General features: G+C 42.8%; 6 protein-coding genes and 2 long non-coding RNA genes across 17 annotated transcripts; 3 read left to right on the top strand and 5 right to left on the bottom strand.

Moving 5' to 3' along the window:
• Positions 1-6570: 6570 nt before the first annotated feature.
• il17rel (interleukin 17 receptor E-like) lies at positions 6571-8388 on the bottom strand. The gene is made up of 6 exons (XM_041896882.2): positions 8346-8388; positions 7867-7976; positions 7410-7524; positions 7191-7235; positions 6798-6940; positions 6571-6591 (listed from the first exon to the last, which is right to left on the bottom strand). The coding sequence occupies exons 1-6, from the start codon at positions 8386-8388 to the stop codon at positions 6571-6573; spliced, it is 477 nt and encodes a 158-aa protein (XP_041752816.2).
• Positions 8389-62259: 53871 nt separating this feature from the next.
• Positions 62260-126856, top strand: LOC121581247 (protein phosphatase 1H-like). Its single transcript, XM_045224751.1, has 10 exons — positions 62260-62911; positions 82331-82499; positions 86951-87307; positions 92071-92183; positions 96574-96658; positions 96930-97048; positions 120748-120811; positions 120991-121098; positions 123553-123704; positions 123908-126856. The coding sequence occupies exons 1-10, from the start codon at positions 62682-62684 to the stop codon at positions 124053-124055; spliced, it is 1545 nt and encodes a 514-aa protein (XP_045080686.1). The 5' UTR covers positions 62260-62681; the 3' UTR covers positions 124056-126856.
• Positions 67295-69358, top strand: LOC123492355 (E3 SUMO-protein ligase ZBED1-like). Its single transcript, XM_045224752.1, has 3 exons — positions 67295-67622; positions 68115-68743; positions 68828-69358. The coding sequence occupies exons 1-3, from the start codon at positions 67337-67339 to the stop codon at positions 68957-68959; spliced, it is 1047 nt and encodes a 348-aa protein (XP_045080687.1). The 5' UTR covers positions 67295-67336; the 3' UTR covers positions 68960-69358.
• Positions 97058-111581, top strand: LOC121581249. Its single transcript, XR_006003182.2, has 4 exons — positions 97058-98057; positions 98569-98630; positions 98835-98957; positions 111331-111581. It is a non-coding gene; the product is annotated as an uncharacterized LOC121581249 (long non-coding RNA).
• Positions 126857-133808: 6952 nt separating the features above from the next.
• LOC121581246 (ubiquitin carboxyl-terminal hydrolase 15) lies at positions 133809-182960 on the bottom strand. 6 transcript variants are annotated; one of them, XM_041896739.2, is made up of 22 exons: positions 182856-182960; positions 181818-181948; positions 181032-181162; positions 178595-178721; positions 176928-177073; positions 171611-171684; positions 170308-170397; positions 161824-161965; positions 161389-161562; positions 160828-160986; positions 146957-147181; positions 146374-146457; positions 144983-145077; positions 142345-142533; positions 140169-140284; positions 139576-139884; positions 139293-139363; positions 138162-138277; positions 137782-137931; positions 137122-137225; positions 136805-136893; positions 133809-136570 (listed from the first exon to the last, which is right to left on the bottom strand). In XM_041896739.2, exons 1-22 carry the CDS (start codon positions 182942-182944, stop codon positions 136316-136318), a joined length of 3066 nt encoding a protein of 1021 aa, XP_041752673.1. In that variant the 5' UTR covers positions 182945-182960; the 3' UTR covers positions 133809-136315. The 6 variants fall into 6 exon arrangements, with proteins under 6 accessions (XP_041752673.1, XP_041752674.1, XP_041752675.1 ...); XM_041896740.2 differs by having other exon boundaries at positions 171611-171672; XM_041896741.2 differs by lacking the exon at positions 170308-170397.
• A 340-nt stretch (positions 182961-183300) lies between these two features.
• LOC121581244 (sodium- and chloride-dependent GABA transporter 2) lies at positions 183301-216470 on the bottom strand. Of its 2 annotated transcripts, XM_041896737.2 has the most exons (15): positions 215112-216470; positions 210076-210276; positions 206531-206665; positions 204533-204673; positions 204252-204339; positions 203798-203930; positions 201895-202029; positions 200413-200516; positions 200156-200280; positions 199904-200016; positions 199561-199698; positions 195072-195174; positions 193232-193332; positions 192861-193031; positions 183301-184385 (listed from the first exon to the last, which is right to left on the bottom strand). In XM_041896737.2, exons 1-15 carry the CDS (start codon positions 215116-215118, stop codon positions 184218-184220), a joined length of 1863 nt encoding a protein of 620 aa, XP_041752671.1. In that variant the 5' UTR covers positions 215119-216470; the 3' UTR covers positions 183301-184217. The 2 variants fall into 2 exon arrangements, with proteins under 2 accessions (XP_041752671.1, XP_041752672.1); XM_041896738.2 differs by lacking the exons at positions 210076-210276; positions 215112-216470 and adding an exon at positions 208973-209117.
• An 8-nt stretch (positions 216471-216478) lies between these two features.
• Positions 216479-247651, bottom strand: LOC121581243 (lysine-specific demethylase 5A). 4 transcript variants are annotated; one of them, XM_041896733.2, is made up of 29 exons: positions 246055-247651; positions 244642-244719; positions 243921-244043; positions 243504-243674; positions 242237-242419; positions 238560-238638; positions 236017-236108; positions 235572-235739; positions 233831-233950; positions 233419-233577; positions 232964-233145; positions 232543-232705; positions 232182-232301; positions 230913-231107; positions 230440-230621; positions 229682-229806; positions 229375-229525; positions 228953-229073; positions 228574-228750; positions 228259-228437; positions 227756-227912; positions 226216-226395; positions 225337-225903; positions 224989-225147; positions 223215-223343; positions 222812-222956; positions 222336-222556; positions 220431-220886; positions 216479-217652 (listed from the first exon to the last, which is right to left on the bottom strand). In XM_041896733.2, the coding sequence occupies exons 1-29, from the start codon at positions 246199-246201 to the stop codon at positions 217305-217307; spliced, it is 5277 nt and encodes a 1758-aa protein (XP_041752667.1). In that variant the 5' UTR covers positions 246202-247651; the 3' UTR covers positions 216479-217304. The 4 variants fall into 4 exon arrangements, with proteins under 4 accessions (XP_041752667.1, XP_041752669.1, XP_041752668.1 ...); XM_041896735.2 differs by having other exon boundaries at positions 227774-227912; XM_041896734.2 differs by having other exon boundaries at positions 242249-242419.
• Positions 247652-286086: 38435 nt separating this feature from the next.
• Positions 286087-286765, bottom strand: LOC121581586. Its single transcript, XR_006003230.1, has 3 exons — positions 286708-286765; positions 286330-286466; positions 286087-286130 (listed from the first exon to the last, which is right to left on the bottom strand). It is a non-coding gene; the product is annotated as an uncharacterized LOC121581586 (long non-coding RNA).
• Positions 286766-288358: the final 1593 nt, after the last annotated feature.

Genomic DNA, 288358 nt, shown 5'->3' with positions numbered 1-288358 from the left:
AAAGCTGCCATCAAGGCAAAGGGTGGCTATTTGAAAAATCTCAAATATAAAATATATTTTGATTTGTTTAACACTTTTTTTGTTTACTACATGATTCCATATGTGTGATTTCATAGTTTTGATGTCTTCACTATTATTCTGCAATGTAAAAATAGTAAAAAATAAATAAAAACCCTTGAATGGGTCATGCGTCAGTGTGTAGCGGTAGGACGGAGTCAGGCGCAGGACACAGAATTTAGTCAACGACGTACCTTACTTGACACAAGTAAATAAACATATCTTCCACGCAGGGAACAAAATACCGACTCACATGTCAATGATCACAAAACAACGAACAATCACGCACAAAACCATGAGGGAACCAGAGGGTAAAATAGGGAAACAAATTATCGTAATTGGAACCAGGTGTGTGCAATATAGAAAAAACAAGTAGAACACAGAAACATAGATCGGTGGCAGCTAGTACTCCGGTGACGACGACCGCCGAAGCCTGCCCGAGCAAGGAGAAGGAGCAGCCTCGGCTGAATTCGTGACAGAATGAGTAGGTGTGTCCAAACTTTTGACTTGTAGTTGTCGCGGTTTCGGCCGAGGCTGCCTCTCTTCCTTGCTCGGGCAGGCTTCGGCGTTCGTCGTCTCCGGAATACTAGCTGCCACCGTTGTATGTTTCTATGTTCGTTTGGTCTTGTCTGGAATTGTACACCTGTTGTCGTTTAGTGTCATTAGTGTCATATAAGTTCTCGTTGTGTTTGTCAGGTGTTGTGTGTGATTGTTTCCTATGTCGTGTTGGTGCGCTACCCTTTCGGTGCGCTATTTGTAGCTTGCCTCCTTTGTATTTGGGAGAGGATTTTCGCACATGTTTAGTGCGCCCTTCTGTTTACGCCTGTGTGCGCATTTTTCTCGCCTCCGGGCTGTTGGATTGTGTTTTTGTGTGTGCTCTACTAAAAGTCTTTGTTGGACTTATCTTCTGCGTCCTGCGCCTGATTCCACACCACACCCACCTACAGCACCTACTGACAGAATCACACACCATCTGAATGGAATCAGCAGGAGCCGCAGCAGCACAGGAGACGTTGGAGGATCGGGTTCGGGAGCAGAATGACCAGATCCTGCGGATCAGGACCGCCCTGCAGGATGTGATCAACACGCTCCAACGCTGGGAGACCCGAGGAACACCCCCAACGCCACCGTCCCTACCATCACCATCAGCAAGTCAGCCCATTCCCGCTCCGGAACCCAGAGGAGTTCGACTCTCGCTCCCGAGGGCCTACGATGGGACCGCTGCCGGGTGTCAGGGCTTCCTTCTCCAGGTGGAGCTTTACCTGGCCACAGTGCACCCGGCGCCCTCGGGACACGAGAGCGTGTCCGCCCTTATCTCCTGCCTTTCCGGCAAGGCGTTAGAATGGGCCAACGCCGAGTGGAGGAGGATAGACGCTACCACCATCACTTACGCTGAGTTCTCCCACCGCTTCAGGGTGGTGTTTGACCATCCACCAGAGGGGAAAGCGGCGGGGGAGCGTCTGTTCTGCCTCCGGCAGGGGAAGAGGAGTGCCCAGGAGTTCGTGTTGGAATTCCGTACTCTAGCGGCGGATGCAGGGTGGAATGAGCGGGCCCTCATCGATCACTACCGCTGTAGTCTACGTGAGGACGTCCGTCGGGAGCTGGCCTGTCGGGACACCAGCCTCTCTTTCGACCAGTTAGTCGACATGTCCATCAGGCTGGACACCCTGCTGGCTACCCGCAAACGTCCCGAGGGAGGTCCGTCCATTTCACCCTCCAGCGTCTCCGAGCCGAGCCCCATGGAGCTCGGGGGCGCTGGCGCTAGAGAGAGGAGGGGTCGGAGTACGAGGGGGTCCATCTCCTGCACCAACTGTGGTCGGGAGGACACACCGCGGCTAGGTGCTGGGGATGGCCTCCTAGGGGAGAAGACGACAGGCCCCGCACTGGGGAGTCCTTCCAGGTGAGTAGGCGCCCCACTCACCCAGAGCTCTCTGTTGCGCACTTCTGTATACCTGTGCGTTTTCCACAGGTAGCACCTCATTCCCAGCATAAGGCGCTGGTAGATTCAGGCGCGGCTGGGAATTTTGTTGATAAGACATTTTGTTTAGCCTTAGGGATTCCCCTTCTCCCTGTTGACGTCCCCTTCCCCGTTCATGCCCTAGATAGCCGTCCGTTGGGATCGGGCTTGATCAGGGAGGTCACGGCGCCACTTAGGATGTGTGCGCAGGGGGGTCATCAGGAGATGATCCAGCTATTTCTGATCGACTCGCCTGCGTATCCGGTGGTGCTGGGCATGCCCTGGTTGAGTACCCATAACCCGTCTATTTCATGGCAGGAGAGGGCTCTGATGGAGTGGTCTGCCCAGTGTGTGGGTCGATGTTTAGGCGTTTCCGTAGGGGCTACCTCGGTGGAGAGTCCAAACCAGGTGCCCGCATTGCACGTTCCCCCTGAGTATGGGGATTTGGCTATTGTGTTCAGTAAGTCGAGGGCGACGCAGTTGCCTCCCCATAGGCAGGGAGATTGTGCGATAGACCTCCAGGCAGGAGCTGCGCTCCCACGGAGCCATGTGTATCCTCTGTCTCAGGAGGAGAAGAGAGCTATGGAGACTTACATAGACGAATCTCTGAGACAAGGATACATACGGCCCTCCACTTCCCCTGTGTCCTCGAGTTTCTTTTTTGTGAAGAAAAAGGATGGTGGGTTACGCCCGTGCATTGATTACCGTGGTCTCAATCAGATCACGGTGAAGTACAGTTATCCACTCCCGCTGATTGCGACCATGACGGAGTCATTGCACGGGGCACCTTCTTCACTAAATTAGATCTCAGGAGCGCGTACAACTTGGTGCGCATTGGGGGGGCGATGAATGGAAGACAGCCTTTAGTACCACCTCGGGCCATTACGAGTATCTTGTCATGCCATACGGGTTGATGAACGCTCCTTCAGTTTTCCAATCATTCGTGGATGAGATCTTCAGGGACATGCAGGGGCAGGGGGTGGTCGTGTACATAGATGACATTCTCGTGTACTCGTCTACCCGAAGTCGAGCATGTGGCACTGGTGCGCCCGAGTGTTGCGGAGGCTGTTGGAGCACGACCTGTATGTCAAGGCAGAGAAGTGTCTGTTTTTCCAGGAGTCGGTCTCCTTTTTGGGTTATCAGTTGTCTGCATCAGGGGTGAAGATGGAGGTAGACCGGGTGTCAGCCGTGCGTAATTGGCAAACGCCAACCACTGTGAAGGAGGTGCAGCAGTTTTTGGGGTTTGCGAATTACTACCGGAGGTTTAGCGGGGTTTTGGACAGGTGGCAGCTCCCATAACGTCTCTTTTGAAGGGGGTCCGGTGCGTCTGCAGTGGTCAGCCGAGGCGGACAGGGCGTTTGGGAGGCTGAAGGACCTGTTTACCTCGGCTCCGGTGCTGGCGCATCCGGATCCCTCTTTACCATTTCAGGTAGAGGTGGATGCGTCAGAGGCCGGTATAGGAGCCATGCTTTCGCAACGGTCCGGCACGCCACTTAAACTCCGCCCCTGTGCTTTTTATTCCAAGAAGCTCAGTCCGGCGGAGCGAAACTATGACATAGGGGACAGGGAGCTGTTAGCCGTGGTACAGGCCCTAAAGGTGTGGAGGCACTGGCTTGAGGGGGCTCAACACCCTTTCCTCATTTTGACGGACCACCGTAACCTGGAGTACATCCGGGCAGCTAGGAGACTGAAACCTCGCCAGGCGCGGTGGAATATGTTTTTGACCCGGTTCATATTTAAGATCACATACATCCCTGGGTCACAGAACGGTAAGGCAGACGCGCTGTCTCGGCGGTATGACACGGAGGAGAGGTCCGTGGAGCCCACTCCCATACTGCCGGAGTCTTGTCTGGTGGCACCGGTAGTGTGGGAGGTCGATGCTGAACTCGAGCGGGCGCTGCGCACCGACCCTAGTCCACCTCAATGCCCGGAGGGTCGGAAGTACGTTCCGCTCGAGGTGCGGGATCGATTGATCTATTGGGCTCACACGTCACCCTCCTCTGGACATCCTGGTATCGGCCGGACAGTGCACTGCCTTAGTGCTAAGTACTGGTGGCCCACGTTGGCGAGGGATGTGAGGGTTTATGTCTCCTCCTGCTCGGTGTGCGCCCAGTGTAAGGCGCCTAGACATCTGCCTAGGGGTAAGTTACTACCCCTGCCCGTTCCACAACGACCATGGTCTCACCTCTCGGTGGATTTCATCACTGACCTTCCTCCCTCACAGGGGAATACTACTATACTGGTCGTTGTGGACCGGTTCTCTAAGGACTGTCGTTTGCTCCCTATGCCGGGCCTTCCTACGGCCCTACATACCGCCGAAGCGCTATTCACCCATGTTTCCCGGCACTACGGGGTACCCGAGGATATTGTGTCTGATCGAGGTCCCCAATTTACCTCCAGAGTCTGGAGAGCCTTTATGGAGCGGTTGGGGGTCTCGGTGAGCCTCACCTCGGGTTACCATCCGGAGAGTAATGGGCAGGTGGAACGTGTGAACCAGGATGTGGGTAGGTTTCTTAGATCATACTGCCAGGACCGGCCGGAGGAGTGGGCACGGTACGTTCCCTGGGCAGAAATGGCCCAGAATTCCCTACGCCATTCCTCCACTAACCTAACCCCTTTCCAATGTGTGTTAGGTTACCAGCCGGTTCTGGCACCTTGGCAGCAGAGCCAGATCGAGGCTCCTGCGGTGGATGAGTGGGTGCCGCGCTCGGAGGAGACGTGGAACGCTGCACACGTCCACCTGCAGCGGGCCCTCCGTCATCAAAAGGCGAGCGCCGATCTCCACCGCAGTGAGGGACCGGTGTACGCACCTGGTGATCGAGTCTGGCTCTCTACCAGAAACCTGCCCCTCCGCCTGCCCTGTCGGAAACTGGGTCAGCGGTTTGTGGGGCCATTTAAAGTCCTGAGAAGATTGAACGAGGTGTGTTACAGATTACAACTACCTGTTGAGTATAAAAGTATTAACCCCTCGTTCCATGTGTCTCTTCTCAGGCCGGTGGTAGCTGGCCCACTCCAAGAAAATGAGATCAGGGAGACTCCTCCGCCCCCATTGGACATCGAGGGGGCACCGGCGTACTCCGTGCGGTCCATCTCGGATTCGAGACGTCGGATGGGGGGTCTCCAATATCTGGTGGAGTGGGAGGGGTACGGCCCGGAGGAACGGTGCTGGGTGCCGAGGGGAGACATTTTGGACCCGTCTCTCCTGACGGAATTCCATCGTAGTCACCCGACGCGCCCTGCTCCGCGTCCTCCTGGTCGTCCCCGAGGCCGGAGTCGGCGCACGTCTGGAGCCGCGCGTCAAGGGGAGGGTACTGTCACGGTTTCGGCCGAGGCTGCCTCTCTTCCTTGCTCGGGCAGGCTTCGGCGTTCGTCGTCTCCGGAATACTAGCTGCCACCGTTGTATGTTTCTATGTTCGTTTGGTCTTGTCTGGAATTGTACACCTGTTGTCGTTTAGTGTCATTAGTGTCCTATAAGTTCTCGTTGTGTTTGTCAGGTGTTGTGTGTGATTGTTTCCTATGTCGTGTTGGTGCGCTACCCTTTCGGTGCGCTATTTGTAGCTTGCCTCCTTTGTATTTGGGAGAGGATTTTCGCACATGTTTAGTGCGCCCTTCTGTTTACGCCTGTGTGCGCATTTTTCTCGCCTCCGGGCTGTTGGATTGTGTTTTTGTGTGTGCTCTACTAAAAGTCTTTGTTGGACTTATCTTCTGCGTCCTGCGCCTGATTCCACACCACACCCACCTACAGCACCTACTGACAGTAGTGTACGAAATGTGATATTTCAGTTGTTGTTGTTTTTTATAAATTTGCAACAATTTCTAAAAACCTTTTTTTGCTTTGTCATTATGGCGTATTGTGTCTAGATTGATGAGGGACAAAATCAATATAATCCATTTTAGAATAAGGCCGTAACGTATCAAAATGTGAAAGAAGTAAAGGGGTCTGAACACTTTCCGAATGCACTGTAACACCACAATGTCCACAAGACAGTCCAGATCGTCATAAAGACATTTGATTGCATAAAGGTCAAACAAAATGATCTAGCAAGCAGATAAAAAAGTAGATACAGATTGATCTAACTAGATAATGATCCGTGAAGAGTCAGTACCTCAATACAGAGACAGGGCAAAGGTGTAGAATACTGCAGAGTAGTATTCTTCAACACATCCTCCTTTCTGATCTGCGGAGAAGGAACAAGGGTCAACAAGGATCAGACCTGGGTTCAAATACTATTTGACATATTTTCAAATACTAGTCTGCCTGGAGTGCCAGATGGGTTTGTAGTTTTGGCACTATTATATTGGTTCCATTGTGCTAGGCAAGCTCAATCAAGCCCAGGTAAAGTACTTGAAATTATTTCAAATGGTATTTAAATCCAGGGTCTGATGAGTATAGCGCAACTGATTTATGATGTCTGTCTTATCATCATACCATCTGGCTGAGGCATTTCTACGACCTTACTCTTCCCTGTGTTACTATCAGAGTATGCACAAAGTATAGTGTTGACTATCACCGTTTTACAACACTTACTGGCAAGCAGTAGTTGTAAACGCACTTGTCACTGGGAGGGGTTATTATGCTAGGAAAGTGAAGGTGGGGAAGTGCATCAACATATTATTAGTGCCTAGCCACACTCCAAACTGAATATCAATCTGTTTCAATATGCTTTCATTTCACTGAGTGAAACAATAGTGAAATATACATTATGGAATCCAGGCTAACCAAGGTCCCACCATTTGAGAAGAAACGTTTACTCTATAAGGTCCCCATCTCCTGTAATCTTACCAGTGTGTTGGCCCCTGTGTCTCTACAGGTGTAGGCTTTTCTGTGACACAGTCTCAGGTGATAGTCTTCATCCTCCAACATGTCTGAGACAGACACAGCCAGCTCCTTTCTGTCTGAGTCCACAGTGTACGCTAGCCTCCCAGCTGTCATAGGACACAGTCAGTCAGTAATCACACAGTCAAGGGAAATGGATGTACTGCCAATATCTTTAGGCTGATTTGTACACAAGGAAATATAGAATGAGTATGATGTTGTCTGGTTTGGCAAGGCAAAAATGAAGCCTTGTTGAACGCAGAAATAGTCTGTCATTGTAAACCATGCTAAGGGATATCTAGTGTGATTCAATGGTTGTGAACTATAGAACAATAGAGAAATAACATCTATCAAACTTACTGATACATTCTGGAATGTTACTCCGAAGATCTCTGCTGCCACATTCTGAAATATAGTTTAAAACCAAGTTGAGTTTTGTTCTCTGTAAAACAAACAGTGCATCGACAAAGTTTCCCCCTTACTATGTTAAGTGCTTTGAGTACCTCAGTTGGTAGAAAGGCTCTATATAAATCCAATCCATTATTATTATTCACCATTGATCACGGTCCTCATCCTCACCTGGGACATGGTAAGTGCTTGTCCAGGTGACTCCACAGTAGCCTGGATTGGTCTTTAGAGTGACGTGAACATCTTGACCTGGCCACACCTCAGAGCAGTCATTATGAACCTCCACCTTGAGAGAGAGAGAGAGAGAGAGAGAGAGAGAGAGAGAGAGAGAGAGAGAGAGAGAGAGAGAGAGAGAGAGAGAGAGAGAGAAAAAGAGAGAGAGAGAGAGAGAGATATAGAGATATAGAGATAGAGAGATAGATTACAAGTGTTCTGAAGCCAGATCCATATTTGTGTTCTTGGGTGTGATGGGAGGTTGTTGCCACAAGCACACATACTGTACAGCAATGTTTTGCTTGACTAAGTGTATTGTTCCTGTTGTCCCTCCAGTCTCTATGTTGTAGGGTAGTGGTATGGGGTGTAGTTTGTAGTATGGTAGGGTGCATGGTGTGGTAGTGTAATACTGTACCTGCTGTCCCTCCAGTCTCTTTCTGGCTACTCTGGGGAAGCTGACGAGCCTACAGCTTGCCAACATCATCCCTGCGGTAACAGTGCATATGGAGACACCATGGATGTGCTCTGAGGAAAAGTAGCATTAAAAATCATGAGAATGCAAGCTATACAGGGTCAGTGCAAGTACCGTAATTACAGTGTGTGTGTGTCAGGGTTGGCCTCAATTCAAATAGAAGGAAGTCAGTTCAGGAAGTAAACAGAAATGACAATTCAATAATCGAAAAAAGGGCTATTTATTTCAAAACTTTTTAAATGTCCGAATTTTTTATTCACATCATTTCTTAAATTGACTGCCTACAATGTATATGTGTGAGCGTACGTGCGTGTCACATGCGTGTCACATGCGCTACAGGAAGCAGTGTGACCCTGAATCAAAGGGCCAGGTAAGATATTATTGCAGGGGTTTCCCCTCTCCGGCCCCCATCCCGCTCTCACCTGTACAGAACTGCTCTGAGGAGAACTGACTAGGGAAGTACATGCTGTGGCTCTGTTCTGTTCATAGTGTGAGAGATTTATTATTTTTATAATTGATGGGATGACTAACTTAGAAAGAATGCATTCTTGACTGGGCTAATGTAGGTTGTGTCACCTGGCAAGCTGTGATTGATGTGAAGAGCTGTTTTAGGGGGTAAAATGAGATAAGGATTTGTGTCTCCAAATACTAGACTACACTGGTTCTTTGTGATCTGTGAACCTTCCTTGGACGTAGGAATGGTGTCTAGGGGAGCTGGCTCTTCTCACTATGACAGGTTGTTATGATAAACGTATGCCTGGAAACAGGGATGCGCTAAGAGGCGGGGGACTAGCCTGTGCGTCAACGGATTGGCTGAGTAAGTCTAAACCACGCTCAAGTCTCTACTCTGATTGGCCAGCAGAGAGGTGGGAAACTCTCTCTGTAAGAGTATTTGAAGAACAATCTGAAACAATGGATTTAGTTCTCTGAAGTGCCCTGTGAGGTATTTCAAAGAGCCCGTATATACGAAACATCATATTTACCATTGAAGGTTTTTGCATTAATTAAAATAACTAGTATATCTTAGAAGTCGTGTTGACCTCTTTTGTTCCTAATGCCAGATTTGAATTGACGCAACTTTGACAATAGTGTTCTATCTGGTTTCAGTGGTATGCTGTTTTAACAACATAGTCTCCCTGTGAGCACCCCAATCTTATAAATCAAAGAATTGCCAGGAAAACACCAAGTTTCCCTGTAAAGGGTAGCTTCAAATGACACCCTATTCCCCATATGGTGCACTGCTTCATGGGAAATAGGGTGTTATTTGAGAAGCAAACAGAGATTAAGGGTTCGAGTAAATCAGATTGACATCCGCATAATGTCATTTTGGCGTGTCGGAGGTGGAACTGCGTTAGAGCAGTCAAATCCACAAGCAAATAATTAAGTTACCTTTTCGTGGACACTGCCATTGGATGCAACAACACAAATCCCATGCCGCCGCGTTAGAAATGAATGCAGCACCGTTACAAGTTAAAACACTCAAATTAGATTGAAAGGCATAAATCCCCACATCCAAATTAAAAGAACGCTCAGATCGACACTACTCCTCGGCCAGAGCGTCCAGTGTGCGCTCTGAACACTCCGAGAGCAAACAACACACCCTATTCAGTGCCTTGCAAAAGTATTCATCCCCCTTGGCGTTTTTCCTATTTTGTTGCATTACAACCTGTAATTTAAATGGATTTTTATTTGGATTTCATGTAATGGACATACACAAAATAGTCCAAATTGGTGAAGTGAAATGAAAAAAGTTACTTGTTGAAAGAAATTCTAAAAAATACATTATGGAAAAGTGGTGCGTGCATATGTATTCACCCCCTTTGCTATGAAGCCACTAAATAAGATCTGGTGCATCCAATTACCTTCAGAAGTCACATAATTAGTTAAATAAAGTCCACCTGTGTGCAATCTAAGTGTCACATGATCAGTCACATCATTTCAGTATATATATACACACCTGTTCTGAAAGGCCCCAGAGTCTGCAACACCACTAAGCAAGGGGCACCACCAAGCAAGCGGCACCAAGAAGACCAAGGAGCTCTCCAAACAGGTCAGGGACAAAGTTGTGGAGAAGTACAGATCAGGGTTGTGTTATAAAAAAAATATCAGAAACTTTGACCATCCCACGAAGCACCATTAAATCCATTATTAAAATTTTTTAAAGAATATGGCACCACAACAAACCTGCGAAGAGAGGGCCACCCACCAAAACTCACGAACCAGGCAAGGAGGGCATTAATCAGAGAGACAATAAAGACACCAAAGATAACCCTGAAGGAGCTGCAAAGCTCCACAGCGGAGAATGGAGTATCTGTCCATAGGACCACTTTAAGCCGTACACTCCACAGAGTTGGGCTTTATGGAAGAGTGGCCAGAAAAAAGCCATTGCTTAAAGAAAACAATAAGCAAACACGTTTGGTGTTCGCCAAAAGGCATGTGGGAGACTCTCCAAACATATGGAAGAAGGTACTCTGGTCAGATGAGACAAATATTGAGCTTTTTGGCCATCAAGGAAAAAGCTATGTCTGGCGCAAACCTAACACCTCTCATCACCCTGAGAACACCATCTCCACAGTGAAGCATGGTGGTGGCAGCATCATGCTGTGGGGATGTTTTTCATCGGCAGGGACTGGGAAACTGGTCAGAATTGAAAGAATGATGGATGGTGCTAAATACAGTGAAATTCTTGAGGGAAACCTGTTTCAGTCTTCCAGAGATTTGAGACTGGACAATGACCTTAAGCATACTGCTAAAGCAACACTCGAGTGGTTTAAGGGGAAACATTTAAATGTCTTGGAATGGCCTATTCAAAGCCCAGACCTCAATCCAATTGAGAATCTCTGGTATGACTTAAAGATAGCTGTACACCAGCAGAACCCATCCAACTTGAAGGAGCTGGAGCAGTTTTGCCTTGAAGAATGGGAAGAAATCCCAGTGACTAGATGTGCCAAGCTTATAGAGACATACGCCAAGAGACTTACAACTGTAATTGCTGCAAAAGCTGGCTCTATAAAGTATTGACTTTGGGGGGGGTGAATAGTTATGCTGTTTTTTTGTATTTTTTCTTGTTTGTTTCACAATAAAAAATATTTTGCATCTTCAAAGTGGTAGGCATGTTGTGTAAATCAAATGATACAACCCCCCAAAAAATCCATTTTAATTCCAGGTTTTAAGGCAACAAAATAGCAAAAATGCCAAGGGGGGTGAATACTTTCACAAGCCACTGTATCTGTGTCATTATCGCAAAATTAGCTTGCTAACAACCTGTTGTCATATTCGCGTGGCTGTCGTCATCAACCAGAAACCGGAAACAGGCTGTTGTCGGGAGACACCGACTCAATGCCGAAAACTTCGGAACTCAAGAACTCGGATACCTGTGTCAACACCTGCTACCAACTAGCCAGCTAGCTAGGTTGCAATGGAGCCCTCTTCGCCTTGAATAGCTAACAAACATTTCCACGCTGTAGAATCTGTGTTTATTACGGTCTTGTCCAGGACAATAATGACAATACGGAGTTCCAATGCGGCAATTGTTTGCTAGCGGAGGATTACAGGAATGAGGTGGCTATGCTTAGCAAACAAATCTCAATTTTGCACAAGGTTATGGGGAAAACACAAATTGGAACTTTCTCGTTCTCAACTCCTATGGCTGTACATCGCTCGGGCCTGATGGAAGTTTCCCCGCCTTGTCATCTGTCCCTATCCGAATGGCCTGTGCTACCTGGAACTTGCCTGCCAAGGAAATCGTCTTCATCTGCTTCTCCTGCTCCATCCTGTAGTGAAGAAGACGGGGAACAGCAAGTAGAAATCAGCGCTGGTCCCATGTCACAAGTCGTGGAAACCGAAGGCAGCGGCATGCTGCTAAGCGGATGGGGGTGACTGCGAGAGGTTCGGAGCACATTGACATAAGGAATAGCTTCACTGTACTGGGGCCTGATCTATCTGTGCCTTCATCGCTGGGATTGCCTGTGTCTGCAACGACGGTGCTGACTCAAATTATGCTGACTCCAGCAGCGGCGTTATCGAGTTTGGGGTACGTTATCCTGCTTCTCGTGGGCCCGTGAAAGACTCAATGAATTGTGTGAGGGGTGGGAATGGGCGGATTTCACCATTCCCTTCTCCGGCCATTGTATTGGGCAGTTCAATGGTGAGAAATGTCTCAATCCCTGGAGCAAAAATGTTGTGCTGTCCAGGAGCACGAGTACAGGCCATCAATAAGCTGCTCCCAAACATTTTAAACCAGCATCAGGACATTGAGTATATCATAGTTCATATGGGATTCAATGATGTTATGAAGGGCAGCTCAGAATAGCTGAAGATGGATTTTAAAGAACTGATTGGCTCACTACTTACACCAATGAACGTGTCACGATCCCCCCTGGTACTGCTGCTCAATCCCGTTCACCAGCTCCGGAGGTCTACCTCACCGGCCTTCTAGGCATCACTGACCTGGTTCATTGCCACCAACCCGGACTGTCTTGTCTCATTACGCACACCTGGTTCCCATTCCCCCTGATTAGTATGTGTATATATGTGCCCTCTGTTCCCCATTGTCCTTGTCGATTATTGTCCCATGTCCGTTGGTCTCGTGAGTACTGTGTATTGTGCTTGTTATTACGGGTCTCGTCCCATGTATTTGTTTGGAGGTTTACGCCTCGCTCTTTTGGGTTACATCCCGGTGTTATATATATACATGTTTGTTTTGGGCTTCGTCCCCGTCGTTTTTTCATGACGTACCTTGTGTTGGGTGGGGTAATAAAAAAAAAGAATACGTATTCCTGCGCCTGTCTTCTAATCATTATACAACATGACAAAACAGCCCATAATTTCTGGCCCTCTGCCCTCCCTAAATCGTGGCATTGAATGGTTCAGCTGACTTTTAGCCCTCAATAACTGGTTATGAGACTATTGCAGCTCTGTAGGTGTAACATTTATTGACAATTTTGATACCTTCTGGAAAAAAATCTTGTGTTATAAGGAGGATGGGATCCACCCAAATCATTTGGGTTCCTGGTTCCTTTCACAGCATTGTAAGAATGTGTTGAGACAGTGACTTATCAATGACCCAAGCCCAGCTCATTTAATCCCTAATATTGTGTCGCTGAGTTGTCATAATGCTTCAGCAAATGCACATTATCCCAGGGCCGTTGAATGACACAATGTAAGTAACCTAATTGATGTCCCTCTTACTGCCCTGAATTCTTCTGCTGATCCCACAGCTATTGTATGCAGTAATCATGTGCCTATGAACCAGAGTGATACTGTTAGCACTGAGGCGGTGTGTTCTAGTAGGAAGTCCACTGTGTGCAGCTCACCCTGCACTAACATAAATAACATGAGCATGTCTACCTCTGCTAAGCTTCCCAGTAAAGCAATAAAAACAATCAAGCATCCCAGAAAAGTGCTAAAAATAGCCCACATTAACATATGTAGCTGAAATCAATAATTTGCTAGTAACAGATGACATTCCTATTCTGACAATCTCTGAAACTCACTTAGATAATACATTTGATGTTACAGTGGTAGCAATACATGGTTATAAGATCTACAGAAAAGACAGAAATGCCAAAGGTGGAGGTGTGGCCGTTTCTATTTGGAACCACATTCCTGTAAAGCTTAGAGAGGATCTCATGTTAAACACTGTTGAAGTAATATGACTACAGGTTAATCTGCCTCACCTAAAGCCTATTCTGGTGGGAAGCTGCTATAGACCACCAAGTGCTAACAGTCCGTATCTGGATATAACGTGTGAAATGTTTGATAATGTATGTGATATTAACAGAGAGGTATATTTTCTGGCCGATTTAAATATTGACTGGCTTTCATCAGGCTGCCCACTCAAGAGAAAGCTTCAAACTGTAAGCTGGTTCAGGTTATCAGTCAACCAGTCAACCTACCAATCAGGATGCTGCCTTGTAGGCTGTTTCATATGTAAGGCTCTTTGCAGACAGCCTTCAAGGCAGCATCCTGACTTATCAGCCTCTGAGGCAGCATCCAGACATCGGCCTCTGAGGCTGTTATTGAATCTGATCAGCCTGCAAGGAATAGAGCTCACCCCCTGGATCAGATAGAGTTGAAGTCGGAAGTTTACATACAACTTAGCCAAATGCATTTAAACTCTGTTTTTCACAATTCTTGACATTTAATCCTAGTAAAAATTCCCTGTTTTAGGTCAGTTAGGATCACCACTTTATTTTAAGAATATGAAATGTCAGAATAATAGTAGAAAGAAGGATTTATTTCAGCTTTTATTTCTTTCATCACATTCCCAGTGGGTTAGAAGTTTACATATACTCAATTAGTATTTGGTAGCATTGCCTTTAAATTGTTTAACTTGGGTCAAACGTTTCGGGTAGCCTTCCACAAGCTTCCCACAATAACTTGGGTGAATTTTGGCCAATTCCTCCTGACAGAGCTGGTGTAACTGAGTCAGGTTTGTAGGCCTCCTTGTTCGACACGCTTTTTCAGTTCTGCCCACAAATGTTCCATAGGATTGAGGTCAGGGCTTTGTGATGGCCACTCCAATACCTTGACTTTGTTGTCCTTAAGCCATTTTGCCACAACTTTGGAAATATGCTTGGGGTCATTGTCCATTTGGAAGACCCTTTTGCGACCAAGCTTTAACTTCCTGACTGATGTCTTGAGATTTTGCTTCAATATATCCACATAATTTTCCTTCCTCATGATGCCATCTATTTTGTGAAGTGCACCAGTCCCTCCTGCAGCAAAGCACCCCCACAGCATGATGCTGCCACCCCCGTGCTTCATGGTTGGGATGGTGTTCTTCAGCTTGCAACATAACGATGATCATTATGGCCTAACAGTTCTTTTTTTGTTTCATCAGACCAGAGGACATTTCTCCAAAAAATACAATCTTTGTCCCATGTGCAGTTGCAAACCGTAGTCTGGCTTTTTTATGGCGGTTTTGGAGCAGTGGCTTTTTCCTTGCTGAGCAGCCTTTCAGGTTATGTCGATATAGGACTTGTTTTACTGTGGATATAGATACTTTTGTACCTGTTTCCTCCAGCATCTTCACAAGGTCCTTTGCTGTTGTTCTGGGATTGATTTGCACTTTTCGCACCAAAGTACGTTCATCTCTAGGAGACAGAATGTGTCTCCTTCCTGAGCGGTATGACGGCTGCGTGGTCCCATGGTGTTTATACATGCGTACTATTGTTTGTACAGATGAACGTGGTACCTTCAGGCGTTTGGAAATTGCTCCCAAGGATGAACAAGACTTGTGGAGGTCTACGATTTTTTTTCTGAGGTCTTGGCTGATTTCTTTTGATTTTCCCATGATATCAAGCAAAGAGGCACTGAGTTTGAAGGCAGGCCTTGAAATACATCCACAAGTACACCTCCAATTGACTAAAATGATGTCAATTAGCCTATCAGAAGCTTCTAAAGCCATGACATCATTTTCTGGAATTTTCCAAGCTGTTTAAAGGCACAGTCAACTTAGTGTATGTAAACTGCTGACCCACTGGAATTGTGATACAGTGAATTAATTATAAGTGAAATAATCTGTCTGTAAACAATTGTTGGAAAATGACTTGTGTTATGCACAAAGTAGATGTCCTAACCGACTTGCCAAAACGATCGTTTGTTAACAAGAAATTTGTGGAAGGTTGAAAAACAAGTTTTAATGACTCCAACCTAAGTGTATGTAAACTTCAGATTTCAACTGTATGTATCTGCCTATATAGCACTTTGACAGCTAATCTGCCTGCAAGGAGCCTTACCTACCAAACAGCCTACAAAGCAGTATCCTGATTTATCAGCCTCTAAGGCCGAAATTGAATCTGATCAGACTGTCAGGAATTAAACTAGCTAGTTCACAAGACTAGCCAAGTTAGCTGTGTGGTTCTTTGCATGCAATGGCTCTGGTCTTTGGGGCAGCACGCAGCCTGGGAGACAGTGCTGGCTCAGGCATTGTTCCGGGCTTAAATGCCCTGCAATGCGATCAATTCAGCCACAGGGCTCCTTGATAAAGTGGTTATCGTGCATCTGAACAAATTAATGGATGATGCGTGGTACTTTTGATTATCTCATGATCTCAACAAAACAACTTTTGTTATGTGGTGAGATAAATAAGTCGTGATCTAGACATAACGAGGGACCAATTTTTTTTATTTGTATGTCCTCTCTGGACTTCCGTAGATCATTGTTGTTCACAAGGCAGAAAATATTTCAACATGAAATCTCAAAGTGGAGAGCCCAACCTACCACTGAGCTGAAGAGCAGTGTGAACTCGAAGGTGAAGAGAGCACTTCTGTTTCCCCTCACACCTCATCACTGTGGACAGACTGACGCTGTGGAAGACAACACTGGTGTTGAGGTCTGCTTGCTGGGTCCTGCACGGGACAAAGGAATCTGTTTGGGTAATAAATACATTGGAAATCTTACTCTCACATTAAAAATAGCAAGACTTTCAGGACAAATGTATACAAATATACAACAACCAGTAATATCAAATAGCCAGCAACTTTACTCATACTTCACTCAGTCATGTCAAGGCCCTGACTACTGCTTTATCAGATGATAATAGATATATTATCCATCCATCTTTCTTTCTCCCTCCCTGCCTGAGCTGTCATGCTCTTTCTTTCACTTGTGGAAGGTACAGTTGTGGTGAGGTGCTGATTAAGTTAGACGCTGATTAACCTGACTTTTGTTATGTATTATTGTGGACACACTCTGTCTCTGTTCACTCCAGCTAGAGGCGTCTACTTGGACTATGACTCTATTGTACTGTATGGGGGGTCCATGCTACAATAAACAAACCTGCAAAAGTTTTATCACTTGGACCACCCATACCACAAACATTGGAACTGGATCCTTTTATTGTAAATGTCAAGTATTTCAGACATCAATTTATATCTGATCAGAGGACCATCAGAGATTTACCATAGTGTCATTGTCAACACACTCAAGCACACACACAGAGAGTATAACAACATTGTTTGTAATGGGTATATTGTAATGCACTCACAGTGGGGTTTACTTTTGCATTGGAGGCCCTGCAGAGAGAAGATGAAAAACAATGTAAGCGGTTTATTTATGCATTTGATATACACTTTATACTACTTATACACATTATACACTTAACAGAGTACTCACAACCCCAGCTGTACAAACAAACAAGCCCAGTTGGCCACTATTCCAGTTAACAATTCTAGGGAGAGAGCACGTTTTTGTAACGTTACCCGTAATGTTCCACTAATGTTTGAGATATTAATGTTCTAGACACGTTTCATGGGAACATTGCAAAAACATTTACAGTGCATTCGGAAAGTATTCAGACCCCTTGACCTTTTCCACATTTTGTTACATTACAGACTTATTCTAAAATGGATTCCCATAATGACAAAGCGAAAACATGTTTTTAGAAAAACACAAATACCTTATTTACATAAGTATTCAGACCCTTTGCTATGAGACTCGAAATTGAGCTCAGGTGCATCCTGTTTCCATTGATCATCCTTGAGATGTTTCTACAACTTGATTGGAGTCCACCTGTGGTAAATTCCATTGATTGGACATGGTTTGGAAAGGCACACACCTGTCTATATAAGGTCCCACAGTTGACAGTGCATGTCAGAGCAAAAACCAAGCCATGAGTTCGAAGGAATTGTCCATAGAGCTCCGAGACAGGATTGTGTCGAAGCACAGATCTGGGGAAGGGTACCAAAACATTTCTGCAACACAGTGGCCTCCATCATTCTTAAATGTAAGAAGTTTGGAACCACCAAGACTCTTTCTAGAGCTGGCCGCCCGGCCAAACTGAGCAATCGGGGGAGAAGGGCCTTGGTCAGGGAGGTGACCAAGAACCCAATTTTTTTTTGCAATGTTCTCATTTAACATGTCTAGAACATTAATATCTTAAGTTCTGAGAACATGGTAATAACGTTCTGGGTAAGTTCTATTTAACATTAAGGGAATGTTCTCTTGGAAACATTCCTTGCACATCACAGGAACATTCCTATGAAAACGGTAGTTAATGACCTAATGAGACTCTTAAGGGAACGTTCTCTAAAGTTGTGGGAATGTTTGTTGTTAGCTGGGATTGTAGTAGTAGAGGTAATGGAGATAGCAAGGGTTGTCCTGTGTTTCTACCATGTGAAGACAACACACACCCCAGTGTTTGTTTTCCTGGCTTATGTACCGTGTGTCTCCTTATTTTCTACGGTGCGGTAAATGCATCCTTGCTTATCTTTCTTTCAGTGAAGGCACGTGCCCTTTTTAAAATTATGTTCGATATGTAAACGATTTATCTTACCAGTGTCCTCGTGTTGGATATCACAGAGAGAGTGACAGCCTCTGTACTGACAGAGGTACTAGGCTTGAGGAAATGCATCCACAGGGATTAACTCCCTAGTGCCGATGTCAGCGCCCCGTGGAAATCTAATTAGCATAATCAAAACATCCCCATCAAAATCGGTCAGTTTAAGCTAGAGATATGTTTTTTTTGCATGGGCTGCGTCTCAATCTTAAGCATCTGCCGATAGCCTGGTGTCATAGACTAGATGTAACATAGTAAATGGAAATCTTGGACACACAAATTAGTATGAAATATTACTTTTGGTATGGTTACATAAGACAGATGGTTACTTAAGGCAAAAACAAAAGCAGGATGGATGGATGGGTTTGCATATAACGTGAACGTCTAGCAACGCAAAGGTTGAGAGTTCAAATCTCATCACAGATACCTTTAGCATTTTAGGTCATTAGCAACTTTGCAACTACTTACTACTTTTTAGCTACATTGCAACTACTTAGCATATTAGCTAACCATTCCCTTAACCCTTTAACCTTACTCCTAAACTTAACCCTATCTCTAACCCCTACCCCTCACCCCTAGCCTAGCTAATGTTAACCAACTAGCTAATTTTAGCCATCTAGCCACCTAGCTACGTTTTGCAAATTAGTAACATATAGGCCTTTTGCAAATTCGTAATGTATTGTATGTTTCGCAAATTCGTAACATATAATGCCAATTGTAATTCGTAACATGTAATACGAAAATGGGTGATGGACACTTGCAAATTAATACATACCATGTGAAATGTAACATATCATACTAAATGAGGTCGCTCAGTTTACGTACATAATAATACGAAATGCTCTGAGACCAGGTTGCCGCCGATGTTGCCCTTCAGCATCTGCGGTGAAAGTTGGCAGAGCTAAAGTGGTGTTTGTCAGACCATGAGACATGCCGAAAATCGGTCTTCTCACGTAAATGTCTGTAGCATCCGAATGGAAAGACCCCTCTATGGAAAGATGAGACTCTCACGAACACGATGGCGTTCTCCGTTTTGGTCTACAACACCCACAAGCATCACAGGACTCGTCTGGAGTCGGTACAGCCGATCTGCATACTTCTGTCTGTAGCGTCCGAACAGTTTGGGCTACACACTAATACGACCCCTCTATGGAAAGGTGAGTCTCTCATGAACACGTACATGTCGGTCGTTTCGCTTACAAGACTAGTCTGAAGGTATCTGGCCAAATTCAATGTTTCATTAAATAATTTTTGTACATCTTTTTTTATATCTTAAGGGGTCCAGAGGAGGCTGGTGGGAGGGGCTATAGGAGGATGGGCTCATTGTAATGGCTGGAATGGAATCAATGGAACGGAGTCAAATGTGGTTTCCATATGTTTGAAGTGTCTGATATTGTTCCATTTATTCCATTCCAGCCATTACAATAAGCCTGTCATCCTATAGCTCCTCCCATCATCCTCCTCTGATGCAAACATAGACAGAAAGTATCAAGGCTAACAGAGGAGTATATTACAAAGCAGGATCAATGAGTTAGCCAGATAACTTTGACAAGCAACCAGAAATAACTATTGATTTTATAGCTCATATTCTTGATGATGAATGTTGGGAAGCTCACTAGTTTGAGGTCACAAAATCAACAAAATCTGCTAGCGGTGCTAATACAGATGTAGGATCTTATTTTGAGCCAGTTTGCTACAGCAGGAAAATAGTCCTGCAGCAACAGGAAATGTAGATTATTGTATGGATTACAATTAATGGACATTTTTCGTAGGGATTGATACATTTTTCGTTTGGGGCAAATCAAGTCTGACATTTTAAAGTGGAAATTACAAACTTTAGAAGCCTTTTTAAATCTTGAATACACTACAAGTTTGCATTTCACGGAAAGTTCTCTGTAGCTCTTTTTTGAAAATATTGCATGTGATTTTTCAAAGTTAAATGATTTTATTATAATTTTACACACTTTATATCAGATTCTGGGATTAGTCATTAAAGTTCAGACTGAAGTATTTATTTCATAAAAATAAATTAGATTATATAAAAATAAAAAAACACCTGCGACCCTTTCAAAGCCTCCAGCGACCCAATTTGGGTCTCCAACCACCAGTTGAGAATCTTTCCATTGGGTGATATAGGGTCGTTCGTAACATTTACACTCCATCACAATATTGGAATTTCAAATGGTCAACACACCTAAGTGATAACTCTTCATGTCCTACACTCAGCCACTGTGTTTCACTGTATTAAAAGTTCAGTCAGAGTATAGTCAGAGCCACTGCCAAATGAAGCTACAAGCACCGTAGCTCAGCTGGTAGAGCACGGTGCTTGTAACGCCAAGGTAGTGGGTTCGATCCCCGGGACCACCCGTACACAAAAAAAAAAATTATGCACGCATGACTGTAAGTCGCTTTGGATAAAAGCGTCTGCTAAATGGCATATATATATATATATATATAAACTCTGATGGTGTAACAACTCTACAGAGTCATTATTATCATTTACTTTGTTTGGTTGCCATGGTTCCTCAGAATATATGGGGAATATGATATCAACATTCTATTATATGCAAGAGAGTAAATATGATAGACCGATACTAAAACATATTGGTCATGATATGACAAACACTACTCTCACTTCTGACTATTGGTATCAGTAGAGTGTGCTCTGTTTGTAGTTCAGCTATAGTCATCACTATAGTCTAGTTTTAGACGTAATAGTAATAATAGTAATAATATTAGCAGTGGTATTCAAAGTGATAGGAGCTATGCTGCTCATAGACACTTGAGAAGTGTTTGAAACGGAAATAGTGTTTCCTCAGAAAGATACAGGAAGAGTGATTTCCTACCTTGGAGCATCTGGTTTTACATTCCTGGATCCTCTCCATTCCTTCCCCTTGGGCCAGAGAGAGCCCATAGAGAGACATCATCAATATAATAGTAGAAATCATCTTCACTCCCAGTCCTGTGACCTCACTATGGTTCTGAAGTCTGTTCAAAGTTTGGTTGGAAGATGTCTTCTTTCAAGTATGCTGGTTTGGTTTTGTACTCTAGCTGTGTGAGGCAGGTGGCTGATCTATAGCTAACCCTGTCTGTCACTGTGGCTGTTCCAGTAAGTGATGGTTGTAGTGTAGTAGATGGTTCACAACCGAGAGAGAGAGAGACAGAAGCCCCACAGACGTTGGGTGATGATTGCAATTTAAATAGAGGGAAACCTAGAGCCTGCCCACAAGGATATCTCTCTCTCTCTCTCTCTCTCTCTCTCTCTCTCTCTCTCTCTCTCTCTCTCTCTCTCTGTCTCTCTCTCTCGCTCGCTCTCAGGTATTCCCCAGTCAAGTATAAACATCAACCACTTCATTGTTTGAAATCTGATTTCATAGAAACATTTCAAGACACTCTGGGCATTGCCCAGGCATATTGCCAAGAGCATAACACAATATCGTGCAATGTATCCTAACAAGGTGGGGCAGCTTTTTTATTTTATTTTTGAATTATTGCCTGGGTCATAGTATTTTTTGAATTATTGCATTATTATGGGTCATAGTATTAGTACTGTTATGTGTACTTAGTCAAAAATATGTTACAGTATTGCCATTGTAAGAAAATATACAGTAACAGTTGTTGTACAGAAACAAACAAAAAATATTGTAATTTGTCCATGAAATGTAATGTTTATGCAGTGTCATTATGAACAGATAGGTGACATAATCTACATGTGAGGAATTTGTCATGTTTGTGAAGGAAGTGATCTGAGTGTGGAAACCCCACACAGTACACATACCTACACTGCACTGTATCAATGTTGCTATGTGTCAGTTAAGCCAGAACTAAAATCTTGCGTCATTTGTACCATTTATATTTACGTATTCTGTCCACAAGAGATTATGTCTGCAGTGACATTTTGCCATTTCACAACAAATGTTTGTATCATAGTGAAAAATGTGTTACATCCTGAGACATCTGTTTTTCCTGTAGGTTTAGTAGAGACCACATGTTATAGAAAAGAGAGCGAAAGGTTGTCACAGACATACAGTAATGGATGGTTGCTTTGTCCATGTACACAGGACTGTATTGGTTGCTGTGTGCAAATTGACAGGGAAGACCACTGAAAAACGGTGAAGTTCGTAAGGAGCAAACCAATTATCTTCCATTATTGAAATGCCACCATCAATCAGAACCTTATATAGAGATATATGGCTCTGGTTACCATGGCATTACACCTGAAGGTTCATCGCCATGGGTTCTCCTTTCAAGGCTTTGATGAGACAAACTGCCAAAGGAAACACAGACATGTTCCCCTATTTGTGTCAGACAGTGATTGCTGTTATACAAATGTTCTCATAACACATTGACAATCAAACCATTTAAAAAGGAACATTTCTCAATAAACAAAATGTTGATGTGTGCCTGTAGCCATGGTGAAAACTATACATGTGCTTTATTCAACCGTAAAGCCCCCATGGCAGCTGCTGACAGAAATGAAAACATCTCAAAGTACCTGCAGAAGACGACCCAGGCTGTACTCAAACATCTGTAGCATAGCTTTAGTGCAGCCATGCAGGAAAGAATGGAAGACACAGAAACAAAAAGAGAAAAAGAAAGAAGGGACCCTCTTTGAACTTCTGAAGGAAATCCCATGTTTCTGATGCTGGGAAAAGAGACAGATAAGATGTTGACATGTCCTCACAGGTATAGTTGTATGGGCTATCCCCATGTACCCAGACAACCTGAAGGCAGCAAAGGATAAGGGGAAATTCTACAGGAGTAATGTATTACAGGAAGTTACTGTTCTTCGCTAGCCTTAATAGCATGTAGTGATGTAATTAATAGCATGTAATGATGTTGGGAAGAGAGACAGATAAGAGGTTGACAGACAGGTCCTAGGTGTATGGTCTCGTATAACTTTGTTTCCGTGACTGTGAATGGGAAAATTGCATGTGTGGGACCATTGAACCCATTATAATCTGAAGGCTGCAAGGGACAAGATGAATTCTTCAGGAGTAATGGATGTCTTACTGGAAGTAGCACATCTTGTCTATAGATTTAAGCATGTTTGGTTAGGGTGCTTTGCGCAATATCATCCCCCAGGGTAAACATAATGATTTGTAGTGATGTAAGTATTTCCTGAAAGCGAATATTTTGTAAACATATTGAAAAGTTAGTGACCCAAAGCACATTTTTCAGTCTAATCGCTCTGTGTAATGGCTCCATCTACTGGATATAACTGTGTATTACATTGTGTTTCTAGAAAGGTACAGTAAGAGGTACTGTATGTTGGTCAGTGTCGACCCTAGCTGTTTAGCAAGAAAGCCCCACCTGTTTTGCATGTTATTTTTGCATTAATAAGTGTCACATATCAGTTTGCAAACAATGTCAAAAAATATATATCATTGAGTTAATAAAGCCGCATACAAACATGGTGTCTTTTTTGCTTTCTTGAGTAAGGCAGCTCCAAAATGCAGGTGTTTCAGCCTAGCTCAGTGCTTTCTGTGGTGATGGGTCAGCCAGCCAGAGTGTAGGGGTTGGTAATGTTCTCTACAGTCGTGGTCAAAGGTATTGAGAATGACACAAGCATTGGTCTTCACAAAGTTCGCTGCTTCAGTGTTATGAGATATTTTTGTCAGATGTTACTATGGTATACTGAAGTATAATTACAAGCATTCCATAAGTGTCAAAGGCTTTTATTGACAATTACATTAAGTTTATGCAAAGAGTCAATATCTGCAGTGTTGACCCTTCTTTTTCAAGACCTCTGCAATCCGCCCTGGCATGCTGTCAATTAACTTCTGGGCCACATCCTGACTGATGGCAGCCCATTCTTGCATAATCAATGCTTGGAGTTTGTCAGAATTTGTGGGTTTTTGTTTGTCCACCCACCTCTTGAGGATCAACCACAAGTTCTCAATGGGATTAAGGTCTGGGGAGTTTCCTGGCCATGGACTCAAAATGTCAATGTTTTGTTCCCTGAGCCACTTAGTTATCACTTTTGCCTTATGGCAAGGTGCTCCATCATGCTGGAAAAGGCATTGATCGTCACCAAACTGTTCTTGGATGGTTGGGAGAAGTTGCTCTCGTAGGGTGTGTAGGTACCATTCTTTATTCATGACTGTCTTCTTAGGCAAAATTGTGAGTGAGCCCACTCCCTTGGCTGAGAAGCAGCCCCACACATGAATGGTCTCAGGATGCTTTACTGTTGGCATGACACAGGACTGATGGTAGCGCTCACCTTGTCTTTCCGGATGCCCCAAACAATCGGAAAGGGGATTCATCAGAGAAAATGACTTTACCCCAGTCCTCAGCAGTCCAATCCCTGTACCTTTTGCAGAATATCAGTCTGTCCCTGATGTTTTTCCTGGAGAGAAGTGGCTTCTTTGCTGCCCTTCTTGACACCAGGCCATCCTCCAAAAGTCTTTGCCTCACTGTGCGTGCAGATGCACTCACACCTGCCTGCTGCCATTCCTGAGCAAGCTCTGCACTGGTGGTGCCCCGATCCCGCAACTGAATCAACTTTAGGAGATGGTCCTGGCGCTTGCTGGACTTTCTTGGGTGCCCTGACGCCTTCTTCACAACAATTTAACCTCTCTCCTTGAAGTTCTTGATGATCCGATAAATGGTTGATTTAGGTGCAATCTTACTAGCAGCAATATCCTTGCCTGTGAAGTTCCTTGCATGTAACCATGGTTAACAGAGGAAGAACAATGATTTCAAGCACCACCCTCCTTTTAAAGCTTCCAGTCTGTTATTCTAACTCAATCAGCATGACAGAGTGATCTCCAGCCTTGTCCTCGTCAACACTCTCACCTGTGTTAACGAGAGAATCACTGACATGATGGCAGCTGGTCCTTTTGTGGCAGGGCTGAAATGCAATGGAAATGTTTTTGGGGGATTAAGTTCATTTTCATGGCAAAGAGGGACTTTGCAATGAATTGCAATTCATCTGATTACTCTACATGACATTCTGGAGTATATGCAGATTGCCATCATCAAAACCGAGGCAGCAGACTTCGTGAAAATTAGTATTTGTGTCATTCTCAAAACTTTTGACCACGACTGTAGTTGCGCCGTGATTGGCTCAGTGTTCTGTCACTCATGGGGACACTATGTCAAAGCAAAATCTCAAGGTCATTGGCTACAGATAAAATTACATCAAATTGCCTCCCGAGTGGCGCAGCGGTCTAAGACACTGCATCGCAGTGTTGCAGCCAGCCGCGACCGGGAGACCCATGAGGCGGCACACAATTGGCCCAGCGTCGTACGGGTTAGGGGAAGGTTTGGCCGGCTGGGATGTCCTTGTCCCATTGCGATCTAGCGACACCTTGTGGCGGCCAGGCGCATGCACGATGACTTCAGTCGCCAGCTGTACAGTGTTTCCTCTGACACATTGGTGCGTCTGGTTTCCAGGTTAAGCGAGCAGTGTGTGAAGAAGTAGTGCGGCTTGGCGGGGTTGTGTTTAGGAGGACGCATGGCTCTCGACCTTCACCTCTCCCGAGTCCATACGGGAGTTGCAGCGATGGGACAAGACTGTAACTACCAATTGGCTATCACGAAATTGGGGAGAAAAAGGGGTAAAAAGTACCTACAATTTTTTATTCAAATAGACAAAAATTAAATGACATCAAATCAAGTTATATCTACCGTAGCTTTGATTGGACTGATCATGTCAACATCACACTTTCAAAATCTTAACTAGCAAGCTTCCAGTCATCATCATGAATCAAGTCGACATTCTACTGGCAAATCCTTTTCAATCCTTGTCATATGAAGAGAAATTATAAAGAGAAATTATAGATAAAACATATCGGTGCTCATTGGCCATTGGACATAAACATTACACAACAAGTTGGACTCCTGAACAGCTAATCATGGCTACCCGGACTATTTGCACTGGATACAGACCAGTATCCCTTCTTTATTTTCTCTCCAAAACTCTTGGGCGTGCCGTCTTTAGCCAACTCTCTTGCTATCTCTCTCAGAATGACCTTCTTGATCCAAACCAGTCAGGTTTCAAGACTGGTCATTCAACTGAGACTGCTCTTCTCTGTGTCACGGAGGCTCTCCGCACTGCTAAAGCTAACTCTCTCTCCTCTGCTCTTGTCCTTCTAGACCTGTCTGCTGCCTTTGATACTGTGAACCATCAGATCCTCCTCTCCACCCTCTCCGAGTTGGGCATCTCCGGCGCGGCTCACTCTTGGATTGCGTCCTACCTGACCGGTCGCTCCTACCAAGTGGCGTGGCGAGAATCTGTCTCCGCATCACGTGCTCTCACCACTAGTGCCCCCCAGGGCTCAGTTCTAAGCCCTCTCCTATTCTCGCTATACACCAAGTCACTTGGCTCTGTCATATCCTCACATGGCCTCTCCTATCATTGCTACGCAGACGACACACAACTAATCTTCTCCTTTCCCCCTTCTGATAACCAGGTGGCGAATCGCATCTCTGCATGTCTGGCAGACATATCAGTGTGGATGACGGATCACCACCTCAAGCTGAACCTCGGCAAGACGGAGCTGCTCTTCCTCCCGGGGAAGGACTGCCCGTTCCATGATCTCGCCATCACGGTTGACAACTCCGTTGTGTCCTCCTCCCAGAGTGCGAAGAGCCTTGGCGTGACCCTGGACAACACCCTGTCGTTCTCCGCTAACATCAAGGCGGTGACCCGATCCTGCAGGTTCATGCTCTACAACATTCGGAGGGTACGACCCTGCCTTACACAGGAAGCAGCACAGGTCCTAATCCAGGCACTTGTCATCTCCCGTCTGGATTACTGCAACTCACTGTTGGCTGGGCTCCCTGCCTGTGCCATTAAACCCCTACAACTCATCCAGAATGCCACAGCCCATCTGGTGTTCAACCTTCCCAAGTTCTCTCACGTCACCCCGCTCCTCCGCACACTCCACTGGCTTCCAGTTGAGGGCATTGCGTTCATCCACCTCTGGCCTGCTGGCCCTCCTACCTCTGCGGAAGCACAGTTCCCACTCAGCCCAGTCAAAACTGTTCGCTGCTCTGGCACCCCAATGGTGGAACAAGCTCCCTCGCGACGCCAGGACAGCGGAGTCACTCACCACCTTCCGGAGACACAGTTGAAACCCCACCTCTTTAAGGAATACCTGGGATAGGATAAAGTAATCCTTCTACCCCCCCTTACCCCACCCCAAAAAAATAAAATAAAAAATAAATAAAAAAACATATTGTAAAGTGGTTATCCCACTGGCTATAAGGTGAATGCACCAATTTGTAAGTCGCTCTGGATAAGAGCGTCTGCTAAATGACGTAAATGTAAATGTAAATTTGATTTGAAATCGTAAATTCAACAATGAGTGGTTTGGAAGGAATCAGTGGCTAATTGCAAGCGTTGCAAAGCAATCACTATCCTGCTTGTCAGTGGAGTGGGTGTGTGGTCCAAGTCTGGGTTTAAGGGTCTCTTTTCTAAGCTTAAAGGGATAAACATTCAACACCATGAGCCATAAAAGGTGGAATACATTGGCCATGCTGTCAATCCAGCATGACTTCTGACTCATCCAAGACAACTGGGAACTCAAAAAAATTAAATAAACTCAGGCTAGGACAATATGTTTTGAACGGTCATCGAACTCGGTATTCCAAGTCGGGAACTTGGGCCTCTTTCTAGAGCTCCGACCTGAATATCACTAACGTCATAATTCAACCTTGTTTTTTTTCAGAGTTCCCAGTTGTCTTAAAAGCTCCATAAATCAAGAGAATGCCAGACTTTGATGACAAAGTTTGATGACAAAATATGCCCACAAAGGACCGTCGCTCCACCTTCCTGTTAGAGTGAGCACAGCACAACAAGGTGAGTCCAAAAATGTCTTGTATGCTGCTACATAAATGATGTAATATGCCAGGGAGATATGTACAGTGCCTTGCAAAAGTATTCATCCCCCTTGGCGTTTTTCCTATTTTGTTGCATTACAACCTGTAATTTAAATAGATTTTTATTTGGATTTCATGTAATGGACATACACAAAAAGTGAAATGAAAAAAATAACTACAAAATAAATAACGGAAAAGTGGTGCGTGCATATGTATTCACCCCCTTTACTATGAAGCACCTAAATAAGATCTGGTGCAACCAACTACCTTCAGAAGTCACATAATTAGTTAAATAAAGTCCACCTGTGTGCAATCTAAGTGTCACGTGATCTCAGTATATATACACCTGTTCTGAAAGGCCCCAGAGTCTGCAACACCACTAAGCAAGCGGCACCACCAAGCAAGCGGCACCATGAAGACCAAGGAGCTCTCCAAACAGGTCAGGGACAAAGTTGTGGAGAAGTACAGATCAGGGTTGGGTTTTAAAAAAATATCAGAAACAGAACATCCCACGGAGCACCATTAAATACATTATTAAAAAATGGAAAGAATATGGCACCACAACAAACCTGCCAAGAGAGGGCCGCCCACCAAAACTCGCAGACCAGGCAAGGACGGCATTAATCAGAGAGGCCACAAAGAGACCAAAGATAACCCTGAAGGAGCTGCAATGTTCCACAGAGGAGATTGGCATATCTGTCCATTGGACCACTTTAAGCTGTAAACTCCACAGAGTTGGGCTTTACGGAAGAGTGGCCAGAAAAAAGCCATTGCTTAAAGAAAAAAATAAGCAAACACGTTTGGTGTTCACCAAAAGCAATGTGGGAGACTCCCCAAAAATATGGAAGAAGGTACTCTGGTCAGATGAGACAAAAATTGAGCTTTTTGGCCATCAAGGAAAATGTCTGGTGCAAACCCATCACCTCTCATTACCCCGAGAACACCATCTGTGGGGATGTTTTTCATCAACAGGGACTGGGAAACTGGTCAGAATTGAAGGAATGATGGATGGCACTAAATACAGGGAAATTCTTGAGGGAAACCTGTTTCAGTATTCCAGAGATTTGAGACTGGGACGGAGATTCACCTTCCAGCAGGACAATGACCCTAAGCATACTGCTAAAGCAACACTCGAGTGGTTTAAGGGGAAACATTTAAATGTATTGGAATGGCCTAGTCAAAGCCCAGACGTCAATCCAATTGAGAATCTGTAGCATGACTTAAAGATTGATGTACACCAGCGGAACCCATCCAACTTGAAGGAGCTGGAGCAGTTTTTCCTTGAAGAATGGGCATAAATCCCAGTGGCTAGATGTGCCAAGCTTATAGATACATACCCCAAGAGACTTGCAGCTGTAATTGCTGCAAAAGGTGGCTCTACAAAGTATTGACTTTGGGGGGGTGAATAGTTATGCACGCTCAAGTTTTCTGTTTTTTTGGTCTTATTTCTTGTTTGTTTCACAATAAAACATATTTTGCATCTTCAAAGTGGTAGACATGTCCTGTAAATCTACAGTAACTTATTGGCTACTCTGCTGCCAGAAATCTACTGTAATTCAGTACCATACTGTAAATTTGGAATCTAAAAGACTTTACCTGTAAATCTACAGTAATTTACTGGCTACTGTGCTTCCAGTAATTTACTATAATTCAATAGCATCCCACATAATACAGTACCATACTGTAATTTTGGAATCTGAAAACCTTTACCTGTAAATCTAGAGTAATTAACTGGAAACTGTGCTGCCAGTAATTTACTGTAATTCAGTACCACCCCCACAGAATACAGTACCATCCTCTCCTTCCCCATACATCAAAGAAAGACCCTTCTTTACACTTCCTGTTAAGCATGATGCTCTCAAAGTGTGTCTCTCCATTTCTCTCATGTCCTGTGGTATTATCTCACTCTCTCTTTCTCTCCAGGATACATTAGGGGAAGTTGTTTTGCTGTTGGCACCAATCCCATGCTGCCAGGCTGCCAAGTCAACTACTTTATCCCCCTCATACTAAACTTTGCTCATTGTTGTTCAACTGCCCTTTGAATAAATCAGTTTATTTCAATGTTTAAATTTGCTTCAAGTGTGATTTTTACTGACCATTGACAGATGGCACTTGTATGGAGGGAAGTGGGTGTGGGGGGAGAGTGGATAGATGGGTGTAGATGGGTTTGGTTGAAGAAACTCCCTTTCCTCCTACCTCCCTTCCTACTCTTGATAAGTAATACAAGTAAATGAAATTGCTGCATTTTACCTGTGATCCAAAATCAAATAAAACTGAATATTTTATAAGTTACAAGCTAAGACAAAATTAGATTTCATGATATTACTTTGTCTTTACACATCTATTTACTACTGGCCAAATGCAGTCACCATCCACTTCAGCTAGCACTTCCTGTTTTCGGCCTGTTTTCACACTTTAATGTAAAGAACTTTGGATGAAGTGTCAAAAATGTGACACAGTTGTATTATTATGCTTATTAGGCCTGAGGCTACAGCCAACTAACAAATGACCAGCCAGGCTACCACACACACCTCCAGTACACTCCTCTGCCCGTCCCCACTTACTTACACACATTCAATTCAATTAAGATCTAAGTCTGTATTCACAAAATGTCTCTTTGAATGGGCTGCTTCTCAATCCACCGCATCCACTGATATCGGCCTTCTGAATCTGCGGTGAAAGGTTGCAGAGCTACCGGTGAATGTCAGACTACAGTGGGGAAAAAAAGTATTTAGTCAGCCACCAATTGTGCAAGTTCTCCCACTTAAAAAGATGAGAGAGGCCTGTAATTTTCAACATAAGTACACGTCAACTATGACAGACAAATTGAGGAAAAAAAATCCAGAAAATCACATTCTAGGATTTTTAATGAATTTATTTGCAAATTATGGTGGAAAATAAGTATTTGGTCACCTGCAAACAAGCAAGATTTCTGGCTCTCACAGACCTGTAACTTCTTATTTAAGAGGCTCCTCTGTCCTTCACTCGTTACCTGTATTAATGGCACCTGTTTGAACTTGTTATCAGTATAAAAGACACCTGTCCACAACCTCAAACAGTCACACACCAAACTCCACTATGGCCAAGACCAAAGAGCTGTCAAAGGACACCAGAAACAAAATTGTAGACCTGCACCAGGCTGGGAAGACTGAATCTGCAATAGGTAAGCAGCTTGGTTTGAAGAAATCAACTGTGGGAGCAATTATTAGGAAATGGAAGACATACAAGACCACTGATAATCTCCCTCGATCTGGGGCTCCACGCAAGATCTCACCCCGTGGGGTCAAAATGATCACAAGAACGGTGAGCAAAAATCCCAGAACCACACGGGGGGACCTAGTGAATGACCTGCAGAGAGCTGGGACCAAAGTAACAAAGCCTACCATCAGTAACACACTACGCCGCCAGGGACTCAAATCCTGCAGTGCCAGACGTGTCCCCCTGCTTAAGCCAGTACATGTCCAGGCCCGTCTGAAGTTTGCTAGAGTGCATTTGGATGATCCAGAAGAGGATTGGGAGAATGTCATATGGTCAGATGAAACCAAAATAGAACTTTTTGGTAAAAACTAAACTCGTCGTGTTTGGAGGACAAAGAATGCTGAGTTGCATCCAAAGAACACCATACCTACTGTGAAGCATGGGGGTGGAAACATCATGCTTTGGGGCTGTTTTTCTGCAAAGGGACCAGGACGACTGATCCGTGTAAAGGAAATAATGAATGGGGCCATGTATCGTGAGATTTTGAGTGAAAACCTCCTTCCATCAGCAAGGGCATTGCAGATTAAACGTGGCTGGGTCTTTCAGCATGACAATGATCCCAAACACACCGCCCGGGCAACGAAGGAGTGGCTTCGTAAGAAGCATTTCAAGGTCCTGGAGTGGCCTAGCCAGTCTCCAGATCTCAACCCCATAGAAAATCTTTGGAGGGAGTTGAAAGTCCGTGTTGCCCAGCGACAGCCCCAAAACATCACTGCTCTAGAGGAGATCTGCATGGAGGAATGGGCCAAAATACCAGCAACAGTGTGTGAAAACCTTGTGAAGACTTACAGAAAACGTTTGACCTGTGTCATTGCCAACAAAGGCTATATAACAAAGTATTGAGAAACTTTTGTTATTGACCAAATACTTATTTTCCACCATAATTTGCAAATAAATTCATTAAAAATCCTACAATGTGATTTTCTGGATTTTTATTTCTCATTTTGTCTGTCATAGTTGACGTGTACCTATGATGAAAATGACAGGCCTCTCTCATCTTTTTAAGTGGGAGAACTTGCACAATTGGTGGCTGACTAAATACTTTTTTTCCCCACTGTATGTGACATCCCGAAAATGTTTCTTCTTACAAAAATGTCTGTAGCATCCCAACAGTTTGGGCTATACACTAATATGACCCCTCAATGGAAAGGTGAGACTCTCACACACATGTACATTGTTGTTTTGCTCTAGGAGTGAGTGAGTGAGTGAGTGAGTGAGTGAGTGAGTGAGTGAGTGAGTGAGTGAGTGAGTGAGTGAGTGAGTGAGTGAGTGAGTGAGTGAGTGAGGAGAGGAAAGGGAGATAGAGAGAGAGAGAGCGTGTGTGTGGGGGGGAATCAGTAATATTAGACTGGTTCCGTATCATTGATCATTAACGCCCCAACAGGGATTATGTGCAGATGTAGGATCTTAATTTGATCCTTTTCTCATAGCAGAAAAATAATCCTGCAGCAAAAGGAAATGTGAATTATTGTGTGGATTATAATTAATTAACATTTTTGTAAGGGTTGATACATTTAGGGCAAATCAAGTCTGACATTTTAAAGTGAAAATTACAAACTTTAGAAGCCTTTTTAAACCTTGAATACACTTCAAGTTTGCATTTCCTGCAGTGCATGACATTTCCTGCAACAACAGGGTGATCAAATTAAGATCCTACACCTGTATACACTGAGTATACAAAACTCTTTCCAGGACATAGACTGACCAGGTGAATCCAGGTGAAAGCTATGATCCCTTATTGATGTCACTTGTTCAATTCACTTCAATCAGTGTAGATGAAGGGGAGGAGAAAGGTTAAAGAAGGGTTTTTAAGCCTTGAGACAATTGAGACATGGATTGTGTATGTGTGCCATTCAGAGGGTGAATGGGCAAGAAAAAATTTTTAAGTGCCTTTGAACGGGGTATGGTAGTAGGTGCAAGGGGCACCGGTTTGTGTCAAGAACAGCAACGCTGCTGGGTTTTTTATGCTTAACAGTTTCCCATGTGTATCAAGAATGGTCCACCACCCAAAGGACATCCAGCCAACTTGACACAACTGTGGGAAGCATTGGAATCAACATGGGCCAGCATCCCTGTGGAACAATTTTGACACTGTAGTGTATTAAGATTATGACTTTCTTAATGGTTTTAAGTGGAACCTTTGAGGATGTTTATTTTAGTATCAAGAGGGAATGTTTTAGTGTAACGCCACATACAACAGACAGGAAGTGTGTGTTGTAGACAGGGGATTGGACAGTAGAGGGAGCCACCCATATCTTGGGAAGATTATATATACTGGGTAAAAGCGAAGAAGAGGTTAGAGCGGCCATTGCAATCTGGGACGCCGTTCTCCGGGTGATCTTGACACCTGTAACCTCATGCTGAAATCTTGTGATATGAATAAAACTTATGATCAAAGGTTCAGTATGAGCGGACTCCTTTGTTTATCAGCAATAATTGCCAGCATTTACTCGATACTACAAATGGCGTCACAAAAAGGGAGGGTCTGCATCTCTTCTTTGTTCCATTCAAGCGCCAAGCTAACTCGTTCTGAAGTCATGGCCAGATAAGGGTGAGTTTTTTCTCACCGCTTTGGGAGTTTGTTAGTTGGGATGCTATTTGGGTGTGCACTGGAGAGATGTACCGTTAGGACCGAAGTGTGCTTTGTGTTGCGTTATTGCTGAGAACTGGGGGTCTGGCTAATCATTAAATTTATTTGCACTGGTAGACAGTGCAAAAGGGGGGAGAGTAGGCTTGGAATTTTAGAGCAATCGATGGTAGTGAATGAGGCAGATATTGAAGACAGATATAAAAAGGCAGATATACAAGGCAGATATTGAAGGCAGATATACGTATACAATTAGGGCATTGTGAATCTGGAAAGACCCCAGGGGGGCGACCTCTCGGGTGGGCCATAAATCCTGGTAACGCGTTAGGTGTTTTTAGGTCAGTCTGGGACTGGGGTTTTTGGAATATATTCTGTTGCATGTTACCGCTCAGCTGGTGGTTGACGAAGCATTTTGTTTGATGTAACCTCTCATAGGATATCCATTGAACTCACGGCAGCATAAAGTTAGTGGTAAAGGAAAAAGAATTTAGGCACAATGCAGGTTACATGTTGCACGCCACATGGTACATATATGCTAAGGCTAAATGCTAATGCTGAATGCTAATTGTGTTACATGCTACATGCTAACATGTGACCTTAGAGGGCCATTGCGATGGAATAAAGCCTCTTAAATTATGTTTGTGTGTGTAGAATTCAGGTTCTATGCGTTGTGAGCTCTGTTAAGTGTTATTGTTTGACTATAAGGGGTAAAAGAGAGGAGCTGTAGCAGAATGCTAACGTTCTGTTGTCTGGAAATCGTATCGTTGAATGTATTGCGCATGCGTTTGATTTTACGGCACTAAAACTACAACACGAGGGATTTTACTAAAACTACAACACGGGGGATTTTGGGTAAATCGGTCATGCTTCTGTTGGACTGTGCTGCAGGGGGAAACAGACACAGACGAGGGAACAAAGAGAAGAGATTTGAACACGAATGGAATCTTCTGGTTGTTACATCGGCTGTTGGTTAAAGATGAAACTGTTTTTGTGACCTATTGAATTGATAAATGAGAGAGATATGTTGACGGATTAAAAATAAAGTAATTAAATAAATAAATGTTAGAGCTATTTATGCGATTCCTGAGTTGATTCTTAGAGCGAATGTGACTGGAGGAATATTGAATGCTGGAAATAACTCAGTGAGTGTATAAACTCTAAATTCTTGTCTGTTTCTATGCTCTTTTGTCATATGAGAGGAAATAGGAACGATGGGACGAGAGAGAGAGAAAGAGAGGTGCTGACGTGTACATCACGTGACAGATTGTGATGCAACAGAGGATCGAGTAGGAAGGTTTTGGTGCTGTTCTGTTTACAAAATCTTCCCCTACAGGATGTTTGATGTTATGACAATTTCACAGAGGCTTGGCAAAATACTGATTCATTAAAAATTGCATTTTGGAGTTTCTGTGCATGAGGGGGTTTGATTACAGTTCTGTTGGAAATCGAGTACTGACATTATTCTGTAAAATTAAGATAATTGGGTGCTTATAAAGCAAGGGGTTTATGGGTATTGGAGTGTTGTAGGATTAGAAGTCTTTGTTTTTTGGGATTGCTCTGAAGTTGACTACTTGCATTTACTTTCCTGATGGGATGTGGTAAGATAGCCACTAATTGATAAATTGGTAAAATAGGATATAGAAATGAAAAATTGTTTTTGATTATTCATAATTTTTTAATTGATTTTTTAAATTGATTTATTTTAATAAAAAATATTTTTTTTGAATACATTTTTTTATATAGAATTTTTTTATATTCATATTTTTGTTGATTGATTTAAAAAAAAAATTGTTGTTTAGTTTATATTAATAATTAAAGGGGGGAAGCCATAGGCTATATAGTCTGAAATAAAATAATTCACAATAAAGGAATATAAAAGAGTTGGTACAATGGGAAAAAGATATCAGGACTATGAAGGTAATTACACCTGTTGGTATAGTACAAAATAGTAATCTTTTAACTAAAGTATTGCTAGGTTATCCGGCAAATGAAACAAAAGTTGGCCTGACATTGAACAAACCATAGCTAGTAGAGGGAATCTTAACCCTGACGTCATCAACATAATGAAAGTGCTTCTGTCAATTCATAAAGCAGATCAAAAGAAGGGAAAAAAAGGGAACTACGTAAAGAAAAGAGACAGAGAGCTGGGTGTTCTTAAGTTGTCCTTCATTCTCAAACAAAAACTGATAAAAGATTCCAGCGATAAGATAAACAAAGGTATAGAGAAAATTGTGAAACAAGGAAAGGCGACAGAAAAACTAATGGCAGAAGTTAGTACACCTTTCTCACATACGGATTCAGCAAAAAGACCCCCACCTTATGAGAAGGAAGTAGAGCTTAGGGATGTTTATCCTCAGCTTCCAGTGATCATCCAGGAGGGTGATTATTGCATCAGAGATGAAGATGACCGAATAATAGATAGAGGACAAGCAGAAACGACCATAAAAATGAATCCAAAACTCCAGAAGTAAGAAAAAACCGAGATGTCTGGAAACTAAGAGAAGAATGAGGTTCGGAAAGATGAAGATAAAGATGAAGATACAGAAGAGAAGAAAAAACTGCTGAGAAAAGGATCCCAAGAATTGGAGGAGAAGAATACATTGAGGCCAAGGAAAAAGGCCAATAGTAAGAAGATGATGGAAGATGATATTTCGAGGACAGAACTTAGAATATAAGCTGTTGAAGAATCCTGATATGTCAACAACAAGAAAGAACAGGACGAAGAAACTCTCAGAAAACTCAATCAAATACAACTGGTGGAGAAGAAGAAGGAGAAGAGAAGCTTTGGTTATGAAGAATCAGAGTGAACCAAATCAACAATCACTGCTATAGCTTCAACTGAACAAGGTCAAATGCAATTGTATCAGCCACCAATGGCGGTACCAGTTATTCCATATCCACAGCCAGTTTCTGGACAGACACAGAATTGGAGAGGAAGAGGACGAGAAGGCTTAGAAGGAGGAGGAAGGTTTCAGCTACACTTCCAGCAACTTTCAGAAGAGTGTTATAATTGTGGACAGGTTGGTCACTTTACCTGTGATTGCAATGCGTCAGGAGGAAACAACAGAGGACATTTCTGAGGAAGATAAAGGAGCAAGTGAAGATCACCTGTTCTCCAGGTGAACCCTTAAAGGAGCAAGGATTCTAGAGTGCCTAGAAGATCCGAAGGGGGGTGTCAGCTGATAGAACCGATTTAGGGAGAGGAAGAAAATATCCAACAATTGAAGTGAAAATAAAAAGGACTATGAGAAGTGATGGTGAATAGAGGAAAAGCTTTTATCTGTGTTGAGCCTAAAGAGGTTAAACATCTCACTATGTAAAATTAACTAATTAGGATAGGATTTGAGGGAGTAAAACAGCTAATTACTCTTAAGGAACCAATTGAGCTCTGCTATAAAAATCAAAGAGAAATTAAAATAGACATACTAGTATTAGAACATATACCTATTGCATTGTTGGGAAGAGATGCATGGTGTAAATTGAACTGTACAATAAGATGTACACTAAACGGCTGTCTGGTAGAAGATTTTAAAAGAGTAGGGTTTTTGGGAATCATATTTGGTTGAAAATAATATCATAGGAAGGATGACAATCTATTAGACTGCCTATTAGACAATCTGTCTGAAAAATAAAGTTAAAAGGGGTGACTGTTATTCTGGGTTACATTCCTACACCAAGGGATTTCAGACTAGGCTAAAAGATGTTTAGTCGTTTGCCAAGTCTGTGTGTAAAGAAGTCAGAAGCAGGTGGGGACTTCCCGATCACATATTCTAAAAATTTGGTGGTAAAGGATTTTGTGAATAAATCAGTGGAAAAAGGTTTTTAAAAGTTAGGAGAAAAGATTAGATTAAAAAGTTAAGAAAACTAAGATTGAAGGAACTCTAGGACAGTAAGCTAAGTTTCAAAGTTAGTAGTAAGAGAGAGAGAACAGTGGTGAAGGAAAATGTAGAGTTTAGTGGGAAGATAGATATGGTAGGAGTTTAGATCTGTTAGGAGCAAATGCATTGAGAAAGTATGCGTTGCTGAATGATAAGAGAAGATTGAGGGTGGTTGAGTATCTATACTTACAGTTCCCAGCAGGAAGATCAAGGTAATTGTAGGTGTATTTTTTATAATCAAAAGTTTGAAAGTGAGGGATTAGAGGTAGGACTGAGAGTAAAAAAAAAGTGACACTAGTGGTGATAGAGGGAAATACAAGTAAGGAGTTAAAAGTCTTAGGGAAAATAGATGAAGTAACAACAATGACATTAACACTTCAGCATATTAAAACAACAGTGAGAAGCAATTCAACTCTTTCAACATTGATAGTTATTGAAGCCATAAATATATCGCATTTGATTACAAGGGAACCAATAGCTCCAGCAGCAATTTTAGAGGAAAAGACTGTTATTAGGGTTAAAATAGGAGAGCAGATGGTGGTAGAGAAGAATATAGATTCATCTGAAATAGTGAAGGATACTATCATGGAGGTACAGGATGAGTTCTTTGATTTTAATGACAGACAAGGAGAGGTATCTGATCAGTACCGCTCGTTAGGGAAGAGAGAAACTAAATGGAAGGTATATGGGTTTGATTCTTCTGTTGTGAAAATTAAAGATGGATGGGCAGGTAGGAATCTTTGGTTCCAGCAGCTAGCTCATTCTGTAAGATCAGTGAGGAATCTTGAGGGTCCATGTCTGTTGAGAATTCCAGCACCAGACACGTGGGGTTACATTTTAGAGACGGTCGCTCAGCCTCTATCGAGTATGTGTCAGTCTTATGCTTTGTCATGGCTGTTGTATCAGCAACAATCATTAACAGATAAAATAATGTCGTTGTCAAAACATTTGTTTAAGCCTAGGTTTAAGTGTTCTTGGTTAAATGAATTACCCTAGGTGAATTTGTTAGATGGGAAGGAAAATCAGGTAACAGCGAACCCTGAAGCATTGGAGGTGAAACCAGTGAGGGCTAAAAGTTGTTTTTGTTCTAATAAAACATATGATGTAAGGGGTATGTTTATGGGAATATCAGATTGTGATGATTATATGATGACTTTGGGTAAGCATGACCTTAAGGGTAGTAATGAGAAATATAATGTTACTTTTTATGTTCCAGTTAGTAAGAAGAGCAGGACTTTGATGGTGAAAGATTAGCTTTTGCCTGGCAATGTGACTATTGGGAATTTTAGTGATAAAGCGTATATATTCTTACCCTGTGGATGGACAGGATGTTGTTACATGTCAACGTTGAAGCTTCCATATGAGGTTTCTACCATTAAAAAAGGGGTAGCACCGAACACAGATAAATCTGAATCTAGGTTTGGAAATAGGGTGAAAAGAGACATGGTGACATTTCATAGTCTGGGAAGCCTATCATTGGAGGATAAGTCTAAGAGAGAAGGGGGGACTTTGATAATATTACCTATACTTTGATTCCAGATAGTTATATATGCATTGAAGAATATAAGGGATGCATTTGGTAGATCTGAAGGAGCTGGATGGTCAGTGAAGTCTTGGTTGCACGATCAGTTAGGCCCAGTGGGAGCAGTGATGGATTAGATTTTAATGGCAGTTTTGATAGCACTGTGTGTGATGTTTTTCTTTTGTAATTTGTTACTGACCTTTGAGAAAGCTATGATATTGAGATAGGTTGGAGTAGTGATGCCTGGAGACAACACTCAGATGCCGTTGTTGACTGTTCCTGATCTGGATGAAGATGGACAAGTGGGACTGGATGGAGTATTGATGGATAAATATCCTTTTTGATTATTTGATCATTTTTCACACAAAAAAATCAATATTAGTGTGATTTTAGTATGATGTTATGAATCAAAGGGGGGAAATAGGATAATGTGATTCATACATCATTTATATATAATTTTTATATTCTTAGTTGATATTGATGTTTAATTTGAAAATGTTGTTTTGCAAAAGATACTGTTTGGTCTTTTCTTTTCTTCCAGAAGCATTTGGGGGAATATGTAGAGATTGAAATACTCAAACAAGGACAATATGAAGGGACAATATGAAAGGAGAATGACTGGAGGAGATGGAACAAGGAAGGTGTGGAAATGTTCCGATTCCATCATCAACGATGCATTGGAAGAGGAGACTACGGGGGAGATGAAGTGTAGTGGACTACATTCCAGTGTCTGCAATGAAATATAGACATATTTGCATGTGTAATACATAATGTGTGTCATATTCTTAGGTATTAATTTTTGTAGAATGATATTTGATGGTTATTGGATACATGTGGGGATCTTAGATGTTTTGTTTATTTCGTGAATGCTTAGGGACAGGGAGTCTAGGCAGGGATAGAGATCCACTGTAGGGTCCGATGGGTTGACCAGCCTGAGAGTGGACATTTTGGATAGTATTTTGTTTGCAGGGGCTTACATGTGTATTTAATTGCATCATAGTTTCAAATGCATTGATAAAGATTTATGAATTCATCGGGAGTACCTAGGTGGTTGCCTGGGGCAGAGGGACCGTGAGAGAATTTTACTGTCTTGATTGATGGATGGATATTTGGAACGAAGGTTGCCAGACAGTTTTTCGCTCTCACACTCCATAAAGATTTGTTCATATTTCATAGTAATGTATTCACACTCCATAAAGATTTGTTCATATTTCATAGTAATGTATTCACACTTCATAAACATTTGTTCATATTTCATAGAAAGGTATTTACACTCCAGAGGGAAATGTTTTTGGTTTATTGTTAAAGATACTCAATAAGATAAATTGTTACTTGTCATAATCCTATTCTGTTTGTTTTCAAGACTTTTAGTTAGTCTCGAAGGGGGGATATGTAGTGTATTAAGATTATGACTTTCTTAATGGTTTTAAGTGGAACCTTTGAGGATGTTTATTTTAGTATCAAGAGGGAATGTTTTAGTGTAACGCCACATACAACAGACAGGAAGTGTGTGTGTAGACGGGGGATTGGACAGTAGAGGGAGCCACCCATATCTTGGGAAGATTATATATACTGGGTAAAAGCGAAGAAGAGGTTAGAGCGGGCATTGCAATCTGGGACGCCGTTCTCCGGGTGATCTTGACACCTGTAACCTCATGCTGAAATCTTGTGATATGAATAAAACTTATGATCAAAGGTTCAGTATGAGCGGACTCCTTTGTTTATCAGCAATAATTGCCAGCATTTACTCGATACTACAACACCTTGTAGAGTCCATGTGCGACGAATCGAGGCTGTTCTGTGGTTTTCCAAATGTCTGGTATACTCAGTGTACATTCAGAGAAGTAGGCCAATTGTTGCAACAAAATTCATTTTGTGCTGAAGAGTATGGCCTATGTCTGCCTTTCAGTGAGCAGGAAAGGATGTTGGTGAAGTATACACATACCAAAAAAGGCTTATTTTAACTTACTGTATTGGCTGATGTAACTACATGAAGTTCATGATGATCACCTGAGATCCCAGAGATGGCGTAGCAGTGCGGTCGTGTATTCTGTAGTGTGCTCATGTAAATAGCCAGTTTTTTAGTTTTTTGTCTTTTTCGTATATATTTCTCAATCTCACTTTTCATCCTTCAACTAAATATACTTTACTGCAACCCGCCTCACCCAATATAGAACGGATTCTGTTATTTCTTATATCTTTTTATCTAGAACCGGCTGAAACTAGCCAGCTAGCCAGCTAACTAGCTACTTCCTAGCTACTTGCTATTAGCCACCGTTAGCGGTTTTCACCATTGTCCATGGCCTGCACTACCTACCAGCCAACTCTAGCCTGGACAATTATCGGCAAGTCTGCACAGCGCCCAGAACATATCGGTTGATGTGCTTTCAACAGGCTTCCCGTTGTGACAACCACGAAGATCCATCTGCTAGCCCCGGCCCGCTAGCACACGCAATCAACAGCCGTGGCTCCTGCTCGCCTGTGCTGTAGCAGCCATCAAACTTGCTCCCGGACTCACCTATTGCTGTTCACTGGACCTTATGATCACTCAGCTACACAGCTGATGCCTGCTGGACTGTTCCTTTACACGGTACCCCATCCTGTTCATCTGTCCTGTTTATCTGTTTAGCCTCAGCCCAAACTTTCGTCACCATTACCAGCTGTTGTCTCAGCTCTCTCGAATAACACCTGTGATTGCTTTATGCCTCTCTCCCATGTCAATATGCCTTGCCTATTGCTGTTTCGGTTAGTTCTTATTATACAATTTCACTGTAGAGCCCCCAGTCCCGCTCAACCTGCCTCCGATAGCTCCTTTGTCCCACCCCCCACACACGCAGAGACCGGCTCAATCGGTGCCTCCAGTGATGCTATCTCTTTCATCGTTACCCAACGCTTAGGTTTACCTCCACTGTACTCATATCCTTTCATATCCTTGTCTGTACATATTGCCCTGAATCTATTCTACAACGCCTGGAAACCGGCCCCTTTTATTCTCTGTACCCAACGCACTAGACGACCAGTTCTTAAAGCCTTTAGCCGTATCCTTATTCTACTCCTCCTCTGTTCCTCTGGTGATGTAGAGGTTAACCCAGGCCCTGTAGCCCCCAGTATCACTCCTACTCCCCAGACGCTATCATTTGTTGACATCTGTAACCGTAAAAGCCTTGGTTTCTTGCATGAAAAAATTAACTGCGTTAGCACACTCCGACAACCCTGATGTTCTAGCAGTGTCTGAATCCTGGCTTAGGAAGGCCACCAAAAACTCTGAAATGTCCATCCCCAACTACAACATTTCTCATCTAGATAGAACTGCCAAAGGGGGCGGAGTTGCAATCTACTGTAGAGATAGCCTGCAGAGCTCTATCATACTATCCAGGTCTGTGCCCAAACAGTTTGAGCTTCTAAAAATCCACCTTTCCAGAAATAAGTCTCTCACTGTTGCCGCTTGCTACAGACCCCCCTCAGCCCCCAGCTGTGCCCTGGACACCATATGTGAATTGATTGTGCCCCCATCTATCCTCAGAGTTCGTACTGCTTGGTGACCTAAACTGGGATATGCTTAACAACGCGGCCATCCTACAATCTAAACTAGATGCCCTCAATCTCACACAAATTATCAAGGAACCTACCAGGTACAACCCTAAATCTGTAAACATGGGCACCCTCATAGATATCATCCTGACTAATTTACCCTCTAAATACACCTCCGCTGTCTTCAACCAGGATCTCAGCGATCACTGCCTCCTTGCCTGCTTCCGTAATGGGTCCGCGGTCAAACGACCACCCCTCATCACTGTCAAACGCTCCCTAAAACACTTCAGCGAGCAGGCCTTTCTAATTGACCTGGCCCGGGTATCCTGGATGGATATTGACCTCATTCCGTCAGTAGAGGATGCCTGGTTGTTCTTTAAAAGTGCTTTACTCCATCTTAAATAAGCATGCCCCAGTCAAAAATTCAGAACTAAGAACAGACATAGCCCCTGGTTCACCCCAGACTTGACTGCCCTTGACCAGCATAAAAACATCCTGTGGCGTCCTGCATTAGAAATCGAACAGCCCCTGCGATATACAACTTTTCTGGGAAGTCAGGAACAAATATACACAATCAGTTAGGAAAGCAAAGGCTAGATTTTTCAAACAGAAATTTGCATCCTGTAGCACTAACTCCAAAAAGTTTTGGGACACTGTAAAGTCCATGGAGAATAAGAGCACCTCCTCCCAGCTGCCCACTGCACTGAGGCTAGGAAACTATCACCACCGATAAATCTACGATAATCGAGAATTTCAATAAGCATTTTGCTACGGCTGGCCATGCTTTCCACCTGGCTACCCTACCCCGGCCACCAGCTCTGCACCCTCCACTGCAACTTGCCCATGCCCCCCCGCTTCTCCTTCACCCAAATTCAGATAGCTGATGTTCTGTAAGAACTGCAAAATCTGGACCCCTACAAATCAGCTGGGCTAGACAATCTGGACCCTTTCTTTCTAAAATTTGCCGCCGAAATTGTAGCAACCCCTGTTACTAGCCTGTTCAACCTCTCTTTCATATCATCTGAGATCCCCAGAGATTAGAAAGCTGCTGCCAATCACCGCATTCTTATTGGCAGACTAAATAGCCTTGGTTTCTCAAATGACTCCCTCGCTTGGTTCACCAAAAACTTCTCAGATAGAGTTCAATGTGTCAAATCGGAGGGCCTGTTGTCTGGACCTCTGGCAGTCTCTATAGGGGTGCCACAGGGTTCAATTCTCGGGCCGACTATTCTCTGTGTATATCAATGATGTCGCTCTTGCTGCTGGTGACTCTCAGATCCACCTCTACGCAGACGACACCATTTTGTATACATCTGGCCCTTCATTGGACACTGTGTTAACAAACCTCCAAACGAGCTTCAACGCCATACAACACTCCTTCCGTAGACTCTTAAACACTAGTAAAACTACATGCATGCTCTTCAATCGAACGCTGCTTGCACCCGCCCGTCCGACTAGAATCACTACTCTCGGCAGGTCTGACTTAGAATATGTGGACAACTACGAATACCTAGGTGTCTGGTTAGACCGTAAACTCTCCTTCCAGACTCACATTAAGCATCTCCAATCCAAAGTTAAATCTAGAATTGGCTTCCTATTTCGCAACAAAGCCTCCTTCACTCATGTTGCCAAACATGCCCTCGTAAAACTGACTATCCTACCGATCCTTGACTTCGGCGATGTCATTTACAAAATAGCCTCCAACACTCTACTCAGCAAATTGGATGTAGTCTATCACAGTGCCATCCGTTTAGTCACCAAATCCCCATATACTACCCACCATTGTGACCTGTACGTTCTCGTTGGCTGGCCCTCACTACATATTCGTCGCCAATCCCACTGGCTACAGGTCATCTATAAATCTCTGCTAGGCAAATCCCTGCCTTATCTTAGCTCATTGGTCACCATAGCAACACCCACCTGTAGTATGCGCTCCAGCAGGTATATCTCACTGGTCATCCCCAAAGCCAACACCTCCTTTGGCCGCCATTCCTTCCAGTTCTCTGCTGCCAATGACTGGAACGAACTGCAAAAATCTCTGAAGCCGGAGACTATTATCTCCCTCATTAAGCATCAGTTGTCAGAGCAGCTTACCCATCACTGCACCTGTACACAGCACATCTGTAATTAGCCCACCCAACTACCTCATCCCCATATTGTTATTTATTTTGTTCATTTGCACCCCAGTATATCTATTTTCACATCATCACTCCAGTGTTAATACTAAATTGTAATACTCCCAAGTGGCGCATTGGTCTAAGGCACTGCATCGCAGTGCTAGCTGTGCCACTAGAGATCCTGGTTCGAGTCCAATCTCTGTCGCAGCCGGCCGCGACTGGGAGACCCATGGGCGGCGCACAATTGGTCCAAGGTAGGGGAGGGTTTGGCCGGCAGGGATGTGGGTTCGTTTCCCACGGGGGGGCCAGTATGAAAAAAAAAAATATATATATATATACAGTGGGGAAAAAAAGTATTTAGTCAGCCACCAATTGTGCAAGTTCTCCCACTTAAAAAGATGAGAGAGGCCTGTAATTTTCATCATAGGTACACGTCAACTATGACAGACAAAATGAGAAAAAAAAATCCAGAAAATCACATTGTAAGATTTTTAATGAATTTATTGGCATATGATGGTGGAAAATAAGTATTTGGTCAATAACAAAAGTTTCTCAATACTTTGTTTTATACCCTTTGTTGGCAATGACACAGGTCAAACATTTTCTGTAAGTCTTCACAAGGTTTTCACACACTGTTGCTGGTATTTTGGCCCATTCCTCCATGCAGATCTCCTCTAGAGCAGTGATGTTTTGGGGCTGTCGCTGGGCAACACAGACTTTCAACTCCCTCCAAAGATTTCTATGGGGTTGAGATCTGGAGACTGGCTAGGCCACTCCAGGACCTTGAAATGCTTCTTACGAAGCCACTCCTTCGTTGCCCGGGCGGTGTGTTTGGGATCATTGTCATGCTGAAAGACCCAGCCACGTTTCATCTTCAATGCCCTTGCTGATGGAAGGAGGGTTTCACTCAAAATCTCACGATACATGGCCCCATTCATTCTTTCCTTTACACGGATCAGTCGTCCTGGTCCCTTTGCAGAAAAACAGCCCCAAAGCATGATGTTTCCAACCCCATGCTTCACAGTAGGTATGGTGTTCTTTGGATGCAACTCAGCATTCTTTGTCCTCCAAACATGACGAGTTGAGTTTTTACCAAAAAGTTATATTTTGGTTTCATCTGACCATATGACATTCTCCCAATCCTCTTCTGGATCATCCAAATGCACTTCAGACGGGCCTGGACATGTACTGGCTTAAGCAGGGGGACACGTCTCGCACTGCAGGATTTGAGTCCCTGGCGGCGTAGTGTGTTACTGATGGTTGGCTTTGTTACTTTGGTCCCAGCTCTCAGCAGGTCATTCACTAGGTCCCCCCGTGTGGTTCTGGGATTTTTGCTCACCGTTCTTGTGATCATTTTGACCCCACGGGGTGAGATCTTGCGTGGAGCCCCAGATCGAGGGAGATTATCAGTGGTCTTGTATGTCTTCCATTTCCTAATAATTGCTCCCACAGTTGATTTCTTCAAACCAAGCTGCTTACCTATTGCAGATTCAGTCTTCCCAGCCTGGTGCAGGTCTACAATTCTGTTTTTGGTGTCCTTTGACAGCTCTTTGGTCTTGGCCATTGTGAAGTTTGGAGTGTGACTGTTTGAGGTTGTGGACAGGTGTCTTTTATACTGATAACAAGTTCAAACAGGTGCCATTAATACAGGTAACGAGTGGAGGACAGAGGAGCCTCTTAAAGAAGTTGTTACAGGTCTGTGAGAGCCAGAAATCTTGCTTGTTTGTAGGTGACCAAATACTTATTTTCCACCATAATTTGCAAATAAATTCATTAAAAATCCTACAATGGGATTTTCTGGAATTTTTTTTCTCAATTTGTCTGTCATAGTTGACGTGTACCTATGATGAAAATTACAGGCCTCTCTCATCTTTTTAAGTGGAAGAACTTGCACAATTGGTGGCTGACTAAATACTTTTTTTCCCCACTGTATATGCATTCACTAACTGTAAGTTGCTCTGGATAAGAGTGTCTGGTAAATGTAATTATTTTGCACTATGGCCTATTTATTGCCTTACCTCCTGTCAGAGTGCTGTGTGTGGATGAGTGTAGGGAATCAAGCGCAGGAACCAGGATGACTTCAACAGACTTTAGTAATTCCAAAAACAGGTAAAGAGTCGCGGGCGGCGCGAACAATTACGCACAAACACAGTGCGGAAAACAAGAAAAAGCGCACGCAGTGCGAACTCTCGAAAATGACAATAAACGAGAGAGAACAAACTCCTCTGTGGCAAGCTGACAAAATACAATCACGCATAACACCTGACCCAAACAAACGAAACTAAATAGGGAACATAATCAAACACAAACAAGGGACAGGTGTTACAAAGAGACAAAACCAAACGAACATGAAACATAGAACGGTGGCAGCTAGTACTCCGGAGACGACGACCGCCGAAGCCTGCCCGAACAAGGAAGAGGAGCAGCCTCGGCCGAAACCGTGACAGTACCCCCCCCTTGACGCGACCCGGACGACGCGGAGCAGGGCGCGCAGGATGACCCCGATGGAACTCGGTCAGCAGGGACTGGTCCAATATGTCCCTCCTTGGCACCCAGCACCGCTCCTCCGGGCCGTACCCCTCCCACTCCACGAGATATTGAAGACCCCCATCCGGCGTCTCGAATCAAGGATGGACCTCACGGTGTGCGCCGGAGCCCCCTCGATGTCCAACGGGGCGGAGGAGTCTCCTCTATCTCATACTCCTGGAGTGGACCAGCTACCACAGGCCTGAGGAGAGACACATGGAACGAGGGGTTAATATTCCTATAGTCAATAGGCAGTTCTAACCTGTAACACACCTCGTTCAACCTCCCTCAGGACTTTGAATGGCCCCACAAACCGCCGACCCAGCTTCCGGCAGGGCAGGCGGAGGGGCAGGTTTCTGGTCGAGAGCCAGACTCGATCTCCAGGTGCGTACACAGGCCCCTCACTGCGGTGGAGATCGGCGCTCGTTTTCTGCCGACGGATGGCCCGCTGCAGATGTACGTGGGCAGCGTTCCATGTTTCCTCCGAGCGCCGTACCCATTCATCCACCGCAGGGGCCTCGATCTGGCTCTCGTGCCAAGGTGCCAGAACCGGCTGGTACCCTAACACACACTGGAAAGGGGTTAGTTGGGTGGAGGAGTGGCGGAGAGAGTTCTGTGCCATTTCGGCCCACGGAACGTATCTCGCCCACTCCTCCGGCCGGCCCTGGCAATAAGACCTCAGAAACCTACCCACCTCCTGGTTAACACGTTCAACCTGCCCATTACTCTCCAGGTGGTAACCCGAGGTAAGGCTTACCGAAACCCCCAACCGTTCCATAAACGCTCTCCACACTCTGGAGGTGAACTGGGGGCCTCGGTCAGACACTATATCCTCGGGTACCCCGTATTGCCGGAAGACATGGGTAAACAGAGCCTCAGCGGTCTGTAGGGCAGTGGGTAGACCCGGCATGGGAAGGAGACGACAGGCCTTCGAGAACCGATCCACAACGACCAGGATGGTAGTATTCCCCTGTGAGGGGGAAGGTCGGTAACAAAATCCACCGAGAGGTGGGACCAGGGTCGTTGTGGAATAGGCAGGGGTTGTAGCTTACCCCTGGGCAAATGTCTGGGCGCCTTACACTGGGCACACACCGAACAGGAGGAGACATGAATCCTCACATCCCTAGCTAACGTTGGCCACCAGTACTTCGTGCTAAGGCAGTGCACTGTCCGGCCGATACCCGGATGGCCAGAGGAGGGGGACGTATGAGCCCAACAAATGAGGCGATCGCGTACCTCGAGCGGAACGTACGTCCGACCCACTGGACACTGTGGAGGACTTAGGTCGGTGCGTAACGCCCGCTCGATCTCGCCATCAACCTCCCACACCACCGGTGCAACCAGACAAGACTCTGGTAGTATGGGCGTGGGCTCAACGGACCTCTCCTCCGCGTCATACCGCCGAGACAGAGCATCTGCCTTCCCGTTCTGGGACCCAGGGATGTATGTGATTTTAAACACAAACCGGGCTAGAAACATAGTCCAGCGGGCCTGGCGAGGATTCAGTCTCCTAGCTGCCCGGATGTACTCCAGGTTACGATGGTCAGTTAGAATGAGGAAAGGGTGTTGAGCCCCTCGAGCCAATGCCGCCACACCTTTAGGGCCTGTACCACGGCTAACAGCTCCCTGTCTCCTACGTCATAATTCCGCTCCGCCGGACTGAGCTTTTAGAATAAAACGCACAGGGACGGAGTTTAGGTGGAGTGCCAGAACGTTGGGAAAGAACGGCCCCTATACCGGCCTCTGACGCGTCCACCTCTACCTGGAACGGTAAAGAGGGATCCGGATGCGCCAACACCGGCGCCGAGGTAAACAGGTCCTTCAGTCTCCCAAAAGCCCTGTCCGCCTCAGCTGACCACCGCAAGCGCACCGGACCCCCCTTTAACAGAGACGTTATGGGAGCTGCCACCTGTCCAAAACCCCCGGATAAACCTCCGGTAATAATTCGCAAAACCCAAGAACTGTTGCACCTCCTTCACAGTGGTTGGGGTCTGCCAATTACGCACAGCTGACACCCGGTCTACCTCCATCTTCACCCCTGACGCAGACAACTGGTAACCCAGAAAGGAGACCGACTTCTGGAAAAACAGACATTTCTCTGCCTTGACATATAGGTCATGCTCCAACAGCCTCCTCAATACTCGGCGCACCAGGGCTACATGCTCTGCTCGGGTAGGACTGTACACCAGAATGTCGTCGATGTACACGACTACTCCCTGTCCCTGCATGTCCCGGAAAATCTCATCGACGAAGGATTGGAAGACTGAGGGAGCATTCATTAACCCATATGGCATGACTAGATACTCGTAGTGTCCGGAAGTCGTGCTAAACGCTGTCTTCCATTCATCGCCCTCTCTAATGCGCACCAAGTTATATGCGCTCCTGAGATCCAATTTTGTAAAGAACTGCGCACCGTGCAGTGACTCCGTCATAGTCGCAATCAGAGGAAGTGGATAGCTGTACTTCACCGTAATCTGATTGAGACAGCGGTAATCAATACACGGGCGCAGACCTCCATCCTTTTTTCTTCACAAAAAAGAAACTCGAGGAAGCGGGTGAAGTGGAGGCCCGTATGTATCCCTGTCTCAGAGACTCAGCGATGTACGTCTCCATTGCCTTCCTCTCCTCTTGAGACAAGGGATACACATGGCTCCGCGGGAGAGCTGCTCCTGACTGGAGATCTATCGCACAATCCCCCCGTCTATGAGGCGGCAGCTGCGCCGCCCTAGTCTTACTAAACACCAGTTTCAAATCCTCATACTCGGGGGAATATGCAGTGCTGTCATTAGATTCGGACTTTCCACCGAGGTCGCCCCTATGGAAACACCCAGACACCGCCCCTCACACTGGGCAGACCACCCTTTAAGAGCTTTCTCTCGCCACATAATAGTAGGGTCATGGGTCATCAACCAGGGAAGGCCCAGCACTACCGGATACGCAGGAGAGTCAATCAGATAGAGCTGAATCGTCTCCTCATGACCCTCCTGGGCCATCATTTGAAGGGGCGCTGTGACCTCCCTAATCAACCCAGACCCTAATGGACGGCTATCTAGGGCATGAACAGGGAAAGGCTTATCAACTGGAAGGAGGGGAATCCCTAACTCTATACAAAACTGGCGATCTACAAAATTCCCAGCTGCGCCTGAATCTACCAGCGCCTTATGCTGGGAACGAGGTGCAACCTGTGGAAAACAAACAGGCAAGGTTAGGTGCACGACAGAAAGCTCTGGGTAAGTAGGGCGCCTACTCACCTGGGGGGACCCCCCAATGCGTGACCTGCCTTCTCCTCCACCGGGGGACCCTCCCCAACACCTAGCCGCGGTGTGCCCTCCACGGCCACAGTTAGTGCAGGGAACGGCCCCCCTCGGGTTCCTACTCCTCCGTTCTCTAGCGCCAGCACCCCCGAGCTCCATAGGGCTCGGCTCGGAGGTGCTGGAGAGTGGAATGGGCGAACCCCACCCGGGACGTCCACGGGTGGCGAGCAGGGTATCCAGCCGAATGGCCATGTCGACAAGTTGGTCAAAGGTCAACGAGGTGTCCCTGCACGCCAACTCTCGCTGGACGTCCTCCCGGAGGCTGCAACGGAAGTGGTCTATATGGGCCCGCTCATTCCACCCTGCATCGGCCGCTAGAGTCCGGAATTCCAAGGCAAAGTCCTGGGCGCTCCTCATCCCCTGTCGGAGGTAGAACAGACGCTCCCCCGCCGCCTTCCCCTCTGGTGGATGGTCAAACACAGCACGGAAGCGGCGGGAGAACTCCGCATAGGTAGTGGTAGCGGCGTCCATTCTCCTCCATTCGGCGTTGGCCCACTCCAACGCCTTGCCGGTGAGACAGGAGATGAGGGCTGAGACGCTCTCGTGTCCCGAGGGCGCCGGGTGTACGGTGGCGAGGTAGAGCTCCACTTGCAGCAGGAACCCTTGACACCCGGCAGTGGAGCCGTCGTACGCCCTCGGGAGCGAGGCCGAATCCCACTGGGTTCCAGAGATGGGACAGGAGGACTGACCGATGGGGATGGTTCGGTAGGTGGGGTCGTGGGTACCCCGCTGGTTTCCCATCGGTGGAGAGTGTTCATCACCCCCTCCAGGGCATGACAGACCTGGTTAATCCGATCCTCCTGCCCACGAAGACGTTCCTCCATACCTGCTGTTGGCGCGGTCGCTCCTGCTGATTCCATGGAATGATGCGTGATTCTGTCAGAGTGCTGTGTGTGGATGAGTGTAGGAATCAAGCGCAGGAACCAGGATGACTTCAACAGACTTTAGTAATTCAAAAAACAGGTAAAGAGTCGCCAACCCAACCGGGCGGCGCGAACAATTACGCACAAACACAGTGCGGAAAACAAGAAAAAGCGCACGCAGTCTGAACTCTCGAAAATGACAATAAACGAGAGAGAACAAACTCCTCTGTGGCAAGCTGACAAAATACAATCACGCATAACACCTGACCCAAACAAACAAAACTAAATAGGGAACATAATCAAACACAAACAAGGGACAGGTGTTACAAAGAGACAAAACCAAACGAACATGAAACATAGAACGGTGGCAGCTAGTACTCCGGAGACGACGACCGCCGAAGCCTGCCCGAACAAGGAAGAGGAGCAGCCTCGGCCGAAACCGTGACACCTCCATAACTTACTATATTTGCAGACACTGTATATAGATTTTCTATTGTGTTATTGACTGTATGTTTTGTTTATCCCATGTGTAACTCTGTGTTGTTGTTGTTTTTATCACACTGCTTTGCTCTATCTTGGCCAGGTCGCAGTTGTAAATGAGAACTTGTTCTCAACTGGCCTACCTGGTTAAATAAATGTGAAATAAATAAATAAAAACCTGAGATGCTATTATTGGGGATTTATTATTCTCCTAAATTGATGGGATGACTAACTTAGAAAGAATGCAGTCTTGACTGGGCTAATGTAGGCTGTGACACCTGGCAAGGCTGTGATTGATGTGAAGAGCTGTTTTAGGGGGTAAAAATAAGATAAGGATTGTGTCTTCAAATGCTAGACTATAATAGTTATTTGTGATCTGTGAGCCTTCCTTTGACGTAGGAATGATGTCTAAGGGAGCTGGCTCTTCTCACTATGATAGGTTGTTATGATAATCTTGTGCCTGGCTGAAGTGTGCAACAAATGGCGCAGAGGAGATGAGACCAACCCCTGAACTAACGGATTGGCTGAGAAAGTTTAAACCACGCTCAAGTCTTTACTCTAATTGGCCAGCAGAGAAGTGGGAAACTTCCTCTGTCAGAGTATTTGGGTATTGTTTCTGAAACAATGTGTCAGTTGTCTGGAGTGTCCTGCGAGACATCTCAGAGAGCCCGTATATACGAAACATCATATTTACCATTGAAGGTTTTTGCATTAATTAAAATAACTAGTATATCTTAGAAGTCGTGTTGACCTCTTTTGTTCCTGATACCAGATTTGGATTGACGCAATTTCTAACAATTGGTGACACCCGTCGTGATCTGGTAGAAGGGACTTTGCTGGGTAATGTCCGGCACATTTGGTAAACTCTTTCATCGAACCGTATGTTTCACAAACTGCCCGGGCTTCTAAAAAGGTAAGCAGATACCTATTGTTAAATAACTGAAGATCTGCACATTGGCTTTATCCAAATTAATTTTGTGAAACAACTGTCTGATGTAAGTGAACTAAATTATGAAACTATTATGAGTAGATAAGCACAATATTGTGACATGCAAACCTGTGATAAATGTGATGTTTAAACCATGGTACCAGAGAGTGTTGATCTACCGGCAAGGTCCGTAACTATGGATACGGCTAGGTTCAGGAGACAATGCTGACATCTACCGGCAAGGTCCGTAACTGCGAGGGTACGGCTAAGGTTCGGAGATACAGGGAATTATTGGCTAAGGGCGTTGGCTACTGACACATATCCTTAAGAGATATGGCTAGGATCAGAGGAGCGCCAAAATTTTAGTTGAGTATTGTTTCTCTGACACATATCCAGAAGAGATATGGCTAGGTTCTGAGAAAATACTGAAGTCTCCAGGCTAGGATCACCAGGGGTGAGAACTGGAGATACAGGGAATTATTGGCTAAGGGCGTTGGCTACTGACACATATCCATGAGATATGGCCAGGATCAGAGGAGCGCCAAAATTTTAGTTGAGTATTGTTTCTGAGACACATATCCAGAAGAGATATGGCTAGGTTCTGAGGAAAATACTGAAGTCTCTGGACCACAAATGGTGGAACCGTGAGATACAGGGATTAATTGATTAAAGTGTAACGTTGTGGCACATATCCACTGAAGATATGGCTAGGATCATAATGGCCACTTAAATTTTAGATAGTGTTATGCTACTGACACGTATCAGAAGGCTAGATACGGATAGAGTCAGGGGGACACTGGGTGTTGTTGTATGCATGAGTGCGCGAATGATCACAGACTAAATAAAATAGTGAATAGGGGTTATTAAAAAATAATAAACCTGTATATTAAGACGTCTGTGGCTGTCCAAACGGTATAATTTGGGAATAACTGTTGGATTTGTGGTTGCTTAGACCATATAACCCGTTAAAAACAATTGGGAACATAAAGCTAAAGTGATGAATTGTGTGACTGAACTAAAACGTTTGAACTGATATATTTGAAATATAACGTTTGGTGTTTGAAATAGCATAATACTGCATTTGAATAGTTGTGTCGAAGCAATTCGGTTTAGTATTTGATTTGACGTTTGATGTTTGACCGTGCAAAATACTGGTTAAACAATTAGACCGAAATAATTCGGTTTATAAACGTGCACCAACTTTAACTAATTAGGTGGGAATTATTTGATTTAAATAAATGGACTGGAGTACTTTGAGTAACGGCGGAATATTGGAGGCGCGCTGGGACGAGAAGCAGCTCCTCACAGCTCCTAAAAAGGTAGAGTTGCGAGGGGAGGGGCTGGAGAGAGCGAAAGTGTGGCTTTTGGAGCCAGAAAAGACTGGCAGTTGGCTGGGAACGCATGTGGGTATCTGACGAGAGAATGTTCTAAACTTGCTCACCGAGCGCAGACGTGCGCCGGGTGAGAAAGTAGAGAATATTTACATTTGCGGTAATTTGGCAGACGCTCTTGTCCAGAGCGATTTATGGGAGCAATTGGGGTTGAGTGCCTTGCTCGAGGGCACATCGGCAGATTTTTCGCCTGGTCGGCTCGGGGATTGGAACCGGCGAACTCTCGGTTGTTGGCGCGGCGCTATTGGTCACTAAACTGCCAGCCGCCCCATATGAGTTTAAGATTGGGGCGTTGTTGGATAATATGATGGCGGAATAAACTGACCATAAGTAAATGTTGTTTTAGACGTAATGTATAATATAGTACAAAACAAATAGAGGGTTAAATTGAACTAATTATCATGGTAGAGCTAACGTAGTACAGTGAGGGAACTTCATTTTGTGTCAGAGGGTAAGATGAGATCATTAATGGTACTATTAGTGGAAATCTATTTATCATTTCAAGGCATGGAGTAACAATCTGCATTAATGAGTGTAAATTCCATGGCTGATGTGTTGATTGAATGGGTACGATGAGTATTTGGTTTGGTAATGTTGAATGGACTATTTGTAGCGTGTTTAGAGGTTAAATAGAAAAACTAACTTATACAATAGGGAATCAAAAGGAGAGAGAGTTTTTGCTGAGGTGAAAGCTACTGCGATTTTCATTTGGTGACGTCACTTACTCTATGAATGAACTGGGAGTAGTTACTTTGAGAGCATCACAGATGGTGTGGAGTGACTGGCGATGTCCCTGGTTCGAACACAGGTAGGGACAGTAGACAAAGCTTTCGCAGTGGGGCTATATACCTAGATTACTATGTGGATTGAGAAATGCGAAAGGTTGAATTAGATAGCTTAAATAGAAGTATTCTAGAAAAGTCTATGAAAATATGTTATAAGGTTACCATGCGCTCTCTCCGAAGGAGCAAGGGGAGGGTGAGAGACAGTATAGTTCAGATGGTAGGAATGTCATTAAGCGTATGCTGACCAACGATAGCAAGTATTTGTTTTATTAATTAGGGCCTAATCAGAGAGAACAGTTAAATAAATTGAATAGCGAACTGAAATGGGTTAGCGGGAAAATACAGAATAATTGGACGATTTTAAAACGATAATTTATTTTGGTTAGGATGAAAGTATGCATTGGCTGTTATGCTGGGGAATAGCGCCAGCCTGTAGTGGGTTATGGATTTGTTACATAAATTTATATTTTAAATTAAAGTGATGGAATAGGCTACAATTATAACATTATCAGAAAAAAGACACAATTTAATGTGAAATAGTTATTACAATTGTTGTTGATAGTTGTTACGGTTATTATCATTGATCCAGTAATGATATAAGGATAGTAGAGGAAGGCAGGGGATTTAATCTCATTTAGGGAAGTTATATTAGAAAGAAAATACTATTAAATGAGGGAACATTTGATGTAACCGTGATTGTATTGGCTAAAAACTCAAATATGACATTTACAGGGAGGACAGGAACAATAGAAGGGAAGACAGGTTTTCCTAGGGGGTTGAATAAATAATTGATAAATGGATCATTTGAGATGAGATCACATGTAGCAGAGTTAGGGTAATCAATTAAATAATCATTGTATACTCGAGGAATTTTGAGTGGTTTAATGGATTAGTTAGGAGGAATTAGAATGATACAAACAATTATTGATGGGTTAAGACTGGGAATATCTATCATGTTTTGTGTGTACTACCATCTTTAGATTATAACTAGGAGAAAGAGATTAGCTCATCTCAGTTAGGCAGTATTTAGGTTATAAAAGTGAGCTATCAAATTGAGTGAGGCCTGGCTATTTGTGATTGTTGTTTTTTCAAATTGGGTTAAAATGGGTTCACAGAGCCAGAGGCTGTACAGAGAAAGGTGGAGCCCACATGTTGCCCTAGTGAAAGAACATTCAGAGGAATGGTTATCACAAGGTAAATGGATAAAACAGGGGAAAAACATTACTGACTGGCAGAATACACCAAATGGGGATCAGTATGGCCACTCCACTGGGAGATATAGAAGAAAGTTAAATTGGAGAGCAAAAAACCCAGCCCAGAGTCCATCTGGAGATAAGTTTTAACGGATGACAGGAATAGATTTTCTTAACTCAGGAACAGGAGGCTGAGTTAGAAGCAATTCCGTTCAAATTATGGTCACAAGGACAGCAGATGTAGGACTAATTAAGGGGGTAGCTCCAGTACAAGTGATTCCTCGATTCGATAATAGACCATACCAAAAGCAATATACTATGAAACCAGAAGCAATAAAAGGGATAACACCTACATTTGAGCATTTACTTAAGGGAGAGGTGATAATTCCTGGAGATGAGGTACAATGAAACTCTCCAATATTTCCTGTTAGAAAGGAGGCACCTAGCGCCGACTGGAGGATGGTCATGGACTTGCAGGGGGTTAATAGAAATATCATTGCTGAAATACATTGCTGAACCAATTGAAACCAGAGAACTCCTATTTTACAGTGATAGATTTAGCTAATGCTTTCTTTAGTATCCAAGTTCATCCGGATAGTTAGGGGTGGTTTGGCTTTACTTTTCAGGGAAGGAAATGGACTTAGGCTAGGATGCCTCAAGGCTACTCGGAAAGTCTTACAATCTTAGCCCAGGCTATAACTAAGAATTTGGGAAAGTTTGAACATAGGGAAGGACGCAAATGTTAGTTTATGTAGATTATATTCTATTGGCTAATCCCACTCAGGAGGGATGTAAGAGAGATACAATCCAATTGTTAACCTTCCTGGCAGAACAGGGACACAAAGTGAGCAAAAAGAAACTTCAACTTTGGTAGAGCGAGGTCATTTACCTAGGACACACTATAACACAGGAGGGGCGAATGTTAAACTCATACAGGAAAACTGCTATATTTGAAGCGCCAAAACCGTTAAAACAAAAAACAAATGATGAGCTTATTGGTAATGATAAAGTGCTGTAAAGTTTGCGTACTCCATTATGTACTGCATACGGGTAAATTAAGTGATCTTATCTATGGGAAGGCAATGGTAGCCCATGGTAAAGTAATTTGGAACTCTAAGGAGGCATACATACATCAGGGATGTTATCCAAATGGTAGAGAGTAACGAGGGATATGACATTGGTAGTGATTTAAAGATGATGAGGTTTTTTGGTGGGCTATTAGATATAACTGGGTTAATCATGAACATAAAGATTTTTATTCTTTGTTGCTAGACAGAAGACTTAGGTGACTTAAAAAATAGACTTGTCATGTCCAACAATTAGTCTTCAGGTCAAGCCCGGGAGAGCCTGGGTAGAACAGAGTTTGAACTAAACATAAGTGTTTTTACAAGATAAGAGATTGATTGATTGGATTACTAATTGATTCTGAACTGGATGAAAGTTGAATTTAGCTGCCATAAAAGACAAAGGAAGTGGGAGGAGCAATAAAGAAGCAAAAGATAATCCCAAAAATGAGAGGCATGGCAATAGGATGATAAATTACATAAGGAATGGTTTAGAAAGGTGGTAATATTGACACATGGGCAAATCATGTGTCAAAAAGGGGGAGTGATAGGATAGGATTAAATAAATAAAAATACTTAAAAAGAAAAAACAACAATAGAAATTGAGAGCTCAACATGTATGTGTGAAGATAGTTTATTAACCACACCCGTATGTCAGAGGTTTTGTGCCCCACAGGTGAACTAAAGGAGAAGGTGACCCACTCTATCACACCAGGAGACTGGGTGTGGATCCAGTCCCTAAAAGAAGAAAAACTGGAAGCAGGCCTGTTGGGAAGGGCCCTATCAAGTCCTATTAGATCCATCTGGGTGCATGTCACACACTGCAAAAAGGTAAACCCAGTTACACCTGATGAACAAACACAGAGTTAGGAGAAAGATCCGATCACCATTAGGGCTCGGGGGTTGGCTCTTACGAAGATTCCCTTACCCTGTCTGATCATCCCTGTGTGAGTTTGGTAGAAGGTGAAGCAATGGGTTGGCATCTGACATGTTCTCAGGGCGAGGGTGGGGATTCACAGGTCTCCTGACGGTAGGTAGCTGTCTGATTGTGGGGGCCATATTCCTAACACACTCAAACCCTTCTGATCAGCCGAAAGTAGTAGTTAACCTAATACAAGTTGATAAAATAATACCTGAGCACAGTCTATGAAGGCATAGGAGACAGCTAGACGTAGGGAAAGGGGAAGATTAGGGACTTTAGGAGAGGACATCACTGTATGTGTGTCGCCGTGTACATCCTGGGACTATGTAGTTGCTTATGTCGAGAGCGTGGGGGATGTGTAGGTCTCCGTGCACAGTTTAGGGACAGGTGAAGTATTGTGAAAATAGGGAATTACCAGAAATGGCAGTGCGACCCATAGAAGGGTAGGTACTGTCTGAAAGTCTGAAGTACGCAAAAACAGGTTTATCCTCCATGCAAGCCACCTGGGAATGTGGTGAAAGAGTCTTGTAGTAACTTGAACTATCAGTATCCCCCGATAACAAAGTCATTCCGACCTAGGTTGCCTACGTTTGAAGTCTCAGGGGATTCTAATTGTTATTCTATGACTAGTAAGATAGGATACAGAGTAGGGCATCTTAGCTCTGCTCCTACACAGAGAATATCACAACTGAAAGAGAACATGACTAATCTCTCCTCTTTGTTGCAGCCAGAGGATTGTAGGAACTAAAACCAGGCCCGTGCTGACATCTGATGGTTGTGTGGTGATAACTGATTGTGAACTCAACTACATATGTAAACAATCAAACGTGTCAGAGACTGGTGAGTTGTCACGTAGAAAGTAGGACCTCCTCCCGGGATCCTTTGATGAAAGGATCCTTTGATGGGATAGGAGTACCTCGAGAGGTTCCAGAACAATTCAAAGCTAGGAATCAGATCGCAGTTGAGTTTGAATCAAGTATTTTTTGGTGGTCAACAATTAATAAAAACGTAGATTGGATAAATTATATTTACTATAACCAGCAAAGATTTATAAACCACACTTGTGATGCAATAAAGGGATTAGATGAGCAGACAGCGGCAACTATCTTAATGACAAGGCAGAATAGAATAGCTTTAGATATGCTTTTGGCTGAGAGGGGCGGAGTTTGTGTTCTGTTTGGATCTATGTGCTGTATTTTCATCCTCAAACAATATAGCACCAGACGGGTCCGTGACAAAAGAGCTTCAGGGGAGTAACTACGCTGGTGAACAAACTGGCTGAGAGATCTGGTATTGATAGCTCCATAAACGGTTGGTTTTATAACATATTTGATAAATGGAAAACTATTGTTGTAACTATTCTGGGTGAAGTTATATGGGTATACTTGTTCTTTGTGGATGTTGTCTTATTTCCTGTGTCTGAGGTTTGGTGAGAAAGGAGATGGGGAAGGTGATTTCCCAACAGATGGTGAGATATGGCCCAATCCTGGACTCCAACCTAGGAATGGAGGATATGACCTACCAGGCTTGGTGGAGTGACACTAGAGGGTGTCTAAAGGGGGCCAAAATATACTTCTCTGTTTGTGTTTTATGTTTTAATAGTCTTATGTTTTGTGTTTTATTAATCCTGTGTTTTATGGTTTGAAGTTCTTTGATGACTGGTAACAATTTGCAAGTGGGGTGTAGATGGACTGAGGGTTTGAATTGTTTAGTATCATTATGGCCTATTAATAAAAGTGTGATTTTTTGTTTGTATTGTATTATAATGAATGACAATCAGTGTTTTCTTATTTTTTGAATCACACCTTATTAGGTGTGAAAAGGGGGACTATTGGGGATTTATTATTCTCCTAAATTGATGGGATGACTAACTTAGAAAGAATGCAGTCTTGACTGGGCTAATGTAGGCTGTGACACCTGGCAAGGCTGTGATTGATGTGAAGAGCTGTTTTAGGGGGTAAAAATAAGATAAGGATTGTGTCTTCAAATGCTAGACTATAATAGTTATTTGTGATCTGTGAGCCTTCCTTTGACGTAGGAATGATGTCTAAGGGAGCTGGCTCTTCTCACTATGATAGGTTGTTATGATAATCTTGTGCCTGGCTGAAGTGTGCAACAAATGGCACCGAGGAGATGAGACCAACCCCTGAACTAACGGATTGGCTGAGAAAGTTTAAACCACGCTTAAGTCTTTACTCTAATTGGCCAGCAGAGAAGTGGGAAACTTCCTCTGTCAGAGTATTTGGGTATTGTTTCTGAAACAATGTGTCAGTTGTCTGGAGTGTCCTGCGAGACATCTCAGAGAGCCCGTATATACGAAACATCATATTTACCATTGAAGGTTTTTGCATTAATTAAAATAACTAGTATATCTTAGAAGTCGTGTTGACCTCTTTTGTTCCTGATACCAGATTTGGATTGACGCAATTTCTAACACTATACTGTGCTTTTCTGCTGCGGGAACATTCAGAACTCTCTCACACATAGACACACAGACACACACGCACTGACTATTGCTTAATTGGATATCGTTGTATGTGTAAGCAATAGCTAAGTTAGCTACTCAGTCAATAAACACCATCAGCTGACAGAAGATCTAGCTAATTTAGCTTCAGAAAGTAATGGAGAGATCTGGCCTTTCTGCAGCAGGTAGCTCTGGCCGGGCAGCTTAATCTTGTAGCAGCTTGAGGGACTAACTTACTTCCACTAGTTACTACTAGCTAGCATGACTATAGCCAGTAACCAGGTAGGACTAGCTAGCAGCCTGCTCGCTAGCGCCAGCTAAGCTAGCTAGCGAGGCAACTAGTGCTAGTTAGCCAGCTAGTGCAAGACAACTTTGTTCAGTTGTTGTTGAGTTTGTGATAAGTTCTGCATCTTAGCTAACATAAGTATTTTTATCTTCCTGTCACACTCACACAGTCTAATCATTTCTTTATGCTGCCAACCCAGGCTGTATTCTGGAGAATTTTGTATTGGAAAAACAGTTTAAATATGGGCCAAGATTCTGTTTGGATGCTACATTTCAAGAGCCCTCCCCCCACATGCCTGTTGGTCCTATGTTCGTCACTGTTTTCAGACCAGGAAGGACACATTTTGCAAAGAGTTGTTCCATATGCTAGTTTGCAACAAAAATAATTGTCATGCACTGTTGCACCTATGACACAAATCTAGTGAGCACTATTGGTGCTTTCGAGACAACTGGGAACTCGGGAAAAAAACTAGGCCAAATCATGACGTCAGTGATCTTCAGGTCAGAAAGCCGGAGCTCTAGAAAGATGCCAGAGTTTCTGAGTTGGATGACCATTCAAAACGATTTTTCCCAGTCCGAGCTTGTTTTCTTTCGAGATCCCAGTTGTCTTGAACGCACTGAAGTCGGAAGTCAGAGATTTCCGAGTTCCGAGTTTTGAACGCAGCATATTACCGGGTTTCCGGCTCTATTTAGAACTTCCCCAGGCTTACCCATAATAGGGAAGCCTGGTTCTCCACGACGCTATCATTAAATACGTATTTTTGATTTCAAATGTAATGTTTGGACATTTCCATCAAACACAGAATAACATTAAATGTTTTTATTTGTAAGTCAAAGGGGATCTGTCAGAATTGGCGCACCAACTGCACATTTTGGCATATTGCGCACCAATATGCTTATAATAACAAACAGGGCCTCAACTTTCACTGGGGATGGCGGAAAGTTAAAATGTATCACATTTGAATGTGAAACAAAACGATGCAAGGGTGTGTTTTAGGACCATGCGGACGCCTCCGAGCGGTCGGGTAGGCTGTTTGGAGTGTTTATCCGACTGGATAAAACATAAATAAATACATTATTTCCACCCACTTCTTAAACCAAAGTTGCGCCCCTGATAACACACACCTCTGGGAAACTCTACGGTGCGTGTAAATCCAGAGGTTGTCCCTCACAGCTGTCCGGTTGTTTACGTTGCCTATAATGCTCAAGGTCACGGGATATGGGTTACCTTTGACCCGCAACTGTTAGTCAACCCTATTACAGCTCAGTGCTCGCGTCGTGGCTTTGGCGACAAATCCAGCAGCTTGATAGGCTGGAGTCACATGACTCTGCTAATCGTGAGTGTATTTCAGCGTCCACGAGAGGACTGTAGCTCTCTCCTCTGAGAGCGGCTTTGAATGAAATCCTGAATCGGAGGAGGAGGTATTTTTTTGCAACCATTGCGCTACCGTTGAAACGTGTTGCCGAGCTGGGGGGAAATTCGGGAAAGGGGAGCCGCGCTGGAGCACCGCACAGCACCGACACACGACGCGGCACGAACATGCTCACTCGGGTTAAATCTGCGGTGGCCAATTTCATGGGAGGCGTTGTGGCTGGTGGCGCTAACGGTGACTGTTCCGGATCAGATCTGCCGCTGAAATTCCCCTACATGAGACCCGAGTTCCTAGGACTGACCCCGGATGAAATCGAGTGCTCCGCAGATCACATAGCGCGGCCGATTCTCATCCTCAAAGAGACGAAGAGATTGCCGTGGGCCACAGGTTACGCAGAGTAAGTACAGTAGCCTAGGCCGATGTAGCCTATAGATGCGTCCATCTTCCAAGTGTCAACCCTTTCTTTAGTTTCATTGCAAGGCTGCACCCAGAGCCCATCTCTCTGCCTCAGCATCCGCTGCCTTTTACAGATAACGGTTTTGGAACTAGATACAAATGCGTGCCACATAATAGAATTAAACATGTAGGCTATTGCCTATCATAGATTTGTGTTGTGTGTCACAGTCCAAGCTGTAATGAGAGAGCGAGAGAGAGAGATTGTATGAGGATGGAGGAGAAGACAGCGTCTGGGAATTATCATGTTATTTATGGCCATGGAGCTTGCGTGCAACTGACAGCTCCTTGCCTGCCTACTCCCACGCACAGCTCAGCTCAGCTCAGTGAAAAAACCTTCCAATGTAGCCTGCTCATCTGTAGATGGATGTAGGCCTAATAGACATTCCTTGTGTAGACCCATGCATTTATTGGAAACGTAAACAATCCTGAAGTCCAAACTTAAATGTGTGATAATAGCAAAATGTTTGCCATAATAGCTCATTGAAATAGGCTAAGGGAATCCTTTGTCTATATGCAGTCATTTTATTCTGCACACTATTATGCTGATTTTAGTGGCCTACATGTTTCATTCTCCCATTTTATTGCCTGTTCACCGCAAGTCAACATCAACATGGGGAAGTACCATCTAAGCGCACTCGGTTACATCATCCAATACGCAGCTGTTTTCCACTTCAGAAAAGGGGGCTAGCTCTCATCAGCCCTAGGAGCTGTGTCCTTACCAGTAGCTGTGCATGAGTAAAATCACTGGGGTAGCCAAGCCATAAAAACAGCCATAATGTGGTTACAACCTATGTGTTGTGACAATTGCATTATTTGCTTTACAACCTGTTGGTTCATATGCCTTGCAACCGTGATATATAGGCCTAAGGCCGAGACAATAAGAAGACACAGTGGCAGAATAAATTCAACCACACCTTTGTTTCATCACAAAACCGGAGAGCAACCTCTGTCTGGTGAAGTCAACAAACGATATTGCATATAACAAACAGTTACATGACCTGCAGCATGGTCAAGCAAGTTCATGTTTCTGACATTTTCAGATTACTAAACAACTATTGATTTAGAACCACGGACAGTTACCGCAAGTTTGAAAGAAAACAGGAGCTGCCTCCACTATTCCAGCACCATTTCAACTTCCAATTCAACATCATCAAATCTCCTATGCTTTGTCGAATACAGTGACAACTAAAAGATACCAAAAACGATTTAGTCCAATCAACGTAAGCTAAATATGATGTGGCTGTCCATGGTTCTGATTTATGTGTGTGTTTGTGCAAGTAGAAAACACTTATAGAGAAATGCCAATGCCATCCTCCTCTCTTTCATGTTGATGAAACGGTCTATGCCTCTGTCATACAGTATACACTTTTATTTTTTGTTGTCCTAGGCTACCTGGCTAAAATGCTTGCTCGCTAGCCTAACTTCCTTTCATGGGCAACGTTAGTTAGTCAACATTAGCGTTCTACATCTAGCTACATATTGAACTGCCATCCTCTCAGTCCAGGGGCACAATGTATGAATTTATGGTTGGATCAGAATCGCCGTTATAATCATTGGCTAGTACGGAGAATTAAGTAAAACCACAAGTCCAAATCCCTATCTCCATCCATGGCTAATTTAGAAAAGGGCCAATTTTAGCTAGCTAGCTAGCCACCGGAGGACAACACCACAACGAGATGCAACAATTCAAGTTGTTTCTGTCAATGACGTATTTCTCTTGATGCTATGTGATAGGAGAAAAGCCAAATCCAAACTGGCTTCCCTTGACATTTTTTTTGTTGGTACACCTGGACCATTCACAGTTGAGCGCTCACTCAGTTTAGCTCAACGCTGATTGGCTATTCTTTTATACTTTTTTTGATCAAGGGAGGCCAAATACTCGCTGGTTTCCAAGGCATTCAAGGCTATGGGTGGCAACTATGTCATACTCTTTATGACCAGACAGCATCAGATAGATGGCCTACACATACAGAGACAGAGGGGCGCTGTTTCGCTCGCTCGGATGCTTTCTCCGGTGAGAAACAATCAGCCTCGAATTGAAGGAAAATTATGAAAACACAGAGAGACGAAAGATAAATAATAATAAATAAATACAATTTAAGGGGTCAATATTTTGGGGAAGCCTGGCTTCCCTTGGTATCCATGAATACACGCCGCTGGTCCTTACATAGACATACAGCTTTCTATTTGAGTTATATGTCCCATTGATAAATCCACAGTGTACATTGAAGAATCCAACCTGTTCAAAGCTAACAGCAAACAATATAAATGAAATTCAGGTGCAAGAGATGTCAGCGTGCATCTAATATGATGTGGTTATAAAAGAGCACATTTTCTAAGCAAATTCTTATTTCAGCAGTCATGGATGAAGTAATCACAGTCTGAATAACAGACAATCAATACCCTGAACAAACCCAAAACCCAGCCATATACCTATTTTATTCCCACAGTAAAACAGATGCATTATCCTGGTTTAGCTTACATGCATCTATACTAATGTATGAAACATGTCTTTCTGTCTCTCACAAGGAAGGACAGTGGGAAATAAGTTTTTCTGCTGGCCCATATTTGTAGGGCAATTGTGTTCTGAGAACTTCACTAGGTCATTATAGCGTGTGTTTGTGTCCCTCTCTCTATCTCTCTCTATCTAATCCATCCATCCATCCGGTCCCATTGCCAATATTGTAGCAAAGTAGTTCACTCAGTCGTTAGATATTAATCTCACTCATAGACGTATAGATCTCATTCCACTCTGTCTGTGGTGCAAATACAACATCCTTTCCAATGGTTTTTGTGTAGTTTGAGATTAAAATTCGTTACTCATTGATCCTTGCTTCACCAATAACCCGTCTACCAGTGTGTCTTTTTCAGAGGAAACACACAGCCATGCCCATTTCTCTCTCTCTCTCTCTCTCGACTTGAAAGATGTCAATGGCCTTGATCAGCACTGTAAAGGGCCAATGGTGGAAAAAGTCAGCCAGATCAGAGGCGGAAGGGATGACCAGGGTTGTTCTCTTGATAAGTGCGTGAATTCGACCATTTTCCTGTCCTGCTAAGCTTTCAAAATGTAATGACTACTTTTGGGTGTCAGAGAAAATGTATGGAGTAAAAACTACATTATTTTCTTTAGGAATGTACAGATACCCCAAAAATCTACTTAAGTAAAAATACTTCTTAAGTACTTTACACCACTGTACAGGGCGAATAAAACCAACACAGATTTCAGACGGATACATAATTGTTCTGTTTGTTGCATTCTCCAGATCTTCAGTGTCTTTGTCCTCTTGCTCTCGCTCTCTCTCTTTCGCTACCACTCACTCTCTCTCCCTCAGAACCAGTTGAGGATTTGTAGGAAAATCTCTCTTTCCATCTATCGTTGTCTTCATCTTTCTTCTGTCTGTCGGTCTGTCTGTCTCTTCCACTCTCTCCCGCTCTCTTTCTCTCCCCTCTTTCTCTTGGGATCATCTTTGAGAAGACCGTTTTGCCTCTGTTAATGAGTCCAGACCTAATTGGCATTTCACTGTAAGAACCATCCTCTATCATTACACACCTCAACTCTGATTATACTATCTCGCATATATTAGGCAGACACCATCTAGCTGTACATTTTGTTAGCAACTGTAATTATATATTACAGTACTGTAAAGAGAAATGCATTATGGGGGCTCAATTAGGGCTGAACGATTAATTGCATTCGCGATAATATCGCGATTTGACTGAACGCGATTTTCTAATCGCAACGTGCGCGATTTGAGGTGGTCACGTGACGCGACTTTTCATGCTGTCCAGCGCAATGGCCTCTTGCTCGACGGAACAGTCAGAAACTGACACAGCTGATACTTTAATATCGAAGAGGAACAGCACGTCGGTGGTGTGGAACTATTTTGGTTTTAAAAAGAAGATGCTGAGCAGCATCAGGTGTTGTGCAGAGCATGCCGTGCTCCGATTGCTACTTCACGGGGTAACACTACAAACCTGTTTCAGCACTTAAAAAAATACCACAAATCAATGCATGACAGTTGTATGACCAAAATGCCGAGCATCAGTGCGCGAGACAAGCCAAATACCTCAAGACAGGGATCACTGACAGAAATGTTCGAAAGTGTCACTCCGTATGAACGTAATTCAAAACGGCACGGAGAAATCACTCGGACAATAACCGAGTTCATAGCCAAAGATATGATGCCTCTCAGCACGGTGACCAAGCCTGGGTTCATGGCATTAATACATACGCTTGATAAAACGTTACAGTATACCCTCCCGCACATACTTCAGTCAGACTGCCATACCGGAGCTGTACAAAAAGTGCAAAGAGAAAGTCGCCGCGGAACTTAAAACGGTGGAGTTTTTTGCTAGCACTACTGATATGTGGTCAAGCCGCACAGCTGAGCCGTACCAGAGTCTTACAGTCCATTTTATTGATGAAGATTTCAACCTCCGAGCTCGCTGCCTACAAACTACCTACTTCCCAGACGATCACACAGGGGAAAATATTGCAGCCGGCCTGAGAGAAGGGCTTGTCAGCTGGGATCTCCACGAGGAGAATCACGTCTGCATCACGACGGACAACGCGTCGAATATGGTGCTTGCTGCGCGGCTTAATGAATGGACGAGGCTCCAATGTTTTGGCCACAGATTACATCTTGCCATTGGTAAGTTATCGTGTGTGTGTGTGTGTGTGTGTGTGTGTGTGTGTTTGTGTGTGTGTGTGTGTGTGTGTGTGCGCGAGTGCGAGAGAGAGAGATGCGTCGATTAGTAAAGCTGAATATACAAATATATATAAATGATATTATATAAATCGGATGGGATTAAATAAATTCATACTTCCACTCCTTTTCTAATATGTAAATTCATTTTACTTGCTTATATCATATGTCTGTCTGTGGTGGAATGCCCACCTGCATTTTTTTTCTTTTCTTGTTTTTGTTTTTTACATGTTTTTTTAGTGTTTATGAGAGAGAGAGAGAGAGAGAAAGAGAGAGAGAATTGACATGCAAATAAAGACCCTTTGAATTGAGAGAGAGAGAGAGGATGTGTTGTGGATGTGTGTATTTCAGAATTACAGCTAATTTGAGTGTGTAATAGTGAGAGCCTTGTATCAAAACTCAAATTGTGTGTAATACACTACTTTTTATTTCTTTTAGAAAATGCACTCAAAGATGACAGAGTGTCAAGGGCAACAGCACTGTGCAGGAAGCTGGTGGGGCACTTTTCCCACAGTTGGAAGAAGAAAGCAGCCCTGACGGAGGCACAGAGAGAGCTCAAACTCCCTGAGCACAACCTCATAACGGAGTGCCCAACAAGATGGGGTTCTAAAGAAATGATGATTGCCAGAGTGCTTGAACAGGCCAAAGCCATTTCTCAGGTATTGTCTGGAGATCGATATGCACGCTCCCTTATCCCAACCTGGCAGGATATTGACGTGTTGGAGTCGATTCACAAGGCACTGCATCCTCTACTGGAGTTTACTGATGCTCTTTCTGGAGAGGAGTATGTAAGCATCTCCTACCTCAAGCCAGTTCTCCACCTTTTTGCCACATCAGTCCTGGCTGAAGATGCTGAGGACACTGACCTGACTAAATCAATAAAAACCAAAGTCCTAGCATACCTCAATAACAAATATGGAGACCCAAACATCCAGGAGCTTTTGGATGTTGCCTGTTTCCTGGACCCTAGGTTCAAAATACAGTACATCAGTACAGACAACATCCCTGCTATCAAGACTCGTCTGAAGACAGAGATAGTAGACTTGGCACAACGTACATATCATTGGGTAAATAATTATGTATTTCACAAAAACAAAAAATTTCTGTAAAATCTAACTGGAAAACTAATGGCTGTTGTTTTCATCTAATAGGAGAAGAGGTCTCGTACTGAAACTGTTCAGATGCCTCAAAGTGCACAGTCCTTGGGGGAAAAGACGAAGAGGTCTCTTGGCAGTTTTTTTCAAGACCAGTTCAGCCTCTCCTTCTTTGCCTGTAAATCTTGAAGATGTCGCAGAGGCAGAGATAAACAATTACCTGATGACTCCTACCATTGATGGAGAAGATGATCCATTGGCTTGGTGGAGGGTGCACAAGATCAGCTACCCACAGTTGTGCACCATGGCACGCAAGTATCTTTGTGTACCTGCTACAAGCGCTCCCTCAGAGCGTCTTTTTAGCACAGGAGGGAATATTGTGACTTGCACTCGCTCATCCTTGAAGCCAGAAAAAGTCAATATTCTGGTTTTCTTAGCAAAAAACCTGTGAGCCACTGAGAACAGAACTGTTGGATAAGTATGGCTGGCAGTGCCATACTCGTAGTGAACTTTAGTCTGTGTGGTGTGTTATTGTTGTGTACTTGAGATAAGTGAGGCTCATCTATTTTATATTATAATATTCAAATCGTTTATAAAAAATAGTTTGTCTAAATTAAAAGTGCATTTCTCATTTTTTATTTATAACTTTATTTACTTTGATTTTACAAAATATTTTCAAAGCAAATTCCTTGTTTCAGTTGTGTGAAATGTTACTGACTTGGGAGCAGTAAGATACATACAATTTAAAATTATTTTTTTCTTAAGACTGTACCTTTTGCACACAGTGTTTACAAAGTTCATGCCTTTGTTTAAATTATTTAAATGCACAGTGGCAAAGCCACAGATGTTTCTGTAATGAGCAGTTCAATAAAAATGTCATTTATTTCAAGTCATACATGTTTGAATTTAATTCTAACAAATAGACCCAGCCTATGGGAAAGAACATTTCACACTAAATGTATATACTATTGTGTTGGTCATATTTAAATCATTCATTATGTTTTGTAGGGGAAAAAGGATAAATAAATTAAATCGCATATTAAATCGCAATCGCAATATTGGGGGCAAAAAATCGCAATTAGATTATTTTCCAAAATCGTTCAGCCTTAGGCTCAATGGCATTCTGCTACACTGCTGTAAATTGCTGAAATCTTACAATACAATTTACATTAACGTACTGTATTACCTGTTTTGCTGTATGTTTACAGCAGCATACTGTGAATTCTGGTGCATTGTGGGAAAATGTTGTGGGCGTGGGAAATAATCTCTGGTTCATTAAACATATTTTGAGGCGTGCCTTGTATGAGGCTGTATTTGTTGCACCAGTTAGTGTGAATGCTGTACCCCACAGAATACAGTGCAATACCATATTTCTAGTCTAAAACCTTGATCTGTAAATCTACAGTAACTTCCTGGCTACAGTGCTGCCAGTAATTTACTGTAATTCAGCACCACCCCACAGAATACAGTACAATACTGTATTTCTGGTATATAAAAACTTTTTCCTGTAAATCTACGGTAATGTACTGGCTACTGTGCTGCCAGTAATTTGTTGTAATTCAATACCACCCCACATAATACAGTACCATACCGTATTTGTTGAGTGCCAAAAACCTTTTGAACACTAGTGGGTGTGTTGTATTGTTGTTTCTGTCTCATTAACATATTTTTAGGCGTGCCTTGTAAGAGGCTGTATTTGTTGCACAGTTAGTGAGAGTGTTGTACCAATTTAGCTGAAATGTGGTAGTAGTTCTCTAACAATGTAATGTGTATAGGGGACAGATCAGAGTGGCAGCAAGACTCAAACCTTTAACGGTTGAGTGTTTAGCCCTGTAGTCACTGCCAGTTTACAAGCCTTTGTTAAGACCTATACAAGTGCAAGTGATATAAAACACCAAATATTCATTGGTATGCTGTAATATATGATTACATATTCACTGTTAGCTATTGCTGTAATTTTATTACATTACAATTTAACAATACAGTACTGTATTGCTGTTTTGGTGTATATTTACTGCAACATTCTGTAAATTATGGTGCACAGTGGACACTTTGTGAGAGGGGAAAGAAATGCTGGCTCATTAACCTATTTCGAGGCGTGCCTTGTAAGTGGGGCTATTTGTTGCAACCGTTAGTAAGAATTCTGTACCAATTTTAATTCTATGTAGTTGTAGTGCCCTAACAATTTAATGGGTATAGGGGACAGATCAGAATGTCAGCAAGTTTTAAACCTTTAGGTTGAGTGGTTTGTCCTGTAATCACAGCCAGTTTGGAAGCCTTTGTTTAGGCCTCTAGAACTGTAAGTGATATAAAACACAAAATATTCTGTAATATACAAATGTCTAATAGCCAACCTGCTTGCACCAATCCCATGTAATTACAGTAAACCATTGTTAAATACCAATATTACGTTTACAGTAGCATTTAATTTCTTACAGTATAGTAGGATAATTTTAAAGTATTGTGATGTTAGTCAACCTTAGTTTAATGCACTGATTGTAAGTTGATCTGGACAAGAGCGTCTGCTAAATGATGTAATGGCTGATAATCGGCAGTAATGAGGTAATCTGCCAATTTGACTGTCTGATCTGGAAGAAACTGTGGGGGTCATCCAGACTACTCCATACCATTGTTTTTCTCCTTGTGGCCTTGTGGCTGTTTTCTCAGTCATAACCTCCCACAAACCTTGGAGAACAGCCACTGGAGTAATCACATTGTGGCCTAGCCTCCCTGAGACTCATTGAGCTATCAGTGAAGTGGAGAGTGCAATACCACATTTTTGGCTGACAGAGGTGACACTATCTCTCTCGCTCTGTTTGACCCTTGGCTGATTGTCACACACACACACACTCGCACACACTCGCACACAGCGAACAAGGTTTCTGCTCTGAGCAGTAGATGAGTATGGGAGATGCTGCTGCAGTTGCAGAGCAGACACCCACAGACTGGTGCTACAGTGCGGTTCAAAAGTATTTGAACAGTGACAGTTTTTGTTGTTGTTTTGGCTCTCTAGCCCAGCACTTTGGATTTGAAATGATACAATGACTATGATGTTAAAGTGCAGACTGTCAGCTTTAATTTGAGGGTATTTTCATCCATATCGGGTGAACCGTAAAAAATGTACAGCACTTTTTGTACATGGTCCCCCCCCATTTTAGGGAACCAAAAGTATTTGGACAAACTCACTTATGTGTATTAAAGTAGTCAAAAGTTTAGTATTTGGTCCCATATTCCTAGCATGCAATGACTACATAAAGCTTGTAACTGTACAAACTTGTTGGATGCATTTGTAGTTTGTTTTGGTTGTGTTTCAGAATATTTTGTGCCCAATAGTAAATAATGTATTGTGTCACTTTTATTGTAAATAACAATAGAATATGTTACTGAACACTTCTACATTCATGTGGATGCTACCATGATTACAGATAATCCTGAATGAATTGTGAATTATGATGAGTGAGAAAGTTAGAGGCACAAAGATCATACCCCCCAAGACATGCTAACCTCTCACCATTACCAATAACATGGGAGGTTAGCATTTTTGGGGGGGTATGATACTGTACTTATGCCTCTGTATCTAGGATTCCATCCAATTGGTGACAGAATATTCATGTGAATATTCTAAAATCAGTGTGTGATGGCGTAGTCCACACAAAATGTACTTTTCGCTTAAGTCTTCATATGCCGAATACAAATCTAAAGTTCAATGTGTTTCCATCACATTTTCAACTACCTATAGTTTTGTCACAAAAACTGTTGCATTAAATAGCAAATGTGCCTACTCTGGTCTTGACACGTGCACTCTAGCCAACAGCTCGTAGATACAGTGTGAGTAGGCTGTGCGGATAGGCTAGCCTACATGATGAGATTTATTATGGAAAGAGCGAAAATATTTGTATTTGTCAAGCATCGATCATCATGTCACCAGAATAAGACCCTCAATATTTATTGGAAAGGAGCATCAAGATCACCACCCTGTGAAGTTCATCATAACTTATTTCATCTGTAGCCTAATAAACTGCATGATTTTCTGAGTTGTAGTGGGAGGACCACACACCATATCACGTGACTCCAAGTGTATTTAAATATGATGGGCTCCCGAGTGGCGCAGCGGTCTAAGGCACTATAGACCCCCTGGTTCGATTCCAGGCTGTATCACAACCGGCCGTGATTGGGAGTCCCATAGGGCGGTGCACAGTTGGCCCAGCGTCGTCTGGGTTTGGCCGGTGTAGGCCACCATTGTAAATAAGAATTTGTTCTTAACTGACTTGCCTAGTTAAATAAAGGTAAAATAAGAAATTAATAAAATGATGGTTATTATATCCATATTTGCGCATAAAGGCGTTTCCATCGCCATTTCTCGCATAATTCATTTTACTGATCCCACCATGTCGAACGATCAAATTAGAGTCTGTTGGCATTTATAAAATTGTACCAAAACGTCCTGTTTCCATCACAGCTGTCATAATATAAAAAAAATTATATACGGTATGACTTTACTCGCATAAAAACTGTGGATGGAAACGTGGTTTAACTTTCTCACTCCTCATTGATCATTGTCTCCGCTAACCTCCCCCTTCTCCAACCTCCCCCTTTTCGGCCTTCTCCCTGTCTGTTTCATCCAACTTCCCCCTTCTCCCTGTCTGGCTCAACTAATCCCCCTCGTTTGATCATACGTACACGCTGACAGAGATGGGCAGTATTTCTGTTACATGTATTTGAAATATGTATTTAAATTACTTCTAAGTATCTTGTAATTTGAATTACATTGAGCTGAACAATACTCCAATGTATTTTATAACAGTATACTTTCGAGAGCTGTATTTGTATTTTCAAAATACAAAATACTTTTCTATACCATTTTCTTTTTGTGTGTATATATAGCAGTTCACATTTGGTGGCTCCCTTTCACCCTGCACTGGTATCAGAAGTCTGATGGCACTATGGTGTGATAAGTGTCTGCTAAATGTACTAAATAATAAAAGTATATGAACAATTGCAAAGCATGCTGAGTATTATTCTAATGCACTCCACCCTCAAACAAGGCCAATAATAATACCCAGTGTGCTTTGCAGTTCATTTAGGTATCTCAATTTTCACTTGGTCATTTAGCAGACACTATTTTCCACAGTGCATTCAACAAAGATAGATAAACAACAACATATCACAGTCATAGCAAGAAAAAAGTTAATGTAAACTGTTACTGAGAATGTTGTTGCTGTTCGGCCGGCTGCTTGCAACTGTATATTTGCATTTGAAAATACAAAAATACATGTGTTTTAAGTAAATACAATTATTTTGTAGTTTATTTTGATACATTGATCTTTATGGTATTTTTTAATTATATTTTGTAATTTTTGCACATCACTGCATGCTTACTACGTCCTGCTGACCTCTTGCCAGGTCCCCCTCGAAAAATAGGTTTCTAACCTCAAGTGTGTTTTCCTTGTTAAATAAAGGCTAAATAAACAAAATAGAAAATCATCAATGGTTGCAATTAAATGTGCTGAGGTAAAGGGATGAATACTCATGAAAAACAGTACCACCCTCTCTTAGATGGCATCTCCATTAGATGGGAAGGATGAGTCAGAGCTGTGCGTGCGCTCATGTTTATCATCTGTTGGCTGTAACTTGAAATCTGGAGGTTTTTACAAGACCAGTTTTCTTTTTCCTGCTACACTCCTTGAAACAAATGTAGATTTGTTCTTAAAGGGGTGCAAACACTAGTCACTGTAGTGGTACCCTGTAAGGTACACCTTTTGTACCTTTTTTAGTTATAGGTACATAATACTTCAGATAGTACAGTGCATTCAGAAAGTATTCAGACCCTTTGCTATGAGACTTGAAATTGAGCTCAGGTGCATCCTGTTTCCATTGATCATCCTTGAGATGTTTCTACAACTTGATTGGAGTCCACCTGTGGTAAATTCAATTGATTGGACATGATTTGGAAAGGCACACACCTGTCTATATAAGGTCCCACAGTTGACAGTGCATGTCAGAGAAAAAACCAAACAACGAGGTCGAAGGAATTGTCCGTAGAGCTCCGAGACAGGATTGTGTCGAGGCACAGATCTAGGGAAGGGTACCAAAAATGTCTGCTGCATTGAAGGTGCCCAAGAAAAAAGTGGCATCCATCATTCTTAAATGGAAGAAGTTTAGAACCACCAAGACTCTTCCTAGAGCTGGGCGCCCGGCCAAACTGAGCAATCGGGGGAGAAGGGCCTTGGTCAGGGAGGTGACCAAGAACCCGATGGTCACTCTGTGGAGATGGGAGAACCTTCCAGAAGGACTACTATTTCTGCAGCACTCCACCAATCAGGCCTTGATGGTAGAGTGGCCAGATGGAAGCCATTCCTCTGTAAAAGGCACATGACAGCCCGCTTGGAGTTTGCCAAAAGGCACCTAAAGGACTCTCAGACCATGAGAAACAAGATTATCTGGTCTGATGTAACCAAGACTGACTCTTTGGCCTGAATGCCAAGCGTCCCTACGGTGAAGCATGGTGGTAGCAGCATCATGCTGTGGGGATGTTTTTCAGCGGCACGGACTGGAAGACTAGTCAGGATCGAGGGAAAGATGAACGGAGCAAAGTAGAGAGATGCTCCAGAGCGCTCAGGACCTCAGACTGGTGCGAAGATTCACCTTCCAACAGGACAACGACCCTAAGCACACAGCCAAGGCAACGCCGGAGTGGCTTCGGGACCAGTCTCTGAATGTCCTTGAGTGGCCCAGCCAGAGTCCGGACTTGAACCCGATCTAATATCTTTGGAGAGACCTGAAAATAGCTGTGCAGCGATGCTCCCCATCCAACCTGACAGAGCTTGAGAGGATCTGCAGAGAAGAATGAGAGAAACTCTCCAAATACAGGTGTTCCAAGCTTGTAGCGTCATACCCAAGAAGACTCGAGGCTGTAATTGCTGACAAAGGTGCTTCAACAAAGTTCTGAGTAAAGGGTCTGAATACTTATGTAAATGTGATACTTCTTTTTATTTGTATTTTTTTTTAGCAAACATTTCTAAAAAAAACTGTTTTTGCTTTATCATTATGGGGTATTGTGTGTAGAATGATGAGGAACAAAAACAATGTAATCAATTTTAGAATAAGGCTGTAACGTAGCAAAATGTGGAAGAAGTCAAGGGGTTTGAATACTTTCCCAATGCACTGTACCTTTCTTACATATAGTCCACAGGTACAAAATAATGCCTTTATACAGTGAGGGAATTAAGTATTTGATCCCCTGCTGATTTTGTATGTTTGCCCACTGACAAAGACATGATCAGTCTATAATTTTAATGGTGGTTTATTTGAACAGTGAGAGACAGAATAACAACAAAAGAATCCAGAAAAACGCATGTCAAAAATGTTATAAATTGATTTGCATTTTAATGAGGGAAATAAGTATTTGACCCCTCTGCAAAACATGACTTAGTACTTGGTGGTAAAACCCTTGTTGGCAATCACAGAGGTCAGACGTTTCTTGTAGTTGGCCACCAGGTTTACACACATCTCAGGAGGGATTTTGTCCCACTCCTCTTTGCAGATCTTCTCCAAGTCATTAAGGTTTCGAGGCTGACATTTGGCAACTTGAACCTTCAGCTCCCTCCACATATTTTCTATGGGATTAAGGTCTGGAGACTGGCTAGGCCACTCCAGGACCTTAATGTGCTTCTTCTTGAGCCACTCCTTTGTTGCCTTGGCCGTGTGTTTTGGGTCATTGTCATGCTGGAATACCCATCCACGACCCATTTTCAATGCCCTGGCTGAGGGAAGGAGGTTCTCACCTAAGATTTGACGGTACATGGCCCTGTCCATCGTCCTTTGATGTGGTGAAGTTGTCCTGTCCCCTTAGCAGAAAAACACCCCCCAAAGCATAATGTTTCCACCTCCATGTTTGACAGTGGGGATGGTGTTCTTTGGGTCATAGGCAGCATTCCTCCTCCTCCAAACACGACGAGTTGAGTTGATGCCAAAGAGCTCCATTTTGGTCTCATCTGACCACAACACTTTCACCCAGTTCTCCTCTGAATCATTCTGATGTTCATTGGCAAACTTCAGACGGGCCTGTATATGTCCTTTCTTGAGCAGGGGGACCTTGCAGGCGCTGCAGGATTTCAGTCCTTCACGGCGTAGTGTGTTACCAATTGTTTTCTTGGTGACTATGGTCCCAGCTGCCTTGAGATCATTGACAAGATCCTCCCGTGTAGTTCTGGGCTGATTCCTCACCATTCTCATGATCATTGCAACTCCACGAGGTGAGAGCTTGCATGGAGCCCCAGGCCGAGGGAGATTGACAGTGCTTTTGTGTTTCTTCCAGTTGCGAATAACCGCACCAACTGTTGTCACCTTCTCACCAAGCTGCTTGGGGATGGTCTTGTAGCCCAGTTCAGCCTTGTGTAGGTCTATAATCTTGTCCCTGACATCCTTAGAGAGCTCTTTGGTCTTGGCCATGGTGGAGAGTTTGGAATCTGATTGATTGCTTCTGTGGACAGGTGTCTTTTATACAGGTAACAAGCTGTGATTAGGAGCACTCCCTTTAAGAGTGTGCTCCTAATCTCAGCTCGTTACCCGTATAAAAGACACATGGGAGCCAGAAATCTTTCTGATTGAGAGGGGGTCAAATACTTATTTCCTTCATTAAAATGCAAATCAATTTATAACATTTTTGACTTGTGTTTTTCTGGATTTTTTTGTTGTTATTCTGTCTCTCACTGTTCAAATAAACCTACCATTAAAATGATAGACTGATCATTTCTTTGTCAGTGGGCAAACGTACAAAATCAGCAGGGCATGTAATACTTTTTCCCCACACTGTAATAGGTACATTTTGCCTGTGTAGTGTACCACCACAGTGAAAGAGCCATTTGTTTCTTGTAAATGGCAAAAATGTACCTCTACCATAGACCACTTAAACTGGTACAACACTTCCATTCACGGGTGGCCAACAATAACTAACTGAAAGCCACACCCCCACTAAGCCACGCCTCCAATATAATTTCCCAGTGTGCCTTGCCTTTTCGAGTCAGTTGTAGTTACCACCCATGACTGTATTTTTTTTTTTGTGACAGACATGGTTCTTGAATGTGTTTATTTTCAGTCCTGTGGCCTTCACCAAGTGAGTTCCTAGGCAAATATCATTCACATTGAACTCTTTATGACAAATTACATGGCTCATAAGGCCTTAATTGGAGACCTAGTTTTACCCTAATTCAGTGGCCTGAAACTCATGGTTTACAGGTCATGTGGTCCTCTGTAGCTCAGCTGGTAGAGCACGGCGCTTGTAACGCCAAGGTAGTGGGTTCGATGTATGCACCTATGACTGTAAGTCGCTTTGGAATTTGTATACACCCACAACCTGCATTCAGCATGACTGCCAGGATTAGGAACATACAGGAGAGTACTTAAGCCCTTTAAACTGGAACAACTATTTCAGTAACAGGTGCAAAAAATCCAACAAATGTATTGGATTAGTTTAGAAAAATTTGTGTAGCATAAGATTAATCAAGCAATCAATGTATATGCAAAAACACAGGTATTCCCCCCCCCCCCAAAAAAAAAAATCAACCTTATATAGAGCATGCTGGGAGATATGATAATGATTTTTTATTTATTTAACCAGGTAAGCCAGTTGAAAACAAGTTCTCATTTACAACTGCGACCTGGCCAAGATGAAGCAAAGCAGTGCGATTAAAAACAACAACACAGAGTTACATATGGGGTAAACAAAACAAAGTCAAAAATACAAAGAGAAAATATATATACAGTGTGTGCGAATGTAGTAAATTATGAAGGTAAGGCAATAAATAGGCTATAGTGCAAAATAGTTACAATTTCGTATTAACACTGGAATGATAGATGTGCAAAAGATGATGTGCAAATAGAGATACTGGGGTGCAAATTAGCAAAATAAATAAACAATATGGGGATGAGGTAGTTGGGTGGGCTAATTTCAGAATGGCTGTGTACAGGTGTAGTGATCGGTAAGCTGCTCTGACAACTGATGCTTAAAGTTAGTGAGGGAGATAATAGTCTCCAGCTTCAGAGAATTTTGCAGTTTGTTCCAGTCATTGGCAGCAGAGAACTGGAAGGAATGGCGGCCAAAGGAGGTGTTGGCTTTGGGGATGACCAGTGAGAAATACCTGCTGGAGCGCATACTACGGGTGGGTGTTGCTATGGTGACCAGTGAGCTAAGGTAAGATGGGGATTTGCCTAGCAGTGATTTATAGATGACCTGGAGCCAGTGGGTCTGGTGACGAATATGTAGTGAGGGCCAGCCAACGAGAACGTACAGGTCACAATGGTGGGTAGTATATGGGGATTTGGTGACAAAACGGATGGCACTGTGATAGACTACATCCAATTTGCTGAGTAGAGTGTTGGAGGCTATTTTGTAAATGACATCGCCGAAGTCAAGGATCGGTAGGATAGTCAGTTTTACGAGGGCATGTTTGGCAGCATGAGTGAAGGAGGCATTGTTGCGAAATAGGAAGCCAATTCTAGATTTAACTTTGGATTGGAGATGCTTAATGTGAGTCTGGAAGGAGAGTTTACAGTCTAACCAGACACCTAAGTATTTGTAGTTGTCCACATACTCTAGGTCAGACCCACCAAGAGTAGTGATTCTAGTTGGGTGGGCGGGTGCAAGCAGCGTTCGGTTGAAGAGCATTCATTTAGTTTTACTAGTGTTTAAGAGCAGTTGGAGGCTACGGAAGGAGTGTTGTATGGCATTGAAGCTCGTTTGGAGGTTTGTTAACAGTGTCCAATGAAGGGCCAGATGTATACAAAATGGTGTCGTCCGCATAGAGGTGGATCTGAGCTTCACCAGCAGCAAGAGCAACATCATTGATATACACAGAGAATAGACTCGGCCCGAGAATTGAACCCTGTGGCACCCCTATAGAGACGGCCAGAGGTCCAGACAACAGGCCCTCCGATTTGACACAACTCTATCTGAGAAGTAGTTGGTGAACCAGGTGAGGCAGTCATTAGATAAACCAAGGCTATTTAGTCTGCCAATAAGAATGCGGTGGTTGACAGAGTCGAAAGCCTTGGCCAGGTTGATGAAGACTGCTGCGCAGTACTGTCTTTTATCGATCGCGGTTATAATATCGTTTAGGACCTTGAGCGTGGCTGAGGTGCACCCATGACCAGCTCGGAAACCGGATTGCATAGCGGAGAAGGTACGGTGTGATTCGAAATGGTCGGTGATCTGTTTTGTTAACTTGGCTTTCAAATAATTTCGAAGGGCAGGATGGATATAGGTCTGTAACAGTTTGGATCTAGAGTGTCACCCCCTTTTGAAGAGGGGGATGACCGCGGCAGCTTTCCAATTTCTGGGGATCTCAGACGTTACGAAAGAGAGGTTGAACAGGCTAGAAATAGGTGTTGCGACAATTTTGGCGGCTAATATTAGAAAGAAAAGGTCCAGATTGTCTAGCCCAGCTGATTTGTAGGGGTCCCGATTTTTCAGCTCTTTCAGTACATCAGCTGTCTGAATTTGTGTGAAGGAGAAGCGGGGGGGGGGGGCATGGGCAAGTTGCAGCGGAGGGTGCAGAGCTGGTGGCCGGGGTAGTGGTAGCCAGGTGGAAAGCATGGCCAGCCGTAGCAAAATGCTTGTTGAAATTCTCGATTATCGTACATTTATCGGTGGTGACAGTGTTTCCTAGCCTCAGTGCAGTGGGCAGTTGGGAGGAGGTGCTCTTATTTTCCATGGACTTTACAGTGTCCCAAAACTTTTTGGAGTTAGTGCTACAGGATGCAAATTTCTGTTTGAAAAAGCTAGCCTTTGCTTTCCTAACTGATTGTGTATATTGGTTCCTGACTTCCCAGAAAAGTTGCATATCGCGGGGGCTGTTCGATGCTAATGCAGTACGCCACAGAATGTTTTTGTGCTGGTCAAGGGCAGTCAAGTCTGAGGAGAATCAGGGGCTATATCTGTTCTTAGTTCTGAATTTATTGAATGGGGCATGCTTATTTAAGATTGAGAGGAAAGCACTTTTTAAGAACAACCAGGCGTCCTCTACTGACAAAATGAGGTCAATATCCATCCAGGATACCCGGGCCAGGTCAATTAGAAAGGCCTGCTCGCTGAAGTGTTTTAGGGAGCGTTTGACAGTGATGAGTGGTGGCCGTTTGACCGCGGACCCATTACGGACGCAGGCAAGGAGGCAGTGATCACTGAGATCCTGGTTGAAGACAGCGGAGGTGTATTTAGACGGTAAATTTGTCAGGATGATATCTATGAGGGTGCCCATGTTTACAGATTTAGGGTTGTACCTGGTAGGTTCGTTTATAATTTGTGTGAGATTGAGGGCATCTAGTTTAGATTGTAGGTTGGCCGGGGTGTTATGCATATCCCAGTTTAGGTCACCAAGCAGTATGAACTCTGAGGATAGATGGGGGGCAATCAGTTCACATATGGTGTCCAGGGCACAGCTCGGGGCTGAGGGTGGTCTGTAGCAAGCGGCAACAGTGAGAGACTTATTTCTGGAAAGGTGGATTTTTTTTAGAAGTAGAAGCTCAAACTGTTTGGGCACAGACTTGGATAGTACGATAGAGCTCTGCAGGCTATCTCTACAGTAGATTGCAACCCCACCCACTTTGTGAGTTCTATCTAGATGGAAAATGTTGTAGTTGGGGATGGAAATTTCAGAATTTTTGATGGCCTTCCTAAGCCAGGATTCAGACACTGCTAGGACATCTGGGTTGGCGGAGTGTGCTAACGCAGTGAATAACTCAATGATTATGGTACAAATGTGCCTTTTAATATACCGCCACAGTGACAAAGCCGTTAGTTCCTTTTAAGTGGCATAAAGTCATCATTGTACTTTATGGTGGGTATTGAGGGTACACATAATATGTTTGTACCCTGGGAAACAAATGTACCTTCACCGTGAGTGTGATGATAGTGCCTTTTTTTATATTCAAAATATTGGGTACGGAAATGTACCATTATACTAGATTATCCATACATGTACCCAAAAAGGTACCAAACAGTACCATGTCAGATCGTTATGTGTACCTCTGAAGGTACATAATGTGTATTTTGATATTTTTGTACACCAGGGCGCAGTTTTTCAAATGTTATCTGATCGGATTTGGCAATCGGATAGGATTAAATGCATAGAAATATAATGAATAGAATGGGCGTATCGTTGACTAGACTTGGGACGCCCATTCTATTAATTATATTTCTATGCAAAACTTTTGAAAAACTGGTCCCAGGGAACAATTTGTACCCTAACCATAGGGTGAAGAAAATTGGAGGTGAAGCGTTTTTGGATAATTGACGGTAAAGGTCATTTTGGGTCAACTTGGGTCAACTTTGAGCACCTCTATATCCTGGGTCAACTTTGAGCACCTCTATATCCTAAATGTTTTGGCATTCAGGTCCAAAATGTAACTTTCTGACCACTTCTACGTATGGCAAGTTTCGTTCAAATCAAATGCGGTGCCATCAAAAAGTGATTAAAATCAAATGGAACAACTCCGTACCCTTATTTCTAAGAGTGTAAGTAGCTAATCCTGTATGTTTGGTATGTGCTCCCCTCTCCTCTCTAGGGTGATCAATGCAGGTAAGAGTGCCCTGAATGAGGACCAGGCGTGTTGTGAGGTGGTGGTGGTGAGAAAGAGACCAGGAGACTCCACCACCCCCAGTAAGACCCCCACTGCCAAGAGAAGATCCTCGCTGCCCAACGAAGAAGGCCTGGGGTTGAAGGAGAACAGTGCGGTGAGAGACCGACGCAAACACACACAGGCGCACACACACACATGGGTGCACATACAGGTACAGTGAGGGAAAAAAGTATTTGATCCCCTGCTGATTTTGTACATTTGCCCACTGACAAAGAAATGATCAGTCTAATTTAAATAGTAGGTTTATTTGAACAGTGAGAGACAGAATAACAACAAAAAAATCCTGAAAAAACGCATGTCAAAAATGTTATAAATTGATTTGCATTTTAATGAGGGAAATAAGTATTTGACCCCTCTGCAAAACATGACTTAGTACTTGGTGGCAAAACCCTTGTTGGCAATCACAGAGGTGAGACTTTTCTTGTAGTTGGCCACCAGGTTTGCACACATCTTAGGAGGGATTTTGTTCCATATCTTAGGAGGGATTTTGTTCCACTCCTCTTTGCAGATCTTCTCCAAGTCATTAAGGTTTCGAGGCTGACATTTGGCAACTCAAACCTTCAGCTCCCTCCACAGATTTTCTATGGGATTAAGGTCTGGAGACTAACTAGGCCACTCCAGGACCTTAATGTGCTTCTTCTTGAGTCACTCCTTTGTTGCCTTGGCCGTGTGTTTTGGGTCATTGTCATGCTGGAATACCCATCCACGACCCATTTTCAATGCCCTGGCTGAGGGAAGGAGGTTCTCACCCAAGATTTGACGGTACATGGCCCCGTCCATCGTCCCTTTGATGCGGTGAAGTTGTCCTGTCCCCTTAGCAGAAAAACACCCCCAAAGCATAATGTTTCCACCTCCATGTTTGACGGTGGGGATGGTGTTCTTTGGGTCATAGGCAGCATTCCTCCTCCTCCAAACACGGCGAGTTGAGTTGATACCAAAAAGCTCGATTTTGGTCTCATCTGACCACAACACTTTCACCCAGTTCTCCTCTGAATCATTCAGATGTTCATTGGCAAACTTCAGACGGCCCTGTATATGTGCTTTCTTGAGCAGGGGGACCTTGCGGGCGCTGCAGGATTTCAGTCCTTCACGGCGTAGTGTGTTACCAATTGTTTTCTTGGTGACTATGGTCCCAGCTGCCTTGAGATCATTGACAAGATCCTCCCGTGTAGTTCTGGGCTGATTCCTCACCGTTCTCATGATCATTGCAACTCCACGAGGTGAGTTCCTACATGGAGCCCCAGGCCGAGGGAGATTGACAGTTCTTTTGTGTTTCTTCCATTTGCGAATAATCGCACCAACTGTTGTCACCTTCTCACCAAGCTGCTTGGCGATGGTCTTGTAGCCCATTCCAGCCTTGTAGGTCTACAATCTTGTCCCTGACATCCTTGGAGAGCTCTTTGGTCTTGGCCATGGTGGAGAGTTTGGAATCTGATTGATTGATTGCTTCTGTGGACAGGTGTCTTTTATACAGATAACACGCTGAGATTAGGAGCACTCCCTTTAAGAGTGTGCTCCTAATCTCAGCTCGTTACCTGTATAAAAGACACCTGGGAGCCAGAAAAACTTCTGATTGAGAGGGGGTCAAATAATTATTTCCCTCATTAAAATGTAAATCAATTTATAACATTTTTGACATGCGTTTTTCTGGATTTTTTTGTTGTTATTCTGTCTCTCACTGTTCAAATCAACCTACCATTAAAATTATAGACTGATCATTTCTTTGTCAGTGGGCAAAGGTACAAAATCAACAGGGGATCAAATACTTTTTTCCCTCACTGTACAGCGCATTCAGAAAGAATTCAGACCCCTTGACTTTTTCCACATTTTGTTACATTACAGCCTTATTCTAAAATTAATTAAAACAAAATACCCCATAATGACAAAGCAAAAACAGGTTTTTATGTATAATGTATAAAACAAATAAAAAACATTATTTGCATGTATTCAGACCCTTTGCTATGAGACTCAAAATTGAGCTCTGGTGCATCCTGTTCCCATTGATCATCCTTGAGATGTTTTTACAACTTGATTGAAGTCCACCTGTGGTAAATTCAATTGATTGGACATGATTTGGAAAGACACACACCTGTCTATATAATGTCTCACAGTTGACAGTGCAGGTCAGAGCAGAAACCAAGACATGAGGTCGAAGGAATTGTCCGTAGAGCGCAGAGACAGGATTGTGTCAAGGCACAGATCTTGGGAAGGGTACCAAAACATTTCTGCAGCATTGAAGGTCCCCAAGAACACAGTGGCCTCCATCATTCTTAAATGGAAGAAGTTTGGAACCACCAAGACTCTTTCTAGAGCTGGCCCCCCAGCCAAACTGAGAAATCTGGGGAGAAGGGCCTTGGTCAGGGAGGTGACCAAGAAAATGATGGTCACTCTGACAGAGCTCCAGAGTTCCTCTGTGGAGATAGTTGTCCTTCTGGAAGGTTCTCCCATCTCTGCAGCACTCCCCCAATCAGGCCTTTATGGTAGAGTGGCCAGACAGAAGCCACTCCTCAGTAAAAGGCACATGACAGCCTGCTTGGAGTTTGCCAAAAGGCACCTAAAGGACTCTCCGACCATGTGAAACAATATTCTCTGGTCTGATGAAAACAAGATTGAACTCTTTGGCCTGAATGCCAAGCGTCACGTCTGGAGGAAAGCTGGCACCATCCCTACGGTGAAGCATAGTGGTGGCAGCACCATGCTGTGGAGATGTTTTTCAGCGGCAGGGACTGGGAGACTAGTCAGGATCGAGGGGAAGATGAACGGAGCGAAGTACAGAGAGATCATTGATGAAAACCTGCTCCAGAGCGATCAGGACCACAGACTGGAGTGAAGGTTCACCTTCCAACAGGACACTGACCAAGAAAACGCAGGAATGGCTTCGGGACAAGTCTCTGAATGTCCTTGGGTGTCCCAGCCAGTGCCCGGACTTGAACCCGATCGAACATCCCTGGAGAGACCTGAAAATAGCTGTGCAGCGACGCTCCCCATCCAACCTGACAGAGCTTGAGAGGATCTGCAGAGGAGAATGAGAGAAACTCCCCAAATACAGGTGTGCCAAGCTTGTAGCGTCATACCCAAGAAGACTCGAGACTGTAATCGCTGCCAAAGGTACTTCAATAAAGTACTGAGTAAAGGGTCTGAATACTTATGTAAATGTGCACACACAGACAGTCTCTTTATCTCCTCTCTCTCTCACACTCTCTCTATGCGTAAGCACACACAGACACACTTGTCTCTTTCTCTTAATCCATGATACTGTTGAGATGTAACCCATAGGCCATGCACATCCACTGGCCTTTCTTTTTCTGAGAATCCTATACCTTCTCTAGAGAGGATGTCGGTGGTCTACTGCTTCCTGTGTTGCCTATTGCCCTGAGCAGGCCAGGGGTGACTGTCACTCAGCCAGTGCCAGCAGGCACAGCACAGCATCCCTCACTGATTGGTTTGACCTATGTAGCGTACACATGTGATTGGTCAGAGTGAGTCATAATGCGTTACTCCAGTATCGCTGTCTTACAGAGCGAGCTCGTTACTTGACACCTACAAAATGACAAAACAAACCGAAATGAAATGTCTTAACACCAACATTTCAGCTTTGTTTTTCATTGCTCTTATCCACTCATGCAATACATTACCTTCATCTCTCCTGCCATAGTTTGAATGCTTTTGTATTTGAAGCAGCAGGGTACACATGTAACCTCCAGTTGTTTGATGACAATTGCCTCTCCTCTCCTCTGACATAATTGACTCGCCTTTTTTCCCGGCTGTTGCAAGCCCACTGTAGAGAGACACACACACACACACACACACAGAGAGAGAGAGAGAGACCGACACAGAGCGTTTGGGCAGAACTCAACAACCCTTATGTACTGTATGTTCAACAGGGGTCATTTGTCATTCAAGCACCTCTTTCTCTCCCATTTGATTACTTAGTGCTCTGAGAAGCTGTACTGATGTATCTAATAATAGCAGGCAATTCTATTGAAACAGTAGTGTGGATGAATTAATGGGGATGGTTTATTATGTAGAGTTTAATGTGTATACACTGATCCTCTTATAGCGCCCTTCAAGGGACAAACAGACGGGTTTCTGGAAAGTTTGTCTCTTGGCCAGAAACACACATATGGGCCTGGTACTACATCGACTGGCACGATATACTTTGTACATACTGTATTATAGCAACAGTTGGCCAGTTATAACTACAGTAGTTTGGTAACTCATTTAGAAATCCTCCCTAATGAAGGATGAACTGTGATTAAACACCATGAAAATAATCAGTGTAAAATAGATTCAGCATATTAATCCGACATGGCCACCTCCAGGAAAATGTTTGATCAAATTGAACACACAATAATAGACACTTCTGTATTGCAATATTTAGCTTTCTAAGTGTGTGTGTGTGTTTGTTTGTGTGTGTGAGGTTATGATAGCATTGATTTGCTATCAATGTAATTGAAAAATAGACTACAAAGTATCCATTCTATTTCTAAGCAAACATATTTATATTGTCCACCCCCACACACACACACACACCCACCCCTACAGGACTCAGAGGGTCTAGTATTCCACTACTGGGCATTGTTTGACGGCCATGCCGGCTCCGGAGCTGCAGTAGTGGCCTCCAAGCTCCTCCAACACCACATCGTCGAGCAGCTCCAGTCTGTCCTCGAGGTCCTAAAGAACCATGCCGTTTTACCGCCCACCATCTTTGGCGAGAAGTCTAATCACCAAATGACCCCCGGGATCCACCGGGCAACCCTGACCCGGGCCGCATCACTCCGTGGAGCCACTGGCGCCCCCAGCTCCCCCTGCACCCCTCCACCACAGAGGTTATTCACAGAGAAGAAGATCCAGCACGATAGCCTGGTGATGGGAGCCATGGAGAATGCCTTCAAGGAGATGGTGAGTGCCTGCCATGGCTGCTGTTGTTGCTTTGTGTGCATCTCAATGAGCCACTATTGTTTGAGGTAGAATATCAGAGTTGTGGAGATGTTGCCTCTGTCCTGGTTAAATGTGCCTTTGTAGGTATTTTTCCTCACAGACCTCTCCCTCCCACCTCAGCCCCGACCCCCTCATCCCACCACCACCTTCATCCAGTTCTAACGTACCTAGTCACTCTCCATATCATCTCTCCACCATGTCTATTCATCTCATCACATCCTCCAGGTCTCAATCCACACAAAGAATAGCCCACCATCTGGTGTGAGGTGTATCAGTATATACAATGCTCAACCTAAAAATAGAACTGAATGTCACTGAGTGTACTAAGACCTAATACAGTGATAGCTTCAATTCCATCTGTATGCTTAACTTAAAGAGTAATTGATTATTGATTCATGTTATCAACCATCTAAATCGCTGTCCTTCGTAAAATGTGATATGTTCTCGGATATTTAGCTTCCTAAATAGTTTCCTCCTGTTGTCTTCCTGAGGATATTGCTTTATCTCTACTTTCGTTATCTCTTCTTTTTCATACTTGTGGCTGACATAGCCTTAAAGGGGCAATCTGCAGTTCAAACAATAACAAAGCGAATACCCCACCACTGATTTGGTAAATAGCTGAGGGATGGGGCTGGAGAAATATAACCACTCTCAAATTCATAGACGGGGCTATGGATGCAAGGACGGACCATTCACAAGATCAAAATGATAGTTTTAACCATGTTTTGAGGCTATACAGTGTTAGTTTACAATTACTTTGTTCACAAACAAAGGAGTAAAACAAGCGTATATTGTGGGTTTTGATGGCCTAGCACAATTTAACTAAGCTCATGAGGCATTTATAAATTATATTCTTAAAAACTCAATGGGCACATACAATCACAGATTGCCCTTTTTAACCTCAATGCACACAACACAAATGATTAAGTGCATTATATGCAACACATTCATATAAAATCCCAAGTGGCAGATAATTACAGTCAGAGATTGGCAGTATTTCTGTTACATGTATTTGAGATACAGTGGGGAAAAAAAGTATTTAGTCAGCCACCAATTGTGCAAGTTCTCCCACTTAAAAAGATGAGAGAGGCCTCTAATTTTCATCATAGGTACACGTCAACTATGACAGACAAATTGAGAGAGAAAAAATCCAGAAAATCACATTGTAGGATTTTTAATGAATTTATTTGCAAATTATGGTGGAAAATAAGTATTTGGTCACCTACAAACAAGCAAGATTTCTGGCTCTCACAGACCTGTAACTTATTCTTTAAGAGGCTCCTCTGTCCTCCACTCGTTACCTTTATTAATGGCACCTGTTTGAACTTGTTATCAGTATAAAAGACACCTGTCCACAACCTCAAACACTCACACTCCAAACTCTACTATGGCCAAGACCAAAGAGCTGTCAAAGGACACCAGAAACAAAATTGTAGACCTGCACCAGGCTGGGAAGACTGAATCTGCAATAGGTAAGCAGCTTGGTTTGAAGAAATCAACTGTGGGAGCAATTATTAGGAAATGGAAGACATACAAGACCACTGATAATCTCCCTCGATCTGGGGCTCGACGCAAGATCTCACCCCGTGGGGTCAAAATGATCACAAGAACGGTGAGCAAAAATCCCAGAACCACACGGGGGGACCTAGTGAATGACCTGCAGAGAGCTGGGACCAAAGTAACAAAGCCTACCATCAGTAACACACTACGCCGCCAGGGACTCAAATCCTGCATTGCCAGACGTGTCCCCCTGCTTAAGCCAGTACATGTCCAGACCAGTCTGAAGTTTGCTAGAGTGCATGTGGATGATCCAGAAGAGGATTGGGAGAATGTCATATGGTCAGATGAAACCAAAATATAACTTTTTGGTAAAAACTCAACTCGTCGTGTTTGGAGGACAAAGAATGCTGAGTTGCATCCAAAGAACGCCATACCTACTGTGAAGCATGGGGGTGGAAACATCATGCTTTGGGGCTGTTTTTCTGCAAAGGGACCAGGACGACTGATCCGTGTAAAGGAAAGAATGAATGGGGCCATGTATCGTGAGATTTTGAGTGAAAACCTCCTTCCATCAGCAAGGGCATTGAAGATGAAACGTGGCTGGGTCTTTCAGCATGACAATGATCCCAAACACATCGCCCGGGCAACGAAGGAGTGGCTTCGTAAGAAGCATTTCAAGGTCCTGGAGTGGCCTAGCCAGTCTCCAGATCTCAACCCCATAGAAAATCTTTGGAGGGAGTTGAAAGTCCGTGTTGCCCAGCGACAGCCCCAAAACATCACTGCTCTAGAGGAGATCTGCATGGAGGAATGGGCCAAAATACCAGCAACAGTGTGTGAAAACCTTGTGAAGACTTACAGAAAACGTTTGACCTGTATCATTGCCAACAAAGGGTATATAACAAAGTATTGAGAAACTTTTGTTATTGACCAAATACTTATTTTCCACCATAATTTGCAAATAAATTAATTAAAATTCCTACAATGTGATTTTCTGGATTTTTTTTCCTCATTTTGTCTGTCATAGTTGACGTATGATGAAAATTACAGGCCTCTCTCATCTTTTTAAGTGGGAGAACTTGCACAATTGGTGGCTGACTAAATACTTGTTTTCCCCACTGTATGTATTTCAATTACTTCCAAGTATTTTGTAATGTGTATTACATTTGGCTGAACTACACCCAAAGGTAATTTGTAGCAAGATTCAAAATACAAAATACTTTTCTATACTGTTTTTTTTTTATAGCGGTTCACAATTTTGTGGCCCCCTTTCAACCTGCATTGGTATCAGAGGTCTGATGCACTATGGTGTGATAAGAGCATCTGCTAAATTAACAAAATATAAATGTATATGTAAAAATGAACAATTTCAAAGCATGCTGAGTATTATTCTAGTGAGCTCCGCCCGAAACGAGGCCAATAGTAATACCCAGTGTGCTTTGCAGTTCATTTTGGCATGTTTATTTTCACATGCACATTTACATTTTGGTCATTTAGCAGACACTCTTATCCAGAGTGACTTACAGTCAGTACATTCAACTAAGGTAGATGAACAACAACATATCACAGTCATAGCAAGTAAAACGTTTCTGTAACCGTTACGGATTAAACAAACAACTAAAGCTGAACTGTTTTCTCTAGTATACATAGTCTTTCCTATACTGATCAGTATAGACTTGTGTAATTCCTTGCTCTGCTGAGTTTCTGATTATCGCCACGGTGTGCTTTCTGTGTGTGTTTTTATACAATGTATTTTACGCACCAGTGCATAATCTGTCATTTACACACGCAACTCTGATAGAGTATCTCTTTACGCATGTCCTTTGTATACATTCCTGTGTGCTATTTTCCATTTTGCCTTTATTTTTAATGTTGTTTTTCATGTTGCCTCTATACACTGATGTGATAATGGTGTATATTTGTTTTCTATATAGTTATTCACCTGTCATGTAACATTTACCTGTCCCCACCTCTATTTCTAGATACACGTCAGCCCTCGTCCACAACGCTGCCTAATTTTTAAATAAATACATTGATCTTTATGGTATTTTGTAATTGTATTTTCTCATTTTTTCCCAGCCCTGATTAGTCAGTTACCAACAGCTGTTTTATAGGCAGCTGTCTATTCCTTGTGGCCTTACTCATAGTATTTTTCATATGCAGACTTGAAGCTTGTCGTCTCTCAGAGATGGTATACTGTATATGGCCTCTAGATGGCAATGTATGTTAATATGGGATGCTCTCAAGTCTCCCACCCTGAGCTCCTTCCCATGTAAATTAAATCTGCCCGACGCAAGCTTATCCTAACTCATGTTCCCCTAAAATGTAGTAAGGCTAAGGCCAGTGAAACTGCCTGCATTTTGAAGAGCCTGCGGCGCAATCAGCCAGGAGCAAGATACTGTAACCTTTAAAGAGCATTACCTGCTGCGGGGCTTAGTCATACTATACATCAGGGCAGAAAGGATGTATAGTACAGTAGTATGGGAGATGAATTTATGAACATATCCTTTCTCTAGACTGAGTACACTTTAGGCTTACTCCGGCTGACCCTACTGTATGTGTTGGCTGTTTTTTTGAACTCATACCGACTTCAGCTGTCTTCCAACCCCCACAGAGTTTGAAAGGATCTATTGTTGCATATCTTTACATTGTCTCAGAATGTCCTGCATTTCCCAGTGTTCCATTGGTTCCATTGCGCCAGGCAAGCTCAAGCAAAAAATTATGTACTCTTTGAACTCGGGTCTGGTGGGAGTAGAAGGGCTTTATCATGGCATAACCCTCAGCTGCCCCCTGTCTGTGTAGTACAGAGTCATCAGATGGCCGATCAGCATCCAGGCAGAATGCGTGGGAGAGAAACCCCACCACAGCTCCTCTCTCCCTCACATACATCTTCTGCACAGACGACACACACACACAGCAAGCACACACACACACCTTTCACGGTGCAGTGCATCTGCTTAGCCCCAGATCACTGTTTCTTGCCTTTTAGCCTATTCGCTTCCTCAGACTTCTGAAGGAAGTCTTCTTGCTTTAACTAGATGTTAATTGCATTTTATATTTATATTCTGTCTCCTATTAGTTTTTAATTGATTTTGGGGTCAAATTCAAAATCAACATGATTCACTCTACTATTTAAATGTTCTTATTCTCATGTTAGATTGTATGCCTTACACCCAATTTTAGGTTGACTAACGTGTGTGTGTGTGTGTGTGTGCGTGTGTGTTCAGGATGCCCAGATAGAGAAGGAGAAGCAGATGTATAACATCACAGGAGGATGCACAGCGCTGTGTGTTGTTTATCTGCTTGGAATGCTATATGTGGGAAACGCAGGAGACAGCAGGTTAGTGTGTGTTTTATCTATCCTGATTTGATCCTGAACTGCCTTGTCCTAAAAATACACAAGTCTACTCTTAACATATTGGCGGTACGCTAGGCTAGTCTGTGTCAGTGTTTCCCCTATATTCATTTTTTTCATTTTTGTAAATATTTCTGCAAAGAGGCACTTTTTACAGAGGGAGTGCTAGATTTAGGCAATTAAGGTCAATGTCCGCGCCCCCGCATAAATCTAATTAGCATAATAATAAAAATCCCCATAAAAATCCCTCAGTTTAAGCTAGAGATATGTTTGTTTGCATTGGATGCGTCTCGATCCACACATCTGTGGTGAAAGGTGGCAGCGCTAGAGAGGTGTTTGTCAGACCATGAGACATCCCGAAAATCGGTCTTCTTACAAAATCATCTGTAGCGTCCGAACGGTTTGGACTACAAACTATGTAGTCCCAATGACCCCTCTATGGAAAGATGAGAATCTCACCCCACAAGTGTCTTGGGACTCATCTGAAGTCGGTACAGCCGATCTGCGCACTTCTATCTGTAGCGTCCCAACAGTTTGGGCTACACACTAATGCCCACAGGCCTCACAAGACTCATCTGAAGGTCCACCAGTACCAGTTGAAAAATGTATGGAAGTATATATGGAGACTGTTTAGTGCCAAAAATAAGGGAATAAATACATGTAAAAATCATCAAATAGCAAAATGATCCTTGGTATGACCTTAAAACAATTATATATAGCTTAGTAGAACCCACCCCGCCCCATCTTAGATAGGGCTTAGACTCTTATTGGTTAATCCCTTTTTCTACTTACCCAGAGTCAGATGAACTCATAGATACCATTTGCATGTCTCTGCATGCAGTTTGAAGGAGGGGGAGTGGGGGGGTCGATGTAAATAGTCCGGGTGGCCATTTGATTAATTGTTCAGCAGTCTTATGGCTTGGGGGTAGAAGCTGTTAAGGAGCCTTTTGGACCTAGATGCTCTCGATGGTGCAGCTTGTAGAACTTTTTGAGGATCTGGGGACCCATGCCAAATCTTTTCAGTCTCCTGAGGGGGAAAAGGCAGACAGTTTATTCGGAAAGTATTCAGACCACTTCCCTTTTTCCACATTTTGTTACGTTACAGCCTTATTCTAAAATTGAAAAAAATATTAGTTTTCTCTCATCAATCTACACAAAATCAGCCAGAATGACAAACCAAAAACAGGTTTTTAGAAATGTTTGCAAACTTATACAAAATAAAAAACAGAAATGCCTCGAAATTGAGCTCAGGTGCATCCTGTTTCCATTGATCATCCTTGAGATGTTTCTACAACTTGATTGGAGTCCACCTGTGGTAAATTCAATTGATTGGACATGATTTGGGAAGGCACACACCTGTCTATATAAGGTCCCACAGTTGACAGTGCATGTCAGAGCAAAAACCAAGCCATGTGGTCGAAGGAATTGTCCGTAGCGCTCCGAGACAGGATTGTGTCGAGGCACAGATCAGGGGAAGGGTACCAAAACATTTCAGCAGCATTGAAGTTCCCCAAGAACACAGTGGCCTCCATCATTTTTAAATGGAAGAAGTTTGGAACCACCAAGACTCTTCCTAGAGCTGGCCGCCCGGCCAAACTGAGCAATCGGGGGAGAAGGGCCTTGGTCAGGGAGGTGACCAAGAACCCGATGGTCACTCTGACAGAGCTCCTCTGTGGAGATGGGAGAACCTTCCAGAAGGACAACCATCTCTGCAGCACTCCACCAATCAGGCATTTATGGTAGAGTGGCCAGACGGAAGTGTCACATCTAGAGGAAACCTGGCACTATCCCTACAGTGAAACATGGTGGCAGGGATTTCTTTCAGTGGCAGGGACTGGGAGACTAGTCAAGATCGAGGGAAAGATGAACAGAGCAAAGTACAGAGATCCTTGATGAAAACTTGCTCCATCTGCTAAACCCGTGTAGGTGACCAATACAATCTGATTTGATTTGATTGGGGCGAAGGTTCACCTTCCAAAAGGACAACGACCCTAAGCACACAGCCAAGACAATGCAGGAGTGGCTTCGGGACAAGTCTCTGAATGTCCTTGAGTGGCCCAGCCAGAGCCCGGACTTGAATCCGATCTAACATCTCTAGAGAGACCTGAAAATAGCTGTGCAGCAACGCTCCCCATCCAACCTGACAGAGCTTGACAGGATCTGCAGAGAAGAATGGGAGAAACTCCACAAATACAGGTGTGCCAAGCTCATACCCAAGAAGACTTGAAGCTGTAATCGCTGCCAAAGGTGCTTCAACAAAGTACTGAGTAAAGGGTCTAAATACTTATGTAAATGTGATATTTCCGTTTATTTATTTTCATAAATTTACAAAAATAAATTTAAAAAAACAGTTTTTGCTTTGTCATTATGGGGTATTGTGTGTAGATTGGGGGTGGGGGAAGGACTATTTAATCAATTTTAGAATAAGGCTGTAACATAACATGTGGAAAAAGCAAAGGGGTCTGAATACTTTCCGAATACACTGTATGCTCAGTTAAACCAGTCAAATCCATATACTGTAACAGCCGACATGCACACTGTAAAGGGGTTACCGTGAATTTTATACTGTAAAAAAGTCAATGCTACCGTAAGAGAAGAGGTGTTTGTATTTCACTGTATTTTACCTGAAGGGATTGGTTCAAGCAGGTTGGCTGCTAGGTAAAGCATATTAATGAATATTTGGTGTTTTATATCACTTGCACTTCTAGAGGCCTTAACAAAGGCTTCCAATCCGGCAGTAACAGGTCAAAGCAGACGGCAAAAATGCTCAATCATTTAAGGTTTAAAACTAGCTGCCACTCCAATTTGTCTCCTATGAATTTTAAAATTATTTTTTCTCCCCAATTTTGTGATCTCCAATTGCGATCTTGTCTCATCGCTACAACTCCCCAACGTGCTCGGGAGAGGCAAAGGTCGAGTCATGCATCCTCAGAAACATGACCCGCCAAATTGCACTTCTTAACACCCGCCCGCTTAACCCAGAAGCCAGCCACAGCAATGTGTCGGAGGATATAACATTCAACTGACGACCAAAGTCGGCCTGTAGGCACCCGGCCCGCCACAAGGAGTCGATAGAGCGCGATGAGTCAAGTAAAGCCCCTAACGACACTGGGCCAATTGTGCGCCGCCATATGGGACTCCCAATCACGACCGGTTGTGACACAGCCTGGGATTGAACCCGGAGCTGTATTGACACCTCAAGCATGCCTTAGACCGCTGCGCCACTTCGGAGACCCCATCTCCTATGCAATTTTAATTGATGGCCACCATAACCACATAGGAGTTAAATTGGTACAGCATTCTCACTCATGGGTGCAACAAATATAGCCTCTTGCATGGCACACCTCAAAATATTTTAATGAGCCAGAAAAAAGCAATACCATGCACACACTAGTGGTCAAAAGGTTTTTGGCGCTCCAAAGATACGGTACAGTACTGTATTCTGTGGGGTAGAATTACAGTACCATTCTAAATACAGCCATTTACAGTATGCTGCAGTAAAAAGTTTTTATTTTTTTTACTGTTGATAATACCTAAAATTACCATATAAATTACAGTTTTCCATTACAGTGCAGTCTTTAATTACATCTACTATTCTAACTGGTTGCTGAAGCAGAGAAAATGGGTCATGTTTTATGTGTGTTTCCACTGAGAACGTGGGTTTTCTTCTAGGCATGTAACGTTAGGGATGTAACATTCACTGGTCCCAGTTCCAATTTTTAAGAGAATGACTGAATCGGTCTGTTAAGCATACATCAGTCAGAAAATGTAAAACCGATTCAAACGTTTTGTTTTTCATATTGTTTTATTCTGAAAATACCTCTTATCTGTTGTGACTGAATTGATACGTCCTATCCTTCAATTCAGTAGCCTATCGAACTTTAATGCATGTAACTGTGTATGACTGTCAGATAACTGTGCGCACAGTGCGAGACAACAAGAGGTAGGCCTATCCCTGTTCTCATAGGATACATCTGCGCGGCACCTTCAGCATTCAGATGCTTGTAAAATGGTTTTCACAATGTAAAATCATAGGTATTCATTGAAAATGAATGTGTTCTTGCAAAAAATGTTAGTGCATCGAATCGAACCGAACCGCATCAATTCGTTCCCCTAATCAAACCGAATCGCACCGAATCAGTTCAAACTAAAACGTATTGTTCTGTATCATATCGGAGCCCATGTATCTAGATGTGTATCGAATCGTTCATGAAAGGAGATATGCACAATCTGTATTTTCTTCTGATGTTTATTTTCTGGCAGAATGTAGCGCAATTGGGGATTTGCACCATTCTGCTAGAAATACGTTTATTGGTTAGACTTGTTGTGTCCTTTTTAATATATTTATCGTGTGTGCTCGTGCGTGCGTCCCCAGGGCGATCATTATAAGGGACGGGAAGGTCATACCCATGTCCACAGAGTTCACTCCAGAGTCAGAGAGACAGCGGCTACAGTTCCTGGTGAGAAGAGAACCTGTGGCTCACTTTTTTCATAGACACCAGTCATATACATTAATAATATATAGCTAACTATGATTGTAGGTCAGGATACCTTGGATCTCCTCTCCTTTCTCTGCACGAAAGGTTACAGTGTGTGATTCTATACAATATCTTTTGGGCTTCAAGGATCTTTTAGAAATGTCTGACAGATTGCCTTGGCTGTCGGGGCATAGATGGCCCTGTCTGAACATAGCCTACCTAATGTAATGTAGCCTTTTCTGTCTGTGTGCAGGGCTTCATGCAGCCTCACCTATTAGGAGGAGAGTTCACCCATCTGGAGTTCCCCAGGAGAGTACAGAGGAAGGAGGTGGGCAAGAGGATGCTCTACAGAGACTTCACAATGAATGGATGGTCAGTACACTTCATCCACCAGATTGAAGGCTCCCCATTTGTTACAAAACACATGTAAACTGAACAATACAGCCTTCTAAAAGCAAGTCCCTGTATGGGTATCTTTCCATCATCATGCAGCTCAGATTGGACCAGGATGGACTGGACAACTCACTGTGGGGAAGCAGGCCATGTCTCATAATATGTTATGTCCAATCCTCTGTGTTTAGACAGCCAGGTCACACCAAATCCACTTCAGTATTCAACGTTTATCAGGGTCCCCGGGACATCAGGAGATGCCTTCAATACCGGCCACTAGGAGCAACGTGAGCGCCTATTACCATAGAGGAATGGCTTAAACCACGCTATGACTCCGAGGATCGCGGGTTCAATCCCAGTGCTTGGCACTCGTTTATATTTTTTCTGTTTTAACCCTATCTCTTACCTTAACCAGTTTCAATTCATGCTTAAACTTAACGGGACATTTCACCCTGGCTCTGCCACTGCATATAGTCATTACTATGTTAACAACATTACGTTTTTGTCATAAACATAAAAGGTTATCCATACCACAAGCATTTCACTGGTAGAATCAGGAAGTTTTGACTTCCTGTGGATTTGTCTGCTCATAGTGAACCACAAAGTCTGACATTCATAGCGAATGCAGATACCGCCCCGCTAGGTAGATGGGGCGTGCCCACAAACTTGATTCATGGCATTGTTTACTTTGAAACGCACAGTAATCTCAGAACTTCTCTAGGTTTGTTTTTCACTAACATTTGTCATCATGCCCGCGTGGTGTTCTGTGCCTGGCTGTGCGAATACCAAACAAGCGCTAAAAATGAGTTATCTTTCACCGTTCTACCTACCAGAGATTTACCCTGATGCTGCCAGTGGCTTGTGGCTATCAAGAATGATGTTTATGGTGACCAAAGATTATCCGAGGGATTTTTTAGGCTGAACTGATGGGAATCCATTTCGACGGCAGCTTTTTCCCCTTCACAACAAAACAGAAGAATCTCAATTAGAGGTAACCTAACATTAGCTAGCTTGCTAGCCTAGCTAGACTAAGTTAGCTAGCTTGCTACAGTGCTGTATTGAACTCTGAAAGGCATCAGCTAAATCACATAGCTATCTTTTGGATACACACTACTGTCAATCAATTTAGCCTAAGCCATGCTAGTCACTGATACACTGGTAGCTACCTTCAGCAGAGTAAACATCTTTGACTAACGTTAGCAAATAAGGGTATATTAATTTGGTAGCCAGAATTTCCACTCTTGTCTGGAAAACTAAAATAGAATTGCCGAAGTAGCTAACTCACTCTGTGTGTTGTTAGCAATGATGAATGTGTCTATGGTTGGTTAGCTTGTTGGTTCTCAGCTGGCTAGACATCTTGCTGCCAATTTAGTGATGCTAGCTAACAACAAGCTGACTATATTGAAATGTCCATGTTAGGTGTGCTAAGCTGGCCAGTCATATAGAGATCAATACAATTAGTGGGTTGGTTAAATTGTGTATTGTTATGTATTTTGCTGTAGGTGGTACAGAATCTGATTCCACCAGCATGTTCTTCCAACCCCTAGCTCTGCACAAGGTGAAGGTAAGTATTTACAAGCTGACGGCTAAGATAGCTGAATTTACAGTAAGAATGGCATAAACATGAATTGAGTAGTGTTTGTATGTGTTTGTGTTATGGGGTTATAGGTGGTTAGAGAGCCTGGGGACCACATAGTACCTTACAGACCATGTAATCAATTTAGTCTACCCCTTTTCTCTGTTTACCTTTTCTTTTTGTAAAACTCAGGTTATCTGGAGTCCTTCCATGGTGCCCTTCTGAAATATACACAAGCATGAGGGCGCGGACACACCTTGCAGTTATGGAGCACAACAAGATTGTGGGACAGAAACCAGCAAGGGATAATGAAAGGTATACAATCAAGACTACAACAGTAATGACACAACCACCTCATTATTCTCTCTGCAGATTTTCAAAACACAATACAAAAACATTACTACAAAAATCCCCCTGCCAAGGGCAACTATTGACAAGAAAGATCTGTCAAAGTCAATGGGCTGGGGGAGGTTTACAGACAGGTCTTTGAGATTAGGAATGTTTTTTTGGTTGTGCAGGTTGTGTTTAGAGACAGCAAATGTATTTTTGTGTATGAGAGCAATCTCCCACGCACAACAATACAGTGGCAAGAAAAAGTATGTGAACCCTTTGGAATTACCTGTATTTCTGAAGACCTAAGATTAAGAATTGTTGACTTGCATAAAGCTGGAAAGGGTTACAAAAGTATCTCTAAAAGCCTTGATTTACATCAGTCCACGGTAAGACAAATTGTCTATAAATGGAGAAAGTTCAGCACTGTTGCTACTCTCCCTAGGAGTGGCCGTCCTGCAAAGATGACTGCAAGAGCACAGTGCAGAATGCTCAATGAGGTTGTCGTAGAAATATTTGATTCAAAAGTAGTCAACTCAAAAATATCTCTCAAGAAACTGGAGCTTGTGAATCCAAAAATTAGACTTTATTATTGCGTAACAAAGCCGAGCTGCTCCATGGAACACCTGGCTTTCCTTAGCTCAAATATCTCCTTTTATACACATACAAATGCATAGTCATGCTTACATAGAATATACAGTTACTCCCCCTAAAATAAATGATTAACATCTTTCACTGCCACGCCACCATTATCTTTCAAAGTCCAATGACACATGTTTACTCTTACAAGAGCTACGTGCGCTTTCCAATTGAGGCCTCTTTCCCTTATGTCTTTATATTGGTGGCGTGACTCAGACACTTAAAACATAATATACATACATTGATTTAAGCATGGTTACACACTGTATTGGCTATATTTCTTATTTAGACATGCATCTGGATTATAAAAATGTCAATCATGTTTACTATATTTTACCTTTGATATTTCCCAACATTCTGCCTTAATGATACATAATTTATATCTATATATTCCCCCCAATAACTCAAAGATTAATTTTAAATGAATGTAAGTCTATGCATTTATTTAAACCAATATATCTTCATTGTTTGACCCATTCTGATGAGGACCCAGAGCCCAGTCAGGTATTGGATAGTCTGAAAGGTTTTCCTCTACATTAACCTCCAAGTTTTCCTGTTGGGCTTTGTAACCATGGCAGGCCCATCCACCCCCTGGAACAACACCATACAGACATTCAGGATTCCCGAATTGACAGTCCATTGGTCCTCCTTTAACATTACAAGGTTTCCCATATTCATTAACATACTGTCCTGGAGCTCCCTGAACTGGATGTATTTCTTTGTAAACATTGCTCCCCACTTTTGTTTAGTTGTAGAATTTCCCATATGTGTTAGTATCCTAACACATCAAAATATGCAACTTTGTCTTAACAATATTATCTAGGACATGTTAAGAATGGTGTCAACATCTTTAGCTTACATAACCTCTTTCACCCATATCACAAGTATTATAACAATCAAAAGAATCAATATCAATATCTAATCCATTAATTGCAATGTCAACATCATTAGGCATTAATAGTAATAACTTATTCAGATCAATCAGTCCACTTATAATGTATAATCATAATCAAATGAATTACCTAAAACAACTTTAGAATGACAATTCTTAGTTAGTCACCTTGGTTCCTTCATTCAAAGTTAAAACTCTCACCGTGGCACATATTGACACTGGCAGAATGTATATTTATATTATCATAATTCTAGCATTAACTTCCTCATAACGAGAATTACAACAGATCAGTATCTTAATGCATTCCTAGTCTAAATTACTATACATTTAGCAGTGTATAATACCTCCTTAATCAACATACTACCTCAAATAACAATCCCTTCCTCCCCCGGCACTCAATCTTCTGGCGTCTTCATTATGTTTTTCAGATAGCTTCATAGTTCATCTTGGATTGCCCATGGCAATGTCCCAATCCCAATGTCACACCTGAACCACCTCACCTCTACCCCCATTCTGTTTTGTCCATTTGCCAACCAGTATACCAGCACCATCAGAGATGTTATATTTGAATACATCTCTATTCATGCCCACTCCAAATAGACTGACACTCTTGAGAGAAAAGGCATAAGAGAAAAGAAAAGGCAGTTGATTGCTTCGATTGGATGCTGGTTCTGATTCAGGTCTCCTGGTAGTGGTGATGCTGGACAGGAACATCTTCAACGCCTTTGTTGCTCCTCTTCAGCCGGGTAGAGTTTTTTTTTGGTTTTTATTGAGGTTCACACCGTTCTGGACCGAATTATCTCTGCTATGCATCAAGACACCATCCGTCGCAACCTCGAGAAAGGACAAATCATAAAAATTTAGTTGAGTTCATTTCGAATCCAAAACATCCCTATAAGCATTGACTATATGACAAGTTATTATGTTTCACCAATCATTCTTAATACCAATTTCTAATACTTGATCCTGCTGCCTGATACATTTTTCCTTGAGGGGTCCCTGTATTCCAAAGGCTATCTGTATAAATGCCACATTTCACATTCTCCCTTGTATTCTTCCAATTGTTTTATTGTACCACTCCAATATATTTGCTCATAGTCTATTTGACATTACTCTGGCGTTTTCCTTTTCCTTGTTCCTATTCTAACCACTAATTACTTACCCTTCTCTCCCCATCCTGATTGACTATAAAAAAATATATATTTAAGATTTCCTAAATATTACAAATATCCTGCTGGCCAATATGGTCTTTCCGAGTTCCTTATATGACAAAAGTTGTGGTTGAATCATAGCACAGTCCTAGTAACTATGGAGATGTTGAACTACTGTTTAATTATTTAAAACGGAAATGTGGTGCATATTAGACTATTTTCTTTATTTAATTTTAATGCAATATATTGTACTCATCTATACCAATCATTGTTTAACGGCTCCTTCCATTCCCTTTCTTCTGTATTTGGTATGGCTCTAACATGTACAGGGTTTAGTGCACTTTCCCAAGGAATAACTACTCCAACAACACTTCCCCCTGGAAATCCAACACTAAATACTACATCAAATTGTTTTTCTAAGTCTTGGACTGTTCTCCTTAAGTCTATGATTCACCTGTCTCTTTCTTTCATTATCTTAAGGTCACACTACCCCATGTGACTTCCCCATACTCTTTGTGCTGGTTCCTCCCACACCAATAATAATTTAACCCTTGTACAGTGGGGAAAAAAAGTATTTAGTCAGCCACCAATTGTGCAAGTTCTCCCACTTAAAAAGATGAGAGAGGCCTGTAATTTTCATCATAGGTACACGTCAACTATGACAGACAAAATGAGATTTTTTTTCTCCAGAAAATCACATTGTAGGATTTTTTATGAATTTATTTGCAAATTATGGTGGAAAATAAGTATTTGGTCAATAACAAAAGTTTCTCAATACTTTGTTATATACCCTTTGTTGGCAATGATACAGGTCAAACGTTTTCTGTAAGTCTTTACAAGGTTTTCACACACTGTTGCTGGTATTTTGGCCCATTCCTCAATGCAGATCTCCTCTAGAGCAGTGATGTTTTGGGGCTGTCGCTGGGCAACACCGACTTTCAACTCCCTCCAAAGATGTTCTATGGGGTTGAGATCTGGAGACTGGCTAGGCCACTCCAGGACCTTGAAATGCTTCTTACGAAGCCACTCCTTCGTTGCCCGGGCGGTGTGTTTGGGATCATTGTCATGCTGAAAGACCCAGCCACATTTCATCTTCAATGCCCTTGCTGATGGAAGGAGGTTTTCACTCAAAATCTCACGATACATGGCCCCATTCATTCTTTCCTTTACACTGATCAGTCGTCCTGGTCCCTTTGCAGAAAAACAGCCCCAAAGCATGGTGTTTCCACCCCCATGCTTCACAGTAGGTATGGTGTTCTTTGGATGCAACTCAGCATTCTTTGTCCTCCAAACACGACGAGTTGAGTTTTTACCAAAAATTTATATTTTGGTTTCATCTGACCATATGACATTCTCCCAATCCTCTTCTGGATCATCCAAATGCACTCTAGCAAACTTCAGACGGGCCTGGACATGTACTGGCTTAAGCAGGGCGACACGTATGGCACTGCAGGATTTGAGTCCCTGGCGGCATAGTGTGTTACTGATGGTAGGCTTTGTTACTTTGGTCCCAGCTCTCTGCAGGTCATTCACTAGGTCCCCCCGTGTGGTTCTGGGATTTTTGCTCACCGTTCTTGTGATCATTTTGACCCCACAGGGTGAGATCTTGCGTGGAGCCCCAGATCGAGGGAGATTATCAGTGTCTTCCATTTCCTAATAATTGCTCCCACAGTTGATTTCTTCAAACCAAGCTGCTTACCTATTGCAGATTCAGTCTTCCCAGCCTGGTGCAGGTCTACAATTTTGTTTTTGGTGTCCTTTGACAGCTCTTTGGTCTTGGCCATAGTGGAGTTTGGAGTGTGACTGTTTGAGGTTGTGGACAGGTGTCTTTTATACTGATAACAAGTTCAAACAGGTGCCATTAATACAGGTAATGAGTGGAAGACAGACACAGGAGGTGAAAGATACCAAGACACCGTCTTGGTTTATCTCAAAGAGACCTCACATTACAGACCCCAAGGAGTACTGTAGTGAGTGTCTCTCATAGCAGGCTGCAGTCTCAGTCAGGAGACATGATGACGCAGCCGCTATTTGGGGATGGCGCACTATCGCAGACTAAGGTCTCGGTTAGTGCGATTCAGACCCTTGCTGCGTTCACGGAGGGCCCGATTACCACGGTCACGAAGGTGCCCAGTGTATCGGCGCCCCCACTTTCCTTTGAACGCGCTAATACTCACCACACTGAGCGACTCAACCCACCAGAGGTGCAGAGTTGAACACACACAGAAGGTGAAGGGTAAGACGGTATCAAGGCGCCGCCTTGTGTTACCTCATAGAGACCTCATATTACAGACTTCGAGGAGTATTGTAGTGTGTGGCTCTAATAGCGGTTTGCAGTCACCTACGATGACGCAATCGCTTGCTGGGGATGGTGCTCTGTCGCAGGCTGTGGCCTCGGTCAGTGCAATTCAGACCCGCGCTGCGTTCACGGAGGGCAGGAATACGACGGTTACGGGTTTAACTGACGTTTCTGCCCCCCCTTTTGGTTCAGAACGCACTAATGTTTCCTCTCCCTTTCTTGGGAGGCCCGCCTTGTGCTGTTCCACCACCTCAGTGTTTGGGAACAGCGGCGGCAAGTGCCATAGAGGAATACAGGTCCTTCCTACTGAATGTACCACAGCTTCGCGCTCGGCCGCTTTCTCTGTATTGCTGGCAGTGGCAGCGAAGCTGCACCCTCTCACGCTGGCTACAACAGACGTTGCAGAAGGGTTATGCTCTCCAATTCCACCGGACCCCACCCCCATTCAGGGGAGTGGTGGAGACAGTGATGAAAACGCCCGAAAAAGTGGCCGCTCTGGTTTCAGAGATTACGGAACTTTTGGCGAAGGAGGCGGTCACAGTGGTTCCCCAGGAGCAAAGGAACAAGGGGCTATATTCGCCCTACTTCCTAGTGCCAAAAAAGACAGGGGGAATGAGGCCAATATTGGATTTACGCATTCTCAACGAGAGCGTAACCAAACGGCCCTTTCGAATGCTAACGACAAAACGTCTGCTGGAATGTGTCCAGAAAGGAGACTTTTGTACGAGCATAGACCTAAAGGACGCGTACTTTCATGTGCCGGTACAGCCGCGTCACAGGAAGTTTCTGCGATTCGCCTTTCAAGGGGTGGCGTACGAATACACGAGGATGCCATTCGGGTACGCCCTGGCACCTTGCACGTTTTCCAAGTGTGTGGAGGTGGCATTGGAACCGTTGCGTCGTCAGGGAATACGGCTACTAGCCTACCTAGACGACCTACTGGTTCTCGCCCCGTCAGCAGAGCTGGCGATCACTCACACAACACAGACAGTGATTCATCTCACACGTCTGGGGTTCGCTGTGAATTGGAAAAAGAGCACGCCCTGGCCCAGTCATCAGATTGTCTACCTGGGGATACAGCTAGACACTGTAATGATGAGGGCTCGAATTTCGGACCCCCGAAGGGTAGCCTTGTTGCTAGCCCTGAGGAAGTGTCGTCCGAATCACACGGTGACGGCGCTGTCGATCATGTCACTCTTGGGTCTCATGTCGTCAGCCCACTCTGGTTCCGCTGGGACTCCTGCACATGCGCAGGATGCAGCGATGGTTCGCCCAACTGAGACTAGACCCGTTGCGTCAACGTCATCGGTTGGTGGTGGTTCCCCTCTCGCTCAGTGCAGATCTGAACTATTGGAGAAACCCGCGCGTTCTCACGCACGGAGTCCCGATAGGCAAAGTGTCCTCTTACATCCCAATGTTCACAGATGCGTCTCTGACGGGATGGGGAGGGACATGTCAGACCCAAGCGATAGGAGGTGTGTGGCCTCCTTCGAGTCGCCACATCAACCTCTTGGAGTTGGAAACGGTTAGACTGGTTTTGACCCACTTCGCGTCTACCCTTCGGGGTCGCGATGTGCTGGTCTGGTCAGACAACTGGACCACAGTAGCCCACATAAATCGCCAGGGAGGAGTCAGGTCTCCTGCTCTCCATCGGGCGGCAGAGGAATTGTGGCTGTGGGCTCACGAGCACCTTCGCTCATTGAGAGCAGCACACATTCCGGGCTACTTGAACGTAGGAGCAGACCTCATGTCAAGAGGGGGTCCTAGAGACGACGAGTTGTGTCTGCATCCGGACATTGTTCTCCAAATTTGGGAACAGTTCGGGAGAGCCGAGGTGGATCTATTCGCGTCACGTGTGAACGCGCAATGTCCCCTATGGTTCTCTCTAAGGGAACAGGAAGAACCGCCACTAGGAAGAGACGCCCTTTGCGCATCACCCGTGGCCGAGAGTTCTTCTGTATGCATTCCCTCCGCTGTCCTGCATTCTCCCACTGTTAGCCAGGGTGAGATCAGGAGGGCTGTCAGTGATACTGGTAGCCCCCGATCGCCCAGGGGCTCCTTGGTTTGCGGAGATGAGTCAGATGTTGATTGCGCCACCTTGGCCAATTCCACATCGACGGGACGCGTTGTCTCAGGCGGGGGGCACGATAGGGCGGTTGCCCATAATCGGCCAACCACTGAAGGCCTGGCTGCTGAGAGGGACAGGCTAGAGCGCCGTGGGTTATCTGATGCGGTGATCAGGACCATAAAGGGTTCCGCCAATTTCCGTTCATCCCTCCTGTATTTCTCCATTGCGTGGATAATGTTTTTTTTTTTCTTGTTCAGAGTTAGCATACTGTTCAAGTTCTTCATCCTCCTCATTACTTGTCTTCTCCACATCCTTTTTCCCATCATACTCTTGTTCATCCATCACAGTCTATATCTAACTGTGATTGTTCTCCTCTTCCTGGTGTGAAAACCTGCTGCTTCCTTTTTTATTTTTCTATCTCTACATTCCCTGTTATTGAGACGACCCGTAACCTGATAATACTGCCCCCCTTCTGTGTATGGTGGTGGTGTAATTAAGCCAGCCGTTTTTGGTTCACTCTCCCTCTATTGTTATCCTTCTAGCTTTGTATCATTACTGGATTAATGACATATGTAATAACGGTTTCGCATTAGATTGTGCCTTTTTCTGATAATGTTGTAATTGTAGCCTATTGCATTAATTTAGTTTAAAATACAAACTTGTTGTTGAACAAATCTAGAACCTACATTAAGTCGGTACTATCCCATCAGCATAATAGTTAAAACTACCTACACTCCACTGGTCCATGTAGCGAAAACAAATTATCATTTTAGAATTCATTTAACTATTTGCATACATCACTGGTGTCACACAAACTATAGAATAAAGTAATAACAATTAGAATTTGTCAAATAAATGTTTTCCATTCAACTATTCAGACTAGCTTCAAATATCGCTTTCAGCTCGATACAGTCAAGCAAGTATGACTCTCTTTTACCCGAGAACTAAAACATAGCATTAGTAAAGTCTATTCACAACCCAACAATAACTAATAGTATATTTGTATTCATATTATTAAAAGACGTTACTTTCATTCCAGTCTACCTAAACAATTCAAATTATGGCCACAACTCTATCGCAATTGCCAGTCCGCTATTCAAATGTATGTAACTGTCCTTTCTGATTGGACTATAGTCACTCCTCCCTCTTTCCCGTTGAATAAGTGAGTCCTTCAGTCTGAAAATACGTAGGCTGCTAAATCGTCCAGTCTTATCCTGACTGTTCCGTCAATCTAAACAACCCACAACCATAGTTGAACTATACTTAGAAAACCTAGACTCTAATCAGCGATGCAGAATCTATGCTTTATTGAAATGACAAGTAAATCCTCCTTTATTCCAATGATAATGGTCAGTAGTTTTAGTATCTGGCACATACCACACTTTATCAGAAAATAGCTTTACAGGACTAAGATTTCACAAGCTGGAAGGTTTAGCAGTCAACGAGTCAAATCTACATTCATTAATTTGGAAACAGATCTAACTTATTCAATCAAATGGATAATGTTCTTTCCCCCTATTATACTAAAATTCATTTACTATCTCACTTCTGCTTCAAAATGATAGATAGTTATCATAATGCCTACTGTTATTTCTATCAATGATCTATGTACTTTCTCCCACCCCTCACATACGTCTACGTTTTTGGGTGTGCAAGTCAGCACCTATTATTTTATCCAATCCCTCGTAATAAATTACACTCACATAAAATTCATTCTATTCTAATATATTCACATCAACCAAACCATTCATGTTTCTAATGATTCTTTATTACCACACATCAGTTAATCATAATCTAGTCTCAGCGGAACAACAACTAATTACCCAAATCCTTCCCCTCAGTCATAGAATCCTCCCAGAATCGTATAGGCTGGTCACTATTCACTGATCTTACAAAATTCTATGACAGGCATTGTTGTACGAAACTCCAAGATATCATTTACATGAAAAGCTTATTATTCAAACTTATATATAATTATCATACACACCTCTATATCTCATCATTCAAAGTTCAGAGTGTGACTCATTTACACCATTATACCACTCTCATTCCACATTCACACAATGTTGTTCTCAAACGCGCTTAATTACTATTTGTATAACCTACAGGAATATTTTATGCTATCAAAGGTCCCAAATTTGGAATTTTAACCCTATTCCATTTATTTTTAACTGTAGTCAATTTATCACAATCCTACATCACCTCTAAAGTTTCCAAATATAATGTCAGAAACACACCCTGAAAGACCAAAATACAATGCATAGACGTCATATGATCACACCGGTACACGTGACCTGTTCCTCCAACAGGATTTCTCATACCCCTCCTAGTAATGTGAATTTTCAACTCAGTTGGTAAATGTATATCCACATAACATTTAATTATTCTCTTTCCTAATGCGAGATTGGGCATGCCCTTTCTCCACCAGGCAGAAGCTTCAAACGACCTCAAATATAGTTCCTTTCCTTACAGAAAAGGCTATTACTTGCAGGATTTCTTATTATTCTCACTCACCCAGATTAGCAGCCACTTGTGCCCAAATGAATCAGACAGTTGAATGACTTATAGTAGCCCAAGCAAACCACTCATCCACATGAGATGATCAGACCTACTCTATCTAACACTTTCTCTATATTTTGAAGCCTTAGTGGCTGTTTAACCCGTTGACCTACTCAGGATGACCGGTGTTAACTCCAATTTATGTCACCTACTCCGGATGACCTATCTTTTTACCTGATCGACCCTTTCTGATTCACTTCCCTGACACAAAGACAATTTTATACAGGATTTCTATCTACCTATATAGCCCTCTAGGTGATTCACTTCCTCGACACACCCTTACTGGACTTCTATCTTACACTTTCCTAAGCGACCTGTAAATTCAGCCCTTTCTTCTGACACAGAAGAAAGTGGTAATACACAGGATTTCTGCCTACCTAAGCAGCCCTCTAAACGATACACTTCCTCGACACGTTTAGAGCGGTATCTTGTAGGACTTTTTACCTATTTATTCTCTGATCGTTCAAATAGATGGACAGCCGCCCGTGCCGAACTGACCCAGACAAAGTGATCAGCAAGATTAATCAAATGAATCGACCGACTCGAACAGACGCATCAGATGAGCAGCCGAGCGACCCCGATGACTGAATGCACGAATTGAGCAATCAAATCAAACAGATCGATCAGACCGTCCAGATGAGCACCATGAATGAGACAGAAGAATCATCCAACCCAACCACAACCAATTTAATCACAATGGCTTAAACAGAGTACAAGACACATCAGACAGAACAGTCAAATTAGTCAAACGGATGCAATCACACTGACCGAATGATCAACCCAAACGAAACAGATAACTCTCCCTACCCAACCACAATGAATGAACCACACCGACCCAAACAGACTGCCCACCCACTCGATCAGATCTACTCTTACTCTTACTGTTTTCTACATATTGCAAACATCAAGGCTTTTTATTTTTATTTTATTTTTTATTTTTATCCCTTAACATGTATTTTTAAATCCAAAAGCTCCCAGTCTCAAATTTTCTGGTTCTTAAATTTGGAGAGACCTACTTGGTATTCTGCAGCTGAGGCCCCGGATCGAACCACACAAACTTTATACTATATAAGTAAGAACTTGGCTTACCTTTTTAAAAGCGGCTGCTTTTGTTTGTATGGTCCGTCCAAGCCATTTCACAACTGCAGATGTCCACCGTCTCTGGTCCCTGTTTTCAACTCCTGGCAACGCTCGTCATTTATGTCGTAGAAATATTTGATTCAAAAGTAGTCAACTCAAAAATATCTCTCAAGAAACTGGAGCTTGTGAATCCAAAAATTAGACTTTATTATTGCGTAACAAAGCTGAGCTGCTCCATGGAACACCTGCCTCTCCTTGGCTCAAAGATCTCCTTTTATACACATACAAATGCATAGTCATGCTTACATAGAATATACAGTTACTCCCCCTAAGATAAATGATTAACATCTCTCACTGCCACGCCACCATTATCTTTCAAAGTCCAATGACACATGTTGTTTACTCTTACAAGAGCTACGTGCGCTTTCCAATTGAGGCCTCTTTCCCTTATCTCTTTATATTGGTGGCGTGACTCAGACACTTTCTTTAAAAATTATATACATACATTAATTAAAGCATGGTTACACACTGTATTGCCTATATTCCTTATTTAGACATGCATCTGGATTTAAAAAATGTCAATCATGTTTACTATATTTTATCTTTGACATTTCCTAACATTTTGCCTTAATGATACATAATTTATTTCCATAAGGTTAAGAAGAATCCAGCTAAAGATTTACAGAAATCTCTGGAACATGCTAACATCTTTGTTGACGAGTCTACGTAAAACACTAAACAAGAATGGTGTTCATGGGAGGACACCACAGAAGAAGCCACTGCTGTCCCAAAAAAACATTGCTGCACGTCTATCATTGACGGAAAAATGAATTCCCAAGTTTATCAAGACATTTTGCAGGAGAATGTAAGGCTATCTGTCCGCCAATTGAAGCTCAACAGAAGTTGGGTGACGCAACAGGACAACGATCCAAAACACAGAAGTAAATCAACAACAGAATGGCTTCAACAGAAAAAAATAACCCTTCTGGAGTGGCCCAGTCAGAGTCCTGACCTCAACCCGATTTGAGATGCTGTGGCATGACCTCGAGAGCGGTTCACACCAAACATCCCAAGAATATTGCTGAACTGAAACAGTTTGGTAAAGGGGAATGGTCCAGAATTCCTCCTGACCGTTGTGCAGGTCTGATCCGCAACTACAGAAAATGTTTGGTTGAGGTTATTGCTGCCAAAAGAGGGTCAACCAGTTATTAAAACCAAGGGTTCACATACTTTTTCCACCCTGCACTATGAACTGTGTGTTCAACAAGGACATGAAAACATATAATTGGATGTGTGTTATTAGTTTAAGCAGACTGTGTTTGTCTATTGTTGTGACTTAGATGAAGATCAGATCAAATTTTATGACCAATTTATGCAGAATTCCAGGTAATTCCAAGGGGTTCACATACTTTTTCTTGCCACTGTATACTGTGTAAGAACTGCCCTCCTAAGAAATGTCACACCTATTGCAGCCCCCCAGGCCATTCACTTTGTTGACTTTCCTCTCAAAAGCATCTCCCAATGTCCCTCATTGTCCCTAAACAATACACTAGACTGTCTCTAAACACTTAGGTCCCATTCAGTTGACACCTTTATCAACAAAGGCGTGTTGCCCTACACCCTTCCCAAACTGAGTGTAAAATGCTAACACCACAACCATGTCTTTCCAGGAGACGTGCAGTGCCAGCAAATCTTCTGCAAGAGGTCCAAACAGTTGGTGGTTAAGAAGGTCTACGAGCCCTGCACTCACTACTTCCGGCAGAGTCTTATCCAGCTGGCCGTACACCACAGACAGGACATGACCATTCACCACAAGCACATGGAGTCTCAGCTTCCCCTCCTGAGATCCCTCCTTAGATGTGTGCAAACCTGGTGGCCAACTACAAGAAACGTCTGACCTCTGTGATTGCCAACAAGGGTTTTGCCACCAAGTACTAAGTTATGTTTTGCAGAGGGGTCAAATACTTATTTCCCTCATTAAAATGCAAATCAATTTATAACATTTTCGACATGCGTTTTTCCTGATTTTTTTGTTGTTATTCTGTCTCTCACTGTTCAAATAAACCTACCATTAAAATTATAGACTGATCATGTCTTTGTCAGTGGGCAAACGTACAAAATCAGCAGGGGATCAAATACTTTTTCCCCTCACTGTATATGTGCTTTCTTGAGCAGGGGGACCTTGCAGACGCTGCAGGATTTCAGTCCTTCACGGCGTAGTGTGTTACCAATTGTTTTCTTGGTGACTATGGTCCCAGCTGCCTTGAGATCATTGACAATATCCTCCCGTGTAGTTATGGGCTGATTCCTCACCATTCTCATGATCATTGCAACTCCACGAGGTGAGATCTTGCATGGCGCCCCAGGCCGAGGGAGATTGACAGTTATTTTGTGTTTCTTCCATTTGTGAATAATCGCACCAACTGTTGTCACCTTCTCACCAAGCTGCTTGGCGATGGTCTTGTAGCCCATTCCAGCCTTGTGTAGGTCTACAATCTTGTCCCTGACATCCTCGGAGAGCTCTTTCGTCTTGGCCATGGTGGAGAGTTTGGAATCTGATTGATTGATTGCTTCTGTGGACAGGTGTCTTTTATACAGGTAACAAACTGAGATTAGGAGCACTCCCTTTAAGAGTGTGCTCCTAATCTCAGCTCGTTACCTGTATAAAAGACACCTGGGAGCCAGAAATCTTTCTGATTGGGAGGGGGTCAAATACTTATTTCCCTCATTTAAAATGAAAATCAATTTATAACATTTTTGACATGCGTTTTTCTGGATTATTTTGTTATTATTCTGTCTCTCACTGTTCAAATAAACCTACCATTAAATTATAGACTGATAATTTCTTTGTCAGTGGGCAAACGTACAAAATCAGCAGGGGATCTAATACTTTTTTCCCACACTGTAAGTTGTACAGGGCTCTATAGCATCAAACAGATCTTAAGGCTGGTTTACAGTCAGTCTATTGACATGCCTGTAGACAATTGTCGTAGCGACATCATTAACATTTTATTGTCGTCCAACATCAAACTTGTCGTCATTATGAAAAAGTATAAACACAGAACAACAGCCTGTAAATGACATCAGCAGCCCGGTGCTCCAAATAAACACATTGGTTTAAAAATAAATGTCAACCTATCAAGCCAGGCAACTAAAAGCAATTTTCTAAACCATATTCTGGTTCGTTGCTAGCTACCGTCTAAACTTTAGCTATGTTTTATTCATTATTACAGGAAAATAAACCCACAACAACATCATTATTTACAAGGTAATGGCGAGCTTACAGAAAATAGGTTACTGCCACAGTGTGATGAAATAAAAGTAGATCATTCTATCTGACAATTTTAGAACTGCATCATCTTGTCTCAGGAGGATTTGGTTGCTGTGGCAGTCCGGTAACCACGTTAATGGACGTTGCGACAGTCGCAGAGACGGTCTACAGACATTCCACCACCGGAGTATAAATTGAATGTTGTTTTGACCAGCGACACTTGTTGCATTCTAATTGTCTACAGACATGTCAATAGACAAAGTATAAACTGGCCTTTATACATTCAGATATATCCCCCAAAAAATATTTGTCAAATTCTAAAATACAGGGGAATGTATACTATTTAATGCTAATTCAAAATGAGAACTGTGTGATCAGCAGATGATTGGAGAGGTGGTCATGATGAAATTGACATTCACAAAGAAACATTCAGGAAGAAAATACAGTATGATCACTGTAGTAAAGTTCAGGGAATATATGTCTGAGGTGTAAAGTGCAGACATCTGTTGATCAGCAAATTATGGGAGGGGTGTTGTCATGATTAAACTGCCATTCAGCTCCTCTTGAGTCATCTATTGCTTGAAATCCAGCATAATGTCCAATCCATCGAGAGGGATACAATTAATGGGATACAGTTCTGCTCCAATGAAACACACAGGCAAAGGAATTCTGTTTCTCTCCCATCTAGAATCCACCCCAGGAAGAAGCCCAGGCACCACATGGTATTGTCTGTAAGACAAAAAATATTTACAACAGTAAATTGTTGCATTATTATTTCTCCTCACTGTTAGTTAACCTAGCTAGCTGGATAGCCAATAATTGTTATTTACATCTGTTTGGAATCCTATCATGTGTCATGCTTATAATTTTGTGAGATTGAAATGCATCCACTGTCATAATCATAACCATTGTCAACCCTTATGTTATTATGTTACATAGCTAGCTAGTAAAATGATTTACAAGTTAGAAGGCACCAGGCAAACTAGCTAGCCAACTCCAGTCATGCTAACGTTTACTGGTAAACCTAGCTTTAGGTAGCTGGTTGTAACGTTGGTTGTTTGCTGTTAAGTAGCCATTTCTATGAATTAAAAAAAAGAATAGGTTTTACAATCGAGATGCAATAGATCTCCAATTTGTAAAACCTCTTCTCATTTCAGTCATAGATATGGCTACTGGTAGATGTTTAGCTAACTTAGCTAGCTAGACTAGCTACATACCTAAGTTAGCAAACAGAAAAATAATTTGAATGTCAATAGAACATCAAAAAATGCTCCATCGTCGAATTTGTGTTGATGAGAGGAATCACTTGACGCCATTGCGTCTGGTCAGTTCTTTGTTTTTCCCAGAGGATTTTGTGTTGTGTCCGCCACCGTTTCAAAAAAGCCTGTATTGGGAGAGGGACGGGTATCCACGAGTTGAAGTCTTTCAGAGACTGGAAAAAATGTGTCACCTTGTATACACTACTGGTCAAAAGTTTTAGAACACCTACTCATTCAATGGTTTTTGTTTATTTTTACTATTTTCTACATTGTAGAATAATAGTGAAGACATCAAAACTATGAAATAACACAAATGTAATCATGTAGTAACCAAAAAAGTGTTAAACAAATCAAAATATATTTTATATTTGAGATTCTTCAAATAGCCACCCTTTGCCTTGATGACCGCTTTGCACACTCTTGGCATTCTCTCAACCAGCTTCACCTGGAATACTTTTCCAACAGTCTTGAAGGAGTTCCCACATATGCTGAGCACTTGTTGGCTGCTTTTCCTTCAGTCTGCGGTCCGATTCATCTCAAACCATCTCAATTTGGTTAAGGTCGGGGGATTGTGGAGGCCAGGTCATCTGATGCAGCACTCCATCACTCTCCTTCTTGGTAAAACAGCCCTTACACAGCCTGGAGGTGTGTTGGGTCATTGCCCTGTTGAAAAACAAATGATAGTCCCACTAAGCCCAAACCAGATGGGATGGCGTATCGCTGCAGAATGCTGTGGTAGCCATGCTGGTTAAGTGTGCCTTGAATTCTAAATAAATCAGCGTCACAAGCAAAACACCCCCACACCATAACACCCCCTTCTCCATGCTTTATGGTGGGAAATACCAAAAATCAAAAATTTGGACTCCAGACCAAAGGACACATTTCCACCGGTCTAATGTCCATTGCTCGTGTTTCTTGGCCAAAGCAAGTCTCTTCTTCTTGTTGGTGTCCTTTAGTAGTGGTTTGTTTGCAGCAATTCGACCATGAAGGCCTGATTCACACAGTCTCCTTTGAACAGTTGATGTTGAGATGTGTCTGTTACCTGAACTCTGTGAAGCATTTATTTGGGCTGCAATTTCTGAGGCTGGTAACTCTAATGAACTTATCCTCTGCAGCAGAGGTAACTCTGGGTCTTCCATTCCTGTGGCGGTCCTCATGAGAGCCAGTTTCATCATATCGCTTGATGGTTTTTGCGACTGCACTTGAAGAAACTTTCAAAATTCTTGAAATGTTCCGTATTGACTGATCTTCATGTCTTAAAGTAATGATGGACTGTCATTTCTCTTTGCTTATTTGAGCTGTTCTTGCCATAATATGGACTTGGTCTTTTATCAAATAGGGCTATCTTCTGTATACCCCCCCCACCTTGTCACAACACAACTGATTGGCTCAAATGCATTAAGAAGGAAATAAATTCCACAAATTAACTTTTAAGAAGCCACCCCTGTTAATTGAAATGCATTCCAGGTGACTACCTCATGAAGCTGGTTGAGAGAATGCCAAGAGTGTGCAAAGCTGTCATCAAGGGGTGGCTATTTAAAGAATCTCAAATATATATATATATATATATATATATATATATATATATATATATATATATACACACACACACACACACACACACAGTGGGGAAAAAAAGTATTTAGTCAGCCACCAATTGTGCAAGTTCTCCCACTTAAAAAGACGAGAGAGGCCTGTAATTTTCATCATAGGTACACGTCAACTATGACAGACAAATTGAGGGAAAAAAATCCAGAAAATCACATTGTAGGATTTATAATGAATTTATTTGCAAATTATGGTGGAAAATAAGTATTTGGGCAATAACAAAAGTTTCTCAATACTTTGTTATATACCCTTTGTTGGCAATGACACAGGTCAAACGTTTTCTGTAAGTCTTCACAAGGTTTTCACACACTGTTGCTGGTATTTTGGCCCATTCCTCCATGCAGATCTCCTCTAGAGCAGTGATGTTTTGGGGCTGTCGCTGGGCAACACGGACTTTCAACTCCCTCCAAAGATTTTCTATGGGGTTGAGATCTGGAGACTGGCTAGGCCACTCCAGGACCTTGAAATGCTTCTTACGAAGCCACTCCTTCGTTGCCCAGGCGGTGTGTTTGGGATCATTGTCATGCTGAAAGACCCAGCCACGTTTAATCTTCAATGCCCTTGCTGATGGAAGGAGGTTTTCACTCAAAATCTCACGATACATGGCCCCATTCATTCTTTCCTTTACATGGATCAGTCGTCCTGGTCCCTTTGCAGAAAAACAGCCCCAAAGCATGATGTTTCCACCCCCATGCTTCACAGTAGGTATGGTGTTGGTGGTATGGTGGTGGTCTAAGGCACTGCGCAACTAGAGATCCTGGTTCGAATCCAGGCTCTGTCGCAGCCGGCCGCGACCGGGAGACTCATGGGCGGCGCACAATTGGCCCAGCTTTGTCCAGGGTAGGGGAGGGAATGGCCGGCAGGGATGTAGCTCAGTTGATAGAGCATGGCGTTTGCAACGCCAGGGTTGTGGGTTCGATTCCCAGGGGGGGCCAGTATAAAAAAATAAAATTAATTGTGCTCTGGATAAATGACTAAAATGTAAATGTAAAAATGTGTTCTTTGGATGCAACTCAGCATTCTTTGTCCTCCAAACACGACGAGTTGAGTTTTTACCAAAAAGTTTCATCTGACCATATGAGATTCTCCCAATCCTCTTCTGGATCATCCAAATGCACTCTAGCAAACTTCAAACGGGCCTGGACATGTACTGGCTTAAGCAGGGGGACAAGTCTGGCACTGCAGGATTTGAGTCCCTGGCGGCGTAGTGTGTTACTGATGGTAGGCTTTGTTACTTTGGTCCCAGCTCTCTGCAGGTCATTCACTAGGTCCCCCCGTGTGGTTCTGGGATTTTTGCTCACCCTTCTTGTGATCATTTTGACCCCACGGGGTGAGATCTTGGGAGATTATCAGTGGTCTTGTATGTCTTCCATTTCCTAATAATTGCTCCCACAGTTGATTTCTTCAAACCAAGCTGCTTACCTATTGCAGATTCAGTCTTCCCAGCCTGGTGCAGGTCTACAATTTTGTTTCTGGTGTCCTTTGACAGCTCTTTGGTCTTGGTCATAGTGGAGTTTGGAGTGTGACTGTTTGAGGTTGTGGACAGGTGTCTTTTATACTGATAACAAGTTAAAACAGGTGCCATTAATACAGGTAACGAGTGGAGGACAGAGGAGCCTCTTAAAGAAGTTGTTACAGGTCTGTGAGAGCCAGAAATTTTGCTTGTTTGTAGGTGACCAAATATTTATTTTCCACCATAATTTGCTAATAAATTCATAAAAAATCCTACAATGTGATTTTCTGGATTTTTTTTCCTCAATTTGTCTGTCATAGTTGACGTGTACCTATGATGAAAATTACAGGCCTCTCATCTTTTTAAGTGGGAGAACTTGCACAATTGGTGGCTGACTAAATACTTTTTTTCCCCACTGTATATATATATACAATATATTTTGATTTGTTTAACACTTTTTTGGTTACTACATGGTTCCATATGTGTTATTTCATAGTTGTGATGTCTTCACTATTATTCTACAATGTAGAAAATAGTAACAATAAAGAAAAACCCTTGAATGAGTAGGTATTCTAAAACTTTTAACCGGTAGTGTACAGTGCCTTCTTATTCCACATTTTGTTGTGTTACAGCCTGAATTCGAAATGGATTTTTTAAAATGGTTCTCTCACTCATCGAAACACAATACCCCATAATGACAAAGTGAAAACATGTTTTTAGAAAATTGTGCACATTTATTGAAAATTAAATATCATTTACATAAGTATTCACACCCCCTGAGTCAATACTTCAGCTTTAATATTGCAGATTGTGGCTTCAGTCAATGTAATTTTCTGCATCATTTCATATATTTTTTGGGTACATATACACTACCGTTCAAAAGTTTGGGGTCACTTCGAAATGTCCTTGTTTTCGAAAGAAAAGCAATTTTCAGAGGCACTGAGTTTGAAGGTAGGCCTTGAAATACATCCACAGGTACACCTCCAATTGACTCAAATGATGTCAATTAGCCTATCAGAAGCTTCTAAAGTAAGTGGAATTTTCTAAGTTGTTTAAAGGCACAGTTAACTTAGTGTATGTAAACTTCTGACCCACTGGAATTGTGATACAGTGAATTAAAAGTGAAATAATCTGTCTGTAAACAATTGTTGGAAAGATTACTTGTGTCTTGCACAAAGTAGATGTCCTAACCGACATACCAAAACTATAGTTTGTTAACAAGAAATTTGTGGAGTGGTTGAACTCCAACCGATGTGTATGTAAACTTCCGACAGCAACTGTATATACATTTTACAGACACAGTATATTTTACAATAGTTATCTTTTGTTTGTTTATAGTCCCTTCAGCTCTACTCAACCCCTCCCATCGATCTCTGTACACCATCCAACGGGCAGCAGGTAGCTTAGTGGTTAAGAGCGTTGTGCCAGTAACCGAAAGGTCGCTGGTTCTAATCCCCGAGCTGACTAGGTGAAAAATCTGTCAATGTGCCCTTGTGCAAGGCACTTAACCCTAATTTATCCTGTAAGTCGCTCTGGATAAGAGCGTCTGCTAAATGACTAATTTATCCAGTTTGGATTTCTATTTGCCTCATGGTGAAATCCTTGACAGTTTCCTTCCTCTCCGGCAACTGAGTTAGGAAGGACGCCTGTATATTTGTAGTGACTGGGTTTATTGATATACCATCCAGTGTAATGAATAACTTCACCACACTCAAAGGGATATTCAGTGCCTCAATTACAGAGATCATACGTTTCCTGTAGGTCTTGACCAGGTTTGCACACACTGCAGCAGGGATTTTGGCCCACTCCTCCATACAGACCTTCTCCAGATCCTTCAGGTTTCGGGGCTGTCGCTGGGCAATACAGACTTTCAGCTCCCTCCAAAGATGTTCTATTGGGTTCAGGTCTGGAGACTGGCTAGGCCACTCCAGGACCTTGAGATGCTTCTTACGGAGCCACTCCTTAGTTGCCCTGGCTGTGTGTTTCGCGTCATTGTCATGCTGGAAGACCCAGCCACGACCCATCTTGAATGCTCTTACTGAGGGAAGGAGGTTGTTGGCCAAGATCTCGCGATACATGGCCCCATCCATCCTCCCCTCAATACGGTGCAGTCGTCCTGTCCCCTTTGCAGAAAAGCATCCCCAAAGAATGATGTTTCCACCTCTATGCTTCACAGTTGGGATGGTGTTCTTGGGGTTGTACTCATCCTTCTTCTTCCTCCAAACACGGCAAGTGGAGTTTAGACCAAAAAAAGCTCTATTTTTGTCTCATCAGACCACATGACCTTCTCCCATGCCTCCTCTGGATCATCCAGATGGTCATTGGCAAACTTCAGACGGGCCTGGATATGCACTGGCTTGAGCAGGGGGACCTTGCGTGCGCTGCAGGATTTTAATCCATGACGGCGTAGTGTGTTACTAATGGTTTTCTTTGACACTGTGGTCCCAGCTCTCTTCAGGTCATTGACCAGGTCCTGCCGTGTAGTTCTGGGCTAATCCCTCACCTTCCTCATGATCATTGATGCCCCACGAGGTGAAATCTTGCATGGAGCCCCAGACCGAGGGTGATTGACCGTCATCTTGAACTTCTTCCATTTTCTAATAATTGCGCCAACAGTTGTTGCCTTCTCACCAAGCTGCTTGCCTATTGTCCTGTAGCCCATCCCAGCCTTGTGCAGGTCTACAATTTTATCCCTGATGTCCTTACACAGCTCTCTGGTCTTGGCCATTGTGGAGAGGTTGGAGTCTGTTTGATTGAGTGTGTGGACAGGTGTCTTTTATACAGGTAACGAGTTCAAACAGTTGCAGTTAATACAGGTAATGAGTGGAGAACAGGAGGGCTTCTTAAAGAAAAACTAACAGGTCTGTGAGAGCCGGAATTCTTACTGGTTGGTAGGTGATCAAATACTTATGTCATGCAATAAAATGCAAATTAATTACTTAAAAATCATACAATGTGATTTTCTGGATTTTTGTTTTAGATTCCGTCTCTCACAGTTGAAGTGTACCTATGATAAAAATTACAGACCTCTACATGCTTTGTAAGTAGGAAAACCTGCAAAATCGGCAGTGTATCATATACTCGTTCTCCCCACTGTATGTGAAACTAGAGGAAGGGTCATGATTAAACGTCCTGACTGTGGCTCTGAAGAACCAGAATGGCTCTCTGGCCTGTTATAAAGCAGAGAAGGAAAAACTACATGAACTGTAGCATAATTGAAAGATCTCTCTGAGGTCTCCATCTGCTTCCCTCGTTCTCAGGTGATTTTTCCTGTGCTTTCTTTCTTTCTCTGTCTCTTTCTCCTCTGTCTCTTTCTCCTCTGTCTCTTTATTCATCTATCTCGCTCCATCTCTTTTGCTTTCTCTCTCCACCTCTCTCCACCTCTCTCCTCCCTTCAGCCACAGGTCTACTGAGAACCATCAAATACAGTGTGTGTAATGTTCAGCGCTATAAACCATGAAATAAAAACCCATTATTGTCTCCTCTTTCCACACAGGGCGTATAAAACCATAGAAGACGAGGACCTGAGGTTCCCCCTGGTCTACGGCGAAGGGAAAAAGGTTGTGTGTGTGTGTGTCTCGTGCTTGCATGTGAGAGAGTGTGTGTGCATGTCTGTGTTTAAATGTGGATGTGAACAGAATTTATAACAGACATATAACAGAGTTTATTACACAGTAAAAACTGGTTTATATCTTAGTGTAATAGTATATTAACTGGTGTCTTTACGACTCTTCCTCAGGCCAGAGTGATGGCCACCATAGGAGTGACCAGAGGCCTTGGTGACCATGATCTTAAAGTCCACGACTCCAACATCTACATCAAGCCTTTCCTGTCCTGCTGTCCAGAGGTAAATCTAATTCTGGCTACGGCATTTACCATCCTGGCACCATTCTACCCACAGATACACACACACACACACAAACCATCGTATATCCAGCTCATGTCTTGTGCACACATTTAGCTCAGTTTATGATCCAGGTAGCTAGCGTACGTTACCCTATACCGAGTGAAAGTGTTGTTTTTTCAGTGGATTGGCTAACTGGGTTTGTAACATTGAGTAAAGACAAAAGTAAATATTTCATGTAAGGAAGAAAGGAAAGAGTAATGCATAATGTACTTTTGCCCACCTGACTCTGGTAGTTTCACAGCTCTTTCATCTCACTCATAGTCCATCCGTCGAGTCTGTCTCGTTCAGTCTTATCATGTGCAGCTCTTTTGATCTTTAATTCATTATACAGGCAGTTCAGCCAGGGTTCATCTGGCTGCCTCAACAAGTTTAACTTCCTGTTCTTTTTCATCGAGGACACTTTCTCTATCTCTCACTCGCTCTCTCACACTCTCTTTCTCTTTCTCGCTCACTCTCTCACCCCCTCTTCCCCACCCCCACGTCTTTCCTACTTTCTCTGCTGTGAATGTATGAACGTATACTGTTAATCTAGTGTACAGTACTGTATGATGGAATATGAATGAGACACTTAGATGTCGTGTTAATGATGGAGACATTATTATACACTGTTATCGTCTTTAGATCAAAGGCAGAGAGAATGGCTTCAGGGTCTACAGTATGCCGATAGAAAAGGTGGCTAAAGCACATACAATATGGGATCAGGCTGGGTGTACAGTACCACAGTTCCTCTGTCATGGTCAAACCAAGGTTGTCTGATAGTGCTATTCAATTATATATGTAATTCTATGAGGCAGACTAGTGTGCGCGCATCCAAAGAAATCACCCAGATGCTGGATTACGATGCATATGGTTTGTAAATCCTAGCTGTATTCTGATCTGATTTTAATTAGCACCAGTACTAAATTGGGACAAATGGAGGAGCTGGGAGGAGGTGTAAGATAAAGGTTACTGGGAGGAGGTGTATGATAAAGGTTACTGGGAGGAGGTGTATGATAAAGATTACTGGGAGGAGGTGTATGATAAAGATTACTGGGAGGAGGTGTATGATAAAGGTTACTGGGAGGAGGTGTATGATAAAGAGTACTAGGAGGTGTATGATAAAGATTACTGGGAGGAGGTGTATGATAAAGGTTACTGGGAGGAGGTGTATGATAAAGGTTACTGGGAGGAGGTGTATGATAAAGAGTACTAGGAGGTGTATGATAAAGATTACTGGGAGGAGGTGTATGATAAAGGTTACTGGGAGGAGGTGTATGATAAAGAGTACTAGGAGGTGTATGATAAAGGTTACTGGGAGGAGGTGTATGATAAAGGTTACTGGGAGGAGGTGTATGATAAAGAGTACTAGGAGGTGTATGATAAAGGTTACTGGGAGGAGGTGTATGATAAAGGTTACTGGGAGGAGGTGTATGATAAAGGTTACTGGGAGGAGGTGTATGATAAAGAGTACTAGGAGGTGTATGATAAAGGTTACTGGGAGGAGGTGTATGATAAAGATTACTGGGAGGAGGTGTATGATAAAGGTTACTGGGAGGAGGTGTATGATAAAGGTTACTGGGAGGAGGTGTATGATAAAGAGTACTAGGAGGTGTATGATAAAGGTTACTGGGAGGAGGTGTATGATAAAGATTACTGGGAGGAGGTGTATGATAAAGGTTACTGGGAGGAGGTGTATGATAAAGGTTACTGGGAGGAGGTGTATGATAAAGGTTACTGGGAGGAGGTGTATGATAAAGGTTACTGGGAGGAGGTGTATGATAAAGGTTACTGGGAGGAGGTGTATGATAAAGGTTACTGGGAGGAGGTGTATGATAAAGGTTACTGGGAGGAGGTGTATGATAAAGAGTACTAGGAGGTGTATGATAAAGATTACTGGTAGTGATTAATGAACCACTGTCGTGACATTTGTCGCTGCAAGAGGTTTTGCTATGGTGTATCCTCCTGAATAAGACCCTGTTGTTTGTTACAGGTGAAGGTGTACAATAGGGTTCCCCAACTGGCGGGCAGCCCATGAGTGGTTTTATTTGGCCCCCAAAGTTTTCTGAGCAAACATTTTTATTCTGTCCAATTCTTATTGTTGGACATAAGACTGTAAAAACACCAGGAAATCAGCTCCAAGTGATTTTCATTTGGGAAATCTGTTCCAATATATTCCCACGCGTAATAGAGATACACGTGATCGTATAGAAATTTAAGCAAGGTTTGAAATTATTATGTTTTTGTCAAATATTATATCTGTTTGGGCTTCTTGCGGTCAATTTGCAGTCGGCCCGCGGCTGAATCTAGTTGATAATCCCTGGTGTACAACCTGACTCAGTACGAGCGTGATGCTAACTCTGCTGTTGCTGTTGTTGTTGTGCACAACCTGACCCATTATGTTGTTATTCTTTCTAGGTGACGGTGTACAACCTAAACCAGTATGAGCACGGTGCTGACGACGTCCTGGTGATGGGAACAGATGGCCTCTGGGACGTCCTGTCCAACAAGGAAGTCAACGAATCAGTCTCCACCTTCTTGGCCAACTGTGACCCTGACGACTTACACAGGTAGGTGTGTGTCTGTGTGCAAGTGGACCTGTGTGCGTGTAAAAGTTAATTTTTCACTAGTTTTCCATGACATCCTTCTGACATTCTATTATGTAATTTTGTAAATTGAGTGAACATCCAACATCTTACAAACAAGGCAAATACAACGATTGACGGTGGACCATTTTTGCCATAACACCCCTCCACTTCATGTCTGTGACCAGATACACGTTGGCTGCTCAGGATCTGGTGATGAGAGCACGGGGAGTACTGAAGGAACGAGGCTGGCGGATCACTAATGAACGGCTGGGATCTGGAGATGACATCTCCTGTTACATCATCCCTCTGATGTACGGAAACCGCCAGCCCTAGAACCACCTACAGGCCTTGAATGGAACAGACTCCCATCTCTATGGCAGGCTCCCTCCTCAACCAGCAGTACTGTACCCCTCTTTTTGAAACTCTCTCTCTCTCTCTCACCCCCCTACTCAGTGCTGTACTGTAAGTGATATTCAAGAAACTAATCCTACAAGATGTTACAATGTTCCCTTCTTCCCTAAACGTGTATGAGCTTAAGATTCTGTGGTATGTGACCTGAGATCCCAGTCATGTGATGCTGGACTGTGCTGACCTGTGAAGCTTTGTTTCCTGCTTTGCCACATTGTGTGGCTTCAGAGGAGTCACTTCCTGAAGAACAGTATTTCTTCAAGACCTACCAAGGTTCAGTACAGACAGGTGTTTGTCTGGCAGAAAATGGTTTCTATTAAAAGTATTATGTATGTCGTTTTCTAAAACATCTCACTCATCTCAACTGGAAAGGGAGGCTGAACTTAGTGAAGATCACATTTTTTGATTTGTTGATGTAGCCTATGTAATGAAGATAGATAATCTGACTGAGCAAGGTGCAGTTGTTTACTATGGTACTGTTTCTGTTTTTGGATGACTTGATCTTGTTGTTTTCCTCATTGGTGTAAAAACGGTCATAGAACTCTTACCTTATTGTTTTTTTGAATGACAGTCGTACAATGTATTCATAGACCAAGACCCAAGTTCTGTTACAAATCTTATGATGTAGCTGTATATTTCTTTCTGTTCATCACCCTGTTAGATCATTACTTTAGGCTGATGATGGTCAAGATGTTTATTTGCATGTAATGCTGCTTGCTTTGGGAAAGAGATGGAGATAGAGATGGGGATAGTAGTTCAGACTGAACCCAAAGAAAAAAGATGAAGGATGTTTTTAGCTTTCATATACTCCATGGATTATTAAGTATGTTGGCCTATACCATTGCCACTTCAGTATGTGCCATTCTATGCGTATTTTACTTTTCAATACTGTAAGAGAGGATTTATTTATAGAGACTGATGTATTGTCACACTTGATCCTTCAATTCAGTGGCAGTAATCCACATATTAGTCATACTGCCACAAACATTTGTATTATTTTCATACATGCCATGATAAAACATATTAATTGATGTAAACATACTATATCATTTCCTACATGTTACATTACATATTTGGTGACATTGTCACCCTTGATATATTGTTGATGGTGGCTCAAGTTCTGGATTAAGTTTTCACAGATGCAGTGCTCTAAAATGGTTTCCTAACATAATATACTAGTTTCTGGCTCTTGACTCTGCTATCTACCGGTCAGTAGACTCATGCGAGTGAGTCCTCAACACTATGTGCTACATTTAGGGCTAGTTCCAATCAGATCTACCTTAACCCACGATAACTGACAACTACATAGCAGTTTCATTGTTTTTATTTAGATTATGTCAGAGGTTTAACTGTGTTGGAGCTGTCAAATCAGCAAGCGACTCCCGGCATTATACCTATCGCGGACATTGCCATTGTCGCATTAGTAAAAATCCCATGCAGCCTTGTTACAAGGTCAAACACTGGAATGTGTGTTGTAATCTACACCTCAATTAGGCTGATATCAATCCTTATTAATTTGTTTAATGCGTTTCAATTTTAGTGTCACTATTTCTATATAGCCTACACTTTCTCATTCTGAACTTCTAACCCGGGTGTGGTTTCGTGACAATGACGACAAGAGCAGCTCCAACGCAGTTACACCTCTGACATCACCTAAACAAAAGCAATGAAACTGCTGTGCAGTTGTCGGTCATGGCAGGTTAACGCTTGCACAGTCAAAATCATGTTTTTCATGAAATGTTATGATAATTGGATGAAACCAGATCAAAGTATGAAAAATGACTGTTGCTTCTACATTAATAAAATTTGATCATAAAGTTACTGGTCCATTCCCCGATGTCAAACATTTGGGTTCAGGGCTTTTTGTGACATCACAAAATCCTCATTTTAGTACACCAATTTAAATAGGTAACGCCTTGTAACCAATATCTCAGAAGGAGCGTTCGCAGAGGGGCGTGGTTTACATAGCTAGGTAGCTAGTCTAGTGGTGCTAAAATTTGACTGCAGCGTGTCAGCAAATATAATTAGAGGTTTCCCCTGCTCATCTAAGACAAATATACTTAGGTTTCTACTTTCATCTGTGTCTGGTGTTAGCTAGAACTGGCTAGCTCGGTCTTCAGTCAGCATGGAAAAAAAGCGGGGGAAGGGTTGTCCAAAACTCAGACACAGTTGTCATGTCATTACACATGCCAAACTGGAGATTCATCCAAACTTCTTGACATCATTAATAGTCATGATATATGGACATTGCCTGACTCACCGGACAGTTTATTATGTACACTAATCTAGTACCGGGTCGGACCCCCCTTTGCCTCCAGAACAGCCTGATTTCTTTGGGGCATGGATTCTACAAGGTGTCGGAAATGTTCCACAGGGATGTTGGTCTATGCTGACACTATAGCATCATGTAGTTGCTGCAGATTGGACGGCGGTACGTTTATGCTGCGAACAGCCTATTTCATCGCATCCCAAAGAGGCTATATTGGGTTTGGTCAGCAACAATGTTCAGATACGCTGTGGCGTTCAATCGTTGCTCAATTGGTATCAAGGGACCTAATGTGTGCCAGGAAAACATTCCCCACACCAGTACACCATAGACTCATGCTGCTTTCGCCAAATCCTGACTCAACAGGAACTTCACAATATCAGCAGTTACAGTTGACCTGGGCAGCTCTAGCAGGGCAGAAATTTGACTTACAGACTTGTTGGAAAGGTGGCATCCTATGACGGTGCCATGGTGAAAGTCACAGAGCTCTTCAGTAAGGCCAGTCTACTGTCAATGTTTGTCTAAGGAGATTACATGGCTGTGTGCTCGATTGTATACACCTGTCAGCAACGGGTGTGGCTGAAATAGCAGAGTCCACTAATTTGAAGGGGGTGTCCACATACTTTTGTATATATAATGTACCTATCTATAGGCTAACACTTCTGTCATGAATATGCCTACAAATTACACACATAAGCCTAATTGACTCAACAGGAACTGGGATTGGTCGGACCAGAGGATGTTTTTTCACTCCTCAATTGTCTAGTGTTGGTGATCACGTGCCCACTGGAGCCGCTTCTTCTTGTTTTTAGCTAATAGGTGTGGAACCTGGTGTGTTCGTCTGCTGTAATAGCCCATCCTTGACGAGGATCGACGAGTTGTGCTTTCCAAGATGCCGTTCTGCACACCGCTGTTGTACTGCACCATTATTTGTCTGTTTGTGGCCTGGATGTTAGTTTGTACGATTCTTGCCATCCTCCTTTGACCTCTCTCATCAACGAGCTGTTTTCGCCCACAGGACTGCCGCTGACTGGATGTTTTTTGTTTGCCGCAACATTCTCGGTAAACCCTAGACGCTGTCGATTGTGAAAATCCCAGGAGGGCGGCCGTTTCTGTGATACTGGATCCGGCGCACCTGACACCGACGATCATACCATGCTCAAAGTTGCTTAGGTCACTCGTTTTGACCATTCTAATGTTCAATTGAACAGTAACTGAATGGCTCGATTCCTGTCTGCCTGCTTTATATAGCAAGCCACGGCCGTGTGACTCACTGTCTGTAGGAGCGATCCATTTTGGTGAACGGGGTGGTGTACCTAATAAACTGGCCGGTGAGTGTATATATTTTATGTACCCAGACCTCACCCTGTAAAGTTAACTAAAATTGTCCAAGATGAACTTGCTAGCTAGCTAACTTATATAGCCAACATTTGTCTATATTGATGCTGTTACAATAACCAAACAGGATAAACAAATAATTTGTGAAACCATGAGTTGCTTTGTGTATCAGCAAATTTGCTTAAGATAATCTCACCGCAACACTGCTTCCACGTTGCTTGACATAGGCGTTTTCCGAGAACTATCTATCAAGGTGAGCTCCCCGCCCACTCAGCCTATTAGCTCCCCACCCACTCAGTGTGTCTTTTCAGACTTCCTGGTTGTTTGACATGAGAGAAAAAGTATTTTAACTCAGATATTGAGCATTGTTATTGGGAAAAAAATATTGTGGATGATGTTTTTGTCACTCAAAAGGCTATTTTACATGGTAATCAAATATATTGTTCAGGACCTTAAATCATGTTTAGTATGTTTTTTTTTGTAGTTTTTTTTTACATCTTTTTCTTTTTGTATGTTTTTTGGGGGGTATTTCTAAGAATGGGGGTTTCAAAGAAAGTAATCGCACTTGTAAAGTGTGGAAATGGGATATGCAGTATTGTATTTATGATCCCAAAGTGTCCAGAAAGACTGACTAACATGTACTGTATAATTATAACTTAAGTTGTAACACATTTATGGATTGTTCATACTTAACTACGTGGTATGAATGCATAGTTAATGTGTTTAGCCTTTCCTACTAGATGAATGTGAAGAAAGAATGAAGATGTATTTATTTATTTATACATGATAACTGTGCCACCCACACCTGCGCATGGAGATCAACTCAAGTGTTTGGTAGTTTGGAAGGAAAAAATTATAGTTGTAGTGGAATTCATACATTGCTGAAGGCAGTGGACCCTTTGATATGAAGCAATTGTTTGTTATAAATGTGTACATTTGCTAGAGTTGAACAAGAGAGTAGAATACAGTGGGTATCAAATGAAAAGTGCATTTGACATTATTACTCTGGATCAGGAGATATATTTAACCTACTAGCCTGGTAGCAGATTCGTATGTTCTTTATCCAACTCCTCTGCCAGTCATTGTATGCCATAAAATGTTGCTTACACGGCAGTGGAGTTGGTTATAAAGCACAAACTGGGCTGGTACCAGGCTATATTTGCCTCTCCTATTGCTGTATATTTTAGTAGCCTACCAATTGCTGTTGTTTTGTTCCAAATCATCTCTCAAACCCACACTCATCCATGTGACTGATACTGAAAGGGATTAGAATTGAGGCCATTCCCTGGTTATGGGAAGATTGAAGAATGTATTTCTGTGTATTTTTATGTACAAGGGACAAATTAAGGAGAGTGGTGAAACTCTAAACACTTAAAGCTATCAATTTTGATGACAATTTTTGATTGATCTCATTTATTCTACCCTGCTTCTACCCCTTTACTTTATTTTGTAAACTAGAGGTAACTTATAAAGTCAAATAATATTTGTAAATATTTATGTGCAATGATGACGACTTTGGGAAAATATTTTACCTTCAGTGTTTTTTTCAGAGAATAAAAACAATTAATTAAATGTATGCGAACACTTGAACCCAAAATGTGAGTCTTCTATTGGGACCTGAGACTGTTAGCAGCCCTGGCCAGAAATCAATAGTTCCAGAAAACAACATTGTTTCAGTCCAAATCACTAGGCCAATCAATCAATCAATCTGAAGTGGCATTAAAATGGCACTGAGGCACAAAAACGAATCGATGCCATTGCTCTTTGCATTCCCACTGCTTCTTGGGGAGAGGAAAATCAATATACTAAGTCAATAGTGCTCCAACAGGTACAGTGAGGGAAAAAGTATTTGATCCCCTGCTGATTTTGTACATTTGCCCACTGACAAAGAAATGATCAGTCTATAATTTTAATGGTAGGTTTATTTGAACAGTGAGAGACAGAATAACAACAAAAAAATCCAGAAAAACGCATGTCAAAAATTTTATAAATTGATTTGCATTTTAATGAGGGAAATAAGTATTTGACCCCCTCTCAATCAGAAAGATTTCTGGCTCCCAGGTGTCTTTTATACAGGTAACGAGCTGAGATTAGGAGCACACTGTTAAAGGGAGTGCTCCTAATCTCAGTTTGTTACCTGTATAAAAGACACCTGTCCACAGAAGCAATCAATCAATCAGATTCCAAACTCTCCACCATGGCCAAGACCAAAGAGCTCTCCAAGGATGTCAGGGACAAGATTGTAGACCTACACAAGGCTGGAATGGGCTACAAGACCATCGCCAAGCAGCTTGGTGAGAAGGTGACAACAGTTGGTGCGATTATTCGCAAATGGAAGAAACACAAAAGAACTGTCAATCTTCCTCGGCCTGGGGCTCCATGCAAGATCTCACCTCGTGGAGTTGCAATGATCATGAGAACGGTGAGGAAACAGCCCAGAACTACACGGGAGGATCTTGTCAATGATCTCAAGGCAGCAGGGACCATAGTCACCAAGAAAACAATTGGTAACACACTACGCCATGAAGGACTGAAATCCTGCAGCGCCCGCAAGGTCCCCCTGCTCAAGAAAGCACATATACATGCCTGTCTGAAGTTTGCCAATTACCATCTGAATGATTCAGAGGAGAACTGGGTGAAAGTGTTGTGGCCAGATGAGACCAAAATGGAGCTCTTTGGCATCAACTCAACTTGCCGTGTTTGGAGGAGGAGGAATGCTGCCTATGACCCCAAGAACACCATCCCCACCGTCAAACATGGAGGTGGAAACATTATGCTTTGGGGGTGTTTTTCTGCTAAGGGAAGAGGACAACTTCACCGCATCAAAGGGACGATGGACGGGGCCATGTACCGTCAAATCTTGGGTGAGAACCTCCTTCCCTCAGCCAAGGCATTGAAAATGGGTCGTAGATGGGTATTCCAGCATGACAATGACCCAAAACACACGGCCAAGGCAACAAAGGAGTGGCTCAAGAAGAAGCACATTAAGGTCCTGGAGTGGCCTAGCCAGTCTCCAGACCTTAATCCCATAGAAAATCTGTGGAGGGAGCTGAAGGTTCGAGTTGCCAAACGTCAGCCTCGAAACCTTAATGATTTGGAGAAGATCTGCAAAGAGGAGTGGAACAAAATCCCTCCTGAGATGTGTGCAAACCTTGTGGCCAACTACAAGAAACGTCTGACCTCTGTGATTGCCAACAAGGGTTTTGCCACCAAGTACTAAGTCATGTTTTGCAGAGGGGTCAAATACTTATTTCCCTCATTAAAATGCAAATCAATTCATAACATTTTTGACATGCGTATTTCTGGATTTTTTTGTTATTCTGTCTCTCACTGTTCAAATAAACCTACCATTAAAATTATAGACTGAACATTTCTTTGTCAGTGGGCAAACGTACAAAATCAGCAGGGGATCAAATACTTTTTTCCCTCACTGTATAACCCAGATTGCCATTGTATTACATTACATTTTTTTTGCAAACAATTATTGTGGTTCATCCTATATTCTCCCTAACATCCTTACCCCCTTGCAACAGATGTGGGATACACACACACACATACTCGAACACACTCAATCCCTTTCCTCCACAATCAACCATAAGCTCAGATGCTGGGAAGACTGAATCTGCAATAGGTAAGCAGCTTGGTTTGAAGAAATCAACTGTGGGAGCAATTATTAGGAAATGGAAGACATACAAGACCACTGATTATCTCCCTCGATCTGGGGATCCACGCAAGATCTCACCCCGTGGGGTCAAAATGATCACAAGAACGGTGAGCAAAAATCCCAGAACCACACGGGGGGACCTAGTGAATGACCTGCAGAGAGCTGGAACCAAAGTAACAAAGCCTACCATCAGTAACACACTACGCCGCCAGGGACTCAAATCCTGCTGTGCCAGACGTGTCCCCCTGCTTAAGCCAGTACATGTCCAGGCCCGTCTGAAGTTTGCTAGAGTGCATTTGGATGATCCAGAAGAGGATTGGGAGAATGTCATATGGTCAGATGAAACCAAAATATAACTTTTTGGTAAAAACTCAACTTGTCGTGTTTGGAGGACAAAGAATGCTGAGTTGCATCCAAAGAACACCATACCTACTGTGAAGCATGGGGGTGGAAACATCATGCTTTGGGGCTGTTTTTCTGCAAAGGTTTTTTACGCGCTTCAGCACTCGGCGGTCCCGTTCTGTGAGCTTGTGTGGCCTACCACTACGCGGCTGTGCCGTTGTTGCTCCTAGACGTTTCCACTTCACAATATCAGCACTTACAGTTGACCCGGGCAACTCTAGCAGGGCAGACATTTTACTTACTGACTTGTTGGAAAGGTGGCATCATATGACAGTGCCACGTTGAAAGTCACAGAGCTCTTCAGTAAGGCCATTCTACTGTCAATGTTTGTCTATAGAGATTGCATGACTGTGTGCTCGATCGTATACACCTGTCAGCAACGGGTGTGGCAGAAATAGCAGAGTCCACTAATTTGAAGGGGGTGTCCACATTTTTTGTATATATAATGTACCTATCTATAGGGTAACACTTCTGTCATGAATATGCCTACAAATTACGCACATAGGCCTAATTGAATGGTAATGAAGTTACAACAGCAGTCCAGTTACTCAGAATTCCAAAAAGTAATTTGGCATCCTAACATGTTTTTGCTTTAGAAAAATAATAATACAGGTTTCTTGATGTGCATATCACCAGCGCCGGCAAGGCAGTAGCTTGCGCAGTTATCTCCACAGCGGGCCATGTCACAACCCGACCAACAGCACAAACTACTACCTCAGCCGGAGCACAGTGGAAAGGAACGAACCAGTGGTGTCATCCGTGTGTCTGCCTCCTGTCCAAACGGTTCAGAATGAGCATATGAATTAACGGTTCCATGATGGCGGGTTCATATACAGTATCTGTGTCGTTAAGCACGTAAAATGCAATTGAAACCCCACCCAAGTCACCGACCGACCCAGTCTCCTGATTTCATTGCCCTTCCCCTAAATTGACCTGGCTGGACATTGCATCATGTTTCGGCTAAGTTCTCGTTTGACCTAGGCTACAGAACGTTTGACTGTGTATTAACGGCAGTGGTTTTCTTTCTTTCTTTTTTTATCCAGAGGTATATTTCATCATCAACGATTGATTTGATAGGCTACTGAACATCCACGTTCCGTTTTCAACCTCATCAACCTACCTGGGGTCCCAATGAAAGATGCGACATATCACAGATCGTAGGAATTAATACAGGGCGAATATTGAATGCCATTATAGCCTAATAGTTTACAACAAAGCTATATCACAATCCAATAATTAAGAACAGTTAAATGGCATGCACACAAAACAACCTTATAATTGTGATTGGTTGATCATCCAGCCCAGCAATGCAATAGTCTTGTGCGCACACCGAATTGTTGGTGCAGGTAGCAGCCAACCATCTCCCCATCTCCTCTTTCAAGAAAAAATAAAGGCAGAACAATGATCTGTGCTGTCGAGCTTTTAAGAAAAATACACGCGCAATTCAGTCTAGCAAAGCCACGCGCACGTTGCCGCATAGTCTACCAGTATCTTCCAGCGATCCGTGTGGAAAATTTAGGATTATGCGATCAACTGTGGATAAAATTGGCGGGAAACGTCAGACTGGGCATAAAGCACCGCGCACCAGCTCCATTCGTATTGGGTTGTGGGAAAGGGAATATTTCAAACGTTGGCCATTGCGATTTTGGGTGAAATTCTAAAACGCACCAGACCAATTCTGAAGAAGTCTGTAATAAATAAGCAAGTCAGACAAATGGTCATTCATGTTTGTGCTTGTTTGTTCTGAGCTTCAACACTTAAGAATCTCAGACAAAATATGTTTTAGTATAGTATTAATAGAACATCATATCCAGTCATGGTCCAGCTTCAACCACAAGAGGGCATCTATTTCCAATTTCTCTGTTGAGCCAGGAATGCTCCTGTGTTATACATTTACCTCCAGAGGGCACGAATACCCAATCAGTCATTATCAATCAAGTTACATCTACAGCCTACACAACCTTATACATTTGGTAAATCTGAATAGTTTACAGAAAAAAAAGAGTACTAGGCTTTACACAACTTTATTGAAGTTGGTGTATAAATACACATGCACATTTCAAATGTAAACCCAAGTGAACTCAAGCACAGCCAAACCTGGAAACCCCCATGTCATGCAAAGGATGCCTGAATGTATTCACCTTTACAAAAGAAAAGTCAGAACAATAGAACATCCTTTAAAAAAGATCCAATCCCCCAGAAGAGAAGAGCACAGGTAAGAATTATGGGTCTGTGTCCAAAATGGCAGCCTATTCCCTATATAGGGCACTACTTTTGAACGGAACTCTATGCAGCATAGGGGGCCATTTTGGATGCAACCCTGAACTAGTGTACTATAAAGCCAAATTCCCATTACATCTTCAGTCTTGCCAAGGTCTTTAAATATATATATATTTTTTGGTATTATTAAACGCTTACATATAAATAAATACATGTTATCAAATGTGCACTCACAGAGTGAACTCTTATGTACAGTATTATATAGCCTATATGTAATCACCACATCTCACCCACTCAGGCTGATCAGTAATCCTACCCTCCACCCATCCCTCCCGCCCTCTCCAGAGAAAGACCCTACTCCATGCTCCAACCACAATGAAGCATTATTTTCCCTTGGAAGAGAGGACACATACAGCAGTACCCAGCTATTCCTATCAAAGACAATGAACCCCCTACTATTTCCCCCCCTCACATTTAATCAAAGCAAGAAAAAAGAGGCAAAAAAAACCAACCTTGCCTTACAAGTGGATCAGTTCAATAGTCAGTCATTCAGTATACATTCCGGCCCAAGTGTTTGACTTTTCTTTTTTATTGGTTGATTTCCGGTAGCAGCGGTTGCTATTCATGGATGTTTCTGATGGGGACAGCAAAGATAGGGTGTGAGGGTGTGTACAAAGTTTTCCTGTGAGTATATGAATGAGTTTCAGCTCGTATCTGTGTCCTGTTCAAGTGTGTGTGTGTGTATTTGTGTTTCGGGGCCATGCACAAACAGCGTGACATAATAATGTGCAAAGAAAAGGCTACAATCTGAGATTAAGAGTTAAGGCTGAGGTGATCCAATCAAGAGACAGAAATCTAATGTATCACCAATATTCATAATCTCAAAAAGCCTCTAGAAGGAGCAGGTAGTGGAGGAGAGCCTAAAAAAAGCCATGTAAAGCTAGTAATGCAACATACAGCCTGAGAGAGGTGGGTCCGTTCCAGAAAAGCCCCTACCTCCTAAACAAACATGTCTCCTAATCACTTATGCAGATCTGAAAGAATTGGGTGTGAGCAATATGCTATTAGCTCCACCTTGTCATGTGAAAGGTAAGGTGAATTCTTCGCCCCCTTTCTCATACCTATCTGATCATTTCAGATCTACAAAAGTGTCTAGGGGTTTAGGGGTTGTTTCTGGACCTTGACCTTGGCTTCATGTGGCTAGGATGATACTTACTGTAGGGACCAGCAGAAGAAAAAAACGACAGAACTTAATCATAAGGCTCATATTGTATACATTAGTTATGTGTCTAAAATGCAAGATCACCACGACTGGTTTGGCTGTTTTACATTATAAAATGTATGTTGCTCTTCCTCCTCACATGCAGAGTAGGAGGGCTGATCTAAGATCAGGTCCCCCCCTGTCCATATAACCTTATTCATTATGCTCCTAAAGGCAAAAATTATCCTAGATCAGCACTCCTACTCTACACAGGGCCACTATGTGTGGATGCGTGTTCTGTTGACCACAGTGTTTAAAGGCAGCGTTCAAAGCGTTTTAACTGAGAAGACCCTGGCTCAGAGTAATTTGTAAAACAATTGCAGTATGTGGCACAAATATACAATTTTTTTTTTTAATGGGGGTGGAGGTGATTGTGTAACAAAATGAAAGTATTAGGACGAATCCCCCAAAAAGCTTCAGAGCATCATGAAAACCTAATAATAATAATTCAGTGTTCATTCAAAAAATATATTTAGCTTAATAATAATGATAAAATGGTATGCCAATGCATTGCTCTCTCAAAAATATTTTTTTAAAACAACATTTAAGCTGGTGGGTGGGAGGGAGGATCGGTTGGAAGCGCCAAAGCAGCGACACCACTGCACTGTGACATTCTGTGTTTGATACTATGATGAACTGAACTCCGTAATGCAGGCCTTCCTAAAGCTTCAAATGGATCTATTTTATTTCAGTATGATGTCATTGTTCAGGATCAGAACAGAGCTTGACTTATTTTCCTCCAGAGTGGATGATTCATGTAGAATGGACATGGTGGAGACTCATTGCAGCCCGGATAAGACCGGTCGGTCAGACCACAGACATCTATAGGCCCTGATTGCTTTAGTAATGTTGCTTGGGTGTTCCAGCACTGACTAGCTTCTCAGTGGTTAGTTTCTCCTGGTAGCCCACTCTTTGTAGGGCTGGATGGGGTCAGAGGTCAGAGCGCAGCCTCAGGGCTGGCCCACTGCTCTGTGTCTGTCGATATGGCTTTGGATGGATATTCCTGTCTCTCGCTCTGTCTCCGTTTCTCCAGCTCAGTTGGTTTTCATGGTGACGTCGCAGCTAGGCTCCTGCTCTTTCTCATTCTTATTGTCGTTGACATCCTCTTTGTCACTCTGGACTGAAGCAGAGGCCCGCGGGGTTGGGGCGATGCTCTTCCTCTCCTCCTTTCCTTCTCTCTCCTCCTCTCTCTCCTCCTCTTCCTCCTCTTCCTCTCGGTCCAGATCGAAGTAGCCTGTTCCCTTCACTGTGTCCTGGCGCTGGTAGAACAGCACGTACGCTGCTTTGGACTGAACACACACACACACAGAGTTACACACAGCAGCACAGTAACTTGATATACAGTGTAGTAATAACAAAATGAAACTTGAGAACTGAAAAGATATATCTAAATTGCTATAACATCATACACATTCAGGATGCAGGTTAATGGCTTACATTATAGTATAATATGAAGTGCACATTCAATTCACACTGGGCAGTGCTGTGTATCTGACAAGATGTTAGAGGACCATGAAACTCACCACTATCTGATCTTCGTTGGCTGGAGAGACACTGCTGTCGTCAAAGTTGTACCACTTGTCATCATCCTTGTTCTTCGCATAAGCAGTATCTAAGTGTCCCAAAGATAAGATGAGAAGATCAGCATTTGTCTGCTACAAGCAAGCATTGAATTAAGACTGTTGGTTCAACTTCCTTGTTTGAATCAACTCGGAAAACAATATGGCTAGCAATGTCAGAATTTACCATTTTGAATACACATTATGTTCAAACGACGTCGTCTGCGCTTCTAGTGTTAATAGCCAAATTGTCATATAAGGAGACTTAAAATCAGACTTACAGTGTCCTCCTCCCATGCCTCCGTAGTGGTTGGAGACCGCAATGAGATCGTAGCGACAGGGACCAGCATTAGGGTCGATCAGGAACTCTGACATTTCCATGTCACTGGAGAGAGAATCACACAAAGAACCATTCATGAGGGGGAGCATTCCTTGTTTTCTCTTCAAGTGATATTCAACATTTGTGTAAGTGATTTACAACTTAAAGGGATACTTCATTTTGGCAATGAGGCCCTTTAACTACTTCCCCAGAGTCAGATGAACTTCTGGATACCATTTCTATGTCTTTGTCCTGTATGAAGGAAGTTAGAGGTAGTTTTGCAAGCAAATGCTAACTAGCGTTAGCACAATGACTGGACTATACATATTTTTTTAACCTTTATTTAACTAGGCAAGTCAGTTAAGAACAAATTCATATTTACAATGACTGCCTACCCCGGCCAAAAAGTGTATGGGCATGCATGTTAGCAACTTCCTTCAAACTGCTCGCAGAGTCATAAAAATGGTATCCTCGAGTTCATCGGACTCTGGGGAAGTAGAACAACATCCTAAAGTATCCCTTTAAGTCATAGGGAAAGAATGTTTTTAATTTACTTGTTAATAAACTTTGACATGATAGCTTATTTTGACAGAAAAGTATGGCCATCTGGTCAAAACCGTACCTGAGTGGGAAATCGACTAGTGAATCCAGCTTGTCCCTCATGTATCTGCTGTAGGAGAAACGTTTCAGATGGACCACTAGGACTGGAGGCAGAGACCACAGGTCCAGCTTCTTAGTGGCCTGCTGGTGCTCCTTGCAGTTCGGACAGTACCTGGGATAGATGGATGAATTATTATATTTTATTTGACAATTTAAAAAAGCATCCACTTTCTTAGTACCTGAGACAGCCAGGATAAATTACGCATGTGACCAAATTACGGAAGATTTTAGTTCTGGGTTAACCGAGACTAATACCATGTTAATTTGTATTTTGAGTGTACTGTTCTTTTAAATGTTCATTATTTTCTTTATTAGCCTTGACAATATGAAGGTAAGTCTCACCATGGGTCCTCAGCTCCGAGCTTCTCTTTCGTGGTGAACAGCTCGATGCAGTCTTTCAGCTTGAAGAAGGCTTTCTTCTGAGGCTTATACTCCATGCTCTCATGCTTCTCAAAGTCCTGTTCACAGGCAGAGCGAGATTTTGGTTATTACTTATTTAGTCCAGCATTATTACCATCCAAGGCTTAAAGAGAGACATTCATTCTCCAACAGTGTTTCCCAAGCCTCTGCTCAAATACCTCCAGCTATTCCAACTATTTCATCTACAAACTAGCACACCAGGTTTGGGAAACACTGTTCTAGTTTGAATGCATAAGGACAAACACATAGACATCCATACAGAGGAGTCTGACATTAATTGATATACACTCCCCTCTGTATTTATTTAGACAGTGACGCAAAAATTCGTATATTTGGCTCTATACTCCAGCATTTTGGATTTGAGATAAAATGTTTTATATGAGGCGACAGTACAGAATGTCACCTGTCATAATGATGAGTGAGAAAGTTACAGAGGAACAAAGCTCATACCCACCCAAAAAATGCTAACCTCTCACCATTACCAATAACAGGGGTGTTTAGCATTTTTTGGGGGGTATGATCTTTGTTCCTCTGTAACTTTCTCACGTATCATTATTCATAATTCATTCATGATTATCCATAATCATGGTACCATTCACATTCATGTAGAAGTTTATTCTTATTTACAATAAACGTGACTCCAAAATGACAATACATTATTCACCATTCAGTTCCTATTGGGCAAAACATTATCCAAAACAAACTGCAAATGCATCCAACAAGTCTGTAGAGTCACAAGCTTGATGTAGTCTAGGAATATGGGACCAAATACTCAAATTTTGACTACTTTAATACACTAAGTTAATTTGTTCAAATACTTATGAAAAAAAAGTATTCCAATTGGGGGACTAGATACATAGTGAATTCATTTCTAAATGGTAAAACATATGTATGAAAATACCCTCAAATAAAAGGTGACCCCTTATATGAAACATTTGATCTCAAATAGAAAATGCTGGAGTATAGGGCAAAATGTATCGTCACTGTCCAAATAAATACGGAGGGTAGTGTAGGTAAAATGGTTTCTAATGTTAGGAGAGTAGAAAGCCTTACCTCTGTGATACCCTCATCAAAGTGTTTCTTCTTGACCTCTGGTTCCCAGTCCAAAGAGAGATAGGACCTGTCTGTTACAGAGACAGAGCAATATACCCTTTAAGACTCATTGTAAAGGTGAGAATGTAACGGAAAGACAAAGGTGGATTGTGCATTAACAACTAGTAGAGGCACTGCTTAGTGCTTACAATAAGTATAATGTTACTAGAACGTTACCATGTTTTTATCTTTATTGGAGGGTTGTGACTTCATCTGCGTACTGAATGTAAAATGCAGATCTTACCACTGAGTCTGAGGTGTCCCTCGTCGAACCGGATCTGCCGCGGTTCCTCCTTGATTAAGCTGAAGTCCGTCTTGCCCATGTTGTTAAACTGGAATGTAAACAATCTCTTCTTCTCCCCCATCGTCGTAGACGTCTGGTTCTGGTGAGCTTTGGTCCCCGAGTTCTCTCCCTCTGGACCAACCCCGTTCTCCAGCTCGTTGTCCCCGCCACCCACAGAGTCTTCTGATTGGCTGTTGTCGTTCTCAGAGGGCAGCTCCTGGTCCTGACTGGATTCGTCGTCTCCATCCTGCTCGTCAGTCTCCATCTCGCCTGGAATGGAGTGGATCAGCTGATCAAATTTCGAAATAGCTTTATCGACAGGGGTTACATTTTTTATTTAACCTTTATTTAATGCTGAGACCACAGTCTCTTTCGCAGATGAGCCCTGCATGAACACATCAATAAAACAATTACACTATACATATCTACTTACACATCAATTACAACATACATCAAAGGGAAACACAATCATATGAAACAAACACATTCTTCAGTAAAAAGGCCCAGGTGAGCGCATGTGTATGTGTCTGTTTGAGCGTGTGTGTGTTACGTACTGGGCGAGCCCTCCTCCAGGACTCCATTGGTAGCGTTGCCATTGACAGTGTGTTGTTTAGAAGAGGGGGTTGTCTCCTCAGTGTCGTCCTCCTCAACGACAGAACGCACAAACCGACTGTCCCATACAACACAAACACACAATATTAATATAATCAGTTACCATTCAATACATACAGACATACTCCAACAACATCTAACCGCTCAACATAATTGATATGCTCCCCCCGAAGAAAGAAACATCCACCCTCAAAATCATTCCACCCTCAATGGTATTATTACTCAGTTCTTCAGTGCTCCCGGAGTATAAAACATTTCATGAGAAAACATATAAAAATCGGGACATTGTGTCAAAGCCTAGTTTACACTAGAAACTAAAAAGATTCCTTAGAAACAATGAAAAGAGCAATCAAAAGTATTTATATAGCCCTTTTTATAGCAACATCGGTCACAATTAGGCTAAGTACTTAACAAGAGCGCAGAGCACAAGGTTAGTTAGTGGCAGTTTCTGAAATGGTTACCTACCCACCAGATGCGTAGCAGCAGCATGTTGTAAAGCACATGTATGTATGTGCAGTGCATTCGGAAAGTATTCAGACCCCTTGATTTTTTCTACATTTTGTTAACTTTAAAGCCTTATTCTAAAATTGAATAAATTGCTTTTTTAACTCAACAATCTACACACAATACCCCATAATGACAAAGCAAAAACGGAAATATCACATTTACATAAGTATTCAGACCCTTTACTCAGTACTTTGTTGAAGCACCTTTGGCAGCGATTACAGCCTCGAGTCTTCTTGGGTATGACGCTACAAGCTTGGAACACCTGTATTCTCTCATTCTTCTCTGCAGATCCTCTCAAGCTCTGTCAGGTTGGATGGGGAGCGTCGCTGCACAGCTATTTTCAGGTCTCTCCAGAGATGTTAGATCGGGTTCAAGTCTGGGCTCTGGCTGGGCGACTCAAGGACATTCAGAGACTTGTCTTGGCTGAAAAATAGACCACTCCTGCGTTGTCTTGGCTGTGTGCTTAGGGTCGTTGTCCTATTAGAAGGAGAGCCTTCGCCCCATTCTGAGGTCCTGAGCGCTCTGGAGCAGGTTTTCATCAAGGATCTCTCTGTACTTTGCTCTGTTCATCTTTCCCTCGATCCTGACTAGTCTCCCAGTCCCTGCCACTGAAAAACATCCCCACAGCATGATGCTGCCACCACCATGCTTCACTGTAAGGATGGTGTCAGGTTTCCTCCAGACATGAAGCTTGGCATTCAAGCCAAAGAGTTCAATCTTGGTTTCATCAGACCAGATAATCTTGTTTCTCATGGTCTGAGAGACCTTTAGGTGCCTTTTGGCAAACTCCAAGCAGGCTGTCATGTGCCTTTTACTGAGGAGTGGCTTCTGTCTGGCCACTCTACCATAAAGGCCTGATTGGTGGAGTGCTGGAGAGATGGTTGTCCTTCTGGAAGGTTCTCCCATCTCCACAGAGGAACTCTGGAGCTCTGTCAGAGTGACCATCAGGTTGTTGGTCACCTCCCTGACCAAGGCCCTTCTCCCCCGATTGCTCAGTTTGGCCGAGTGCCCAGCTCTAGGAAGAGTCTTGATGGTTCCAAACTTCTTCCATTTAAGAATGATGGAAGCCACTATATTCTTGGGGACCTTCAATGCTGCAGAAATGTTTTGGAAGCCTTCCCCAGATCTGTGCCTCGACACAATCCTGTCTCGGGGCTCTACGGACAATTCCTTTGACATGGCTTGGTTTTTGCTCTGACATGCACTGTCAACTGTGGGACCTTATATAGACAGGTGTGTGCCTTCCCAAATCATGTCCAATCAATTGAATTTACCACAGGTGGACTCCAATCAAGTTGTAGAAACATCTCAAGGATGATCAATGGAAATAGGATGCACCTGAGCTCAATTTCAAGTCTCATAGCAAAGGGTCTGAAAACTTATGTAAATAAGGTATTTCTGTTTGTTTTTTAAAATACATTTTCAAACATTTGTAAAAACCAGTTTTGACTGTCATTATGGGGTATTGTGTGTAGATTGATGAGAAAGAAAAAAAATTCACTCAATTTTAGAATAAGGCTGTAACGTAACAAAATGTGGAAAAAGTCAATGGGTTTGAATACTTTCCGAATAGACTGTATGCATGCGCGAGTGTGTGTGTATGTGACCCACCAGAGGTGCAGCAGCAGCATGTTGTAGAGCTTGTCCTCGCTGAGTGTTCTGGGGACAGTGATGAGGAAGGGCTGGCCAAACAGAGGAGTGGAGGTGTGGTTGTACCCTGACTGCTTGTACTTTTCTCTAAGGTGGACTGGGATCACCACATGGTCTGTGTCCTCCAGCCGGTTCACTGCCACCTCAAAGCTGTACAACAAGGAGAGATTTATTTTTCCCCCCATTAATTTAACCTTTATTTACCTTGGCAAGTCAGTTAAGAACCACCCTCTGCAGGCTCGGCAACAACCAGATGTATCCAGTTTTCAGGGGAAATGGAAAGAGCCTGTGGACGTTAACAAGGCGACACTCCATCTTAATTCCTCCTCCACTTTTACTGGATTGGTTCAACAGTGCAGAAGAGAATCTGTGCTGTTTTTTTTCTTTCTCGTCAGGACCAGAAAGAAAGAAACCCCGCTCAGACGCCTGCTACGTTAAGTTAGTTATTAAGAACAAATGCCACCTCAAAGCTACAGAACTACAGTGGCTTGCGAAAGTATTCACCCCCCTTGGCATTTTTCCTATTTTGTTGCCTTACAACCTGGAATTAAAATGGATTTTTTGGGGGTTTGTATCATTTGATTTACACAACATGCCTACCACTTTGAAGATGCAAAAACATTTTTTTGTGAAACAAACAAGAAATAAGACAAAAAAACAGAAACTTGAGCGTGCATAACTATTCACCCCACCAAAGTCAATACTTTGCAGAGCCACCTTTTGCAGTAATTACAGCTGCAAGTATCTTGTTGTATGTCTCTATAAGCTTGGCACATCTAACCACTGGGATTTTTGCCCATTCTTCAAGGCAAAACTGCTCCAGCTCCTTCAAGTTGGATGAGTTCCGCTGGTCTACAGCAATCTAAGTCATACCACAGATTCTCAATTGGTTTGAGGTCTGGGCTTTGACTAGGCCATTCATTCCAAGACATTTACATGTTTCCCCTTAAACCACTCAAGTGTTGCTTTAGCAGTATGCTTAGGGTCATTGTCCTGCTGGAAGGTAAACCTCCGTCCCAGTCTCAGATCTCTGGAAAACTGAAACAGGTTTCCCTCAAGAATTTCCCTGTATTTAGCGCCACCCATCATTCCTTCAATTCTGACCAGTTTCCCAGTCCCTGCTGATGAAAAACATCCCCACAGCATGATGCTGCCACCACCATGCTTCACTGTGGGGATGGTGTTCTCGGGGTGATGAGAGGTGTTGTGTTTGCGGCAGACATAGCGTTTTCCTTGATGGCCAAAAAGCTCAATTTTAGTCTCATCTGACCAGAATACCTTCTTCCATATGTTTGGGGAGTCTCCCACATGCCTTTTGGCGAACACCAAACGTGTTTGCTTATTTTTTTCTTTAAGCAATGGCTTTTTTCTGGCCACTCTTCCATAAAGCCCAGCTCTGTAGAGTGTACAGTTTAAAGTGGTCCTATGGACAGATACTCCAATCTCCGCTGTGGAGCATTGTAGCTCCTTCAGGGTTATCTTTGGTCTCTTTGTTGCCCCTCTAATTAATGCCGTCCTTGCCTGGTCCGTGAGTTTTGATGGGTGGCCCTCTCTTGGCAGGTTTGTTGTGGTGCCATATTCTTTCAATGTTTTAATAATGGATTTAATGGTGCTCCGTGGGATGTTGGTCACCTTAGTCTCCTGAGTGGCGCAGTGGTCTAAGGCACTGCATCGCAGTGCTAACTGTGCCACTAGAGATCCTGGTTCGAATCCAGGCTCTGTCGCAGCCGGCCGCGACCGGGAGACTCATGGGCGGCGCACAATTGGCCCAGCGTTGTCCAGGGTAGGGGAGGGAATGGCCGGCAGGGATGTAGCTCAGTTGATAGAGCAGCATGGTGTTTGCAACGCCAGGGTTGTGGGTTCGAGTCCCACGGGGGGCCAGTATAAAAAAAAAAAAATGTATTCACTAACTGTAAGTCGCTCTGGATAAGAGCGTCTGCTAAATGACTAAAATGTAAATGTAAATGTAAATGTTAAAAGTTTCTGATATTTTTTTATAACACAACCCTGATCTGTACTTCTCCACAACTTTGTCCCTGACCTGTTTGGAGAGCTCCTTGGTCTTCATGGTGACGCTTGCTTGGTGGTGTTGCAGACTCTGGGGCCTTTCAGAACAGGTGTCTATATACTGAGATCATGTGACACTTAGATTGCACACAGGTGGACTTTATTTAACTAATTATGTGACTTCTGAAGGTAATTGGTTGCACCAGATCTTGTTTAGGGGCTTCATAGCAAAGGGGGTGAATAAATATGCACGCACCACTTTTCTGTTATGAATTTTTTTGAATTTTTTGAAACAAGTAATTTTTTTCATTTCACTTCACCAATTTGGACTATTTTGTGTATGTCCATTAAATCCATTTAAATTACAGGTTGTAATGCAACAAAATAGGAAAAACGCCAAGGGGATTAATACTTTTGCAAGGCACTGTATAGGGTAGGGTGAATGTGTTGCAGATTTCTGCATCTTTTGTAAGTTAAAGGTCGTATTCATTCGGGCATACCGTAGCAAAATGTTTTGCAAGGGAAAACTGAGTGTTTCCTATTGGACAGGTTCAGGTAGTCCCTCCCAGAATAGTCTGTATCTGACACTCACACATAGATGTCGTCCCTCTCCATGATGCTGCTGAGGTTCTCATTGGTGGCAAAGATCCGATGGAACCGATGGTTGTAGATATCTGTTACAATCATCTGAATTTGGAAAGAAAATATAAACATCTTAAGTACACATACAGTGCATTCAGAAAGTATTCAGACCCCTTGACTTTTTCCACTTTGTTACGTTATAGCCATATTCTAAAATGGATTCAATTGCTTTTTTTCCCTCATCAATGTACACACAATACCCCATAATGACAAAGCAAAACCAGGTTTATAGAATATTTTGCTAATGTATAAATAAATAAAAATAGAAAAATGACATTTACATAAGTATTCAGACCCTTTACTCAGTACTTTGTTTAAGCACCTTTGGCAGCGATTACAGCCTCGAGTCTTCTTGGGTATGATGCTACTAGCTTGGCAAACCTGTATTTGTGGAGTTTCTCCCATTCTTCTCTGCAGATCCTCTCAAGCTCTGTCAGGTTGGATGGGGAGCGTCGCTGCACAGCTATTTTCAGGTCTCTGCAGAGATGTTCGATTGGGTTCAAGTCCGGGCTCTGGCTGGGCCATTCAAGGACATTCAGAGACTTGTCCCGAAGCCACTCCTGCGTTGTCTTGGCTGTGTGCTTAGGGTCGTTGTCCTGTTGGAAGGTGAACCTTTGCCCCAGTCTGAGGTCCTGAGCGTTCTGGAGCAGGGTTTTATCAAGGATCTCTCTGTACTTTGCTCCGTTCATCTTTCCCTCGATCTTGACTAGTTTCCCAGTCCCTGCCGCTGAAAAACATCCCCACAGCATGATCCCCACACCACCATGCTTCACCGTAGGGATGGTGCCAGGTTTTATCCAGAAGTGATGCTTGGCATTCAGGCCAAAGAGTTCAATCTTGGTTTCATTAGACCAGAGAATCTTGTTTCTCATGGTCTGAGAGACCTTTAGGTGCCCAGCTCTAGGATGAGTCTTAGTGGTTCCAAACTTCTTCCATTTAAGAATGATGGAGGCCACTGTGTTCTTGGGGACCTTCAATGCTGCAGAAATGTTTTGGTACCCTTCTCCAGATCTGTGCCTCGACACAATCGTGTCTCGGAGCTCTACGGACAATTCCTTCGACCTCACGGCTTGGTTTTTGCTCTGACATGATCAATGGAAACAGGATGCACCTGAGCTCAATTTAATTTAATCCATTTTAGAATAAGGCTGTAACGTAACAAAATCTGGAAAAGGGGAAGGGGTCTGAATACTTTCCGAATGCACTGTACGCCATTCCAGAGCGTACATTTTCATTTAGCCTCTATTTAACCAGGTATACAATCCCTTGAGGTTAAAAACCTATTTTTCGAGGGAGAACTGATTTAGTTAAGAGCAGGACAGACGTGTGTGTGTGTCTTACCTTCTCAGCAGGGACATCAGATAGAGTGGAGAGCGAGGTACAGAGGTCTGATATGTAGCCCACCTTGGGCACAGTCAGTTTATACTGAAACACAGAGAAAGACAAACGCCCATTAAGCTGGGGTCCTAAGACTACCTCATAACTTCATCCGCAGGAACAACATTTCCCCAAGCCCCATGAAGAATGAATAGCTGCAGATTCATTAAATATACACCATGCTTTCAGAAGGTATTGATAAAAAGGACCTCCCTGCAGATTCCATCTGGCCCTATTCAGAGCATAAACTGATTACAAAATACTCAAATCCACTTTAGAGGATATCCATTCAAAAGCAGAGAATATTGTGGGTGACCACAATATGTGAAGGATGACTCATTTCTAGGTAAGCGGTAACAGCTCAGTACCTGTGTGGGTTTGGCCAGGGGGTCCAGACTGACCTTGGTCATATACACTAGATACAAAACAGAAGCAAACAAGGCAAAACGGGGAGGTGCTATCCAATAAGAAACACGTTTTTGTTTTCAGTTGCAAAAGCTTTTGCTACGGTGTGCACTAATGAATACAACCCAGATACTGTAGTTACCTGTGTGGGTTTGGCCAGGGGGTCCAACCTGACCAGGTAGACCTCCAGGGTGCGCTCCTTTTTCATGGGCAGCGGCAGGGTCAGGTAGCAGAAGGGGTCAAATGTGACGGAGACCTTGGCACAGACGGGGCACACCAGGGTGGACTTGAAGAGTCCGTGGAAGATGTCCACGACGATGGAGTCATTCCTCTTGATGTGGTTCTCCCATGCCTCCTCGGCCACCACCTACAGACACACAGAGCGGAGGGAAGATAGTGAGGAACCATTTTTGACACAGAGTGAGAGGGCAACAATGGAGTGTCTGGAGGTACATTACTATGACACTGTTTATTCCCACTACTGGTTTTGCTCTTCTCCTCAGCCACTACCTAGTTACACAGAGGGGAAGGGAAAGACTCAAACTATTTAGATACGGGGTGAAGGGACACATGGAGCGTGTGGTGGTACAACTATTCCCACACCTCCTCGGCAAACACCTACAGTAGTCACACAGAGGGGAGGGATATGGCTGAGAAACCATTTTGACATAAACCAAGGGAACACTATGGAGTGGTACACTGTTTATATTCATTGTTTATACTCTAGAAACATGCCTACAGTCATACTGATATGATGTTTTTATGGTATAATGATGTCATGTCATAGTGTTGTGAGGACAGAGGAAGAGTTAAGAGATGAGTGGTTTGGGGCCATGAAGTCTACATTCCATTATGTCAAGGTAGATTAGTGATGTTTAGGATAGCATGAGTGATGTTTAGGATACTGACTTGGGGTAAAAAGTGATGAACATCAAAGACAGGGAGTGCCCATGGAGACTTGCCAGATGTATGTGAAAGGAAGGAGAACCAAAGGCTATATAAGATAGAGAGTCTTCTTTGTCTACTTAGTTCAGCTGACGAAGGGCAAAGCCAAAATGTATGCACGCATGACTGTAAGTCGCTTTGGATAAAAGCGTCTGCTAAATGGCATATTATTATTATGTCAGTTTGTTAGATGAACCCACGAGCTCGTGATTCAATAAATACTTGGTATGAAATCTCCACAGAATGTCTAAGTATATCCTTGCATCCTTGATTCTTTGATACCTGAGAAACTCATCATAACATATTGGCGTCTAAACGAACAGGATGCAGTTCACAGCTCAACTAACAGGTAAGCAGACTTTCATTTTTTGAATTATGTCAAAATCTGCTTATCTGTGGTAAGGCTTAGCTGTAACGGACCTTTAAAATTCAATATTTTTAAAGGGGGACGATGAGTGGTATTGAATTATGTAAAGGGATGTAAGGAGGAATATATCATTTGACTATTAAATGGTGCTATGATTCAAATTAGAGTGTTCGAAGTAAGGAGTAAATGCAACAGAATAGTGAGATAAGGCGCAGAGCACCTTTAATATGATTTAAAACATTATATTATAAAGAGAGTGGATGATTCCATGGATGGGCTCAGGTAAAGACATAAAGAGAATGGGCGGAAGACACCCTTAATGTATGGTACATTATAAAGTAGTGGGTTTTTAGTCCCGTAGTGTGAAAGACATTACAAAAGAGAGAAATAGGTTACGGACCTTTGATGTGGTAAATCGTCTTACACAGAAGTGAGAATAAATCCCTGTGTAATACTCAAAACGACCAGGAGATGGAGCCAATGACATGTAACATATTGAATCATAGCACCAAAATTTGACATTTAAAGGCGAACTACATTTTAAAAACATTATCAGAAGTGGATTTGATGCAAGTATTTAAATTACTAACATTGAATGTTACTAACATTGCATGGGTGATAATGAATATCCTCAGGAGAGTATTTATAAGGGGTAAATAGAGCTTGATGTTATTGTAGAAAGTAGTGGAAGAGTGTGTTTTCTGGGACAGGCATGGCAGTGTCCTTGGAAATTACAGTCTGTTTTTTTGGTTCCGCTGAGAGAATGAAGGAGAGGATGATTTGGGTTGAATGAGGATTGTTAAACTAACTGAAGGATTATTTGATGTGAGTATCTAGACGTTTCTAACGTTCTATAAGGAGTTGTGACGATTTGGAAATGGTAATGACAAAATCATAATTAGAGTGCCATGTCTGTATTATATTTTTTCACCCAAACGTAGACGTACGTCGTGGCTGAAGAAAGTAATTAATATGGGTTTTCTAAGTTTATACTGTTGTTGGATCATGTGATAGTGGAATAACTTGACCATAAGTAATGTTGTTTTAGACAAAGCAAATAGGGGGTTCAATGTAAATAATTATCATGGTAGAGCTAACGTAGTACAGTGAGGGAACTTCATTTTGTATCAGAGGGTAAGATGAGAAATCATTGTAATGGCGCTATTGGTGGAAATCTATTTATCATTTCAAGGCATGGAGTAACAATCTGCATTTATGAGTGTACATTCTACTGCTGATGTGTTGATTGAATGGGTACGACGGAGTATTTGGTTTGGTGATGTTGAATGGATGATTTGAAGCGTGTGTGGTTTAAATAGCAGGACACTTGTAGCTCGTTTGGTGGATAATGGTGCTTGCAACGCCGGGGTTGCGTGTTCGATTCCCAAGGGGGCCTAGTATAAGTATAAAAATGTATGAGCTCACTAATTGTGGGTCGCTCGGAATAGGAGCTTCAGCTAAATGAGTCAAATGTATAAAATGTTAACGAGTATGGAGAGAAGAGTGCGTGGTAGTATTTTTTGTTGGGCATTGATTAAGGTTTTATTAGATTAAACGAGTGAAAATGGTGAAATATGTCTATAAATAAATTGGATAGTGATAAATGGATGATTTCAATATATGATGGTAAACTACAGAAAGTGTTTGGTGTGGAAGAGTGTGTTAGAAAGGATAGTTGAATAGATCTCATTCATTCTGATAATGGCGGAGTGATGGTTTCATTGCGTGGCTATGATTTTAGTTGATTACAAGAGAAATAGGATATAGTTTACGACGCATGGAGAAGTGAATGTCTTATATCGTAATAGATAAACTGAACCAAACATGACATTACTACGGCAATTTAGGATGGTTAATGTTGTTAAGTTAGTTTTTAAACCCTATGATAGAGGTAAATGCAGAACGCTGTTTGAAGAATTTCAATTTTTGTCTGCGGGTGTTAACCATTGGGGCTTGCTGAAACGTGAGAGCGCTGTAAGGGACATTATGGGTTACGTTAGGTGTACAAGGATCGCGTATTTTGTAGGAAGTCGTTGGGGGTTGAATGTTTGGTGAAATGGCTAGCTAGTTAGCGGTGAGAGCTAGGGCAAGGTTTTCATTAAGTGACGTCACTTGCTCTATGAACTGGAAGTAGTTGCTTTGCTAGTATCGCGGATTGGGTAACGGTGCTTTGAGGGTGAATGTTGTTGATGTGTGCAGAGGGTCCCTGGTTCGAACCCAGTAAGAGACAGAAAGCAAATATTTTACATTGATGCTATTGACATGAATTACTGGTTTCATTGATAACATTATAGGAAAGATGTTGTCCTACCAATCCATGTCGGATAGGATAACATAGTAATTAAAATTGCATATCGGTGAATGGATGTTTTATTGGTTTTGACTATAACTTTAAATTAATTTGTCATCTGATGAGGTACCGTTATGAGGAAAATTAGCGGTAGAGTATGATAGATATTGTAGAGGGTTTAAAAAGTAAGTAAGTTAATCGGGTGATGAGACAGGTTGACTTGATGTTGAATGGGATTGTTTAATTTAAGTAATCATTTATATTTAGGAGAATGAGAATATGTTTAGGTAGTATTGCTTTGTGGAGACGATTTACTAATGAAGAACATGTCTAGATAGTTCAATAAGAAACGATATTTGATAATTGATCATTAGTATTATGACATTATATCATTTGTTTAAACAGCGGTGAATTATGACGATGGTTCATTACTTCTGATAACGATAGGTTGTTTATAGTACGTTGAACGATGGGAGATAGTTGTTGCTGTTGGCCTGATGGATTAAGTAGACATCTTTTTGTGGGTTTTGGATTATGAAACAATAGGTTTATATTTTTAAAAACATCAATACAACAGTTTGCGATGATTAAATTACTAAAAAGGGGTTATAGGTTTATAGTGGAAGGTGTAGTTAACTTAATGAAACGTGTTATTATCTAGTGTCTTCTAAGTGAGAGTTTTTATCCAGGATTGATGGAAGTATCCTATAATATTATGTTAGGGGTAAAGTAGGACACAACGTATCAAACAATTTTTAATCGATGCCGGTGATAAGATATCTAGTCTTACTTAAGTGGAGTACGTGATTGTATTGGATAATGTATGGAATTTTACATTTAGAGGGAAGTTAGGAACAATAAAAAGGGGAAACTGATATTTCCTAAGTTGTTGATACAGTAGTAGTATCTGTAGTAAACGATAATGGTTTATTTCATATGGGATCACAAAGAGCAGAGTTAAGGGTTCAGTAATCATGGTGATATTTAAAGAGGATATGATCTGAAGGGTAATCAATTCAACATAATCATTGTAAACTCAGAGGAATTTTGAGTGGTTTAAATTTTTTGAGAGGTTTTATATAATCTTTTTATGGAGTAGTTATGAGGAGTGACATTGATACAAATGATTATTGATGAGATAGGACTGGGGATATATATATAATGTTTTGTGTGTAATTACTATCTTTGGATTGTTGATTATATGTTAACAACATGCAGGGACGGCCTGTTCAATAGGGCGATATGGGCGACGCACTGCCAAACGGGAAAAGGAAGGGATTTTTTTTCTAATCAATTATATCACGGCAACAGTAGTTATCAGTGTTGTAATCTATACGTCTGATCTGCCACAGTGCCACACTGCCACTAAATGTCGAATCAGGCTAAAGTCGTGCTTCAAATGGCTCCACCCCCTTTTGGGGCGATTTCAGTCAGATTGAAAATCGCCCAGAACTTCTGTCATAGACTCCCATGTAAAATCTATTTTTTTCAAATTTCAGAGCCTTCAATACAATCTCAATGGGTGTCTGTGGGCTTGCACTTACGCTTTCGTCATACGTTACGTAACCATGAACGTAACTGAGGAAAGAGTGGATTGTTTGAAAGAAGTTCCTTTTTGTCGGCGAACAAATTAAGATAAATTGGCAACGAAACAATTAGGACCTCCCAGACCAAATTTAATAATTCAACAGGTTTCTACTAAAGGCGGAAAGTCCTACACCCGAGGATTTTCCAAAAATTGGTACGAACGAAAAAGACATTGCCACTCACTCAACTGGATGACGAGGGATACAGGCTAGCTGTCCGCCGCCACAACAATGAGGTTAGTGTTGATAATCACAAGTTTACTGGATGTGGATATGGTGTAATAAAGGCAGTTTATTCAGAGGTAAATATATCTGGAATCGCGTTCACGGACCCGTTCGTCAAACTCTTAGGGAGCTATAAATTAAGCCCCATTACTTACCATATCAGATAAGAGAAATTGCTGCAGCTACATATATTTTACATCCTGGCCCTACATAGTTCACTATTTGCATCACTTACCAAAATATTACATGTGGTCATATATGCTTGGAAAGTGGAGATGCCATAGAACGTCAAAAAAGTAAACATTGCTGGAGACACATTGCCGTTTTGGAGAAGACATCGCGTTTGCTAGCGAAGAGATTTGTTGTGGCAAATGAACTTGGGCTGGGAATTGCCAGGAACCTCACGATAAGATATATGCATCAGCATTGCGAGTCTCATGATTCTATACGTATTGCGATTCGATACTGTGATTTTATTGCGCACCATATGTCTGTTGCAGAGGGATCAGAAAGCCATGAGAACGAGTTTTGATCAGTCATGGAAATAAAAGTGCTGAAAACAAATTGGCTCCCAATGTGAAAAGATTGAGAACAAGCTATGAAGGAACAATAATGGTGTTTTGGTGCAGGTACAGCCAACTAGCGCTAAAATATTGCGATATTGTCAATACAGTATATCGTAAAGTATCACTATGTAACTCGATTTCTTTCACCCCAATCCCTCAAATTAACGGTAAATAACTGAATTGTTTGCCCCACATTTAGCTAAGATGATTAGCTAGCCAGCTAAAATGTTTTAGTTAGTTAGCAGTCGCATCTACAATAGTTTACTGTCAATAACATGTCTCCAAAAATGACGTGGTGTCTCCAATTGTGTTGACATTTTACAATTGCAATGCGCATCCATGAGTATCCACTTTCTGTAGCTCAGCTGGTAGAGCATGGTGCTTGTAACGCCAAGGTAGTGGGTTCGATCCCCGGGACCACCCATACACAAAAATGTATGCACGCATGACTGTAAGTCGCTTTGGATAAAAGCGTCTGCTAAATGGCATATTATTATTATTATTATTATTATTATCTGAAGAGAGCCCCGAAACATTGTGTGCAGACATTTTATGCAATAAATGAAGTAGGTTCAATCTAGTAGTTCTGATCTTCTGATTGGTCCTGATGAGTTGGGCGAGGTCCCCTGCAGGCTACTGTCACTGTTGCATTGGCTCTGAGTCGGGTTCTCTGTCTTCAAATGTTCAGCCTAAGAGAGGGGATTTTTGTGTGTGTGTGTGTGTGTGTGTGTGTTTAACAGTGATGATGTGTGTGTGTGTGTGTGTGTGTGTGTTTAACAGTGATGATGTGTGTGTGTGTGTGTTTGTGTGTGTGTGTGTCCTCAGAGCAAGAACTCGTGAGTTGGAAGAACTGAGAGGCCTATGGCGTGGGTGTTGTCCTTGGCCACCTGCTGACAAGGCTGACAAGATAGGACCCTTTTGTCCATTGTTATTGGATAGGAACAGAACTTATAACCAGCTCCTGACCTAAATAGATCTTAGCACAACATTTTACTCAACATATCATATTCCATATTCACTATAACAAATATATTTACTACGACATTAGCAAGAACCGCCACATCCTCAGCCGGCTAATCCAGTGTGTGAAGTTTTGCGGAGTGTTTGAGTTAGCTTTGCGAGGCAAAGATGAAACTGAGGGCTCCACCAACCCTGGTAAGCCAACACTTTTGAGATCAGTCAATAAATGCTTCTGGTATTGACTTATATGCTGCCCCTGTCTTCATGTTGTTGCTGGACATATCTTTTTTTAAATGTGTGTAGGTCACCTAAATCATCAGAAAAATTGCCCCTCCTGAGAATTTTTTCAGGAGCCGCCACTGACAACATGTATACTTTCTCTTCCAGGAACATGGGGATTTCTTTATATCTCATTGGGATGTTAAAAAAGTATGTAGGCTAGGTGGAGCTAGTTAGTCTAATTAAGTAGTTTTATTTTTAGGTTGTCATAGGGAGCTACCAAATTATATAAGGCCTGGCCATGTTTGTTTTATTTGTTTTACAAATGGGTTTTTCAAATAAACACAACACACCTAGTATGATGTTTATAAATGGTTGTTATTTTGAGTGTTAGGAGTTTCAACAGGTCAAAGGTGATACGTCTTAAAGGAGCACACACAATGACTTTTATGGAGTTTTTATTTTTATTTTTGACTGAGTTTTGGGTATACATGATTTCTTATGAGAGTAAATGTCATTAGGATTTTATGTACACTTGGGGTACATAACATTTATTAGATGTTTTGAATGGTGGTAATGATTAGTATACTATCAATTCGTTGAATGATTTCAATGACCTCTGAACTCTGTTCTGACTTGCTGGTGTGATCTGATCATCCACACTAGTAATCCTAGAAACAAGGGCTGAGGAATTTAAGATAGTTCATTTTATTGAGTTGAGGGTAATTTATTAAAACTGACTATTGTGTAGTGGTTTATAATTTGATTTTGATATATATGATTTGGGCTAGATAATAACAAGGGAGAGAGAGAGCTATCCTGAATGAGGAGTACCTGTTGATAGTTAAATATACTAATCGTGGATTACTTTACGGGATAGAAGTAAATTGAGGTATTATCAAAGGTTGTCTTTTTTATTTCATTTTTTTAGGCTTTAATAAACAATGTTGGTGTTTTGTTTTTGAAAGCATGAATCACGTTGTGACTCATGTGTTCAAAAAAGGGGGTAGTATTGATGGTATGAGGATTTATTGGTATATTTGCATATCATAGTAAGAATTTGAGCTGTAGTAAGTCATGTGTTATGGGTTAGATTAAATGTTTTAGGGGAAAATGTATTTGTGGTATAAGGCAGAATTTAGAGGAAGCCTTTCTATGACATTAGTGACTATAACAAGCTGCAATAATGTGCACTTCCTAATCTAAAAGGATGATCAGGAATGATAAGAAGAAAGGTTGAAGTAGCATGCTGTGTCTCAACTAACAATGTTATGAATACTTTTTTTTCGAAAAGGTGAAGGCTTTTCTGACAGACCTACCAGGAGAATCTGGACATTTTCTGCAATTTGGAGACTATGTGGTGTTAAAGGATTAATGAAGTCATTGATGGACAACACCCAAGTGGGAAGGTTAGTAATAGGTGTTGATGGCTACCTTGATGGAGGGGCAAGTAAGAGAGAGAGATTCCTAGATCTGTATGTACCATTGCAGGACTTTTCTAACACAAAGGAGGAAGATGGCACTGCTTCGGCGGAGCATTGTTTTGTTTTGTTTGTGTGTTTGTGGAAGCAAGGAATATTGGTACGCTGATAGAAGGACACAACAACAGAGAGATGGTGATAAATGGAGAAGGACTCTGCATGATCATAGAACTAGGGAAGGAAGAAGGTTCATGCATCATCACACAGTCTACACAAAGGAGGTATGGATAGAGGGGAGATTGAACAGGTATCATGTCAACCAATGCTACAGAAGGCTAAGATGAAATTGACGATTAGAGATGAGGATACTGTTGATGACAATTATCAGGTGATGGAGGACGATGTCAGATGAAGGATAATGATGAGATGTGGGTTATGGCTGATTACCTCAGTGGAGGAACAGAGCTATTGACCTCCAATAATTTCAAGATTTACAGATTTTCAGGAATCAACTGGTTGTCATTCCATTCGGTTATATGTATTTAAAGGGTTTATATAATAGAAATTGGGAAGTATATTAGGAATTAGTATTAGGAATAATTGTTAAAGCATAATAATTTGTCATATGGTAAATGTTTATAGGGATTTATTGGTTTAGAAATTAAATCAATTAAATTGTTGTGTTTTTTGTCTTCTAGTGAGGTAAATACAGATGGTATCTTAATGCATAATAAGGGATAATTTGGCATAGAATGGTGTGAACCTATAAATAAGTAAAAGTAACAAACTATGAACCGGCTGAAGATGAATATCAGAGGCGTTGAAGACGTTTTTGTAAAATACCACTTTTACATGCAACTGGTCTATAACAACAAATCGAAGATATCAAAGGATTTTCTCATGTTTTTATATCGAAGGAGTGGGAAAGGAGTCCACCATTGAGTGAGAATGGAGAAAGATCTGTTCAAATGCAACATTTCTCATGTTGTTGGTATAATGGTTGACAAATGGACATTGAAGTTGTGGAGTTGGTGGTAAATCGAATTAGACATTGTAATTGTGACATTGTAATGGGCAAGTCATTTTGAAATATGAAGCTGTTTGAAGAACAACATGAAGAGACGCCAGAAGATTTAAGTGCCGGGTGGAATAAAGGGGTTGCTTGTTGATAATAAAATTTGAATTATCTAAACTTGATAATTTGGGTATATACACTGCTAAATTGATAGTATTAGGAATGCATTGAGATAATGATCTGTATTTATTTTCTGGAGGAGGAGAGTCATAATTGAAGTATGAATGTTTATAATGTATGATAATATAAGTATACATTCTGGAAGTTTTAATATGGAAGTTAAGGTGAGGATTGTGAATGAAATCATGAAGATGTTGATTAATTGGGTTAAAGTATTAACATATTAGTAATGATATAGATTTGAAGTATTGGGTGATATTGATATGGATGTTTAGAGTGGTAAATATCTAGGTTGATTAGCAAGTACTTAATTGGGTACCATCATGGGGTTATGATATTTTCATATGATATGAATTTGGTTGAATTATTAAAGCAGGAATAGTTGAGAGATGTAATGATTTAACAGGGAGTGATAATAGAGTGTTATAATGTGTATGTCATATTAGGAGAACAAAGTCGGAGTTGAATATTGTTTATTTTAACAATCATGGGTTTTTAAGAATTGGGTCTGAGATGTTAATTATTAGAATGGGTAATTGATAATCACATGGCATTGGATGATATTATATTAAGATTAGGATGATATGGTAATTTGAATGCTGTTGAAGTTTTTTTCCAAATGTTTTTTAGTGGTAATTCCATAGGAACATGGATGGCAAGCATTCTAGGTCCTCTAGTGGTCATAGTAATTATTGTAGCCATAGTTATGGGATGTTGTTTTAAACTTTTTAGAGGATTGATTTTAAGATATGTACAAATGATCTTTAACATGCCAGTTATTACAGTTAGAGATGTATCAGTTGATGTTAATGCAAGGAGGGAAAGGAATGATTCTTCTTCTATGTAGTTTTATTCCAGTTCAGATTCCATTGATAATGTTGATTGAGGACAAGGAATGTTAAATTGGAATTGTATGACATGAAATTGAGGGTTACAGGAAGAAGACGAATATCAGTGGATCAGATAGCGCCCCAAGTGACCAGGAAAAGCTTGGGGTTCCTCTGACTGCGCGAGGAGGAAGAAGACGGATGTTTTTGTTATTTTTATAGTCATGTGTATAGATTATAATATTCATGTGACTTAGTAATGAGTATGTATAATTGTTGTGTATTGTTTATGTTTATATGGTAACAATTTATTTCTATGTATGTTTTTTTTTGATTGCGTGTATCAGAAAAATAGGTTATTTTAAAAGGGGGGATAATAATCTATGTGGGATTTTTCCTTATATATATAAAAAATAGGGTTTTGACTACATTGATTATTAGCATGAATATATAGTAGGTAATTATGTGTTTATCTTTTACTCAGACTGAGTTTATAGAGGTTTGAGATCGCATAAGATAGATGACTGAGAATTTATACCTTTGTTGATTAAATATATGGAGAATCAAGTTGGATTCAGGTATGAAAGGTGGAAGGAATCAATTCTCAATTAGCATAGTTTAGGATCTAGTCAGAGATGTGTGTACTACTGATGGGAGAATATTGTATTTTATATTAAGTTATATGTGAATTGTTGGGGTTAAGTCATGTCACTTACCACAACAACAACAAAAAAAGAGTGGATTGATATGATGTTTTTATGGTATAATGATGTCATGTCATAGTGTTGTGAGGACAAAGGAAGAGTTAAGAGATGAGTGGTTTGGGGCCATGAAGTCTACATTCCATTATGTCAAGGTAGATTAGTGATGTTTAGGATAGCATGAGTGATGTTTAGGATACTGACTTGGGGTAAAAAGTGATGAACATCAAAGACAGGGAGTGCCCATGGAGACTTGCCAGATGTACAGTGGGGGAAAAAAGTATTTAGTCAGCCACCAATTGTGCAAGTTCTCCCACTTAAAAAGATGAGAGAGGCCTGTAATTTTCATCATAGGTACACGTCAACTATGACAGACAAAATGAGGGAAAAAAATCCAGAAAATCACATTGTAGGATTTTTTAATGAATTTATTTGCAAATTATGGTGGAAAATAAGTATTTGGTCAATAACAAAAGTTTCTCAATACTTTGTTATATACCCTTTGTTGGCAATGACACAGGTCAAACGTTTTCTGTAAGTCTTCACAAGATTTTCACACACTGTTGCTGGTATTTTGGCCCATTCCTCCATGCAGATCTCCTCTAGAGCAGTGATGTTTTGGGGCTGTCGCTGGGCAACACGGACTTTCAACTCCCTCCAAAGATTTTCTATGGGGTTGAGATCTGGAGACTGGCTAGGCCACTCCAGGACCTTGAAATGCTTCTTACAAAGCCACTCCTTCGTTGCCCGGGCGGTGTGTTTGGGATCATTGTCATGCTGAAAGACCCAGCCACGTTTCATCTTCAATGCCCTTGCTGATGGAAGGAGGTTTTCACTCAAAATCTCACGATACATGGCCCCATTCATTTTTTCCTTTACACGGATCAGTCGTCCTGGTCCCTTTGCAGAAAAACAGCCCCAAAGCATGATGTTTCCACCCCCATGCTTCACAGTCGGTATGGTGTTCTTTGGATGCAACTCGGCATTCTTTGTCCTCCAAACACGACGAGTTTAGTTTTTACCAAAAAGTTCTATTTTGGTTTCATCTGACCATAAGACATTCTCCCAATCCTCTTCTGGATCATCCAAATGCACTCTAGCAAACTTCAGACGGGCCTGGACATGTACTGGCTTAAGCAGGGGGACACGTCTGGCACTGCAGGATTTGAGTCCCTGGCGGCGTAGTGTGTTACTGATGGTAGGCTTTGTTACTTTGGTCCCAGCTCTCTGCAGGTCATTCACTAGGTCCCCCCGTGTGGTTCTGGGATTTTTGCTCACCGTTCTTGTGATCATTTTGACCCCACGGGGTGAGATCTTGCGTGGAGCCCCAGATCGAGGGAGATTATCAGTGGTCTTGTATGTCTTCCATTTCCTAATAATTGCTCCCACAGTTGATTTCTTCAAACCAAGCTGCTTACCTATTGCAGATTCAGTCTTCCCAGCCTGGTGCAGGTCTACAATTTTGTTTCTGGTGTCCTTTGACAGCTCTTTGGTCTTGGCCATAGTGGAGTTTGGAGTGTGACTGTTTGAGGTTGTGGACAGGTGTCTTTTATACTGATAACAAGTTCAAACAGGTGCCATTAATACAGGTAACGAGTGGAGGACAGAGGAGCCTCTTAAAGAAGAAGTTATAGGTCTGTGAGAGCCAGAAATCTTGCTTGTTTGTAGGTGACCAAATACTTATTTTCCACCATCATTTGCAAATAAATTCATAAAAAATCCTACAATGTGATTTTCTGGATTTTTTTCCTCATTTTGTCTGTCATAGTTGACGTGTACCTATGATGAAAATTACAGGCCTCTCATCTTTTTAAGTGGGAGAACTTGCACAATTGGTGGCTGACTAAATACTTTTTTCCCCCACTGTATGTGAAAGGAAGGAGAACCAAAGGCTATATAAGATAGAGAGTCTTCTTTGTCTACTTAGTTCAGCTGACGAAGGGCAAAGCCAAAATGTATGCACGCATGACTGTAAGTCGCTTTGGATAAAAGCGTCTGCTAAATGGCATATTATTATTATTATTATTATGTCCGTTTGTTAGATGAACCCACGAGCTCGTGATTCAATAAATACTTGGTATGAAATCTCCACAGAATATCTAAGTATATCCTTGCATCCTTGATTCTTTGATACCTGAGAAACTCATCATAACACATACAGAAGGGAAGCAAAGCAATCAGAAACATAGCTGAGACAGACTTTATAAGCTACAATAATGGAGGTCTCAGGGCTATGAGAAACCATTTCAACACAGACTAAAATGACACAGTGGAGTGACTGGAGGTAGGAACACTGTTTGTTCCCACTGCGACTGGTTCTCCTCCAGAAACACATTAGCTACAGAGTCGATATGATGAGGTTATAGAGTTTGCGCAAGATCTGGCATATTTCCTGCCATTCAATTGGTAATTTCAATTAATGATATACCCATTGATTCTTGAATATAAATGCCTCATTGGGATGAAACACAAAACTCAAGATTGTGGCTTCAAAGATAAAGATTTCCATTTAAACAATCAACAACAACTGAATGAGTGTTGAGTGCCAGAGAGAGCGCAAAGACTACTTGGGAGTACAGAGAACATTTTGCCCAGCTGAGTACTGTAGCTATGGTGCAATGTATTTGTTGTGTATGGTCCCTGACAAATAGTAAAATGAATTAAACTAAACCAATAAAATAGAGAGTGACAGTAAGCTAGCAGTAACAGACCTTGTCAGGCCTGCCCTCGGCGTCTTTGAGCAGGATGTAGGGTTTCTTCCTGATACGGTTCAGGTCCTCGTGTAGACCGTCCAACAGGAAGGCCAGCAGCTCATGAGAGTCCTGCTGCTGGTAGCCTGAGAACTGGGGGGCGAAGCGACCCACCTGGGTCTGGAGGGAGGGGAGAACAGACATACACAAAAAAGGTTCAGCAACAGATATATAGGAAATTCCAAATTGACACCTCACCCCTAGGGAACTTGAATGAGAGGAATCAAAATAGCACTGATTCCACCAACATGTAGCCTGTCAGTTAGCAAAGTAGTACTATTGCCAGACAAGGAATCAAGGCAGAAGTGAGGGAACAACTTTCAGCCCATGTGAATTTCAGCAGGTAGGTATGGGTACAGTACATGGTTGGGGTCAATTCCATTTCAACTCAGAATGTAAACCAAATTCCAATTACACATTTTCCCAATTGGAAAGCATTGAAGATAATTGGAATTTCAGTGTACCTTCTGAATGGCCTGGAATGGAAATGGACTTGACACCAACCCTGGTACCGTAAATTACCTTGAAAGGTCGTGGTGTGACGTAGCTGTACTTCCCAGACCACGACTGCTTGGTGATATCAGCGTAGGCCTTGGCGATCTCCCCTTTCATTCCCAGAGGGTTGTCCTCGTTCAACTCATCGTTGTACTTGTCTTTCAGGAAATACTCAGTGAGAGGAGGTACATTACTTAAACACTGCAGAAAAACAATAAGAAAGAAAAATATAAAATATATAAAAATGATTAAAGTTGGGAAAATAAGTAAAATATGCAAGAGACAGGGAATGAGAAAATCCAAATGAAAAATCCAACAGTCAAAGGAATCACCTAAACCAACAGTATTATTCAATGCCAAAGGTCAATCAATAACCGCAGCTGTTCCTGCCATGATACAATTAAAACGAATGCATACACACAATAGTTCAGAGTTAACAGTTGAGGGGTTAGAGTATGGTACCTGCAGTGCAGAGTTCATGAAGCAGGTGTTTCCCAGGTTGGAGAGACCACATAGGCCAGCCTGCTCACTCTGCCTGCCCTCGGAGCACTCATAGCTGTTATACGGGTGGTAGGACGGAAGGCTGTAGCTAGAGTTTTTCACACTGAAGAGGATACATAACATCAGTCAGGAATAAATAGAGAACATGGACTTAGCATATTGCATATGGCTGGATAAAATTACTGGATAATGTTCCCAAACTAATGCATGCATAAAATACTTAAGAGTAGTGGTGTAATAATGTGCTGTATGCATGACACACTGTTTAATTTATTTTTGTTATGCAATTGCCTTATTCTTGTTTGGATCCCAGGAAGAGTAATGGGGATCCTTAATAAATACAAATACAAAGGCTAGTGCCCACACACAAACATTAAACATTTGGGTGAAATTACGATAGCATTGTCTATTGATGATTATTGACAGCCATCATTGATGGTGACATCGTGATGTGATTGTCGAAAATAAAAACAATAGCAAAAATAAAACGCAACAACTTTAAAGAATTTACTGAGTTACAGTTCATATAAGGACATCAGTCAATTGAAAGAAATGCATTATGCCCTAATCTATGGATTTCACATGACTGGGTAGGGGCACAGCCATGGGAAGGCCTGGGAGGGCATAGGACCACCAACTTGGCAGTCAGGCCCACCCACTGGGGAGCCAGGCCCAGCCAATCAGAATCAGTTTTTCCCCACAAAAAGGTACTTATTACAGACAGAAATACTCATAAGCAACACCCCCACCCCTCAGATGATCCTGTAGGTGAAGAAGCCGGATGTGGAGGTCTGCTGATGTGAGGCCGGTTGGATGAGACGTGGCATTGTGTTGTGTGACAAAACTGCACATTTTAAAGTGGTATTTTATTGTCCCCAGCACAAGGTGCACCTGTGTAATGATCATGCTGTTTAATCAGCTTCTTGATATGCCACACCTGTCAGGTGGATGGATTATCTTGGCAAATGAGAAATGCTCATTAACAGGGATGTAAACAAATTTGTGCACAAAATTAGAGAGAAATAAGATTTTTGTGCATATGGAACATTTCTGGGACTTATTTTTTCAGCTCATGAAACATGGGACAAACACTTTACATGTTATGATACACACACATTACAAGACTAAAAGTATTTGGACACCTGCTCGTCGAACATCTCATTCATGTGTATTAATATGGAGTTGGTCCCCCCTTTGCTGCTATAACAGCCTCCACCCTTCTGGGAAGGCTTTTCACTAGATGTTGGAACATTACCGCAGGGACCAACAGAGCATTAGTGAGGTCGGGCACTGATGTTGGGCGATTAGGCCTGGCTCGAAGTACGCGTTCCGATTCATCCCAAAGGTGATCGGTGGGGTTGAGGTCAGGGCTCTGTGCAGGCCAGTCAAGTTATTCCACCACAATCTCGACAAACCATTTCTGAATGGACCTCGCTTTGGGCACGGAGGCATTGTCATGCTGAAACAGGAAAGGGCCTTCCTTAAACTGTTGCCACAAAGTTGGAAGCACAGAATCGTCTAGAATGTCATAGTATGCTGTAGCATTAAGATTTCCTTTAACTGGAACTAAAGGGCCTAACCCGAACCATGAAAAACAGCCCCAGACAATTATGCCTCCTCTACCAAACTTTACAGTTGGCACTATGCATTGGGGCAGGTATCATTCTCCTGGCATCCGCCAAACCCAGATTCGCCGTCGGACTGCCAGATGGTTTAACATGATTCATCACTCCAGAGAACGTGTTTCCACTGCTCCAGAGACCAATGATGGCGAGCTTTACACCACTCCAGCCGACGCTTGGCATTGTGCATGGTGATCTTGGGCTTGTGTGCGGCTGCTCGGCTATGGAAATCCATTTCATGAAGCTCCCGACGAACATTCTTGTGATGACGTTGCTTCCAGAGACAGTTCGGAACACGGTAGTGAGTGTTGCAACCGAGGACAGACGATATATACGCGCAACAACACTCGGCGGTCCCGTTCTGTGAGCTTGTGTGGTCTCGGACACTGCGGCTGAGCCGTTGTTGCTCCTAGACATTTTCACTTCACAATAACAGCACTTACAGTTGACCGGGGCAGCTCTACCAGGGCAGAGATTTGACGAACTGACTTGTTGGAAAGGTGGCATCCTATGACGGTGCCACGTTGAATGTCACTGAGCTCTTCAGTAAGGCCATTATACTGCCAATGTTTGTCTACGGAGTTTGCATGGCTGTGTGCTCGATTTTATACACCTGTCAGCAACGGGTATGGCTCAAATAGCGGAATCGACTAATTTGAAGGGGTGTCCACATACTTTTGTATATATAGTTTACATACATACATACATACAGTAGCAGTCAAAAGTTTGGACACACCTACTCATTCAAGGGTTTTTCTTTATTTGTACTATTTTCTACATTGTAGAATAATAGTGAAGACGTCAAAACTATGAAATACATATGTAATCATGTAGTAACCAAAAAAGTTTTAAACCAATCAAAATATATTATATATATATATTTGAGATTCTTCAAAGTAGCCACCCTTTGCCTTGATGACAGCTTTGCACACTGTTGGCATTCTCTGAACCAGCTTCAGTTCCCACATATGCTGAGCACTTGTTGGCTGCTTTTCCTTCACTGGTTCAGAGAATGCCAAGTGTGCAAAGCTGTCATCAAGGCAAAGGGTGGCTATTTGAAGAATCTCAAATATAAAATATATTTTGATTGGTTTAACACTTTTGGTTACTACATGATTCCATTTGTATTAATTCATAGTTTTGATGTCTTTTGACCCGGTAATAAGTAAGTAAGTAAGTAAGTGTGTGTGTATATATATATATACAGTGGGGAAAAAAAGCATTTAGTCAGCCACCAATTGTGCAAGTTCTCCCACTTAAAAAGATGAGAGGCGCCTGTAATTTACATCATAGGTACACGTCAACTATGACAGACAAAATGAGAAATAAAAATCCAGAAAATCACATTGTAGGATTTTTAATGAATTTATTTGCAAATTATGGTGGAAAATAAGTATTTGGTCAATAACAACAGTTTCTCAATACTTTGTTATATACCCTTTGTTGGCAATGACACAGGTCAAACGTTTTCTGTAAGTCTTCACAAGGTTTTCACACACTGTTGCTGGTATTTTGGCCCATTCCTCCATGCAGATCTCCTCTAGAGCAGTGATGTTTTGGGGCTGTCGCTGGGAAACACGGACTTTCAACTCCCTCCAAAGATTTTCTATGGGGTTGAGATCTGGAGACTGGCTAGACCACTCCAGGACCTTGAAATGCTTCTTACGAAGCCACTCCTTCGTTGCCCGGGCGGTGTGTTTGGGATCATTGTCATGCTGAAAGACCCAGCCACATTTCATCTTCAATGCCCTTGCTGATGGAAGGAGGTTTTCACTCAAAATCTCACGATACATGGCCCCATTCATTCTTTCCTTTACACGGATCAGTCGTCCTGGTCCCTTTGCAGAAAAACAGCCCCAAAGCATGATGTTTCCACCCCCATGCTTCACAGTAGGTATGGTGTTCTTTGGATGCAACTCAGCATTCTTTGTCCTCCAAACACGACAAGTTGAGTTTTTACCAAAAAGTTCTATTTTGGTTTCATCTGACCATATGACATTCTCCCAATCCTCTTCTGGATCATCCAAATGCACTCTAGCAAACTTCAGACGGGCCTGGACATGTACTGGCTTAAGCAGGGGGACACGTCTGGCACTGCAGGATTTGAGTCCCTGGCGGCGTAGTGTGTTACTGATGGTAGGCTTTGTTACTTTGGTCCCAGCTCTCTGCAGGTCATTCACTAGGTCCCCCCCGTGTGGTTCTGGGATTTTTGCTCACCGTTCTTGTGATCATTTTGACCCCACGGGGTGAGATCTTGCGTGGAGCCCCAGATCGAGGGAGATTATCAGTGGTCTTGTATGTCTTCCATTTCCTAATAATTGCTCCCACAGTTGATTTCTTCAAACCAAGCTGCTTACCTATTGCAGATTCAGTCTTCCCAGCCTGGTGCAGGTCTACAATTTTGTTTCTGGTGTCCTTTGACAGCTCTTTGGTCTTGGCCATAGTGGAGTTTGGAGTGTGACTGTTTGAGGTTGTGGACAGGTGTCTTTTATACTGATAACAAGTTCAAACAGGTGCCATTAATACAGGTAACGAGTGGAGGACAGAGGAGCCTCTGAAAGAAGAAGTTACAGGTCTGTGAGAGCCAGAAATCTTGCTTGTTTGTAGGTGACCAAATACTTATTTTCCACCATAATTTGCAAATAAATTCATTAAAAATCCTACAATGTGATTTTCTGGATTTCTTTCTCAATTTGTCTGTCATAGTTGACCTGTACCTATGATGAAAATTACAGGTCTCTCATCTTTTTAAGTGGGAGAACTTGCACAATTGGTGGCTGACTAAATACTTTTTTTCCCCACTGTATATAAAAATAGAAAAAATTAAGCATTACCAATGTTATTTATATACTGTAGATTGTAAAAAATCCTTCATGTAAGTCAAGGAATTCAGATTTGATCCATCTACCTTGTTGCCGGAGTCCTGTCATTGTGATAATTATGAAACCATCGGCAAGCTTCAGTACCCAACCCTATCGAGGAAAGCTTATTCAACAGAATAAAATGGTCTCCAGTATCAAAAGCTTAAACAAGTTTACAAACATGGCAGCACAATTCTTTCTAAGGCATTTGCAATTTAATTTACAACAAGCATAGTAGCCGTAGTGGTGCGATGTTTAGGTCTGTATCCGGATTGATTAACATTAAGAATACCATTTACAGATAGAAAATAACGTAGCTGTTTATGGACCAATTAATCTAGTATTTTCGCAAGACAGGGGAGCCTGGAAATGGGTTGATAATTATTGAGATCACTACTATCCCCACCCTTGTGGAGTGGTAGCACCAAAGCTGCTTTCCACACTTTTGGAATATTTCCTAATAATAAAGTTAAATAAAAAATGTGTGTTACTGAGCAAGCAATGAGAGGCGCTGCATACTTAAGCAAAGACGGGTCCAAATTGTCAGCCCCTAATGACTTCTTGGTGTCAATAGCTAATAAGGCAGCAAAACTTCTTCTTCTGTGAGTCGCCAAAAAGAAAAACCGAGACTACCATTTCCCAAGTTACGTGAGGTTGACTGATCATCCAGCGAGGCAACTGGAGGCTGTATGTGGGAAGAACAGTCAACTGACTGGCCAAGACCAGTATGACGGCCTTGTCTTTCAAATAGGAAACCAGCGGAGATGAAATGCTGATTAAAAGCATTATAAATCTTAACTTTTTCAATAATGATGCAGGAAACTGCTTAGGCAGGGAAGTACAGGAATTACCCGGCTTCAGTGAATTAACGGTTTTCCAGAATTTAGCGTGATCACTAAGAGTCTGCCATAGCGCTAAGGAAGTAGTTTGATTTGGCCTGTAACCTAGCTCACTACAGTAAGACAGCTCGTTCATCAGACAGTCACTGCTCCACATAGATGACATGTTCTATTCCTCCACCAGAAAGGAATATTAGAAAATATTTTTGCCATTGCCTGAACTTAGCCTCTGCCCAGGCTTTCAACAACATTATCTTTCGTCAAAATCCATACAGTTGCATTCGATTTCGTGCTACAGCCCAACTGTTGTTTTAGCGGATGTTTTAAAATGTATTTTTATTTATTATTTATTTAACTTTTGGGGGGAGTGGCCAATGGGGGCAATAGATTCATATATCACAATGTTTTATGGGTACATAATCACGATAATACAAAGGTTGTCGTCACCCAACCCTAGCGCCCAATAATTACTCTAAACCTGAGGACACAGTCAGCACAACTTAAAAACAACACACTTTGCATATAGCCTCAACCCTAAAGCCTTGAGGTACAGCAAAAGGCTTTGCAACAGCAGTAACAGTCAGACCTCTGGGAGTGGGGCGAAGCTGCGTCCCATTGATCGAGGGGTGGTGTAGCAGCACCACCAGTAATACCGGCACCGGCCCCAGCAGTAGAAGTGTTAGCATTATCAGCCTGCTCACAGCTCAGCGCTTTCTCCACCACCACCCTGCTCCTGTCTAAATCTACTGTCGAGGCGTTCGTCCTCAGCTCTGTCCTCAGGCACCACCAGCAGCACAGGAGCATCTCATCTCAAACGCTTTAACCATTCGACACTGGCCTCACAAAATCCATCTCCATAACTCGGCCCTAGTCCTACTCCCGGGCTTAGTTCGATCCAGCCCTAATCCAGTCCCAAAGCCCAGAACTCAACCTGAGTCCAGTTCTAGCCCAGTTGTAGCTCAGCTCAGTCCACTCCTTGCCCAGGCCTTGGTCCCAGAACTCAGTCCCAGTTCAGTTCAGATACGCAGAAGAAAGGAACAGTAAGCGAGGCCCGTCCCGAGCGCAACACAGTCACACACAGCTAGCGAGAAGCCTCCTTCTCCGTCAGTCAGTCACAGTTGAAGTTTTGCAGTGCCTCTCCTCGCTCTGTCCCCGGGCCCTGCTGTGTGACGGTGTCATCACCTGCCCAGTCCCCTAGCATCCCCCTGCTCCTGCCCTGATGTGTGCTCTGCTCTGCCCTGCTGCTACCACAGGATAGCCTATTTATAGCAGCAGCTAGCCAAGCTACGACGATGCACAAGAATCCGCTTCAAGAAGTAGAGTTACACAGACGGAGAGAGAGAGCGAGAGAGAGAGAGAGGGAGAGGGGGGACAATAGCAAAGGAGAGACAAGAGAGGTGGAGTACAGAGAGTGGTACAGGAGAAAGAGAGAGATGTCGGGTGAGAGAGAGGAAGGGGTACAGGAGAGAGACGGATGGGTAAAGGAAAGAAAGGGGATGTGCAGGCAAGAAAGAAAGCGACAGAGAGCTCAAGAGAAAGGAGGAGCGTAAATGAGGGTGACAGAGGGGGCCTGACAGCAGAGAATTCCTGCTGAGGCTGCAGAATGCATCGTGGCCAAATAGACAGCTACTTTCTCAAGTAGCTAGCTAGCTTCTTTAATATGCAATTAGGTATTCATATAGCTGGGTCTCCTTAAGAATCTACTGTAGCCTGAGTAGAGAGAATAGCTGGAGGAGGATGAGAGGAGAATAATTAAGTAGGCATCTGTGTCGCAGCCAGGAGAGAGAGAGGGGGTGGAGATGGAGAGAGGGAAAGGGGGAATGGGGGAGAGCGCAGATTAAATGCATTCTGAAGGTCACACAGGGACTGCAGAATATAAAGCACAAGGAGCTCAGAGAGAGAGAAAAGTGTGAGAGAGAAAGAAGTGTGTGAGAGAGAGAGAGGGGAGTGAGCGCGGCAAATGCGCGCGAGAGAGGACTGTCACTGTACACAGGGAGTCTAGGGAGAGTAGCTCAGAACAAATGCATCTAGTCCCACCCAGGCTATGATAGCCTCAGCCTGCTTTTTATCCTATCCACAATCAAACAGTCAAAGACAGAGAGCCAGCCTTGCGTACTTAATACTGGTTTGAAACATCCAAGATTAAAATAGCACAATATCCATTATTCAATCACAGAGCGGACCAAGCTGGCGCTGTACAGTGAGGAGTGGGTTGACAGGAAGGGAATCTGCAGGGAGATCCTATTCCCACATCACCACCATGGATTCCACAGATACAAGAAGACAATATGGAAATAAATCTACCATTAGTGTGCAATGGTGAAAACAGTGATGTGCTCGGACCGTAAGTGTGCTACATACATTAATCTCACAGCAGTGTGCCCTTATTTCTCAGATGCTGGGTACAAGAAAATTGCAGGTAGCCTATATCCACACACAAGCCTTCAGTGACAATAACCTACAGAGTGTTGAGTGACACTTATATTACACCCACTCCAGAATGCAATGGTTCACAACTACAGTGGAAAATAAAACATTCCTCTCCTACTAGGCTATTGTTCTACTACTGGACAGTGACAACACAATCCACACCCACAGCAGTGGTGTCCAACCCAGGTCTCAGAGTTTCTGGGTTGCATGAGGTTCACACTAGCTATTGATTCTCACTAGAACCACTCACATAAAATTACTTTCCTTGAATCTTGTTAGTTAAGATTGAAATGTCGATCAATCCATAATTCCGTCAGTAGATTATGATTTAATCTGAGATGACATTCAAATACAGTTTAATACGCAGAAGGTCTTCAGTCCCATGATGGAGAACACTGCTGTGAAAAGTGAAAACGACACAGATGATGCATTACCACCTCAAGCCTAAACCCAGAGCCATAGATGTACAGAGTTCCACAAACTATCCTCCATATTGGCACCAAACATTCCATTATATCAATAACATTCTAGTTTGCACTCTTTGCCTAGATAGAACCTTTGGTACCAAGATGGCTGCCGTTCAAATCTGGACATCTTCATCAGAGTTGAACTCTGTAGTGTATCTCTATGGCTTTATGTGCCCCAACCCAGTCAGTCAATAAGACAACCCTCTCTATGCTCACTAGTCCTTACTTCCTGTTGTTGAAGCTGCTGTTATGATTATTTGTGAGAGATGAAGGGGAGATCTTTGGCAAAGCAGAAAGATTGGAAGCACCAGATGACCTTCAAAAGATAAAGAATATTATGAGTTAGAGAGAAAGAATAAAGGCTCTCAAAGAAGATTTTGACCATTAATTCAAAAAGTATGGAAATGGGTTAAACCAGGGGTTTTCAAACTGGGGTCCAGGTACTGCAGGGGGTCTGCGATTTTTATGAATATCGCAAGCTGCAACAGAATACCATCGTGGATAACATTTTGAGGTCTCTGCGTCCAGTATGAAGTAATTTAAAGGTAGTTTCACCAGCCAATGCTAATTAGTGTTAGTGCAATGACTGGAAGTCTACAGCAACAGTTAGCATGCTCGCTGTTCCTCCGATTCTGGGGAAGTAGATAAAGGGCTTCATTGCCAAAATTTCAAACTATCCCCTTAAAATTGAGGAAATTATAGTAATTGGAGCTAATCACAGGGTTTGTTCTGTATAGAAAATTCTTAAACGGGCCATCTAAATGGTAATTTTAGGGATGGCAAAATGCATAGAATTGCAAGAAATGTGCTGTAAAAAACAGCAAAATTGTCACTCAGCTCCATGGTAGAATTGCTGGAAATTTGATTAAAAACTGCAAAATTCTCTCAGCTCAATGGATTGTTTTTTTTTTTATTGCAGAAAATGTGCTTTGAAACGGCAACATTTTCTCTACGCCGCCAAGATACCTTTCTAGCTAATAGACTATATGTTAGAGTTTACCCTTCCTCTTCCATTGAACTGTGGTGAAGTCCAAATAATGAAACTGTTTACCAAATCTATTCATTTTAAAATGTTGATTACTTCTACCTGCATTATCATTCACCTGATGCGGCAATATATGATTTTTTATTTTGCTAACGTATTATGGAGTTCCCTATGTCGCCGGTTTGCCTAGGCGGGGGTCCCTGAGCAAGAAAAGTTTGAAAACCCCTGGGTTAAACGATAAGAGATATGTCAGCAACTAAAGCCAAGCAAATAGGATAGAGGCAAATATATGATAGGGAGTTGAAATTCAAAGACAGTAGGAAAATTGTCGCTAAAATAATCATAAGGGTCTGCTGGGTTGAACATAAAGGTATACATTGAATGTATAAAACAAACTTAGCAGAATAGACCAGTATAGAGAAAGCTCAGCCTCAGAAGAACCAATGTCTTGCAATCCCCAGGCCAAGTGGGAGTCATTCCTAATTGGAAGTCCAGCTCCTCACTCCCATAACCTAAGGTCATGGACCCAGCCAGACACACTCACTTAGGTGCAGAGGAACCTCTAGGCCACGATCCATCCTCATTCTTCTGCTCTATTACCAGGACCTGCATGGATATCAGAAATAGAAACATAATACACATATAAATATATGGAAACATAACAATACGTCCAACCGGTCTCCCAAACGCAGACCACGTGTATGGCGTCGTGTGGGCAAGCGGTTTGCTGATGTCAACGTTGTGAACAGAGTGCCCCATGGTGGCGGTGGGGTTATGGTATGGGCAGAAATACGTTATGGACAACGAACACAATTAGCATTTTATCGATGGCAATTTGAATGCACAGAAATACCGTGACGAGATCCTGAGGCCCATTGTGAGGTCCATTTCTTTGAAGGTATCTGTGACCAAAATATGCATATCTGTATTCCCAGTCATATGAAATCCATAGATTAGAGCCTAATGAATTTATTTAAATTAACTGATTTCCTCATATGAACTGTAACTCAGTAAAATCTTAGAAGTAGTTGTATATGTACAAAACCATAAAGCTGAAATTTGAGCTGGTTAATGGACAAACCAGAGACAATTAATACTAGGATTTACATCTGACCACTGACGTACAGTATTATTACGGTCCTTGACTTCTCCCCAAGCATGTGACCTCACCTGACCAGGAAAAACTCCAGAACCTACTTACACTATAATCACATTTTTTACAAATTGTCACATGCGCCGAATACAACATGTGTAGACCTTACTGTGAAATGCTTACTTAGAAGCCATTAACCAACAACTCAGTTTTAAGAAAATATTTACTAAATCGAGGTAATTTGTACATGTAGGTAGGGGGAAAGTGACTATGCATAGATAAACAGAGAGTAGCAGCAGTGGGTGGCCATTTGATTATTTGTTCAGCAGTCTTATGGCTTGGGGGTAGAAGCTGTTAAGGAGCCTTTTGAACCTAGACTTGGTGCTCCGGTACCGCTTGCCATGCGGTAGCAGAGAGAACGGTCTATGACTTGGGTGACTGGAGTCTTTGACAATTTTTTGGGCCTTCCTTTTTGGGCCTAGTATATAGGTCCTGGATGGCAGGAAGCTTGGCCCCAATGATGTACTGGGCCGTACGCACTACCCTCTGTAGCGCCTTACGGTCGGATGCCGAGCAGTTGCCATAGCAGGCGGTGATGCAACCAGTCAGGATGCTCTCGAGGGTGCAGCTGTAGAACTTTCTGAGGATCTAGGGACCCATGCAAAATCTTTTCAGTCTCCTGATGGGGAAAATGATTTGTTGTGCCCTCTTCACGACTTTCTTGGTGAGTTTGGACCATGATAGTTTGTTGGTGATGTGGACACCAAGGAACTTGAAACTCTTGACCCGCTCCCTCCTTTTCCTGCAGTCAACGAAAATCTCCTATGTCTTGCTCAGGTTGAGGGAGAGATTGTTGTGCTGGTACCACACAGCCAGGTCTTTGAACCTCCTCCCTATAGGCTGTCTCATCGTTGTCGGTGATCAGGCCTACCACCGTTGTGTCGTCAGCAAACTTAATGATGGTGTTGGAGTCATGCTTGGCCACGCAGTCGTGGGTGAACAGGGAGTACTGGAGGGAACTAAGCACGGACCCCTGAGGGGCCCCCCATGTTGAGGATCAGCGTGGCAGATGTGTTGTTGCCTACCCTTACCACCTGGGTGCGGCCCGTCAGGAAGTCCAGGATCCAGTTGCAGAGGGAGGTGTTTAGTCCCAGGGTCCTTAGCTTAGTGATGAGCTTTGTAGGCACTATGGTGTTGACCGCTGAGCTGTAGTCAATGAACAGCATTCTCACATACAGTGGGGAGAACAAGTATTTGATACACTGACAATTTTGCAGGTTTTCCTACTTACAAAGCATGTAGAGGTCTGTAATAATAAATCCAGAAAATCACATTGTATGATTTTTAAGTAATTAATTTGCATTTTATTGCATGACATAAGTATTTGATACATCAGAAAAGCAGAACTTAATATTTGGTACAGAAACCTTTGTTTGCAATTACAGAGATCATACGTTTCCTGTAGGTCTTGACCAGGTTTGCACACACTGCATCAGAGATTTTGGCCCACTCCTCCATACAGACCTTCTCCAGATCCTTCAGGTTTCGGGGCTGTCGCTGGGCAATACGGACTTTCAGCTCCCTCCAAAGATTTTCTATTGGGTTCAGGTCTGGAGACTGCCTAGGCCACTCCAGGACCTTGAGATGCTTCTTACGGAGCCACTCCTTAGTTGCCCTGGCTGTGTGTTTCGGGTTGTTGTCATGCTGGAAGACCCAGCCACGACCCATCTTCAATGCTCTTACTGAGGGAAGGAGGTTGTTGGCCAAGATCTCGCGATACATGGCCCCATCCATCCTCCCCTCAATACGGTGCAGCCGTCCTGTCCCCTTTGCAGAAAAACATCCCCAAAGAATGATGTTTCCACCTCCATGCTTCACGAATGGGATGGTGTTCATGGGGTTGTACTCATCCTTCTTCTTCCTCCAAACACTGCGAGTGGAGTTTAGACCAAAAAGCTATATTTTTGTCTCATCAGACCACATGACCTTCTCCCATTCCTCCTCTGGATCATCCAGATGGTCATTGGTAAACTTCAGACGGGCCTGGACATGCGCTGGCTTGAGCAGGGAGACCTTGCGTGCGCTGCAGGATTTTAATCCATGCCGGCATAGTGTGTTACTAATGGTTTTCTTTGAGACTGTGGTCCCAGCTCTCTTCAGGTCATTGACCAGGTCCTGCCGTGTAGTTCTGGGCTGATCCCTCACCTTCCTCATGATCATTGATGCCCCACGAGGTGAGAGCTTGCATGGAGCCCCAGACCGAGGGTGATTGACCGTCATCTTGAACTTCTTCCATTTTCTAATAATTGCGCCAACAGTTGTTGCCTTCTCACCAAGCTGCTTGCCTATTGTCCTGTAGCCCATCCCAGCCTTGTGCAGGTCTACAATTGTATCCCTGATGTCCTTACACAGCTCTCTGGTCTTGGCCATTGTGGAGAGGTTGGAGTCTGTTTGATTGAGTGTGTAGACAGGTGTCTTTTATACAGGTAACGAGTTCAAACAGGTGCAGTTAATACAGGTAATGAGTGGAGAACAGGAGGGCTTCTTAAAGAAAACTAACAGGTCTGTGAGAGCCGGAATTCTTACTGGTTGGTAGGTGATCAAATACTTATGTCATGCAATAAAATGCAAATGTATTACTTAAAAATCATACAATGGGATTTTCTGGATTTTTGTTTTAGATTCTGTCTCTCACAGTTGAAGTGTACCTATGATAAAAATTACAGACCTCTACATGCTTTGTAAGTAGGAAAACCTGCAAAATCGGCAGTGTATCAAATACTTGTTCTCCCCACTGTAGGTGTTCCTTTTGTCCAAGTGGGAAAGGGCAGTGTGGAGTGCAATTGAGATTGCATTATCTGTGGATCTGTTGGGGCGGTATGCAAATTGGAGTGGGTCTAGGGTTTCCGGGATGATGGTGTTGATGTGAGTCATGACCAGTCTTTCAAAGCACTTCATGGCTACCAACGTGAGTGCTAAGGGGCGGTAGTCATTTAGGCAGGTTACCTTCCCTTTCTTGGGCACAGGGACTATGGTGGTCTGCTTGAAACATGTAGGTATCACAGACTCGGCCAGGGAGAGCTTGAAAATGTCAGTGAAGACACTTGCCAGTTGGTCCGCGCATGCTCTGAGGACACGTACTGGTACTCCTTCTGAATGTTGACCCGTTTAATGTCTTGCTCACATCGGCCAAGGAGAGTGATCACACAGTTGCCCGCTTCAGTGTTGCTTGCCTCGAAGCCAGCATAAAAAGGCATTTAGCCCATCTGGTAGGCTTGCGTCACTGGGCTGCTCGCGGCTGGGTTTCCTTTTGTAGTCCGTAATAGTTTGCAAGCCATGCCACATCCAACGAGCGTCAGAGCCGCTGTAGTAGGAGTCAATCTTAGTCCTGTATTGACGCTTTGCCTGTTTGATGTTTCGTCTGAGGGATATGTATGTACGGTCACCGCGGGGACGACGTCATCGATGCATTTATTGATGAAGCCAGTGACTGAGGTGGTATACCCCTCAACGCCATTGGATGAATCCTGGAACATATTCCAGTCTGTGCTAGCAAAACAGTCCTGTAGCGTAGCATTCGCGTCATCTGACCACTTCCGTATTGAGCGAGTCACTGGTACTTCCTGCTTTAGTTTTTGCTTGTAAGCAGGAATCAGTAGGATATAATTATGGTCAGATTTGCCAAATGGAGGACGAGGGAGAGCTTTGTACGAGTCTCTGTGTGTGGAGTAAAGGTGGTCTTGAGTTTTTTCCTCTGGTTGCACGTGACATGCTGCTAGAAATTAGGTCAAACGGATTTAAGTTTGCCTGCATTAAAGTCCCCGGCCACTAGGAGCGCCGCTTCTGGATGAGCATTTTCTTGTTTGCTTATGGCCTTATACAGCTTGTTGAGTGCGGTCTTTGTACCAGCGTCGGTTTGTGGTGGTAAATAGACGGCTACGAAAAATATAGATAAACTCTCTTGATAGATAGTGTGGTCTACAGCTTATCATGAGGTACTCTACCTCAGGCGAGCAATACCTCGAGACTACCTTAATATTAGACATCACGCACCAGCTGTTATTGACAAATACACACCCCCCCACCCCTCTCGTCTTACCAGACGTAGCTGTTCTGTCCTGCCGATGCACAGAAAACCCAGCCAACTGTATATTATCTGTGTCGTTGCTCAGCCACGACTCGATGAAACATAAGATATTATAGTTTTTAATGTCCAGTTGGTAGGATAGTCTCGAATGGAGCTCATCCAGTTTATTCTCCAGTGATTGCACGTTGGCTAATAGAACGGATGGTAGAGGCGGGTTACCCACTCGCTAACGGATTCTCACAAGGCACCCTGATCTCCGCCCACTGTATTTCCTTATTTTCTTCATGCGAATGACAGAGATTTGGGCCTTGTCTGGGAGCAACATTATATCCTTCGAGTCCGACTCATTAAAGAAAAAATCTTTGTCCAGTTCGAGGTGAGTAATTGCTGTTCTGATATCCAGAAGCTCTTTTCGGTCATAAGAGACGGTAGCATCAACATTATGTACAAAATAAGTGACAAACAATGCGAAAACACACAAAATAGCACAATTGGTTAGGAGCCCGTAAAAACGGCAGCCATCCCCTCCGGCGCCATTCCTAGTAACAAGAGCATAGAGAGTTTCCTTGTCAGTTTGCATGGTCTGGAATAATCTAGGCCCTATATAACTGGTGCGATGACAGGACAGGAAGTAGAAACATTAATGTATAAATAGCCTGGTATCCGAGGGTTATTTTATACCTGTCCTTGGTAGAGTCCTGCGTCCTGTATAGTGCTATCCGGTTTATTCAGAGGCTCGAACGTGTTGCTCATGTACTTGTTCCACAACCTGGTCTCTTTCTCGTCTGGGATGCTGAACAGTTTCCGCATCTCCTTCTCAATGGTGTCTGCATCACAGGAGGTTATAGGACTAAGATAACAAATACACAACATGCCACATACATTGAGTGTACAAAACATTAGGAACACCTTCATAATATTGAGTTGCACCACCCTTTTTGCCCTCAGAACAGCCTCAATTTGTCAGGGCATGGAATCTGCAAGGTGTCGAAAGTGTTCTACAGGGATGCTGGCCCATGTTGATTCCAATGCTTCCCACAGTTGTGTCATGTTGGGTGGATGTCCTTTGGGTGGTGGACCCTTCTTGATACACATAGGAAACTGTTGAGCATGAAAAACCCAGCAGCACTGCAGTTCCTTACACAAATCGGTGCACCTGGCACCTACTTCCATAACCCGTTCAAAAGGCACTTAAATATTTTGTCTTTCCCATTCACCCTCAATGGTACACATAGACAATCCATGTCTCAATTGTCTCAAGGCTTAAAAATCATTATTTAGCCAGTCTCCTCCCCTTCATCTACACTGATTGAAGTGGATTTAACAGTTGACATCAATAAGGGATCATAGCTTTCATCTGGATTCACCTGGTCAGTCTATCATGGAAAGAGCAGGTGTTCCTAATGTTTTGTACACTCAGTGTAGGTGACAAACTGACAAAACTACACGCATGCACCTGCATACTTAGGGCAGAGAATAATTGAGTGTATAAATCTCTCATGCTCTGATAAATTGGCAGCAGATTAATGAATTACTTTACGGTAACACTCCCTGCCCATGTAATTGTTGATTACTTATGTGTGCTTTAGGGAGCAGAGTTTTGGCAGTTCTTGTGGGAGCGCATCATTTTGCTGTAGCCAAAAGCAAATTCAGTTTACATAAGAGGTTGACAAACACTTTGAGAACAGAGTTATCAGTGACCTTCCCCTGTGATTTCACTGTTTAAATTGACCATTAAAAGGCTCGACAATGCATCCAATCTGCATAAATTGAACAAAATATGTTAGTATTATTAGTGAAATAACTAAGAGCAATGGTGCACTGTGAACCAAAGTATACAATCAACAAGTCAAATTAAGAACTACAGAACATGTCAGGTTATAAACACACAATCCTAATGTCAGGTAGAAAATGAGTGGAATTGATTCTGTGTCAGGTAGAAGAGAAGTTATCCTGTACAATCACTATGACTGGTGGTTAATGGATGGGAATGATCTATTAATTCATTATCTGTCTGGGAGAAGTGGCCAGTTGCTACATTTGTCAGGTTAACTGTACAATGAATATAATGGTTACACCAATATAATGGTACTCTATCGCTCAGTTGGTAGAGCATGGCGCTTGGTAGAGCATGGGTTCGACGCCCAGGACTAGGCCTACCCATACATGCACGCATGACTATAAGTCGCTACAGATAAAAGTGCAGGCTGAAGGGCATTCTATTATATTATAATGGCAGGTAGAAAACGGGTGGAAATTATCCATGAGGAAAAGAGACGAGTTTCTTCAAAATAAAGATATCATCTGCTCCATTCATTCTGTCAGGGAGAAGAAAAGTGTCTGCCTACCTATCGTGTCTGCTTTGCTGAAGCGTCTGGTGACCACGTTGTCCATGTTGCGGTCTTCACACAGCTTCAGCTCTGTGAGGTACACCTCCACCTTGCAGTGCTTCACAAACATACCCTGTTCTACCACCTGTAGAAATATGGCAATAAAGAGTGTCTTACATCATGGCAGATTGTTAATAATTTGGTTGATTTCCTCTTGTGTAAAGGTTTGTTTTGCAAATTAAACACTTGACAATGTTAAAGTTGTCTTACATGACAGATGGCATGAGAAGAAAATAGGCATCACTCGGTTACAATTTTGCCAATTAAACCCATTACATTGTTCATTTTGTTCAAAGCATTTGTCATACATGATGGCATATGAAGGAAACTAAAATATGCTTTGCTAATTAAACTCATCATGACATTGTTCCAATACGGGCAAGATTTGCATGGCTGATTGATCGCAAGTATGAACTTCCTAAAACTCTTCAACAGTGAACAGAGAAGCATTCACGAACTTTACCAAGAAAACAAGAACTAAAGAACACAGCGTATGGCATTAGAATAATCAAGCTCATTATTTGGGACAAAAACAACAACAAAACAGAAACAAACTAAGAATTTGGCTACCCAATTAATAGGCCACTGAAAGCATTGTAAGTGTATAAACTATAGGCTACACTTTCTAACTCCCTTGACAGGAGCGAGTCACGAAGACTCTTAATATAGCCCCAGAGCGTAGAGACAGCTGAAGGGTCCATTCCTATTCATTTCACACAGCCCCTCCGCTGGTGGCTGGCCCCACACCACAGGGTACAGACCTGCCCCAGCCCATGAGATCAGCTGTAGGCATGGGTCAGATTCACCCACCACCAGACACTGCCCTCCTTATACAATGAATGCCCAGCCATGTGTTCCACACAAAGCAGAGACAAAAGGCAAGTTGCAAGTCTCACAGTAACAAACTCTGACAGAACAGAAATGTCACAAAGTTCTTAAACAGCTATGCTAAGAACCAATGAGAACAGATCTACCCCGCCCCCTCACTTTCTGCTTAGGCTAGGCCATCTCTCCCTCGTTCTCTTTCCCCTCTCTCTTAAAAAGCCTCTCGCTCTCTCTCTCTCTCTGTTTGACCTCAGCCAGCATTCCTCCACTTCAAAAAACAAGGACACTATAGAATCACTCCCCGGGTGAGCCTCAACGTAGAGAACCTGAGTGGAACCGCAAGAGGAGAACCCAGAAAATCAATTCCAACACAGTCTGACAAGAACCCCAAAAAGTGAGAAAGAAAGAAAAGAAAACCTCCTGCATGTTGTGTCTCGTAGCTCGCTCCATGTAGCGGTGTTTCAGTCATCCACAGCACTCTCTGAAAATAGAAACGGCCAGGGCCACTCGATACCCCCCACAACATACATGGCAAAAAGGGGAGGATCGATGGGGGGAGAAAGAGAAAGCAGTGCAGCAGCCATGATGCGATGACTGGCTAGATTTGAAAATGCAGAAAGCTATGTCTGGGCTCACGGAAGTACAGTAGGCCTGGCTGGCAGTTAGCTGTTAGAAAATAGCCCTACGTTAGCAGAACCCCTTTGCCGGTGTTTCCGGGAACACAATCCTTATGTGAGTTACTGGCTTATACTGAAGTCAGTTGTCAGAGTTAAACCCAAAGCACACTGAATAAAAAAGCAACTAAATAATATCAATGTAGCCTACTTCCACTTTAGAAAATCTGATCTTCTGAGGACAACATTGCATCAGTAAGCATCTGTGATAGGGTCCACTTTACGTTTTAAAAACCAATGAAGTCCTTATACAGCATGCTACTTTCAGTCCACATATTACAAATGATAGCTTGCATATTTGGAATACCGGTAGCTAAATTGTATCAAATCGCATGACCAGTCCAGCTGTTTCTCTTGAAGAAGACATAGTGAGAAAGACATCACCTAAACATTAAGATAGCTTATGCTTGAGATTCAGTTACTAGCTGGGTAGGCCTTAATATTGATCTAGAAATCAAAGTTATCCTTGTATCCTTTTTCACAATCGTCCCAATCTGACCCGTGTTGAAGTGTATTGATCAATCCAACCCTATAGAACACATCCAAGATTTTGACACAGTGAAACTTCAATTACTCCTCTCACACCACAATAAGCTCTTCAGCTACGAGTAGGCCATCAACAAACAGGCCTGACGGCAACCATTGAAATGTAATTGTGTACTGACCATATTATCTTACCTCATATTATTCACCACTTCACATAAAAGTACCTGAGCTTTGACTGAGCTTCTCTTTCATCTGATGACCTCTGTAGCACTGGCGCTACGTGCACTGTGCCCAACCAGCTCTTATACCCATACAGTAGCTGAACATTATTTTATTTGACCATTTAAAAACAACAAGATATTGGACCACACCAGCCATAATTAGCCACTAATAATGTCACCCATTCTTACCTTGCGTGAAACAGGCTCGTGTCCCTCCATCAGTGCATACCAGCTCACTAGCTTATTCCAGCCTTCTGTTGGGACCAGGATGTAGTCCAGCTCATCAATGAGGTGCTCCTTGATGGCCAGAACATCCCCATCTACTCACAACAGAGAGAGAGACAGACAGACACAGAAAGAGAGAGAGAGAGAGAGAATAGGGTCATGTTCATTAGGCAACAAACAGAAGAAAACGGACTGACACGGAAGGACTACCTGAACCTGGCCAATAACAATCATTCATTTTTGTTTGTTTGCCATAATGAATATGACCCAGGTTTAGTGGTGAAAGAGGGTTTCTTAAAGGGAACCATTATAGGACTATGTATGGGTAGGGTTATAATGGGTCATTCATTAGGGCGAGCTTCACTGGTGGTGGCCTACTCATAATGGCAGTTTCTCACACAATAACACACAAAGCAACAGACAGCTTTCTATAGACCAGAGGTAGGCTACCCTTGACCATTTTCATTTATGTTTACAGAGTCAATTATAGACCTACTTTTTCTGTCATAGTAGTGACATAGTCATAGCCTATAGACATTGAAAGTATAACAGCCTTTAGTTTGATATATTAGGTAAGATACATCATGATGTTCACTCTAAACATCCTGTCCTGCGCAAAACAGTGGTGGGTTCATCCGGACACACTGGGATGAGTAAAATAACACATTATGAAGTCACCATTTCCACTAATCTCTCCAGAGATTGACAATAAATATTGCTTCAAAGAGGTCCGAGTGTGGTGCATCTTACCACTTGTAAGGAGCCCCGAGTTGTCCACTGGTCCAGGGTAGACATTCTGGTCTCCCATCTGATATTTGTCCCAGCTGTCAAAGCCCACATACTTCTTCCACTGTTTGAACCAGTGGCTGTCCACTAGGTACCTATGCAGAAAGAGCGAGCGAGAGCACTGATTATTTAGATCTGAGATCACGCTAGACTATATCTAATGAGTTTGTGGTAACAGACGGTATCTGATAAGTAAAAAAAATAACACACAAAATAACAAAAAGTGTGAAGCACCAAAGTACAGGCAGGGTATCCACTAACCAGCAGGGCTGAGAGAAAGACCTCAGGTTACAAAAGTCTCCTCTGTAATCTTTGTTAATTAGAGGAGAGAAGAACTCGAGACAAAGGGGTTATTTCAGAATGACCAGCAGCTGATCTGTTATGATTAGTAAAAAAATAACATAAATTTGATGGAGTAACGTTAAACAATGTAAGGAATGTTACAATTATCACAAAACAGATGCTTGCTAACATAGTGGGAGCTAGCTAGTTCAGACACTTGATTGTTACTAAACATCAATTGTCAGCAGCTAGCTAGTTTCATACTGGCACATTTGTGAGTGTGTTAGCTAGTTTGCATGCTAAGCAATTTTGACAGGTGCTTTTCACGACCCTGATTTGTCAGATGAGCTCACGTCACGGGCAAACCACTTGAAATCAAGTTAGCCAGCTTGGAATCGGAAGTACATGAAACTGAAATCATTGGGAAAATAAATGTATTTTACTAACTACGTTGGTAACATACCTATGTATCTAGACAATACCATGTTGGCAAATAACTTGGTCACTAAAAACTGTGGAATGTAGCGAACCCGCTGGCTAGCTTTAGCTGGCAGAAGCTGACTGACTTGATAACTGACTGACTTGCTAACGTTAACTGGGTCGGTAACTGTCAACACGGCCTGTCACACTCGCTATCCGCTGGTTTAGCACTTTGACAGCCCCGACAGAGTCAGCAAGCACCCTCCTAAGACCTTTAAAAAGTTATCGGCAAACTCTTACCAAGTATCTCCCTTTCGTAGCTGTGTTTTCAGCAGCGCTGCGACTTCTCCTCTCTGGGTATCCAGATCAGCCGCTCCTCCTTCCGCCATCTTTCCTTGGACATCACCTGCTGCATGTTGGGATAGAGACGCGTCACTCACGCACGCAAGACAGCCCTTTCTAGCCAATCATCAACCCGAACTGGAACTGTGCCTAGTAGCCAGCGGGGAAAGCGCGGCTTCTAGTGGTTCACAGCATGTCCCCTGAATATTGCTAGATCATTCTTGCTCTGATTTATAAAAGATCTGACAATATACATAGAGCAGAACTTGGTCCAAGAAGGACTACACAGGAAAAGACTTGAATAGACTACAACAATACTGTGAAGTGATTGTAAAGCCTTCCCTAGTGAAGAGTGATCTCATAAGGATCACAATAATAGCATACAATACACTGATATATATAATATATTACACATTTTGTTTATTTCAAAACATACAGATTCATATTTCTTTTGTAGTCATGTTACACAGAAAATCTAATCATTAAAATATTGTACATAGTTTTCTATTAGTCCAACGGTTGTTAGCTCTTAGAAAGGAAGCGCTACTAATGTACACAATAGTAAATGTTGGTAGACAGAAGGTGCTCTTTGGTCAAAGGGGTGAATTGTTCATCAAAAAGAAATGAGGACCAAGGCACACTTCATATAATTAATTAAAATGCCTTTATTTGTATGGCATGTTCAATAGAAACAAGATTTTTTTTTTTTTATCTGACGCGTTTCGGCTGCATGGCCTTCGTCAGGGACGGTTGTTAGCTCTTGTTAAATTGACAAAGGTGATACAATACATCCTCGTTTAACAATGATCCACATTATAACAATATCAATGGTTATTGATCTCATTTGTAGTGTACAGCTTATTTTTCTTTACCAGCCCACTGGGCACACACTGGTTGAATCAACATTGTTTCCACGTAATTTCAATGAAATTACGTTGAACTAACGTAACGTGGAAGACGTTGAATTGACATCTGTGCCCAGTAGGATGATTCCTTTAATACAATACAGTAGGCCTAACAACAATCTCCCACTTGGCCATAGACAGACAATATTATACACGTGTAGATCAGTGTCCACTGAACAATGAGAAATAAGCTTTTGTAATTGAACACAGTTGTCATGTTTTCTACCTGAAAGCCCATTGGTTCTGTAAAAGAGAGCTTATGGGATGCAAGAGTGCACACTTGTTCCTCTCTCTCATTGCTTATCTGGCTGCCTGATGCACTTTCTCTTGAATTCTTGAATTGGATTTTCAGTTAATTTCCAAAAATGACTTAATTGACTGAATGAGTCACTCCAACGCTGTCACTGGGGTTTCCTTAGCAGTTTGAGTCCTTCACCCCCACTGGGAGGTAGCCATCTTTGTTTGGTACCCCTACTGGCTCCATGCCTCCCTCGCCCTTGGGGGCGAAGGTGGCCAGCATCCTCTCCTGTTCTCTCTTGGTTTTGGGTAGGTCGTTAGAGGGCTGGAGGAGGATGTGAATGCGCTGCAGAGAAAATGAGAAAAAGGAATAAAGCATAATGGACTGAGTAGTTTGAGATAATGTTAGTAATGTTGTGTATCATAGACAAATGAAACATAATGGTCATAAAAACACTGGACTGAGAAACTTAGGGTTACTTGCTTAACCCCGGTTCTCTGATAATATGGGTGAGACATTTAACTGTGGGGTTCTCCAGAATAAGTAGCTCGAAGGACCAATCATACACAACTGTTGAACACAGACAGGTCGTGTGGCGAATGAGTGAGCCCCTCCCCTCATACTAAAGAGTCACTCGGCTGCCCTCTGATCACTCTCGAACGTGACAAACTTCCTCACAAGCTTGCGAATAGGGGAATGGGGTGAGATGTCACACTCATAATATTAGAGAAGTGAGGTTACACTAGTAACCTTAAGTTCTCTAAATTATTTGATTCGACATCTCACTGTGGGATATGGCCAACTTCTGTATCGCACATGCTCTCTGAAGCCAGGCAGTCTCAATATCAACCCTCAGGGTCCCGAAACTGTGGACAGTATGTGCCAATGAAGGCACAGTGACGTCTAGTCGGTGGAACCACATAAAAGTATGAGGGGATGCCCTACAAGCCGCATCGCAAATCTCCTGCAAGGAGATTCCCTTAAACAGTGCCCAAGAGGTGACCATACCTCTGGTGATGTGAGCCCTTAGGCCCTCCAGAGTCTGTAACCTCTTGCTATTATAGGCCAATATAATAGCATCCACAATCCAATGAGACAACCGCTGATGAGAGGGGCCTCACCTTTCAGGGAGGCGCCCAAGACACGAAGAGTTGGTCGCTCTTGCGCAAAGTTCTCATCCTATCCAAGTATATGTGCAACACGCGTACTGGACAGAAATTGTGTAGCCGCTCCTCTTCCATAAAAAAGGCGGGTGGAAAGGCACAAGCTCCAAGACAAGACAATTGTAATTGTCGCCAACCTTGGGCATAAAAGCGGGTTTGGGCAACAAGGTGACCCTGGAAAATCCCCGGGCAAACTGCAGGCACGAATTGTGAACTGACAGTTCATGTAGCTCACTCACTCGCTTTTGTGGACATAAGGGCGACCAGTAAAGCGGTCTTAAAGGGAAGATATTTCATCTCCACGCTTTCCAGCGGCTGCTGTGAAACAGCCTCAAGCACAATAGACAAATTCCATGATGAGGCTTGGGAACAGGATGTAAGCGACAGGCCCCCTTAATGAAACAACATGACAGGGGATTTTTTCCCACCATGTTTTTGTGGAAGCCTATATGACAGGCCGAGATAGTGTCTAGATAGACCTTAACAGTGGAGAAAGCCTTCCCTCTGTCCAAAAGGTCCTGCAAGAAGCATTAAACCTTGGATACAGAGCATTGGTAAGTTTGTTTTTGGTCAACAGCAATTTTCCTAAATCCCTCTTTGTGGCACCTGACCACACGACTGAACTCTACCCACATGTACATATTACTTCAACTACCTCAACTAGCCGGTGCCCCCACACATTGACTCTGCACCGGTACCCCCCTGTATATATAGCCTCCCTACTGTTATTTTATTTTACTTCTGCTCTTTTTTTCTCAACACTTTTTTGTTGTTTTATTTTACTTTGTTATTAAAAATAAATGCATTGTTGGTTAAGGGCTGTAAGTAAGCATTTTACTGTAATGTCTGCACCTGTTGTATTCGGCGCATGTGGCCAATAAAATTTGATTTGATTTGATTTGATTAGTCCAGGTGTGTCAAAACTAGAGCCTGTAGGACCTGCCTTGTTGATAGTGCTGTTAAGAAGGCAGTGCAGGGCTTTATTATGGACAGACTTCTCGTACCCCTAAGTTGGGCGTCCCTTTTCCACACAGGAAGACCTCGCTGCGTCTGCAACAAAGGACTGTTTTCCCCACTGTTGGCCCGTTAAGGGATTCAAACTGTGGGGTCGATGCCCGCTGCGTTGCTGGGGGCCTCCCGCGGAAAGCCCTAGTGCCAGAGAATTGCCCTTTCCCTGCAACGAAGCCTTGGCTTGTGGAGGACTGGTAGCCACGATTCCCGGGTCTACGGGCAGACAGAAGTTGAAGGCTTTGCCCTCCTTCTTTCGAAGTTCGCACTTCTGCCGCATGGAGGTGACAGCCGACCCAATCAGTTCCTTCGGCTCAACATGAGCGTAAAGGAAATCTGCTTTCTCCCTGTCCAACAGGCTGGACAGGTTGAGCCACAAAGCTCTCTCCCTTACCACTGCAAGGCTTATGGCACGGCTGCAGCCTTGAATGGCACCCCTGAAGGCTCGGAGGTTGAGGTCTGTGACAACACAGATCTCATCCCAAAGGTCTGGGTTAGGCTTGCCAATCGATATGATATTGTGCATCTCCAACATCAAATTGGCCTGGTAAGCCAGTAGTAGGAACGTAACATTCAAAGCCCATACAGAATGTGTGGAAGACACATAGATCTTTTGCTAGATAGATGCGTAGAAGCGGTCCGTCTTACCAGGGAGAGAAGTGCCCGTCATTGACGAGGCACTGGGATGGAGGAGGTTGGCCAGTGACGGCTCGACCACCAGTGGCTTGTCAAGGGCCAGCTCCTCCATGTCCTTGACATTCACGTTGACAAAAAGTCAGATTAGACTTTGCCAGACAAAGGTTTATCCCAATTACATTTGGCTTCCGCCACGCAAACTGAGATAGCTGGGAGAAGTTGTTTGCCTTAGACGGTGCGAGAGGAGAGTTACCCCCACGGGTTCGGGCCACTCAATACGGAGTCTGGTCGCTGCCCATTTGCAGACGTCAATTAATGAATATCATCCGCCATTGATGCCCCGCTAAGGGCGGAAGAGGGCCGAGCGGCTTGCTTCTCCTCATCCTCTTCAGCTGCCTGGAGGAGGTCGGTCATACCCTCGCAATCATCAGGGTAGCCATCAATGACGTCGGCCCATGAGGGCTGGGTCTGCGAGGCAGTCTCCTCGCTTGAGTTAAGAGCGGGAGACGAACCACGTTGGGCTGCTTTGCGCATTCTCCGGCTGAGTGTGTTAACCGCATAACTCCACAATAGATACATGACCGGGGGTTGTCGGACGCAGCTTCCGCGTGTTCGACACCCAGGCAGACGACACACAGGGAGTGTATGTTCTTGCCCAAAATGGTCCCCCTCCATATGCACGGGTGTGCTGGTTCTGGGGCCTTGCTTGGTACCCCCTGGGGAGAACAAAGTGCTAGCCCACTTGGGCTAGTAGCCTAGCTAGTTAGCACAAAGTTAGCCAAAGGAAGCTAGCACTATGTTGGTCTTGCGACAAACAAAAGCATGGTTCTCGACCAATAAGCAATGTCTAATCAATGCCGGTGGTGGGTTGAATTAAATGAGAGAGCGAACTAGTAATTCTACCCTTCGATGTAGAAAAGCTAGTCAGTAGTATAGCTAGCCTTGCGGCGAGCTAGCCAGATTAGCTAGGCCTTGCGGCGAGCTAGCCAGGTTAGCTAAGCCTTGCAACTAAGCTAGCTAAGTCTCCGCAGCTAGCCTTGACGCTAGCTAAAACTGGAGACGAAGGAAGAAAATCAGTGAAGCAAATTCTTACCCGAAATCGGAAAACGTTCCTGTTGGTAGTCACCCAACTCAAAAGACGAGAGCTGTTAACCATGCGCTCTGCGATGTAATCTTAACGGCACACCTGTGATCAGTTAAACAGGAAAACAGATCAAGTCGGGCGAGTGGCTCTTTAGTATGAGTTGAGGGGCTCCCTAATTCGCCACTCGACCTGTTAGTCTTCGAGCTACTTAGGAGATTCTGCTGAATCCTACAGTGAGATGTCGAAACAAATAATTGAAAGAAAACTAATATTAATAATGTGTATTATATTGGTGTCTAATTTAAAAACAGCACAATTTAGGCACATACAGTAACGCATCCAACCAAACATTCATAGAAACCAATGATTTCAGATTCAGTTAACAGAAAAAGAGGGCTTTTGGTCTACAATGCTTCTCTAATGTTACTATATTCTGTCACACATCATTCCCCTCCATTGCTCTAAAAACCTACACTAATTATATACAGTGGGGAAAAAAGTATTTAGTCAGCCACCAATTGTGCAAGTTCTCCCACTTAAAAAGATGAGAGAGGCCTGTAATTTTCATCATAGGTACACGTCAACTATGACAGACAAAATGAGAAGAAAAAAATCCAGAAAATCACATTGTAGGATTTTTAATGAATTTATTTGCAAATTATGGTGGAAAATAACTATTTGGTCAATAACAAAAGTTTCTCAATACTTTGTTATATACCCTTTGTTGGCAATGACACAGGTCAAACGTTTTCTGTAAGTCTTCACAAGGTTTTCACACACTGTTGCTGGTATTTTGGCCCATTTCTCCATGCAGATCTCCTCTAGAGCAGTGATGTTTTGGGGCTGTCGCTGGGCAACACAGACTTTCAACTCCCTCCAAAGATTTTCTATGGGGTTGAGATCTGGAGACTGGCTAGGCCACTCCAGGACCTTGAAATGCTTCTTACGAAGCCACTCCTTCGTTGCCCGGACGGTGTGTTTGGGATCATTGTCATGCTGAAAGACCCAGCCACGTTTCATCTTCAATGCCCTTGCTGATGGAAGGAGGTTTTCACTCAAAATCTCACGATACATGGCCCCATTCATTCTTTCCTTTACACGTATCAGTCGTCCTGGTCCCTTTGCAGAAAAACAGCCCCAAAGCACGATAACCACCCCCATGCTTCACAGTAGGTATGGTGTTCTTTGGATGCAACTCAGCATTCTTTGTCCTCCAAACACGACGAGTTGAGTTTTTACCAAAAAGTTCTATTTTGGTTTCATCTGACCATATGACATTCTCCCAATCCTCTTCTGGATCATCCAAATGCACTCTAGCAAACTTCAGACGGGCCTGGACATGTACTGGCTTAAGCAGGGGGACACGTCTGGCACTGCAGGATTTGAGTCCCTGGCGGCGTAGTGTGTTACTGATGGTAGGCTTTGTTACTTTGGTCCCAGCTCTCTGCAGGTCATTCACTAGGTCCCCCCGTGTGGTTCTGGGATTTTTGCTCACCATTCTTGTGATCATTTTGACCCCACAGGGTGAGATCTTGCGTGGAGCCCCAGATCGAGGGAGATTATCAGTGGTCTTGTATGTCTTCCATTTCCTAATAATTGCTCCCACAGTTAATTTCTTCAAACCAAGCTGCTTACCTATTGCAGATTCAGTCTTCCCAGCCTGGTGCAGGTCTACAATTTTTGTCCTCGGTTGCAACACTCACTACCGAGTTCCAAACTGCCTCTGGAAGCAACGTCAGCACAATAATTGTTCGACGGGAGCTTCATGAAATGGGTTTCTATGGCAGAGCAGCCGCACACAAGCATCGGCTGGAGTGGTGTAAAGCTCACCGCCATTGGACTCTGGAGCAGTGGAAACGCGTTCTCTGGAGTGATGAATCACGTTTCGCCATCTGGCAGTCCGACAGATTAATCTGGGTGTGGCGGATGACAGGAGAACGCTACCTGCCCCAATGCATAGTACCAACTGTAAAGTTTGGTGGAGGAGGAATAATGATCTGGTGCTGTTTTTCATGGTTCGGGCTAGGCCCCTTATTTCCAGTGAAGGGAAATCTTCACACTACAGCATACATTCTAGACGATTCTGTGCTTCCAACTTTGTGGCAACAGTTTGGGGAAGGCCCTTTCCTGTTTCAGCATGACAATCCATCAAATGTATTTATAAAAACCTTTTTACATCAACAGATATACAGAAAGTGCTATACAATGCGAGGTTCATACAGAAATGGTTTGTCGAGATTGGTGAGGAAGAACTTGACTGGCCTGCACTGAGCCCTGACCTCAACCCCATCGAACACCTTTGGGATGAATTGGAAAGCCAACTGCAAGCCAGGCCTAATCGCCCAACATCAGTGCGCGACCTCACTAAATACACCACCGCTGTCTTCAACCAGGAGCTCAGCGATCACTGCCTCATTCCCTGCGTCTGTAATGGGTCCGCGGTCAAACGACCACCCCTCATCACTGTCAAACGCTCCCTAAAACACTTCAGCGAGCAGGCCTTTCTAATTGACCTGGCCCGGGTATCCTGGATGGATATTGACCTCATTCCGTCAGTAGAGGATGCCTGGATGTTCTTCAAAAGTGCTTTCCTCTCCATCTTAAATAAGCATGCCCCATTCAAAAAATTCAGAACTAAGAACAGATATAGCCCCTTGTTCACCCCAGACTTGACTGCCCTTGACCAGGACAAAAACATCCTGTGTCCTACTGCATTAGCATCGAACAGCCCCCACGATATGCAACTTTTCAGGGAAGTAAGGAACCAATATACACAACCAGTTAGACTAGCTTTTTCAAACAGAAATTTGCATCCTGTAGCACTAACTCCAAAAAGTTTTGGGACACTGTAAAGTCCATGGAGAATAAGAGCATCTCCTCCCAGCTACCCACTGCACTGAGGCTAGGAAACACTGTCACCATCGATAAATCTACGATAATTGAGAATTTCAATAAGCATTCTGCAACCGCTGGCCATGCTTTGCACCTGGCTACCCCTACCCTGGCCACCAGCTCTGCACCCTCGGCTGCAACTTGCCCATGCCCCCCCCGCTTCTCCTTCACCCAAATTCAGATAGCTGATTCCTGAAAGAGCTTCAAAATCTGGACCCCTACAAATCAGCTGGGCTAGACAATCTGGACTCTTTCTTTCTAAAATTAGCCGCTGAAATTGTCGCAACCCCTATTACTAGCCTGTTCAACCTCTCTTTCATATCGTCTGAGATCCCCAGAGATTGGAAAGCTGCCGCGGTCATCCCCCTCTTCAAAGGGGGTGACACTCTAGATCCAAACTGTTACAGACCTATATCCATCCTGCCCTGCCTATCGAAAGTATTTGAAAGCCAAATTAACAAACAGATCACCGACCACTTCGAATCCCACCGTACCTTCTCCGCTATGCAATCTGGTTTTCGAGCTGGTCATGGGTGCACCTCAGCCACGCTCAAGGTCCTAAACGATATAATAACCGCGATTGATAAAAGATTCTTATTGGCAGACTAAATAGCCTTGGTTTCTCAACTGACTGCCTCGCCTGGTTCACCAACTACTTTTCAGATAGAGTTCAATGTGTCAAATCGGAAGGCCTGTTGTCTGGACCTCTGGCAGTCTCTATGGGGGTGCCACAGGTTTCAATTCTCGGGCCGACTCTATTCTCTGTGTATATCAATGATGTCGCTCTTGCTGCTGGTGACTCTCAGATCCACCTCTACGCAGACGACACCATTTTGTATACATCTGGCCCTTCATTGGACACTGTGTTAACAAACCTCCAAACAAGCTTCAATGCCATACAACACTCCTTCTGTGGCCTCCAACTGCTGTCATTTACAAAATAGCTTCCAACACTCAACTCAGCAAATTGGATGTAGTCTATCACAGTGCCATCCGTTTTGTCACCAAAGCCCCATTTACTACCCACCATTGTGACCGGTGCGCTCTCGTTGGCTGGCCCTCACTACATATTCGTCGCCAAACCCACTGGCTCCAGGTCATCTATAAATCCCTTCTAGGCAAATTCCCGCCTTATCTTAGCTCATTGGTCACCATAGCAACACCCACCCGTAGTATGCGCTCCAGCAGGTATCTCTCACTGGTCATCCCCAAAGCCAACACCTCCTTTGGCTGCCATTCCTTCCAGTTCTCTGCTGCAAATGACTGGAACGAACTACAAAAATCTCTGAAGCTGGAGACACTTATCTCCCTCATTAACTTTAAAGCATCAGTTGCCAGAGCAGTTTACCGATCACTGTACCTGTACACAGTCCATCTGTATTAGCCCACCCAACTACCTCATCCCCATTTGTTATTTACATTGTTATTTATTTTGCTCATTTGCACCCCAGTATCTCTATTTGCACATCATTTTCTGCACATCTATCACTCCAGTGTTAATACTAAATTGTAATTATTTTGCTCTATGGCCTATTTATTACCTTACCTCCATAACTTACTACATTTGCACACACTGTATATAGATTTTCCATTTTCTATTGTGTTATTGTCTGTACGTTAGTGTTTATTCCATATGTAACTATGTGTTGTTGTTGTTTTTATCGCACTGCTTTATCTTGGCCAGGTCGCAGTTGTAAATGAAAACTTGTTCTCAACTGGCTTACCTGGTTAAATAAAGGTGAAATAAAAAATAAAAATAAAAATAATGCTCGTGGTTGAATGGAAGCAAGTCCCCGCAGCAGTGTTCCAACATCTAGTGGAAAGCCTTCCCAGAAGAGTGGAGGCTGTTATAGCAGCAAAGGGGGGACCAACTCCATATAAATGCCCATGATTCTGGAATGAGATGTTCGACGAGCAGGTGTCCACATACTTTTTTTATTAAAAAAATTTACACACCTTTTCTCCCCAATTTCGTGATATCCAATTGGTAGTTGTGTCAAGAGGAAATGTTCAGTAAGCAAAGGAACCTAAATTCACCTCTCTGAGCGTTCCTTCTGTGGTGGCGAGTTTGTAGATAATCCAGAGAGGGATGCAGACCATGGAGGCAAGAGCCAGGAGCCAGCCTATCACATAGCCCCACCAGGGGTACACATACTCATTGTTGTACTTCAGAGGGGTGTACTTGATGAGGGAGAATGCAAAGGTGGCCTAGAGAAAACAACAAGTATTTGATTTAGCAGTGGGCCTTGACTGGGGCCGTCAATGTTTACAACTCTAACTGGAGTTTTTCCAGATCATGGGATCTGTCTAGGTCCCAGAGTTTTTCCTGGTCAGGAAAAAATTATTTCCCTAACGAATGGCATTTTATACTGTATACGAGAGTTTAAATGGGTTTGTAGGTCACTCACAATGCATGTGGCTGGGGTGACATACAGCCAGCAGTATTTAATGTAAGGTCCTGGACGGTAGCCAATCATGTCTTCGATGTTATCATAGAAGCGGTCGACACCTGGAACAACATACAACAGAGAGACAGGCTAACCATGCTGGGTTTGGTCATAAAACGAGCTGTGGACATAAATGCCAACAATTGGGACTATGAAGCAGTCTCTGAACAGTACTATCAAAAGGTGAGGAATATACAGTGCATTCGGAAAGCATTCAGACCACCACTTGCACATTGTTACGTTACAGCCTTATTATAAAACGGATTTCAGTTTTTTTTCTCTCTCATCAATCTACACACAGTACCATATAATGACACAGTAATTCACATTTTTTCCAAATGTATAAAAAACAAAACATGAATATGACATTTACATAAGTATTCAGACTCTTTACTGAGTACTTTGTTGAAGCACCTTTGCAGCAATTACAGCCTCTGGTCTTCTTGAGTATGATGCTACAAGCTTGGCATACCTGTATTTGTGGAGTTTCTCCCATTCTTCTCTGCAGATCCTCTCAAGCTCTGTCAGGTTGGATGGGGAGCGTCGCTGCACAGCTATTTTCAGGTCATTCCAGTGATGTTAGATTGGATTCATGTCCGGGCTCTAGCTGGGCCACTCAAGGACATTCTGAGACTTGTCCTGAAGCCACTCCTGCGTTGTCTTGGCTGTGTGCTTAGGGTTGTTTTCCTGTTGGAAAGTGAACCTACGCCCCAGTCTGAGGTTGTGAGCAGGTTTTCATCAAGGATCTCTACGTACTTTGCTCCGTTCATCTTTGCTTAGATCCTGACTTGTCTTCCAGTCCCTGCCGCTGAAAAACATCCCCACAGCATGATGCTGCCACCACCATGCATCACCGTAGGGATGGTGCCAGTTTTCCTCCAGACATGACGCTTGGCATTCAGGCCAAAGAGTTCAATCTTGGTTTCATCAGACTGGAGAATCTGAGAGTCCTTTAGGTGCCTTTTGGCAAACTCCAAGCGGGCTGTCATGTGCCTTTTACTGAGGAGTGGCTTCCGTCTGGCCACTCTCCCATTAAGGCCTGATTGGTGGAGTGTTGCAGAGATGGGATAACCTTTCAGAAGGACAACCATCTCCACAGAGGAACCCTGGAGCTCTGTCAGAGTGACCATCGGGTTCTTGGTCACCTCTCTAACCAAGGCCCTTCTCCCCAGATTGCTCAGTTTGGCCGGGCGGCCAGCTCCATTAAGAGTCTTGGTTCCAAACTTCTTCCATTTAAGAATGATGGAGGCCACTGTGTTTTTGGGGACCTTCAATGCTGCAGATATTTTTTGCTACCCTTCCCCAGATCTGTGCCTCGACACAATCCTGTCTCTGAGCTCTACGGACAATTCCTTGACCTCATGGCTTGGTTTTTGCTCTTACATGCACTGTCAACTGTGGGACAGTATATAGACAGGTGTGTGCCTTTCCAAATCATGCCCAATCAATTGAATTTACCACAGGTGGACTCCAATAAAGTTGTAGAAACATGGGATTATCAATGGAAACAGGATGCACCTGAGCTCAATTTCTAGTCTCATAGCAAAGGGTCTGAATACTTATGTAAACAAGGTATTTATTAATTACATTTTTTATAAATTTGCAAACATTTCAAAAAAAACTTTTTGTGGAAAAAGTGAAGTGGTCTGAATACTTTCCGAATACACTGTACTGTACTCTGGCATAAACACCAGATTAAACCAGTGACAGTTCTGTCTTTGGGGGATTGATATAGTGTAAAGATCTTTTGAACGGTTCCATTAGATGTTTTTTGTTTTTTTTAAATTGGATTCTAACTTACCATAGACCCATGCGATGGAGACCGTCTCAAAGATGGCCATGAAGAGAAGACACATGCCACTAGCAGCATAGTAGTCCATCAGCTGGAACACATACACCCCACCCTGAAGAGACATGAAAACAACTCAAAAGCCTGCAATGACAACCCACCGGGCATACATACACTATATATACAAAATTATGTGGACACCCTTTCATTATTGGATTCGGTTATCTCAGCCACACCCATTGCTGATAGGTGTATAAAATCAAACACACAGCCATGCAAACTCCATAGACAAACATTGGCAGTAGAATGGCCTTACTGAAGAGCTCAGTGACTTTCAACATGGCACAACAAGTAAGCATCCCAGAAGAAAAGTGCTCAAAATAGCCCACGTTAACATATTAAGAAACAGGGTTCATGAAATCAATAATTTGCTAGTAACAGATTACATTCATATTCTGACAATCTCTGAAACTCACTTAGATAATACCTTTGATGATACAGTGGTAGCAATACAAGGTTATAACATTTACAGAAAATACAGAAATGCCAATGGTGGAAGTGTTGCTGTTTATATTCAGAACCACATTCCTGTGAATATTAGAGAAGATCTCATGTTAAATATTGTTGAAGTAATATGACTACAGGTTCATCTGCCTCACCTAAAGCCTATTCTGGTGGGAAGCTGCTATAGACCACCAAGTGCTAACAGTCAGTATCTGGATAACGTGTGAAATGCTTGATAATGTATGTGATATCAATAGAGAGGTATACTTTCTGGGTGATTTAAATATTGACTGGCTTTCATCAGGCTACCCACTCAAGAGAAAGCTTCAAACTGTAACCAGTGCCTGCAACCTGGTTCAGGGTAGTTACAAACAGTACAGGATTTAAATCATCAACATGTATTGATCATATCTTTACTAATGCTGTAGAGATTTGTTTGAAAGCAGTCTCCAAATCCATTGGATGTAGTGATCATAATTTAGTAGCTATATCTAGGTAAACCAAAGTTCCAAAGGCTGGGCCTAATATTGTGTATTCCTATGTTGTTGATGTAAATAATATATGTTGGTCCGTGGTGTGTAATGAGGAGCAAACAGACACTGCACTTGACACATTTATGAAATTGCCTATTCCAGTTACTAATAAACTACCCCAGTTACCCATTAAGAAAATGACTAAAAACTGTTAAATCCCTGTGGATTGATGAGGAATTGAAACATCTTATGGTTAAGAGGGAATGGCAAATAAGTCTGGCTGCACAATCGATTGGCAAACGTATTGCAAATTGAGAACTCATGTGACTAAACTGAATAAAAAGAAGAAGAAACAACACTGTGAAACAAGGATAAATGACAAAGAATGATTGTAAAAAGCTTTGGAGCACCTTCAATGACATTGGGAAAAAAGGCAAACTCAGCTCCATTATTCATTAAAACCAACTGATATTACCAACTACTTTAATACTTTTTTGATTGGCAAGATTAGCAAACTTAGGGATGACATGCCAGCAACAATTGCTGACACTACACATCCAAGTCTATCTGACCAAATTATGAAAGACAAGCATTGTAATTTTGAATTCCGTAAAGTGAGTGTGGAAGAGGTGAACAAATTATTGTTGTCTATTAACAATGACAAGCCACCGGGGTCTGACAACTTTGATGGAAAATTGCTGAGGATAATAGCGGACGATATTGCCAATAGTAAAGCCCCCTTTACTGGCTCAAATAGCCGACCAATCAGCCTGTTACCAACCCTTAGTAAACTATTGGAAAAATTGTGTTTGACCAGATACAATGCTATTTTACTGTAAACAAATTGACAACAAACTTTCAGCATGCTTATAGAGAAGGACATTCAACAAGCACAGCACTTATACAAATGACTGATGATTGGCTGAGAGAAATTGATGATAAAAAGATTGTGGGGGCTGTTTTGTTAGACTTCAGTGCGGCTTTTGACATTATCGATCATAGTCTGCTGCTGAAAAAACATGTGTTATGGCGTTACACCCCCTGCTATAATGGGGATAAAGAGTTACTTGTCTAACAGAACACAGAGGGTGTTCTATAATGGAAGCCTCTCAAACATAATCCAAGTAGAATCAGGAATTCCCCAGGGCAGCTGTCTAGGCCCCTTGCTTTTTTCCATCTTTACTAACAACATGCCACTGGCTTTGAGTAAAGCCAGTGTGTCTATGTATGCGGATGACTCAACACTATACACATCAGCTACTACAGCAACTGAAATAACTGCAACACTTAAAGAGTTGCAGTTAGTTTCGGAATGGGTGGAAAGGAATAAGTTAGTCTTGAATATTTCCAAAACTAAAAGCATTGTATTTGGGTCAAATCATTCACTATACCCTAAACCTCAACTACATCTCGTAATGAATAATGTGGAAATTGAGCAAGTTGAGGTGACTAAACTGCTTGGAGTAACCCTGGATTGCAGACTGTCATGGTCAAAGCATATTGATACAACAGTAACTAAGATGGGGAGAAGTATGTCCATAATTAAGCGCTGCTCTGCCTTCTTAACAACACTATCAACAAGGCAGGTCCTACAGGCCCTAGTTTTGTCGCACCTAGACTACAGGTGCCACAAAGAGGGACTTGGGAAAATTGCAGTTGGCTCAAAACAGGGCAGCACGCCTGGCCCTTAAAAAGTACACGGAGAGCTAACATTAATGACATGCATGTCAGTCTCTCCTGGCTCAGAGTGGAAGAGAGATTGACTTCATCACTCCTTGTTTTTGTAAGAGGTGTCGACAAGCTGAATGTACCGAGCTGTCTGTTTGGAATACTGGCACACAGCTCGGACACCAATGCATACCCCACAAGACATGCCATCAGAGGTCTCTTCACAGTCCCCAAGTCCAGAACAGACTATGGGAGGCGCACAGTACTATATAGAGCCATGACTACATGGAATTCTATTCCACATCAGGTAACTGATGCAAGCAGTAGAATCAGATTTTTTTTTAAACAGGTAAAAATTGACCTTATGGAACAGCGGGGACTGTGAAGCAACACAAACATAGACACATGCATACAAACACACGATAACATACGCGCTATACACACACACACGTCCACATGAATTCTGTGTTATAGATATGTGGTAGTAGAGTAGATGCCTGAGGGCATACGCTTAATATGTTGTGAAATCTGTTATGAATGTATTGTGATGTTTTTAAAATGTATAACTGCCTTAAATTTTGCTGCCTTGGCAGAACAGCCGCACACAAGCCTAAGATCACCAAGCGCAATGCCAAGTGTCGGCTGGAGGGGTATAAAGCTCGCCGCCATTGGACTCTGGAGCAGTGGAAACAAGTTATCTGGAGTGGTGAATCACGCTTCACCATCTGGCAGTCCGACAGACGAATCTGGCTTTGGCCGATGCCAGGAGAACGCTACCTGCCCCAATGCATGGTGTCAACTGTCAAGTTTGGTGGAGGAGGTATAAAGGTCTGGGGCTGTTTTTCATGGTTCGGCCCCTTAGTTCAAGTGAAGGGAAATCTTAACGCTATAACATACAATGACATCCTAGACGATTCTGTGCTTCCAACTTTGTGGCAACAGTTTGAGGAAGGCCCTTTCCTGTTTCAGCATGACAATGCCCCCATGCACAAAGCGAGGTCCATACAGAAACGGTTTGTCGAGATCGGTGTGGAAGAACTTGTCTGGCCTGCACAGAGCCCTGACCTCAACCCCATTGAACACATTTGGGATGTTTTCCCCCCAATTTCGTGATATCCAATTGGTAGTTACGATCTTGTCTCATCGCTGCAACTCCCCAACGGGCTCAGGAGAGGCGAAGGTAGAGTCATGCGTCCTCCGAAACATGACCCGCCAAGCTGCGCTGCTTCTTAACACCTGCTCGCTTAACCCGGAAGCCAGCCGCACCATTCTGTCGGAGGAAACACCGCTCAACTGACGATCGAAGTCAGCTTGCAGGCGCCTGGCCTACCACAAGGAGTCGCTAGAGCGCAATTAGCCAAGGAAAGCCCCCCGGGCCAAACCCTCCCCTAACCCGGACGACGCTGGGCCAATTGTGCGCCGCCCTATGGGACTCCCGGTCACGGCCGGCTGTGACACAGCCTGGGATCGAACCCCCAGGCAGTAGTGACGCCGTTGCGCCACTCGGGAGGCCACTGGTGTCCACATACTTCTGGTCATGTAGTGTATAACAATGTGTTATGCTGTCCTGAACCACAGTCACGAGGTTGTTAACCACTCTGAAGTAGTTTCTGTCCACAAAATGAAAATGTCCTAGCTAATAAAACAAATCAAAATATATATATTTTTTTTGTTTACTTCGAATGTGATCTCGACCAGCCACCTGGTAAGTTTGACTTTATGTCTGCCTGCATATTACAACTAAAGAACACAATGAAATAGCCCTTGAGGGTTTATCCCCAACCCAGTCCCCAGGCAGGTGTGTCCCCCTAACTAACCCATGAGGGTTAATTCCAAATTCCAGATGTGATGCCTACCTCCATCAGCATGACCAGGCCCATGAGGAAGGAGATGAAGGCCACTAAAGCCAGAAAGAGCTCCCTGCGGTTCTTACGACGGAACACCTCGGGGTACATGTCCACCATGGCCGTTGTCAAGCTCTCTACACACACAAACTGGAGAGAAAGGGAGACATGTTTGGTAACATAAATAGTGAACATCTCTGATATCATGTTAGGCTAGGTATGTTTGATTACATAGTGATGCTCTCGGATCTCCTCTCAGTTCTCATTGTACAGAAATTGTCCATTATATCCTTATCCGGGTCCATTTGCTTGACAGTATGTTCATAAACATTGTAAATTACTTAAGAGGCCTTACTTGACTGTCCAACCCTAGCAGGATGATCATGATAAAGAAGAAAACGGCCCATAGCGAAGAAAACGGCATCATGGCCACAGCACGAGGGTACGCAATGAAGGCCAGACCAGGACCTAATGAAAAGAGAACAGGCTATCATATATATTAGCGAAATAACATTATACTTGCATTTGAACAAATTATTGAAGTTATCTTAATTAACACACACACACACACACACACACACACACACACACACACACACACACTCACCAGACTCTGCTACTTCTGAGATGGGGACATCCTGTTCATAAGCCATGAAACCAAGGATGGAGAAGATGGCAAAGCCTGCCACAAAGCTTGTCCCACTGTTCAGGAAGCACAGGGCCAGGCAGTCTCTGCAATACAAGACACCAAAACCATGAAGATTTAAGGGGTGTTTGTTTCCCTTTTATAAGGGAATAATAAAAACAGAAGCCCCAATTACCATAGTGTGTTTGATAAGTGTGTTTAATGCATCTTTAGCGTACTTGTAGCAGTTGTTGTTGTACTTGTTGTAACTCCCCAATGCTATGAGGGAGCCTAGACAGATGGCATAGGAGAAGAAGATCTGAGTGCCTGCATCCATCCATACCTGTTATACAGAGAGAGGTGAGGGTACACACAAACAGAGGACAGTCAAGCAACTACTGTAGAAGAAAATGGACTAATAAATGCAAAGGTGTGTCATCTAGGGATGCTATTGGATCATGCCTAAGCTCATGAATAAATACAAACCTCCTTTTATAAAGTAATGGAGAGTGACCTGTTTTTGTTTTGGCAGGTTTCCTGACTGTGGGCCACCATGTATTTATATATTTTTTTACATCTGTCCCAAATGCTTGAAAACGTACAACATGCATGTGGATAAATAAAACACACCTCTAGTCATGTGTGTTTTGAGAATGTGAGAGTTAAAGAGCAGCCTCATGTGGAGTACCACAGCACATGCTTGTTTTACCTTCCTCTCTGTCCCTAATGAGTTCACCTAATCATTAAGGACCAGTGACACTGCAGAGGTGAATTGTCAACCAGTCAGTTAAACGTCTTGTGGTCTAAACATTGATTAACGATCCCCACCTCTCAATCACCTACCAGACACGGAAGATCTGAGGTGAGATTGGGGGCAGCAAAAGGCCCTGGGATGATGATGCATTCAAAATATCTGCCCCGCTAGGGTGTGGATGGGTGGGTTTCGAGAAAGGGCAGGCGAAAGCTGTGGTGTCAATGCCATCAATCCCACTGGCTCAAACCCCCTGCAGACAAACACAATAGGTTTTGGTACTGAGTTTGCCAAACTCTAAATCTATGGCATCAGCCATGCTACGGCCCACCAGTGAGTTCCAATTCCGAATTTCCCAGCCCACCATGTGGAGAATAGCACTTTGATGCTGAACCTGAAAAGACCAGGCTTTGGTCCAGACCAGGCTAAGCCAGTTGAGGGCTGAGCCCTGAGACTGAGGGGGAGTCTAGCAGCCGGAGGGTCCTGGAGGTCAGTGTTTACCTTCACTGCAGTGTCCTGCCCCTCCGTGCAACCCCACCACTCACAGCCTGCTACAGACTCTTTCATGGAACACAGATGGACTGAGCAGAAAATAGCATTCCAGCTAGCAGGAAACCCTGGGATATCTACACCCACACCTGGAGGACCTTCACCCAAGGACCTTCTTCCAAACTTCAAATTCCCCAGTGTGGGAAGACTTTGGGTAATATTGAGATAACTATTACAGACAATTTCTTTGAAATCATGCCAGTCCCGAACATACCTCATTATGTTCTGATAGTCACGTCACCGTAAAATACTGAAAGTAGACTGTTTGTTTGCTATTCTGAGTATAAAATGTAATTTCAGTCAGTCATACCATTGCTTCCACAACAATAAGCTACCTGATGCGAGTGTGTGGTTCAGTCAACAGGGTTTCTATTATGTAACAGCAGGGGCCAGGGGTTATTATTGTTGTTGTGGTACCTACCTGAGGGTCTGCTAGTCTTGACAGGTCAGGGTATAGGTAGAACTTGATCCCTAGGTCCGCTCCAGGTAAAGTGACTCCTCGAATCAGCAGAACTATCAGCATCAGGTAGGGGAAGGTAGCTGTGAAATACACCACCTGTAGATTGGATGGAATCATATTGAAAAGTTCAGTGATCCAACAGATCAGGGTCATGTTCATTAAGGGAAAACACTTTTTTTATTTTATTCATTGGAAGAAAGAAATGAGTGTTTCTCAGTCCAGGTAGTCCCTTCCTGTTTCACTCTGCTTCTTCTGTGTAGCTCTTTACCCTCGTACCCGTATACGGGTTCAAAACAGAAGATTTGGACACTGATAAGCGCCTAAATTGTAACGCAGTGGCTGTACAGTAACATGCTATACATGACATCAGAGCTCAAGGTCTCCGCTTTACAGCCCAGTATTGGTTTTGACTGAAAGTGGTTCTAAACCACGCGGTTCTAAACCATCCCTCCTACTAGTTGGCAACTTTTGCAACTTTTTTGTTGTCTGAGAGAGGGAAACGCTGTAAATTAAGAGGACTCTACATATTTCGAAAGATGAGATGTTAAGGATTACAACAAATACCGCTTTGACGTCATACAAGCAAGCCAATCACTATTAGTCCAAATGTGCACTTCACATTTCCATATCATAAAACACATGTAATATACAGTGTCAACGTTTATGATCACTATGTACAGTTACAAGATGATATGGCGTCATACCCTGGGTTGTTCTGAACAGAATTAGCCTGTTTGTCGTATGGTGAAGAAATGTGAAGGGGAACACCCATTTGAATGCACTCGTCACTCTATGCACACGAAAATTACAATCTGCTTCTTTGAATTGCCTTGTAAGATGAACATGACCCTGATCTGTAACTTAGCTAGCCATGTTGGCAATAGAAAACGCTTTCAAATGATGCCCACCTGACCAGATTGCGATTTATAATGGACCATTTTTGGAATTCGTAAACAACAGTAATTGTGTAAAAGGCGGGGATGCAGGGCTGTGTTCATTTTACATTACATTTTAGTCATTGAGCAGACACTCTTATCCAGAGCGACTTACAGTAAGTAGTGAGTGCAAACATTTTCATATTTGTTCGTACTGGTCCACCGTGGGAATAGAACCCACAACCCTGGTGCCACAGGAGACTGCTGAGGGGAGGACAGCTCATAACGGCCAGAACGGAGCAAATGGAATGGCATTAAACACATGGAAACCATGTGTTTGATATCATTCCACTGATTCCACTCCAGCCATTACCACAAGCCCATCCTCCCCAATGAAGGTGTCGCCAACCTCAAGTGCCATGTTCCAAAGAATCTTCTTGATCTAGTTCCTCAACGGCACAGCAAGGTGAGCTCAAAAAAGCACCTTATAGTGGAAAACTCTTCTTTGAGTGTTAAAAGCGTATTGAAATTACATAGGAACTGTGCACACTTTGGAGAGTTGTGTGGCCACATGGAGACACCAGTTAGACCTATCACTCAAAACCTTGTATTTTTTTTGTTGCATCTACCCCAAATGTTACTGAATGTATCCAGAGTATTTTCATATTTCTTTATCAACATATGTGGCGAAAAGTACAGTAAATGCACATAAAATCAACAGTGTAATGTTTGAATTCAGTCTTGTGTCAGATTAACTGTTTTGTCATCACCTTTAGTCTAATAATTTTCCCATAATCTCCAAACTTTTCCCTTTTGATTGCTACCATGGTTATGCATATACTTTCCATATTTATTCTGTAAGAAACATTTCAATTTAGCCCTATCCATATAGGCCAATTCCCATGAGTATAAGGGGTTAATGCCTAATGAACATGACCCTGGTGAAGTAAATAAATAAAGACAGGAAGAATTGAAAGAAACAAGCCCACCTTCCCAGTGGATTTGACCCCTTTCCAGATGCAGAAGTAACACATGACCCAGGCGATGGCCAGACAGAGGGCCAGGTCCCAGTTCAGAGAGCCCATGTGGTCGATGCCGGACGACAGCCTCAAGGCTCTTCTCCTGAATAAACACATAACACAGGGGGTCAGAACAAAATCACAATGGATGAAGTGCAGTAACAATTTTAGTTTAGATATTCAGATTTTTAGGACCCTCAGCTACTCCAAATAAGGTTAAAATATCATAAATGCTTAAAGCCTTCAGGGTCCGGTTTCCCGGACACAGATTAAGCCAAGTCCTGGACAAAAACCTTATTTCAATGGAGATGTGTTGAATAACAAATAGAGGTGCTTTTAATATTTTATTTTTGGGGGGGTAGATCAGCTTTAATATTGCAGATAGATTGTAACTTCCATCAATGTTATTGCTTTGAATACTTACTCCCAGAATTCAATGACGGGGGAAGTGGAGTTTTCGGGCAAGGTGTAGTTGACAGAATAGTTCCTCCTCTGAAACTCCACGCAATTTTCTTAGGTAAAAAAAAAAAAGTACATTTTGCATCATTACCACCATAATCACTGACAAGTGTTAAAGCAGTAATATGGAGTGCCAACATACATTTTATTGGAATTCAATCATTTTATATTTGTAATATCGCTCCACACAGCAAAGCCACTTGACTTGAAACATAGTTGACCTTTCCATTATTATGGTTGTCTCACCTGTATTCCAGGTGTTGTTGCAGGAGGACCAAGGGAGTTCCCAGGAGAAGGAGAAAGACAGGTAGAAGATTCCCCAAGCCAGGACCACGATGTAGTAGGAGTTCAGCAGAGCCACGATGACCTGGGTACCATAGCCAAGACCTGGAGACAGACAGGATGGGGACAGACAGGATGGGGACAGACAGTAAGGAATGGATCGAAAGTAAATAAAAAGTCCCACTGTAGTAAGTGTCACTAAAACAGGTACAAATATGTTAGTAACTATGTAATTACATTGTAATTACAATATAAGTACATATTGGAAAAAAGTATTTGATGCTGACTTTGTACGTTTGCCCACTGACAAAGACATGATCAGTCTATAATTTTAAATGGTAGGTTTATTTGAACAGTGAGAGACAAAATAACAACAAAAAAATCCAGAAAAACGCATGTCAAAAATGTTATAAATTGATTTGCATTTTAATGAGGGAAATAAGTATTTGACCCCTCTACAAAACATGACTTAGTACTTGGTGGCAAAACCCTTGTTGGCAATCACAGAGGTCAGATGTTTCTTGTAGTTGGCCACCAGGTTTGCACACATCTCAGGAGGGATTTTGTCCCACTCCTCTTTGCAGATCTTTTCCAAGTTAAGGTTTCGAGCCTGACGTTTGGCAACTCGAACCTTCAGCTCCCTCCACAGATTTTCTATGGGATTAAGGTCTGGAGACTGGCTAGGCCACTAAAGGACCTTAATGTGCTTCTTCTTGAGCCACTCCTTTGTTGTCTTGGCCGTGTCTTTTGGTTCATTGTCATGCTGGAATACCCATCCACGACCCATTTTCAATGCCCTGGCTGAGGGAAGGAGGTTCTCACCCAAGATTTGACGGTACATGGCCCCGTCCATCGTCCCTTTGATGCGGTGAAGTTGTCCTGTCCCCTTAGAAGAAAAACACCCCCAAAGCATAATGTTTCCACCTCCATGTCTGACGGTGTGGATGGTGTTCTTGGGGTCATAGGCAGCATTCCTCCTCCTCCAAACACGGCGAGTTGAGTTGATGCCAAAGAGCTCCATTTTGGTCTCATCTGACCACAACACTTTCACCCAGTTCTCCTCTGAATCATTCAGATGTTCATTGGCAAACTTCAGACGGGCATGTATATGTGCTTTCTTGAGCAAGGGGACCTTGCGAGCGCTGCAGGATTTCAGTCCTTCACGGCGTAGTGTGTTACCAATTGTTTTCTTGGTGACTATGGTCCCAGCTGCCTTGAGATCATTGACAATATCATCCCGTGTAGATCTGGGCTGATTCCTCACCGTTCTCATGATCATTGCAACTCCACGAGGTGAGATCTTGCATGGAGCCCCAGGCCGAGGGAGATTGACAGTTATTTTGTGTTTCTTCCATTTGCGAATAATCGCACCAACTGTTGTCACCTTCTCACCAAGCTGGTCTTGTAGCCCATTCCAACCTTGTGTAGGTCTACAATATTGTCCCTGACATCCTTGGAGAGCTCTTTGGTCTTGGCCATGGTGGAGAGTTTGGAATCTGATTGATTGCTTCTGTGGACAGGTGTCTTTTATACAGGTAACAAGCTGAGATTAGGAGCACTCCCTTTAAGAGTGTGCTCCTAATCTCAGCTCGTTACCTGTATAAAAAGACACCTGAGAGCCAGAAATCTTTCTGATTGAGAGGGTGTCAAATACTTATTTCCCTCATTAAAATGCAAATCAAAAACATTTTTGACATGCGTTTTTCTGGATTTTTTTGGTGTTATTCTGTCTCTCACTGATCAAATAAACCTACCATTAAAATTATAGACTGATCATTTCTTTGTCAGTGGGCAAACATACAAAATCAGCAGGGGATCAAATACTTTCTCCCCTCACTGTAGAACAGTGATACATGAAAAAGTGTAAAAAGCTTGGACGCAAACCCTTATTGTATGGCATAACTTTATTTACAGTACAATGCCTAAAAGGAAGATATACCCCCATAAGAAAGAGCAGGTTACCCTCAAACAGTGGACTGATCTTCCTCCAGCAGGTGATGCCTCCCTCGCTGGTGTACTGGCCCAGAGCAGTCTCCAGGAAGAACACAGGTATGCCACAGGTGAACAGGAAGATCAGGTAGGGGATGAGAAATGCACCTGGGGGACAGGAACGGGAGAGAGTCATACAAAGAATATACAATGAGTGTACAAAAAACATAAGGAACACCTGCTCTTTCCATGACAGATTGACCAGGTAGATCCAGGTAAAAGCTAAGATCCCTTATTGATGTCCATTTAAAATCAGTGTAGATGAATGGGAGGAGATTTAAGAAGGATTTTTAATCCTCGAGACAATTGAGACATGGATTGTGTGTGTGTGCGCCATTCAGAGGGTGAATGAGCAAGACAAAAGATTCAAGTGCCTTTGAACTTTATTTTTTATTTATTTTATTTCACCTTTCTTTAACCAGGTAAGCCAGTTGAGAACAAGTTCTCATTTACAATTGCGACCTAGCCAAGATAAAGCAAAGCAGTGCGATAAAAACAACAACACAGAGTTACATTTGGGGTAAACAAAACCTAGTCAAAAATACAAAAGAAAATCTATATACAGTGTGTGCGCAAATGTAGCAAGTTATGGAGGTAAGGCAATAAATAGGCCATAGTGCAAAATAATTACAATTTAGTATTAACACTGGAGTGATAGATGTGCAGAAAATGATGTGCAAATAGAGATACTGGGGTGCAAATTAGCAAAATAAATAACAATGTAATTAACAATATGGGGATGAGGTAGTTGGGTGGGCTAATACAGATGGACTGTGTACAGGTACAGTGATCGGTAAGCTGCTCTGACAACTGATGCTTAAAGTTAGTGAGGGAGATAATAGTCTCCAGCTTCAGAGATTTTTGCAGTTCGTTCCAGTCATTGGCAGCAGAGAACTGGAAGGAATGGCAGCCAAAGGAGGTGTTGGCTTTGGGGATGACCAGTGAAATATACCTGCTGAAGCGCATACTACGGGTGGGTGTTGCTATGGTGACCAATGAGCTAAGATAAGGCGGGGATTTGCCTAGCAGTGAGTTTTACGAGGGCATGTTTGGCAGCATGAGTGAAGGAGGCTTTGTTGCGAAATAGGAAGCCGATTCTAGATTTAACTTTGGATTGGAGATGCTTAATGTGAGTCTGGAAGGAGAGTTTACAGTCTACCTAGGTATTTGTGGTTGTCCACATACTCTAGGTCAGACCCGCCGAGAGTAGTGATTCTAGTCGGGTGGGCGGGTGCCAGCAGCGTTCGATTGAAAAGCATGCATTTAGTTTTACTAGTGTTTAAGAGCAGTTGGAGGCTACGGAAGGAGTGTTGTATGGCATTGAAGCTCGTTTGGAGGTTTGTTAACACAGTGTCCAATGAAGGGCCAGATGTATACAAAATGGTGTCGTCTGCATAGAGGTGGATCTGAGTCACCAGCAGCAAGAGTGACATCATTGATATACACAGAGAATAGAGTCGGCCCGAAAATTGAACCCTGTGGCACCCCCATAGACTGCCAGAGGTCCAGACAACAGGCCCTCCGATTTGACACACTGAACTCTGAGAAGTAGTTGGTGAACCAGGCGAGGCAGTCAGTTGAGAAACCAAGGCTATTTAGTCTGCCAATAAGAATGCGGTGGTTGACAGAGTCGAAAGCCTTGGCTAGGTCGATGAAGACGGCTGCACAGTACTGTCTATTATCGATCGCGGTTATAATATCGTTTAGGACCTTGAGCGTGGCTGAGGTGCACCCATGACCAGCTCGGAAACCGGATTGCATAGCGGAGAAGGTACGGTGGGATTCGAAATGGTCGGTGATCTGTTTGTTAACTTGGCTTTCAAATAATTTCGAAAGGCAGGGCAGGATGGATATAGGTCTGTAACAGTTTGGATCTAGAGTGTCACCCCCTTTGAAGAGGGGGATGACCGCGGCAGCTTTCCAATCTCTGGGGATCTCAGACTTTACGAAAGAGAGGTTGAACAGGCTAGTAATAGGGGTTGCGACAATTTCCGCAGCTAATTTTATAATGGTCCAGATTGTCTAGCCCAGATGATTTGTATGGGTCCAGATCTTGCAGCTCTTTCAGAACATCAGCTGTCTGAATTTGTGTGAAGGAGAAGCGTGGGGGGCATGGGCAAGTTGCAGCGGAGGGTGCAGAGCTGGTGGCCGGAGTAGAACGGGGTATGGTAGTAGGTGCCAGGCGCACCGGTTTGAGTATGTCAAGAACTGCAACGCTGCTGGATTTTTTACGCTCAACAGTTTCCTGTATGTATCAAGAATGGTCCACCACCCAAAGGACATCCAGCCATGAAAGAGGACAAAGGAGGCTGACACGAATTGTGCAGAGTAACAGACAGGCTACAGTTAGTCAACTGACAGTCAAGTACAACATTGGTGCCCAAAGACCATAAAAGAATGCACAACTCGTCGTACCTTGAGAGGAATGGAGTATGGCAGCTGACGACATTACAGAGTTCCACTTCTTTCAGCAAAAAACAAGAACCTGTGGTTCCAGTAGGCAAAAAAACAAAAACACTGGATACTGGAGAATTGTAAAAACATTGCCGGGTCTGATTAATCCCTGTTCCTGCCGTTTCACACTGATGGGAGGACTATATGGAGAAAACCACATGAGTACATGCATCCATCATGCCGCGTGTCAACATTGCAGGCTGGTGGTGATGGTGTTGGGTTCATTTTCACGGCACACATTGGGCCCCTTGATAAAAGTGCTGCAACGTTTAAATGCCACAGGATATATGAACATCATTGCCAATCAGGTGCATCCCTTCATGGCAGCAGTGTATCCATCTGCAAACTGATTTTTTCAGCAAGATAATGCCCCATGCCACAAGGCTAGGATTGCCAAGGAATGAATTACCTCTTGTAGAGACTATAATAAGGTGTTTCATCCATACGGTTTCAACGATTCAAATTTCAGTCTGTGATTAATCTCAATCAATGTCAACATATTGTATTTCCACGCAGTCTGTCGACTTTTGGTGTCAGCCGATCTGAAGATGTTTAGAGTGCTTGGATGGATGGATTTCCGGAGCATGGCAAACGCCGCAGGGGCAACTGCTTGACCACAGGCTATTTAGGACAGAGGGGAAACAACAGCTGTGACATTCTCTGACCCCTAACCTCTGATCCCATACACCCCGCAGAGAAATGTCTGATGTAGCACCTACATAAGCATTTCCCTAAACCCATGGCCTGATCTAAATAGGCCTGAGTCCCAATTAGAACCAACACTGCTTTTATAGCTAGGCCTCAGTGTATTCAAATAAATGTGATTAAACTCAAATTGAAATAGCCATTTGCAATCGGTCAGTGGAGATGCACGGTTGAGGCTCTTTGCTCCACTAGGAGCTAAAATGAATAAGTCAAGAAAATCATTTGCAAACTATTATTTTCAATTAAGAACAAATCCTTATTTAACATGACGACCTATCAAACACATCAATACATGCTTGCCTTTGTGACTCAAAATTAAATGTCTGTGACCTCCTCTGGGCTCATCCTTTAGAACTCACCTCCTCCATTCTTGTAGCAGAGGTAAGGAAAGCGCCACATGTTCCCCAGGCCGATGATGGATCCCATCACAGACAGGATGAACTCCAGTTTGTTGCTCCATTGGCCCCTCTCCTGCATCTTCTCCTCTGACTGGGGCTGAGGGACAGGGACCAGGTCCTTCAGCCTGCTGCTGTTCTTGCCATTTGAGAGGCCTGCTTTAACTATTTCAAGCAATAAAAACACAGAATAAGTTAGGCTGTTTTCAAGACAAGTAGCTACATGTAGTGATGCATATACGTTATGCAAATACACATATTTATTTTTAAATGTAAAGTAACATGTAAGTAGCCTGGGTACCCGTCTGTTCCGAGTTATTAATTTTAATCACTGGACTTTGATCACCGGATATTCGGCCAGTCAGCACTGCGCGTTATCGACCCAGAACATATCAGTTTTTCCGCCGGAATCACTGGACCTTTAACTCCGGATTCTTCGCTACCAGCTGGCTACAACAAAACGGACGTAGCACACGCTAGCCGTGGCCTCTTACTCACTAGCACTTCACCACCGGACCTTATGATAACCCAGCTATACAGCTGATATCTGCTGGACTGTTCCTTTTTACGGTACTACATCCTGTTTATGTTTAGCCTCAGCCCAAACATGGTTAGTTTATTGTTGTTTCGGTTATTTCTAATTGTACTATATCACTGTAGACCCCCAGCCTAGCTAAACCTGCCTTAGTTAGCTCCTTTGTCCCTCCACCCATACACTCAGAGACCGAATCAATTGATGCCTCTAGAGATACTATCTCTTTCAGTGTTACCCAACGCTTAGGTTTACCTCCACTTTACTCATATCCTTCCATATCCTTGTCTGTACATAATGCCCTGAATCTTTTCTATAACACCCGGAAATCTGCCCCCTTTATTCTATGTACCCAACGCACTAGAAGACCAGTTCTTAAAGCCTTTAGCCGTATCCTTATTCTAGTCCTCCTCTGTTCCTCTGGTGATGTAGAGGCTAACCCAGGCCCTGTAGCCCCCAGTATCACTCCTACTCCCCAGGAGCTATCATTTGTTGACTTCTGTAATCGCAAAAGTCTTGGTTTCTTGCACATAAATATCAGAAGTCTACTTCCTAAGTTTGAGTTATTCACTGCGTTAGCACACTCTGCCAACCCTGATGTTCTAGCAGTGTCTGAATCCTGGCTCAGGAAGGCCACCAAAAATTCTGAAATTTCCATCCCCAACTATAACATTTTCCGTCTAGATAGAACTGCCAAAGGGGGTGGAGTTGCAATCTACTGTAGAGATAGCCTGCAGAGCTCTATCATACTATCCAGGTCTGTACCCAAACAGTTTGAGCTTCTACTTCTAAAAATCCACCTTTCCAGAAATAAGTCTCTCACTGTTGCCGCTTGCTACAGACCCCCCTCAGCCCCCAGCTGTGCCCTGGACACCATATGTGAATTGATCGCCCCCATTTATCCTCTGAGTTTGTACTGCTTGGTGACCTAAATTGGGATATGCTTAATACCCCAGCCATCCTACAATCCAAGCTAGATGCCCTCAACCTCACGCAAATTATCAACGAACCTACCAGGTACAACCCTAAATCCTTAAACATGGGTACCCTCATAGATATCATCCTGACTAACATACCCTCTAAATACACCTCAGCTGTCTTCAACCAGGATCTCAGCGATCACTGCCTTATTGCCTGCGTCCGTAACGGGTCCGCGGTCAAACGACCACCCCTCATCACTGTCAAACGCTCCCTAAAACACTTTAGCGAGGAGGCCTTCCTAATTGACCTGGCCCAGGTATCCTGGATGGATATAGATCTCATTCCGTCAGTAGAGGATGCCTGGTTGTTCCTTAAAAGTAATTTCCTCTCAATCTTAAATAAACATGCCCCATTCAAAAAAATACAGAACTAAGAACCGATATAGCCCCTGGTTCTCCTCAGACTTGACTGCCCTTGACCAGCACAAAAACATCCTGTGGCGTACAGCATTAGCATCAAATAGCCCCCGCGATATGCAACTTTTCAGGGAAGTTAGGAACCAATATACACAAGCAGTCAGGAAAGCAAAGGCTAACTTTTTTCAAACAGAAATTTGCATCCTGTAGCACTAACTCCAAAAAGTTTTGGGACACTGTAAAGTCCATGGAGAATAAGAGCACTTCCTCCCAGCTGCCCACTGCACTGAGGCTAGGAAACACTATCACCACCGATAAATCTACAATAATCGAGAATTTCAACAAGCATTTTGCTACAGCTGGCCATGCTTTCCATCTGGCTACCACTAACCCGGCCACCAACTCTGCACCCTCTGCTGCAACTTGCCCATGCCCCCCGCTTCTCCTTCACACAAATTCAGACAGCTGATGTTTTGAAAGCGCTGCAAAATCTGGACCCCTACAAATCAGCTGGGCTAGACAATCTGGACCCTTTCTTCCTAAAACTAGCCGCCGAAATTGTCGCAACCCCTATTACTAGTCTGTTCAACCTCTCTTTCATAACGTCTGAGATCCCCAGAGATTGGAAAGCTGCCGCGGTCATCCCCCTCTTCAAAGGGGGTGACACTCTAGATCCAAACTGTTACAGACCTATATCCATCCTGCCCTGCCTTTCGAAAGTATTCGAAAGCCAAGTTAATAAACAGATCATCGACCATTTCGAATACCACCGTACCTTCTCCGCTATGCAATCCGGTTTCGAGCTGGTCACGGGTGCACTTCAGCCACGCTCAAGGTCCTAAACGATATTATAACCGCGATTGATAATAGACAGTACTGTGCAGCCGTCTTCATCGACCTGGCCAAGGCTTTCGACTCTGTCAACCACCGCATTCTTATTGGCAGACTAAATAGCCTTGGTTTCTCAAATGACTGCCTCGCCTGGTTCACCAACTACTTCTCAGATAGAGTTCAGTGTGTCAAATCGGAGGGCCTGTTGTCTGGACCTATGGCAGTCTCTATGGGGGTGCCACAGGGTTCAATTCTTGGGCCGACACTTTTCTCCGTGTATATCAATGATGTCGCTCTTGCTGCTGGTGACTCTCAGATCCACCTCTACGCAGACGACACCATTTTGTATACATCTGGCCCTTCATTGGACACTGTGTTAACAAACCTCCAAACGAGCTTCAATGCCATACAACAATCCTTCAGTAGCCTTCAACTGCTCTTAAACACTAGTAAAACTAAATGCATGCTTTTCAATCGAACGCTGCTAGCACCCGCCCACCCGACTAGAATCACCACTCTCGACGGGTCTGACCTAGAGTATGTGGACAACTACAAATATCTAGGTGTCTGGTTAGACTGTAAACTCAACTTCCAGACTCACATAAAGAATCTCCAATCCAAAGTTAAATCTAGAATCGGCTTCCTATTTCGCAACAAAGCCTCCTTCACTCATGCTGCCAAACATGCCCTCGTAAAACTGACTATCCTACCGATCCTTGACTTCGGCGATGTCATTTATAAAATAGCCTCCAACACTCTACTCAGCAAATTGGATGTAGTCTATCACAGTGCCATCCGTTTTGTCTCCAAAGCCCCATACACTACCCACCACTGTGACCTGTACGCTCTTGTTGGCTGGTCCTCACTACATGTTCGTCGTCAAACCCACTGGCTCCAGGCCATCTATAAATCACTGCTAGGCAAATCCCCGCCTTATCTTAGCTCATTGGTCACCATAGCAGCACCCACCCGTAGTCTGCGCTCCAGCAGGTATATCTCACTGGTCATTCCCAAAGCCAACACCTCCTTTGGCCGCCATTCCTTCCAGTTCTCTGCTGCCAATGACTGGAACGAATTGCAAAAATCTCTGAAGCTGGAGACTCTTATCTCCCTCAATAACTTTAAGCATCAGTTGTCAGAGCACCTTACCGATCACTGCACCTGTACACAGCCCATCTGAAATTAGCCCACCCAACTACCTCATCCCTATATTGTTATTTAATTTGCTCTTTTGCACCCCAGTATCTCTATTTGCACATAATCTCTTGCACATCTAGCATTCCAGTGTTAATACTATTGTAATTATTCTGCACTATAGCCTATTTATTGCCTTACCTCCATAACTTGCTACATTTGCACACACTGTATATATATTTTCTGTTGTATTTCTGACTTTATGTTTTTTTTTTTTACCCCATATGTAACTCTGTGTTGTTTTTGTTGCACTACTTTGCTTTGTCTTGGCCAGGTCGCAGTTGTAAATGAGAACCTGTTCTCAACTGGCTTACCTGGTTAAATAAAGGTGAAATAAAAAAATTTAAAAAAAATTAAAAATAAAAAAAATATTATTCCACTCCATGTCATGCCATGTTTGCTGAGGAGTGGAAAGTTAGCAAAACGGGTTCTAGATTTCAGGATAACATGTAAGGACATGTCAAGTACATTGATCCCGCGCCATATTATCTTTTGTCTAATGACTCCTCAAAAAAAGGTTGTGGCTCTCTAACTGCCATCTGAAGAACTTCATGTACTCAAAAACAGGCAGAGATTTACACAATCAAGTTCAGGCCTACCTTAAATTGATTAACATGTTGCATTGATCATCATGTCATGTACATACTGTACTGACATTGATCATGAATGGGTGGGAGTGGCAACAGCCCTCAGACAGCAGGTATACAGAATTGATTAGTTATTTACAAATGTAATATAATATTTTAATATAATTTAATATGCCATTTAGCAGATGCTTTTATCCAAAGCAACTTACAGTCATGTGTGCATACATTTTTAAGTATGGGTAGTCCCGGGGATCAAACCCAATACCCTGGCGTTACAAGCGCCATGCTCTACCAATTGAGCTACAGAGGACTACAAATGTTTTACATTGAAAATCTAAATCTGGGGAAACAGCCCAGGATGATTCCACACTAAACCTTAGATCTCACATCATTAAAATATGCCCAGAATTGAAGTCATCTTACAACTTACTTGATACAAAATAAAAAAGCCTTAGAAAGACATGATGTACCATGTTCTACACCAATGTCTTAGAATTCAAATATTAGTCAAGTACGTACCATTCATTGCTTGGGGTGTCTCAAGTCTCAAGGTTGGCGCTCTGTCAGTGAATATTGATCTGTAGATGTTCACATTTCAGTATTTAACATGAGGGGCGAATAGGGGGTGGGAGGTTATAATCCTAAATTCAGGCTCAGCCTCCAATCCACTCTCTGCCCATATGACCACTCCCCTCCCCACTTAGATACTCCCACTTATTGAGTCAGTTGATTCTAATGCTTAAAATAGTCATATACACAAGGCATACGGGACCATGCAGTGAATATTGACATGGCAACAAATTAATCATCAAAGATGAATTATACAATATGTTATAGTTAATGATCCAGTGTCCAACTGCGATCACCCATGTCCTGTCTCGTGCTTGCAGTTTGTCTCTCTGGTTAAATTTTGTCTCTTTAAGAGGTGAGTGGGTCAAATGGGCCTGAGGAAGCAGCAGAGGTCAGGACTGGATTTTACTTGGCTTGCTTCCACTGTTTGGTGGTTTCCCCTACATAAATGAAGCAGAGGTGTTCACAATCACATTACATGCAATTAACGCACCTTTACTGCATTCCCCTTCACAGGTACAAATAGAATACTAATGTGAAGTTCAATCCTGCGATTAGATATTTGCATGATTAGACTTATAACCTAGCCAAAACAATGAAAGAGGGCAGAAACAGAAAATGTAACAAGTTCATAGCATTGTTGCATTGTTTCAAGAAAATGGATTTCATATTGTGTACAACAGTCAACTGACTGCCAATATTAGATTTATTTACTCTTAATGAACCTTTCCTTCTCTTTTGACATCTCCAGGTTAATCTGGGATTGGGCGTGAGACGAAAAAACATGGGAAGCCACGTGCGGCCAGGGAGATGCTGCTCGATACTATGGAGCTCTCGTAATGGGTTTAATGACTACCAGAAGTAGTTGTGACAGACAGGCCTGAATCCATAGATCCCACGGCTCCTAAAACAGTAAGGCCATCTGATGACCCATCCCAAAGTCTAATCTATCTAAAAGGTAGTTAGGAGTTTAGACATCTGACGCAAGACATTGGTATTGACATTGAATGACATATCAAATAATCTCAAACAGGAAATTGTATATAATGGTCTTGAAAATAAAACAAATGCTGCTCCTTACTCATTTGACTAGGAATTGTTTAATAAAGGTGAGAAAACAAAAACAGCCACATCCAATCACTTAAAATCTATTTACACATTATAAATACGTATCACTACATACAACCATTGTTCCTAGTCCTACATGGAGCTGTTATTTATTGTTTGGGGCCAGGCAGAGAGGAGAGGACACTGAATGTGCAACCCAAATTTTTACATTTACATTTGTCGTCATTTAGCAGACGCTCTTATCCAGATCGACTTAATGGAGCAATTAGGGTTAAGTACCTTGCTCAAGGGCATATCGACACATTTTTCACCTAGTCAGCTCGGGGGTTGGAACCAGAGACTATCTGCCACCTCAGCACAGTCATCATGAATCTGTGAAGGTGTAACGCTACATCCCAAATGGCAACCTATTCCCTTTATAGTGCACTCCTTTTTACCAGAGCCCATATAGTGCACTACATAGGGAATAGGGTGCCATTTGGGACACTGTCACACCTCCACAAATTCATGATGACTGTACTGAAGTTTCTGACTGTAGTAGGACTGAGGCAGATTGGCTCCAAATAATTATCGGGGGGTAGAGGACGTTACAGACCCGAAACTGAAACTCAAGAAACACACAACACGGCCCATTGTCATTCCTAGTTGTGCAGTAAAAACCGCTTTGATACTCTGTGCACACAGTGTGCTCTGGATTATAAAGCGTTCTTTAACAGTTCTGAATTAGAGAGAAACAAATCCTCATCAACAATTGGTTCCCATTAGAGAAGAGGAGAGGGAGAGCGGGAAAAAAGGTCATCTGGAGTTTCAGTCTGTGATGCAGAAAATACATCGCTCTCCTCAAACAGGACCACAAGCTTTTAGCTGAAGGTCTAATTTCTTTGTAGCATTATTCTCATGGGAGTATCATCCAGTCTTCAGGACACCCCTTAATTTGAAGCCCCTCTACCCAGTAAGTCAACAGGAGGGAAATATGTCGGTCTGAACAGGTCAAGGTCTTCCAGACTCAAATGGTCTGATGCGAGCTTCCCGGGTGGATGTGTGTGTGCATGTGGTCTCTGTCCTGGGTCTGCGCTAGCTGCTCTCCTGAGAATCCGGCTGCTGCAGCTGGGGGAGGGAGATAGAGGGGGGCATCATTATGGAGGGAGGCATAATGATCTGGCTCAGCCTGCTGCAGACTGGCGCGTCCAGCACCACCGGCTCCTCACAAACACGCTCCACCTTCACCACTGCTGTAACCCCTCCGCCTCCTATGCCCATGCCTCTGCCCACACTTCCAACTACGCCCCCACTCAAGATGGCTGACTTGCGGGTGCAGTCGATGCAGATGTAGTCCTCATTCTCGGCCATCTCGCAGGTCACACCTACACACACTTGGTGGAACCACTCGTCACAGCCGCCGTCGCACTGAACCCAGTCCACCTGACAAAGGGAAGAGAGACATACATACAGGCGATCACACATTCTGCTTCTATCAGGATATATCATCAGCTAGTGCTCAGATTCACAAGCGTTATACTTGTAGATGGTTTATGTTTTTAAAAGGAATATAGGATTATGTACACGAAGTATGTATAATACGCATGATATTTATATTGCATTTTATTATGGTGCATTTAAGCATAATCAAATACAGTCCCCCTTCAAGTTCTGTTAAACTGGAGGATATCACCATGCCTCTGATGTGCTCTGAGAGCACATGGATGGGTAGGACTGGGAGGGTGGTTAGGCTACTCATTGACTTAGTGTCTAATTTACAGTCACTTCCAACAGCACATAGCTTGTCCTGTTAATACGTTATGTGTAACTCTCTTTAAGGTGTTCCAGTGCTGTTGCCAGCTGTTGACATTCAATTGTTCCATGATGCTCACTTCCAAAGAGGTTTGCTTCACAGTGTCCAATATTAACTCAGCATACTTAGCGCTGCATCATAGTCAGCAAACAAAAATACAAAGTGAGACATTCAGTTTTTGCTCTGAATAGAGCTAATATTATTAAACCTCCTAAAAGAAAGTATTCAAACTTTCCGCTACTGTTTGTAAGACAGTTTGTAAACGTGATTGTGATATACTAAGGAGATTGCTGTGGAAGAGTTAAAAATGAAACATATTTTTCGCATAAATGTCCACTGATTTATTTGTTTCCCAAAATTATGGGTGAACTGTGGAATGAAATGTTGATCTTAATGTAATAGATATAATTTCTAAGAAATTATATACAAACTACACTACCGGTCAAAAGTTTTATAACACCTACCCATTCAAGGGTTTCTCTTTATTTTTACTATTTTCTACATTGTAGAATAATAGTGAAGACATCAAAACTATGAAATAACACATATGGAATCATGTAGTAACCAAAAAAAGTGATCAACAAATCAAAATATATTTTAAAGATATTTTGAGATTCTTCAAATAGCCACCCTTTGCCTTGATGACAGCTTTGCACACTGTTGGCATTCGCTCAACCAGATTCACCTGGAATGCTTTTCCAACAGTCTTGAAGGAGTTCCCACATATGCTGAGCACTTGTTGGCTGCTTTTCCTTCACTCTGCTGTCCGACTCATCCCAAACCATCTCAATTTGGTTGAGGTTGGGGGATTGTGGAGGCCAGGTCATCTGATGCAGCACTCCATCACTCTCCTTCTTGGTAAAATAGCCTGGATGTGTATTGGGTCATTGTCCTGTTGAAAAACAAAATGATAGTCCCACTAAGCCCAAACCAGATGGGATGGCGTGTCGCTGTAGAATGCTGTGGTAGCCATGCTGATTAAGTGTGCCTTGACTTCTAAATAAATCACAGAGTGTCACCAGCAAAGCACTCCCACACCATAACACCTCCTCCTCCATGCTTCACGGTGGGAAATACACATGCGGAGATCATCCGTTCACCCACACCGCATCTTACAAAGACACGGCGGTCGGAACCAAAAATCTCCAATTTGTACTCCACATCAAAGGACACATTTCCACCGGTCTAATGTGTTTCTTGGCCCAAGCAAGTCTCTTCTTCATATTGGTGTCCTTTAGTAGTGGTTTCTTTGCAGCAATTCGACCATAAAGGCCTGATTCACACAGTCTCCTCTGAACAGTTGATGTTGAGATGTGTCTGTGACTTGAACGCTGTGAAGCATTTATTAGGGCTGCAATTTCTGAGACTGGTAACTCTAATGAACTTATCCTCTGCAGCAGAGGTAACTCTGGGTCTTCCTTTCCTGTGGCGGTCCTCATTAGAGCCAGTTTCATCATAGCGCTTGATGGTTTTTGCGACTGCACTTGAAGAAACTTTCAAAGTTCTTGAAATGTTCCATATTGACTGACCTTCATGTCTTAAAGTAATGATGGACTGTCGTTTCTCTTTGCTTATTTGAGCTGTTCTTGCCATAATTTGGACTTGGTCTTTTACCAAATAGGGCCATCTTCTGTATATCTCCCCTACCTTGTCACAACACAACCGATTGGCTCAAACGCATTAAGGAGGAAAGAAATTCCACAAATTAACTTTTAAGAAGGCGCACACCTGTTAATTGAAATGGATTCCAGGTGACTACCTCATGAAGCAGGTTGAGAGAATGCCAAGAGTGTGCAAAGCTATCATCAAGGCAAATGGTGGCTACTTGAAGAATCTCAGTTTAACACTTTTTTTGGTTAATACATGATTCCATGTGTTATTTCATAGACTTGATGTCTTCAATATTATATATTATTCAAGTACAAGGACTCGTGTTTTTGATAGGGCACGCCCTCTCAGGCCACACACTGACCTCTGCTGCACCCTGTTAACCAATAAACACTCACACCTATCAATCATCTATCCAAATCATATGTCAGATCGATTCTGAGTCGCTACATCCTCTCTCAAATGAGCCCCTAGTCCAAAAATGCTCCTTAGGCTATATTCAAGGTCTGACGACAACTACAGAAGATGCACTGCCCTCTGCTGGCAAATGAATGGTCTCAGTCAGTCGGTCTGGATGGGACATTTGAATTCCAGGGCAGAAGTCAATCCCTAGGCTGAGGTTGTACCCATAGACACAATAATAGCCCCACCTAGGTGTTCTGACCATAATCCTTACACCCCTCCAGTTATTTTGAAATGTGCATCAAGTAGTGTATACTAGAGATAGGGGTTGATTTGGGACAATACATACACACACACACACACTATAGCTGTGTATATGCTTCTCGTGTCGCTCTCACCTTGTCCTTGCAGGGTCTCATACAGTTCTTGGATGCACAGACTGCGTTTTCATCATTGGAGTCCTCAGCTCCGGACCAGTCGTATTTCGACGGTATATCCAGGATCTTCTTCTCTTTCCTCTTCTCCAGCCCCTCCCTGACAGCCTCAGCCTTGACCACAGCTTTCTCCTTCCTCTTCCTCTCCTTCTCCTCTTTAGCCAGGCGCTTGGCCAGCTGTTTCAGTTCACGGTTCTTATCCGGGTTCAGCTTCAGCTTCTTCTTCTTGGGTTTCCCCAGTGGGTCTAAGAGGCTCCGTTTCTGATCCTTTGAGGACTTGGGGGACCGCATCATGTCTCCGACCCCGGAGACGGCTGCCATGAGAAGCTGGTGCTCCGCCCTCTCCAGCTTCCTCTTCCTCTTCTTCTCAGAGTCCTTCATCTTGATCTTCATCGGCTTCTCAAACTGAGAATCGTCATGCTGGGAAGGGAAGACAGGAAAGAGGGATGGACAAAATTGCTCAATTAATAATTTCTACTGAAAGTGCTTTTAAGTCCATTAAGTTGACTTAAATCAGGTTCCAGGAAACCAGCCTTAGTATCACCCATGTTCAGTTCAGATTCTGACATGTGTTTTCAGCCAGTGACTGTGTTTTCTTTACTGGCGCTGCCCTCTTGGCCAGGTCTACCTTGACCTCAAATGGGTCAACCTGGTTAAATAAAAGAACATACACTGAACAAAAATATTAAACGCTACATGCAACAATTTCGATTTTACTGAGTTACAGTTCATAAGGAAATCAGTCAACTGAAATAAATTCATTAGGCCCTAATCTATGGATTTCACATGACCGGGAATACAGATATGCATCTGTTGGTCACAGATACCTTTAAAAAAAAAAAGTAGGGGGCGTGGATCAGAAAACCAGTCAGTATCTGGTGTGACCACCATTTCACACATCTTCGCATAGTGTTGATCAGGCTGTTGATTGTGGCCTGTGGAATTTTGTCCCACTCCTCTTCAATGGCTGTGCAAAGTTGCTGGATATTAGCGGAAACTGGAACGCGCAGTCGTACACGTCGATCCAGAGCATTCCAAACATGCTCAATGGGTGACATGTCTGATGAGTATGCAGGCCATGGAAGAACTGGGACATTTTCAGCTTCCAGGATTTGTGTGCAGATCCTTTCAACATGGGGCCGTGCATTATCATGCTGAAACATGAGGTGATGGTGGCGGATGAATGGCACGACATTGGGCCTAAGGATCTCGTCACAGTATTTCTGTGCATTCAAATAGCCATCGATAAAATGCAATTGTGTTCATTGTCCGTTGCTTATGCCTGCCCATACCATAACCCCACCGCCACTATGGGGCACTCTGTTCACAATGTTGACATCAGCAAACTGCTCGCCCACACGACACCATCTGCCCGGTACAGTTGAAACAGGGATTCATCCGTGAAGAGCACACTTCTCCAGCAGGCCATGGCAATCGAAGGTGAGCATTTGCCCACTGAAGTCGGTTACGCCGCCGAACTGCAGTCAAGTCAAGACCCTGGTGAGGACGACAAGCCCGCAGATGACCTTCCCTGAGACCGTTTCTGACAGTTTGTGCAGACATTCTTCGGTTGTGTGGTTGTGGTAAAGAAATTAACATTGAATTCTCTGGCAACAGCTCTGGTGGACATTCCTGCAGTCAGCATGCCAATTGCATGCTCCCTCAAAACTTGCGACATCTGTGGCATTGTGTTATGTGACAAAACTGCACATTAGTGGCCTTTTATTGTCCCCAGCACTAGGTGCACCTGTGTAATGATCATGCTTTTTAAAATTAGCTTCTTGATATGCCACACCTGTCACTTTACATGTTGCGTTTATATTTTTGTTCAGTATAGAAAAGAAGTGTATAAACCAGTGCCTCTCCTACCTCCATGACCTGTAGGAACCTCTCCTCAGAGGGAGGGTGTGTGGCCTCCAGAATCCTCCAGATGTGCTGGGTCTCGTCCAGGGACACCTCCAGCAGGTCCCCCACCATCATCAGCTCCTCCAGCTGGGCCTTGGCCGGAGGGGACAGCTCCAGCACAGGGGGCTCCAGGGAGCGGGGCACCAGTGGGGTCTTTCTGGGCTGCTTCCTGGGGGTGCCCTGATCTGGAGGGTAGAGGGGAGAAGGATTCATCAATCAACCAATGAAACACACATTTACCTTATCAATATCTACATGTATAGTTTTATGTACCTTGACATTCTCGTTTCTAAATAAGGTCCCAAAGACAATTCACATAAGGAAAGGAAACAATACTCCAGAACATAAAATTAATGGATGACACATTTATAAGTTCCTATTTTAAGTATAACAGGGAGACAGAGAGTTTGTGTAGCCATAGATTACATGCCATGTCTTACTCTGCGGGCAGGACTTGGAGGCAGAGGAGTAAGCGTGTTCAGCGCAGAAGGAGGGTGTTGTGGGCCACATGTGACTGACTACTTCCTCTGACTTGACAGGGATCTCCTCATCACAAAACAGGTACGGCTTCATCTCACCTGGGTCCTGACACACACACACACACACACAGCGCGAAAAAGTGGGGCAGGTGAGGACACAGTGCTAGAAAAGCAGGATTTGCTAAGTGCTGTGTCTTTGCATGAGATAAATTGAATAGTAATGCTTTACTGGCTTTGTTACCACTCCTGCTAAAACATTGCCTACAGAAAACTAGCAGCTATACAGTAGTATTTGGTTTTATTCAACAGGTATTTTTGATATAAAAATGTTTGAGAAAACTCTCCATAGCCCACACCACAGTACCTTCATGTCGTAGCCATATGTTTCCCGGATGTCCTCGTCTGAGTCCGTCTCCTCGTCATCGTAGTCGACAGACTGACGTGGCGACGCTGCCCTGCTGAACCCTGCCTGCTGGAACGTCTGGATGTGACCCTACGGAGAGAACAGAAGTCACAGTCATTCTGTTCCTTCTCATCAGTAGTAAAATCACTACCGTGGAACCAATCTCTCAGTTTTTCGCTCTCTAATGCACTGAACAAACAAGAAGGAAGAGAAGGAGAGGACATGAAAAAAAACACGTCAGTCTCATGACTTACCTTATCCCTGAGCATCTTGTTTAGAGGAATGACTGATCATGAGAGCCATATAGAGAGATAATGGCCAACTTTTACACTTGACGCCATGTCTCTATGGGGGTGCCACAGGGTTCAATTCTTGGGCCGACTCTTTTCTCTGTGTATATCAATGACGTCGCTCTTGCTGCTGGTGACTCTCAGATCCACCTCTACGCAGACGACACCATTTTGTATACATCTGGCCCTTCATTGGACGCTGTGTTAACAAACCTCCAAACGAGCTTCAATTCCATACAACACTCCTTCAGTAGCCTCCAACTGCTCTTAAACACTAGTAAAACTAAATGCATGCTCTTCAACCGAACGCTGCTTGCACCCGCCCACCCGACTAGAATCACTACTCTCGACGGGTCTGACCTAGAGTATGTGGACAACTACAAATATCTAGGTGTCTGGTTAGACTGTAAACTCTCCTTCCAGACTCACATTAAGAATCTCCAATCCAAAGTTAAATCTAGAATCGGTTTCCTATTTCGCAACAAAGCCGCCTTCACTCATGCTGCCAAACATGCCCTCGTAAAACTGACTATCCTACCGATCCTTGACTTCGGCGATGTCATTTACAAAATAGCCTCCAACACTCTACTCAGCAAATTGGATGTAGTCTATCACAGTGCCATCCGTTTTGTCTCCAAAGCCCCATATAATACCCACCACTGTGACCTGTACGCTCTTGTTGGCTGGTCCTCACTACATATTCGTCGCCAAACCCACTGGCTCCAGGCCATCTATAAATCACTGCTAGGCAAATCCCCGCCTTATCTTAGCTCATTGGTCACCATAGCAACACCCACCCGTAGTCTGCGCTCCAGCGGGTATATCTCACTGGTCATCCCCAAAGCCAACACCTCCTTTGGCCGCAATTCCTTCCAGTTCTCTGCTGCCAATGACTGGAACAAATTGCAAAAATCTCTGAAGCTGGAGACACTTATCTCCCTCACTATCTTTAAGCATCAGTTGTCAGAGCACCTTACCGATCACTGCACCTGTACACAGCCCATCTGAAATTAGCCCGCCCAACTACCTCATCCCTATATTGTTATTTATTTTGCTCATTTGTACCCCAGTATCTCTATTTGCACATCATCTCTTGCACATCTATCATTCCAGTGTTAATACTAATTGTAATTATTTTGCACTATAGCCTATTTTATTGCCTTACCTCCATAACTTGCTAAATTTGCACACACTGTATATATATGTATTTCTGTTGTATTTTTTTGACTTTGTTTTGTTTTACCCCATATGTAACTCTGTGTTGTTGTTTTTATCGCACTGCTTTGCTTTATCTTGGCCAGGTCACAGTTGTAAATGAGAACTTGTTCTCAACTGGTTTACCTGGTTAAATAAAGGTGAAATAAAAAAATAAAATAAAAAATGTTAGCGCCTCCAATCTCTCTATATATGGCTCTGAGTACCATACGGAAAAATTCATCTCTTACCTGCAGGTCTGGGTTTGCGGCAGCCTTCTGCAGCTCAGCATTGATAATCTTCTCTGTCTTCTCCCGGGCAGCCTGTTCTACCATCCTCTGACTGAGCACCGACAGCTTGGCCAGGGCCGAGGACAGCTCGTCTGTAGCCAGGGCCTGCCTGGCGCGGTCCTGCAAGTAGAGATGAGTTAGATTCATCTATTCCATTGATGAACAGCGATAGTTTAAATAAACAAGATTATGTTTTGATTCAGAATATGCATGTTTTGCAGGGAAAACTCAGATTATAAACTAAACTTCGATTAATTAACCCTAGCGACCGTCAAATAATTGATTCTGAAAACTTGAACTCATCCCTACCTGCCAGCCCATGGCCCTCTCCGTCAGGCACTGTAGGGCCTCCCCTTCGGGCAGACGGACCGGCAGCTTCTGGAGGGACACCAGGAGAGACAGGATGGTCTCCAGACGCGGGCGCCGTGACCGCTGGCACAACGGGCACAGGAACTTGACCTCCTTGCTGTTGCTCTGCCAACCGGCCGAGCCCACGAGCTTCTTCTGGGAGCCTGTTTTCGGTAACGGCACGCAGGCTCCGTGGAACCAGTCCTTGCACAGTTCACACTGCAGCATAAACCCACTGGCGGTCTTACGACACAGACAGAACTTGACTTCCTCGATACGGTCAGCCATGGCCATCTTAGCCAGGTTGGCGGCTCGGAGGGAGTGGATGGCCTCAACCTCTTTCTGCTCCTTGGATTTGAATGCCGCTACGACGGTGGCCGGGTCGCAGGCGTCTTCGTAACTCTCGTCCAGGTCGCTGAGAACCTCCAGGTCCAGACCTCCTCTCTCCTTCTCAAGGAGCTCCTTGACTCGTTTGCGTTTGCTCTTGCTGTTGCCATAGATACCAATATCCACACGCGGACTAAGGACCTAAGAGAGACAACACACAGAGAATAGAGATTAGCACAGATGTTATCAAACTACTAGTCCTATGATAATATTGGACCCTATTCCCAACTACCTACAGTATAGACAGATGGAATTCACAACAATTTGCGTATGGTGGTCCACCAACTTCTGCACCATAGCTTACGCAAATATCTCATATTGCACTCTGGGGTTAGCATAGTCTGAAAAGGGCTGCTTGGTTGGAAAAATCTTTCAAACCACTATCTCAGAGACATACTCATTCATTATTTCTCAGTGCCTAGGTACAGCCCAACCCAGGGTATTACGCCTTACCTGAAGCAGGGTGTAGGTGGAGTTCTTCTTGAGGAAGGTACGTGCAGTCCTCTCCCTCCAGGCGCGGGCCGAGGCCACCTGGGATTCGACCTGGGGCAGGGGGTCAAGCCGGACGGGGATGGAGCGACCCCTCGCCAGCAGGCTCTCCAACTGCTCCAGGTATGCATAGTTACTGCCACTCTGGAGGGAGGGAGATACACAGGGGAAACATAAAGGGAAATTAATCATCATTGTCAAAAGAAAGTACGTAATGCATCACACAGTATGAACCTTCCCATTCACATGTATCATTCATGTTCTGACAACAAGATAAATTACAAACTTATCTGGTAACAATAACCATGTTTCCATCCAACTATTTACATGCAAGTAAAGTTCCTGTCGGATATATAAAATACATTTTAAAAATAATAAAAAACTCACGACAGGCCTGATGGAAACAGTATAATTGCCTGTAAACTTTCCAAACGTCGACAGAACAAAATACGCTAGACAGGGGAAAATTGTTTTGTCGGTGAAATAGATCATGTGACAAATGTAGTGGAAACGCTTTGATGCGGATTTGTTGATGGTATAACCATCATGTCGCAGTAAACTTGTAGTCACGAGATGATATGGTTGTGTGGTCCTCCCACTATGACTTGGAAAAACATGCACACTGCACAGTTTATTAGGCTACATTTAAAATAAATTATGATGAACTTCACAGGGTGGGGAAAGTGCACAGTGATGATGAGCGTGATGCTTCTTTCCAATAAATATTGAGGTTCTTAATTTTATGCTGGTGACATAATCGGTGCTTGGCTGTCAATAAATAAAAATGATCTAAAGTCTACCCTCTGCTCTGTATCTTCGAGCTGTTTGCTAGAGCGCACGTGCCAAGACCAGATCGGGCACATTCGCTGTTTATCGCAGACTTTGTGGCAAAACCATCGACAGAGTTAAAAATGGGATGGAAACACATCGTACGTCTGTTTTTTTATTCGGTAAATGAAAAGTTACGTGCTTTTTATTTGCACTACGTCATTAAGCACAGCTTTTAATTCGCAAGAAGCCAGTTTGATGGAAACAGTCATCTGCTGGTAAAATGTGCATATTTTTTGGTGCGAATATTAGAATATTTGCATGAATATTTTTGTTTTGTTTTACACCTTTTTCCTCCCCAATTTCGTGATATCCAATTGGTAGTTACAGTCTTGTCCCAAGCCCTCCCCTAACCCGGACAACGCTGGGCCAATTGTGCGCCGCCTCATGGGTCTCCCGGTCAAGGCCGGCTGTGACAGCCTGGGATCGAACCCGGGGCTGTAGTGACGCGATGCAGTGCCTTAGACCGTTGCGCCACTCGGGAGGCCCCCGCTTGAAAATCTTTCCACAAATTGATGGAAACCTAGCTAATGTAAGCTTCTAACAAATGACCAGGCCATTCTATTGCATATAAACCGAGCAGAGCGCATTACAGACAAATATTGAGAGATGCCTGCCTATACTGTAGCTACATCTATATACATCACAAATTGAATCTATACTTATCAGTAATTACCGTGCGACGCGACACTACCTGAATGGCATCCACCTTGGCGCTCCACTCCTTGGCCTTGTGCAGAGCCTCTCGGAGGGCCAGGACGTTGGGCAGGTAGGCCGGGATGTTCCTGGCCTCTATCACGATGCTCTCCAGGGTTAGCATGCTGTGCCGAGGCCTGGGAGAGGAGAGAGACAAGAAAGAATGGATTAAGAGACATTCATCTCACAGTTACAGGCATCCTTTGATGCAATATGCTAAAACAGGAATTGGGTCACGTTCAGAAGGGATAAAACATTTTGAAATTGAGTGAAACCGGGAGGTACTACCTGAACTTGTCCAGTAAGAAGACAGATTTGCTAAAACAATTTGCGAAGGTGTACCCTATTGAACACGACCCAAGCATGACACCAAAGCTATAGGCAGGTAACTAAAGAACAGCATTATCATATTCTCATTTACCTGGCCTGTAGGCAGATGAGAAAACTGTACTATAGGTGTGTAATGTGTATCAACATCATTACCTGGCCTGTAGGCATGCGCGGGCCTTGTCCTCCCATCTCTCTGACACAGTGAGTATCTCCTGCAACTCAGCCATGGCCTTCTCCACAGCATGGTGTGGTGCCAGCCCCACCCCAGAGTCTATCAGCCGCTTCATCAGCTCCAGGGTCACCCGGTGGGGCTCTGCCAGCGTCACACGCACCTAATCATAACAAAACGTTTCAATTTAATATTTTTTCTCTCGCAGCAAAAATGATTTTAGACTGCTGAAGAAAGCACACAAACAAACTATGAGGTAAAACACTACGCTAATACACAATAATATCAATAGGCATCACCTCATCCAGCCAGCGGGCCTGCTGCAGCTCCTGTTTGAGCCTGGGCAGCTCAGGTAGTTCCACATCCAGACCTCCACCCAGGTCTAGCAGGGCCTGCAGCTTGGAGGAGTCAGGCAGCTCGTCAGCCAGGGCTACCTGGGCTCTCTCATGGAAGTCCTCCACATTCTCTAGTAACTCCTAGGGAGGGAGGGAGAGAGGGATGAAGGGATGAAGGATACGGTGTTATATACTAACAATCAAGGACTACTAATCAACAAATACTGGTTTGGGGACAGGTCAACTTCAGTGATGTAATACACATATAGTAGGATGTCAGAGGAGGATAATTACTGTACATCTGTTAAGAATGGCAAGTGACTGTATTAGGTTTGGGACTTACTTTGACCTGTCGAGCCTGTCCGATGACACAGGGCAGTTTGAACAGCTGCTCTACGAAGACTTTCAGCTCCTCCACTGTCAGCTTGTTACGAGTCCTGCTGCTCTCTGGACGCTGCCTGGTACTGGAATACAGAGAGAAATACTTTGAGTTGATTTATTACTCACAGGTAGGGGGATAAATGTTAAATGGTTATGTCCCGATTTGCTACCCTTCTCCCAAAGTGTGCACTAGCACACTCTCCCTCACAGATGCAACGGTGTAAAAACAATGAAGGAGAATGCTTGCACCAATTCAATGATTTTAATTCCTTGGTGTGGAGTGTGTAAGTGCACAATTCGGGAGAAGGGAAGAGAACAGGGACATCAACTTTAGTGTGACATAACAGCAGTGTGTGTGTGTGTGTGTATCTGTCCTCTACTGACCTGTGCCTCTGCTTGCGGCTGAGCAGTAGCTGGGCCACAGAGGAGCAAGTTTCGGCCTCCTTCACCATCTCTCTGAGCCGACGGAACAGACTGTTCTCTGGGTACTTCCTGTCCTCTGCATCCTCCAGAAGAACCTTCAACTCTATCAGGTCTGACAAAGGGAGAGGGACAGAGACAGACAGGAGAGAAAGGAGAGAGAAAGATGGAAGAATAGAGGAGAGCGATATGAGGCATGGGGAATCGTAGTACAATTGTTCTAATAAAGTGCAGAGTATTTCCACATTTACAGTACAGATAGTCCTCCTACCTTTCTTGTTCTTGTGGTCAGCAGCCAAGGCCTCAGTGACCCGCTTGGCCCAGGTGTCATAGGACTGGGCTCTGGACTTCACCCCATACAGCATGGAGGGAAACTCCTCCAGATCATACCGGTAGCTGGAATACAAAGAGACTGGAGTGTCAGCATCTATTTAATATTGATTGCTATATGGGGTTAAATTGACCCAGATTAAACCTATTCATGAATTAAAAAGCAACTTTCAATGGAGATTAGATTGATTCTGGGTCAGTGAAACTACACCCAAGTCCTCACTGATGCAATGACCGGTAAAAAAAACTATAATTCATCAGTGGGCTCTTATGGGGGCTTCTGAGCAGTTCAGAGTTCATAACTCCTCTACTTCATTCATCCATCCATCCATCCATCCCTTCTCACCGGAGACACTCCTTAAATTCATTTTATTCACTCACCGACCCACCCAAACACCAACCCACACACCCACCCCTCTCTCCTTAGTAGAGCTGGGACGATAAGCCGAAAATTATCGACAGCGACCACACCAATCACTTATCGTTCATTACGATAAGTAGCCTACACTAGATAAATGTGAAGTTTGAAATGAAATAAATGTGTTAATATGGGTGATTGTTAATAGGACAATTGATAGATACAACCATTAAACTAGTAGTAGTTTAAAGGATAATTTAAAAAAAAAAACTGGTGCACATTGTTATGAATTTATCGTTCCATATGGATTGTTGTCCATATCACACAGCTGTACTCCTTACCGTAGACACTTGTTTCCCATGGGACAGTCACAGAGCTCCTTGGCGTGGTGCAGACAGACAAGGCGCTCTGGGCTGCAGGGACACGTCAGAGCCGACAGGAAACAGGTGGTCTTACACTTCTGACACTGCCGCTCGTCATCAGGGACCAGCTCAAACACCTCATGCTCAGAGGACAGAACACCCTGTAGACACGGAGGGAAATCGCAATCAGAAAACAATCCACTTCAACTAGACTGGGAGGACGAATGTGAAATTACGTAATTGATTCACTTTTGGTGTGATAGGAAATCATTTGAAACATATCTTTGGGATCGTGTGATGTCAACATATTGTTTGATAGTGTACCATCATAATGTATTCCCAAGTAAACCCTGCTTGCATTACTTCATCCTCAATCCTGGCCCTCCTGTAAAGTTCTCCTAAGGTGGCAAAAAGTTGTTTATATAGTAATCCCCCTGGGCCCTGTCCCTCACCATCTCCTGCACGGCCTGTCTGAGCCGTGTCTCTTCCTCCATCATATCTCCCATCTCTCTGAAGACTGCAGCAGCCAGCTCCACGTCCAGGCTCTCGGGGTCGGCAGCCATCTTGCACAGCAACTCCTCGTGGGAGAAGACACAGTAGCGGTGGAGCCGCCGGTAGTGGGCCACACACTGACGACCCATCGGGAGCTGGAAGGGGAAGGGGACACACAGAGACAGAGAGAGAGAGAGACACAGACCGAGAGAGAGAGAGAGAATGTCAAAAGTCTTTAATCGATTCCTTGGATCTTTTCTCCTCGCCTCGTCAAAACATCAAGGGGAAGCAAAGAGCGCATTGGAAGGGGAATATCTAAGCTGATTGATTCACCAAGACAGTAAGATGGGTATAAAATACTTGACTTACTTAAGCTCCCAACTAGGCTTGGGCAGTATACCAGGGTATTTGCAAATAGCCACGGGATGGTTTTCCAATACCGTCAATAACATTGACATTTTAATATTTGTAGCTACTTAAGTAAATACCTGCAGTCAACTTGTGCAATACGTTAGGAGATAAAGAAGATTGCGTTCTTCCATTTCACCCGTCACATAATTTTTCATTATGAAGCTTAACGGTAGTCCCCAGTCACGTTGTGTTTGTTTACAAGCACAGAACTACGAGACCGCAGCCTTGTGAGTCACTCACTGTTGTGCAACATGCGCCAGGTGATCTAGTTACAGTATGGAATTCACAACTAAATGTTTGCCAGCTAGATATCTTAGAACCAAGTTAACTGTCTAAAATGTGCTAAATGCTCTGAAGTTGTGCAATTGGTTTGCTAATATAGTAGCTAGTTAGCTAAGTGGTTAGCTTCTTCCATAATCAAGCATTCACTTGGTAACAGCAGAGAATCCCCTCCTGGATCAAAAGCCTTGCTGTCTAATATTTGTTTTGTGCGTGCAGCAAACTGTGAGTATCATTTTTGAGTTACTTGTATAGTTTAGGTCAGAGACTTTAAAATGTTTGCAATGCGCTCGTTAGCTTTTAGTTATCTTTCGCTATGGGATTTTACTTGTACTTGTTAGCATTGCTAACCTTTGGATTACAGAGTATCAGTTGGGTTTGAAAACAGTGCCGGTATTACCGAATATCCCGGTATGGCACAAGGTCGGTATGAAGGTATGATAATCTTGATACCGCCCAAACCTACACCCAACATTCAAAATTCCAATTCAACATTCTGTTAATATTTGTTTACACACAAACACTTGTTAAAAACTCACCCAGTCTGCGGTACAGAAGTTGACAGCCTCAGCAAAGTTGTATCCCTGGTTGAAGCCACTGTGGTAGGCTCTGGGAAAGGTCACCACAAACTCCCCTGCACACTGGTTGGTCCGGAAAACCTGAGTGGCACAAACACACACCAGTAAAAGACACAATGCAGACTTGGTCTCGTAAAAGGGGCCAGGGCCCATATGTATCAAGCGTCTCAGAGTCGGAGTTCTGATCTAGGATCAGATCCCCCTGCCCTTTCCATTTAAACGTATTCATTGTGATCCAATAGGCAAAACTGTTCCCAGATCAGCACTCCTACTCTGAAACACTTGATACATACGGCCACTGATGGAAACACACACTACATACGGGCACACCGTGCTCCATTAGGACGTTGGGATTCATGATGGTGACAAGCTGGTGCAGCAGGTCAGGCTGAGAGTCAAACAACTCTGGGGCCAGCTTCTTCATCACTGACTCCAGCTGCTCTGCCGCGTGGGCCGGGACACCATACCACGTCTTAGGCTCCCCCCTGGAGAGACAGGCAGAGAAAGAGAGAAGACGGTTAACCAGTCAGACGAATGAAGATGGGGAGTACAATTGTCTAAGACCCATTGCAACATTATATACAGTTAACATTGTTTTGTACGTGCATTTGTCTGTCTCTTCCCACTGAGGACTGTGTTAGAAAGACAATTTATTTGTGTCCTTTGGACTAAAATATACAGTATTACTAAATATTTGGGCAAGCGGTTGATTTAGGACAAGGCATTTATGTTTGTTACTTTACCAGTGCAGGAAGTTGATGGAGTAGCTCCAGTGGTCCTCGATGTGCCAGCAGAAGGAGGAGAAGCACATGCCCACGTAGAGCCAGGGCACCTTCATGCCAGAGATATCCACGTTTATGTGGGTAAGGACCGACTGCTCCAGGACTGGCATGTTGTTCAGGTTCCAGCCTGAGTTGGCATACTCCTACAGAAGAACAAGACAGAGGTGATGGAAGTTACTTATTGGTCATAAGTAACATAAAAGCAAGCCGTTAAGGGTGTGGATTTCATACTGGGGCTCTTTCTCAATTAATCTTTCCACGATTCATTGTGTCCTCGCTCTACTCCATAAAAGGCATTAGAGGAGAAGGTCCGAATGTAGGAACAACGGATCTTCTCCTCCCATGCGTTTTGAAAAGGTGGCGAAAGACTATCGCGAAAGAGCCTGGGTCCTTTGTCCCAGTTGGTGCATAGTTACCTCTTCGTCTCCCAGTAGCCGTCTCTTGCCATCCCTGACGGGGAAGCCGCTGCCCACCTCCTTAGAGCTGATGTCAGCTCCGTACTCCACAATGACATCCTCCTCGATGGAGCTCACCAGACGCCAGAACTCCTTCTCCACCAGCTCTGTCGGCACCATCTGGGGGTGCAGAGGAAGGAGAACACACACACATGCATTGTTTAGATGTGATTGGGCATTAGTGGGAGAGAAAGGTTAGGTGTTCAACTTCAAACAGCATGAAGGATGAAAATATCACCCAAAGAAAGTGGGTTGACTTCATCTGACTTGATTTTGAGATACAGACATAGCCTGAACATATGTATTCCAAAAGCATCGTTTTCTTTAGATTCTTGCCTATAACTCAAGTTGACCGTTTGATTTTGATACGTACGTGCACGGGCATGTTGAAGTAGTCTGACTTGAAGTGGTCGGCCATCTCTCCAAAGCTCTGGAGGGTGTACTCCCTCACGGCTTGCTCAAAGCCAAATGCCTCTCGCGGCTTACTGCACTCCTGTAGAGTGAAACGGGGTGAGACAGCCAGTGAGAAAACATCATCCTATCCCATAGTCTTCCTCAACATGATTTATGTGTATCAGTCATACACTTCCATATCATCACAGATTGACAAACACTACAACCTATTCATACGGAGGCTAAAATATAACACGTGGTAGGCAGGTGTGAACTGTATCTCCACGTGTTTTTTCTTGTTGTAATACTCCTTGTGATTTACATTGTTGTATGTATTTATGCACTATACAGTGGGGGAAAAAAGTATTTAGTCAGCCACCAATTGTGCAAGTTCTCCCACTTAAAAAGATGAGAGAGGCCTGTAATTTTTATCATAGGTACACGTCAACTATGACAGACAAATTGAGGGAAAAAAATCCAGAAAATCACATTGTAGGATTTTTAATTTATTTATTTGCAAATTATGGTGGAAAATAAGTATTTGGTCACCTACAAACAAGCAAGATTTCTGGCTCTCACAGACCTGTAACTTCTTCTTTAAGAGGCTCCTCTGTCCTCCACTCGTTACTTGTATTAATGGCACCTGTTTGAACTTGTTATCAGTATAAAAGACACCTGTCCACAACCTCAAACAGTCACACTCCAAACTCCACTATGGCCAAGGAGCTGTCAAAGGACACCAGAAACTAAATTGTAGACCTGCACCAGGCTGGGAAGACTGAATCTGCAATAGGTAAGCAGCTTGGTTTGAAGAAATCAACTGTGGGAGCAATTATTAGGAAATGGAAGACATACAAGACCACTGATAATCTCCCTCGATCTGGGGCTCCACGCAAGATCTCACCCTGTGGGGTCAAAATGATCACAAGAACGGTGAGCAAAAATCCCAGAACCACACCTAGTGAATGACCTTCAGAGAGCTGGGACCAAAGTAACAAAGCCTACCATCAGTAACACACTACGCCGCCAGGGACTCAAATCCTGCAGTGCGAGACGTGTCCCCACCTTGTGAAGACTTACAGAAAACGTTTGACCTGTGTCATTGCCAACAAAGGGTATATAACAAAGTATTGAGAAACTTTTGTTATTTACCAAATACTTATTTTCCACCATAATTTGCAAATAAATTCATTAAAAATCCTACAATGTGATTTTCTGGATTTTTTTTTCTCATTTTGTCTGTCATAGTTGACGTGTACCTATGATGAAAATTACAGGCCTCTCTCATCTTTTTAAGTGGGAGAACTTGCACAATTGGTGGCTGACTAAATACTTTTTTCCCCACTGTATGTGGTGATGTTGTGCTGTTTAAGATACATTTTCCAAAAGGGACACAATAAAGAAATTATTGGTCCTCTGTAGCTCAGCTGGTAGAGCACGGCGCTTGTAACGCCAAGATAGTGGGTTCGATCCCCGGGACCACCCATACACAAAAATGTATGCACGCATGACTGTAAGTCGCTTTGGATAAAAGCGTCTGCTAAATGGCATATTATTATTATTATTATTATTATTATAACTCACAACTTATGCAACATTTTTCCATTGATATAGAATAAATGCATGATTGGCATGGAAATTCAAGTTAGCTGTCATGTGTGTTTCTCAAGTGAGGAATCGGCTTCGGATTGGGTAGTGGCAGGGTCACCAGAGTTCCATACCTCAGCGACGCACTTGGGGCATCGCCAGTCCCCCTTGGGGACGTCCTGTAGGGGCGGAATCAGACAGAAGGTGTGGTAGCTGTCATCACAGCCGTCACACAGCAGGAGGCGGTCCTCCTCGTCGCCCCGCCCACACATCAGGCACATGTACAGGTCAATCTGGGGGATCTAGAACAGGAAATAGAGAATAATAATTAGTCAAATGATTCCATTCAAAAAGTGGTCCATGAAACTAAAAACATACTAGTGGTTCATTTGTTCAATGCACTCTAGTCGCTCTGGATAAGAGTGTCTGCTAAATTACTTAAATGTAAATGTAGTGAGTGAGTAGAACAGGACAACACATAAAGAGAAGAAAAGTGGAAATCAACTCATACTTACAAAGTTGAGATTATTATAGAATATTAGACAGACACAGAGGAGTTAGTCAACTGGTGATACTCACAAAGTTGACCTCCAGGGTTTCTTTGCGTGGTCGCATCTTAAAGGCGAAGGCCTGGGCCTTCAGGTGACGCTGCCTCTTATTGAACCCATCGTCTTCTCATGGAACACAAGAGAACAGAATTGTTACAATACTGAGGGAATTAACATTACACAACTTGTATTTTCCCAAAAAATACAGAAAGAACGTTGCACACTAATTATGCTCCAAAACATTGAATGGGTATAGCAACCAACGTTTTGGCACGCAGTGCCTTCTTCAGGATTACATGGTAAATGCTTGAACCAGGTTATGTAGACAAACAGTGCAATTAGTGCAGCCAATGAAGACAGTGAGGGGAGTATCATAGTAATTAAGGTAATGAGGGATGAAAAAGTGGAACTGTTAAATTTTTTATTTTTTTACAGCATGTCAAGATGTAAATAATTCATCTTATGTCAACATTTTCATCCACACCCGTTGCTGACAGGTGTATAAAATCGAGCACACAGCCATGCAATCTCCATTGACAAACCTTGGCAGTAGAATGGCCTTACTGAAGCGCAGTGACTTTCAACATGGCACCGGCATAGGATGCCACCTTTCCAAAAAGTCAGGTCATCAAATTTCTGCCCTGTTAGAGATGCCCCGGTCAACTGTAAGTGCTGGTATTGTGAAATGGAAATGTCTAGGAGCAACAACGGCTCAGCCGCGAAGTGGTAGGCCACACGAGCTCACAGAAAGGGACTGCCGAGTGCTGAACCACTTAGTGCGTAAAAATCGTCTGTCCTCGATTGTAACACTCACTGCAGAGTTCCAAACTGCCTCTGGAAGCAATGTTAGCACAATAACCGTTTGTTGGGAGCTTCACGAAGTAGGTTTCCATGGCCGAGCAGCCGCACAAGACAGATTTTTGCAGTTTAATTTTCTGCAATTCTACACATTTTGCCATGGAGCTGAAAGGAAACGTTGCAGCAATAAAGCTAATTTCAAGGGATTCTACCATAGAGCTGAGAGAACATTTAGCAGTTTTCTGTCAGGTTAGTCGCCTGCACAGCTATTTTCAGGTCTCTCCAGAGTTGTTCGATCAAGTCCGGGCTCTGGCTGGGCCACTCAAGGACATTCAGAGTCTTGCCCCGAAGCCACTCCTGTGTTGTCTTGGCTATGTGTGTAGGGTCGTTGTCCTGTTGGAAGGTGAACCGTCGCCCCAGTCTGAGGTCCTGAGCGCTCTGGAGCAGGTTTTCAAGAATCGCTGTACTTTGCTCCATTCATATTTCCCTCGATCCTGACTAGTCGCTCAGTCCCTGCCACTGAAAAACATCCCCTAAGCATGATGCTGCAACCACCATGCTTCACCGTAGGGATAGTATTGGCTAGGTGATGAGCGGTGCCTGGTTTTCTCCAGAAGTGACGCTTGGCATTAAGGCCAGAGTTCAATCTTGGTTTCATCAGACCAGAGAATCTTGTTTCTCATGGTCTAAAAGTCCTTTAGGTGCGTTTTGGCAAACTCCAAGCGGGCTGTCATGTGCCTTTTACTGAGGAGTGGCTTCCGTCTGGCAACTCTACCATAAAGGCCTGATTGGTGGAGTGCTGCAGAGCTGGTTGGCCTTCTGGAAGGTTCTCCCATCTCTACAGAGGAACTCTGGAGCGCCGTCAGAGTGACCATCGGGTTCTTGGTCACCTCCCTGTCCAAGGCCCTTCTCCACCGATTGCTCAGGTTTGGCCGAGCGGCCAGCTCTAGGAAGAGTCTTGGTGGTTCCAAACTTCTTCCATTGAAGAATAATGGAGGCCACTGTGTTCTTGGGGACCTGCAATGCTGCAGAAATGTTTTGGAAGCCTTCCCCAGATCTGTGCCTCGACACAATCCTTTCACGGAGCTCTATGGACAATTACTTTGACCTCATGGATTGGTTTTTGCTCAGACATGCACCGTCAACTGTGGGCCTTATATAGACAGGTGTGTGCCTTTCCAAATCATGTCCAATCAATTGAATTTACCACAGGTGGACTCCAATCAAGTTGTAGAAACATCTCAAGGATGATCAATGGAAACAGGCTGCACCAGAGCTCAATGTTGAGTCTCATAGCAAAGGGTCTGAATATTTATGTAAATAAGGTAATGGTTTTTTATTTTTAATAAATTAGCAAACATTTCTAAAAACCTGTTTTCGCTTTGTCATTATGGGGTATTGTTTGTAGATTGATGAGGATGCTTTTTTTCTTCATCCATTTTAGAATAAGGCTGTAACGTTAAAAAAAGTGGAAAAAGTGAAGGGGTCTGAATACTTTCCGAATGCACTATATAGGGCCATTATCTTTCCTACATACTTTATCTTATTTTAGTTGTTTACGTTTACACTGAAAGCGTTTTAACGTCCCGAAAATGTATTTAAAAATGATTAAATATAAATAAATAAAAATCGTTTGGACTTGGGCGTCCCGAAAAAATGCTTAGACGGCCTGCCCAAGAGTTTCTATAGTAGAAAAATCCCTGAACACACACACTTGTCGTTGCAGCATCTGCTTTGAGTAAGTGAAGTGAAATAAATACTAGCTAAGTTCCTCACCAGCCGGTACAATCTCTAACCCAACCATCTTGGGACCACTGCCAAAGATCTGCAGGGTCTTGGGCTCTTTGTTTTCCCGCTAGAAGGAGAGGAGACAAAAACATAACAAAACAACATCAGGGAACGTTCCTGGGGTGAGTCCAAAATGTCACCCTTTTCCCTATATTACATTTACATTTTAGTAATTTAGTGCACTACTTTTGACCAGAGCACTATGCAGGCCCTGGTCAAAAGTAGTGTACTATATAGGGAATAGGGTGCTATTTCAGATGCAAAGTCCTGGAAAGATGTCCAGGAAACAGTTAGATCCTGTTGGAATGACAAACATCAGCCACTGACCCCCTGGAGAGTTCCACTGACTGCAGCTGGGAAATCTAGGACATGAAGGGGCAGAAGCTGGGTCGCTGTTCAAAATAAAAGGTAGCCAACAACAGTGATGTGATATTGGGCCTGGATAATCAATGAATCCATGGTGATACCTCTGTAGGCTTATGTTGTATGTTTGTCGCTGTATATTGTATGTCATTTGGATGTCTTTATGCCAAAATACACAAAACAATTACTATACAGTAAGTTAACTCTGGACTACCTCTAGCAGGGTTTCCTTTAACCGAAACTCTTGAGCGTGCCGTCTCTAGCCAACTCTCCTGCAATCTCTCTCAGAATGACCTTCTTGATCCAAACCAGTCAGGTTACAAGACTGGTCATTCAACTGAGACTGCTCTTCTCTGTGTCACGGAGGCTCTCCGCACAGCTAAAGCTAACTCTCTCCCCTCTGCTCTTATCCTTCTAGACCTATCCGCTGCCTTTGATACTGTGAACGATCAGATCCTCCTCTCCACCCTCTCCGAGTTGGGCATCTCCGGCGCTGCTCACTCTTGGATTGCGTCCTACCTGACAGGTCGCTCCTACCAGGTGGCGTGGCGAGAATCTGTCTCTGCACCACGTGCTCTCACCACTGGTGTCCCCCAGGGCTCAGTTCTAGGCCCTCTCCTATTCTCTCTATACACCAAGTCACTTGGCTCTGTCATATCCTCACATGGTCTCTCCTATCATTGCTACGCAGACGACACAATTAATTTTCTCCTTTCCCCCTTCTGATAACCAGGTGGCGAATCGCATCTCTGGCATGTCTGGCAGACATATCAGTGTGGATGTCGGCTCACCACCTCAAGCTGAACCTCTGCAAGACGGAGCTGCTCTTCCTCCCGGGGAAGGACTGCCCGCTCCATGATCTAGCCATCACGGTTGACAACTCCGTTGTGTCCTCCTCCCAGAGTGCAAAGAACCTTGGCGTGACCCTGAACAACACCCTGTCGTTCTCCTCTAACATCAAAGCGGTGACCCGATCCTGCAGGTTCATGCTCTACAACATTCGCAGAGTACGACCCTACCTTACACAGAAAGCGGCACAGGTCCTAATCCAGGCACTTGTCATCTCCCGTCTGGATTACTGCAACTCGCTGTTGGCTGGGCTCCCTGCCTGTGCCATTAAACCCCTACAACTTATCCAGAACGCTGCAGCCCGTCTGGTGTTCAACCTTCCCAAGTTCTCTCATGTCACCCCGCTCCTCCGCACACTCCACTGGCTTCCAGTTGAGGCTCGCATCTACTACAAGACCATGGTGCTGCCTACGGAGCTGTGAGGGGAACGGCACCTCCTTACCTTCAGGCTCTGATCAGACCCTACACCCAAACGAGGGCACTACGTTCATCCACCTCTGGCCTGCTAGCTCCCCTACCTCTACGGAAGCACAGTTCCCGCTCAGCCCAGTCAAAGCTATTCGCTGCTCTGGCACCCTAATGGTGGTACAAGCTCCCCCACGACGCCAGGACAGCGGAGTCACTGACCACCTTCCGGAGACACTTTAAACCCTACCTCTAAGGAATACCTGGAATAGTATAAAGTAATCCTTCTACCCCACACCCCCCCCCCCCCACATAAAAAAAATAAAATAAAAAAGTGGTTGTCCCACTGGCTATCATAAGTTGAATGCACCAATTTGTAAGACTTTCTTCTTTTTTTTTTTAAGCCGATAAATAAAATTGCCGCCGGCTAATTTTCCGGGAGAATAAGAAAAAATGCAATTTGCGAAATAATGCTTAACGGTCTATAGGTTAATTTGCATACTGTTGTGGAATTAAATTGGCACGTGTACAGTATATTCATTATACATCTTATTCATCACACGCGTACAGATGGAGCCTTTGAGCGGAAAATCTGTCAAAACAGCCCAAGAGCTGCTGCTACAGCATCTCAAACAGCAAATGCATAGGCAACAGAAGGCAGGTCTCATCAGCGTTTCACACACCACTTTCCAATGAGCTGGAGGCAGTATGCATTTTGAAAACATATACTTAATTTGAAACCTCAACGTTTTATTACATATTATGAGGCATGTCTTACCTTGCTTCAAAGTAGCCTAGCCAAAATCAGACCCTATCCATGAAGGCAATTATTTTATATAAACTTTCTTTCATTGTCCAGTAGCCAAAGGCACAATCCTAGTCATATTAGCATCCCAAGCTAGTTGTTGCATATTAGATCTCCCCTCTTTCTAAATTTCAAATCTTTGACAGCTGTGTTTTCCCGCCAATTGCATTATGGAACTAACATTTGCGCGTGGCCTACTGCCTTGTGCGCTTATAATGTGAAGAATGAATAGTGTGTAATGTGAAGAAATAATAGTTTATCAACATTTTAAGCTACATTTTCAGACCTGATGCATCAGACTAACTTTTTTTTTTTAAGTGTTTTTTTTTTATGTAGCCTATCGTCCCACAACTGTCCCAGAGTCAGTTTGGAATAGGCTATTTCTTTCTCGACAAGCTGAACAGAATAGTTAAACTTTTCTACTATGGGGGATAGCAGATTGACATAGGCTAGTAATTTTGCTATTCGTTACTCGTCTTGTTGGCTGAGGAAAAGTAAATGTGGACAGTTATTCTAACATCTTCAAAGTGCAAATCAGAATTCGGTAAGCACATCGTTGCATCCTCGACTTTCATGTTCTGTTAATATGAAGTACCATAATCCAAATGTGATTTCTGTCATTCTGAGCACCGTGGGTGAATGCCCTAATCAGGTTACGCACCCAATGCATATGGGTCCGGTAAATTTCTTAAATGTCCGTCGAATTAAAATGCTGCTGGTCAAATGTCACATTTTCCTAACGGAAACCCTGACCTCTAGGCATATCCATACATTAGATCAGTATTGGGTACAGTATCTCAGTTAGCAGCATATAAAAACTACAATCCCCAACCTAACGTCCTACAGATCTTGTGATAAGAAATAGGCTGTGCTGAATTACACAAGAGGAAAAGATAATGCTATTACAGTAACCATGTGACCCCATGACACAGGGTGACAAGCAGATTTGCCAAGATAGAGATCTGCTGCTGTTATGGGCACTTTGGGCAGACACAGCACACGCAAGGCTCTCTGGCTATTGAGAATGTAGCTAATGCATCCAGAGCCAGCACATAGGCTGCAAATGCCCTCTTGCTAATGAGAATGTATCTCCATCCATCAATTGCATTTCCAGTGCATTAAGTCCCCAAACAAGTTAGGCAAAAAACATAAGAGTAAAAATGCAGATCATTTAGTAAATCACCATGTGAAAATCAAAATGAAAGCGATCAAATAAAATATAAAAACAGTCTCCGGTGATCACCTCATCACCGACCTCGGACTTCAGGCGGCGGGAACGTCGCTCAGGGAGCGGGCAGTCCTTGTTCGGAGTCCCGTCACTCAGGCTGTCCCTCTCTCTGTCCTCTTCATCCTCCTCCTCCTCTTCCCCTCCTCCTTCCCCCATGCCCTCGTCCTGCTCCTCTCCGTCATACAGGCGGTGGATACCCTGAGGGGAAGAGAGGGTAGGGAGCAGAGTTCAAAGTCAGCAACATAGGCAGGAGAACGCCTACATACCCACTTCACAACAAGGTGGTGTTACGGGGGGTGTTACTGTAGCAGGTGTAAGGTGTTGGTAGCTAGATTCTTGGGGAGTGGTTGAATAGAGCAGGGAGTAGTAACATTTATACCATGGCATTGTTGAATACTAGTTTCTGATTGGCTTGAAGGGCATTCTAGAGTGTGCATTATTTCCCTATAACGCACAGTATATCTGCACAGTAGAATTCAATGGCTATAGTTCATTCTTACATGTTCTGTTTGAGCTGCATTTGAAAGCAAAATTCTAATTAAAAACATTATTGGCATTGTTGAATTAGATTTTCATAATAGCAAGCTAGGACTGATGGTTTGGTTAGCTAAACTAGCAAGTCTGTTTGGTTACCAAGGCAACTACTGTAGCTATCTAGTAAACTTGCTAGCTACTCCAGTGGATGTTGAACACATTCCTAGCAGCAACTGTATTAAAAATATAGCCATGGAATAAAAGGGATAATCAACTCGAGGCTCTATGCGTTCTCTGGAAAATAATGCAACACCGTGGAAGGGTAGTTCCATTCCACTAGCACGTTGTGAAACACACCTTCCACGTTGTTCATTATTTTCCATTGAAGGCATAGCCCCTCGTTGATTATCCCTTACATGTTTTGATACAGAACCAGAAGAGGCTGGTGGGAGGAGCTATAGGAGGACGGGCTCATTGTAATGGCTGGATTGATTCTATTCCAGACATTACAATGAGCCCGTCCTCTTATAAATCTTCCCACCAGCCTCCTCTGTACAGAACACTGTTACAAATGTGACTGTAGCATGGCAAAGCACAAAAGGAAAGAACCACATGACAGGGTATTGACATGAGTTGTAAGAATGTAAAAGTGTGAATACACAGCACAAACCTATGATGATCCACAACTAACACTTGCCGAAAGAGGGCTGATGCAATACACTACCTCTATTGACATCACAAAAACATTTCTCACACTCCACAGACACAAATATGTTCTTGTGTGCATGTGTCGACCAATAGCACTTACAGTGAGCGTGGCTCCAGACTGGAAGAGCTCATAGGGGTAGAGGATCCTCTCAAAGTGGGACCGCAGCAGAGAGCCCGTACCTTTCCCTGGGGGGAAACTCATCCTGCTGGCCACCTTGGACCATCTCTTCTCCTTACACACTGTCTCAAAGCCTCCCTCGGAGGAGACAATCTGAAATACAATGTTTTTTAGTAAGATGGTTGTGGTTGACTCATACACAAAAAGCATATTTTCAGAATACTAAGGAGATGTACACCAGCACTTAGCACCTCTTTGTTGTCCTAAAACAAAATCCAAAACAAACACTACTTACTCCTCAGTTTTAAATAAATCATAATATACTTACACAAACACACCACCCTGCATGTTTCTAAACACAGTATACTGTTCAGGTGAATGGTCTGACTCCGGTCTTACCTTGCTGAGTTGGTAAAGATCGAGGATCTTCCTCTCCACATGAGGGAAGCGCAGCCTGGACCCCTGCAGCTCCCAGAACTTGGCAATCTGATCCAGGAAGTTGAGCTTGACTCGAGTGAGGGCCTGAAAGCAATGGAGAGGTGAGGAAAGAGTACACAAATTCAAGTGAAAAATCTGGCTCAACTCTAAACAGGAGTATAAAGAGGTGTCTTTGGGTGCTGTATCCTAGGAGAAATCCAAGTAAAGACATAGCCTACACATGCCAGTGACTGATATCCTTTCAACTCTTAAGGTAGGCTAGGCTAGAACTTTTCTGACCCTAAAAACCCTTCCTAAAGTAGGCCTACCACCCATTCAGGCCAGTGGTCTGTTAACTCAGTCATTGTATTCAAGAGTGCTGCCCCCAAAATGTGACGACAGCTGCAGTCAATGCACATAAGGTCTGCACTGTCCAGCCACACCAACGTTTAGGCTACCTCACAAAAAACATGTTTATTCATAGACTACCAGGTCTTTATTAAAAGACATAATAACATATGGTTAAATAACATACATCAGTGAATGACTGACAACAAACTCAGCTGAATAACTAGCCTATTTGACAATTTACTTAGGCAATACCTCTAATTAGGCCTATACCTTATAATGACTACATACAGGCTACCTAATTGTATTTCCAACATAGCCTTCACAGTGTTGTAACTAGGTACAGTATACTTACCTCCAATTCATTGAGTCTCTGGACTCTGGGAGTGAAGCGGAAGTTGCGTATGTCGCAGGCAAAAGGAGGTGTCCAGTCCTAAAAGATAGAGAAGAGAAAAATGGAAACCAGATGATCAACTTTGGTTCAGTTTTTATACGATGAAGTAAAAGCAACAACAAAAGACATGAAAATACTTACATTTACATCATTTAGCAGACGCTCTTATCCAGAGCGACTTACAAATTGACAACATAAACATTACATAACAGCATTCAAATCCCCTTTTCACATAAAGAATATGTGTTCATACAGATTGGGAAAGCATCAGCCCTGTAAATTGGATGTAAAATATATATATATATATATATATATATATATATATATATATATAAAATGTTTAAATCCATCTGACAATACCAGAATACTGGATATGACACAAATAATAATTTAAGTCGCTGTAGTCTAATTGCTTCAAAATGGGCACAGACTTATCCCCAAAAGAAAAATAATATTGGAGCACAGTGCATCAAAGTCCTCTGTAGCTCACTTGGTAGAGCATGGCGCTTGCAACGCTAGGGTTGTGGGTTTGTTTCCCACGGGGGGCAGTAAGAAAAATGTATGCACTCACTAACTGTAAGTCGCTCTGGATAAGAGCCTCTGCTAAATAACTTTAAAAAATCTAAGAAAACATCCCAGAAGCAAGTTTAAGTGCGGCAAAGGGCTTTTAGCCTAATCACTCAAAAGGTTCCGTGTGGGAAATTGGAATAAAATAGAAAAATACAAAATGGCCAATAATAGACATACATTTGATTTGCACAAGGCCAAATATGAAAAACATGAAACATAGCGCGTTAAGTTCACTTCCTGCTACTGTAGGCCTATCCCAAACCATACAAAATATATATTACTCTTTACAGCTAAATACATGCATCTTGTTAATATTGTAGTCATGATGTAGCAAAGACTTGGATATCAAATGAAAAGCACCTAGGAGTTGATATATCAAATTGTTAATAGTTAAAAAATGTATCTAGACCTCATCTAATTCGTGTAACGTTTACTTGATATCCCGAATGTAACAGTTGCGATCTGTCCAGGAAACACCAAAAAAGAAAACAAAGAGTCACAGACGGGAGTCCTGAATAGAGGCCGCTGTTTTAAAATGACGACTTTACTTTAACTATTTGGCAAAATATAAACATCCAAAATCATTGTTAAAATAAAATGCGAAACAAACAAGAAATGTGACTAATATTTGACCTCCACAAGTGAACAATTCAACGAGTAAAATATCGTTGCCCAACTAAAAATTTGCGTCGGGCTAGGCCGAAAATACCATAAATAGATGACAACAAGGGCACAAACCAATGCAGCCGTAAATCTTAAAATGGAAGATGTGTTATATTCCAGAAGCTGAGACAGTGAGGTTACCTCGGGCGGTCGAATTTTGCAGATGCCAGTTCTCTCTGCAATAGGTCGAATCTTGTTTATAAATCCTAGTGGATCCGAAAAATCTTCCCAACTCGGCTCAAAAACTGGGCACTCAGGAGGGGGTACAAATTCGGCAAAATCAGACATGATGAAATCACAACTGTAAAATGTTATTTAAAAAGCCAATAGTACTTGTGTTAAAAATGTATTATGTTGACATCTGTGAGTGAGGCCATCTTTCAATTAGCACAGATATTGTTGCTTCGGCAACTTCTCCTTCATGTTCATGATAGTTTTAGTCTCAAGAAAAATCATTTCAATGAAGACAATTTCTTGATATGCCAACAGCTGGGCGACATGACAATATTGTTGTATTGACGTCTCAAAGACAAAACTGTAAAATATCAAAAATAAATGTCCATTCCTATTCCATTTTAAGGAAATTGCTGGGCCAAGCCCGGCGGCATCCACCACCAACACTCCTGTGCAGCAACGTGAACTGCAGGGCTGAGAACTACCTGGGGCGCAGGACAAGATCAGTCAAAAGCCCCATCACTCCCCTTTAAAATGGGGATATATGATCCCGCAACAAAATAAAAATGGCCCCAAAAAATTGCATTTATAACTATTCTAAGCTCCATATTCACTGAATAAAGATTTTCCACATTATTTGCGATTTCACTTTTGAATATCCATCGGTTGCAACATCTTCATGTTCCAGGATAATGCATTATTTCACCAGATTTCCCAATTTTATCCATTTAAAGTTGCGCCTCAGTGGTTATCCAATCTAATTATGACGTTCTTGAGTAGTTTTCCAGCCTAAATGAGTGCAACCCTCTTCATCCGACGAGTAGTTGATGACAATCAACATTGAAACGAGAGCAGTTAGCTAGCAAATTGCGCACATTGTTGATCAAACCGTGTCCACTGCGACGTCCATTCATTTGCAGGAGAACGTTAGCTAGCCCGTCGCTACAACATGCAGGGGGTTCCGTGGAGTTGAAGGGTCGACATTCCCGATGCAGCAACAGACGTTATTTGCTCCCCAATAAACCAGACGAGCTAATTTAAACCATTCGCATGCACAATTATCCTGTTTCGTGTCACTCGAGTACTTTTCTAGCTGCCGTTGTCATTAAAAACGACGATACTTCCTAGCTAGCTGGCAAGCTTAGCTAATTTAGCCTAGCCACACTGTGCTGTGACTGCTTGCTAGTTGCTGGCAAATAACTTCGTATGGTGTCTTTCTTTAGTTTGCTCGCACAGTTCTGGAACAATATACATTTTTTCAGGATAAACATTTCGTCTATAATTGTTCAGTAGATGCCTATGTTGCTCGACGCTTTGAACTTTCAAATATTGTATATATTGAGTTATTTTCCACCTTTCTTTTACTAGCAATGACCATATCACTACCATGTAACAACACTGTAACAATCCTCCACTTTCGTCTCCACATCCGCTTCAAGAAAACTAGAACCATGGTTTTACTTATTATGTCCCTCTATACCAAATAATATGCCTCCAGATATGTACATAAACATTAATGGTAAATTAATTGTAGTTTTGTAAGGTAGTACTACTAGTGCTGCGTTCATAACCAAGTGGGGGAAAAAATCCATCGTCTCTAGTGGTGCTTTCATGACCACTGGGATTCGGGGATAAAACGAGGTCAAATCGTGACGTATGTGATATTCAGGTCGGAGAAGTCGGAGCTCTAGGATGATCCCAGCGTTTCCGACTTGGAATTCCGAGTTGGATGACCGTTGAAAACAATTTTTCCCAGTCGAAACACATTTTCCCGAATTGCCAGTTGTATTGAACTCACTGAAGTCGGATGTCGGAGATTTCCCAGTTGTATGAGCTCCGACTTCTCCCCCATGATGACCTCTGATATCACATAAGGAAATTATCTCCATAACAGCATTTTCGGCAGTTAAGTGTAACTAAACATTATTTATAAACGCAATCTATTAATACTTTTTTTTAACACTATAATTTGTTTACAAGTATGATTGATAGCTGTACTTTTAGTTTATGGTTGATCAGCTTGTTGGCAATTAGCCAATCGGCGTTTCAACGAGTTCAAAGCATGTGTGAATGCATCCAACTTGTATTTACGACTTCACAGCTAGTAATTACCACCTTCCCACTTGGTTATGCTGCGTTCATGTGCTCGTCGGAGTTTCCTATTTGATTTCGATAATATGGCTTTTTGGTCGGAACAATTCATCAAACAACGTTGCTTATAAATAGTTAGATAGCTTGCTTAACATTGACAATATGGTCAACCTAGCTACATTACCCATAGGCCTATTGTAGTTGTTAAAAACGGATTTGTTATTTTGGTTAAAAAGTTAAGGTCATGGTAAAACGTCACAACTCTGCAAATCTTCTCAGAGTTACCCACTTGTAGGCTAATCCCGACATGTAGGCAGATACAGAACAATGAGGGTTAGTTTTAAAAAAATATTTGATGTAGGGTCGTTCAAGTGAAACTTCCCAGTCGGAACTTCCGATAAGGATAATAGAATTAGGGTTTCTAATCTCTCCAAAATAATGTGGCGATCAATGGTGTCAAAAGCAGCACTAAGGTCTAGGAGCATGAGGACAGATGCAGAGCCTTGGTCTGACACCATTACAAGGTCATTTACCACGTTCACAAGTGCAGTCTCAGTGCTATGATAGTGTCTAAAACCAGACTGAAGTATTTTCTATGCATTATTTGTCTTCAGGAAGGGAGTGAGTTACTGCGCAACATTTTTTTCTAAAATGTTTGAGAGGAATGGGAGATTTGATATAGGCTGATAGTTTTTTACATTTTCCCGGTCAAGGTTTGGCTTTTTCAAGAGAGGCTTTATTACTACCACTTTTAGTGAGTTTGGTACACATCCGGTGCGGTGGATAGGGAGCCATTTATCATGTTCAGCATAGGAGGGCCAAGCACAGGAAGTAGTTATTTCAGTAGTTTAGTTGGTATAGGGTCCAGTATGCAGCTTGACGGTTTAGAGGCCATGACTATTTTCATGAATGTGTCAAGTGATACAGGATAACAAAACATTTGTGTCTCCATTTATCCTAGGTCCTGGCAGTTCTGTGCAGACTCAGGACAACTGAGCTTTGGAGAAATACGAAGACTTCCAGTTTGCTGTAGCGCCAGTTCCGTTCCAATTTTCTGGAAGCTTGCTTCAGGGCTCAGATATTTTCTGTACACCAGGGAGCACATTTCTTGTGACAAATCTTTTTTGTTTTTAGGGGTGCGACTGCATCTAGGGTATTACGCAAGGTTAAATTAGGATCCTCAGTAAAGTGTTAACTGATTTTTGTACTTGGGTATGTGGAGGGAGTCTGGAAGGGCATCTAGGAATTTTTGGGTTGTCTGAGAATTGATAGCCTCCCCAGTGGCGCAGTGGTATGCACTGCATCGCAGTGCTTGCTGTGCCACTAGAGATCCTGGTTCAAATCCAGGCTCTGTTGTAGCCGGCCGCGACCGGGAGACCCATGGGGCGGCGCACAATTGGCCCAGCGTTGTCCAGGGTAGGGGAGGGAATGGCCGGGAGGGATGTAGCTCAGTTGGTAGAGCATGGCGTTTGCAACGCCAGGGTTGTGAGTTCGATTCCCACGGGGGGCCAGTATGAAAAAATTAAATAATAATAATGTATGCACTAACTGTAAGTCCCTCTGATAAGAGCGTCTGTTAAATGACGTAAATGTAATGTAAATGTATAGCACGGCTTTTGATGATCCTTGGTTGGGATCTGAGCAGATTATTTGTTGCGATTGCAAACGTAATAAAATGGTTGTCCGATAGTCCAGGATTATGAGGAAAAACATTTAGATCCACAATATTTATTCCACAGGATCCAGGGTATGACTGGCAATGAGTAGGTCCGGAGACATGTTGGACAAAACCCACTGAGTCGATGATGGCTCCAAAAGCCTTTTGGAGTGGGTCTGTGGACTTTTCCACGCGAATATTAAAAAGTCACCAAAAATTTGAATATCATCTGCCATGACTACAAGGTCCGATAGGAATTCAGGGAACTCCGTGAGGAACGCTGTATATGTTCCAGGAGGCCTGTAAACAGTAGCTATAAAAAGTGATTGTGTAGGCTGCATAGATTTCATGACTAGAAGCTGCAGTCTTTTTTGTTTTTGTAAATTGAAATATGCTGTCATAAATGTTAGCAACACCTCCGCCTTTGCGGGATGCGAGGGGGATATGGTCACTAGTGTAACCAAGAGGAGAGGCCTCATTTAACACAGTCAATTCATCAGGCTTGAGCCATGTTTCAGTCAGGCCAATCACATCAAGACTATGATCAGTGATTAGATCATTGACTATGACTGCCTTGGAAGTGAGGGATCTAACATTAATTAACCCTATTTTGAGATGTGAAATATCACAATCTCTTTCAATAATGACAGGAATGGAGGTGGTCTTTATTCCAGTGAGATTGCTAAGGCGAACACCACCATGTTCAGTTTTGCCCGACCTAGATCGAGGCACAGACACGGTCTCAATGGCGAAAGCTGTGCTGACTACACTGACTGTGTTAGTGGCAGACTCCACTAAACTGGCAGGCTGGCTAACAGCCTGCTGCCCGGCCGGCAACCTATCTCATTGTGGAGCTAGAGGAGTTCATAGATAAGATGAGAGCACCCCACCAGCTAGGATGGAGTCTGTCACTCCTCAGCAGGCCAGGCTTGGTCCTTTTTGTGGGTGAGTCCCAGAAAGAGGGCCAATTATCTACAAATTATATATTTTGGTAGGGGCAGAAAACAGTTTTCAACCAGCGATTGAGTTGTGAGACCAAATAAATGCTTCACAAAGTTCAAGTAACGGACACATCTCAACATCAACTGTTCAGAGGAGACTGTGTGAATCAGGCCTTCATGGTCGAATTGCTGCAAAGAAACCACTACTAAAGGACATCAATAAGAAGAAGAGACTTGCTTTGTCCAAGAAACACGAGCAATGGACATTAGACCGGTGGAAATGTGTATTTTGTTCTGGAGTCCAAATTTGAGATTTTTGGTTCCAACCGCCGTGTCTTTGTGAGACGCGGTGTGGGTGAATGGATTATCTCTGCATGTGTATTTCCCACCGTAAAGCATGGAGGAGGAGGTGTTATGGTGTGGGGATGCTTTGCTGGTGACACTGTCTGTGATTTATTTAGAATTCACACTTAAACAGCATGGCTACCACAGCATTCTGCAGCGATACGCCATCCCATCTAGTTTGGGCTTAGTGGGGCTATCATTTGTTTTTCAACAGGACAATGACCCAACTCACCTCCAGGCTGTGTAAGGGCTATTTTACCAAGAATGAGAGTGATGGAGTGCTGCATCAGATGACCTGGCCTCCACAATCCCTTGACCTCAACCAAATTGAGATGGTTTGGGATGAGTCGGACCGCAGAGTGAAGGAAAAGCAGCCAACAAGTGCTCAGAATATGTGGGAACTCCTTCAAGACTGTTGGAAAAGCATTCCAGGTGAAGCTGGTTGAGAGAATGCCAAGAGTGTGCAAAGCTGTCATCAAGGCAAAGGGTGGCTATTTGAAGAATCTGAAATATAAAATATATTTGGTTTGTTTAACAATTTTTTGGTTACTACAGGATTCCATATGTGTTATTTCATAGTTTTGATGTCTTCACTATTATTCTATAATGTAAAGAATAAAAAACCCTTGAATGAGTATGTGTTCTAAAACTTTTGACTGGTAGTGTATGGAGAGTGGTACACAGTAATGTGTTGTATTGGATTTGCCCCAAACATAACACTTTCTATTCAGGACAAAAAGTTAATTGCTTTGCCACATTATTTGCAGTATTACTTTAGTGCCTTTTTTGCAAACATGTTTTGGAATATTTGTTTTTTGTACAGGCTTCCTTTTTTTCATCTGTTTATTAGGTTAGTATTGGGGAGTACCTACAATGTTGTTGATCCATCCTCAGTTTTCTCCTATCACAGCCATGAAACTCTGTAACTGTTTTAAAGTCACCATCAGCCTCATGGTGAAATCCATGAGCGGTTTCCTTCTTCTCCGGCAACTGAACTAGGAAGGACGCATGTATCTTTGTAGTGACTGGGTGTATTGATACACCATCCAAAGTGTAATTAATAACTTCACCATGCTCAAAGGGAAATTAAATGTCTGCTTTTTTTAACGCATATACCAATAGGTGACCTTCTTTGCGTGGCATTGGAAAACCTCCCTGGTCTTTGTGGTTGAATCTGTGTATGAAATTCACTGCTCGACTGATTATCCTTATAGATAATTGTATGTGTGGGGTCCAGTGATGAGGTAGTCATTCAAAAATCATGTTAAACACTATTATTACACACAGTGTTAGTCCATGCAACTTATTATGTGACTTAAGCTTTTTTTTCTGGAACTTATTTAGGCTTGCCAAAACAAAGGGGTTGAATACTTATTGACTCAAGACATTTCAGCTTTTCATTTTAAATTAATTTGTAAAAATGTCTAAAAACATAATTCCACTTTGACATTATGGAGTATTGTGTGTAGACCAATGACAAACATGTAAATTATATTCAGGCTGTAATACAACAAAATGTGGAAAAAGTCAAGGGGTGTGAATAATTTATGAAGGCACTGTAAATTACACATTCTGTTAACATCTGATTACTGAGTGATCTGTTTTTGCAATTTATATTCTATGACATTTAATATTTAGATAGGATAATGTTTCACAAAGTAGTTTGGATGTAGTGAACTACTTTTTCAAAGTAACTTTAGTTAAGTAAATATATATTTTTTTTTTTCTAAAGTGTAGCTTTAGTGAAGCTTAACTTCTTCCAGTGTGAAGTAATTGGTAGTTTGGTAAACTATATTTTCAGAGTAGCTTTCCCAACACTGAGATTATTTCATAGAACAAAACGAATATAATCTCTTAAACCTGTGTTTATCACAGACCTTATTTTTGGCGTTTTTCCAAAAACCCTCCAAAAACCTGTCACGATCGTCTAAATAAGCGGACCAAGGCGCAGCGTTGCGAGTGAACATGATGACTTTTAATTAGAAAAGCACGTCAATACAAAACAAAAGACGAAAGTGAAGTCCAATAGTAACAAAGACTAAACTTGGAACAAAAACCCACAACCCACATGAGAACACAGACAGAATAAATATGGCTCCCAATCAGAGATAACGAGCCGACAGCTGACACTCGTTACCTCCGATTGGGAGTCACACGACACCACAATTAACACACAACCAACCGAATACACCCTTACAACCAACCCCACAACAAATACCCAACAAAACAAACACACCCTGGTTCATTCACAACGTCCCGGAACCAGAGCGTGACAAAACCTAATTCATTTCCCCATAGGCTTTGACCATGGCTGAGTTAGTGCCTACAAAAATACTCCATTACTATTCTGCCCTACAAAGGCAAAACACAGTAACTACACTTTTGGTCAAAATGAATTCTCGCCTTATGGTGAGGATAGCCGTGTTGCAAGCTCAGCTTCAGACGCAATCGTTAGGCAAGGGCAATTTAAGTATAGGAAAGGATGATACAGTGTCTGTGCCACCAGTAAATACAGGTAGTAGTGTTACAGTGAGGGAAAAAAGTATTTGATCCCCTGCTGATTTTGTATGTTTGCCCACTGACAAAGACATGATCAGTCTATAATTTTAATGGTAGGTTTATTTGAACAGTGAGAGACAGAATAACAACAACAAAAATCCAGAAAAACGCATGTCAAAAATGTTATAAATTGATTTGCATTTTAATGAGGGAAATAAGTATTTGAACATGAAAAACATGACTTAGTACTTGGTGGCAAAACCCTTGTTGGCAATCACAGAGGTCAGACGTTTCTTGTAGTTGGCCACCAGGTATGCACACATCTCAGGAGGGATTTTGTCCCACTCCTCTTTGCAGATCTTCTCCAAGTCATTAAGGTTTCGAGCCTGACGTGTGGCAACTCGAATCTTCAGCTCCCTCCACAGATTTTCTATGTGATTAAGGTCTGGAGACTGGCTAGGCCACTCCAGGACCTTAATGTGCTTCTTATTGAGCCACTCCTTTGTTGCCTTGGCTGTGTGTTTTGGGTCATGTCATGCTGGAATACCCATCCACGACCCATTTTCAATGCCCTGGCTGAGGGAAGGAGGTTCTCACCCAAGATTTGACGGTACATGGCCCCGTCCATCGTCCCTTTGATGCGGTGAAGTTGTCCTGTCCCCTTAGCAGAAAAACAACCCCAAAGCATAATGTTTCCACCTCCATGTTTGACGGTGGGGATGGTGTTCTTGGGGTCATAAGCAGCATTCCTCCTCCTCCAAACACAGCGAGTTGAGTTGATGCCAAAGAGCTCGATTTTGGTCTCATCTGACCACAACACTTTCACCCAGTTCTCCTCTGAATCATTCAGATGTTCATTGGCAAACTTCAGACGGGCCTGTATATGTGCTTTCATGAGCAGGGGGACCTTGCGGGCGCTGCAGGATTTCAGTCCTTCATGGCATAGTGTGTTACCAATTGTTTTCTTGGTGACTATGGTCCCAGCTGCCTTGAGATCATTGACAAGATCCTCCCGTGTAGTTCTGGGCTGATTCCTCACCGTTCTCATGATCATTGCAACTCCACAAGGTGAGATCTTGCATGGAGCCCCAGGCCGAGGGAGATTGACAGGTCTTTTGTGTTTCTTCCATTTGCGAATAATCACACCAACTGTTGTCACCTTCTCACCAAGCTGCTTGGTGATGGTCTTGTATCCCATTCCAGCCTTGTGTAGGTCTACAATCTTGTCCCTGACATCCTTGGAGAGCTTTTTGGTCTTGGCCATGGTGGAGAGTTTGGAATCTGATTGATTGATTTCTTCTGTGGACAGGTGTCTTTTATACAGGTAACAAATTGAGATTAGGAGCACTCCCTTTAAGAGTGTGCTCCTAATCTCAGCTCGTTACCTGTATAAAAGACACCTGGGAGCCAGAAATCTTTCTAATTGAGAGGGGGTCAAATACTTATTTCCCTCATTAAAATGCAAATAAATTTATATGATTTTTGTCATGCGTTATTCTGGATTTTTTTGTTGTTATTCTGTCTCTCACTGTTCAAATAAACCTACCATTAAAATTATAGACTGATCATTTCTTTGTCAGTGGGCAAACGTACAAAATCAGCAGGGGATCAAATACTTTTTTCCCTCACTGTATATAGTATATATAGTAGTATAAATCCCCCTGCATAGTCCCCACAGCCTCACAATTTTCTCAAGGTTTCTGGAAAGAAATGCTGTGGTCATGCTCAGCCGGTTTCGCTCATTCAGCAGAAAGAAACTTTCAACCGGTTTTCCCCACTAAGCAATGAATCAGAGCCCGAGCCTTCTCAGGTCTCTCCTCACCCATTACTGAGTCTGAGCCGCCGAAGTCTCCCACCATTTGCTCTGACAAATTGAACTCTAGTCATTGGCGACTCCATTAACTGCAATATTAGTCTTAAAACTAATAATCCTGTGATCATTCATTGTTTACCAGGGGGCAGAGCTACAAACGTAAAGGCTAATCTGAAGCTGGCTGAGGCTAAAACTGGCGAGTGTAGATGGTATAGGGATATTGATATCCACGTCGGCACCAACAATATTAGGATGAAACAGTCAGAGGTCACCAAGTGCAACATAACTTCAGCGTGTAACTTAGCTAGAAAGATGTGTTGGCATTGAGTAATTGTTAGGGGGAGTGATGAGCTCTACAGCAGACTCGCACAACCCATTCGCTGGTTGAAAACTATTTTCTGCCCCTCCCAAAAGATAGAATTTGTAGATAACTGGCCCTCTTTCTGGGACTCCCCCACAAACAGGACCAAGCCTGGCCTGCTGAGGAGTGACAGACTCCATCCAAGCTGGAGGGGTGCTCTCATCTTATCTATCAACATAGACAGGGCTCTAACTCCTCTAGCTCCACAATGAGATAGTGTGCAGGCCAGGCAGCAGGATGTTAGCCAGCCTGCCAGCTTGGTGGAGTCTGCCACTAGCACAGTCAGTGTAGTCAGCCCAGCTTTCCCCATTGAGACCATGTCTGTGCCTCGATCTAGGTCGGGCAAAACTGAACATGGTGGTGTTCGCCTTAGCAATCTCACTGGAATAAAGACCTCCTCCATTCTTGTCATTATTGAAAGAGATTGTGATATCTCACACCTCAAAATAGGGTTACTTAATGTTAGATCCCTCACTTCCAAGGCAGTCATAGTCAATGATCTAATCACTGATCATAGTCTTGATTTGATTGGCCTGACTGAAACATGGCTCAAGCCTGATTAAGTTACTGTGTTAAATGAGTCCTCTCCTCTTGGTTCCACTAGTGACCATATCCCCTGCGCATCCCGCAAAGGCAGAGGTGTTGCTAACATTTACAACAGCAAATTAAAATTTACGTGGGATGACTGCGTTTTCGTCTTTTGAGCTTCTAGTCATGAAATCTATGCAGCCTACTCAATAACTTTTTATAGTTACGGTTTACAGGCCTCCTGGGCCATATACAGTGTTCCTCACTGAGTTCCCAGAATTTCTATCGGACCCCGTAGTCATGGCAGATAATATTCACATTTCTGGTGACTTTAACATTCACATGGAAAAGTCCACAGACCCACTCCAAAAGGCTTTCGGAGACATCATCGACTCAGTGGGTTTTGTCCAACATGTCTCGGGACCTACGCATTGCCACAATCATACCCTGGATCTAGTTTTGTCCCTTGGAATAAATATTGTGGATCTAAATGTTTTTCCTCATAATCCTGGACTATCGGACCACCATTTTATTACGCTTGCAATCGCAACAAATAATCTGCTCAGACCCCAACCAAGGATTATCAAAGGCCGAGCTATAAATTCTCGGACAACCCAAATATTCCTAGATGCCCTTCCAGACTCCCTCAACCTACCCTAGGACGTCGGAGTACAAAAATCTGTTAGCCACCTGACCGAGGATATAAACTTAACCTTGCGTAATACCCTAGATGCAGTCGCACATCTAAAAACAAAAAACATTTGTCACAAGAAATGATCTCCCTGATATACAGACTGCTCGATCAGCCTACTTTTCCAACCTGATGGAGGAGAATCAAAACAATTCTAAATGAATTTTTGATACTATCACAAAGCTAACTAAAAAGCAGCATTCCCCAAGTGAGGATGGCCTTCACTTCAGCAGTGATGAATTCATGAACTTCTTCGACGAAAAGATAATGATCGTTAGAAATCAAATTATGGACTCCTCTTTGAATATGCGTATTTCTCCAAAACTCAGTTGTCCTGAGTCTGCACCTAACTGCCAGGACTTAGGAGACCATGGAAACACTTGAATTTTTCAATCCTGTATCTCTCGGCACATTCACAAAAATAGTCATGGCCTCTAAACCTTCCAGCTGCCTACCGAACCCTATTCCAACTAAACTACTGAAATAACTACTTCCTGTGCTTGGCCCTCCTATGTTGAACATAATAAACAGCTCCCTATCATGTGTACCGAACTAACTAAAAGTGGCATTAATAAAGCCTCTCCTGAAAAAGCCAAACCTTGACCCGGAAATGTTTTATCGGCCTATATCGAATCTCCCATTCCTCTCAGAGATTTTTGAAAAAGCTGTTGCGCAGCTTGAAGACAAATAATGTATACGAAAAGCTCCAGTCTGGTTTAGACCCCATCACAGTCACTTCTAGATTAGACTACTGCAATGCTCTAATCTCTGGCTACCCGGATAAAGCACTAAACAAACTTCATTGTACTAAATACGGCTGCTAGAATCTTGACTAGAAAAATGTGATCATATTACTCCAGTGCCTCTCTACTGACTTCCTGTTAAGGCTAGAGCTGATTTCAAGGTTTTACTGCTAACTTACAAAGCATTACATGGGCTTGCTCCTACCCATCTCTCCAATTTCGTCCTGCCGGACATACCTACACGTACGCTACGGTCACAAGATGCAGGCCTCCTTATTGTCCCTAGAATTTCTAAGCAAACAGCTGGAGGCAGGACTTTCTCCTATAGAGCTCCGTTTTTATGGAATGGTGTGCCTATCCATGTGAGAGACACAGACTCTGTCTCAACCTTTAAGTCTTTACTGAAGACTAATCTCTTCAGTAGGTCCTATGATTGAGTGTAGTCTGGCCCGGGGATGCGAATGTGAACGTGAAGGCACTGGAATGATGAACCGCTCTTGCTGTCTCTGCCTGGCTGGCTCCCCTCTCTCCACTGGGATTCTCTGCCTCTGACCCTATTACGGGGGCTGGCTTACTAGTGCTCTCCCAAGCCGTCCCTAGGAGGGGTGCGTCACGTAGTGCCAGGCTTTTTACCCCCGCTATACTTGACTTGAGTGGGTTGAGTCACTGGCGTGAGCTTCCTGTCCGGTTTTGCACCCCCTCTGGCTTGTGCGGTGGGGGAGATCTTCATGGTCTATACTCAGCCTTGTCTCAGGGTAGTAAGTTGGTGGTCTGTTGATATCCCTCTAGTGGTGTGGGGGCTGTGCTTTGGCAAAGTCTGATGCCCACGGACAGGGCCACAGTGTACCCCCCGTCTCAGTCTCCAGTATCTGTGCTGCAATAGTCTATGTGCCGGGGGGCTAGGGTCAGTCTGTCCTATCTGGTGTAATTCTCCTGTCTTATCTGGTGTCCTGTGTGAACTTAAGTATGCTCCCTCTAATTCTCCCATCCATCTCTCTCTCTCTCTCTCCCCTCCTGGAGGACCTGAGCCCAAGGACAATGCCTCAGGGCTACCTGGCCTGATGACTCCTGGCTGTCCCCATCCAAAGTCCACCTTGTCGTGCTGTTGGTGCAGTTTCAACTGTTCTGCCTGCGGTTATGGAACCCTGACCTGTTCACTGGATGTGCAACCTTGTCCCGGACCTGTTTTCGACTCTCTCTCTCTCTCTCTCTCTCTCTCTCTCTCTTTTGCACCTGCTGTCTCGACCTTTGCTCGGCTATGAAAAGCCAACTGACATTTACTCCTGAGGTGCTGACCTGTTGTAGTCTCTACAACCACTGTGATTATTATTTGACCCTGCTGGTCATCTATGAATATTTGAACATTGTGAAGAAGGATCTGGCCTTAATGGCCATGTACTCTTATAATCTCCACATGGCACAGCCAGAAGAGGACTGGCCACTCCTCAGAGCCTGGTTCCTCTCTAGGTTTCTTCCTAGGTTCCTGCCTTTCTAGGGAGTTTTTTCTAGCCACCGTGCTTCTACATCTGCATTGCTTGCTCTTTCGGGTTTTAGGCTGGGTTTCTGTATAAGCACTTTGTGACATCTGCTGATGTAAAAAGGGCTTTATAAATGCATTTGATTGATTGATTGGTAAATTATTCCAGCTGCATCAAAAACCAATAAAGGGTTGACTTCAACTTCTGGATCAATTCTTTGTGATATTCATGAAATGTATTTATAAGTAACTAGCTACAATCTTACTGCTAAAACAAATGATGTAGGGAGTTGGTGTATTATATTGACTTTCATTTGTTGGCAAATAAACATGTATCAATAAAACAGTAGATCAGTCTGTCAACGTAGCAGATAAGTAGACATGGCTTGTATTCAAGACAAAGTTGATTTGCTCTGGAGACCGAAGTGAGTTTTACACAGTATGAAGGAACAGTTATGGCAATGTATGACATACAGTGGGGGAAAAAAGTATTTAGTCAGCCACCAATTGTGCAAGTTCTCCCACTTAAAAAGATGAGAGAGGCCTGTAATTTTCATCATAGGTACACGTCAACTATGACAGACAAAATGAGAAATAAAATTCCAGAAAATCACATAGTAGGATTTTTAATGAATTTATTTGCAAATTATGGTGGAAAATAAGTATTTGGTCAATAACAAAAGTTTCTCAATACTTTGTTATATACCCTTTGTTGGCAATGACACAGGTCAAACGTTTTCTGTAAGTCTTCACAAGGTTTTCACACACTGTTGCTGGTATTTTGGCCCATTCCTCCATGCAGATCTCCTCTAGAGCAGTGATGTTTTGGGGCTGTCGCTGGGCAACACGGACTTTCAACTCCCTCCAAAGATTTTCTATGGGGTTGAGATCTGGAGACTGGCTAGGCCACTCCAGGACCTTGAAATGCTTCTTACGAAGCCACTCCTTCGTTGCCCGGGCGGTGTGTTTGGGAACATTGTCATGCTGAAAGACCCAGCCACGTTTCATCTTCAATGCCCTTGCTGATGGAAGGAGGTTTTCACTCAAAATCTCACGATACATGGCCCCATTCATTATTTCCTTTACACGGATCAGTCGTCCTGGTCCCTTTGCAGAAAAACAGCCCCAAAGCATGACGTTTCCACCCCCATGCTTCACAGTAGGTATGGTGCAACTCAGCATTCTTTGTCCTCCAAACACGACAAGTTGAGTTTTTACCAAAAAGTTATATTTTGGTTTCATCTGACCATATGACATTCTCCCAATCCTCTTCTGGATCATCCAAATGCACTCTAGCAAACTTCAGACGGGCCTGGACATGTACTGGCTTAAGCAGGGGGACACATCTGGCACTGCAGGATTTGAGTCCCTGGCGGCGTAGTGTGTTACTGATGGTAGGCTTTGTTACTTTGGTCCCAGCTCTCTGCTGGTCATTCACTAGGTCCCCCCGTGTGGTTCTGGGATTTTTGCTCACCGTTCTTGTGATCATTTTGACCCCATGGGGTGAGAACTTGCGTGGAGCCCCAGATCGAGGGAGATTATCAGTGGTCTTGTATGTCTTCCATTTCCTAATAATTGCTCCCACAGTTGATTTCTTCAAACCAAGCTGCTTACCTATTGCAGATTCAGTCTTCCCAGCCTGGTGCAGGTCTACAATTTTGTTTCTGGTGTCCTTTGACAGCTCTTTGGTCTTGGCCATAGTGGAGTTTGGAGTGTGACTGTTTGAGGTTGTGGACAGGTGTCTTTTATACTGATAACAAGTTCAAACAGGTGCCATTAATACAGGTAATGAGTGGAGGACAGAGGAGCCTCTTAAAGAAGAAGTTACAGGTCTGTGAGAGCCAGAAATCTTGCTTGTTTGTAGGTGACCAAATACTTATTTTCCACCATCATTTGCAAATAAATTCATTAAAAATCCTACAATGTGATTTTCTGGATTTTTTTTTCTCATTTTGTCTGTCATAGTTGACGTGTATCTATGATGAAAATTACAGGCCTCTCTCATCTTTTTAAGTGGGAGAACATGCACAATTGGTGGCTGACTAAATACTTTTTTTCCCCACTGTACATACAGTAGAATAGAAATATACTACTATAATAAATACTACAGTTCAACAAAGGGAATACTTGCATCTGGTGTGTTTGGGGGGTGCAGTGAGGTGCAGTGGGACGGTGCAGTGAATTGCTCGGGTGGCCCCAAGAACACACGCAGGCAAGAGGATTTGATGCCTAGCTTCTCCCCACATAGAACAAACTCCTAAAATAATCTGTAGGCGACCAAGCGGTATTGTCTGTAAGACAATGACAGAAACGCTATTAGACTTCCATGGGCAATCATTGTGTACTGTTTGTATTCCTACTGTAGCAGCACGATGCAGAATATCTCACAGTCACACGTTAGCTAGCTAGCTACAACACACAGGTAACGTATAGTTATTCAGACTAATATGAGTCGTAAAGCCAAAGTGATTCCTTTACTCTTCATCATCATCATTTTAAAAAATCCCATTTTGCTCCTAGTCCTAATGCGATACACTGAGGCTAGCTAGCGAAAGTTAGCTAGCTAGCTATAACATTAGGCTACAGTACATTTTGGGTGTAGTTGTGTAGCTAACACAGCTAGCTAGCTCAACTTGGCTAGTGTCAGTGCTGATGTGGATGTGGTGGAGGAGTCAGGCGCAGGACACAGAAGCTACTTCCAACAGACTTTACTGGAGAACACGAAAATACAAAGCAAAGGGCCTCAACAAAACAAGGAGGCGAGCGATTACGCAACAGTGCGCAAAAACACTCCAAAGCACAAGCAATACGCAAAAGTGTGTCTGGACTCTAAAATACAATAGAGCAAAATACCAGCACCTACGGACAGGCGGAACAATTACACACAACTCACTACACACAAAACGAGACACATATAGGGAACATAATTAACACTAACAGGAAACAGGTGAACAAGGAAGACAAAACCAAACAAACATCGATAACATACAACGGTGGCAGCTAGTACTCCGGGGACGACGACCGCCGAAGCCTGCCCGAGCAAGGAGGAGGAGCAGCCTCGGCCGAAACCGTGACAGCTAGCTTGGCTTGTAGTGGTACTAGCAATTATACTGTACTGAACAGGGCAGTATGCCCCTATGTTAGTATTTAAAAGAACATCAAAAATGGTTTAGTCGTCCAGCGCTTCTTGGAAAGAGGAATCATCAGAAGCAGTCATTGTGATTACACTGAACAAAAATATAAACGCAACATGCAACAATTTCAAAGGTTTTACTGAGTTACAGTTCATATAAGAAAATCAGTCAATTTAAATGAATTCATTAGACAGTAATCTATGGATTTCACATGACTGGGAATAGAGATGTGCATCTGTTGGTCACAGATACCTTTCAAAAAAGGTAGGGATGTGGATCAGAAAACCTGTCAGTATCTGGTGTGACCACCACTTGCCTCATGCATGTCCTTCGCATAGTGTTGATCATGCTGTTGATTGTGACCTGTGGAATGTTGTCCCAATCCTCTTCAATGGCTGTGCAAAGTTCATGGATATTGGCCAGAACTGGAACACGCTGTCGTACAGGTTGATCTAGAGCATCTCAAATATGCTCAATGGGTGACATGTCTTGTGAGTATGAAGGCCATGGAAGAACTGGGACATTTTCAGTTTCCAGGAATTATCATGCTGAAACCGGAGGTGATGGCGGCCGATCAATGGCACTATAATGGGCCTCAGGATCTCATCACAGTATTTCTGTGCTTTGTGTTTGTTGTCCATAGCGTATGCCTGCCCATACCATAATCCCACCGCTACCATGGGGCACTCTGTTTACAACATTGAGATCAGCAAACCGCTCACCAACACGACGCCATACATGCTGTCTGCCATCTGCCCGGTACAGTTGAAACCGGGATTAATCCGTGAAGAACACACTTCTCCAGCGTGCCAATGACCATTGAAGGTGAGCATTTGCCCACTGAAGCCGGTTACGGCACCCAACTGCAGTCAGGTCAAGACCCTGGTCAGGACGATGAGCACGCAGATGAGCTTACCTGAGATGGTTTCTGACAGTTTGTGCAGAAATTCTTCAGGTGAAGAAGCAAGATGTGGAGGTCCTTGGCTGGCGTGGTTACATGGGGTTGGAAGTACTGCCAAATTCTCTAAGACGACATTGGAGGTGGCTTATGGTAGAGAAATATACATTAAATTCTCTGGCAACAGCTCTGGTAGACATTGCTGCAGTCAGCATGCCAATTGCATGCTCCCTCAAAACTTGAGACATCTGTGACATTGTGTTGTGTGACAAAATTGCACATTTTAGAGTGGCCTTTTATTGTCCCCAGCACAAGGTGCACCTGTGTAATGATCATGCTGTTTAATCAGCTTTTTGATATGACACACCTGTCAGGTGGATGGATTATTTTGGCAAATGAGAAATGCTCGCTAACAGGGATATAAACAAATATGTGCAAAAAATCTGAGAGAAATAAGCACTATTTTTAATTTTTTTCATTTAATATTTTACATTTCAAAAAACAAAAATAAAATTAAAATTAAAACTTACAGACACATACAAACAATGACTACATCTCATCTGCCCAGACCTGCCTGCTCACTCCCCCATCCCTAGTGCCTGCATTATTGTTTGCAACTTCGTCTTAAATTGTACCAATTTGTTTTTCTCAGTCGCCCATGCTATTTCAATATTTCAATGATAAATCATTAGCTTTTTCCATTGTGTCAATGATGGCGGATTGATTGACTTCCAATTTTTTTGTATAAGTTTTTTCAAAATGAGTGATGAGAAAATAATTGTCCAGACCATTGGGTATCTCATTACACCCCACAATGTGTTGAAATATGCAGACAGATGGATTAAAAATAAGTTTATGTTGTAATATTTCTGACAGCCAAATTTCTAGCTCCGCCCACAACTTCTGAACTTGATAGCATTCCCAAAAAGGATGGATTATTGAGTCATTATTAGTTTAACACTTGAGACATAACTCTGCCGTTGTGCTGTAGAATTTGTGAATTTTGTCTTTTGTATAATACATTCTATACATTAGTTTATACTGGATTAAGCATACATTTTCGTTAACTGTAATTGTGTTAGTTATGCTCCAACCTTCCCTCCATTTTATGTCAACATCTGTTGTTTTTTTTGTTTATCTTGGTTCCAATAGTAATACTTTTTTCTAAGAGATTGTCAGTTGGATATGCTCAGTGCAAGGTTTTGTAGATCTTTCCTATCATATGAACATCATTTTCTGACTCAAATAAGATTCCCTCAAGGTTGCTTTGATGTGCAAAATATTTCAAATTGAAATGTTGTGATACAGTATGTAACTTTTAAGTTTCATTAGTCAGTCCAAAATTACTTTTTAATTCTATAATGGAAATACATGTATTTCCTGATACCAAGTCATACAATTTCTATGCCTTTAGTTTTCCATGTGGGCCAATTTATCGATGAATCCCCTTATTGTATGGGACGCTTTTAAATGTGCCTTTAGAGGCCATGCAATTCAGTACTCATTTTAGGTCAAACAGTCTAACAGAACAGATAGATAGCAATAAAAACTGTAACGTAGAGGCTCAGAATAAATGAGAGGAAAAACTAAAAGAAATGGAGAAACTTATTCAAGAAAGATCAAGTGTAATATACTATAAAAATAATATATTATTTTTTAATCTTCAACATAGAAATGCTACTAAAAATAATTTACTGAAACTGGTTACAAATGACGGAGTCACCCATGATTCACCAAATTATATTTTGAAGGAGGAAACAAAGTACTTTAAGCATATGTTTTCGTTTCAGTCGCCTCCATCTCCTCTAACTGAAGCTAATTGTAGAGATTCTGTCACGCCCTGACCTTAGAGATCACCTGCATTCTCTGTTTGGTTAGGTCAGGGTGTGATTTGGATAGAATCTAGTTTATTCTGTTTCTATGTTGGCCGGGTGTGGTTCCCAATCAGAGGCAGCTGTCCATCGTTGTCTCTGATTGGGGATCATACTTAGGCAGCCATTTTGCCTACCTTTAGTTGTGGGATCTTGTTTCAGTTTAGGCTTGTTGCTGTTAGCCGTTAGAACTTCATGTTCAGTTGCTTTTGTTATTTTGTCAAGTGTTTATTTAATAAATTAAACATGTACACATACCACGCTGCACCTTGGTCCAATCCTTTACACAACGAAGGTGACAGATTCTTTACCTATTGATAATGAAAAATTTACATCCATACAGAAAGACTCATGTGAAGGTGAAATTCCAGAGGAGGAACTTCTGGATGCAATTAAAGACTTTAAATCCAGGAAAACTCCAGGGTTGGATGGCATACCAGTCGAGGTATACCAAACCTTTTTTGATACACTCAGAGGACCGTTATTAGCATGTTTTAACCACTCCTATGTAAATGGTAGATTATCAGACACTCAAGAAGAAGGTCTGATTTCATTATTACTGAAACAGGATACAAGTGGAAAATATAAAGATCCACTCCATTAAAAAGATTGTAGGCCCCTTACACTTCAGTGTTGTGATGCAAAAATTCTAGCAAAATGTATAATGCATAGAATTTAAAAGGTATTGTCGGACGCACCACATTCATTCTAATCAGACAGGTTTTTTACATGGACGATACATTGGAGATAATATAAGGCAAGTACTCGAAACAATAGAACACTATGAAAAATCTGGAAAACCAGGCCTGCTATTCATAGCAGACTTTGAAAAGGCATTTGATAAAGTACGACTGGGGTTTATATATAAATGCCTGGAGCATTTCAATTTTGGAGAATCTCTTATAAAATTGGTTAAAATCATGTATAGTAGCCCTAGGTGTAAAATAGTAATTAATGGCTATTTTTCTGAAAGTTTTAAACTGTCAAGAGGAGTGAAACATGGTTGTCCATTATCGGCATATCTATTTATTATGGCCATCGAAATGTTAGCTATTAAAATCAGATCCAACAATAATATCAAGGGATTAGAAATCCAGGGCTTAAAAACAAAGGTGTCATTGAACGCTGATGATTCATGTTTTCTTTTAAATCCACAACTTGAATCCCTCCACAGCCTCATAGAGGTTCTAGATACATTTTCTAACCTCTCTGGATTACAACCAAATTATGATAAATGTACTATATTGGATCACTAAAAAATACATTTTTTACATTACCATGTAGTTTACCAATAAAATGGTCTGATGGTGATGTGGATATACTCGGAATACATATTCCAAATGAAATAAATGATCTCACTCCAATAAATCTTAATAGAAAGTTAGCAAAAATAGATAAGATCTTGCTACAATGGAAAGGTATATATAACCTGTCAATTTGTGGAAAAATCACCCTGATTAACTCTTTAGTATTATCCCAGTTTACCTATTTGCTTATGGTCTTGCCTACGCCTAACGAACATTTTTGTAAATTATATGAGAAAAAAATATTCCATTTTATTTGGAACGGCAAGCCAGGCAAAATAAACGGGCCTATTTATATAATGAATATGAATTCGGAGGACAGAAATGATTAAATATTAAAGCATTAGACCTATCACTAAAAGCTTCAGTCATACAAAAGTTATACTTAAATCTGAACTGGTTCTCTAGCAAATTAGTAAGATTGTCTCACCCAATGTTCAAGAATGGCCTTTTTCCCTATTCAGATTACAACCTCTCACTTTCAGTTATTTGAAAAGGAAATAATCTCCCAAATATCACTATTTCTAAAACAAGCCATAGAAAGTTGGTTGCAATATCAATGTAATCCTCCAAAAACAACAGAATAAATAATGCAACAAATATAGTGGTTAAACTGAAATATACTAACTGATAAAAAACCATTATTTTTTTAGAAAATGTTTAAAAAAGGTATAATCTTCGTCGATGATTTCATAGGTAGAACTGGTGGAGTTATGTCGCACATGCAGCTAACAAAAACATAAGGAAATGTCTGCTCTACCCAAAATTACAACCAAATAATTGCAGCATTACCGCAAAAATGGAAGAGAAAAGTGGAAGGGGGAAAAAGTAAGGAACTTGTCTATTAAAGAACATAATTAAAGAACATAATTGGTTAAAGAAAATTGTGATGAATAAAAATGTATACCAGTTTCATTTAAGGACCAAAGGATTGACAGCCGTCCCATATAGATTGCAAAATAGTTGGGAAGAGATTATTGACGTACCGATTCCATGGCATAGTGTTTATGAACTGATACGCAAAACGACGCCGAATTCAATACTTAGAATTGTTCTATTTAAATTATTATACAAAATTCTTGCTACCAATATAATGTTATTTATATGGGGGATATAATCTTCCCAGCTCTGCAGATTTTGCTGCGAAGAGACAGAATCATTAGATCATTTGTTTTGGTACAGTCCATTTGTAGCTTGTTTTTGGACACAGGTCCAGGAATGGCTAAAGGACTGCAATATTTACCTGGAGCTAACCCTGCAGATAGCACTACTGGGTGATATGAACAGTCATAGTCAATCGATCAATAATATAATAATACTTTTCGAAAAAAAAAAAGATTTTCAATTTACAATCTGTAGAAACAATGAGAATAGAAGGGTTCAGAACTTTTGTAAAACGTCACATTACAGTTGAAAAATATATGGCAAATAGAAATCCAATATGGATGGTGTTAAGAGATAGATGGGTGGTGTTGAATGGAGTTGAAGGATGGGACTAATAACAACTAACAACAACTAATAACAACAAGATAACTAATGTAAAGCATACTGTGTCCATAATAAGTATATAGGTTATAGGTTGAGAGCTTTTGTGAAAGAGCACAGTTACAAAGATATTGCATATACAGTGGGGGAAAAAAGTATTTAGTCAGCCACCAATTGTGCAAGTTCTCCCACTTAAAAAGATGAGAGAGGCCTGTAATTTTCATCATAGGTACACGTCAACTATGACAGACAAATAGAGAGAAACAAATTCCAGAAAATCATATTGTAGGATTTTTAATGAATTTATTTACAAATTATGGTGGAAAATAAGTATTTGGTCACCTACAAACAAGCAAGATTTCTGGCTCTCACAGACCTGTAACTTCTTCTTTAAGAGGCTCCTCTGTCCTCCACTCGTTACCTGTATTAATGGCACCTGTTTGAACTTGTTATCAGTATAAAAGACACCTGTCCACAACCTCAAACAGTCACACTCCAAACTCCACTATGGCCAAGACCAAAGAGCTGTCAAAGGACACCAGAAACAAAAGTGTAGACCTGCACCAGGCTGGGAAGACTGAATCTGCAATAGGTAAGCAGCTTGGTTTGATGAAATCAACTGTGGGAGCAATTATTAGGAAATGGAAGACATACAAGACCATTGATAATCTCCCTCGATCTGGGGCTCCACGCAAGATCTCACCCCGTGGGGTCAAAATGATCACAGGAACGGTGAGCAAAAATCCCAGAACCACACGGGGGGACCTAGTGAATGACCTGCAGAGAGCTGGGACCAAAGTAACAAAGCCTACCATCAGTAACACACTACGCCGCCAGGGACTCAAATCCTGCAGTGCCAGACGTGTCCCCCTGCTTAAGCCAGTACATGTCCAGACCCGTCTGAAGTTTGCTAGAGTGCATTTGGATGATCCAGAAGAGGATTGGGAGAATGTCATATGGTCAGATGAAACCAAAATAGAACTTTTTGGTAAAAACTCAACTCGTCGTGTTTGGAGGACAAAGAATGCTGAGTTGCATCCAAAGAACACCATACCTACTGTGAAGCATGGGGGTGGAAACATCATGCTTTGGGGCTGTTTTTCTGCAAAGGGACCAGGACGACTGATCCGTGTAAAGGAAAGAATGAATGGGGCCATGTATCGTGAGATTTTGAGTAGAAACCTCCTTCCATCAGCAAGGGCAATGAAGATGAAACGTGGCTGGGTCTTTCAGCATGACAATGATCCCAAACACACCGCCCGGGCAACGAAGGAGTGGCTTCGTAAGAAGCATTTCAAGGTCCTGGAGTGGCCTAGCCAGTCTCCAGATCTCGACCCCATAGAAAATCTTTGGAGGGAGTTGAAAGTCTGTGTTGCCCAGCGACAGCCCCAAAACATCACTGCTCTAGAGGAGATCTGCATGGAGGAATGGGCCAAAATACCAGCAACAGTGTGTGAAAACCTTGTGAAGACTTACAGAAAACGTTTGACCTGTGTCATTGCCAACAAAGGGTATATAACAAAGTATTGAGAAACTTTTGTTATTGACCAAATACTTATTTTCCACCATAATTTGCAAATAAATTCATTAAAATCCTACAATGTGATATTCTGGATTTTTGTTTCTCATTTTGTCTGTCATAGTTGATGTGTACCTATGATGAAAATTACAGGCCTCTCTCATCTTTTTAAGTGGGAGAACTTGCACAATTGGTGGCTGACTAAATACTTTTTTTCCCCACTGTAGAAGCAAACCGGATGGACATCATGAATATGATCGGAGAGGTTCAGGGTAGAGGAGGTTCAGGAGTAAAAACAAACAAAATAGAATTATTGTAAAATTGACTGTGTCCATAAAATGTATATAGTATGTATAAGCTGGAAGTAGAGGCCTAAACATTGTTGTTCACTAGTTTACTCCAATTAGGGAAGGAGTGGTAATAAATGGAAATATATATTTTTCAAAAGATATGTCTACAGTGGGGGAAAAAAGTATTTAGTCAGCCACCAATTGTGCAAGTTCTCCCACTTAAAAAGATGAGAGAGGCCTGTAATTTTCATCATAGGTACACGTCAACTATTTATTATTATTATATTATTATGACAGACAAATTGAGAATTTTTTTTCCAGAAAATCACATTGTAGGATTTTTCATGAATTTATTTGCAAATTATGGTGGGGTCATTTTTGTCCATTAAAATAACATCAAATTGATCAGAAATACAATGTGGATATTGTTAATGTTGTAAATGGCTATTGTAGCTGGAAACGGCAGATTTTTTATGGAATATCTACATAGGCGTACAGAGGCCCATTATCAACAACCATCAGTCCTGTGTTCCAATGGCACGTTGTGTTTGCTAATCCAAGTTTATCAAAAAGCCAAATCTCAGACTGGCCAATACAAAGAAAATATTAAGATGGGCAGTCTGAGATATGGCTTTTTCTTTGCAACTCTGCCTAGAAGGTCAGCATCCCGGAGTCGCCTCTTCACTGTTGACGTTGAGACTGGTGTTTTGCGGGTACTATTTAATGAAGCTGCCAGTTGAGGACCTGTGAGGCGCCTGTTTCTCAAACTAGACACTCTAATGTATTTGTCCTCTTGCTCAGTTGTGCACTGGGGCCTCCCACTCCTCTTTCTATTCTGGTTAGAGCCAGTTTGCGCTGTTCTGTGAAGGGAGTAGTACACAGCGTTGTACGAGATCTTCAGTTTCTTGGCAATTTCCCGCATGGAATAGCCTTCATTTCTCAGAACAAGAATAGACTGACGAGTTTTAGAACAAAGTTATTTGTTTCTGGCCATTTTGATCCTGTAATCGAACCCACAATTGCTGATGCTCCAGATACTCAACTAGTCTCAAGAAGGCCAGTTGTATTGCTTCTTTAATCAGCACAACAGTTTTCAGCTGTGCTAACATAATTGCAAAAGGGTTTTCTAATGATCAATTAGCCTTTTAAAATGATAAACTTAGCAAACACAACGTGCCATTGGAACACAGGACTGATGGTTAGTGATAATGGGCCTCTGTACGTCTATGTAGATATTCCATTAGAAATCAGCCGTTTCCAGCTACAATAGCCATTTACAACTATGACAGACAGTCTCCTGAGTGGCGCAGTGGTCTAAGGCACTGCATCGCAGTGCTAACTGTGCCACTAGAGATCCTGGTTCGAATCCAGGCTCTGTCGCAGCCGGCCGCGACCGGGAGACTCATGGGCGGCGCACAATTGGCCCAGCGTCAGGGAATGGCCGGCAGGGATGTAGCTCAGTTGATAGAGCATGGCGTTTGCAACGCCAGGGTTGTGGGTTCGATTCGCACGGGGGGCCAGTATAAAAAAATATATATATATGTATTCACTAACTGTAAGTCGCTCTGGATAAGAGCGTCTGCTAAATGACTAAAATGTAAATGTAAACAATGTCTACACTGTATTTCTGATCAATTTGATGTTATTTTAATGGACTTTTTTTTGTAAAATTTCTAAGTGACCCCAAACTTTTGAACGGTAGTGCATATGCGAGAGAAAAAAACATATGGGGGATTGGAAGTGATGCAGACAATTACATTGATGGAAGTTACAATCTATCTGCAATATTAAAGCTGATAAAATTGATGAATTTTGAAAAGCTATCCAAGGATTATTCCATAAAGTTTTGTTTCTAGGGAGTGATATGAGTGAACAGGGAGTACAGGAGGGGACTGAGCACGCACCCCTGAGGGGCCCCCGTATTGAGGATCAGCGTGGCGGATGTGTTGTTACCTACCCTTACCACCTGGGGGTGGCCTGTCAGGAAGTCCAGGATCCAGTTGCAGAGGGAGGTGTTTAGTCCCAGGGTCCTTAGCTTAGTGATGAGCTTTGAGGGCACTATGGTGTTGAACGCTGAGCTGTAGTCTGGAGGTGTGTTTTGGGTCATTCTCCTGTTGAAAAACAAATGATAGTCCCACTAAGCGCAAACCAGATGGGATGGCGTATCGCTACAGAATGCTGTGGTAGCCATGCTGGTTAAGTGTGCCTTGAATTCTAAATAAATCTCCAACAGTATCACCAGCAAAGCACCCCCACACCATCACACCTCCTCCTCCATGCTTCACGGTGGGAAATACACATGCGGAGATCATCCATTCACCTACTCTGCGTCTCACAAAGACACAGCGGTTGGAAACAAAAATCTCAAATTTGGACTCATCAGATCAAAGGACAGATTTCCAACGGTCTAATGTCCATTGCTAATGTTTCTTGGCCGAAGCAAGTCTCTTCCTCTTGGTGGTGTCCTTTAGTAGTGATTTCTTTGCAGCAATTCAACCATGAATGCCTGATTCACGCAGTCTCCTCTGAACAGTTGATGTTGAGATGTGTCTGTTACTTGGACTCTGTGAAGCATTTATTTGGGCTTCAATCTGAGGTGCAGTTAACTCTAATGAACTTATCCTCTGCAGCAGAGTTAACTCTGGGTCTTCCTTTGCTGTGGCGGTCCTCATGAGCCAGTTTCATTATAGCGCTTGATGGTTTTTGCGACTATACTTGAAGAAACTTTCAAAGTTCTTGAAATGTTCCGCATTGACTGACCTTCATGTCTTAAAGTAATGATGGACTGTCATTCCTCTTATTTGAGCTGTTCTTGCCATAATATGGACTTGGTATTTTACCAAATAGGGCTATCTTCTGCATTAAGATGGAAAGAAATTCCACAAATTAACTTTTAAGAAGGCACACCTGTTAATTGAAATGCATTCCAGGTGACTACGTCATGAAGCTGGTTGAGAGAAAGCTGTCATGAGTGTGCAAAGATGTCATCAAGGCAAAGGGTGGCTACTTTGAAGAATCTCAAATATAAAATATATTTTGATTTGTTTAACACTTTTTTGGTTACTACATGATGCCATATGTGTTATTTCATAGTTTTGATGTCTTCACTATTATTCTACAATGTAGAAAATAGTAAAAATAAAGAAAAACCCTTGATTGAGTAGGTGTGTCCAAACTTTTGACTGGTACTGTATATTAGCTAGATACCCTCATTTGGACACTTCATGTCTGCCTTTATGCATTGAATTTGTTGTAGTGACTACTCCTCCCTGCTGGACGCACTCAATTGCACCGTTGACATGTTTCTCTCCAGACAAAAAGTTGTTTAGATTTTTTTGTAAATGTACAATTATTCAATAAAGATTGTATTAAAACGTTTTTATTATTATTATAATACTACTGTGGTTGATGCATTATGTTATGCACTCAGTATTTACATTTTTATTTTATTTTTATTTCACCTTTATTTAACCAGGTAAGCCAGTTGAGAACAAGTTCTCATTTACAACTGCGACCTGGCCAAGATAAAGCAAAGCAGTGCGATAAAAACAACAACACAGAGGTACATATGGGGTAAAACAAAACATAAAGTCAAAAATACAACAGAAAATATATATACAGTGTGTGCAAATGTAGCAAGTTATGGAGGTAAGGCAATAAAAAGGCTATAGTGCAAAATAATTACAATTAGTATTAACACTGGAATGATAGATGTGCAAGAGATGATGTGCAAATAGAGATACTGGGGTGCAAATGAGCAAAATAAATAACAATATAGGGATGAGGTAGTTGGGTGGGCTAATTTCAGATGGTCTGTGTACAGGTGCAGTGATCGGTAAGGTGCTCTGACAACTGATGCTTAAAGTTAGTGAGGGAGATAAGAGTCTCCAGCTTCAGAGATTTTTGCAATTTGTTCCAGTCATTGGCAGCAGAGAACTGGAAGGAATGGCGGCCAAAGGAGGTTTTGGCTTTGGGGATGACCAGTGAGATATACCTGCTGGAGCGCATACTACGGGTGGGTGTTGCTATGGTGACCAATGAGCTAAGATTAGGCAGGGATTTGCCTAGCAGTGATTTATATATGACCTGGAGCCACTGGGTTTGGCGACGAATATGTAGTGAGGACCAGCCAACAAGAGCGTACAGGTCACAGTGGTGGGTAGTATATGGGGCTTTGGAGACAAAACGGATGGCACTATGATAGACTACATCCAATTTGCTGAGTAGAGTGTTGGAGGCTATTTTGTAAATGACATCGCCGAAGTCAAGGATCGGTAGGATAGTCAGTTTTACGAGGGCATGTTTGGCAGCATGAGTGAAGGAGGCTTTGTTGCGAAATAGGAAACCGATTCTAGATTTAACTTTGGATTGGAGATTCTTAATGTGAGTCTGGAAGGAGAGTTTACAGTCTAACCAGACACCTAGGTATTTGTAGTTGTCCACATACTCTAGGTCAGACCCGTCGAGAGTAGTGATTCTAGTCGGGTGGGCGGGTGCCAGCAGCGTTTGATTGAAGAGCATGCATTTAGTTTTACTAGTGTTTAAGAGCAGTTGGAGGCTACTGAAGGAGTGTTGTATGGCATTGAAGCTCGTTTGGAGGTTTGTTAACACAGTGTCCAATGAAGTGCCAGATGTATACAAAATGGTGTCGTCTGCGTAGAGGTGGATATGAGAGTCACCAGCAGCAAGAGTGACATCATTGATATACACGGAGAAAAGAGTCGGCCCAAGAATTGAACCCTGTGGCACTCCCATAGAGACTGCCATAGGTCCAGACAACAGGCCCTCCGATTTGACACATTTAACTATCTGAGAAGTAAATGGTGAACCAGACGAGGCAGTCATTTGAGAAACCAAGGCTATTTAGTCTGCCAATAAGAATGCGGTGGTTGACAGAGTCGAAAGCCTTGGCCAGGTCGATGAAGACGGCTGCACAGTACTGTCTATTATCGATTGCGGTTTTTATAACGTTTAGGACCTTAAGTGTGGCTGAAGTGCACCCATGACCAGCTCGGAAACCGGATTGCATAGCGGAGAAGGTACGGTGGGATTCGAAATGGTCGGTGATCTGTTTGTTAACTTGGCTTTCAAAAACTTTCGAAAGGCAGGGCAGGATGGATATAGGTCTGTAACAGTTTGGATCTAGAGTGTCACCCCCTTTGAAGAGGGGGATGACCGCGGCAGCTTTCCAATCTCTGGGGATCTCAGACGTTACGAAAGAGAGGTTGAACAGGCTAGTAATAGGGGTTGCGACAATTTCGGCAGCTAGTTTTAGAAAGAAAGGGTCCAGATTGTCTAGCCCAGATGATTTGTAGGGGTCCAGATTTTGCAGCTCTTTCAGAACATCAGCTGTCTGAATTTGTGTGAAGGAGCAACGGGGGGCATGGGCAAGTTGCAGCGGAGGGTGCAGAGCTGGTGGCCGGGGTAGTGGTAGCCAGGTGGAAAGCATGGCCAGCCGTAGCAAAATGCTTGTTGAAATTCTCGATTATTGTAGATTTATCGGTGGTGATAGTGTTTCCTAGCGTCAGTGCAGTGAGCAGCTGGGAGGAAGTGCTCTTATTCTCCATGGACTTTACAGTGTCCCAAAACTTTTTGAAGTTAGTGCTACAGGATGCACATTTCTGTTTGAAAAAGTTAGCCTTTGCTTTCCTAACTGCTTGTGTATATTGGTTCCTAACTCCCTGAAAAGTTGCATATCGCGTGGGCTATTTGATGCTAATGCAGTACGCCACAGGATGTTTTTGTGCTGGTCAAGGGCAGTCAAGTCTGAGGAGAACCAGGGGCTATATCTGTTCTTAGTTCTGTATTTTTTTGAATGGGGCATGTTTATTTAAGATTGAGAGGAAATTACTTTTAAAGAACAACCAGGCATCCTCTACTGACGGAATGAGATCTATATCCATCCAGGATACCTGGGCCAGGTCAATTAGGAAGGCCTGCTCGCTGAAGTGTTTTAGGGAGCGTTTGACAGTGATGAGGGGTGGTCGTTTGACCGCGGCCGGGGTGTTAAGCATATCCCAATTTAGGTCACCAAGCAGTACGAACTCTGAGGATTAATGGGGGGCAATCAGTTCACATATGGTGTCCAGGGCACAGCTGGGGGCTGAGGGGGGTCTGTAGCAAGCGGCAACAGTGAGAGACTTATTTCTGGAAAGGTGGATTTTTAGAAGCTCAAACTGTTTGGGCACAGACCTGGATAGTATGATAGAGCTCTGCAGGCTATATATACAGTAGATCGCAACTCCACCCCCTTTGGCAGTTCTATCTAGACGGAAAATGTTATAGTTGGGGATGGAAATTTCAGAATTTTTGGTGGCCTTCCTAAGCCAGGATTCAGACACTGCTAGAACATCAGGGTTGGCGGAGTGTGCTAACGCAGTGAATAACTCAAACTTAGGAAGGAGGCTTCTGATATTTACGTGCAGAAAACCAAGGCTTTTACGGTTACAGAAGTCAACAAATGATAGCTCCTGGGGAGTAGGAGTGATACTGGGGGCTGCAGGGCCTGGGTTAACCTCTACATCACCAGAGGAACAGAGGAGGAGTAGAATAAGGATACGACTAAAGGCTTTAAGAACTGGTCTTCTAGTGCGTTGGGTACAGAGAATAAAGGGGGCAGATTTCCGGGCGTTGTAGAAAAGATTCAGGGCATTATGTACAGAAAAGGATATGGAAGGATATGAGTACAGTTGAGGTAAACCTAAGCGTTGGGTAACAATGAAAGAGATAGCATCACTGGAGGCACCGATGGAGCCGGTCTCGGCGTGTATGTGTGGTGGAACAAAGGAACTATTTGAGGCAGTTTGAGAGGGACTTGGGGTTCTACAGTGAAATTGTATAATAAGAACTAACCCAAACAGCAATAGGCAAGGCATATTGACATGGGAGAGAGGCATAAAGCAATCACAGGTGTTATTAGAGAGAGCTAAGACAACAACTGGTAATGGCGATAAAGTTTGGGCTGAGGCTAAACAGAATAAACAGGACAGGGTACCGTGTAAAGGAACAGTCCAGCAGGCATTAGCTGTGCAGCTGAGTGATCATAAGGTCCAGTGAACAGCAATATGTGAGTCCGAGAGCAGTTCAAATTGGGCAGGAAGCACAGTTGTAGTTTGTGTGTGCTAGCGGGCCGGGGCTAGCAGATGGATCTTCGTGGTCGACGTCATAACGGGAAGCCTGTTGAAACCACATCAGACGATTTCGTCGGCAAACCAGTCGTGTTGGATCGGCGGGGCTCAGTGTCAACACTAGGAGGTCCCGTCCGGTTGACAGAGAGGTAGATAGCCGGGAGATGGGCCTGGCTCGAGGCTAGCTCAAGGCTAACTGGTGTTGCTAAGGGGCAATGGTAATTAGCCAACAACAGGTTGCAGCTAGCTGGTTGCGATGATCCAGCGCTAGGGTCCAGTGATTCCGGCAGAAAGTCCGATATGCTCTGGGTAGATAGCACGCTGTGCAGACTGGCCGACGAATTATCCAGGCTAGAGCTAGAGCTGGCTGGTGGGTAGTGCAGGCCACGGACAATGGTGAAGATGCTAATGGTGGCTAAAAGCAAGTAGCCATTCAGTTGCAGCTAAACTAGTTTCAGCTTAAGGTTCTTGATAAAAGTGATAAAGAAATAATAGAATCATTTCCACGTTGGGTGAGGCGGGTTGCAGGAAAGTATATTTAGTTAAAGAATTGTTGGGTTCTATTTTCTAATAATTGGATTGATGGGATGACTAACTTAGAAAGAATGCATTCTTGACTGGGCTAATGTAGGTTGTGACACCTGGCAAGCTGTGATTGATGTGAAGAGCTGTTTTAGGGGGTAAAGGGAGATAAGGATTTGTGTCTCCAAATGCTAGACTATACTGGTTCTTTGTGATCTGTGAACCTTCCTTGGACGTAGGAATGGTGACTAAGGGAGCTGGCTCTTCTCACTATGACAGGTTGTTATGATATGGACATATGCCTGGTAACAGAGATGCATCAACGGATTGGCTGAGTAAGTTTAAACCACACTCAGTCCTTTACTCTGATTGGCCAGCAGAGAAGTGGGAAATTCTCTCTGTCAGAGTATTTGAGTATTGAATCTGAAACAATGGGTTAGTTCTCTGGGGTGCCCTGCGAGGTGTTTCAGAGAGCCCGTATATACGAAACATCATATTTACCATTGAAGGTTTTTGCATTAATTAAAATAACTAGTATATCTTAGAAGTCGTGTTGACCTCTTTTGTTCCTAATACCAGATTTGAATTGACGCGACTTTGACAATTGGTGACTCTCCGACGTGATCTGGTAGAAGGGACTTCGCTGGGTAAATGTCTGGCCCATTTGGTCACCTCTTTCATCGAACCGTGTGTTTCACAAAGTGCCCGGGCTTCTAAGAAGGTAAGCAGATACCTATTGTTAAATAACTAAAGATCTGCAAATTGGCCTTATTCAAATTAATTTTGTGAAACACCTGTCTGATGTAAGTGAACTAAATTATGAAACTATTATGAGTAGACAAGCACAATATTGTGACATGCAAACCTGTGATAAGTGTGATGTTAAACCATGGTACCACAGAGAGTATTGGTTCTACCGGCAAGGTCCGTGAGATACGGCTAGGTTCAGGAGACAATACTGACATCTACCGGCAAGGTCCATAACTACGAGGATACGGCTAAGGTTCGGAGATATAGGGAATAATTGATTTAAGTAATTGCTATCGGCAAGGTTCGTAACTACGACAGTACGACTAAGGTTCGAAGAATTACACCGGCAAGGTCCGTAACTGAGATACGGCTAGGTTCGGGAAATTTTAGATAAATACTAGCGACTGGCAAGGTCCATAACTTCGAGGATATGGCTAGGTTCAGCGGAGTATTTTTTAAAGATAGTAGAGGAGACTGTGTGCCCAAATAGAAGAGGCTGTGTGCCCAAATAGATTGTGTGTGGAGTGTAGGTGTGTCATTTATGACTGTGTGACATATTTGACTGTGTGATAGGATTATGACTGTGTATTGTGAGTGAGTGCGATAACTGTGTACTATTTTTGCTGTGTGATAACTGTATACTACGTTTAACTGTGTACCATTTTTGGCTGTGAATACAAAGGATATTTTAAAACAGTAAATAATGAGAATTACAATTAGGAAATAAGGTTTAAATTGTGCAAGCGTTAACAAAAGACACCCATAGGAGGTACTATAAAAAGTTAGACAGTGCGAGTGTTGTCGTATGCATGAAAGTGTGAATGATAAACCTGTATACCTTGATAGAAAACAAATTGGGAATCAAAAGACGTTTGTGGCTGTCCAAACTGTATAATTTGGGAATAAATGTTGGATTTGTGATTACTCAAACCATATAACCCGACAGTGACAATCGAAAACATGAAATGAAAAGTGATGAATGAGTGTGACTGAACTAAAACGTTTGAACTGATATATTTGAAATATAACATTTGGTGTTTGACATAGCATAATACTGATTTTGAATAGTTGTGTCGAAGCAATTCGGTTTAGTATTTCATTTGATGTTTGATGTTTGACATAGCATAATACTGGTTTTAGGTGCTTGGTTTGGGCTATTTGGTTTATTATTTGATTTAACGTTTGATGTTTGACCGTGCAAAATACTGGTTAAACAATTAGACCGAAATAATTCGGTTTATCGTTGAGATATAAACGTGCACCAACTTTAACTAATTAGGTGGGAATTATTTGATTTAAATAAATAGACTGAAGTACTTTGAATAACAGCAGAATATTGGAAACGCGCTAAAACGAGAAACAGCTCCTCATAGCTCCTCACAAAGTCTGTTCCCCCTGGACAAGAAAAAAGTAGAGTTGCGAGGGGAGGGGCTGGAGAGAGCGAAAGTGTGGCTTTTGGAGCCAGAAAAGACTGGCAGTTGGCTGGGAACGCATGTGGGTATCTGACGAGAGAATGTTCTAAACTTGCTCACCGAGCGTAGACGTGCGTCATGGGTGAGAAAGTAGAGAATATTTACATTTGCATTTTTGGTAATTTGGCAGACGCTCTTGTCCAGAGCGATTTATGGGAGCAATTGGGGTTGAGTGCCTTGCTCGAGGGCACATCGGCAGATTTTTCACCTGGTCGGCTCGGGGATTGGAACCGGCGACCACTCGGTTGTTGGCGCGGCGCTATTGGTCACTAAACTGCCTGCCGCCCCATATGAGTTTAAGATTGTGGCGTTGTTTGATAATGGGATGGTGGAATAAACTGACCATAAGTAATGTTGTTTTAGACGTAATGTATAATATAGTACAAAGCAGATGGAGGGTTCAATTGAACTAATTATCATGGTAGAGTTAACGTAGTACAGTGAGGGAACTTCATTTTGTGTCAGAGGGTAAAATGAGAAATCAGTAATATGCTATTGGTGGAAATCTATTTATCATTTCAAGGCATGGAGTAACAATCTGCATTTATGAGTGTAAATTCCACTGCTGATGTGTTGATCGAATGGGTACGATGGAGTAGTTGGTTTGGTAATGTTGAATGGATTATTTGTAGAGTGTTTTGGGGTTAAATAGAAAAAACTCACTTATTCAATAGGGAATGGGTGGAGAGAGAGAGAGTTTTTACATGTATTAAAAGTTGCATAAGATAGCTTTAGTAATATTCTAGATAAGTCTATGAAAATATGTTACAAGTACGAATGACATTATTTCCTAAGAAGGAAGATTGTAGGGACATTTCCCGCGCCTCCCCCATAATGCAGGAAAGACCAGGAGAGGGGGAGGAGATGTAAGAGACAGGACATAGTTCAGATGGTAGGAATGTCATTAAGCGTATGCTGATAAACGATAGCAAGTATTTGTTTTATTAATTAGGGCCTAATCAGAGAGAACAGTTAAAGAAATTGAATAGCGAACTGAAATGGGTTAGCGGGAAAATACAAAATAGTTGGACAATTTTAGAACGATAATTTATTTTGGTTAGGATGCAAGTATGCATTAGCTGTTGTGCTGGGGAAATAGCGCCAGCCTGTGGTGGGTCCTGGATTGGTAAAACAGGGGGGACAGGAACAATAGAAGGGGAGACAGATTTTCCTAGGGGGTTGAACAAATAATTGATAATGGATCATTTGAGATGAGATCACATGTAGCAGAGTTAGGGTAATCAATTAAATAATCATTGTATACTCGAGGAATTTTGAGTGGTTTTATGGATTAGTTATGAGCAATTAGATATGATACAAACAATTATTGATGGGTTAAGACTGGGGATATATCTATCATGTTTTGTGTGTACTACCATCTTTAGATTATAACCAGGAGAAAGAGATTAGCTCATCTCAGTTAGGCAGTATTTAGGTCAAAAGAGGGAGCTACCAAATTAAATTGAGCCTAACTATCTCTGATTGTTATTTTTCAATTGGGTTCTTCAAATAAAATAAAAAAAAACACATAGCATGATGTTTATAAAGGGTTGTTATGTTGAATTTAGGGGATTTTCAACAGATCATGGGTGGTGTTTACTATGCTGTAGGATGGAACGGTTTGTTGGGGGATATTTGAACCTAAATTAATGGAATAAGCTGCAGTAATCAGAGGAATGGTTATCACTAGGTAAATGGATAAAACAGGGGAAAAACATTACTGATTGGCAGAATACACCAAATGGGGATCAGTATGGCCACTCCACTGGGAGATATAGAAGAAAGTTGAATTGGAGAGCAAAAACCCAGCCCAGTGTCCATCTGGAGATAAGTTTTAACGGATGACAGGAAGAGATTTTCTTAACTCAGGAACAGGAGGCTGAGTTAGCAGCAATTCCGTTCAAATTATGGTCACAAGGACAGCAGATGTAGGACTAATTAAGGGGGTAGCTCCAGTACAAGTGATTCCTCGATCCGATAATAGACCATACCAAAAGCAATATACTATGAAACCAGAAGCAATAAAAGGGATAACACCTACATTTGAGCATTTACTTAAGGGAGGGGTGATAATTCCTGGAGATGAGGCACAATGCAACTCTCCAGTATTTCCTGTTAAAAAGGCGGCACCTAGCGCCGACTGGAGGATGGTCATGGACTTGCAGGGGGTTAATAGAAATATAATTCCCAGAGCTCCATGAGTACCAAATCCACATACATTGCTGAACCAATTGAAACCAGAGAACTCCTATTTTACAGTGATAGATTTAGCTAATGCTTTCTTTAGAATCCCAGTTCATCCGGATAGTCAGGGGTGGTTTGGCTTTACTTTTCAGGGAAGGAAATGGATTTACGCTAGGATGACTCAAGGCTACTCAGAAAGTCTTACAATCTTTGTCCAGGCTATAACTAAGAATTTGGGAAAGTTTGAACCTAGGGAAGGAAGCCAAATGTTAGTTTATGTAGATGATATTCTATTGGCTAATCCCACTCAGGAGGGATGTAAGAGGGATACAATCCAATTGTTAACCTTCCTGGCAGAACAGGGACACAAAGTGAGCAAAAAGAAACTTCAACTTTGGCAGAGCGAGGTAATTTACCTAGGACACACTATAACTCAGGAGGGGCGAATGTTAAACTCATCCAGGAAAACTGCTATACTTGAAGCGCCAGAACCGTTAAAACAAAAAACAAATGATGAGCTTTTTGGTAATGATAAACTGCTGTAAAGCTTGGGTACTCCATTATGTACTGCATACGGGTAAATTAGGTGATCTTATCTATGGGAAGGCAATGGCAGCCCATGGTAAAGTAATTTGGAACTCTAAGGAGGCATACATACATCAGGGATGTTATCCAAATAGTAGAGAGTAACGAGGGATATGACATTGGTCGTGATTTAAAGATGATGATGTTTTTTGCTGGGCTATTAGATATAACTGGGTTAATCATGAACATAGAGATTTGTATTCTTTGTTGCTAGACAGAAGACTTAGGTGACCTAAGAATAGACTTGTCATGTCCAACAATTAGTCTTCAGGTCAAGCCCGGGAGAGCCTGGGTAGAACAGAGTTTGAACTAAACATGAGTGTTTTTACAAGATAAGAGATTGATGATTGGATTACTAATTGATTCTGAACTGGATGAAAGTCGAATTTAGCTGCCATAAAAGAAAAAGGAAGTGGGAGGAGCAATAAAGAAGCAATAGACAATCTCAAAAATGTAAGGCATGGCAATTGGATGATAAATTACCTAAGGGATGGTTTAGAAAGGTGGTAATATTGACACATGGGCAAATCATGTGTCAAAAAGGGGGAGTGATAGGATTAAATAATAATGATAGGATTAAATAAAAAAATACTTAAAAAGAAAAAACACAACAATAGAAATTGAGAGCTCAACATGTATGTGTGAAGATAGTTTATTAACCACACCTGTATGTCAGAGGTTTTGTGCCCCACAGGTGAACTAAAGGAGAAGGTGACCCACTCTATCTCACCAGGAGACTGGGTGTGGATCCAGTCCCTAAAAGAAGAAAAACTGGAAGCAGGCCTGTTGGGAAGGGCCCTATCAAGTCCTATTAGATCCACCTGGGTGCATGTCACACACTGCAAAAAGGTAAACCCAGTTACACCTGATGAACAAACACAGAGTTAGGAGAAAGAACCGATCACCACTAGGGCTCGGGGGTTGGCTCCTTAACGAAGATTCCCTTACCCTGTCTGATCATCCCTGTGTGAGTTCGGTAGAAGGTGAAGCAATGGGTTGGCGTCTGACATGTTCTCAGGGCAAGGGTGGGGATTCACAGGTCTCCTGACGGTAGGTAGCTGTCTGATTGTGGGGGCCATATTCCTAACACACTCAAACCCTTCTGATCAGCCAAAAAAAGTAGTTAACCTAACACAAGTTGATAAAATAATACCTGAGCACAGTCTACGAAGGCATAGGAGACAGCTAGACGTAGGGAAAGGGGAAGCACTAGGGACTTTAGGGGAGGACATCACCATATGTATGTCACCATGTACATCCTGGGACTATGTAGTTGCTCATACCAAGCGTGGGGGATATGTAAATCTCCATACACAGTTTAGGGACAGGTGTAGTATTGTGAAAGTAGGAAATTACCAGAAATGGCAGTGCGACCCATAGAAGGGTAGGTACTGTCTGAAAGTCTGAAGTACGCAAAAACAGGTTTATCCTCCATGCAAGCCACCTGGGAATGTGGTGAAAGAGTCTTGTAGTAACTTGAACTATCTGTATCCCCCGATAACAAAGTAATTCCGACCTAGGTTGCCTACGTTTGAAGTCTCAGGGGATTCTAATTGTTTTTCTAGGACTAGTAAGATAGGATACAGAGTAGGGCATCTTAGCACCTGCTCCTACACAGAGAATATCACAACTAAAAGAGACCATGACTAATCTCTCCTCTTTGTTGCAGCCAGAGGATTTTAGGAACCAAAACCAGGCCCGTGCTGACATCTGATGGTAGTGTGGTGATAACTGATTGTGAATTCACCTACATACGCAAATAATCAAACGTGTCAGAGGCTGGTGAGTTGTCACGTAGAAAGTAGGACCTCCTCCCGGGATCCTTTGATGAAAGGATCCTTTGAAGGGATAGGAGTACCTCGAGGGGTTTCAGAACAATTCAAAGATAGGAATCAGATCGCAGATGGGTTTGAATCAAGTATTTTTTGGTGGTCAACAATTAATAAAAACGTAGATTGGATGAATTATATTTACTATAACCAGCAAAGATTTATAAACCACACTCGTGATGCAATAAAGGGATTAGCTGAGCAGACAGCGGCAACTAGCTTAATGACATGGCAGAATAGAATAGCTTTAGATATGCTTTTGGCTGAGCGGGGCGGAGTTTGTGTTCTGTTTGGATATATGTGCTGTATTTTCATCCTCAAACAATATAGCACCGGACGGGTCCGTGACAAAAGAGCTTCAGGGGAGTAACTACGCTGACGAACGAACTGGCTGAGAACTCTGGTATTGATAGCTCCATAAACGGTTGGTTTGATAACATATTTGGTAAATGGAAAACTATTGTTGTAACTATTCTGGGTGAAGTTATAGCTTCTATGGGTATACTTGTTCTTTGTGGATGTTGTCTTATTTCCTGTGTCTGAGGTTTGGTGAGAAAGGAGATGGAGAAGGTGATTTCCCAACAGATGGTGAGATATGGCCCAATCCTGGACTCCGAAGGAATGAAACCAGGCTTGGTGGAGTGACACTAGAGGGTGTCTAAAGGGGGCCAAAATGTACTTCTCTGTTTGTGTATTATGTGTTAATAGTTTTATGTTTTGTGTTCTATTAATCCTGTGTTATATGGTTTGAAGTTCTTTGATGACTGGTAACAATTTGCAAGTTGGGTGTAGATGGACTGAGGGTTTTAATATTTTTGTATCATTATGGCCTATTAATAAAAGTGTGATTATTTTTGTTTGTATTGTATTTTAATGAGTGACACCCTAGAGGGTGTCAAAAGAGGGATTGTTGGGTTCTATTTTCTAATAATTGGATTGATGGGATGACTAACTTAGAAAGAATGCATTCTTGACTGGGCTAATGTAGGTTGTGACACCTGGCAAGCTGTGATTGATGTGAAGAGCTGTTTTAGGGGGTAAAGGGAGATAAGGATTTGTGTCTCCAAATGCTAGACTATACTGGTTCTTTGTGATCTGTGAACCTTCCTTGGACGTAGGAATGGTGACTAAGGGAGCTGGCTCTTCTCACTATGACAGGATGTTATGATATGGACATATGCCTGGTAACAGAGATGCATCAACGGATTGGCTGAGTAAGTTTAAACCACACTCAGTCCTTTACTCTGATTGGCCAGCAGAGAAGTGGGAAATTCTCTCTGTCAGAGTATTTGAGTATTGAATCTGAAACAATGGGTTAGTTCTCTGGGGTGCCCTGCGAGGTGTTTCAGAGAGCCCGTATATACGAAACATCATATTTACCATTGAAGGTTTTTGCATTAATTAAAATAACTAGTATATCTTAGAAGTCGTGTTGACCTCTTTTGTTCCTAATACCAGATTTGAATTGACGCGACTTTGACAGAATGAAAAGTAAAATTGAGAAATATAGACAAAATAGACAAAAAACTATTAACTGGCTATTTACACTAGGACACAGAAAAAAAAACACGACCGCACTGCTACGCCATCTTGGAATCCAGAGAACAATTACAAAGCCAGAGAACATTACAAAGCCAGAGAACAATAAGTAAAGTAGCCTACAAATAACAGTAAAATAAACTTCATTTGAGCAAATATGAATTGCATTTTGACGTTTCTGTGTGTAGAAGCCAGGTCTAGTAATCGTCATGAAAGGGGTACTCTGGATTGCCACTCCACCTGTTGAGTCAGAGTAATGTTATTAGATCAACAATATCTGGAAGGAAATGGAGAAAACATACAAAGTGTTGCAGTGCAATCAGAAAGTCTTCTGTATACTTACAAACCGAATGCTCTTGTTTAGGTCCTCCATTGCCTTCATTTCAGCCTTGGATAGGGAGAAGTCAAATATTTTCATTGGGAGATATGAGGGAAACATGAATGTAATGTCATATGCTTCAGGAGTTATCCTCCACTTCATCAATAACAATTGTAGCTTAATACATTTTGCACTCCCAATACACAAATGTTGTGTCCCACAATCGGACATTAGTCAAATGGGACATGTCTCTTAGATTCACACAGACCTAAAAGTTAACCTTTATGCGCTGTGGGTTGAAGCTCTTTGGGATGACTACCACCCCTCTCTGGATGTTGAACCGCAGGGCCATCTGAGCTGTGGTCTTCTTGTACTTGTGGGCGATGCACACCAAGAGCTCATCCTCTAACAAGGGCGGACAGGTGAAATGTAAACAACACGGTTTAGAAATTATATTTTAGGGATGTATATCTAGCTGTACATAGCTACATGCATTTTTTGCTCAATCTTTTCGCAGACTAATAGCTGTACTTATCCGATTGACTATACCATTAATCATTGGATTAATTGGGTTGTCCTCATCCAATGTAATCACCATTGATTATGTAATTGATTATTATTTTCTAATGTAGTGCATTAGTTTTACCAGGATGCATCTCTTGGTGTTCCTATGGAGCTGTATCCCACAATGACGTTCTGCAACTATTCAGAGAGGACATATGAATAAAGATATTATTCCCTCATTATGTCGAGATCACAACTTATTTATCTCATGATCATGACATAACAAAAGTTGTTTTCTCAAGATCAGGAGATAATTTTCTCATGACATAACAAAAGTTGTTTTGTAGAGATCACGAGATAAACTCTATAAATAGGAGTGGATGTATTGATGATTGATTGACTGTATGGCTGATGCCCGTGTACACTAGCACGCGGTAAATTGCTGCGTGCGGCTTCAGTCTCCCAGAGTGGCTCGCTTGTGGGCGTGCTGGCAGCATTTGGCAGCATATAGCAGCAAGTTCAATTTTGCGTCAAGAATTCAGCATAGCAAGTTTGTATGAAGGTCTGGTTATTCACAGATAAATAGTAATATGCTCTAAACCGCTCTGGTAACAACCAAACTTTGCTGCCCTGTTTCCAATCGTCCACATGGCTGGGAGAACATATTCAAGTAAGTAAATACATTTCGAAAATGTAAAAAAAACGATGTATTATTAGCTAACTACAGTGCAGGCGAACTCAAATGTGCTGCCAACGTAGCTAGCTAGTTAACTAGCCAACTTTACATACTGTATAGATAGCTAGCTAAGTGAATTAAATTTTACCAGCTACCTAACTTCATATTAGCTAGCTATCTTGATATATTTATCACTGTAAAAAACTAACTCCAAATGCATTTGTAGGTAGCTAGCTAACAGCCATGGAGGAGGGTGAAAGGATAGCTGCCTCATCTGTCAAAGTGAGAGAGTAGGCTATTCTGGATATGGCAGGTACTTTTGTGTAGTTCCCTAGAAGTGAGGACAGAGAACATAATATTCAGTGCTGTCTAATTTGAGTATAATTTAGTCTGTTTCTTGTGTGGTTTTCTGTCCTCAGATACAGAGAACTGTGAACGCATGTCTGCAGATGAAGAGGTCCCAATGAAGAGCATTGGTTCTCAGTCGTGGTCCTGGGGACTCAAAGGGGTGCACATTTTAGTTTTTGCCTTAGCACTACACAGCTGATTCAAATGATCAAGTCATCATCAATCTTCAAGTGGTATTTATGTATTCATTTGTGACGCTATCCTTGATATGATCCTGCTATTGTCACATGCTACACATGCACATATCTATCCAATGTTATCATGATTTGTCACAAGGGATAGTATACTTTAGTAATCCACAATGACCTGGTGATGTAAAAGTCTAACAATGACATATTCCTACAGATACCTTGTATTTGGAGATTCCTTCAAAACGATTGCCAACAGTTACCGTGTAGGGCACTGCAAGGTTGGGTGACCAGGGCCATCTGGGACTGCCTCCTGGGGGAATTCAGGCATGTGAAGGCTACTTGTGAGGATGGACACGAGGACCAGGAGGGGATCTGCAGCTTGCTGCTGTTTGTCAGAAGAGAGGTCTGCTAATCTGCAGAATGTTTCAAGGATGGGGGCCAACAACGCAGCACGGGAGGCAATCCATGTGCGGAAGATCTTCACCTCCTACTTCTTCGAAGAGGGTGCTGTTCCCTGGCAACACCATAGACTACACTATGCACAACCAAATGCTCTTTTCAGAGCCATCCACATGGCA

Source organism: Coregonus clupeaformis, chromosome 14 (genome assembly GCF_020615455.1).
Source record: "Coregonus clupeaformis isolate EN_2021a chromosome 14, ASM2061545v1, whole genome shotgun sequence".
Taxonomy (NCBI): domain Eukaryota; kingdom Metazoa; phylum Chordata; class Actinopteri; order Salmoniformes; family Salmonidae; genus Coregonus; species Coregonus clupeaformis.
This window is presented reverse-complemented; position numbering and strand designations above follow the sequence as displayed.

Excerpts from the sequence above, each read along its gene's own strand:
- LOC121581243 (XM_041896733.2), bottom strand. The coding sequence starts at position 246,201 with ATGTCTGATTTTGCCGAATTTGTACCCCCTCCTGAGTGCCCAGTTTTT. Across the intron at positions 244,044-244,641 it reads AGAGACTCAATGAATTGGAG|GCCCTCACTCGAGTCAAGCT; the intron begins GTAAGTATACTG and ends CATTGCTTTCAG. Across the intron at positions 231,108-232,181 it reads ACTTCTGTACCGCAGACTGG|CTCCCGATGGGTCGTCAGTG; the intron begins GTGAGTTTTTAA and ends TTCCCCTTCCAG.
- LOC121581246 (XM_041896739.2), bottom strand. The coding sequence starts at position 182,944 with ATGGCGGAAGGAGGAGCGGCTGATCTGGATACCCAGAGAGGAGAAGTC. Across the intron at positions 140,285-142,344 it reads ATGCTGCTGCTGCACCTCTG|TCGGTTTGTGCGTTCTGTCG; the intron begins GTGGGTCACATA and ends TGTATGGGACAG. Across the intron at positions 139,885-140,168 it reads CCTGGAGGAGGGCTCGCCCA|GCGAGATGGAGACTGACGAG; the intron begins GTACGTAACACA and ends ACTCCATTCCAG.
- LOC123492355 (XM_045224752.1), top strand. The coding sequence starts at position 67,337 with ATGTGGTCAAGCCGCACAGCTGAGCCGTACCAGAGTCTTACAGTCCAT. Across the intron at positions 67,623-68,114 it reads CAGATTACATCTTGCCATTG|AAAATGCACTCAAAGATGAC; the intron begins GTAAGTTATCGT and ends TATTTCTTTTAG. Across the intron at positions 68,744-68,827 it reads CACAACGTACATATCATTGG|GAGAAGAGGTCTCGTACTGA; the intron begins GTAAATAATTAT and ends TTCATCTAATAG.
- LOC121581247 (XM_045224751.1), top strand. The coding sequence starts at position 62,682 with ATGCTCACTCGGGTTAAATCTGCGGTGGCCAATTTCATGGGAGGCGTT. Across the intron at positions 92,184-96,573 it reads GGAAACGCAGGAGACAGCAG|GGCGATCATTATAAGGGACG; the intron begins GTTAGTGTGTGT and ends GTGCGTCCCCAG. Across the intron at positions 96,659-96,929 it reads GACAGCGGCTACAGTTCCTG|GGCTTCATGCAGCCTCACCT; the intron begins GTGAGAAGAGAA and ends GTCTGTGTGCAG.
- il17rel (XM_041896882.2), bottom strand. The coding sequence starts at position 8,388 with ATGTACTTCCCTAGTCAGTTCTCCTCAGAGCAGTTCTGTACAG. Across the intron at positions 7,236-7,409 it reads AAGCACTTACCATGTCCCAG|AATGTGGCAGCAGAGATCTT; the intron begins GTGAGGATGAGG and ends ACTATATTTCAG. Across the intron at positions 6,592-6,797 it reads ACACAGGGGCCAACACACTG|CATAATAACCCCTCCCAGTG; the intron begins GTAAGATTACAG and ends TCACTTTCCTAG.
- LOC121581244 (XM_041896737.2), bottom strand. Across the intron at positions 204,674-206,530 it reads GATCAGTCCACTGTTTGAGG|GTCTTGGCTATGGTACCCAG; the intron begins GTAACCTGCTCT and ends GTCTGTCTCCAG. Across the intron at positions 199,699-199,903 it reads TGCTAGGGTTGGACAGTCAA|TTTGTGTGTGTAGAGAGCTT; the intron begins GTAAGGCCTCTT and ends CTTTCTCTCCAG.